At 34.2% G+C, this 274,410-nt stretch overlaps 46 protein-coding genes, 4 long non-coding RNA genes and 2 pseudogenes across 72 annotated transcripts; 24 read left to right on the top strand and 28 right to left on the bottom strand.

The window, feature by feature from the left end:
* The first annotated feature begins 4,282 nt into the window (after positions 1-4,282).
* On the top strand, positions 4,283-6,262 carry LOC108841637 (pseudo histidine-containing phosphotransfer protein 2). Its single transcript, XM_057002623.1, has 6 exons — positions 4,283-4,391; positions 4,634-4,764; positions 5,235-5,303; positions 5,424-5,495; positions 5,657-5,729; positions 6,060-6,262. The coding sequence occupies exons 1-6, from the start codon at positions 4,332-4,334 to the stop codon at positions 6,117-6,119; spliced, it is 465 nt and encodes a 154-aa protein (XP_056858603.1). The 5' UTR covers positions 4,283-4,331; the 3' UTR covers positions 6,120-6,262.
* A 530-nt stretch (positions 6,263-6,792) lies between these two features.
* Positions 6,793-8,319, bottom strand: LOC108841520 (protein DETOXIFICATION 52). The gene has a single exon (XM_018614280.1). The coding sequence runs from the start codon at positions 8,317-8,319 to the stop codon at positions 6,793-6,795; it is 1,527 nt and encodes a 508-aa protein (XP_018469782.1).
* A 19,097-nt stretch (positions 8,320-27,416) lies between these two features.
* LOC108836742 (uncharacterized) lies at positions 27,417-28,253 on the bottom strand. The gene has a single exon (XM_018609856.2). The coding sequence runs from the start codon at positions 28,251-28,253 to the stop codon at positions 27,417-27,419; it is 837 nt and encodes a 278-aa protein (XP_018465358.2).
* Positions 28,254-32,723: 4,470 nt separating this feature from the next.
* On the bottom strand, positions 32,724-34,548 carry LOC108836733 (dolichyl-diphosphooligosaccharide--protein glycosyltransferase subunit STT3A). The gene is made up of 9 exons (XM_018609849.2): positions 34,545-34,548; positions 34,367-34,431; positions 34,260-34,316; positions 33,862-34,005; positions 33,548-33,773; positions 33,400-33,464; positions 33,239-33,297; positions 33,056-33,143; positions 32,724-32,795 (listed from the first exon to the last, which is right to left on the bottom strand). Exons 1-9 carry the CDS (start codon positions 34,546-34,548, stop codon positions 32,724-32,726), a joined length of 780 nt encoding a protein of 259 aa, XP_018465351.2.
* Positions 34,549-35,262: 714 nt separating this feature from the next.
* Positions 35,263-37,360, bottom strand: LOC108843435 (protein phosphatase 1 regulatory inhibitor subunit PPP1R7 homolog). The gene is made up of 6 exons (XM_018616625.2): positions 37,028-37,360; positions 36,694-36,924; positions 36,468-36,614; positions 36,239-36,381; positions 36,029-36,143; positions 35,263-35,716 (listed from the first exon to the last, which is right to left on the bottom strand). Exons 1-6 carry the CDS (start codon positions 37,283-37,285, stop codon positions 35,636-35,638), a joined length of 975 nt encoding a protein of 324 aa, XP_018472127.1. The 5' UTR covers positions 37,286-37,360; the 3' UTR covers positions 35,263-35,635.
* Positions 37,361-38,843: 1,483 nt separating this feature from the next.
* On the top strand, positions 38,844-40,584 carry LOC130498625 (uncharacterized). Of its 5 annotated transcripts, none has more exons than XM_056992129.1 (5): positions 38,844-39,318; positions 39,654-39,689; positions 39,780-39,861; positions 39,935-40,187; positions 40,317-40,584. In XM_056992129.1, exons 1-5 carry the CDS (start codon positions 39,139-39,141, stop codon positions 40,501-40,503), a joined length of 738 nt encoding a protein of 245 aa, XP_056848109.1. In that variant the 5' UTR covers positions 38,844-39,138; the 3' UTR covers positions 40,504-40,584. The 5 variants fall into 5 exon arrangements, with proteins under 5 accessions (XP_056848109.1, XP_056848111.1, XP_056848112.1 ...); XM_056992131.1 differs by having other exon boundaries at positions 39,764-39,861; positions 40,005-40,187; XM_056992132.1 differs by having other exon boundaries at positions 38,848-39,318; positions 39,654-39,676; positions 39,764-39,861; positions 40,010-40,187; positions 40,317-40,579.
* Positions 40,585-40,658: 74 nt separating this feature from the next.
* LOC108840509 (transcription repressor OFP8) lies at positions 40,659-43,543 on the top strand. The gene is made up of 3 exons (XM_018613335.2): positions 40,659-40,699; positions 41,302-41,313; positions 42,857-43,543. The coding sequence occupies exons 1-3, from the start codon at positions 40,659-40,661 to the stop codon at positions 43,422-43,424; spliced, it is 621 nt and encodes a 206-aa protein (XP_018468837.1). The 3' UTR covers positions 43,425-43,543.
* A 3,995-nt stretch (positions 43,544-47,538) lies between these two features.
* Positions 47,539-48,997, top strand: LOC108825595 (uncharacterized). Its single transcript, XM_018598923.2, has 2 exons — positions 47,539-48,016; positions 48,575-48,997. Exons 1-2 carry the CDS (start codon positions 47,650-47,652, stop codon positions 48,895-48,897), a joined length of 690 nt encoding a protein of 229 aa, XP_018454425.1. The 5' UTR covers positions 47,539-47,649; the 3' UTR covers positions 48,898-48,997.
* A 2,693-nt stretch (positions 48,998-51,690) lies between these two features.
* Positions 51,691-56,333, top strand: LOC108843384 (probable sulfate transporter 3.5). The gene is made up of 10 exons (XM_018616573.2): positions 51,691-52,097; positions 53,259-53,463; positions 53,642-53,813; positions 53,904-53,969; positions 54,293-54,406; positions 54,549-54,665; positions 54,755-54,881; positions 55,186-55,725; positions 55,834-55,910; positions 55,998-56,333. Exons 1-10 carry the CDS (start codon positions 51,767-51,769, stop codon positions 56,148-56,150), a joined length of 1,902 nt encoding a protein of 633 aa, XP_018472075.1. The 5' UTR covers positions 51,691-51,766; the 3' UTR covers positions 56,151-56,333.
* A 2,915-nt stretch (positions 56,334-59,248) lies between these two features.
* On the top strand, positions 59,249-60,588 carry LOC108822148 (uncharacterized). Of its 2 annotated transcripts, none has more exons than XM_018595180.2 (2): positions 59,249-59,795; positions 60,368-60,588. In XM_018595180.2, exon 1 carries the CDS (start codon positions 59,320-59,322, stop codon positions 59,773-59,775), a length of 456 nt encoding a protein of 151 aa, XP_018450682.1. In that variant the 5' UTR covers positions 59,249-59,319; the 3' UTR covers positions 59,776-59,795; positions 60,368-60,588. The 2 variants fall into 2 exon arrangements, with proteins under 2 accessions (XP_018450682.1, XP_018450675.1); XM_018595173.2 differs by having other exon boundaries at positions 59,252-59,788.
* A 648-nt stretch (positions 60,589-61,236) lies between these two features.
* Positions 61,237-62,519, bottom strand: LOC130507698 (uncharacterized). The gene is made up of 2 exons (XR_008942406.1): positions 61,681-62,519; positions 61,237-61,563 (listed from the first exon to the last, which is right to left on the bottom strand). It is a non-coding gene; the product is annotated as an uncharacterized LOC130507698 (long non-coding RNA).
* Positions 61,464-63,710, top strand: LOC108826720 (aldehyde oxidase GLOX1). The gene is made up of 2 exons (XM_018600097.2): positions 61,464-61,889; positions 62,132-63,710. The coding sequence occupies exons 1-2, from the start codon at positions 61,464-61,466 to the stop codon at positions 63,458-63,460; spliced, it is 1,755 nt and encodes a 584-aa protein (XP_018455599.2). The 3' UTR covers positions 63,461-63,710.
* Positions 63,711-63,749: 39 nt separating this feature from the next.
* On the bottom strand, positions 63,750-64,697 carry LOC108826731 (uncharacterized). The gene has a single exon (XM_018600105.2). It carries the CDS (start codon positions 64,463-64,465, stop codon positions 64,052-64,054), a length of 414 nt encoding a protein of 137 aa, XP_018455607.2. The 5' UTR covers positions 64,466-64,697; the 3' UTR covers positions 63,750-64,051.
* Positions 64,698-67,799: 3,102 nt separating this feature from the next.
* Positions 67,800-70,947, bottom strand: LOC108841022 (rop guanine nucleotide exchange factor 10-like). Its single transcript, XM_018613812.2, has 7 exons — positions 70,547-70,947; positions 70,353-70,469; positions 70,080-70,234; positions 69,913-69,987; positions 69,225-69,497; positions 68,821-69,147; positions 67,800-68,539 (listed from the first exon to the last, which is right to left on the bottom strand). Exons 1-7 carry the CDS (start codon positions 70,740-70,742, stop codon positions 68,138-68,140), a joined length of 1,545 nt encoding a protein of 514 aa, XP_018469314.1. The 5' UTR covers positions 70,743-70,947; the 3' UTR covers positions 67,800-68,137.
* Positions 70,948-74,828: 3,881 nt separating this feature from the next.
* On the bottom strand, positions 74,829-78,478 carry LOC108843465 (aspartate aminotransferase, cytoplasmic isozyme 1). Its single transcript, XM_018616668.2, has 12 exons — positions 78,249-78,478; positions 77,881-77,952; positions 77,735-77,796; positions 77,556-77,639; positions 77,347-77,446; positions 77,129-77,249; positions 76,732-76,895; positions 76,458-76,595; positions 76,019-76,140; positions 75,651-75,745; positions 75,415-75,535; positions 74,829-75,040 (listed from the first exon to the last, which is right to left on the bottom strand). Exons 1-12 carry the CDS (start codon positions 78,300-78,302, stop codon positions 74,956-74,958), a joined length of 1,218 nt encoding a protein of 405 aa, XP_018472170.1. The 5' UTR covers positions 78,303-78,478; the 3' UTR covers positions 74,829-74,955.
* Positions 78,479-79,041: 563 nt separating this feature from the next.
* Positions 79,042-81,255, bottom strand: LOC108842155 (uncharacterized). The gene is given in 6 exon segments (XM_018614984.2): positions 79,042-79,554; positions 79,626-79,770; positions 79,773-79,911; positions 80,037-80,310; positions 80,672-80,709; positions 80,788-81,255. Coding segments are annotated over 6 exon segments (1,413 nt in total). The 5' UTR covers positions 81,160-81,255; the 3' UTR covers positions 79,042-79,109.
* Positions 81,256-88,955: 7,700 nt separating this feature from the next.
* LOC108842156 (thermospermine synthase ACAULIS5) lies at positions 88,956-90,999 on the top strand. The gene is made up of 8 exons (XM_018614986.2): positions 88,956-89,289; positions 89,412-89,506; positions 89,645-89,747; positions 89,835-89,923; positions 90,043-90,199; positions 90,301-90,376; positions 90,460-90,655; positions 90,738-90,999. The coding sequence occupies exons 1-8, from the start codon at positions 89,068-89,070 to the stop codon at positions 90,817-90,819; spliced, it is 1,020 nt and encodes a 339-aa protein (XP_018470488.2). The 5' UTR covers positions 88,956-89,067; the 3' UTR covers positions 90,820-90,999.
* Positions 91,000-91,089: 90 nt separating this feature from the next.
* On the bottom strand, positions 91,090-94,941 carry LOC108842153 (mechanosensitive ion channel protein 9). 2 transcript variants are annotated; one of them, XM_018614979.2, is made up of 6 exons: positions 94,694-94,941; positions 92,997-94,383; positions 92,234-92,354; positions 91,827-92,120; positions 91,505-91,707; positions 91,090-91,424 (listed from the first exon to the last, which is right to left on the bottom strand). In XM_018614979.2, the coding sequence occupies exons 2-6, from the start codon at positions 94,370-94,372 to the stop codon at positions 91,184-91,186; spliced, it is 2,235 nt and encodes a 744-aa protein (XP_018470481.2). In that variant the 5' UTR covers positions 94,373-94,383; positions 94,694-94,941; the 3' UTR covers positions 91,090-91,183. The 2 variants fall into 2 exon arrangements, with proteins under 2 accessions (XP_018470481.2, XP_018470482.2); XM_018614980.2 differs by having other exon boundaries at positions 92,997-94,374.
* A 2,847-nt stretch (positions 94,942-97,788) lies between these two features.
* On the top strand, positions 97,789-99,277 carry LOC108842157 (elongation factor 1-beta 2). The gene is made up of 6 exons (XM_018614987.2): positions 97,789-97,959; positions 98,044-98,160; positions 98,247-98,313; positions 98,501-98,630; positions 98,750-98,863; positions 98,962-99,277. Exons 1-6 carry the CDS (start codon positions 97,874-97,876, stop codon positions 99,123-99,125), a joined length of 678 nt encoding a protein of 225 aa, XP_018470489.2. The 5' UTR covers positions 97,789-97,873; the 3' UTR covers positions 99,126-99,277.
* LOC108842154 (uncharacterized) lies at positions 99,265-101,884 on the bottom strand. The gene is made up of 14 exons (XM_018614983.2): positions 101,533-101,884; positions 101,403-101,443; positions 101,230-101,322; positions 101,073-101,147; positions 100,953-101,002; positions 100,779-100,868; positions 100,640-100,696; positions 100,471-100,540; positions 100,291-100,392; positions 100,169-100,221; positions 99,940-100,090; positions 99,768-99,852; positions 99,552-99,680; positions 99,265-99,481 (listed from the first exon to the last, which is right to left on the bottom strand). The coding sequence occupies exons 1-14, from the start codon at positions 101,816-101,818 to the stop codon at positions 99,285-99,287; spliced, it is 1,479 nt and encodes a 492-aa protein (XP_018470485.2). The 5' UTR covers positions 101,819-101,884; the 3' UTR covers positions 99,265-99,284.
* Positions 101,885-103,028: 1,144 nt separating this feature from the next.
* Positions 103,029-104,762, top strand: LOC108840930 (uncharacterized). Its single transcript, XM_056991549.1, has 6 exons — positions 103,029-103,187; positions 103,467-103,539; positions 103,642-103,735; positions 103,829-103,939; positions 104,024-104,078; positions 104,182-104,762. The coding sequence occupies exons 1-6, from the start codon at positions 103,155-103,157 to the stop codon at positions 104,584-104,586; spliced, it is 771 nt and encodes a 256-aa protein (XP_056847529.1). The 5' UTR covers positions 103,029-103,154; the 3' UTR covers positions 104,587-104,762.
* A 1,462-nt stretch (positions 104,763-106,224) lies between these two features.
* LOC108839224 (uncharacterized) lies at positions 106,225-109,726 on the top strand. The gene is made up of 13 exons (XM_057002332.1): positions 106,225-106,373; positions 106,462-106,557; positions 106,663-106,740; positions 107,009-107,089; positions 107,198-107,417; positions 107,506-107,564; positions 107,665-107,714; positions 107,789-107,876; positions 107,987-108,226; positions 108,315-108,407; positions 108,479-108,583; positions 109,249-109,365; positions 109,451-109,726. Exons 1-13 carry the CDS (start codon positions 106,308-106,310, stop codon positions 109,514-109,516), a joined length of 1,359 nt encoding a protein of 452 aa, XP_056858312.1. The 5' UTR covers positions 106,225-106,307; the 3' UTR covers positions 109,517-109,726.
* Positions 109,727-111,251: 1,525 nt separating this feature from the next.
* Positions 111,252-114,357, top strand: LOC108843044 (calcium-dependent protein kinase 8). Its single transcript, XM_018616130.2, has 8 exons — positions 111,252-111,497; positions 111,769-112,419; positions 112,506-112,649; positions 112,858-113,010; positions 113,096-113,211; positions 113,290-113,460; positions 113,560-113,790; positions 113,952-114,357. The coding sequence occupies exons 2-8, from the start codon at positions 111,783-111,785 to the stop codon at positions 114,102-114,104; spliced, it is 1,605 nt and encodes a 534-aa protein (XP_018471632.2). The 5' UTR covers positions 111,252-111,497; positions 111,769-111,782; the 3' UTR covers positions 114,105-114,357.
* Positions 114,358-122,154: 7,797 nt separating this feature from the next.
* On the top strand, positions 122,155-125,464 carry LOC108842269 (uncharacterized). The gene is made up of 3 exons (XR_001948240.2): positions 122,155-122,215; positions 122,380-122,717; positions 123,011-125,464. It is a non-coding gene; the product is annotated as an uncharacterized LOC108842269 (long non-coding RNA).
* Positions 125,465-126,427: 963 nt separating this feature from the next.
* On the bottom strand, positions 126,428-131,236 carry LOC108842268 (nonsense-mediated mRNA decay factor SMG7). 2 transcript variants are annotated; one of them, XM_057002316.1, is made up of 9 exons: positions 131,103-131,236; positions 130,675-130,744; positions 129,902-130,507; positions 129,684-129,806; positions 129,355-129,575; positions 127,935-129,267; positions 127,079-127,904; positions 126,876-126,993; positions 126,428-126,752 (listed from the first exon to the last, which is right to left on the bottom strand). In XM_057002316.1, the coding sequence occupies exons 2-7, from the start codon at positions 130,729-130,731 to the stop codon at positions 127,107-127,109; spliced, it is 3,138 nt and encodes a 1,045-aa protein (XP_056858296.1). In that variant the 5' UTR covers positions 130,732-130,744; positions 131,103-131,236; the 3' UTR covers positions 126,428-126,752; positions 126,876-126,993; positions 127,079-127,106. The 2 variants fall into 2 exon arrangements, with proteins under 2 accessions (XP_056858296.1, XP_018470635.2); XM_018615133.2 differs by having other exon boundaries at positions 127,079-129,267; positions 131,103-131,235.
* Positions 131,237-133,107: 1,871 nt separating this feature from the next.
* On the bottom strand, positions 133,108-139,351 carry LOC108842366 (rho GTPase-activating protein 7). Its single transcript, XM_018615251.2, has 22 exons — positions 138,952-139,351; positions 138,202-138,238; positions 138,000-138,076; positions 137,845-137,915; positions 137,679-137,757; positions 137,425-137,554; positions 137,205-137,324; positions 136,992-137,069; positions 136,797-136,852; positions 136,648-136,717; positions 136,439-136,526; positions 136,048-136,291; positions 135,748-135,972; positions 135,152-135,496; positions 134,927-134,976; positions 134,740-134,800; positions 134,576-134,659; positions 134,391-134,501; positions 134,118-134,293; positions 133,935-134,004; positions 133,649-133,840; positions 133,108-133,474 (listed from the first exon to the last, which is right to left on the bottom strand). Exons 1-22 carry the CDS (start codon positions 139,009-139,011, stop codon positions 133,277-133,279), a joined length of 2,622 nt encoding a protein of 873 aa, XP_018470753.1. The 5' UTR covers positions 139,012-139,351; the 3' UTR covers positions 133,108-133,276.
* A 4,807-nt stretch (positions 139,352-144,158) lies between these two features.
* Positions 144,159-147,762, top strand: LOC108818075 (protein CLT1, chloroplastic). Its single transcript, XM_018590936.2, is given in 11 exon segments — positions 144,159-144,422; positions 144,425-144,662; positions 145,621-145,766; positions 145,921-145,958; positions 146,160-146,275; positions 146,421-146,520; positions 146,609-146,644; positions 146,722-146,772; positions 146,867-146,990; positions 147,081-147,206; positions 147,417-147,762. Coding segments are annotated over 11 exon segments (1,356 nt in total). The 5' UTR covers positions 144,159-144,217; the 3' UTR covers positions 147,593-147,762.
* Positions 147,763-150,216: 2,454 nt separating this feature from the next.
* On the top strand, positions 150,217-153,110 carry LOC108819291 (disease resistance-like protein DSC2; annotated as a pseudogene).
* Positions 153,111-156,440: 3,330 nt separating this feature from the next.
* On the top strand, positions 156,441-161,078 carry LOC108819301 (calcium-dependent protein kinase 34). The gene is made up of 11 exons (XM_018592312.2): positions 156,441-157,178; positions 157,252-157,358; positions 157,605-157,713; positions 158,028-158,078; positions 158,160-159,494; positions 159,581-159,733; positions 159,809-159,924; positions 159,999-160,166; positions 160,262-160,389; positions 160,467-160,566; positions 160,648-161,078. Exons 5-11 carry the CDS (start codon positions 158,702-158,704, stop codon positions 160,741-160,743), a joined length of 1,554 nt encoding a protein of 517 aa, XP_018447814.1. The 5' UTR covers positions 156,441-157,178; positions 157,252-157,358; positions 157,605-157,713; positions 158,028-158,078; positions 158,160-158,701; the 3' UTR covers positions 160,744-161,078.
* A 4,207-nt stretch (positions 161,079-165,285) lies between these two features.
* On the bottom strand, positions 165,286-166,322 carry LOC108836714 (uncharacterized). The gene has a single exon (XM_018609832.2). It carries the CDS (start codon positions 166,128-166,130, stop codon positions 165,537-165,539), a length of 594 nt encoding a protein of 197 aa, XP_018465334.1. The 5' UTR covers positions 166,131-166,322; the 3' UTR covers positions 165,286-165,536.
* Positions 166,323-168,453: 2,131 nt separating this feature from the next.
* LOC108843623 (RAN GTPase-activating protein 2) lies at positions 168,454-170,577 on the top strand. The gene is made up of 2 exons (XM_018616854.2): positions 168,454-168,560; positions 168,769-170,577. The coding sequence occupies exon 2, from the start codon at positions 168,799-168,801 to the stop codon at positions 170,407-170,409; it is 1,611 nt and encodes a 536-aa protein (XP_018472356.2). The 5' UTR covers positions 168,454-168,560; positions 168,769-168,798; the 3' UTR covers positions 170,410-170,577.
* A 123-nt stretch (positions 170,578-170,700) lies between these two features.
* Positions 170,701-171,435, bottom strand: LOC108843624 (uncharacterized). The gene has a single exon (XM_018616855.2). It carries the CDS (start codon positions 171,358-171,360, stop codon positions 170,953-170,955), a length of 408 nt encoding a protein of 135 aa, XP_018472357.2. The 5' UTR covers positions 171,361-171,435; the 3' UTR covers positions 170,701-170,952.
* Positions 171,436-173,388: 1,953 nt separating this feature from the next.
* LOC108843718 (caffeoylshikimate esterase) lies at positions 173,389-174,651 on the bottom strand. The gene has a single exon (XM_018616978.2). The coding sequence runs from the start codon at positions 174,593-174,595 to the stop codon at positions 173,600-173,602; it is 996 nt and encodes a 331-aa protein (XP_018472480.2). The 5' UTR covers positions 174,596-174,651; the 3' UTR covers positions 173,389-173,599.
* A 1,707-nt stretch (positions 174,652-176,358) lies between these two features.
* Positions 176,359-180,499, bottom strand: LOC108820298 (protein phosphatase 2C 70). The gene is made up of 13 exons (XM_018593261.2): positions 180,262-180,499; positions 179,798-179,978; positions 179,401-179,574; positions 179,114-179,289; positions 178,867-179,025; positions 178,627-178,770; positions 178,469-178,530; positions 177,859-177,997; positions 177,649-177,743; positions 177,069-177,184; positions 176,854-176,986; positions 176,715-176,769; positions 176,359-176,616 (listed from the first exon to the last, which is right to left on the bottom strand). Exons 1-13 carry the CDS (start codon positions 180,412-180,414, stop codon positions 176,485-176,487), a joined length of 1,719 nt encoding a protein of 572 aa, XP_018448763.2. The 5' UTR covers positions 180,415-180,499; the 3' UTR covers positions 176,359-176,484.
* Positions 180,500-186,587: 6,088 nt separating this feature from the next.
* LOC108840212 (protein FANTASTIC FOUR 3) lies at positions 186,588-187,784 on the top strand. Its single transcript, XM_018613046.2, has one exon. The coding sequence runs from the start codon at positions 186,869-186,871 to the stop codon at positions 187,682-187,684; it is 816 nt and encodes a 271-aa protein (XP_018468548.2). The 5' UTR covers positions 186,588-186,868; the 3' UTR covers positions 187,685-187,784.
* An 8,773-nt stretch (positions 187,785-196,557) lies between these two features.
* On the bottom strand, positions 196,558-197,010 carry LOC108836691 (uncharacterized). The gene has a single exon (XM_018609815.1). The coding sequence runs from the start codon at positions 197,008-197,010 to the stop codon at positions 196,558-196,560; it is 453 nt and encodes a 150-aa protein (XP_018465317.1).
* Positions 197,011-197,421: 411 nt separating this feature from the next.
* Positions 197,422-198,270, bottom strand: LOC130507879 (uncharacterized protein At4g04775-like). The gene has a single exon (XM_057002580.1). It carries the CDS (start codon positions 198,268-198,270, stop codon positions 197,710-197,712), a length of 561 nt encoding a protein of 186 aa, XP_056858560.1. The 3' UTR covers positions 197,422-197,709.
* A 277-nt stretch (positions 198,271-198,547) lies between these two features.
* On the bottom strand, positions 198,548-199,438 carry LOC130508600 (glutathione S-transferase T3-like). The gene has a single exon (XM_057004182.1). The coding sequence runs from the start codon at positions 199,436-199,438 to the stop codon at positions 198,548-198,550; it is 891 nt and encodes a 296-aa protein (XP_056860162.1).
* A 15,202-nt stretch (positions 199,439-214,640) lies between these two features.
* Positions 214,641-215,827, bottom strand: LOC108836090 (uncharacterized GPI-anchored protein At5g19250). Its single transcript, XM_018609295.2, has 2 exons — positions 215,617-215,827; positions 214,641-215,365 (listed from the first exon to the last, which is right to left on the bottom strand). The coding sequence occupies exons 1-2, from the start codon at positions 215,696-215,698 to the stop codon at positions 214,848-214,850; spliced, it is 600 nt and encodes a 199-aa protein (XP_018464797.2). The 5' UTR covers positions 215,699-215,827; the 3' UTR covers positions 214,641-214,847.
* Positions 215,828-218,137: 2,310 nt separating this feature from the next.
* LOC108840979 (uncharacterized GPI-anchored protein At5g19250-like) lies at positions 218,138-219,070 on the bottom strand. The gene is made up of 2 exons (XM_018613772.2): positions 218,918-219,070; positions 218,138-218,790 (listed from the first exon to the last, which is right to left on the bottom strand). The coding sequence occupies exons 1-2, from the start codon at positions 218,988-218,990 to the stop codon at positions 218,267-218,269; spliced, it is 597 nt and encodes a 198-aa protein (XP_018469274.1). The 5' UTR covers positions 218,991-219,070; the 3' UTR covers positions 218,138-218,266.
* Positions 219,071-219,965: 895 nt separating this feature from the next.
* Positions 219,966-222,773, top strand: LOC108840046 (glucose-1-phosphate adenylyltransferase large subunit 1, chloroplastic-like). The gene is given in 16 exon segments (XM_057002187.1): positions 219,966-220,008; positions 220,011-220,267; positions 220,355-220,468; positions 220,547-220,714; positions 220,801-220,893; positions 220,967-221,050; positions 221,117-221,172; positions 221,251-221,344; positions 221,414-221,526; positions 221,600-221,672; positions 221,755-221,835; positions 221,897-221,983; positions 222,082-222,186; positions 222,288-222,394; positions 222,488-222,548; positions 222,616-222,773. Coding segments are annotated over 16 exon segments (1,623 nt in total). The 5' UTR covers positions 219,966-219,980; the 3' UTR covers positions 222,718-222,773.
* Positions 222,774-223,460: 687 nt separating this feature from the next.
* LOC108840436 (DEAD-box ATP-dependent RNA helicase 58, chloroplastic) lies at positions 223,461-225,850 on the bottom strand. 2 transcript variants are annotated; one of them, XM_018613264.2, is made up of 10 exons: positions 225,544-225,850; positions 225,364-225,457; positions 225,164-225,277; positions 224,960-225,076; positions 224,766-224,870; positions 224,500-224,658; positions 224,255-224,323; positions 224,090-224,179; positions 223,872-224,012; positions 223,461-223,805 (listed from the first exon to the last, which is right to left on the bottom strand). In XM_018613264.2, exons 1-10 carry the CDS (start codon positions 225,816-225,818, stop codon positions 223,542-223,544), a joined length of 1,428 nt encoding a protein of 475 aa, XP_018468766.1. In that variant the 5' UTR covers positions 225,819-225,850; the 3' UTR covers positions 223,461-223,541. The 2 variants fall into 2 exon arrangements, with proteins under 2 accessions (XP_018468766.1, XP_018468765.1); XM_018613263.2 differs by lacking the exon at positions 225,544-225,850 and having other exon boundaries at positions 225,164-225,273; positions 225,364-225,459.
* Positions 225,851-227,508: 1,658 nt separating this feature from the next.
* LOC108839832 (uncharacterized) lies at positions 227,509-228,369 on the bottom strand. Its single transcript, XM_018612608.2, has 2 exons — positions 228,163-228,369; positions 227,509-228,076 (listed from the first exon to the last, which is right to left on the bottom strand). The coding sequence occupies exons 1-2, from the start codon at positions 228,292-228,294 to the stop codon at positions 227,768-227,770; spliced, it is 441 nt and encodes a 146-aa protein (XP_018468110.2). The 5' UTR covers positions 228,295-228,369; the 3' UTR covers positions 227,509-227,767.
* A 644-nt stretch (positions 228,370-229,013) lies between these two features.
* On the bottom strand, positions 229,014-235,674 carry LOC108836555 (disease resistance-like protein DSC2). Of its 15 annotated transcripts, none has more exons than XM_057002160.1 (9): positions 235,028-235,674; positions 233,823-234,939; positions 233,450-233,734; positions 230,666-233,353; positions 230,407-230,465; positions 230,229-230,301; positions 229,838-229,974; positions 229,479-229,590; positions 229,014-229,384 (listed from the first exon to the last, which is right to left on the bottom strand). In XM_057002160.1, exons 1-4 carry the CDS (start codon positions 235,672-235,674, stop codon positions 231,800-231,802), a joined length of 3,603 nt encoding a protein of 1,200 aa, XP_056858140.1. In that variant the 3' UTR covers positions 229,014-229,384; positions 229,479-229,590; positions 229,838-229,974; positions 230,229-230,301; positions 230,407-230,465; positions 230,666-231,799. The 15 variants fall into 15 exon arrangements, with proteins under 15 accessions (XP_056858140.1, XP_056858135.1, XP_056858150.1 ...); XM_057002155.1 differs by having other exon boundaries at positions 230,229-230,547; positions 230,666-230,743; positions 230,928-233,353; XM_057002170.1 differs by having other exon boundaries at positions 230,229-230,465; positions 230,666-230,743; positions 230,928-233,353.
* Positions 235,654-236,643, bottom strand: LOC108839723 (uncharacterized). Its single transcript, XM_057002235.1, has 2 exons — positions 236,421-236,643; positions 235,654-235,915 (listed from the first exon to the last, which is right to left on the bottom strand). The coding sequence occupies exons 1-2, from the start codon at positions 236,587-236,589 to the stop codon at positions 235,851-235,853; spliced, it is 234 nt and encodes a 77-aa protein (XP_056858215.1). The 5' UTR covers positions 236,590-236,643; the 3' UTR covers positions 235,654-235,850.
* Positions 236,644-236,736: 93 nt separating this feature from the next.
* On the top strand, positions 236,737-238,852 carry LOC130507494 (ATP-dependent (S)-NAD(P)H-hydrate dehydratase). The gene is made up of 11 exons (XM_057002204.1): positions 236,737-236,897; positions 237,028-237,104; positions 237,184-237,293; positions 237,366-237,489; positions 237,576-237,638; positions 237,741-237,904; positions 238,010-238,071; positions 238,156-238,222; positions 238,323-238,373; positions 238,455-238,586; positions 238,678-238,852. The coding sequence occupies exons 1-11, from the start codon at positions 236,810-236,812 to the stop codon at positions 238,703-238,705; spliced, it is 966 nt and encodes a 321-aa protein (XP_056858184.1). The 5' UTR covers positions 236,737-236,809; the 3' UTR covers positions 238,706-238,852.
* Positions 238,853-238,933: 81 nt separating this feature from the next.
* LOC130507501 (stem-specific protein TSJT1-like) lies at positions 238,934-241,695 on the bottom strand. Its single transcript, XM_057002211.1, has 5 exons — positions 241,395-241,695; positions 239,683-239,923; positions 239,484-239,604; positions 239,280-239,389; positions 238,934-239,173 (listed from the first exon to the last, which is right to left on the bottom strand). The coding sequence occupies exons 1-5, from the start codon at positions 241,595-241,597 to the stop codon at positions 239,144-239,146; spliced, it is 705 nt and encodes a 234-aa protein (XP_056858191.1). The 5' UTR covers positions 241,598-241,695; the 3' UTR covers positions 238,934-239,143.
* Positions 241,696-248,546: 6,851 nt separating this feature from the next.
* On the top strand, positions 248,547-250,177 carry LOC130507539 (uncharacterized). Its single transcript, XR_008942357.1, has 3 exons — positions 248,547-248,940; positions 249,064-249,232; positions 249,342-250,177. It is a non-coding gene; the product is annotated as an uncharacterized LOC130507539 (long non-coding RNA).
* Positions 250,178-257,749: 7,572 nt separating this feature from the next.
* On the bottom strand, positions 257,750-258,626 carry LOC130507541 (uncharacterized). Its single transcript, XR_008942358.1, has 3 exons — positions 258,380-258,626; positions 258,062-258,086; positions 257,750-257,949 (listed from the first exon to the last, which is right to left on the bottom strand). It is a non-coding gene; the product is annotated as an uncharacterized LOC130507541 (long non-coding RNA).
* An 8,159-nt stretch (positions 258,627-266,785) lies between these two features.
* Positions 266,786-269,664, top strand: LOC130507390 (uncharacterized; annotated as a pseudogene).
* Positions 269,665-271,071: 1,407 nt separating this feature from the next.
* LOC130500317 (zinc finger BED domain-containing protein DAYSLEEPER-like) lies at positions 271,072-272,354 on the top strand. Its single transcript, XM_056995239.1, has 4 exons — positions 271,072-271,361; positions 271,443-271,767; positions 271,834-271,906; positions 272,152-272,354. The coding sequence occupies exons 1-3, from the start codon at positions 271,089-271,091 to the stop codon at positions 271,899-271,901; spliced, it is 666 nt and encodes a 221-aa protein (XP_056851219.1). The 5' UTR covers positions 271,072-271,088; the 3' UTR covers positions 271,902-271,906; positions 272,152-272,354.
* Positions 272,355-272,593: 239 nt separating this feature from the next.
* LOC130500828 (probable aspartic proteinase GIP2) lies at positions 272,594-273,546 on the top strand. The gene is made up of 2 exons (XM_056995777.1): positions 272,594-272,788; positions 273,105-273,546. Exons 1-2 carry the CDS (start codon positions 272,615-272,617, stop codon positions 273,456-273,458), a joined length of 528 nt encoding a protein of 175 aa, XP_056851757.1. The 5' UTR covers positions 272,594-272,614; the 3' UTR covers positions 273,459-273,546.
* Positions 273,547-274,410: the final 864 nt, after the last annotated feature.

The raw sequence follows: 274,410 nt of genomic DNA, 5'->3' as shown, positions 1-274,410 counted from the left end.
AGTCTGAGACCAAAAGACACTTCAATTTTTTTTAAATTAGAGTGCGTAATGGAGACTCAACTTTCTTTTAGTGGGACCTGTGGACTCCATTTGGTCCTTTAGCTGAGTTTCTTGACTCAGACGTTTACTTGGGAATACCATATCTCCTCTACCAGTGGCAGATTTGAGAAAAGATGAGGGTTGGCTTTTGCTTAATTTACAAGATCGGAGAGGCAGGTTCAGCTTCTCGCCTTTCTGTCAACAATAGTCTTTCTCCTTCTCTTCTAAAGCAATATCTAGTGCAATCAGGAGACATAGACCACTGTAATCTTGGGCTCCATTAGTTTGGCATAAAGCTTATGTGCATAAGCATGCCGCCACCACTTGGCTCTTCACTTTAAACAGAAACCCTACACTGGATGGTATCTCATCCCGAGATCCAGACTCACTGGTCAGCTACTTGCTCTGTGGGCCCCAAAATGAATGCCGAGACCACTTGTTCTTTCAATGTAATTTCTCCTCTACCGTTTGAGATCTATAATGATGAGACTCGATATCCAAATCTATCCTACAGCTTGGGTGGATATTCTTCTATGGCTGCCTAATGCTCATCATGATAAATGGTTACGTTTAGGTTTGCTGCAGGCTAGGAAAGCGGCGATTACGAAATTTGGGGGAACCTAATAGGTGACTACATGATGGTCTCACCATCCCTTCATCTAAGGTCTTCAAAACTATACTTTTTGGGCTTCGAGATAGGTGTTCTCCAATGACTGTTCAAGGCAATCCTCATGGGCCTCTCCTTACTCAGTTTTGGTATGATCCTCCGTGAGCTTCTCCTTTGCTGCTCTTCTTTCTGGTTCTGGTACTATCAGCTAGTATGTTCTTCCTTTCCTCTGTTTTAATTTCTTGTAATGGTGCTTGTTTGCTCCTTGTAAAAGAATAGTTATATTTATATTAATGAAAACCCTTTAACAAAAAAAAATATTTTGTCAAGAAATCCAGTAAAAGTTTTAAAATTAATTAATTCATTTTATGTGTATGTTATCTCTAAAGGATTTGATCAGATTATATTTTTTAATCCACTGATTATTCTTTCTAAGAGTCAATAATTTTACATATTTATTTTCGAAAAATAGTTACAAAATGTATAATTCTATATTATTGGCTTTGATGTTTTATAATTTAAAAGTGAATTTATAATTTAAAAGTGAACCTTCTAAGAATTGCTCTTACATTTTTTAAATTCGAACATGCTCTCAAACAAAAATGAATCAACATGGGTATAGAAGTTGACAAAAGTATGGACTTGCCTGGGTCTAGAAGTCTAAAAGCACGTTCAAATTCCATTTCAATATCATCATTTTCAGAAACTATTGTATAAAAATAATCGTTTGTAAGCCAATTTTAACGACATTGAGACATTTTTTTAACTACCAATTGATTAAAGTTTTTCAAAGGCAAAGATATGTTTAACTTACGAAGAGCAGATTTGGCAATCGCATCCACTTTAAAATTCAAGCTCCTAAGAATAAAAAAAAAGAAGGAAACATAAGAGAAAGAAAATGCTAGTGTCTCGATATCTAAATTGATTTCGCAGAGCTCTATTGGACCTTGTTTTGAGAGAAGTGCATTGATGAGCATTTGTATTTCTAATTTGAGACATATTTTGGAGAAATGGGGGAGATTTTGCATAAAAGAGAGCCTCACGGATAGACACAGCCTCCGCCAATAGAGGTGAAGCGACGAAAACTTCCACCGTAGAGCCTTAACCTAGAGCCTGCTGTGATGAGTCGATGAAGTGCCAGCCACAACCTGCAACTTTGTTCTGAGATCGCCAAGAAGCATGTTGCCATTCTTTAGCCAGTCGGATGGTTTTGCTGATGATGTTCGTGTAAAGTCTATAATAAAACGAAACCAGCAAAAACATATGGGATTTGATACCACATATCTCTTTATTAAGAATCCTTTAAACAAACTTTACACATATCTGTTTCATCTGAATTACTCAACATCATACACGCTTGAGACGGATCATTCTTGAGCTACTCTCTGCATGAACTAACCTTTGTTTATCACGATTACCAGGGCCGGCCCTGGACTAAAGCCCATAAAGCAAGGATTTTAGGTGCCAGTGTTCATAGTGTATTTAGGGGCGCCAAAAACAATTAAGTTCCTTTGGTGTAGTGGTTGTAGGTGCTAGTTAATTTGGCTTACTGGTGGAAGGTTCGAACATACTTTCTTTTGTAAATTTGATTTTCCCTTTTTGAGGATTACAAATGAGACGTGGTCTCAATCTTAGGTAAGATACGATCCTATGACTAAATGGAATACTATATCTTTTAAAAATCCCTTAGTTATTTTATTTTTAACAATTTAGTTTCTTTTTTTAAAACCATTTATTTCTTTTATATATAAAGATACATTTGTTTTTGTCAGCATTTTTGTAAAAATTGTATCTTTTTATTCACTTATTTGATTGTTATGCCCGCTGGAAGTATTGCTTCTTCCAATCTTCCATGTAAAATTATTTTTATTTTCTTTATTTTTTGTAAATTTTTGTATTTTAAGATTTCAGAAATCTGAAGAAGCATATATTATTATAAATTAAATTATATTTAATTTGCTTCATTTTTATACGGATATTACATATTAGTATTTGATTTGATTTGTTTCGTAAAGTTATGTATATCCGGATTTTTGGTTCGAGTCGAATCGTTAACGAATCAAAATTTACGGATATTTTGTCTAGTTCTAATAGAATCCGCAAAAATATTTTATTTGAAGTTAAAAAAATATAAAAAATGTAAAAAAATTTTTTTGATAAATACCTTATTTTGTTCTGATTACATACTTAGATATGTAATAAAAAAATTATTTTGGAGGGGCAGCATTTCTTCGATGCGCGCCACTTGAAGCCGGACCGGCACTAACGATTACAAAAACTTATCTCTGAGACCCCAAAACCTTTTTGTCTTTCTACCAGAATACAATGCAAAAGCTTAAATTTCCCCATAAATCTAAGCCACGATATATCTGCCCCAATCTTTCCTATTGTGTAATATATATTTTCTTAAAACATAGCATCACCAAGTCTTCTAATTTATAATCTGAGACTTTTTAATTTGTAAATAACGTCCAAATAAGATTCAGGCAATGAAAACTCTCCATGTCACACACGTCTTAGTTCTTCATTCAGTGTAGATGTGTTACACATTTTTGTCCTTGTATAACACAACAACAGCATGACAGACTCCGCGCCCTTGAACATGCACGAGCCAAGCTCCAAAGAACCATGTCAATCAAGACTCTGTATGTGTACATATCAAATTCCAATTTCTTGAGCTATACAATCCATAGATGAGAGATCATGGTTTTCGAAGGATCAGAGAGTTCCTAGCTAGCCAAATGCACAAACACAGCCTAAGAGAAAACAGAAACGAAGATTCCTATTGGCGGTAACATAGTATGTTGGAGTGAATGGTTAAGGCCTGTCCGAAAGTAGCCATCTCATATGCGTTTTGTGACATCGAGACTTCTACTAAAGGAACTTACACGTTCAAGACAATTTAAATTTTTTTTTTATCAAATTGTCTTTCATCTAAAGAAAGAATTCTAGTCTTTTGAACCAAGAATTCTAGTATTCCCAAAATATTTATTGTTTCCAGATTATGTATTTACTTTTCAAGATTTGGTATCAGGCTTTCTTGAAATTTCAGATTTATAGAACCATATTACACCTAGGCTCAACTATTGTTTCCAGATTATGTATTTTAACTGATTTGAAAATATATAAAAAATTAAAAATCTATAAACATATATCTAATTTTAAAATATAACATGTGATTTTTTTTGTTTTATAAATTATCGTTTTTCAAATTTAAATTTTCTTTACTTGATTATTTGTTAAAAATAAAATCAAATTCACTATGAATTTATATTCAATAGAACATAATTTGAATTAGTATTTAAGCATCATAAAAATATAATATGAATTTACTAAGGAAGTTAAAATCAGTAATTCAATAGTGCACAATTTTATTTAGATTTCCGAATCCGTATAAAATCTATAAATCAATAATCTACTAAAAAATCCAATATGATACTAAGCAATCCTACAAATCACCTGTTTTGCTTCAACTACATACACTTTTTCTTTATTTTCTTGCAAATCTAGATAAAAAGAGGTTGCAAGATTTTTTTCATTAATTTAAAATTTTATGCTTTCATTTTATTGCTGTATAAATATATAGATTTATGAGGTGGAAGAACATACATATTTCACTCTTTTACCCCATATCATTCTTCTGCATTTCAGAAAACTTATTTCCAAACATATAATTTCATATTCAATGGATATAAAAGCTATACATCTAAAACTTCAAGAGATGAGACAATCTTTCTTTGACGAGGTTAGTATATTTCAAACTGATGATCATATAAGCGTCTATTGAAGGCATACCGTTCCGGTTTATTTTCAGTTTTAACAAAAAAAATCCCGTTAATTTTTACATTCTAATATCTACTGAGAGCGTCACCGTTAGATCTTTGTTAAAAATAACAATATTGAAAAGTTGCGGTTGAAAATATCTAAAAGCGTTTCATCATTTATTAGAAATTTTGTCTAAAATTTTCTGAAAAATTATTGACCCAGGGCTACCTCAATTGTCAGTATACTCAGATAGAAGCATTGGAGAAAGACTCAAGCCCTTATTTTATTGTAGAAATAATAACTCTCTATTTCAGAGATTCCCCTAATGTTGTTGCTGCTTTGGAACATGAATTGTGAGTCTCCTATCTCTTTGTATAACAAAATCCGCTTGATATATCCATGGAATGCATCATATTGATTTTATATAGTGTTCGAAGTAAATGGAGAGTTCGATCTGTATATAACTGCGTTGGTGAATTCTGTAAAATTAACCTATATCTAGTTAAGAGCAGATGCACAACTGCAAGATCTAGGACACAATTCTACGTATCTTTTTATATACAAAGTAAAACAAGTTTCTATAACATCTCTTTCTAATGTTTGGGTTTCTATATTTGTATATCAATGAAACATGTTGAAATAGGTGGAACATTTGACAATAACTTGATGAAATGGATGCACTCATGTTTTTGTATTCTAGTGTTGATACATTCACCAAAAAATTTACGTTAAATATATGGTTAAATTGACCTTGGCTATAATTTGGTACTTGTTTGCCATCATTTTTTACTTATGTAAAGCAATGTTGATTATATCTGAAAAGGGCGCGGGAGCCAATAGAGCTACCCAAGATTACCAAATGCATTAATCGGTTAAAAAGCAGCAGCGCCAGGCTAGTGTTTTTTTTTTTTTTTGAAACTCTTTTAGGCTAGTGTTTTTATTTTGCAATGTGGTTCTAAAACTAAATACAAAATAAACATTGAAATATAAATGTTGAGTTTTTTTTTCTCAGCATCGGTGCCATCAAAATTAACAATGAACTTGAGAAGGCAAACATACTTCTCCAAGCTGGCAACATAGAAGGGTAAGTACGTTCTTTTCATTTTTATTATTCAATTATTAAAAGAAAAAAAAAAGAATATTCAGTTATTTTACATACAAGGCTTCATTTAGCCATGGGATATAATGATCGAAACTGTTTGTTTTTATTTACCTAATTTCATAAATAATATTTTCACTTTGAAGAATGAAAGAAGCAGTGCGCCATATTAAGAAGGAGCACAGTGAACTCCGCGCAAAGTTTGAGACATATTTTCAGGTATATAAAATTGTAAATTAAAATGATTCTTTTTTTTTGTAAACAAATTAAAATATTCTTGCAACAGATGGTTTTTATGCTCGAGTTATGCGCTATTCAACTAAAATAAACTTTCATACATATGATCCGGAACTGGATCTATTTTGGGCTTATTTGTGGTATAACCAAAAAAGAAAGTGAAATTAGTTTTGTCAAAAGATGTTAGAGAGAAATATGAAGAGAAAAGAAGAGAGAGGGTGTGATTTGGTTAGATAATGAATTATGTGTTTTTGTTTGGTTATTTCACCTAATTTCCCATATATTTTTTTGGTGTATTTTTTTTTTGCCCAGTTGATGAGACAAGCTGGTCCAACAGAACAAGCTGTGAACTCAAGCAAGATATGCATGTAAGCCATGTAGTTTGGCTTGCACGACAAACATTCCACCTGTTTTTACCAAAAAAAACATACCACCTGTCCAAACCCAGCCATTGATCAGTATCATTCATAACTATTGTGATAATTTTAGAATGTGATATTATGATATTTTTTTGACCAAAAGCCTTATGTTATGATATATTACCAATTGATTATTTATTTCGATTAGATAACAATTTAAGAACTGAATTTACTGATATTTTTCATTGGGCTACACATGATTTGTTGCAAATCCATATGACATGAAAAGAAATTTAAAATTTAATCATAAAAACTTTAACAACTCAAAATTTAAATATGGAAATATAATTTTATACCGTAAATAAATATGTAGTGTGTGATATATAAGAGTTGTACAACGAGTTTTTTTTTCTTATCTGAATTAATTAGATTTTTTTTTGGAGAAAAGGCTTGCGAATTTTAGAACATTAAACGGTTACACATGTTTTTTTTTACAAAACGGCATAGAGTACAAAACTACAAAAATTTAGGACAAAGTTACATCGGGGTGAAAAACAATGAATATAATTTTTTCGTTTTCTATCTCCACAAAAGTTACAAAGTATCAAAATACCCTCCCCAAAAGGAACGACCATTCCAAGTAAAACAAAAAAAAGAAAGAATAAAAAAAACGCAAATGCATTCGATTAGTGGTCAGCAGCAACGGTGACAACGTAAACTAATGGTTCAGTTAAATCACCGTTACTTTGCGCTGTAATCACCACATCAACGCTTTCACTGCACGTAAGCTTTCTAGCTCTCATCGCTTCTCCCTCCCAATCTGTAGTAGCCACGACATAAAGCATCATAGCAGCACAACATATCTGTGCCGCGAAAAGACCTATCCAAAGCCCGCAAAATCCATACCCGGCCCAAAACGTTAGCCCAACAGCTACCGGCGTTCCGACAAGGTAAAACGCGCCTAGGTTAATGTTGGCAGCTTTAGACGGCCTTGCGGTGCCTCTAACAACCCCGCAACCTACTGTTTGCGGACAGTTCCCGAGCTCGCAGAGCCCGAGGATCGGCAGCGCAGCCGCAGTTAGTCGGATGATATCTAAATCGTTGGTGAAAATCCGTCCCCAGACGTCGCTTACACCCCAAGCAAACGCAGAGGCCGTCATACCCATTACTCCAGCGAAGGTAACGGCCACAATGGCTGATAACCTAGCCGTGTTTGGTCGGTTTGATCCGAGTTCGTTACCAACACGAGTGGAAACTGCAAACCCTAGAGACGATGGGAAAATGTAAAGCAACGACGTCGTTTGGATAAGAATGCCCATAGCTGCCACTGGAGTTTGAGGGTTTATGAGTAGGCCACAAAGAACGGTCATGATCTCGTACCACCACCACTCTAAACATACTCCCACGCAGCTCGGTATTGCCAGACTAACCAGTGGACCCCAGTCTTTGAAACATTCTGAGCTAGGGCGGGTCCACGTTGGCTCGTGTAGACCTTTGACCCAAACGTAGGCCACAAGGAAAACGATAACAAAGAGATTTGAAGCGGCCGCAGCCATCGAAACACCAATGAAACCCAATTGAAAGTAAGAAACTAGGAGAAAGTTCATTGGTATGTGGAAGATGGTGCCGGCTAGTGTTGCAATAGTTAGTGGACTTGTGATGCCTTGTGCTCGAAGGTATATACGAAGAGGGTTAAGAATAGAGTTGGTGAGCAAGTCAGGAATAGAGAAGAGGATATATGTTTGAGCCAACGATGCGATACTTGGATCTTGATGGAGAGAGATCATGATGTTCCCTAGGTTGAGCCATAGAGCGACGATTACAAGGGAGCTAGTGAGCAAGAAAAGCACGGTTCGTTGAAGCGTTAGTGAGAGGAGTGTTGGCTTGCCAGCTCCAAAGGCTTGAGAACATAGTGGGTCCATGCCGAGTGCAAGGCCTGCGAGAACCGAGTACCCAGTGATGTTGGCGAAGGCAATGGCCAAGGAGCCACCAGCGAGTTCTAGTTCACCAATATGACCTAGGAAGAGCATTGAGATGGCTGAGCGAACATAGAGGATAAGCGCGGCGAGGATCGTGGGGAAGGCTAAGGAGAAGAGAGACCTTGCTTCTGTTTTAAGCTCAGATATTGTTGGAACAATGTGGGTAGGGTTTTGCTTCTCTAGGTCTATCTTCGATAGAAGATTTGTGTGACTGGTGATGATTGGGGTTTCCATTACTTTTGTGAAATGAAACACAAGACGAGTTTTGTATTAATAGATAAGATTATTTGCCGATGTCTGAAGCATAACTTTTCTGTTTCTATATATAGTACAGAAGTAACCCTAAACGTGTCCACGTCTAAACAAGAACGGTTCAAATCTATATGCAGTGGACTTTGGAAAATAAAAAGTCAAATAGTTATTTTATTGAGGCATAGCCGCTGTTTGAAATGTTATTTTATATTTAAAAATATAAATGATCTGGTTTTAATAATATTTTATTGAATTAATCACTCGTAATATATAACTAGATTTTGATCCGCCCTTAAAAGGGCGGATATATTTTTTGTTTTAAATTTAATTTTTGATTTTTCATTTTTATTTATGATTATATTCTTTTTTTGTAATCATATTTTTTTTATAAATTGTAATCAAAATATATTTTATTAAATAATAGCAATTTAAAAATTGATCTGGTATACGCACAGTTAAGGCGGAGTTACAGGTCGAACTACCGGTTGGCGCATTTTCAATTTTGTTTTGATTAAAAAATATGATCCGCACAACCCGCAGACAAATAATTTTATACCCACACCCGCTCCGCTTAATTTTGTGGTTATCTACGGGTTATATATATTTTAAAAATCATTATTTAATTTAATTATTATAAAAATATAGTTATAATAAAATTTTATGTATTCTTATAGATATTACTACATTCGATTATATTTATGGGTTTTTGTAGTTCAAATTTGACGACCTTAAAATAAGATAGATTGGGCCTCGATTAGTTTTTAATGGATTGTCAACATTGTTAATTTTTAACTGCTATTCTTATGTCTAAACAATCTTCATTTAAAATAGTTATGCATGTTTCCAAACATTTCTAATGGGTACTTCAACTTTAATTAGATAGACGAGGAACACTTTAAACTTAAACTGATATTATTACTGCAGCCGCAAACAACATTCTAGTTGGGCTTATCAATTTTCTATAGCTCTTAGTGTATGACAAAATGCCAAAGCCACATAATACTAAATTTACATATTGACATTATATCTCTATAATATTATTTGAGAAGTTAGTTTTCTATGTCTCGCATTCATGTTAACTTTCACGATGGTTGATTACACGGATACCCTTAATGAATTATAATTATTATATTTAAATATTTTTTGATTTTTTATTTAGTTTCCTTTTTAAAATTTTCCAAATAACATATATAATAAAAAGGAAATATTTATAAAGTTTAAAAACAAATTTAAAAACAAAAATATATGCCTATATAATATGATTTCATTAAAAATGAAAGTTCACAAAATAGTAATATTCCATTTAAAAGATAACATAAAATATACTTTTGAAGTAATAAAATACTTTATTTATATCTATATTTTCTTAGATGAAAAATATATATTTGTATATAATGTGAATTCATAAAATAAAATTTCACCTAGATAATCTTGATATTAGAAAAATAAATATTATTTATTTTATAACATAATTTTAAACAATATAAAAGACAACCAACCAACATAAATACAAATAAAAAAAATTAATCAAAATTTTAATATATTTAAAATAAAAGTATTATAATCGAATTCAAAGAAATAAATACAAACCAATATATCCAAATGATAATTAAATCGACTGTAAAAACAACAAAACTAACAACCTACAACATATCTAAAATTTTATTTCTAATTAAAGTAATAAAATATTAATAATATAAATTATGCATACAATTATAAATTAATATAAAATTAAAAATAAAATGTCAGTTAATTATTGTAGTATATTTACTTTATAAATATCTATATCCGTGCATGAGCACGGGAAAATCACCTAGTTACGTTATTAGTGAAGCTTGATTGGTAGAGCATTAGCATAAACATTATCTTTATTATTAAAATAGAAGTACACTTAGAAAATACCCCTAAGTTTTTTTGTAGTTATTTAAATTCTTATGCCACTGAAAATTAAATTAAGTTTCCTATTTTAATGTTTGTTTTTTTCAGTTGAATTAGTTTGATGTCCTAATATAAATTAAACTAGGGGAATTTTCAAAAATACCACTTTCAAGGTACCATTATTCATCTTTACCACCACTAAAGACACATTTTCAATAATACCTTATTTATTAAAATGGTAAAGACTCTTATATCTTTGTTTTTATATGTTTTTCAAAATTCTAATCCCAAATTCTAATTCCTAAACCTCCAATTCTAAACCCTAAACCCAAAATCTTCAACTCTAAACCCTAAACCCTAAACTATATACCCTAAATTCAATATCCTAAACCCTAAAGTCTAAACTATAAACCCTAAATCCTTAACTCTAAACCCTAAATCTTAAACTCTAAACCCTAAACTATATACCTTAAACCTTAAAACATCAAATCTAAACCCTAAATCCTAAACTTTTAAATCTAGATCCTTCATTAAAAGTAGTGGTAAAAGTGGTTAGTGTAAACATGAAAAGTGGTACTATGAAAATGGTATTTTTGGCAATTTCTCATTAAACTATCTATTTTAATGTTTGTCTTTTTTAGTTGAGTTAATGTGTTGTCCTAGTATAAAATTTAATTTTCCTTCTATGTTATATCAAAATTCAAAATTATTTATAGTTTTATTAATGCTGTCTTTTCAGTTTAATAAATGAATTTCCTAATTCTAAATTTACCACATTTAATAATAATAAAAATCTCATATGGTATAGTAAGAAAATTATTGTGTCATCACTTACGTGTGATCCTGCAACTACATGTTATAAATATTATACATAATTTGCAATCGTATACTAATATAACATTTCATTTTGACCCGTATACTAATATAACAATCGTGTACTAATCCCACACACACACACACACACACATATATATATATATATATATATATATATATAACATTAGTACAAAGGAAAAAAATTAAAATGAAAGAAAATATTTATACGGTCACGGATCAAGCTCTAGAAATAAACAACAACATCGATAAATTATTTTATAAAAAATATTTTAATAGAAATTATAATTCCAAATATGTTTATATATTTTATGTATTTGTAAATTGATTTTATTTGGGATGCTAAGATTTTGAAGTTAGAAAAAAGTTATGACCTACTTCTATATTATTTAATTAAGAAATTGAAATTTTATATCATAATATTTTATTAAGCTTTTAATTTTAATTTTTATTATAACTGAAAAAATTAATTTTGAATATAGATTTATTGGTAAATATTACAAATTCATCATTTAATATAAATAAAAAATATTAAAAACATAAAATAAATACCCGCCCAGTTGGCGGGTCAAGATCTAGTGTTTATTATTATCTAATCAACATTTATCACAATAGCATTTAGAAAAACATTTACAAAATGTTAATGCTTTCCAAATGTCTTTTACTCTTTGATTGGTACAGCTCTGTTTTTTTTTGGTAAGATGTTACTCATATAGAGCTTTTGGTAAAGCATTTACATTTAGAATATATAAAGATTTAAAAATAATTAGAGAAATTGCCAAAAATACCATTTTCATAGTACCACTTTTCATGTTTACACTAACCACTTTTACCACTACTTTTAATGAAGGGTTTAGATTTGAACGTTTAGGATTTAGGGTTTAGATTTTATGTTTTAGGGTTTAGATTTGATGTTTTAGGGTTTAGGGTATAAAGTTTAGGGTTTAGAGTTGAGGATTTAAGGTTTGTAGTTGAGGTTTCAGGGTTTAGGGTTTAGGATATTGAATTTAGGGTATATAGTTTAGGGTTTAGGGTTTAGAGATGAAGATTTAGGGTTTAGGGTTTAGAATTGGGGGTTTAGGATTTAGAATTTTGGATTAAAATTTTGAAAAACATATAAAAACAAAGATATAAGAGTCTTTAACATTTTAATAAATAAGGTATTTTGAAAATGTGTACTTAGTAGTGGTAAAGATGAATAATGGTACCTTCAAAGTGGTATTTTTGAAAATTCCCCAAATAATTATATATAATTAATTAATTTTATTAGTAATATAAATTATGTTTATAATAAAAATTATTTTTTTAAAGAAAAAGTTGCGATTAAATACTTTTAACTTTTTTAAAAGAAAAATATTTACATTTAAGATATAATATAATTTATATAATTACACATATCATTCATTATTTTTAATAAAAACATAACTCAATATATATTTATAAATTATATATTATATAATAAAAATATCTAAATTATTGAAAAATAAATAAATTATATGTCATATATTAATTTTATGATAATATTATATATGAATTTTACTGCTCTACCAATAAACAAATAACAAGAAATTTATATATAACTAATTATTTTATTTAATAATATCAAAAATTATTTTATATCCAAAAATAAATCTTATATTTAAAATAAATTTTACTTTTATTTAAATTTTACTTTTATTTTTTAAATTAATAATATTTCACATTTGAAATTTAATTTACTTTATATAATTAAATAACATTGATTAAATTGAATAACAAATATATTATTACTAAATATTTTAATTTATATGTATTTAATTTTAAAATAAATACATTATATATTAACTTTTATGATACTTTGAAAATTGTATATTTCTACTACTTTACCAATCACTTTACTGAAAAAAAATTAATGATAGAATATATTTTCGGCAGCATATTGTTAATGTTTCTTCATCAGTTGTTCCAATTGAGGTCTGAGACATGCAAAAGACACACATTAAAAGGTTATGTGAATTCACATAAATAGAAAAGATGAGGAAATTTTACATATTGTCTATTTCTTTTGGTTAAAGTATATCAAATCAACTTGTATAATTTTTTTAAAAGATTGATTTTATGATTATTAAAAAAACTAAATAGTATTTCTAAAATTTGTATATGTAAAAAAAACAAAGGTTATAGTTAAGATTAAAAATTATAATTTTTAAAATTGCATAAAATTTTGAAGAACCTTTTAATAATAAACAACTAGGTGGATATCCGTGATTTCGCGGATGTGAATGTTTTGTAATAATATATTTATTGTATTTTTCAAAATATATTTTTATCATTGTGTGTTTTTGTTAAATATTTTTCTTAGAATAATTATTTTTGAAAAGGATAAATATGATTATTTTAAATATTTTTTGATAGTTTGTATTGATAATTGTACTAAAATTAGTTATATATAATATTCATGATTCAGTTTTTTTTTAAATTACTTAAGTTTTGAAGGTATATAATATTAAAATTTTTAATTTTTATATAATTATGAGCTAGAGTTATATGTCTTTAAGTTTTAAAAATTTAAAACAATACAATTGTAACACATTCTCTACATATTTATATCAAACTACATAGGAATATAAAACTACTATATCAATTCTATAAATTATTTTTGAAAATCTTTATAAAGTTTATAAATACTTTATTGCTATATTATAATGTGCAATATATTTAGGTCGTTTGGATACTAATAAAAGTTGGTTCTAAACTGATTTTTTATTCATAAGATAAATAAAAATTAAAAATCTTGTATCTAATCAAATTATAATATTCTTTTCTCAAATTCTCTATATGGTCGACATGTAAACAAAAATTACAAAAGTGACTTCTCAATTAAAAAGAAAATAATATTTAATATGTGAAAAACGTAGATACTCTAACCTTCTAACTCCGACATCAGATTTCTAGATTTTCTTCACTAACGTTTTTGATTTACTTTATTATTTTCAATTTATTTAATTTAAATTTAACAAAAATAAAATTATTTTATGTGTTTTATTTTTCAAAATATTTGTTAAAAAAAAGTTATGGATATGATTAAATATAGTTTAGTATATAATAAGAAGTGTGAAATAATATAACTATTTATTTATACAACAATCAATAGATTTAGAGGAATTTACAAATGATTTTATAACATTTTATGTCTATGTCTTACAAATGAATATATGAAGTCTGATAAAATGATTTTGAAAGATAGAATAGAAATGTTCTTGAATAATTTAAAAATCTTTATAAATGATTTATAATTCATGTGTGGGTTTTGGAAAACATTAAAATTTCTAAGAATGCCTTACGTAGAAGTATAAATGTTTATATATGAATATGTAACCATTATTTTATTTCTATAAAAATATTTAACAAAAACTGAGGAGACATTATATTCTTTCTATAATTCTACAATTAGTTACCATAATCATTATTTGTAATATTATTGTATTATTTAGTAACTTGTATTAATAGGTTGTAGAGTTACCTTTTATCTTTAGATCAGATTAAAATAAATAATTAATAAAATTCATTAACCAATTAAATTATAACAATTTGTGAAATTTCATCTATGAGCGACAATTGAGAAAAAGTCACTTAAGTAATTTCTCAATTAATATATAACTAGCACGGATATTAATTTTCAGTTTTAGTTTTTATTTATTTTTATAAATAGCATATTTGTAATATTCGATCGTTTTATATTGATTAAGCTAGGGATGAGTATTTGGGTATCCACTCGAATTCGCTTAAAATATATTCGGGTTTGATATTTTCGAGTTTTAAGATTCTATCTCTATTCGGGTATTTATAAATTTTGGTTTCGGTTTGATTTGGTTCTTTGCGGGTCTGATAACCTGTTTAAATTATTTTTAAATTTCCAAAATTTATATATTTTTAAATATACTTAAATATAAAAATATATATAACATGTAAATTTGAGTAATGTAAGCTAAAGTACCTAAATTAAAAATAGGTTTAACTTGAATATTTGAATGAAGAATAAATATATATTTTAAGTATTTTTTGTGTTTTGATTATTGTTTATCTACTTTAGATGTTTACTTTTGACTATTTTTTATATTTTAAATATTTTAAACAATTTAAAATAGCTTATATCTTGGATATTAACTCGAAAATAGCTAGCATATTGAAGTATATAAATAAGATTTAAATAAATTTGAATATCCGAAATTCATTCGTTCGGATAAAGTTTGGTTATGGTTCTCTAGATACCAAAATGGTAAATCTGTTTGGATATTATCTAGTTTCGGTTCAAATTTTGGTAATATTTTTTCGTTCAGATTTGTTAAATAAAGATTTGATATTATAATTTCCATGAATTGTTTGTCCAATAAAAATGTATTTTTTTTTTGAATTTGACATTGATTTAATTGAGAAGTTAATTAAGTGTATTTAATTCAAATTTAATTTTAGAAAACACATTAATGTAAGTGTAATAGACAAAGCATTAAAATATGAAATATTATTTAATTGTGTATTTAATTCAAATTTAATTTTGGAATACACATTAATCAAAGTGGAAAAGACAAAGCATTAAAATATGAAATATTATTTAACATCAGTGACATGGAAATGTAAATAACACAGAAAAGTAAGGAGTATTGTATATGAGTACTCTCTTTTAATAATATAGATAGTATTTTAATAATTAGAAAAATAGAATTAAATAATATTTTAAATTTGTAATATATTTTTTGTTACTATATTATTTAATGTTTTATTTGAATATATTTACTTTAATGATGATGTATTAATTATTACCATATTATAAAAAGTTTACCAAAATACAAATCAACAATAAATGTATATTCATATCACAATTAGCCACAAATCATGTCATAATTCTAGTGTATCGTGTCAACTTTTTTGATGTGAAATTGTTTATAGAAAATACAAATATGCAAACTTAAAAAATCACTTCTTAAATAATGTCTAAGGGATTACAAAGTTAAATAATCAAATTTAGATTATAAATGTAAATAATTGATATTAATATATCATTTACTTCTGTAAAGCAAATATCGATGTTAAATTGCATCATTTGTTAAAATTGAGATATGTAATCCAGTTTTTTTGACTAACATGTTAGCTAGTTTTGATGAACCCTTTTGTGCCATATGTAAATTAGGCCGGATTATGTATTAACAATTCTTAGTCTAGTTCTCCACCTTAAAACGGTTCTAGGGATGTTATCTTCTAATAATGTTGACAATTCTTAGGCCGGATTATGTATTAACAATTCTTAGTCTATTTCCCACCTTTTGTGCCAGATGATAAATGTTCGAACAACTCGACTAATAAAACTACTGTCTAATTATCAGTCCCAGGTTATAAATGTTGCGACCACACTACATGGGAAAGGGATCACTTCAGTACTTGCATATGAGTAGTGGCCCCAGACTCAACGTTGTCAAAACTGAAAAAAAAAAATCCTTGATACGGCAACTCATTCTCAACCCTAGGAGCCCACAAATACTCGGGAACACACTCGCGTTTCAGATATGAAAATAGGATAACTAACTTGTCAGCTGTCACCCTCGAAAAAAATAATCATAAGAAAGTAAGAGCAGCTAATTGATGGAGTATCTATAGAGAATTTTAATACTCTCTTCGTTTCATATTATAAGAATATAAGTGTTTTGAGTAAAGAATAGAAAAAAAAAGAGAGAAGAATTGGTGTGTTTTATTCCATAAATAATGAACTCCTTATATAGTGATACAATGAGAAGGTTTAGCTTGGAGACCAAGTACAAGTAAATCTTGGTGAGCAAGACTTCCTATAATCGACATCACAATAAATGTAAATATAACACTTCCCATTGATGTCTATTATGCGCGTAAGATGCTGCCTCATTAAAAACTTCACCAAGAAAACCCAATGGAAAAAACCATGGTTAAAGGAAAAAGAGTGCAGCGCGCAATTACTTCTCCTCATGTGTACAGATCCTTGAGACGACGTAATCCGATAAGATGAACCAACTTCTTGAACGTAGCAGTGGGTAGCGCCTTGGTGAATAAGTCAGCCAAATTGTCGCTTGAACGAACTTGAACAACACGAACATCACCATTCTTCTGCAGATCATGAGTGAAAAAGAATTTTGGTAGAATGTGCTTTGTCATGTCTCCTTTGATGTATCCATCTTTGAGTTGAGCGATACATGCAGCATTGTCCTCATACATGACTGTAGGGTCTTTTTCCCCCGTAGATAGACCACAATCTTCTCGTATATGTTGAATGACTGATCTTAGCCATACACACTCGCGACTAGCTTCATAAATGGCTAAAATCTCTGCGTGGTTGGAAGAAGTAGCTGCAATGGTTTGCTTCATCGAACGCCAAGAGATAGCAGTTCCACCACAAGTAAACACATATCATGTTTGTTATCTAGCATTGTGGGGATCAGACATGTACACAGCATCTGCAAAACCAATCAAATCTTCTATTGATGGATTAGGAAAAAATATACCCATGTCTTTCGTACCTTGAAGGTAACGAAGTATATGTTTTATCTCATTCCAATGCCTACGAGTTGGGCATGAACTAAACCTTGCCAATAGATTCACTGCAAATGATATATCAGGTCTTGTAGGACTGGCAAAGTACATTAATGCCCCTATTGCACTTAAGTATGGTACTTCAGGACCAAGAACTTCTTCATCCTTTTCTCTAGGGCGGAAGGGATCTTTATTCACATCGAGTGATCTTACAACCATTGGACTTAGTCCTGGGATTTTTAACCGAACCGACCGGTCCGAACCGAACCGAACCGAGAATCGTGCGGTTCGGTTCACATTCGGTTATGAAGAAGAAACCGATTGGCAGTTATTTAAATTACATTCGGTTACTGCATCGGTTCGGTTCGGTTCACTTATTCCGATCGGTTATCCGAAATTAACCTAAGTATATATACCTTAAACCTAATTGTCGGCTAATCTAAATCGATTAACCTAATCTCTTTTCTCTTTTCTCTTTCTCTCAAACCCGAGTCGCCATCTTCTTCGAACCCAAGCTGAAACCCTATTAATCCTTTCTTCTTCGTTTGATTCTGACCAGAAGGTAAGATCTTCTTCACTTTGAGAGAGTTTTATGTCGATTTTGAGCTTGGGTTCGGTGTTTAAGATTGTTTTGGGATTTAGGGTTTTTTCTTGAAATCGATTTTGAGCTTGGGTTCGTTATGGGTCACATGAAGAGTCGATTGTCGTTGTAATAGGGGGTTTATTGTTGATTTATGTTTAAGATTCGAGATGGATATTTGATTTAGTGTTTATGTGGAAATCGATATGTTTATATTTTTTGTGTTTGGGTTTTGAGATGAGTTGATTTAATTTTAACAAACATTACTCTCTGTTCTCTAACTGAACGAGGCTTATTCTTGTTTATGCAGATGTCAGGATTTGAAGACAATGATGAGATACTTGGAGATGGAACTGAATCACACGCTACTGGAAGGAAAAGATCGGCTACAGAGAGATCAAGTACTGATCATCCTCCGGTGGCAAAGAAAAGACAAGCTCACAGGGCACCAGTGTGGGAACACTTCATTCAAAATGAAGATAATCTGAGCGTCTGCAAATGTCGCTACTGTGGACAGCAGATCGGATGTGACAGCAAAAAGAATGGGACAAGCGCAATGAACAACCATATTGGCCGCTGTGGGAAGCAGCCGGGTTTAGGAACTGATGGTAGTGGGGTCCTTACTGCTGTTACCTATGATGCAACATTGTTTAGGAGATCAGTGAATGAGATGATTGTGTTGAATGAGCTGCCTTTTTCTTTTGTGGAATCTGAGGGGTTTAGGAGATTCTGTCACAATGTCCTTCCCATGTATACGGTTCACTGCAGGAAAACAGCTACAGAAGATATCTTTGGGATGTTTATGTAGAGAAAGCAAGATTGAAGGAGTTGTTTTTCTCGGAGAAGAAGAGGGTCTCCTTAACCACTGACATTTGGACAGCTCCTACGACATCCTACAGCTACATGGTGGTCACAGCGCACTGGATAGATAGAAACTGGGATATGCAGAAAAGGATCATCAGTTTTAAACCTGTGACAGATCACAAAGGAGAGACCATTGCGGAGCATCTGAGTCAGTGTCTACACGATTGGGGAATCGAAAAGGTGTTCACGGTGACTGTTGACAACGCAAAAGGTAATGATAAGGCACTGCGTCTCTTCACTGAAGCTTGTAGGCAACTAGGACCTAATGCTCTGATCAAAGATGGTGCCTTATTGCATATGCGCTGTTGTGCGCACATACTGAACCTGATAGTCAGGGATGGTCTAGCTGAGGTGAAAGAGAGTGTTTCAGCTATTAGGAACGCAGTCAAATATGTCAGGTCATCTGGTCCAAGGCTTCAGTCTTTTCAGCTGAGGGTTACAACTGGAAACGTTAGTCGAGGAAGCTTATCTCTGGATTGTATCACACGGTGGAACTCCACCTATCTTATGCTATCATCCGCTCTCAAGTTTAGAGTAGCATTTGAGAGGTTATTGGCGGAGGATATACCGTATAATGAATACTTTAAGGAATCAGAAGAGAATGGAAGTAAAAGGATTGGGCCTCCAACCTTTCAAGGATGGAATGAAGTGCATAGGTAAATCAAATTCCTTAAGCTATTATATTTTTTTATTTAATACTCTTTACTAAATTAATTTTATTTACTAATGTGTATAGGTTAGTCAAATTCATGAAGCTGTTTTTTGGAAGTACTTTGGCATTTTCAGCATCGAAGACAGTGACCTCTACAAGCTGTTACAATGAGATTGTGATAATAGAGAGGAATTTGATAGCTCTGAGCAATAGCAGGGATGATCTTCTACGGTCGCAGGCAGGAGAGATGAGGACAAAGTTTGAGAAATACTGGGATGGGCTCATCAACATGAATCCGCTGGTCATTATTGGGAGTATCTTCGATCCTAGAAACAAGATGGTATTTCCATCTATTTGTTTCGACAAGCTATATGGCAAAGGAAGTGTGGAAAGTGAGCATCTGAGAACCTCGATCAAGGCACTGCTCAAGCAGCTTTATGAGGAGTATGTGCAGAAGATAGGTCCACCATCTCAAGGTGATAGTGGTGGAGGAAACATGAGTGATGATGGGGAAACAATTGCACTGTTTGAGATGTCTGATGACGAGGAGGAGTATGAGGGGAGGGATTCTTTATATTCTGAAATGGTTTCTAAGGCCGCAAATGAAGAGTCTTCTAGTGAGCTTGATATATATCTGATGGAAAGGCCTGTGCCAAGAAACTCAAACAAAATGGGGTTTGATTACAATGTTCTAGCATGGTGGAAGCGTAATTCTGTCAAGTTCCCAATATTATCAGAGCTAGCAAAGGATGTTCTTGCGATTCATGTTTCTTCTGTGGCTTCAGAGTCGGCTTTCAGTACCAGTGGGCGGATTCTGGATCCTTTCCGCAGTTGCCTCACGCCATATATGATTGAAGCACTGGTCTGCACACAACAATGGCTTCGGAATAATATCAGTGCAGAGAAAGTTGCTAGTTTGACTCAGATGTTTGAAGAACTTGATTTCCATGATTCTTTAGGTAATTGTTTTTGCATTTTACTCTTCTTTGCATATATCTCATGTATTTTTTGAAGATCATTGACTGTCTTTCACTCTTTCTCATTATGTAGAGACTCTACCACTACCAGACTCAGGAGAAGAAACAAACCCGTAGAGGTACATTCTGCCCTTTGTTACGTTAGTGCCTTTGTGTTTTAGTGTTCTGTTTTTAATTTTCTTAAAACTCTTATAACTTGCAGGTTCAGATTCGAGACTGAGGGGATGATGATGTGTTTTGTTTTTGGTCCCTCATTCTATTTTTTGGATGTTCTCAATCTTTTTTGAACTTTATGTTTGATGTATCTATGAATCTATGCCTCTTTAGATATGTGTTCATCACAAAGAGTTGTAGATTCATTAACAGAATGCTTGATTTTTTGGTTATGATGATTGAGAAAGGATGAATGTTATATGTTTATGTTGTTTCTTTTGTCAATGCACTAACGTTTTTTTGTTTTCTTTCAGGTGAAACCGAAAATAAGGCTAACCCGAAATTAACCGACTAACCGAAAATAACCGAAAATACCCGATTTTTTTCGGTTTTGATGTTTAAAAATTGAAATCGGGTATTTTCGGTTCTTAATTTCAATTCCAGAAAAAACCGAAAACCGAACCGACCCGAACCGATTTACAAATCGGTTATTTTCGACAGATTTTTCCATTACCGAACTAACCGAGAAACCGAAGTAACCGACCCGAACCGAACCGACTAACCAATTAAATTATAACAATTTGTGAAATTTCATTTATGAGCGACAATTGAGAAAAAGTCACTTAAGTAATTTCTCAATTAATATATAACTAGCACGGATATTAATTTTCAGTTTTAGTTTTTATTTATTTTTATAAATAGCATATTTGTAATATTTGATCGTTTTATATTGATTAAGCTAGGGATGAGTATTTGGGTATCCACTCGAATTCGCTTAAAATATATTCGGGTTTGATATTTTCGAGTTTTAAAATTCTATCTCTATTCGGGTATTTATAAATTTTGGTTTCGGTTTGATTTGGTTCTTTGCGGGTCTGATAACCTGTTTAAATTATTTTTAAATTTCCAAAATTTATATATTTTTAAATATACTTAAATATAAAAATATATATAACATGTAAATTTGAGTAATGTAAGCTAAAGTACCTAAATTAAAAATAGGTTTAACTTGAATATTTGAATGAAGAATAAATATATATTTTAAGTATTTTTTGTGTTTTGATTATTGTTTATCTACTTTAGATGTTTACTTTTGACTATTTTTTATATTTTAAATATTTTAAACAATTTAAAATAGCTTATATCTTGGATATTAACTCGAAAATAGCTAGCATATTGAAGTATATAAATAAGATTTAAATAAATTTGAATATCCGAAATTCATTCGTTCGGATAAAGTTTGGTTATGGTTCTCTAGATACCAAAATGGTAAATCTGTTTGGATATTATCTAGTTTCGGTTCAAATTTTGGTAATATTTTTTCGTTCAGATTTGTTAAATAAAGATTTGATATTATAATTTCCATGAATTGTTTGTCCAATAAAAATGTATTTTTTTTTGAATTTGACATTGATTTAATTGAGAAGTTAATTAAGTGTATTTAATTCAAATTTAATTTTAGAAAACACATTAATGTAAGTGGAATAGACAAAGCATTAAAATATGAAATATTATTTAATTGTGTATTTAATTCAAATTTAATTTTGGAATACACATTAATCAAAGTGGAAAAGACAAAGCATTAAAATATGAAATATTATTTAACATCAGTGACATGGAAATGTAAATAACATTGAAAAACAAGGAGTATTGTATATGAGTACTTCTCTTTTAATAATATAGATAGTATTTTAATAATTAGAAAAATAGAATTAAATAATATTTTAAATTTGTAATATATTTTTTGTTACTATATTATTTAATGTTTTATTTGAATATATTTACTTTAATGATGATGTATTAATTATTACCATATTATAAAAAGTTTACCAAAATACAAATCAACAATAAATGTATATTCATATCACAATTAGCCACAAATCATGTCATAATTCTAGTGTATCGTGTCAACTTTTTTAATGTGAAATTGTTTATAGAAAATACAAATATGCAAACTTAAAAAATCACTTCTTAAATAATGTCTAAGGGATTACAAAGTTAAATAATCAAATTTAGATTATAAATGTAAATAATTGATATTAATATATCATTTACTTCTGTAAAGCAAATATCGATGTTAAATTGCATCATTTGTTAAAATTGAGATATGTAATCCAGTTTTTTTTACTAACATGTTAGCTAGTTTTGATGAACCCTTTTGTGCCATATGTAAATTAGGCCGGATTATGTATTAACAATTCTTAGTCTAGTTCTCCACCTTAAAACGGTTCTAGGGATGTTATCTTCTAATAATGTTGACAATTCTTAGGCCGGATTATGTATTAACAATTCTTAGTCTATTTCCCACCTTTTGTGCCAGATGATAAATGTTCGAACAACTCGACTAATAAAACTACTGTCTAATTATCAGTCCAAGGTTATAAATGTTGCGACCACACTACATGGGAAAGGGATCACTTCAGTACTTGCATATGAGTAGTGGCCCCAGACTCAACGTTGTCAAAACTGAAAAAAAAAAATCCTTGATACGGCAACTCATTCTCAACCCTAGGAGCCCACAAATACTCGGGAACACACTCGCGTTTCAGATATGAAAATAGGATAACTAACTTGTCAGCTGTCACCCTCGAAAAAAATAATCATAAGAAAGTAAGAGCAGCTAATTGATGGAGTATCTATAGAGAATTTTAATACTCTCTTCGTTTCATATTATAAGAATATAAGTGTTTTGAGTAAAGAATAGAAAGAAAAAAAGAGAAGAATTGGTGTGTTTTATTCCATAAATAATGAACTCCTTATATAGTGATACAATGAGAAGGTTTAGCTTGGAGACCAAGTACAAGTAAATCTTGGTGAGCAAGACTTCCTATAATCGATATCACAATAAATGTAAATATAACACTTCCCATTGATGTCTATTATGCGCGTAAGATGCTGCCTCATTAAAAACCTCACCAAGAAAACCCAATGGAAAAAACCATGGTTAAAGGAAAAAGAGTGCAGCGCGCAATTACTTCTCCTCATGTGTACAGATCCTTGAGACGACGTAATCCGATAAGATGAACCAACTTCTTGAACGTAGCAGTGGGTAGCGCCTTGGTGAATAAGTCAGCCAAATTGTCGCTTGAACGAACTTGAACAACACGAACATCACCATTCTTCTGCAGATCATGAGTGAAAAAGAATTTTGGTAGAATGTGCTTTGTCATGTCTCCTTTGATGTATCCATCTTTGAGTTGAGCGATACATGCAGCATTGTCCTCATACATGACTGTAGGGTCTTTTTCCCCCGTAGATAAACCACAATCTTCTCGTATATGTTGAATGACTGATCTTAGCCATACACACTCGCGACTAGCTTCATGAATGGCTAAAATCTCTGCATGGTTGGAAGAAGTAGCTGCAATGGTTTGCTTCATCGAACGCCAAGAGATAGCAGTTCCACCACAAGTAAACACATATCATGTTTGTTATCTAGCATTGTGGGGATCAGACATGTACACAGCATCTGCAAAACCAATCAAATCTTCTGTTGATGGATTAGGAAAAAATATACCCATGTCTTTCGTACCTTGAAGGTAACGAAGTATATGTTTTATCTCATTCCAATGCCTATGAGTTGGGCATGAACTAAACCTTGTCAATAGATTCACTGCAAATGATATATCAGGTCTTGTAGGACTGGCAAAGTACATTAATGCCCCTATTGCACTTAAGTATGGTACTTCAGGACCAAGAACTTATTCATCCTTTTCTCTAGGGCGGAAGGGATCTTTATTCACATCGAGTGATCTTACAACCATTGGACTACTCAAAGGATGTGCTTGATCCATAGAAAATCGTTTAGCCACCTTTTCTGTGTAAGTTTCTTGATGCACTAAGATTCCATTCTTGAGGTGCTCAATTTGTAGTCCCAAACAAAATCTTGTTTTTCCTAGATCATTCATCTCAAATTCTTTTTTCAAGTATTCCATTGTATGTGAGATCTCTTCAGGAGTTCCAATGATGTTCAAATCATCAATATACACTGCAATGATAACATATCATTTTTCAAATCTCTTTATAAAGATGCATGGACTGATGGGATCGTTTTTATAGCCTTCTTTCAACAAATACTCACTTAGACGATTATACCACATACGTCCTGACTGTTTCAGTCCATAAAGAGATCGATTTAACTTTATGCTATAACTTTCTCGAGAATTAGAATTTTCTGCTTCAGGCAGTTTAAATCCTTCAGGGACTTTCATGTAAATATCAGTATCCAGTGGGCCATATAAGTAAGCTGTGACTACATCCATTAAGCGTAAATCAAGTCATTCCTTTATCGCCAGAATGATAAGGAACTTGAATGTAGTAGCATCCACCACAGGAGAGTATGTTTCCTCATAATCAATTCCGGGTATTTGTGAAAATCCTTGAGCAACTAAACGTGCTTTGTATCTCACAACCTCCCCGTTTTCATTTATCTTTCGTACAAAAACCCATTTATAACCCACTGGTTTCACACCTTTAGGTGTACGGACTACAGGTCCAAAAACTGCTCTCTTTGCAAGAGATTTTAATTCAGCATCTATTGATTCTTTTCATTTTGGCCAATCACTTCTTCGTGTACACTCTTCAATAGATTTTGGTTCATGATCTTCATCCATAAAATCAACTGCTACTTTGTATGTAAAAATATCATCGACGTCGATTTGATTTCGGTTCCATTTTGTTCTAGACATGACAAAGTTGGTTGAGATCTCTTCATTATCAGGTACCTGAATTTCCTTTGGTGTCATGTTCTCTTCTGGAGATTTTTCATTCGTAGTTATTACCTCGATTTCATTATTGCCAATTTCTACTCCTTTTCTTTTTCGAGGATTTTTATCTTTAGAACCGACAGGTCTACCACGCTTCAGGCGTGTCTTAGACTCATTAGCAGGTTGATTTTGTCCTTCTTGGACATTCATTCTAACTGGAGCATTTACAGCTGGGATATGTGACATGGTCACTTTCTTTGGGTCAGTAAATGCATATGGCAACTGGTTTGCTAAGCTTTGTAAATGAATTATCTTTTGGACTTCTAAGTCACATTCTTTAGTTCGAGAATCAAGATAAGATAATGATAATTCATTACAGTTAATATCTTTTCCCAACTGTTTATTCTCTTCCCCTAATGTTGGAAAAACAGACTCATTAAAATTACAATCTGCGAATCGGGCCTTAAATAAATCCCCTGTGGATGGCTCTAAATACTTAGTGATTGATGCAGAATCATATCCAACATATATTCCTAACCTCCTTTGAGGTCCCATTTTAGTTCGCTGTGGTGGAGCAATTGGAACATATACTGCACATCCAAAAATCTTAAGATGGAAAATATTTGGCTCTTGACCCATAATCAATTGTGATGGGGAGAACTGATGATTACTCGTTGGCCTTATGCGAATCAATGCTGCTGCATGTAATATAACATGCCCCTATGCAGAAACTGAGAGTTTTGATTTCATAAGCAATGGTCTAGCAATCAACTGGAGACGTTTAATTAACGATTCAGCTAAACCATTTTGTGTGTGAACATGTACTACAGGATGTTCAACACTTATTCCAATAGACATGCAATAATCATTAAAAGCCTGAGACATGAATTCACCAGCATTGTCTAGGCGCATTGCCTTTAAGGGAAAATCTGGAAAGTATGCTCGTAATTTGATCAACTGAGCAAGCAGTCTCGCAAACGCCTGGTTGCGAGTTGATAGCAAAGAAACATGTGACCATCTTGTTGATGCGTCAATAAGAACCATAAAATATCTGAAGGTTCCACATGGTGGGTGAATCGGTCCACAAATGTCTCCTTGAATACGTTCCAGAAAGTTTATTGATTCATAAATTATCTTGGCTGGTGAAGGCCTTATAATCAATTTTCCTTGAGAACAAGCAGCACATGAAAAATCATTGGGAAGAATCTTCTGGTTATTCAGTGGATGCCCACATGAATTTGTGATTATTTTTCGCATCATTGTTGAACCGGGATGGCCTAACAGGTCATGCCAAACAGTAATGTTTTCAGTAAACTTCTGGTTTACAATGGCATTTGCCTCAATTGTACTAATCTTAGTGTAATACAATCCAGTGGAGAATGCTGGTAGTCTTTCTACTACTTTCTTAGAGCCATGGATAATACTTGTAATATGAAGAAATTCAATATTTTCTTCATTTATTTTCTCAATATGATATCCATTTCTGCGAATATCTTTGAAACTCAATAAGTTTCTTTGAGACTTAGGAGAATATAATGCATCAACTATTTCAAGTTGTGCTTCCATTGGAAGTATTATTTTTGCTTTGCCAAAGCCTTCAATTATTTTTGCACTTCCTGTTATAGTGCTCACACTTGCTTCTCTATTTATCAAATGAGAGAAATATTTCTTATTTTTCAGAATTGTGTGACTAGTTGCACTGTCTGCCAAGCATAAATCTCCACCATCCATTTCTATTCAAGTAAATAAATAAAATAAATTATAATCTCATAAAATAATAAAATATATTAAATTCATTAATGCAAAAGAAACAACACCATAATAAATAAAAATCAAAAGCCAAATAATTAAAAGCTCATAAATAAATAAAAACAAAGCATCTCTTTAATAGTTATTGTCGATCACTTTTTCTCTTCGTCAATGAGAAAATCGGAAATGTCAAGGTGAGTGGCATCAACCATATCAAAGTCTCCCTCTCCACCTTCGTACACCATATTTGTTTCTACATTCTTTCCCTTTTGTTTCACTGATTTTTGATACAGGTCAACAAGATGCTTTGGTGTACGGTACGTACGAGCCCAATGGTCTTTACTTCCACATTGGTAGCATTCAGTTGCTTGTTTGTTACCATCCTTGTTTTCCCACTTCTGGTGAGAGTTAGAGTTCTTAAAAGAAACTCCTCGGACTCGAATTTGACCATATCCACGTCTATGTGTATCTCCACGACCATGTCCACGACCACGACCGCGACCATGAGTGTAGCCATTTCTGCGGCCAGTGTTGTTCTGTTCAGTCACATTCGCTTCAAGGAATGGAACAGAACCAGTTGGACGTAGTCCATGATTTTTCATCAAAAGCTCATTGTTTTGCTCAGCCACAAGGAGACAAGATATAAGTTGAGAATACTTCTGGAATCCCTTTTCACGGTATTGTGTCTGCAGGACAAGATTATTTGCATGAAAAGTAGAGAATGTCTTCTCTAACTTATCAGCTTCCGTGATTTTCTCTCCACATAACTCCAATTTGGAGGTAATTTTGAACAAGGCTGAGTTGTACTCACTTACAGACTTAAAGTCTTGTAACCTCAGATGTGTCCATTCATACCGAGCTTTAGGTAAAATCACAGTTTTCTGGTGATCATACCTTTCCTTTAAGTTTTTCCAAAGGATTTGCGGATCTTTCACTGTCAAGTACTCATTCTTGAGATCTACATGGAGGTGATGACGAAGGAGTATCATAGCTTTTGCTTTATCTTGGCTTTCAGCTTTATTTTCTTCTAGGATTGTAGCTTCAAGTCTCTTTGCACTAAGGGAAAATTCGGCATCTAATGCCAAGCCAAGTAATTGTTTCCAGTGATATCAAGAACTTCAAATTCAAGACTAGTAAACTTTGACATAGTTCACTATTGGCTTGGTAGAGCTTCGTGCTGATAACGTGTTTTGAGTAAAGAATAGAAGAGAAGAGAAGAGAGGAATTGGTGTGTCTTATTCCATGAATAATGAACTCCTTATATAGTGATACAATGAGAGGGTTTAGCTTGAAGACCAAGTACAAGTAAATCTTGGTGAGCAAGACTTCCTATAATCGACATCATAATAAATGTAAATGTAACAATAAGTAGTTTAAGAAAAAATTGTTTGTTCAAAATATAAGTAGTTGGATGGAGTATCTATAGAAAAAAATTATTATTCTATGCAACTTTATTTTTATTGGGTTTAGTAGTTTTTATTATTCTTTACATAAAAATTTACTTCCTGTGTAAACATTTAATCAACCCTCAATCAAACTTTTAGGGGGTGTATTCAACCGAGAGTTTCAGGTGATTTGTATTAAAATGACAAATCTACTGTTATTCAAACATGAATTTTAAAAATTCATTTAAAATCCACTGTTATTGAACTTGACATTTCGTAAAGTACTCTAAAATCTAATGTTCGTGAAAATATTTTAAGTTGTGGAATTTTTAAGTTTTGAGGTGATTTTAGGGTGTTTGGGTAGAGTTTCTTAGTTAAAAATAATAAAACTCAAATCTCATTGTTTTAAGTGATATTCTAAAGTAGTTTAACAAAAATCACATAAATCTCTGCAACTTATTAAAATCATCTAAAACTCCATTAAAAATCAAATCACATCAAATGTTAAATTGAATACATCTTTAGTTTTTTTATGTCAACAATCAAACCTTTAGTTTAAGTAATTTTTGAATGTATACTTTATTTTATAAATTACCTATGTGCTACTTATACTTGGTGAAATGTTATCGATATTCTTAACATATATAACTTTTAACTATATACTTTATTTTCTAAATTACCTATGTGTTTTATACTTGGTGAAATGTAATTAATCGATATCCTTAACATATATCATCATCAGAGCACCTCACCTCTAATGAAAGATTTTAAAATTGAGATCCTTATATTATATATATGTATAAGTATACAAAAATATCATTGATTTTCTCAGTAACAATTATCATTATTTTAAGATATACAACCTCTCTCATTAAATTCTAAATTCAAGATCGTTCACGTAGCTTTTGTTACTCCAAACATATATTTATCTTTCCTAGGACCCCCTCTTCATGATATACTATTCAGAATTTGTTGATCTAAGCTTGCACCAACAATAAGAAGATAAACGAAGAAAACATAGAATTTAGAGTCTAATCCACGTTAGAGGTAGATGAAAAGACAATAGAAGTTTTGTTGTCAGCAATAACTACCTTATATACTTCCTCTGTTTCATATTTTAAGTAGTTTTAAAAAAAAAATTGTTTTAAAATATAAATAATTTTCACATATTTAGGTAACTTTTACATTTATTGAATATGTTTTGGCCAATCAAATAATGTCGGTTTTTTTTAATTGGCTAAACTTATTAATTAAATATTATTTTTAAAAAGTAATAATTTTTAAAATATTTGTACTTTTAGTCTAAACTACTTACATTGTGAAACAGAGAGAATATATATTTGGTTATCAATGAAGAGTCGTTGTATGTTTTATTTTGTTTCTTCGAGAGTTCGAGTCATTGTTATTTGTTACATGGATTTGAATTTGTCTCAATAAATCTGTCATTCTTTTTAGTAACATATAAATCTGTCATTCAATTAGGAGTGGAAAGCTGTCTTTCACTTAATCTTGTCTTGCTCTCAAACACCCGAACATGTCTCTGGATACATATTATGCATCATTGATGATGCTATCCCGAGATCAGTTGCGGTTGACATTTATTTCCATTTACAAAGGTTTGACTTTTAGTGGCTGCATAGGTTTGACTTTTTAGATATATTTGTTAGTCATATACTTCCTCCTATTTACAAAAAAATGGTGTGTTGCTACATTTCATATATATTAAGAAACTTTCAAGTTTATTTAATATGCATTGTTTAATACATCCATAAATTATTTTAAATGAGTATAATACAAAGTTATTAGTTTTAGGTAAAGATGTGATGTGAAAATTAGTTTAAGAAGTAGCATCCAAAGCAATTTCTGTGTATGTGTGTACATATGTTGTCAAATAATACCCAAAGTAACTGATAATAATGTTAAGTTATTTTCTTTTGACGATAAGCATTTACTTGGTGAAAGAAACAAAAGCTAAAATATTTAACAGCATTTTTATGCTATTGGCATTTTCTAGGCTTTTAAGCATTTGACTTATTTCTAAACTACGTAAAAATATTTAAACTTATATTGCAGTATCATGACTTTTATCTTCAAAGAGACGTGCTTTTCGCTTGGAGCCATGTCCTTCTAATAACTCTGAAGCATGCTTGTTTACACAGGTCCACGTACGTATCTACGCTTCAGTTTAGCTTTTGGCATTTGATTTTTGGTTTGGTTTCGGTTTAGTTAATTTTTTGGTTTTTTAGATCTTCGATTCTAGAAATTTAAAATCTTTTAGGATATTTTAAAAAATCGGTTCGGTTATTTCGATTTTTTATTCAGTTGGATAATAAAGTTAGGAATCAGCTTATATATGAAGGTAATATCAATTCTCATTAGTTCTAGTTGGTTTCAGTTAATTTGGATTAACAAAATTAAGTTTTCAGATTAAGTATCATATTTTTGGGGGGTTTTCAGATAACAGTTTAGATAGTTCAGATAATCGAAAATACTTTGGATAAAAATAATTTGTTTTCCAGATATTTCGACATGTAAATAATATTTTAAATTATTTAAATATCATTTGGTTCTGACTTTCAGTTCTAGAAATATAAGATCCAATAGTATATTTGTTCTTTTATTTTTGACAATAAAAGTCTATTATATTATTCAAACTTAAGGTTGTCTGAGTAACCGCACCAGAATAGAACAACTAGCAAAATAGAGTACTCTATGAAAAGACCTTGCCATCTCCACTAGTATAATTGTTCTGCTTTTAGAAAACTTGCTATTTTCTATAACTTATATAATTATGTTCTCCATCTAGTGAAATCCATATCTATGTACTATATTTCAAGATATGTTCTACAGAGTCTAGAGTACTAGTAAATAATCTTTCTTGTGTATATTATTCAATGTTTTACGGATCATAATATAGTACGAACGGGTAATCTGATCATCATTGTATCTTATACATGTATTGTTTTTTTAGAAACTTTTTATACAAAACAGTAAACTATTGAAGTGGTTGCGTACAATGATTTGGTGATAGGCGAAATCACTTTTGTAAGTGAATATTAATATTAGTTGGCAAAATTTTGCAAATCATATAAAATTATGCCTAATTTTGACATTTTGGTGCTAATAAGAAAAGATAATGCATCCCTATCGTGAGTGAGCAAAGCATATATTATATACCTGCGCAATATAATTCCATATATACTAACATAAATTATATAACCGATTCTCTATTTTTTAAAGCTCAACAACCATATTATAAATATAGATATACTACTTCAAGACAGCGTAAACATTGTTTATTTCAAATACCAAAGAGAACATTTTTTAACATCAACTTCAGGCTCAATAGGACAACTCACATAAGTACGTAAAACCAAGTTGTGGTAAGAAAATCTAAGAAATAACATATAGAGTCACAGACTCCATTTATATAACAAATTCCACTAGTAGCATCTTCATATTTTCAAATGATTTAAAATATGAAAATCGTCTCAGATTGGTTAACTGATACACTCTCCCAAGCTAAATGCAGTCATGGCGTCGAAAATGTGAAGTATCGCGACAGATATTAAGAGACCAATTTTTATATATAGGGTGCTCAAGATCAAGACTAACAAGATCAATGCAGTAGAGTGAAGAGCTTCACGTGAAAGAGTTTGAGCGTTGTTTGGATGAAAATAGATGATAATATGATAGCTTAACAAAATGATGCTATTTCGAATTTCCTTAACAAATCCAAATAAGGTTTACAAAACTTTTTACGAACCCCTACAACAAGAAAGTACTTGACTACGTCTGCAACAACTTGAGATCTAAGAGTTAATATAACTCACCATCCAACAACGAAGATTCTAGGATTTCTACATCCACGGATTTTTCTTCGCTGATTTTGAGCTCAATCCAGAGCTTGTTTTCTGGAACACAACAAAAGCTAAAGTTAACATATGTCGTCTCAACTTCAACTTTCATTCACCTCCTTGTAATTCATACACTGTTTTATCAGACCTTACACAAAATGGCACAACAGAATATAATTCCTAGGAACATTATACACAAAAGTGATAGTTTCCTTTGCTATCCTGTCAGCTGCCTTGTCGTCTCAGTGTAGCTACTAAAGTCGAAACGCAACTGATACGGACTTGCTAACTAAAATAGGTCCAACATCAATAAGTAAATAAGGAGGATTCTAAATTATTTTCTAAAATTATTTTCAGGTGCTTACTTACCAGTTTCAGCTTCTTTGCTCTACCAAGAATCCTGTTCTTTTGAGGTTTCAGCTTGTATATCCGAACCATTCAATGGTGACTCGTGGAAACCTGATGAAAAAAGCAGTGGCATTTACCCAAAAATCTACGTGGAATCAATGCATCAATTATCCGTCTGTGGTAAAGAAATTAAAAACTCACCTCTTCGAAATGTGTGAGCTTGAAATTTTTCTTCCCAATCTCTGTCCGCCTGACCCGATCATAACCTTTGCCATCCGTCTCTACAAACCTGGAACGTAAAACATAAAAGATTGACTCTTGTAGTCACCGTTCAAGGCTTACACTTACAAGAATCCTTCGTACCTCTAGTAAGAGAGTTTGTACATAAGGCAGTTCAACATTGTTGGTGTGGCCTCAGAATCAATTCGGTATTGCCCATCTCTCTTTTGAAAAGAAATTAAGAGGTAACCAAGTACATATTCGAAGTCTTTAAAACCATTGAGCCATCACAGCTTGTTGCTAGGCAAAAAAAAAATTAAAAGTACGCCACCTCCAACACGCACCATCCACAGAAACTTGTTAATATCATCACTTGAGTAACCAATAACACCTGATGTAATGATTTTCAAATCAGAGAATATACTTGAGAGATAATACACAAAGATAACAATGTCACGAACCAGAAAAACATACCACCAAAGACGACAAGAACGTATTTCACATCAAAGGAGTTGAATATTTCCCATGCCGCCTTTTCTGGAGATGACAGTGCAGTGCCAACAGTTGCAATGTGAGTATTGTTCCAGGTGTTGTTGTCGACAACAACAGTTCTGTTAGCCATAGCTGTCCTTTGATAACCATAGTCCCACCATGATGCCACACCTATATGATTTTGTTTTCGCAAACCAAACACAGGCAACTTCATATATCAAAGACAGCCTATACATTTAACGAAGCAGTCTTCCTAGGATCTACGAAGGGACTTGTTATTGTTGTCAAAAAGTTACTTTGTCATCCACGTCAGTATTATGGCTTAACCACGCATAAGACTCTCTGAATTCATCAAAGACATGTAGGCCATCGTGCGATTGAGATGTCAATACTATTGATGGAGCTGTGTATGCTTCTGCAGCTGCCCAAACACAATGAATCTACAAAAATAAAAACAAAGGTATGCGTTTGAAAGTGTTAGCATTTGTATTTTTAAAGAAATCGGATGAACAGACTTTGTAGCAAATTCAACTAAACGATGCACCAATGCTAAATAAATGGCATTAGAAAACCAAGCAAGAGCATAATATTAGAAGACATAACCATGATTTTCTATGAACTTAATTTGTTGTTCAGAGCAAATCCGAAACATCACTTGAAGAAAGATTCCACGAATACGAATGGTATAACATACCATGGCCAAAAGAGCAGTAGTTGAAGCTGATAGTCCTGCACCGGAGCCCTTAACTTCCTGTTAAAATGCAAATAAATACTGTTGGACCAACCGGTACTTGAATTCACCAGAGAGATAATGTTAGGCAAAAGAAAAACCTTGGTCAAAAGGTAAGTTGCCCATGATGCAAAAGCTGAAAATACAGGTGCAGTGAAGACACAAATAGTCTCTACTGACAGAGGAATATTTTAGTGAATTCAAGACACTGTGGCAGACAGATGCAAAATGTTAAAACTTTCAAACTACCCATACGTGTATATCAAACTATTGCTGTTTTCAGTGAAACTACACTCACCACCAGATGGTTCCAGCAGTCACTGTTAACCCAGTCCTTCAATCACACGGCCAAGAGGATACCTAAAGTCAAAAGAGACAACAAAATAAGTAAAAAAATACTATTGAATATAACCCGATCCGAAAATTACCAGGTACGATCATCAAACCAATTCCATTCATCTACAAGAACTGAAATAAACAATAAGAAGAGAAAATAAGAGAACTAGCCCACGCAGCAAAAAAACTAACTATATCCTGGATACAAAAAAGAGAGGGAACCTGAGCGACTCTGTAGTTGAAACTAAGGATCAAACTCATGAATCATACTTTCATACCTGAAAATAAATCAACAAACGTTACCGAGAAAACAAAAGTATACTCATTTCTTAAGTAGAAATGAGATGACTAGCAAGTCTCTGATTGAACACCACAAAGCTAAACTGAAAAATATCCATACTGAGAATTGAACACATGTCAAGTGTTAGTTCCCTACACTCTCATCTAATAAAGCTCTCCGTCTTTTATTGTCGCAACCAAACCAACCCAAACCGCAGTTGACTTTGCAGACCGGTATTCTCGGTTTTAATAAGGTCTCCGTCTCGTCAATCAACTATGTTAACTTAGGCATTCTCGGTTCAAATCGGTTTAGCACCATTGAACTGCTATCAAAGCTATACATTTTTAGGAGTTTGTTCTCTTCATCAACTTCACACTAGTAAGTAGGAATGGAAGTACATACAAAGTGCCTTTAAACAATCACACGAAACAACAACAAAAAAAAAAAGAGAGAAGAATGACAAAGACAACCGGGGGTTCCCTTTTACAAACAAGGTCTAGATACTACCGCTTACAGACCAAAACACAAGTATTGATTTTGCTTGCAAGCGAACACTATAACCGTTTTGATAAAATATCGCTCAACTTGAACGGTTTCATTTGTTCGTTTTCACTTCTTTATGATCAACAGGAGAGACATGTATGTTTCAATGCCCATGCTCTGAAGTCTAAACCATGAGGAAGCAGGCTCTCTAAAAACGAGCACAAGACGAATATCCAACTTCTTAAGCAAATAAGTTAGAGTCTATTTGCTCCACGTTTGGGAAGATTTGTCTGAGCACAGCAACGTAAACAGAAGACTTGGCCTGAGAAGAGACGAGATAGACAACACCAAAAATGAATATACTTGAACTAGATATAAGCCAAAATTTATCCAAAGTGAATTGGTACCTTTTCACAACTTCCCAGCAAGAGAAACTACTAATCTAAACAAGATACTGGGTCTCAACCAAATAAACAAAAAGACAGATGCAGAAGACCACTTCAACTTATGTTCCTTAATGCAGTAGAAGATTTATCTAGATAGCTATGGGTATGGGATCATATGCGTATCACCAAAGTTATAAAATCCTATAATAATAATGCATGACACAAGTGACTGAAAGAACTCGACTTACACAAGGGTTATTTTCGAGGTAGATAGTGGTAAGCTTATCTTTAGAGCCTGCAACAGCTTCTGTGATTGCTTCAAGTGATTCTATCTGGTTGTCATTAAGCCATAAATCTTCCAGCCTACAGATTAAGGTAAAAGACAGGATGTAAAGAACAAAGAAAAATCACCAAAAGACAAAAAAAAAAGGGTCTGAAGCAAGGGAAAAGTGAAATACTTTGTGAGGCTCTGAATGTCATCAACTGATGTGAGCTTGTTGTTCGACACGTCCAATACCCGCAGGTTAACCAATGCACTCAACCCTTCCATTTTTGAGATACCATTATGGCTCAAATATAACTCTTCAAGAGCAACACAGTCCTGGGAACATATTTTTTCAATGCATCAGATTTAATAAAAATGATGGTGTAAGAGTATCTGCATAGAGGTAAAAACAACACACACACCTCAAATCCTTTCATAGAGGTCAACCGATTGCTCTGCAAGCTAATCTTTCTAATACAATTGAGCCCACACAAGTTCACAACTTTGATACGGTTTCTTCCAAGCCACAGTTCCTCTAACTTTGTCAAATTCTCCATATTCTCCATTACCTGAATAAACCTCAAAAGAAATTCATATTCAAATTTCTGAAGCATTGTAAAACAACAAAGGAGGGGACAAACTACAAACCCGCAATCTATTAGACCCCAGCTCAAGAATCTGCAAGTCATGCAAATGTTCAATCTCCATAATCTTGTTGACCTCATTCTTAGACACATAGAGTTCCTTCAATGTGCTAGAGGCCTTTGATAATCCTTCCAACGAAGTGATTTCGTTGAACGATACATCAAACACCAAAAGCTTTGAGAATATGCTTATATCTGGTACTTTTGCTAGCTTGTTATCTCTGAGAATCAGCTCCTGCATATTATAATGAAGATCAATCAATCTCAGAACATTTATTCACCATTTACAAAGCAATCATAAGATTCACAGAATCAGAGAGTGAGGAATCAATCATCACCTCGAGATCGGACAAGGCGTCCCAGCGAGAGAGAGGCTCGACGGCGGAATCTTCGATTAGGTTTTGGCGAAGAGAAAGCTTCTTGAGCGCAGAGAGGTGAGCGATCCTCGAGTCCAATTCCGATAGGCGGTTCGCCGTAAGGTCGAGCTCGGTTAGCGTCGGCGGTAATTCGACTCCGTCGAGACTGTGGAGCTGGCAGCTAGTGAGATCGAGAACATCGCCTGAATCATCGATCTCCATCGGTGCTTCACTGTTCATGGCTTATTTTCTGGTTCAAGCTCCTCAGGACGACGACGAGGTGCTTCGTGGGGGAACTTGGTTCTAAGCTAATTTCTCCTAAGCTCGAAACGTCGCCGTTTGGCGTAATAGTAACTTCGTTACCGGTAGGGTTGTCATGCTGGGCCTAAAGCCCATGCACATGTGCTGAATAATGGGCCTACGAGCTGACTCGTTTTTTTTTTCCCTTGCAAATTTGAAATTCTGTTAAGCCGAATTTAAAAGTTAAATTTAAAACGAATCAACATTTAGATGTCAATGTTGAGTTCCAACCAATCAAGAAACCAAAAAAAAAATACATCTTGCAATCATTTTCAGTATAGAAAGATACATCTTGTAACCATTTTGTTAGCATATAAAGGACACATCTTGTAACCAATTTATAGATTCAAGATTTTAAAATTTTGTGACAGAAAAAAGAAAAAGATTTCAAAATTTTATCCAACACAACTAATATTTAGATAGGTAGAGTCAACACTACATTCCTACTCACACAACAGACATCGCAAGCACATTGGAACTAACTCATCACCATAAGTTTATCATCTACGATTTGCTTGGAACACTCTGCTATACCAAATAGAATGCAAAACCATCAAATGTATTATATACATTTTCCCCTTTAAAAAGAATTTATCACACACAGACAAAAATCATAAAATGTATTAACAGTGAACTTTAACAGAACGAGTACTGGAAACAACAGGCTCGGAGCTCTTTTGCAGCTCTGGTTTGCTTCTCAAGCATAATATGTTTTAGGAAAAGTTTATCTATTTCAGTTTAAAACACAAACGTTACACACATGATGTACAAAAGCTTTTTCTTTGAATAAATTTAACATTATATTCAAAAAAAAAAACACTTTAACAGAACAAAAAAAGAACAATAATGTAGTAATAAAAATACAAATAAGAAAATATACAAGAAAAACATGAAAACTAGAGAGATAATCATTCTGCTCTTTACATATTACGAAAACATAGAAAATTCCATGATGGTAGGGAATTCGTAAAGATAAAAGGTGACTTCTGCTAGATGACAAGTATTACAAACACACAGTTTCTGTCAAAATTTTCAAATTAAAATATATTTTATTAGTTTAAAAACAAGAAAAGAATGATAAAACGTACATACACAAAATAAAAACAGAAACAAAAGATCAAGAAGGAAAATACCAAAAGTATATTTTTGGTGTCAGCTATTCCAATAGTTTGAAGTTCAAGACAACAGAGAAAAAAACAACAGACATTGCATAATGAGTAAGTAAAATGTTGTTATCATTAAAGTAATCATCAACAATATTACAAATATGCATACCAAAACAAGAAAGAAAAAAGTGACAGATCATCTATCTCTCCTTACCTCAGAAGTCACAAGTCACAAGTCTCGTATGGCATACACTCCTTTAATACACGAGTCTTCTTTAATATTCATTTTCCTCGTCTCTCTCACTCTCTCCATCGACATACTCTAAGAGCAACATTATCGCTCGTATGTTAGAGCGTCCTTAGGTTTAAAGTCGCAAAAAGAAAATCAAAATGAGTCGATATAGTTTGGGACGTCCTTAGTTAAGGAACAAAATTAGACGTCCTTACGAAACACGTGTTGCCTTTTCATCTCATCTCTTTCTCTTTCTTGAAATCTAGACGACTCCGTCTTCTTCTCTTCTCCTCGACGATGAATGGAATCCGTTTCTCTGGTTTTGTTTCCTCTGTTGTAGTCTCCTATTTATGATCTCAATCATCTGTTGTAACCTTGGTATCATGGGATTGCAGAGGCGAATTTGATCTCTCTCTTTCGCCGTTGATTTGAGGTTTTCCTTTGATCGGAATTTAATGAGTTACCGGGTCTCCTCCATACTCCTCCTCATCCTCCTAGATGGATCATGTTTACCTTCCGGGTTCGCTTCTGTTTGCGATCATCATCATAATAATGAATTGGAGGAGGTGTTCCGATGCGGAATCGAGAGAAAGTGTCATCATCATTCTCTGTTTCCCAGACCTCCTTCTTTAGAGGTACACAATAATAATTAGCTTAGCTTCTCCTCATTTCTGATCAAATAATGTGATTTTCCAATTGAATTTGCTTTGTGGTTGATATTATTTCTGGTGAGTGAGTCTCAGCTTTGTGGCGTTTCTATGTTTATCGATTTCATGTGGTCTGAGTAGAATAAGCTGCTATTTACTTAAGCTGATGATGATGTCTCTTGGTCTTATGTGAATTGCGATTGATCACACAACTTTTTCTTACTTCGGCATATGTGTATATGAGACTTGTGTGTGTATCTGTGGCCTGTGGGCTTCCCCATATCTCGACAATTATCTAAATTTGTGGGTTTTTGCTAACACAGGTGGATGGGGACTTGCTAGACAGGTTCTGTTTCTGGGTACTTTCATTTTTTCTCTAAAGATCACACTCACTTTTTTTCTTCTTTCCAGTTTATGTTAAACCGTTGCAAAGTGTTCTGTCCGAGCAGGAGAAGATGAGAATCTCGCTCCTTTTGTCGTGTCTGTTAGTTTCCACTTGTCTCTTCACTTCTTCATCATCTCAATCCGCAGGTAATTGTCTGTTTTTGACTACTTTTTGATGTTTTCTTAGTAAAGATTCTCGTTTTTGTGGGTTTTGAAAAAGATGGAGTCTTTATGGGAACTGAAGTCAATTCCAACATAAAGATCGAAACTTTCTGTCTGTTGTTGATAAGGGCAGGTTTTGTGAGCTTGGATTGTGGAGGTACAGAGCCATTCACCGACGAACATGGACTTAACTGGACACCTGATGATCACCTCCTCTATGGTTCGATGTATCTCACTGGGGTTGAAGACAAGTTTCATCTCAGTGTTGCTGCTCGGATAAACTTTGGTGCAGAGACTGAAGATCCTGTGAGGTCAGTATACACTCACAAAGATAGTTTCTTATGAAAAAATTGATAATTGCATTTATAATAGTGACTTAATGTGTTTTCTTAATAAATATGACTTAATGTCATTTTCTTAATGAGTTGTGTTGATTGCAGGTATCCGGATGATCCCTATGACAGAATATGGGAATCAGATTTGCTAAAGAAAGCCAACTGTGTTAGCAAAAACCCACAAATTCGTGGGTGTTGGGACTGCACTATATGCTCTGTTTTTGTTAACCATGAACAAATGCCGACGACTTATATCACATGTCCTGTAAGTATTTACAATAAGATGGTTTAAACAAAAGTGCTGTTCTAAACCTAAGGACTCAATAAAAGTCCTACCAATAATCTAAACATTTTGTATTGTCCTTGCACTTGTCTCTTAACACCACAAATACTAATATAATAACCTAAGGACTCAAATTTGAGTCCTACCAATAATGTTGCTCTAACATGGACAAAAGAATGAGACTCAGGGTTCCAAGCATAGTCCGGTCTACTCTGAAGATGCAAATTCCTGAGATGTTCTGTATTAGTTCGTGAAGTATTACAGGAGGTACTACAGGCGTGTGGCATGAAGATGGAGCTGAATGAGAGTTCGGGTTTATGGATGATCGTGGGCTTCCTGAGTTAGAAAAGGAAAGATGATATGTGCTTGAAGACATATGGACGTTTTCCATAAAGCAAAAAGGAGTTTACTTGAAGATGAAGTTTTCCATTAAGGTAAATGGAAAGTTACCTTATGTGTATTGGAAAGACTTGGAGAGCAAGTAGAAGACTTGGAGATTAAGTTAAAGACGTGGATAGCAAGTTCTGGTCTGCTATATAAGGAGAGACGTGCCTTATGAGAAATAAAGACCTCATTGAAGAGAGAGAGGATCTCATTGTATATTGGTGTATCTGCTTGGTGTCGAAGCAGTGTCTGTAGTAGTTGTCGATGGAGTCTGATGTTGACTTAGTTCGGTGGCGTTGGTGTTAGCGCTTTGTGTGGTGGAGTTAGCCATCGTGTGTGGAGCTTGTGGGTAGCTTCGTGTGTGCTTGGGTGATCAAGCTTGGTGTCATTGGTGTGCGTTAGGTGCTGACGTACTTGGTGAAGTACTTCCGTGAAGTGGAAGATTGAAGCCTAGACTCAGGGGGAGTTTAACAAAGGAGGTTTCATTGAAGAGGTCTCTGAAGATTGCAGCTGTAGAAGACAGTGTGCTCCGGTGAGCCGGATGGGATTCATGCATGCGTGCTTTATTCCTAATCTTTGTAGATTGCTCTTTAGAAAAGAGTGGTAGACACTCGTGTGTGTTGTACCATATAGCAATTGTAGGTTGCTCCTTGTTCTAAGTCAATGAAATCTGGACGAGGTCCCGGGGATGTAGGAAACGAACCCCGTTAACAAACTTTGTGTCTATTTTACTTTCTGCACTAGTTTCTCTGCCCTCACTACATTAACAATTGGTATCAGAGCGGGGCTCGATAGAGTTAACGACTTAGTTTCGAGTAGATCAGAGTGAGGACAGAAACTTGTTCAGGAAGTAGAACAAAGTTTGATTGAAGATTGATGAAGATGGCGTAATGGGATTTCTTCATAGATTTGGAAGGTGCTGATCTTCGAATTGGTTTTTGACCATGATGTGACTCATAGGGGAGATTGAAGACGTGGTTTTCAAACCAGTTATGATGAGTGCACATGCATAGTCAAAAAGGGGGAGATTGAAGATGCAAATTCCTGAGATGTTCTGTATTAGTTCGTGAAGTATTACAGGAGGTACTACAGGCGTGTGGCATGAAGATGGAGCTGAATGAGAGTTCGGGTTTATGGATGATCGTGGGCTTCCTGAGTTAGAAAAGGAAAGATGATATGTGCTTGAAGACATATGGACGTTTTCCATAAAGCAAAAAGGAGTTTACTTGAAGATGAAGTTTTCCATTAAGGTAAATGGAAAGTTACCTTATGTGTATTGGAAAGACTTGGAGAGCAAGTAGAAGACTTGGAGATTAAGTTAAAGACGTGGATAGCAAGTTCTGGTCTGCTATATAAGGAGAGACGTGCCTTATGAGAAATAAAGACCTCATTGAAGAGAGAGAGGATCTCATTGTATATTGGTGTATCTGCTTGGTGTCGAAGCAGTGTCTGTAGTAGTTGTCGATGGAGTCTGATGTTGACTTAGTTCGGTGGCGTTGGTGTTAGCGCTTTGTGTGGTGGAGTTAGCCATCGTGTGTGGAGCTCGTGGGTAGCTTCGTGTGTGCTTGGGTGATCAAGCTTGGTGTCATTGGTGTGCGTTAGGTGCTGACGTACTTGGTGAAGTACTTCCGTGAAGTGGAAGATTGAAGCCTAGACTCAGGGGGAGTTTAACAAAGGAGGTTTCATTGAAGAGGTCTCTGAAGATTGCAGCTGTAGAAGACAGTGTGCTCCGGTGAGCCGGATGGGATTCATGCATGCGTGCTTTATTCCTAATCTTTGTAGATTGCTCTTTAGAAAAGAGTGGTAGACACTCGTGTGTGTTGTACCATATAGCAATTGTAGGTTGCTCCTTGTTCTAAGTCAATGAAATCTGGACGAGGTCCCGGGAATGTAGGAAACGAACCCCGTTAACAAACTTTGTGTCTATTTTACTTTCTGCACTAGTTTCTCTGCCCTCACTACATTAACATACTCTAAGCTCTTGCCGATCACGAGATTTACACGACGTCGTTGACACTTCTGCTGTTGCAAGTCACACCACCTCTTCCGAGAGGTTCTTCCTTACCAAAGCTCCACACGTGAAGAGTCACAAACCTAAGCCGTATGCGTTCCCTTCAAACCCTTTCTACGAAGGAAGCCGTTCCTTTAGAGATATAAGGAAGAAGATGAAGACAAAGAGGAAGCAGAGATCATCTCAGTTTGGTTCCGATCCTCATTTTGCCACTAGTTTTACGTCAAGTGGGTCTTGGTGCTGGTCTTGTAGCGAGGAAGAAAAAGAAAGTGACGACAGAGATACACACTTTTCTTCGAGAAGCTTCTCCTCGGACTACTCCAAGGGGGAGAGTTTTGCGGTGGTGAAGAAGTCACATGATCCGTATAAGGATTTCAGGACGTCAATGGTGGAAATGATCGTTGAGAGACAGATCTTTGCAGCGGCTGAGCTGCAACAGCTTCTTCAGTGCTTTCTATCGTTGAACTCTCTTCAACACCACAGTGTTATTATCCAAGTGTTCTTAGATATTTATGGCGCCTTGTTCTCTACCTAATCACTATGATCAACCTTAGTCTTGCTTTAGTGTTTTTTTCTTCCCATTAAGCTTTGTACTAGCCATGTATTTGTATTTATATTATCAAACAATAATACTTAGTAAATCATTTCCACCCATTTTTTATATTTTCTTCTCTAATAACATTTAAAGATAAAACTACTTTAGTATATTTATATGTTTCTCTAAATTAGATATTAATCTCATTTTAGAATAAAATAATAAAATACATTGGAAATATTATTGTACTCACGTACACTATTAAACCAGTGGAGGTCAAATCTCGTTTACAAGGTGAAGAGATCCTAGACTTATATTTACATGCGTATACATAAAATATTTAAACCTTTTAATAGAATTTTTTTTTAAAATAATTCAGAATCTATGCGGATCGAGTTCCAACCGACTAATTTTATAAGAATATATCAGTTAGCGCCAGATTTCTCATAAAAGAACTTAGATATCTATATTATATGGACTACACAAACAGACAGTGGCGGTCCCAGCTGAAATTTTCAGTGGGTTCAAATTTTTTAAAAATGACAATATAGGGTCTCGAACTCAGGTTTACTGGGTTCAATACACCCATTTTACCAAATATGCTAAGAGATTTTTTTGTTATTTAGGTGCAATTTAAAATATTTAATGATTTTTGTGGTGTCATAAGACACCATATATAGCTTACTGGGTCCGCCTCTGCAAACAGATGAATATGAATTTGATAAGTTTCACACTCTTGGAGTGTGATGCAGCATAACATCCTATTTCTATTGGGCTTTAATTTTCTAATTTTCTTTTTATTCTTGTTCTAGATAAACATTAGTATTCTTAATATTTAGAAAATAATGATCAAAGACTTTAGAATAAAAGATTAGAGCATAATCCTTAAGGACTCAGGTCTTTTCTTATTAGTATAAATAGTGAGTTCTTGATTCGTAAAAATACACAGATTTTGATTATTGATCTAATTAAGATAACTTTAGAGATTTGGTTTTAAACAAGCTCTTGAATCTTTATTTCTGAGTTTTTTCTAAGAATTCAACAAACTTAAGAATGCTAAGACAACGAGTATTCTTAGAATTTAACGATAAATGGTGCAGTATCGGTTATTACAGATACTTTTGTTTTGTCAGTTGGTATCTGAATCCAAGAGCTTTTAATTTTATACATCATTCTAGCGCATTATATATTAGAAGACTTCTGATAAAAATTCTTAGAAGTCTTCCAAAATCTGACTCAAATCTAAAAATCCTGCAAATCCAAAAAATAAGATCTACCTCTAAAAAAGTAGAAGATGAGAACCATGTGCTAAAAAATCTGCAAAAACAAGATAAATTAGTAAGAAAAACAGGAGGCAAAAAATGAGAAATTTATATAAAGTTTGGTGTTTTCAAATTTAAATAGATTATAGAGAGGTTGGAGAGTTTTAGTTTGAGAAAAATGTAAGAGCTTTATGCAACAAAAAGTTACCAAATGAAGAAAAAATCAGACATAACGACTTACCAAAATGCTCAGATCTGTTATGAAATAGAAGACATAGGAGAAGACTATGCAGAAGACTTCAAGAAAATCTTCTATGAAGTCGGAAGACTATGTCAGAAGAATATCTCAGAAGACTATTTTAGAAGACTTCCCCGAAGTCTACCAAAATCTGTTCCAGATCTGGAAAACATGCATATCAAATCACATATCTGAAAAATCTGCAAATCCAAACATGTTCAAATGGCTTTAAAAAGAGAAAATAAGTGGAAAATGAGATAGATCTACCTTAAAGAACACACAAAAATACATATACAAAATTTATAGATTTACCTTTAAATAAGTGGAAGATGTGATTAAAAACTACAAAAACAAGATACATTAATGAGAAAGACATGAGATAAAAATGAGAAATTAATATAAAGTTTAGTGTTTTCAAAGATATTAAAGAGATGTTAGGGAGTTTTAGAGTGAAAATATTACATTTTTGTTGCAGTTATTTGAGAGGAAGAGAAATATGTGTAAATTTTCTTTGTATAATAAGACAAAAGTTTTCAATTATATTAAATATTTTTGACTTGGAAGACTTCATGAAAGTTTTCTAACACAAAAAACACAAGAAGATTTCTTGAAAGTCGCATAGACCCAAAATATAAATTCTGAGCGCAAATAACTAATTAAATAGAAACAAACATTTCATGAAACTTAAATTCAATTCGAAAGTATTTAATATACAAAACTAAATGCATATAAGTCAAATTTTATTTTTCAAAAAAAAATGTTAAGCTTCCAAAATCTAACCCTAGGAATACATACAATATTATAACATATGTTATCAAACCATAAACCAAATAATACCATGACTCACTACATTCACTCACCTATATTGAAAACATTTCAATTTTATTATATCTTAATTTATATCATTTATAAATATTTATAATTATATGATTTCAATTTTTCCTTCAACAAAATATTTTCTTATAAAATTTATAAATTATTTTTAAAATCTAATATACGAGAAGAATTTCTAGACACATAAGACTAGAAGACTAAACACATAAGACTTTCCAGGGTTATATTCATAAAAATGAATCTTGTTTTTTTTTGTTTGGTCAAAGGTATTGATTGTAATTTCAAAAGGTTTTTGGGTTAGCTTTACATTTGATTGAAGTTTGGTTATATTTTTGCATTTGATTGAAGTTTGGTCATACTTTTTTTCATTTAAAATCAAGTTTTGAATCATACTTGACAAATTCCCCTAGATAATTTCTCATAATATAATAGACTTATAATTTTTCTTAATAACTTAAACCGTTACTTTTTTTTCTTAATATAATATCATGTTTCCAATAAACATTATACTCCTTTTATATTGTTATCCATGTTTCTAAACAAATTTCAAATGTATTTCAATTTTGATAATATAAATCTTTGGTATTTGGTTAATATTAATATTTTATATTTTGACAATTGCATTTGAAATTTAGTTATGAATAAGTTTGGTTCTCAAATTTTTTATATTGTTATCCATGTTTCTAAACAAATTTCAAATGTATTTCAATTTTGATAATATAAATCTTTGGTATTTGGTTAATATTAATATTTTATATTTTGACAATTGCATTTGAAATTTAGTTATGAATAAGTTTGGTTCTCAAATTTAAACAATGTTTTAAAAAAAGTTTAAATATTATTTCTTAGGTTTGGAGGGTTGTTAGCTGTTAATTTTTATTATGTATGATTTTCTTTCAAACAAAACTTTGGTTTGTCATGCTATATCTGATGTTGTTACGTATAGTTCAAAATAGAGTCTTCTATTGTTGATAGATGAGTCTCCCATAATTATTTTAAAGGAAAACAATATAGTTTAAGAAAGTCATGTAAAAAATTTATTGAAATTATTGGATATATATTGAATTTAATCAAGTACAAATCGATATTTTGGAACCGATAACCCGATTAATATCAAAACCGAAACTATTTTGGGTTCAATTGGATCTTGGACATGTAGTTAAACCCCAACGAATCCAACTAAATCCGAACTGAATCCGATCTGATCTTTTATAATATCTGAATAGAGCTGAAATTCATGAATCCAAAAAATTGAAACCCGAATAAACAAAATACAATGGCGAATAAGATTGTATGTGGTGCAAAGGAGTTCTCCTTCAACTATGTTATATATATATTCTGTACTTTCGATTTGGTTTTCTGATCTGGTAAATTCCTACTAGAGTAGATTTTCTTGTAAAAAAAACCGGAATAAACCGAACTGAAATCCGATAGAGATCTCGATTTTCCATCCCAATGATTTGGTTTGCTGAATATTATCGGAGACCCATTTATAGTTAATCAGTTATTTTAAGAAGATAAACTTAAAACAAGGAGAAATTAAGAAATTGAAAACTATAAAAAACAGAATAAAAGCGAATTAGAGTGTTTGTCTCAATAAATTAAACCATGGCAGATAATTAGGCTAATTTAATTAGGAACAGAAAACCACTAGGTTAGACTAGTTTACTTAACAAAAGAAAGGCCCTTAAAATAATCAAAGCATCTCTAAAAATGGGCTTTATTGGGCCATATTAGCCTAAACAAAACCAGTGTATACCAAGATCTCTGTAAATATGGGCAGACGCGTTCTTTGTCTCTCGTCTTGTCGGAAAATGTCGCTTCCAAACTCCTGTCGGAATATAATCCCGATTTAACTCCAAAAAAAAAAGGTTTCTATCTTTTACCGAAAATGTCGTCGTCAAACTTCACGGTGGAGTCGTGTAAAGTTGATTCGGAGGAAGGGGTGAAGCTTCACACGAGAATCTTCAAACCCAGAGACGCCGACGCCGACGACGACGATGACAAAAATCTTGTGATAGTGTTGGTACATCCCTTCTCGCTCATGGGTGGTTGTCAAGCTTTGCTCAAGGGCATCGCTTCCGATTTGGCCTGTAAGGGATTCTGCTCTGTCACTTTCGACACGAGAGGCGCTGGAAAGTCCACGGGAAGGGCTACTCTTACTGGCTTCGCTGAGGTCAAGGACGTGATCGCCGTTTGTCGGTGGCTTTCTCAGGAATTCGAGGTTGATAGGATCTTACTCGTGGGTTCTTCTGCCGGTAAGGTTTCTATGCGTTCAGTTTCGACTTTGATTTGTCTTTATAGTGAGTTGAATCTGCTGTTCTGTTTCGTGTTTATATGATAACTCGATCTGGTTATGGATTAAGTTGATGGGGATGTGTAGGTTAAGCATGTGTAGGATAGATCTCGTCTTGGGTTTGAATTTAGAAGAGAGTATACATGAGAATGTAATAAGAAAGTTCAATCGTCTGCATAAAGTAAGAAGATCAGCATTGTTTCTATTTGCTCCACATTTTGATAGATCTCGTCTTAGGTTTGAGTATAGATGATAAAAATCTATAGGGAGTTACATAAGAATTGAACAATCGTCTGTGCAAAGAAGTTTTTTTCATTGTTTTTTTTTTCTTTTGACTTAGAACATATTGTCTGGATGACTTTGGGGTAGTGTGTGTTTGTACCTTTTATCAGTTGTTATATAGTTTCTCTCCTTTTCGTTACTACTGTATGTTTTAGATTTATTATTGCTTTTCCTTTTTTTTTGTCAGTTTCTTTATATTGTAAAAGGAAAAAAATAAAGAAGTGAGAGACTATGGCAGGTGCACCAATTGCAGGATCAGCAGTGGAGCAAGTAGAGCAAGTGGTGGGATATGTGAGCTTGGGATACCCATTTGGTCTACTAGCCTCGGTTCTATTTGGACGGCACCACAAGTCCGTTCTCTCATCCCCTAAGCCCAAACTCTTCGTTATGGGAACAAAAGACGGCTTCACTAGCGTTAGCCAGCTCAAGAAGAAGCTGAAATCTGCAGCGGGACGCACAGAAACACACCTCATCGAAGGCGTTAGCCATTTCCAGATGGAAGGACCTGAATATGATTCTCAAATGACCGATGTCATTTGCAACTTTATTTCATCCATGTAAAAGAAGTCATTATGCAACCTGATGATGAGTATCCATGTAAGAGTTAAACGTAACTTGTATCACATAATACAGAATGGAGGATAACAACAATCTTGGCAGATATTGTATATTCATATAATTCCTGGTGGCAAACAACAGATGTTACATAAAACGCAAGGACATATATATATAAACTAATCGCTTCCTTTTGTGAATTCACAACGCTGTTAAACCCTTGCACCACACCTGAAGAGACCTTGTTAAGATTCTATTAGAGGTACATTAATTGTGGACTGTCTCTTGAAACTAAAGAAAGCTTCAGCTGTCTCATGAAACTAAGAAAAGCTTTCTTCCTTCCACAGTCTGCTATTAAGTTTGAGTCAACAGATGAAGAATCTGTGGCTCAAGGAATGAGAGAGACGTTTGAACAAAATCTTAAAAAATAAAAACAACTCAGAATAGGTCAAAATATTCAGAAAAATCTCAGTGTTGCCAGATGTTTGCAGTGTTGATTAATCTAGTCCGTTCTCTGACCTACGCGGCTTTATGGAAAGGACAAAAGTTTAGTACAGCGATATAGAGTAGAGCTGGGCGTTCGGGTACCCATTCGGGTTTCAGTTCAGTTCATTCGGGTTTGGATTTTCGGGGTCAAAGATTTCAGTCCCATTCGGATATTTCTAAATTTCGGTTCGGGTTCGGTTCGGATCTTTGTGGGTTCGGTTCGGGTTTGGATAACCCATTTAAAATGTTTTTAAATTTATAAAATTCATTATATACTTTAAATTTTCAAAATCTATAAAAAAGATAATATATTACATATAAATTTTCATAACATATATGTTAAAATACCTTAATTTAACATATAAATTGGTTTTCTTTGAATATTTGGATAAATAATCAATAGATATTTAACTATTTTTGGTATTTTCAGTATACTTTAGCTATTTTAAACATTTAATTTTGACTATTTGCATATATTTTTGAGTACTTTAGAAAACTTAAAGATATCTTATATATTTTTAATATTTTAATATACATTATATATAAAAATAATGTATATGTTTAAGTATATAAATTTATTTCGGATACATTCGGGTACCCAAAATACTTCGGTTCGGATCGGGTTCGGTTTCGGTTCTTTAAATACCAAAATTTTGAACCCGTTCAGATATTTAATCAATTTCGATTCGGGTTCGGTGCTACTTTTTCGGATCGGGTTCGGTTCGATTTTTCGGTTTCGGATTATTTGCCCAGCCTTAATATTATAGAGGGAGAAGAGACAGTCAAGTTCTAAATTTATCATCTCACTCCTCCAAACTGGAGAAGCACCTATACTCACTGGGCCGGATAAACTTTCGACAATGCACTAAGAACAACGATGACTCTACACTTGAGTCACCGTACCAATACAATTGGTTTCTTCTCTCTCTCTCTCTCTCTCTACAACTCTCTCTTAGCTAGCTACACACTCAACCAAGGACTCGCGATCTTAAATCCACCGATCAGATCAACCAATGGAAATAATGCAACACACGCATACTCCACATACCATCCAAGAGCAATCCAATTGAACCGGCAATAACCAGATCTTCAGTGCTGAACCGTCTGATAACCCGAACCAGTTTGAGAGGTGTTAACTTTGTTCATCATCTTTCCCTCAAACTCTCGGAGGCTTTTCGAAAAACAACACTAGCACGACGGGAAGAGATAAGGAACAGAGCAGTGACGTCTCTGGAGAAAAGGCTTCATCATGGGCCACGAGGATATTGCTTCACACCGTATGGATGTATCTACAGACTAGTGCATTAGTTGACCATGTTGTGCTCCCAACAATAGATGACTTGCACGAGAAGCTACTAGACTATTCGAGACGCAAAAAACTTGGAAAGTGAGATGAGAAGCATGGAAGGGACACTCAATATAGCCATGAAAATGCTCAAGAACGTCTTCTTGAATTACCTAGAACATATTGTAGGGAGCACTGAGTTTAGGTACCGGTTTGGAGTGTTGAGGAGAATATGGAGACAACAAACTTCAAGATGTTGTCCTGAACTTTTGACCATAATGATTGGTTCAGTGAAAGATGACGATCTTTGGGGTATAACTTATATTCAGATTCAATGGATTGCCCCTTCGTTAAAGGATGAGTTATTCCCTGAAGAAGAGTTTTTAACTTTTAAATTTTATAATCATAATCCCACTTCTTAAGGTCCTGATTTGATTCTCATAAATAATGATAAACATGTTCGATCTCTATCACTTAATACATAAAGATACAGTGGATACGCCACACATGTTAATTTTTTTTATTTAATGTATTTAGTTTCCTCTTTTATAAATTAAATTTAGAAGAAATAAAAAGACATTCTCAAGCCACTCATGCAATACGTCAGCCTTTTTTCTTTCTAAAATCTTTTAACGAATATTGCTACGTTATATGTTTTTGAGTTATTCTATGTTTTTACAACAATATTTATTAAACATATAATTAAGATGGCCCTACAGCATTTGTAGGCAACAAAAATAGGAAAATAATATTTTCCGTTTTTTAATTATCATGAACTTACACTCACTTTTTTCTCTTTTTTTTTAGAAACAGTGTACACTCAGTTTTGAAAGATGTTTTTGTCAAAATACTTACTGCACTGTATATTATATATAGAGAAACCGAATCAAATGCTGTAGAGATAAGACTAGGAGATTTATTACCAAAAAAAGACAAACACTATTTACTCATCACGTTGAATAAATCCATAACGTCACCTCCCACTATCTTCGGCCATCCATCTATTTATAACACACCCATACTCTCCGATTCTCTACAAAAACTGAAAGATATATAGAAAAGCAAAGACAAAGATTTACCTCTTGCTTGCTTGTTTTTGTAACCATGGAGAGTGAAAAAACAAACTCCTCGACACCAAAGGGCCGAGGAGTAAACTTCTCAGCCCCTAGAAGCTTTTTTCTTAAATTTAGTTCAAAATGTAAGGAAACTTTCTTTCCTGATGATCCATTTAAACCAATATCACAAGAGCCAAACGGTTTGATGAAAACAAAAAAGACATTGGAGTATTTTGTTCCAATCTTTGAGTGGCTACCAAAGTACAATCTGCAAAAACTAAGGTACGATGTTCTTGCGGGAATAACCATCACTAGTCTTGCCGTTCCTCAGGGTATCAGTTATGCTAATCTTGCCGGTATCCCTCCCATCATTGGTCTATGTAAGATCTCTTCCTTTAAATATTTTTATTATGCAAAATCTGTTTTATATGCAGTATTATATGCAGTATTTCAAAAAAAGAAATCTGTTTTATATGCAGTATTCATTGCATCCTTTGAATATCATTTATATATAAAAGCTGATTGGGTGGTATTTAACTTTGGAAACTTTTGTCTCAAAGTGATTTTGCATAAAGGTGTAATTTTGATTTTTGCACAATTATAAAAACAAACTAAGAAAAACGTGTCTTAAATGTGTTATTCATTTATTTTTACAAAAAAAATGTGTTATTCATTTATGTATTCTAGTTGATTTCAAAATCCATAATATTTTTTGTAAATTTATGTAAAAGTAACTTTAAATCTAAAAATTACATTTAATTAGTATTTGTAAAACAGTATATTTTCTTTCGAATTTAAATATTAATATTCTTAATATATATGTTTTAAGAATTCACTAAATTCGGTGAGCCAAGCTGTCAATTCGGACTAGATCACCTCTGGAATTAATCCAGCGGCATAAATTGAATGTGGTTGGTCCAGGTTAAAGTAATGGACTTTCACTTTGATAGTAACCCTGTTGATTTAAGGTTATTTCAGTTTGATTTTATTTCCAACGGTTATTCTACAATACATTGTTAAATTAATATTAACACTGAATCTGATTCTGAACAGTATGAAGCCACTTTTATTAAATTAGTTTCTCAAGAGTGTCGTTTTTTTTGCCAGCCAAATTCAAGAGTGTCTTTTCATTTTCTGAAACGACTGATATAAAAATTACTTAATTATTACAAAAGTAACTTTTTTTAAAAGGTGGTTTTCTTTCATGAATCATTTATGAAAACTTCCATTATATATATAGTCATGTAGCTGAAAATTGAAATTGAAATTATATTACATACGTAGATAAAATTTTATTGATTTTGAGTAATTAAAACTGTGAGAGGAAAATAAAACATAAGTTAAAACAACAATATAATATATTCAACGTAAAATAGAAATGATATTGGCAGTACGTACGTTGTCCATACAAAATGGCATTCAGTGTTGCCTGTCTCAAATAGTTAATTTGCCCTTGTGACACTAGGATTGCTCCAGCTGATTTTTATCGGACATATATCTTACAGTTCCATGTCTTCTTTATAAAAATTATGTGAGTTCAGATTCAAGTTTTGTGCCGCCATTTGTGTACGCCGTGTTGGGAAGTTCGAGCACTCTCGCTGTGGGTACAGTTGCAGCATGCTCTTTGCTGATCGCTGAGACATTCGGTGAGGAACTGTTGAAAACGGATCCCAATCTCTACCTTCATTTGATCTTCACCTCGGCTTTCATCACCGGTGTATTCCAATTTGCTTTGGGATTCTTCAGGTTTTTAATTTTATTTTTACCTTTTATTAATCTAGGTATCAAAAGTCATGATGGAAATTCTAACTATAATTTCTAACCTATATTGGCTTTATGCTAATCTTTGTTAAGTTAAAAAGTTAACTTTTAGCTATCCCTTACTTGTATATTAATTAACGAATGCATGTGTGTGTATATATAGGTTGGGCATGTTGGTGGACTTCTTGTCACACTCGACCATAACAGGCTTCATGGGAGGGACAGCTATAATCATTCTCCTCCAACAACTTAAGGGCGTCTTTGGTATAGTCCACTTTACGCACAAAACCGACGTCGTTTCAGTTCTCCACGCAGTCTTCAGCCACCGTGATGAGGTCTCCCTTTAAATTCTTTTTGTTAAGTAAAATATATCATCCATTATGGTGGGTAATTGTATTAACCTGGGAGGGTGTTACTTGGTGCAGTGGAAATGGCAAAGTGCACTTGCTGGGGTCTGCTTTCTTACTTTTCTTCAATCTACTCGATACATCGTATAATCTCTTCTTCTCTTTATTTTTTTTATTTAAATGCTTTATCCGTTTATTTGAGACAAAATCATTTGCCCCTCACAAATCTCCCCTCCATTCTGATTTCTTTCTCTTTTGTAATCACTCCTCACCTTTTTACATACCCAATTTGACTTGCAATTTTTGGAAAAAATAATAGTTGGAATAATTTATGTTGACCATACAGACCTATATTTTCTTATTTATCCACATGATATATCCTTTTTATTCTGAAATGTATATTTGAATAGTAAAAATCAATTGTTTTCTAAACTGTCTCACAAGAATATAATTTGTAACTATTGCAGAGGAAGATAAAACCAAAGCTATTTTGGGTATCAGCAATGGGTCCAATGGTGGTCGTCCTTGTGGGTTGCCTAGTTGCTTATTTGGTGAAAGGAACAGAACACGGGATCAAAACTGTGAGCACATTTTTTTGCGTTGTTCCACACTAGCAATGCATTATATATATATAGATATCTAACAAACAAAGATAAAGTTCACGGAATGGTTACAAGAATTCAGCAACTAGAGTTTCTATTAATAGTATGTTTCTGCATACAGGTTGGGCCTTTAAAGAAAGGACTAAATCCTCCTTCTATTCAATACTTGACCTTCGATGCCAAGTATCTGCCGTCGGTTTTGAAGGCTGGAATCGTTACTGGGCTCATCGCTTTGGCGGTAAATAATTATTTTTAACTATGCTTTCTTTAAAGCTAATAGTTGTCATATATGTAAAATTTAATAAGAATGCAAATGGTTAATTTCAGGAAGGGATTGCCATTGGAAGAAGCTTTGCTGTCATGAAGAACGAACAAACGGACGGGAACAAAGAGATGATAGCATTTGGTCTTATGAACATAATCGGTTCCTTTACGTCTTGCTATTTGACAACAGGTAACTATAATTAATTTTAATGTTTGCATTAATTTGCTGTTATGCTTAGCAATTTTTTTTCAAATGAGCTTAACACTTAAAACTTTAAGGAAAAGAAAACTGACTAGTCATCCATTCATTTTTATCTGGCGCTTCCAGTTTCATTTTATAAAATTATTAAGAAAGAAAAAACAAAAATAATGTGGATGGAAAAAAATAAAGAAAAAAAACTTTAAAATGTCTTTGTTTCTCAAGATTGTGAGATTCATTTTTATCCTTTTCCCACGTATAATTTGTGATGCTAAATCTTGGCTGAAACTTTCAGGACCGTTTTCAAAGACAGCAGTGAACTACAACGCGGGGACAAAGACACCAATGTCCAACATAGTGATGGGCTTTTGCATGATGCTCGTGCTTCTCTTCCTAGCGCCTCTATTCAGCTACACACCACTAGTTGCTCTCTCGGCTATCATTATGTCAGCCATGTTGGGCCTCATCGACTACGAGGAGATGTACCATCTCTTCAAGGTTGACAAGTTTGATTTCCTCGTATGCATGTCTGCTTTCTTCGGTGTCTCCTTAATAAGCATGGACTACGGTCTGATCATTTCCGTTGGGTTCTCTGTCCTAAGAGCATTGTTGTACGTTGCACGGCCCTCGACTTGTAAATTGGGAAGAATACCAAACTCGGTTATGTTTCGAGACGTAGAACAGTACCCCGGTGCTGAGGAGATGCTTGGTTATGTCATTCTTCAAATGGGTTCTCCTATCTTCTTTGCCAACAGTACTTATGTCCGTGAAAGGATTTTGAGGTGGATTCGTGATGAACCTGAAGGCGTCGAGTTTCTTCTCCTTGATCTCTCTGGTGATTCTTTTCACACTACCAACATATATATATCTTGATAGATTTTGTCACAAAAATATATTATCTTTTTTTCATTTTGGATTGCTGGCTAATAGTGTTGTCTCTTAGGGGTTTCAAGCGTTGACATGACCGGGATGGAAACACTGCTCGAAGTGCGGAGAATACTTGGATCAAAAGGCATCAAGGTTTATTTCCTTCACTTTCTAAAAGCATCCTTAATTATAATAGTAGAGAGGAAAACTCAAAAAAGATTATATACTTTTTGATTGCAGATGGTGATAATAAATCCAAGATTTGAAGTCTTAGAAAAGATGATGTTATCACATTTTGTAGAGAAGATAGGAAAAGAGTATGTGTTCCTATCCATTGACGATGCGGTTCAAGCCTGCCGGTTTAATCTTTCCACCGCCAAACCCGAACCCTGACACTGTTTATCAATGGAGGGTTCTAATAAAAGTCGTATTTTAGGTTCTGTGCTCAAATAAACAATAACTAGCTAGTCTCTTCTAGACTACTATAACTACTACGTGAATGCTTCGTGGGTATGCTTGTAACATAAAGAAACCGAGTGAGATATGGAAGTTAGAGAGATGGAGATTTCAATATCATTTGAATTAAGCAAAAAAGTCAACGTAACAGTGTACAAAATGTTTTATATATACATTAAGCTTAAATCAACCATTAACCAACTTAACCATCTGTAAGGAAAAAAGAACTAACTTAACAATTGTACCCACCGAACAAGCTTTATTATGGTTAGTCGAAAGCTCAATACTAATGAAGGAAGAACACAAACATGAAATAATAATACCTTGATCCTTAATTGTTTACTAGATTTTGACCCGCCCGTAAAAGGGCGGGTATATTTTTTATTTAAATTTAATTTTTGATATATATGTTTTCTTGTGATTATATTTGTACTTTTCTTTGTAATCATATTTGTATATAAATTTTAATCAAAATATATTTTACTAAATAATAGCAGTTTAAAATTGATCCAATATATGCAATATGCATGGTTAATTCTGTGTTGCGGGTCGAACTCATTCCACTGACCCGCTGACCCGTGAATTTTTAATTTTGTTTTGGTCAAAAATCTGACCCGTATAACCTTTAAACAAATAATTTTGTATATCCATCTTTCCTGTTTAATTATGTGATTATCGGTGGGTTTTATATTTCTTTAAAAAATCATTATTTAATTTAATTATTTGGTTGCTATGTACATAACCCTTTATAATAGGAATTTAATCAGTTGTGGAAGTTGTTTATGTGCAGTATTTATTCGAAACTGAAATTAGTAGGATATATTTGGTTTTGTGAAAAATAGGAGTTGTAATAGTCATAGTGTTTTAAAATAGGACATTAGTGGTTATGAAAGTGCTTTACAATTTATATGCAGTGTTATTTAAAAGAGTTGTTATCTTCATACTCCTTAAATATAGGAACGATAGGGTGAGTAGCAGTTATATTTAGCATGCAGTTGCATAACATAATTAGATGACGTTTTATATACACACGCATGAGCATATATTTCTTGTTGTCTTTCAAAAAAAAAATAGATCCAACTAATATCAATGGGGCGTACTTCAACTTTAATAGTATTGACTAGATTTTGATCCGTCCTTAGAAGGGCGGGTATATTTTTTTTTTAACATCTTTTTATAAATTTAATTTTTATATTTATGTTTTTATTTACGTTTTTTCATTATATAATATCAATATACTAAAACAGGAATATGACCTATTGATATATGTGTGGTCAAATTATTTTACGATAATTATTAAAACCTCTTATTAATTATTTAAAAGAAATATTATACAAAGAAAAATATAAATATGATTAAAACATAAATATAAAAATTAAATTTCGAAAATATGTAAAACAAAAAAATATACCAGCTCTTTTAAAGGCGAATCCGAATCTAGTCAATACTATTAAAATAGAAACATAACATATTGATATATGTATGGTAAAACTGTTTTAATACAATGATTAAAACCTCCTATTAATTATTTAAGAAAATGTTATACAATGAAAAACACAAATATGACTAAAACATATAAATATAAAAATTAAATTTCTAAAAGAATATAAAACTAAAAAATATAAAAAGGCGGGTCCAAATGTAGAAATCTATTTAAAACCCGTTAAACTAAAATCTGTAGAATATTGGATCATGATAATAATTTTTAATTTTAATTTTAGTTGTTTAGTTTTAGTTTTAATTTTATTTTTTTAAAAAACATAATTTTTATGTTTGTGTGTTTGTATAATCATATTCTGTATGATATGAATTTAATAGAATAGATAAGTTTTGTAAGTATGTACATGTATCATATGGTAAGGCTTCGTCTTTTTGTCAATATTCAGTCCAAATTATTTGTTTTTTTTATTTGAACATAAAAACGGGAATATAGGGAAGTTACGAACGGTTAACAATATTCGAAGCCCAAATTATCGTTTCATATGCCGAGGGAAGTTACGAACGGTTAACAATGCTCTAAAGGTTCCGGGTAATCAAGATCAATTAAATTCGAAACTATTTAACTATTTATTATATAGGTGTCGTTTAACTATTTAATCAAAACTATTAAAAGAGGAACATGACCTATTGATATATATATATATAGTCTAATTATTTAAATACTATTATTAAAACCTTTTATTAAACATTTAAAGTAAATATCATACAACGAAAATACAAATATAACTAAAGAATACACAAACATAAAAATTATTTCAAAAAAAATATATATATATATATATGTCCTTAAAATACGAATGAAAATCTAATACAATTATTAAAATCTCTTATTACTCATTTAATAAAAATATCATATAAAATGTATTAATATATGAAACATGTACATATATGTTTTGTTTTGTCAACACACGTATGTTAACGTTAATTAAAAGTAGAATTGCTATCTGCATAGTCCTAAAAACAGGAATTTAGTTATTATGGAACTTCCTTCTCGTTGTGTTATTAAAGCAAGATTATAGATAGGCAGTTATATTTATATGCAAGCAGTTAAATATAGCTTCCCTATTATTTTTTAATTGGACTTAACTAATATCAATTGGACATGTTGAAGAATTAATAGAATAGATGCAGTCAGCAATTTAGAAAAAGACTTTTGCATTTGTCACATATTTTGTCTCAACTATGAACTTGAACATTCTCAATTAAAGCAGTATACATTAATTTATGTAAGGTGCAAATATGCTTGGAATGATGGATCAAGTTTAATTTGGAAAATTGAAAAAGAAACTTTTGTGAAAATAGTTACAAATATATATATATATATTTAGTTAGAGGATCATATATCATAATTAGTTTTTTCAATTAAAAGTCTATGTAGGTTATAAAAATTATTTTGAACAAATTAATTGAGTTCCAAAAAAAAAAGAACAAATTAATAATGTTGTATACAAACAAGGTGTAAAGTAAACAATTCGTCAAGAAAAAAGTCAACAAAACGACAAAACCAAGTCTCCGAAACTGAAAAGTCTTCCAAATAAAAAAAGCACAAAGAAATCTGTAACACTTTGGTGGTTTCGAAGCTTTGTTTTCTCCGTCGCGAACGAACATGAAGATAACTCTCTTCCTTATCTCTTTCCTCATCCTCTTACCTCTCTCCCTACAAGATCCGAGTCCAGAAGTCAAACCACCGACTCGTGCTCACGCGGAGCTCACGAGCCATGGTTTCCCGATTGGTCTCCTCCCTCTATCCGTCAAAGACTACTACATCAACAAAACCTCCGGCGACTTCTCCCTCTTCCTCCACGGCACGTGCAAAATCACGCTTCCTCCCGACAACTACCTCGCCACTTACTCGAACAAGGTAACGGGTCGGATCACCAAGGGTCAGATCGCGGAGCTCCATGGCATCCGGGTCAGAGCGTTTTTCCAGTGGTGGTCCATCACCGGGATTCGATCCTCCGGTGATAACCTTGTCTTCGAGGTCGGCGTCGTAACCGCTAAATACCCTTCGAAGAACTTCGACGAGAGTCTTGATTGTGAAGGGAAACGATCTTCTTCTTGATTCAGTTCAAGAGGTAAAAGGTTTATAACTTTCTTTATTTGTTTTTTTTTATGAGTTTAGGACACTCAAAAGTTAGTTAGGTAATGATTAATCTAGTTGCTAGCTTGGTAATGAATTCAAATGTTGGATCCTCTTCTTGATTCAGTTCATGAGGTAAAGGTTATAACTTTCTTTGACTGTTATAAAAAGTTCAGATTATAAAAAAATAATATAATTATGTATTTAATAAGTTTAGCTTATCCAAAGTTAGTTGGATCTAAGTCTGACATGTTAGGTGATAATAATAATGATAATCAAGTTGCAATGTAACTATTCAAGTGTTGGATGTTTGTAACCTATTAAGTTCTCTTTGGCCATAGTATTCTTTTTTTGGTAAAAGGCCATAGTATTCTTTGTTTCCTTTTGTATATATTGTTAACCTTTCATGACCAACTAAACAGTAAAACAAATCTTTAGTTGGTCATAGAAACTTGAACTTCATGGTGTATTGATTCTAGCGATGCTTTGTATTCATTACTTATGTTAGTGACCATGATTGCTTGGATGGTTTGCTTCGTTATTAACGAGTGGTCCTCGTCTACATTGCATGCAGATCTGTGAAGCCAGGACAGGAGCAACAAGTGAAAGCTACTTTGTAATATATTTATCTCCATCCGAAAAATAAAGCTTGTAATGTAAAAACCGAATCTAAACCACTGCTCTATTCTTGTATTCTCTGCAAACTAAGGGCTCAATGGAGTCTTGCAAGTTGTGAACTAAGTATGGGTTAATGTGAGACTTTAAAAACAAGCAAGAACCGTTTTATTTCTTTCCCTCCTGTGTCTCATTTACTTCCAGTTGTGGACCTTGTGGTACAAAGTACAAACTTTCGTTAAATGTATGGTGAATCTTTCATTTCATTATGTTTTTAGTTTCCGAGATTTTCATTAAGAATTGTAGATGCAAGATAGTTGTTTGTAATGTATGTTCACTATATCCTTGATATTCATATAATGTCCTCATATAACTTTCATAAACAAATATTTGGCGCACTGCAGTGTAATATCATTCTTTATCTCACTCACAGAAGAACCCACCTTTGAACACCTGAGTACGATTTGTACATGTATCCATATCATAGTCCATAAATACGGCCATATTCTCCCACTAGGGTGCGTATATGTGATTAATGAATAGGGTGATAATATATTTTCACATTGTGTACACGAGTAGAAGTTACTGAAATGAAATAGGCATGATACATGTTTGAAACTGCTTATTGTCGTCGTAATCTCTACTTAAGCTGTCATAAAGACTTAAATGATGTAGTTAATGACTGATATGTTGTATTATTCCATTGTTTGTCCTTACAAACGACTCCACTTTTTCTTCAACTTTTTATGTATATTATCTTGACTGCATGACCACGTCAAAGACCAACAGAGAAATATGAAACCTAAATCATTCTTTTATCAAAGACTCTCCACAAAACTAGAATTTGATTGATGTAGAGTCTTCTTACCACACACATAAAAATAGCAATCCCTAAAAATAAACTCAAGTAAAACAACCTATAAAACACGCTTAGACCAAAGTTGATTACTCCGGCATTCATAAACCAAATAAGCATCAAATTTCTCATCTCCTCAACCAAAAAAAGAAATTAAAAAAAAAATCTAAAAATCTAAAAACTACAAAAATTACAAAAAATGAGAGCCTCAACAAGATTCATATGGACAGTAACTGTCCTTGTACTTGCAGCTGTGTCGGAAGCCGTGTTTCCTGATCTACCATTTATGCCGTTCCTACCTGGAAATCACAACCGTAAGGTTGGGAGACAAGGGGGAGGTAAAAAAGGCGGAGGAAGAAGACGAGGCGGTGCAGAAGCTCAGACAAACTGGCCTGGTAAATGGGAGTTATTCTTACCAAACTCAGGTGTGTCAGCGATGCATGCGATTCTGATGCCAGTCATCAACCAAGTCCAGTTCTATGACGCAACCATCTGGAGAATCTCACAGATTAAGCTGCCTCCAGGTGTACCATGTCACGTCGTCGACCCCAAGATTAACAGGGTCGATTGTTGGGCTCATTCGGTTCTCGTTGACATCAACACCGGTGCCATTAAGCCTCTAGCCGTACTTATCAATCCCTACTCACATGCATGCATATATTAACAGAGCCGGTCATGCACATAACTAAGTGAAATATTGGTCTTGAACCTCCAAATTTTTTGATTTAATATATATATAAACATAGATCCCCAAATTATTATTTTTAAAGTATTAAATTTACTAAATTGTTTTTACCGGCCATGTATACATGTATAGTATTTTACTTGGACTTGTATTAAATATCTTTATTCACATTTTGATGATAGCTTACTACTGATACGTGGTGCTCATCGGGAGGTCTGACCATCAACGGAACACTGGTGAGCACTGGAGGATACGGAGGAGGAGCCAACACGGCGAGGTACCTAGCTGCTTGTCCAAACTGTGTATGGATTGAATACCCTCAAGCCCTAGCTGCAAAGAGATGGTACTCAACGCAAGCCTCTCTTCCTGACGGAAAGTTCTTTGTGATTGGAGGACGAGACGCCTTGAACTACGAATACATCCCAGAGGAAGGACAGAACAACAAGAAGCTATTTGACTCATTGCTCCTAAAACAAACAGACGACCCTGACGAGAACAACCTCTACCCTTTCGTATGGCTGAACACTGATGGTAACCTCTTCATTTTCGCAAACAACCGTTCCATCCTTCTAAATCCCAAAACAAACCAAGTCATCAAAGAGTTCCCTCAGCTCCCTGGTGGTACCCGTAACTACCCCGGGTCAGGCTCCTCCGCACTCCTCCCCATCCAACTTTACATGAACAATGCCAAAGTCATCCCTGCTGATGTCCTCGTCTGCGGTGGTTCGAAACAAGACGCGTACAACCGTGCGGGTAAAAAAGATTTCGAACCAGCATTGCAGGATTGCGCGAGGTTAAGCATTAACAGCGGTAAGCCACGATGGAAGAAAGAGATGATGCCTACGCCACGAGTCATGAGTGACACTGTCATCCTCCCAAACGGAGACGTAATACTAGTCAACGGAGCTAAACGTGGCTGTTCTGGTTGGGGGTATGGCAAGGACCCTGCCTTTGCTCCTATTTTGTACAAGCCTCGTGCTAAACGCGGCTTGCGTTTCAAGGAGCTCGCAGCCTCAGGCATCCCACGTATGTACCACTCCATCGCCATCGCTCTCCCTGATGGTAAGGTTCTTGTTGGCGGCAGCAACACCAACGATGGTTACAGGTACAACGTTGAGTTCCCAACGGAGCTTCGCGTTGAGAAATTCTCCCCGCCTTACCTCGACCCGGCTCTTGCCAACATGAGGCCGAAGATCGTCAACAACGGAGCACCGAAACAGATCAAATACGGAAAAGTCTTCAATGTAAAGGTCGAGCTTAACCAAAAAGACGTGACTAAGGAGAACCTCAAGGCTCACATGCTAGCACCTTCCTTTACAACACATAGTATCTCGATGAACATGAGGATGCTCCTCTTGGGTGTCGCTAGTGTCAAACCTGCTGGAGGCAACTCCTTTGAAATACAAGCGGCCGCGCCACCCAATGGAAACCTGGCACCACCGGGTTACTATCTCATCTTTGCCGTCTACAAAGGTGTTCCCAGCATTGGTGAATGGATTCAGATCGTCTGACAGATGAACTTTTACCAATTTTTTTCTTATGCCGTAGCATTTATATGTTAAAATAAAATCTAGCAATAATCAGTTTTTTTTTTGTTTTATAAGTTTATACGACATGATTAATGTATCCAAATTAATTAGTGTTTTCGATGATTCTTCCTAATTTTCAGAACAACTTTCGACTCTTTTCCTTCTTCATTAGTTAGGTTTTTCAAGTTTTGGGTAAACAGACCACTGGTTTGTTCGATGATCACTCTCAGTCAACCCCTTTATACCGCTAAATGTTTGACAAAAATGTTCATGGTGAGAACAATTCATCATATAAACAAACCAAAACCATCTCATTCTCTGTTCTACAAGTGATCATCAATCATTTGATGCATAATATTACCATTACAACATACACTATTCATCACTTATCAGTTCCATCAGCTACTCATCACCTAATCACTTATCAGTCTCATCACTTATCAGTTCTAATAAGCACTCTCGCTATCTACTTTGCTAGAACAGGAATGAATCAATTCTATAATCTCAGCAAGAAACAGAGTGATGCTTCTACATTATTCGAATCACATAGAGACGAGATCAGTAGTGATCTGATCAGTGACCAACACAAAGCCAGATTCCAAATACAATGAAGCTCGTACCTAACAAAGCAAGTCCGATCTGAGTTTCTTCCCCCAGAAGAACCCCGAACGCGGCGGTTGCGGCGAAGGTCGTCGCGTTGGTGACGGGGACGGCGATGGAGATCGGGGAGTCACCGAGGAGGGCGAAGAACGTGGCGGAGGCGGAGAGGTTTACGAGGAAAGGGACGGAGTATTGCCAGAAGAGGAGGAGGTTGATCCAGTCGCGGAGAGCGGCGAGGATTCTGCGGCGGAAGTTGGATGGGATCTGAAGAGGAGGAGGAGACGAAGATATTTTATTATCCCAGGCGAGTGCGCCGCGGCGAATGAGGGCGTTGGTGGCTCCCCACACGAGCCCTACGGCAACCATTTTCTGTATGTCTTCTTTCATTCTGATTCCCCAGGCGATCTCCTCTCTGCTCGGTTTGTTCGAAAACGATGCTGAACATCCGCTTTGTTTTTTTTTTCTTTCAAACACAACATCCGCTTTGTTTTTTGATAGAAAATAAAGAAAGAGAAGAAAACACTGCAATATGACTAATGCTTTTTTAATTAAAAAAAAAATCAATTTTGGGAAATCTTAGAAATTCAAGATAAAAGCCTAAACTAGCACCAAACTAAATTTTTATCACAAAATAACATCATAACGAGGAAAATGGAAAAAATAAAATTTATTAAATGGAAAATATACATTTATAATTCTTGAATTAATTAATCTAAGATTTAGGGTTAGAGTTAAGTTATGAAATTTTAGGAATATATTCAAATTTTTAAAATAAAAAAAATATTAAAATTTCAAAATAAAAAGGTGTTACTTTGTTCATTTTATTTTTTGAATGATATTTTTATGACAAAAACTTAAAAAGTGCTATTTGAGATAATTGCTTTTTTTAATTTGATAACAGATATTTTTGATACATATATTTGCATAGTCGTTTATATAGTTCGAAACAATAGTTACTAAAAAAAAATTTGGGACAATCTAGAATCCGTAAACTTAAGAAGTTTGAAGATGCAAATTGTTGCGATTTGTACAATTAGTACAGGAGTTTTCAACTCCAAATATTCTAATGATATTTTATTTTCACTCTATAATAGAGTGAAAATAAATTTATTTTATATATAGAGTAATTTTTTTTTTATTATTCTATTTTCTATTTTAAAATAGAGTATCATTAAAATATATACAATTCTATTATAGAATTAATATAATTTTAGAATAAAAAAATAGAATGAACAACTAGAAATGATCTAAGAACATCAAGATTGAGTTTCTATCTCTTACATTTAAAGTAGAAAAGTTAGAAAAAAAGAAGAAAACAAATAAAATTCTTTAAATGAGATAATACAGAGGGAAACTTGGAGACATAACCATTATTGAAAAAAAAATTAACCCTATAACCATTATAAGGCATATGCTATGATATACCATGTATTTTCTACAATATATACAGAAGTACCCTCATATATCACCAACTTACACACGCGCTTCTTCTTTCTATATTTTTTTTAATCACGTAATCGTTTAGTTTCGCGACGAACTTTGCAAAGGATCTCATCCCAATTTCCTATCAGAATTAAGGAATCAAAGTAAGTCATGTTAGATTGAAGAGCATAGTAGTTTATCTCAGCATTTTCGAAGTCATCCCACCATGTAGATTAAGAAATAGAGAATACGCAGAACCATCGGAGAAGATAAACAGTACACGTTTTGTTGTACTATTCTATTTGATAAACATAGAATAGAAATAGTTTCTTAGAGTTTCCTCCTCCTTCCCCTTCCCCTCCCCTCCTTGGATCTATTTATCTTTAGACTTGCATGTTTGTTATATATTCTGTCAATGCCAATGTATCTGTCTGCGTTTTAGGCGTTTATTTCACTACACAACTTTCTGAGTCCGTGTGGGAAGAAGGAGGATAAATTGATGTATGAAGTAACTGAGGTTTATATACTATATAATAAAATGTATATAGTATAGGAAGGGGATAATATGATAAATGATTTATATGCAGAGTTATCTATCGTAGCAATGCTTGTGCTATATACAGGTGTGCCAATTTGGATCTCCTTATGGTTCGAAGTAGTTTCATGTGGTTCTTCTACCAGCAGATAACACACTCGTCAACCCTATTTCATCAACTTGTGTACTATTTCTAAAGTTATGTATGGTTCAGTACAAAAGGAACGATTTATTTTTGTTTAGTCTAATGTTCCATGTGATTGAGATTGTAAAAGTACAGCTCTCAGATTCTCAACAAGAGATGTTGGCGGAATCTCAGTTTAGATAACTAATTCCTATGTGGTCCCATACATTTTCATTTTCACTAATGTTTGGATTTAGGGTTTATGGTCTAGAATTTGGGTTTAGAGGTTGGGTTTAGGGTATATGGTTTGGGTTTAGGGTTTAGGATTTGAATTTAGGGTTTAGGTTTTGGGTCTAGGGTATATGGATTTGTGTTTGTTTGTTTGTCTTTACCTATACTATATAACATTTGTAAATAGTATAGAACAAACTATAGTATGAGTTTAAGGTTTATGATTTGGGTTTAGAGTTTGGGTTTAGGGTATATGGTTTGGGTTTAGGGTTTAGGATTTGAGTTTAGTATTTAGGATTTGGATTTAGGGTTTAGGGTTTACGGTTTAGGTAACTCCGTTAGGATCTACAGTTTAGATTAAGAATTTGGGTTTAAAGTTTGGGTTTAGGGTATACGGTTTGGGTTTAGAGTTTAGACCTTCAAGTTTAGGGTCTAGATAGCTCCGTTATGGGTGATGGTTTGGTTTTACAATTTAGGTTTAGGGTTTGGGTTAAGGGTTTACGGTTTGGGTTTAGGGTTTAGAGTTTGGGTTTAGGGGTTTTAGGGTTTGGGTTTAGGTTCTATGGTTTGGGTTTAGGATTTAGGGTTTAGGGTATATGGATTTGTGTTTGTTTGTTTGTATTTACCTATACTATATGATATTTGTAAATAGTATAGAAGAAATTATGGTATAGGTTTAGAGTTTAGATTTTGGGTTTAGAGTTTGGGTTTAGGATATATAGTTTGGGTTTTGGGTTTAGGGTTTCGGGTTTGAGTTTAGTATTTGGGTTTATGCTTTAGGATTTGGGTTTAGGGTATATGGATTTGGGTTTAGGGTATATGGTTTGGGTTTACGGTTTAGGGTTTTGGTTTAGCGTTTAGTATTTGAGTTTAGGGTTTAAGATTTGAGTTTAGGGAATATGGATTTGTGTTTGTTTGTCTTTGTCTATACTATATGATATTTGTAATAGTATGGAATAAATTATTGTATAGTGTTGGATATTGTGTAATTTTTTCTTTAGCTTTTGCGGTGTCTATACTATATCATATATATTATAGTATTGATTATCATATAATACACTTTCATACGTGAATCGAACTGTGTCATTCTCTTTATCTCACGCGCACGCGAATGCAAAGTTAAAATGGTCATGATTTGGCTCTAATTATCACATCCCATGACCTCCACTTTACTATAGCTATATTCTTCATTTTGGAGGTTCTTATGATTATTGATCAAATTCACCCTAATACAGAATGATTTCATTTCTTTTTTTTCATTAGTTTAGATTTTTTAATATTAAATTGATTGACCAAAAAACTCTATTCAGTTTCTAGTTAATGCTGACCCAAAGTTGCAAGACTACTGATAATTTGATATAACTGCCAAGTACCAGCAAGTTAAATACACAAATCATCCGGTTGAGCTTCAATATCCAGCATGAATCAATGTTATACACATTACAATGTTAGCTTCAAAATACAATATACAATGTTGTTAGCTTCAAAATGCCAAAATAACCAAAATACGGTACACAACAGGAACCAATAGTCAAACAAGCAAAACCAAACATGATCCACCATTTAGGTGACTGAAACAAGACAAATTCTAACCACAAATGTCATCAAACACCAAGACTCATGTCCAAATCCTAAACCGGTGCCTTCATTATATGTACACACACTTCAACTTCCCCTACTCCCTCTCTTTGTTTTTTTTCTTCTTCTATATACATATGCTCTCGTCTACACTTGCCTGTTTTCATTTTCAGTGTCTCTCACTATGGCTTCTCATGTTCTCTAACTTTGATAGATATGAAAGTTTCTTCGGTAGGGCTCTTGGAGACTTCATCATCGGCTTCTCCTGCTCAGCTTTGTAGAAGAACTCTATATCACTCATCGAACTATGCTTCTTTGTTTCTGATGACAATCTCCACCCTATGAAGTCTGATAATTTCCTCGAGTTTGGCGTTTCTGCTGATACCACCTTTTCGGTTTCTTCGTATTCATATTCCGCCCGACCACTTTGGAACTTTCTCTCTGCCTCTGCCATCACTTGTCTTTGAACTAATAAATCAGCTTCAAGAACATCATCTATTCTTGACAATATCTTCGAAGCCAAATTTTCTAATACTCTTGAATAGCTCTCCAGAATCGCCTGTCCCACGTCCTGTGAAAGCGCCATCAAAACAAATTCTCATTCAGTTTCAGTAAATTTTGCTTGCTTATGTTTGTTTTATCTTTGTTGTTTGTTACTAAGCATACGCATTCGAAGTCCCGTCAAGGTGTTTTGTTTTTTTTTCCAGATTTCTAGGTACGTGTTCATAAATCCTCCCAAGTTATGTTTGGATCAGGATATTAGATATAACCAATGTATGAATTTACCAATAATATATTAAACAAAATATTGAAAAATAACCACAAAATATTCAAAAAACTAATAAAACTAACCTTATTGTTTCTGATCTTGGAGATTTCTAGTGAGGATTGCGGGATCCTAGGGAACTGCTGTTTGAGCATAACCAAGATGGTTCCAGCTCGGACCTCGAAAAGCTCCCTCTTTTCTAAGCTAACAGAGGATCCCCACTGTGATTTTCCGTCTTTCTCTTTATGGTTCATCTTCCTCTTCCATATCACCATGGAAGCCTCAATCCTGTTCTTCAGATCAAGAACTTTGTGTTCCGTTGACAAATCCAAGAAAGAGATGAAGTAGTCAGGATCAAAGTAATCATCCGTTATGTTTTTGTAAAGGGAATCTCCCAGGCTCGTCTTCCCGTTCTAAAAGACACAATAATTATACGTCAGCTAGTAGAAAACAAAAACTAAGAACATTCATGAAAAAGAAGTATAATAACCTTTGGAAGAGAGTCAATATAGTTGTCAGGAATGTGCATTTCAGACAATACTACAGCATTGATGGCTGTGGCGGCTTTAAGGACCTGTGACACGGAATCTTTCTGACTATACAACAGTTTACGTGACTCCTCAGACAAACCATCCGATGGAACCTTAACAACTGGTAACCACCAGTTCTCATCCCTCCTCCAGTCTCCACTGTTCTCTGTATCCTCAACATCTCTTGGGACATACCAAAAGTCTTTCTGATCCTTGAAGGTGTCCAAAGTCTCCTGCCAAATGATATATTTAATTATTTATTTCTAAAAAAATGCATGCCCAAAAATATAATAAATGGTCGCAACTCATCTTAATCTATTTTTGAGTTTGTTATCGTATATAGATCTTAAAGCATAAAGCAGTGTCGGTCTAACACTTTTGAATTTTCATAATGCCAAACGCCCAAATATAAATGTGTACTGTTATTTTTCATGTAAACTTTTCGTAATGCCGTATTTACAACCAAAATTGTCATTTTGCCTATGCTGTGGAATGGGCCTGTCTCAAAAAATTATGTTCATCAGTATTTTTACTAGGTAGTATGAATTTATATATTATCATGATCATATATACATGAAATAATAACTCCTTGACGTTTCCATTTATGTTTATAATTTGCAAACAGTAGTGTTTGACAAAAAAACTCACGAGAAGAACCGAGTCAAGCTTGCGTAAGGCTGGAATGTTCACCAGCAGATCATCTCTTTGTTTTGTCACCATGATCTACAATAGAAAAGAAGGGTTAATAAGATAGATAGTCACTAGGAGTTTTGGTTATGTACGTATATATAATGCTTAATAATGTATGCATTCACCTCAGTGAATGCCCCATTTTTGGCCATTTGTTTTGAAGGAACAAACTGAACAATGTGATCAACCACAGATAATAACCAGTCCAATTCTTTCCTCCAAATCTCTTTTGTCTCCGGATACATAGGCTGCAATTTCATCTGCTCACCAAACATTGAATCTGCCAATACCAAAGCCACATGTAGTTTGTGAATTATTCAACAATTCAAAATACTAAAAAAAATGCAAATACTTAACTAGCCATTATCATTTTAGTTATGTTAATGTCAAATATTTACCAGAGAGATGGGTGATGGCATTTGACAAAGCTAACGCAGAGGACACGCCTTCACGACCGCCTGACATATCCTCTCCAAGCAGCAGTTTTGCGAATCTTTCCTTCATCACTTCCATGTCTGAAATAAATGGATGTAAGAAGCTAATAAAGATGATCACTATTACAAATAAGCCCATATTAATAAGCGGTATATACCTGATGTCCTATTTAGCTTGCCTCTACGAGTCCCCTCGGCGGATGGTGTAGCTTGTATGGCAAGTTCGTGGTCAGGTGTTTGCCTGCCATCCCCACGAGAAGAGAAGGACGAATGTCCAGAGTTCAGACCATCTAACATCTTTCTAAAACTAAAAGATCTTGGCCAACTTAGTTTACGTCCAAATGTCTGCACCATTCCCAAGTACTCCTTATCTCAGTTTATCTCTCTCCCACACACTCCTTTACAACTCTATTTTGTTTTTTTTTCTCAGATCATAAGAAAATGCAAACCACAAAATGGAAGAGAAGAAAGCAAAAGAGGAGTAAAGATCAAGAACTAGTCGTTTCGCTTTCCCTTGTCTCTGTTCTTTAACATAACAAAAGAAGCAAAAAATACTTTGTGTTCTACATGTATTTTTCCAGCTATTTAAACATTTGTTTTTATGTTTTTTGAGTTGGTGCAAATGAATGAAACAAAGAAACGTTGATGCAGTTTTTGTAGGGCTGGAGAGACAACGTGCGGCGCATGTTGTAAAAAAACAAGAAAATAACTATGGAAGGGCGGTTAAGATACTCGGACTTTTTCATTTCTTATTTTATCTTCTAAACTAGCCAGAGAATCTACCTCAAGCTACTCAGGTTAGTGGCTTAATAGGCATAAAGCATGCTGCTTAACATGTCTTAGGTAAAGGGCTAGTGCTCGCTAATCGAGACTAATAAAAAATTAGGCATACATAATAAAGGCTTTTTTTATCAATATAATAAAGACTTGGATACAGAACAAAGAGATATACCTTATACATACATTTTTATTACAAAATAGCACACATAGTAAAAGAATTTGAAGTAGTATTCAATAAAAAACATTGTTTTTCTTTTAGATTTGAGTTTAATTTAGTGTAGTTTAGGATTTAAAATTTTGTAGGGTGGTTAGAGTAAAATTTAAAGGTTTAAATTAACCATTTATCATCTAGTTAATGCTATTTTAAAAAGTTTTTTTAATGTTGGGACTTATATAATTTATTAATTTATAAAGTTTTACATTTTTTAACATTTTTAGTGAAGAAAAATAAAGGAATATTTCCTTCATGGTATTATATATTGGTTAGAGATTATTGATTTAAACTTTAACTAATTTTATTAGAATATTGATATAGTTTATGTATGATGAATGCATATTATATGATACAAATTTTCTTTTATAAGTAATTAAATAAAACTAAAAATAAAATTAGAGATGAAATTCATTTTGAAGAAAGATAGACAATAACAAAATTTATATATATATATATATATATATATATATATATATATATATATATATATATGATAGTTATTAATTTTTGATTTTAATGGACCATAATATCTGCATAAAAAGTTTCCTAAATATTATTATCTTTTTATTTTATTAAATAATGTTCTATATTAATTTATCAATGATTAATTTAAAAAGTTTCTACTGTATTAAAAACAAGCATCCACATTTACCTTGTAAGTGCGAGTAACCAAAAATGTACATGAATACATTTGGAGTGAAAACGTGGGATAAGACATGCATTTTGCGTAGAGTGAGTTTATATAATAAAAAAGTAAAAATATATAGTATTAACAAATTAAATATGTATATGTGTTCGATTTTTTTTAAATATGCATACAATTATGTTTCTTTATATAACTATCTATATATTAAACTGGACATTTGTAATTGTAATTGTGGACCGAAATCTATTTTGAATTTATGATCAGCTTGATCGATTTGAGTTTAAATTTTTATCACCCTGTTTATACCTATAAAATCCATAATGTAGTCATCAAGTGAAATTTTATTACAAAAACAAGTTTTATTATCTTTTTAATATTTTATTTTAACGCCAGTGAAAACTATTTTAATGGTTTTATCACTCTGTTTCCAAAATAGAACTACTTTGATCTTAGTATTCTACATTGTTTTGGAAGGTTTCAACTAGACAACTAAATTGATGCAAAATCGAACTATTTTCATTTTTATAATGACACGTGACTACAAAACAATGTTGTAATATTTCTTAATTAATATATAAGGGATTAATCACCATCTTATCCAAATGAGCAAATCTTCCGTTCTCTAACCAGTGCACTTGGGTATATCATATATGGCATGCAGTTGCGGTATAGATATGTAGGACCGACCATGAGCCAAGTCTAATGAAACATTCTGTCCAAGTTCCCAAAAATTCTGAAATCTTTATATGGTTATAAACCTCCAAATTTGTAAAAATAAAATTTAGGCCCTCAAATTATTCAATTCCTTCTTAGCTTGTCATTAACCCCCAAAATCAGGGCGGTCATGTAGATATGTCGTTCTTCTTTTCTTGCAGTTTTCTATGTTAAATTGGCTAAACGGAACAAAAAAACAGCATAATTGTCTCTTTGGTATAGTATCATCCTTAAGTTGTCCATTTAGTATTTTTCATAATTCCAAAATTAACTTTTGATTAATCAAATTAAACACAATTTAAAAGTTTAGTTGAATTTTAAAAAGTTTGATAATAAGGAAAAAAAGTTTTTTAAAAGTTAAAATTTAATAGTTTTTTTTATCAAAAATTTTAATAAAACTAAAAAGTTTACTAAGATTTTAAACTTCTATAAAATAAACTTGTAAAACTTTTTTATAAAACTTATTTAACGTTTTTATTAAAAACTTTTTATAATGTTTTATTTTTATTTTTATTTTGTAAATTTTTATTAAAAAGGTTTTACAAATTTTTTTTATTAAAAAGGTTTTACAAAGTTTTATTTTTATTAAAAACGTTTTGCAAATTTTTATTTTTATTAAAATGTTTTACAAAGTTTTAATTTTATTTTTTACTATCGTTTTAAAAACTTTAAAATTAAAAGTTTAATTGTTTTTATTAAAAAGTTTACTAAAAGTGTAACTGTAAATATAGCTAATTTTTACCGAATGAAGTTTCTATTTAGTGAGCTATTCTAAAATTCTAAGAATGTGAAATCTAAGCACTACTCAAATGGCTACATGTGGTAGATACTACTTATGAAATTTTCGTCTTTGTTCAACAGATATGGATAATAAAATCTGATTTTACGAAAATTTAAGAAAGTTTCAGTTAAAACGATATTCCAAAAATATTTGTAATATTATAACTTCCCTAAAAAAAATATTCAACATTTCTTGTTCATCAATCCATGTTTTCTCCATAGTTTGGATGGAGAAAGTTTGGTGTTTACCATTGGTGCTAGCTATGTCGGAGAAGACAAAGAGAGAGAATCATTTTCGTGTTCGTCGATAGAACCGCTTGAATCGCATGTTCGTAGACCGCTTGGATCGCATTTCATCGAGACTCGAGATAGAGAGAGTTCTGTTTGTGTTAGTCGAGATAGACGGAGAAAACAAAATTCCCTTTGTGTTAGTCAAGAGAGAGACAGAAAAAAGTCTAAGATTACGGAAATTATTTGTATTTATTGATTTATTTTATTTACCTTCTATTTCTTATCACGTTGGTATAATTTCAATTTTATAAATCTTAAAAGAAGTTTCAAAATTATATTTTTATTTGATTAATTTGATTCAAATGTTTATTTCGGAATTATGGTAAAAATTATACTATAGGGATAATGTCAAGTTGGTATTATACCAAAAAGATAACTATATTGAATTTTTGTTCCATTTTGGAAATTTTCCTTAAATTAATTACTTAAAGATGAACGTAAGAGTATTCAATTGTCAATAAAATGCATTTTGTGGATTTGAATCTGAATATCATGGTCAATCACTTTCAGAATTGACTTGCTAGTATGATATGTAGCTTCGGATTTGAATTTTAAAAGATTAATAGAATCAATCTAGAGTCAACTGATAAGAACAAAATGAAAGTAATTTAGTGGAGGGCATGTAGGACGCCGTCCCATCACCAAGTCTAAACATATCTGTTTATCCTATTAATCGAAAAGGATTTGGTTTATTAACATCCGATATGTGATTTGGCTTATTAACATCCGACATGTGGTTTAATCATTTACCCACGTCGTGTGTAACTTTTCATTATGAAAAGTCGCATTTATGATGATCATCATTTTCTTCAACCCCTAACGGATGGGATGTATAAACACTGCATCGACATGGCTAGGCAAGTGATGTAAGAAAGAAACTTTACTATAAACGAACTACGATATGAAATCGTTATATTGCAAGTAGTAATAACCAATGTTTTCCTTTAACATTGCAGACTTCAATGTCATAAGCCTCGGTTTGTTTCGTTCACGCATCCTTTTAGTTTTAGTCAAAAAGTCATAAGGAAGTATATGATACCAACAGAAAAGAATCCTTAGTGTATAAACCAAGGAACATGTTTTTTTTTTGTTTTTTTTTCCTTTTATTAGACAAAACAAGAAATATATCGTCTGGCTATAGTTTAGGCAACGCGGGTAACTGCAGCATGTATAGCTTCGACCAGGTGAGGCACCGTCTTCGAACTGAGGCCTGCCATGCTTATTCTCCTGCAATACACAAAGATTAACCTTCTCAATTTCATGCTCAGAATCTTTATTATAAACTTAAAATTCATATCATTATACCAAAGTATTTAGTATTTTTCTATTTCCCTTTGTTTCATGCAACTATAAAATTTTCAATAGCAAGAGTGAATATCTCAGAACTTCTAAGCAACTAACCTTGGTTTACGTACCAAAGAAAACATGATTGAAACTAATTAGTTCATATCGGATTTATCACTGCTAAAACCTCTTTGAACTATCTTTGTATAATATATAGCTGCATAACTGAATATATCATCGTTCTAGGCGTTGCAAAAAAAAACTAACAACTTTATGCCTAAAAAATCCAAAAGAAAAGATAGATAAGCTGGCCTCACCCGTCAGACGTCATGTAAATGTGATACTCTTTGGTCATGAAGGCAACTTGCTCCTTGTTCAATCCAGTAAAAGTGAACATCCCAATCTGTTTTATAATGTGACTCCAATCACCAGGTGTGCCTGCAAGGCAAGAAAAAAATGTCAAGAACAAAACGTTGCGGAGTAGGACCTTCTGAAAGAGATAAAAAGTAGTGAAGAAAAAAGAGACAAAAACGAGAATAAAAAAAAAATGAACCTTTAGCTTGTAGAGCTTCAAATAGCTGTTGGCGCATGCTAATAATGCGGTCAGCCATTCCTTTCAGCTCGATGGTCCAGTCGTTATACATATCACTATCAAGATGCATACAAGAAAACTTAGAAACATAAAGCAGCAGAACCTTATTGCATAAACAGATTTATTTAGAATACAAAGGAAAATGTTAGTCACTTAAGCATATGATTCCAGAGTATAAAAAACTTGGCATAACAATCTCAACAAAGCATAAACTCTCATATTACTGCTTAGGGAAGAACTAGCAGAAATCTATGTTTCAGTGGTATGTAATTGCAAACCAAAGCAATGGGTTTCTTAGTTTGCTCTCCGTTTTCAGGATAAACATTTACCTGCTTTTCAGAATGGTGGCAACAATTGATGCTCCATGAATAGGTGGACTCGAATACATGGGTCGCACAACAAGTTTCACCTGGCTCTCAACCTTACTAGCCACATCTGCCGACTTGCAGACCTTCACATCAGATCAGAAATATTAGATGACGTTTTTGAATACCATATTTTTTGTACTATACCATTGCGCTACCATTACTACTGTATTATGTGAAGATAAACGACAAAGCCCAAGAAAGGTGAACATTTATCAGGTAATACATATGAAACCTAAAGTGTGATAGGTACAAATAATTAGTAGGCATGCCATTTTGAAGCGCATCTGATACATGCGTGATTTAAATCTTATGAAGAAAAGATTCAAAAGTATGTGTCTAACAATAATGTCAGATGCATAGATAAGAAGCAAAGATGAAACGGAGAAGTTTGGTTTCTTACAATGCTAAGGGCACCAACACGCTCCCCATAAAGTCCCATATTTTTGGCATAACTTTGAGCTATCAAGCATTCACCGCCATCAGCAACAAAGGTGCGGACTGAATGTGCATCCGTGTCAAGGCTACCACTAGCAAAACCCTGCAAATGTGTTATGAAAAAAGAAGTTACGCTTAAATTTTTCTACATCTGATCAGACTCAAACATATATTGCAATGGGTTTCATGTGCTTGTACAAAACCGTTGCAACAAAGAAAGACTAGTTTGTACAAGTTACCTGATATGCACTGTCAAAAAACGGTAACAAGCTTTTAGATCTCACTAGTTGTCGAATCTGTTCCCACTGTTCAGAGGTAGGGTCAACTCCAGTGGGATTGTGAGCACATGCATGAAGTAAGACAATCGCTCCAGATGGTGCAGCGCCAAGATCCTCAAGCAAGCCTGTTTATTTTATAATTTTTTTTTGGCATCGTATCAAATGCCTTTATATGAAATATGATGAAAAGATGCAGAGATCTAAAGACCTATTTCCTTGAATCTTAAAGGTAATACTGAAAGAGTACGACCAGTACATTCTAGAGATTTTCTTTTGTAGTTATATCAAGCAATAATAATGGGTAAAGCAAACTAAATCAAGGTGAAAGACAAGACTTATGGAATAAATTAAAACGGACCATGGAAGTCAAGTCCACGGGTTGCAGGATCATAGTAACGGTAGTACTCAACAGACAAGCCAGCAAGGTTGAAAACTTTGGGATGGTTCCCCCAAGTTGGTTTCGGAATGAAAATGACACTCTGGAAAAAAAATGAGAACCCACAGTTAGAAACAACAGCTCTTTGATTACCTAATTCAATGATGGTCAAAAACTAAATATCACAAAGAAGTTGGTACCTGGTGGTAGTGTTTTTTGAGGAACTCAGCACCAACTCTCAAAGAACCAGTACCAGACAAGCACTGGATTGTAGCAACTCTACTCTCTTGAATTGCAGGACTGCCCAGGAAATCAAAACAAGAAATTGTTAGTAAATACCATACAAAAAATGAACTAAAGGGAACATTATCTCAAAAACAAAGACAAATATGAAGAATGTATAGATTACCTATCAGCACCTAAGATGAGCTTGGCGCTAAGTTTGTTAAAATCAGCAAGTCCAGCAATAGGAATATATTCCTTGACACGAGACCTTAAGAGGAACATATGTAGTAGGCATTATTAGCAAAAGCAAGCAAGAAAAAGAAGAGAAAACTTAGTAATAAATGTTAAAAAAAAACTACTCACGGATCGTTGACAAGCTGTTGCTCTGCCCTTCGCACCACGTCAAGAACAAGTGGCTTCCCTTCCTTTGAAAAACCAATTTTAAAAAACTAATTAATCAGAAACCTAAGCTTTGCGAGAGACCATAAAAGTGAAAAAAGAAAGACAACCTCAGTACGATAGGCACCGACACCCAAATTGAGCTTAGCTGGGCTTGGATCATTGTTGTAAGCAACAGTCACCTGTTTCTCCAAAGAAAAAAAAAAATCATAAAACGTCAAACCTTCGATAGATCTAATCAGCAACTATCATTAAGATCATTTTCGTATGCTAAGCAGATTTATCGGATTCATAAGCCTAAAACTAAAGTTCCCAGCAACCGATAAGAATCTTGTTATAACGAACTAATAATCTACAAACAAAATATCTAAACAAAAGAAAGAAAGAAAAAAAAAGAAAAAGTTGGCAATCTGATTTATAATCGCCATAAACGAATCAAAGGCAATAAAAAGGTACAAGTAAAGTAAGAGTGACTTACACCGAGAATAGGATCCTCGGGAGCACGAACGACGTTTGAGAAGACGGACTCCATTACAGCAAGGATTGAAACGAGAGATCGATGGGGGAGGTGAATCAGTTGATCAGTTGAAGAGAGTTTATAGCGAAGGAAGCTTTTTGAGATTTAAATACTGTGGGTGGGCTGTATAATGCGTTTTCTCAACTGTCTGTGGGCGCAGCAGCTTTTGATACCAGAGAGAGAGAACTTGTTCACCAAGTCCAGACTTTACTTTTTTTTTTCTTAAATACAAAATTATTAAGTAATTAATTATGTTTTCCACAAGTAATTACTTTCCCCATAAATGCTTTGAAATCTACCCAAATTTAGTTAGTTTTTTGTTTTTTTTTTTCTTTTTTTTTTTATTGAAGGTCTGTTTATGACCTTTTCCATCGTTTATAAATTCGTTTTGTTTGTGGACAATTAATGTTTGATAATCTAAAAATCAAAACTCTCATAACATTTTCTCATTGATATTCAAAGACCAACTACAGTGTACAGGATAATAACCACCAATGAAGTGAATCTTAGATCAAGATTTTATGACCATCTTAACTATTCATTCATATGAGCTTATGTTATCATATAAAGACTCATGGATCTTACTTAAAAAGAAACACTTCAACAACAAAGCCTCAGATGACTCTTTATCATCCTTTTGCCATGCACCTTTAGTCAATGTAAGTGTTGACTCTCTCTCTCTGCATTCGTTCATACTCTGTGCCTCTCCACAGCTTCTTCGAGAAGTCTATACTATATGGAACGTATCAGAGTATCGCTTTTAACAGAAGACTTTGTTATCTTTTGAATACTATTAGACACTGTTTGTACATCGTTGTGTAATTACATAAGTTTTGTATTATCTACAAACTTGTACAGCTCTCCAGCTATCTGTGAACCCCAGTCAATGGTCGAATCCAAGAACAGCTCCCAAAAGCAAAGATCCACCGCAAGAACCGATGAAAATATTAGCAACGCCAGGGTTTGGTACCGGTTCAGCGGCCAACGCAGAGCATCCGCCATTGTCCTCAGAAACGGAAACGAAGCCGTCTCCATGTCCCTTGGGTTACTGATAGACCAAGCTGTTACCCATCTCACCTCAGAAGGAACAAGATCAAACTCTTCTCTAAGCCGTCTTCCCAAGTCAGGCATGTGGCCTCCTCCGTATAGAATCGCAACTCTCTTGTGTCCTTGCTCTATTGCTCTTTTCAAAGCTTCTGTCGCTGCTTTGTTTCTCTCACCAATGATCACAGATTTCTCCTCTATATCTGATGTCCCTTGCGTTAGCCTTCACCACAACAACACAAATAGTAAGTTAACTTCTCACTAGCCAAGGGGTAAAGAGATGTGCTTGCTTACTCGGATGTCAATCTCTTAGCGAGGAAGACCTTCATAGCAGCACCAAAATCAAGCCGTGAGAGTGCTTCCAGTTCTGGATAGTCTTCAGTCTGATTCTCGAAGTCAGCACAGAACGCCCCAATAAGGAAAAGACCCACAAGAGGCATGGGAAGACCCGTGAAACCCACAGAAGCTTTGACCTCCAAGTATCAAGACCTTCGGTTACCAAAGCTGGCTGTATCATTGCTTTCGTTGATCTAATCGTCATGTCCCTTGCAAATGAGTAGAAGCTCTCCCCTTTCTCCTTCTGTTACCCACATATGAAAAACATCACCAATGTCTTTTCATTTAACCAAATGATACTACCAGTCTTACCAGTTCTAATCAAGAAAATAACGGGTGGTTTCTTGAGATAGTTTTTAAGAAACAAACCTGAAGCAAGGTGAATGTCTCGAAGTCGAGATCAGCATGGTACCAATTCTTAGCTTCGTAATCAAGACAGTCAAGCTGAAAATCAAGAGTTAGCACCCTGGCCATCTGCCTCTGGATGAAGCCGAGGATACTGAAGCCTCTAGAACGTCGTGAAGTCTTGAGCCTCTTGGCAGCAATTGTGTTTCTTCTGTTTTCCAAGGACTCTTTACTAGTCACCATCTCATACAAGATTGAATCATAGGGTTCAAGCTCCTTTTGAAGAGCTGTGAAGTACCTATAATACACCCAACCCCCAGAAACCACATATCAAAAAAATGTCATCACAAGAATCCAATGTTCTAAACATCAGTTTAGGCTGCAAATCAGGCCTAAATAAATCAATTTTTCTTGAATATTTTTTTAAATAATTGCGTCTGACTAATCAGTAAAATCCACTATAAAATGCCTAGTTACTGATTTTTTGAACATTGCAAGAAACTAACTAAAACTTCTATCAAACAAAACAAGTCCGGTAAAAAAAAGACATAATCAACACTGTACACTGTGGTAAGGTATGAGTTATAACACAATTCAACTATTTATATATATCAACAAAAAGCTACGTAACGAACAAATAAAAGAGAAGAAAGGCTCACTCTTTATCTGCAATATGAATCGTTGAGACCAAATCTACCTGCAACACATCGAAAAGTAATGTTACTTTACTCCGGTTTTATGTGGAAACCTGCAAGTAAGCCTGGCGTTGCATTACCTGAAGAAAAGGGTTGAGAAGAATCCAAGGGAAACGTTTCTTGTAGCTGACGATCGCAGTCTGCAACTCGCTAGAGCCGTTGTTGTTGTTGTTGCCGTCGTCGTCGGAGCGGCGCTTGAACCGCATGTAATCAGCGATTGAGTTGGATTCTTGAAAGAGCGTGGCGTCGGAGGATTCTTCATCAGCCGGTTGGTTCAGTGAGAAGGAGACAAGAACCTGTGGACAACGTGGATTTGAGTGTTTCGCGGACCTGTGTTTCGATCTGGGGAGGTTCCAGAAGCCAATCGGAGATGAGTAAGAAGAAGAAGAAGATCTATTGGTCGTGGAGTTATAGTTAAGCAAAGGAAGGATGGCGAAGGAGCTGGACGCCATGGTTTCTTCGGGATGCTTGAGAGAAGAAGCTGAGGAAGATATTTTGCTATTTTCTAACCAGAGGTAGTTTACACGTTAAAGTATTCGGACAATGGATAACACATAAAACTGATTTATTTATTATTTTCTAACATTTTTTTTATTTTATAACAAAGAACTATACTAAATAACTAAACCTATTGCATCGGAAAGCCAATCCGAAGGTGTGGAATCAACATTAAGTGTAGCCGATAGAGAATTCTTTGCACCATGTGCAAGCTTATCTTTTTTTTTCCGTCAATAATTATATTAGAAAGAGGGGCGAGCCCAAAATATTACAAAAGGAACAAAGCCCATTGACTAAAGGACAACAAAGTCCAAACACTAACACAGGTCCGCAAGCTCAAACCAGAAACCCTAGGAACAACCAAGGGTGTTACCGCCGCATACACCACTCCGCCGAGTTCCTGACTCACCGGAAGCCCTTACCAGAGTCCGACCGGTCCACACCTTCTTTACCGCAAACGTCTTCTAATCGGAGAGATTTAATCGCAGATGCGAGATCTCATCCACCACGATTCATCGCACACACCGAGAGAAAGACTTCGCGTGAACCAAACTCGTTTACCATCGAAGAGTCTCACTACTCTTTCGACTACAAAGCCATCACCCACACATCAATCTTCTCATATGCTCCTCAAGAAACCGTCGGAGAGCTACAATCGGCCAAAGTCGAAGTCTCATCCAAACCGAACAAATAAGCAACCGCAGATCGAGAAACACAAACGAAACCATAAAAAGAAAAAACAAAATAAAATAACAGAGCCGCCGTCAACCGAAGAGATGGCGACGCGGGAACTTAAGCCGACCGTTCCCCTTTAACGGAACAGGAACCACGACGGAAGCTAAACCGACCGGCCACCGAGAAAGCAGTGCACCGACGGAGACAAAAAGAGAACACATCGGACTTACTATCACCATACCGACAATATATCCCGACCGACGACGTGTCTGAAGGAGACCACCGCCGTCGGCCAGAAAAAACCACTGCTCTCTACTTTTTCTCTCTTTCTCTCGTGAGTGCAAGCTTATCTACCATAGTGTTTTGTACTCTTAAAATATGTCTGATCCGGAAGTTAGGGAAGAAAGTCTTCCTACGTCTGAACTTTTCCATGTATGTAAAAAAAACTGACAATTTTTAAGTGACGACATCATCTTCACCTCTTGAGAATAATCCGTCACGAAAACTATATAAAAAAAGAAGGGTTTTCATGCACTCCATCGTCCATATTAGTGTTTCACACTTACCATGCAAAGATGAAAAGCTTCTTCGAAGATTTTTCGCTCCCATGATAACATCTGTCGAGCCATTTTTCCGGCAGAACCACCACTGCCCTGTGAATGTATCATCTTTTTTCCAGGCTCTATCAACATAATTTTTTTTATTTATTTACGATAGAGAAAATCTCTCAAAAAAACTTTATTTTCTAAAATATATTCACAAAAATAAATCTGAAAAAAATGACCAAAGAGATTTTATTAATGGAAAAATAGTCATTTAAATTATGAATTTTAAAATTTAGTTGGAAAAAAGTATAAATTTTTTCTTGGACCATTTAAAGCACCAACTTAATTTGAATAGTCATTTAAAATCTTAATTTAGTTTAACTAAACTAAATTAAACACGACGTTAACTCGGATAATGGACTGACTAAACAGGGTTAATCACTGTCTTTAATCTTCGTTAAATTCAAACGACGTCTTTTTTTTTTAATTGTATCTGAAAGAAATTGAACTTGTGACCAAAAGCAGACTCATTGCAAACCAAGACCACTAGACCACTTACAATTTTTTTAACTTGAATGAATACTAATAGATAATATTATAAAACCTCCAAATCATCTTCTCACACCCTAAATTCTTAAAAGACTTAACGGAGACTAGAGACGGTAATTAATCCTGTCTAGTCAGTCCATTACCGAATTAACGTCATGTTTAATTTTGTTTAGTCAAATTGAGATAAGGCTTAAAGTAATTATTCAAACAAAGTTGGTGTTTTAAATGGTGTACGATAAAATTCATGTTTTTATCAACCAAATTTGTAAGCTCGTGATTTAAATGACAATTTTCTATTTTATTAAAAGGTAAAATATGTGTTTATACCTTTTGAGTTAACTAATTTAGACTTAGGATTTAGAGTTTAAAGATGGATTTTGGAGATATGATTTCAAATTTCAAAAAATAAATATTAAAAGTTTTAAAATAAAAATGGATTATTTTGATTATTTTATTTTTTTGAAAACCATTTTGTGACAAAACTTAAAAACGGCTATTTGAGAGAATTGTCCATATGTTTATGACCAAAAACACATAAGGAAAAAATTACTAAAATTGTGCCAAAAAGGAAAAAATATACTGAAATAAATTTTATTAAATAGGTAAATGATAGTTATACCCATATTCTATATAGATGTATAGAAATAAATAAATATTAAAATTTTGAAAAACTGATTCTTAATTATATATTAAAAATTGAAAAAAAAAATTCAAAGTTTCAATACTTTTTGGAAATTTTCAAAATTTTACTTTTCATAACAAAATTTCAATTCTTTTTAATTTCATAACAACATTTCAATTTTTTTTGTTTCATAAAATTTCAATTTTGATTTCATAACAAAATTTTAATTTTAATTTTCATAAAAAATTTCAGTTTTTAACAAGGTATTGTTTAAAATTTTATACTCCAAATTTTAAATTATAAACCTTAATCCAAAATCAACTCATCCTCCCTTTTTAAAAATCTGAATCTTAATTGTAGATTAGTTAACCCTAATCCCTAAACTATAAATATTTTTAATTTCTTGAATGATTTCTATTTTGATCATTTTAATTATTGATGACTGTTTTGTGATAAAAACTTTTTAGTACTATTCTAAAGAAAATATATATATTTATTTACAATACTCTTCATTTTGTTTGATGTCGGAGTTCATTGGATCAAAACAAATATGCATATTTGTGTTTCTTGATTTTGTTAGATTTCAAAATTTCTATTAATAACCAGAACCAAATTTCTAAAATTTGATTTTAGACCACAAATTGATCATAACCAAACTATTTTTTAAATCTAATTAAGTAGTTTAATTCGACTTAAATCAGTCTAAATTGGTTTAAACAACACTAAATGAATTATAACTAATTCAATTATATTATTTCCAATTTGTCACAATTGATGGTTTTTTCTCTAATTTTTGTGTGTTAGTATATCCAGTTTTAAATATTTTATCAAAATGTTTTTTTAACTGAACATAATGTCTATAAAATATATAATGTAAATATATATATATATATATATAAATAAAGAAGCAAATGATTCGCTTACTCCGCATAGGCTTTGAATAATTTGTATATATATATATATATATATATATATATATATATAAATAAAGAAGCAAATGATTCGCTTACTCCGCATAGGCTTTGAATAATTTGTATAAACGCTTTTTTTTTATCAACTAATTTGTATAAACGCTAGTTCTTTAGAAAACGTCGTAACCCAGCCTAGCAATTTCTTAACATTTTATATCCAATTTATCATTGCCAATATATATGGCCCATGACATGCATCATTTCATGTGGTGTATATTTGTATTACCTCCCCCGGTTTGGTTTAGGTAAACAAGTGTGGGCAAAAAGTCTGATTCGGCCATGTGCTTTGTACGATTCGCAGCTGACGAAAAAACATTTTAAGTTGTTGATCGCCCTCTAGGCCCAACTTAATACTCGACCACCAAACTTTCTTTCCAATTTCTGATTAGTGCATGTTGTCTAACTTTAAGAACTTGAATGTTTGAATGGTATTGGAGAAAAACCACATTGCATTAAGATATGTTTTAGATAGTTTGTTCATCCTCCGCAGTTTCTTTTGCTGGAAAAATAGTCTATTTCAACATAAATTTTACGCGTCGTGTCCATTCTTTAACGAACTTTGTAATAGTGCGTATTTCACATTGTACTAAACAATTTTTTAAAATACTATATGAACTTTACGCTTCGTGCCTTTTTATTCTCGAACTTTATAGTAGTACATATTTCATATTGAACTAAACAAAAACTCATAAAAACTACATAGACTCTCAAAATTGTATTTATGTATGTGTGTAAATATATATATTAACCGTTAAAAGTGTTAGTCATCCGGTAATTTATCAAAACAACGTCTTTTGAATAAATTTTATAAATAAAAATTTTAAAATACAACATATAATCTCAAAATCATGCTTACATATATTGACTGTTAAATGTGTTAGTCATCCTTTAATTTATCAAAAAGACTTTATTTTGATAAATTTTTTAAAATTATCCGTCATTTGGTAACTTTTTTAATTTTACAAAATCTATCCAAGGTGACGTTATTTTAATAAATTAACAGATGACTAACACGGAAAAATACCTATTTTAACATAAACTTTATGCGTCGTGCATATTTCTTAATGAACTTTGTAGTATTGCGTATTCCATATTAAACTATATAAAATTTTAAAAATACTATATGAATTTTATGCGTCTAGAATGAAAATGCACGACGGGTAAAGTTCATATAGTATTTTCAAATTTTTGTATAGTTCAATATGGAATATACACTACTACGAAATTCGTGATGAAATAGGCACGACAAGTAAAGTTCATGTTGAAATACACCATTTTCTTTTATTTGTTCATCAGTATTCAAACATGCACATATCAAAATGTTTCGAAACAATAGATAAATATCTGATGTTCACAAGGTAATGCAACTTGTTAAAATTATACACTCAGTGAAAACCATCCAGTTTAATTTAGTTAAGATTGAATTTTATGCCTTTCCATCTAGGCTATTCAAATTAGCCTTAAAGACACATGTTCAAACTTTTTTTTTTGTTAAAGGTATAACAACTTTTCTATGCTTACATTTTCATTTTTTTCAAACTTTTAGCTCAATTATTTCAATTCAAACTGTAACTTTCAAAACACAGTTTAACATTTTCCGGTGTAAACCCATTTTTATTTCTGAGGTTATCATAGAAACATTGATAATCGAAAAGTAATTCGTAAAAATTAAATAATACTTTTAGCAAAAAAAAAATTAAATAATATTTTAGTATAGAATATAGAAGCAATCGTCTACTCTTTTTTATCCAACTTCTGAAAAAATTGATATAAGGCCATACAATGAAAGTAGTGAAGACAACTAGAACCGCTAGGCAATCAAATAAAGATCAACTGCGTCTGAAGTTTTTTTTTAACGAGTTATTCAAATATGTTGCAAAATTCAAAGTCCGAAAAAGATCTAATAGGGTGTATCAATATAGAAACATGCAATCGTAGTTGGAGTGTGGTCGGGTAAGTCATAAGTGGAAGCACTTTAACCACGTATATGTTGGAAGAAAGTTAGGCACGCTTTGACATCATTCCAAAGTCAGCTTTCACGCAATCCTTCTTGGTCTTTTAACCTAGATGTATAATCACATCATCGGTAATTATATACTAGTATATGTTAATTTTGTTTAAAGTGAGCTATTAGTAACATAGTATTTATGATATAATATTAAGTGTGGAGGACAACCCGTCGGCAAGCTATTCATTGGGCAGCCCACTGACGAAGACACGAATAAAAGTGGCTGTCCTTTTTAGTGAACATAGTAGGCCTTTTCTACTGTCCCACCTTTTTTTTTTGCTTCTCCACCATGTGATATACAAAGGGTGTGTTGAGGAGAATAGGTTTCGTTTCAAGATCATATGTACACAAATACATAAGGATATCGTGTTAATGTAGTTAACATATCGATGATGATGGTTATGCATCATAACTTATGAAGTGATATTTTGTTTCAACTAAAGGAGTTAAACTCGACAAAGATTAAATGATAATTCTTTAGGGGCAAAAGAGAAGTAAACAAAAAAGGTTATAGTGTAAAGAGTGGAGTCTCCAACAAAGATATCATTCACTTTGAGTGGATTAGCTCCACGCTTAATCAAGAGTGCATATCCATGACCATGCCACATACGTGGGTCCCAATCTAATTCTTATGTTTCTACAAAAAAATTTACGATTCCGTGTAGTATACGTAATTAGGACCATTAGTCTTCTAATTCTTTATGTTTATCTGATAGGGACTATTGTTTTGCTTACGACTAGGATGGTATATATACAAACCCTTTTTTTCCTAAACAAACTTTAAATTTCATTGAAACGTCATCCAACTATACAGTCTACGCCCGCATGGCTATGAGCTTGGATATGTGTTAAACCACTCTCCCTAGGATTCAAATTTCTTTTGAAACAAAGTCACAAAGAGAAGGAGTTTAAGTTTTGGGTTTAGTCCAAAGTTACGTGGCAATCTGGTAATCTGTTAACAGATGATCTTGTTACTTTTAATATAAGTCAGAAGATATTCCAGATTCAAATCAAATAGTGTGACAATCAGTCCGTTCTTTAGAACTAAGTACATTTTTTTCTGAAACTGGCCACATTAGTCGATAGAGCATATAGACATATGAAAAACTATACAACTTGCCTCTAATTTTTCATTATAAAAACAAAGTATCAAATTATATGGGCTTCATGTGTTAGAAAACTTTTATAGTGTGTCGAACCATCGTCCAAAGCGTCCATGGGGGAACACACCAGTGTACATTTGTAGCGCGTGTATCTGGCTGTGGACCCAACGATAATGACAGTGTGGAAATATTGCGATGAAAGAGACTGCGCGTGTTGTTTCATGATGTGTCGCAGTGAGAGACTGATGTGTATTTCATTCATATTTACACAATCCACTTGGTAATGGTGCATCGTATTTTGTTGCACTCCCTCACTATCCTCTCCGTCCTATAATCATATAGTAATATACACCATGGTTTTTTTAAATAGTAGGTACCAAAAGATGAAGAGAGAGCTAGTTATATTGTTTTAATTTCTTCAACTGATTTTATCTTTCTTCTTTTTTTTTTGTTACATATAGATGATTGATTCTTCAATCGCATGTGTTGATAGTAGCGGTCCTAGCTGAGGACAGTAATATTTGGTTTGTAATGTAGCGTGTCCTACCTTTTTTGTTTAGTATGCCCAAACATACATACATCTTTTCTGTTGTAATGAGTTTTTGGACTACCATGCTCAAAATCTTTATAGGTGATAATTAATGCCACTTGTGTTCACTAATCTCCGGATACAATGTATGCCGGCTCAAATAATTTATGGACACTGGACAGTGTGCTGAGACAGTTGTTTTTCACAAATTGTAGTTATTACTATTGTAAATTTGAAAATTAGAACTATAAGCTATATATTTTTTAACAAATCAAAATCTTAATTTCTTTAAAAAAGTTACAAACTTTTTATTTATTGCAAACGCACTGTGAATACATGCTTTAACACGGCACTACCATATTAGTACTAATAAGTAATAATTAAGTAATAACACTAAAAAAACTCGATAACTGTAGAGGATTATATAATTGAAATGAAAAACGGAATATTGATCAGTAATATAAATTATACTTATGATGTCGCCATGAGGAGGTGTTGAAAACGTTAAAATGCAAAATTAAGCATGCCGCCGAATCATGGCAGCGGATATCTGTCGCAATCATTACTCATGCTAACGAGATGGATAATTTGTACAAAGAAATCTCATTATCCCATTCATAAAACGAGATGGTATATAGATATTTTCTTTTTTTTTTCTTTTTTTCTTATCGTAACTTGAACATTAGGAGGGACCTAACGAATCGTATAATTCATATAAAAAAGTACTTCCAGTTGCACCCTCTATAAAAGGGCAAAGTTTGGCTTCTCTATGATCATATCTCAACACGAAGCATTATATCACTCCTCTCTATTATCTATCTCCTCTATATTTCTCTCTCTGTTTTCTTGACTTGTTGGATATGGGAGAAGCCGTAGAGATCATGTTCGGAAATGGCTTCCCGGAGATTCACAAAGATACTTCACCCATTCAAACCCTCCTCTCCAACCAGCAGGACTGCCATTGGTATGAAGAAACCATTGATGATGATCTCAAATGGTCTTTTGCCCTCAACAGTGTGCTCCATACAGGAACTAGTGAGTACCAAGAAATTGCACTTCTGGACACCAAACATTTCGGCAAGGTACATTTTCGTCTATTAGTATTATATATACTGTATAGCTTTGATTAACTACAAATATCTTTGTTATATGTTACTGGAGACTAAATAGGACTATGAACTAATATGGTGCTTAACTAAAATAGGTACTTGTGATTGACGGGAAAATGCAAAGTGCAGAGAGAGATGAGTTTATCTACCATGAATGTTTGATCCACCCTGCCCTCCTTTTCCACCCCAAGTATGTTGAACTTCTATTTTTTTTTTTTAAATACTATCTGAACTTGATTAGTTAATATAGGAATAAATGTTCATTAATGTTGTACATAAGTGGGATTGGATTTGCTATTTACTTAACCATTGTTTGCTCACTTAATAGCCCAAAGACTGTGTTCATAATGGGAGGAGGTGAAGGCTCTGCTGCAAGAGAAATACTAAAACACAAGACAATCGAGAAAGTGGTCATGTGTGATATTGATCAGGTTAACTTCTTATATCTATATGTATATATTTTATAAGTTTTATTAACAGACATAAATTCATTGCTAACACAAATGTTTTTTCTCCAGGAAGTCGTTGATTTTTGCAAGAGATTTCTGACCGTTAACAGCGAGGCTTTTTGTAACAAGAAGCTTGAACTTGTGATCAAAGATGCAAAGTAAGGACACTGAAGCAAATAAAAACAAGATTTACGATGACTTTGTATTATCTTTTTTTTATAAATAAAGACAAGAAATTCTCTTAACTATAATAACTTATTAACTTGAATATGAAAAGGGCTGAACTGGAGAAAAGGGAAGAGAAGTTTGATATCATAGTGGGTGATTTAGCAGACCCAGTAGAAGGTGGACCATGTTATCAGCTCTACACCAAATCCTTCTACCAAAACATCCTCAAACCCAAGCTTACCCCTAATGGCATTTTTGTGACCCAGGTCTTCCATCCTTTTTTTTGTTATTGTTTTACTCAGAAGAAAGATAATCAAAACACTTTATTTCGATATGAATTTTGGTCAAATTCTTTCAAAAATAACAGGCTGGACCAGCAGGAATATTCACTCATAAAGAGGTCTTTACATCAATCTACAACACCATGAAACAAGTCTTCAAGCGTAAGCAAACCTTTTTTGTGTGTTGCTTTGTGTGTAGAAACATGGTAGGTTCATTTTGATGCTCACTTCTGTAATGAAAACAGACGTGAAGGCTTACACAGCACATGTGCCGTCGTTTGCTGACACGTGGGGATGGGTGATGGCATCGGACCAAGAGTTTGAAGTTGAAGTGAATGAAATAGATAAACGAATCGAAGAGAGAGTGAAAGGAGAGTTGATGTATCTGAATGCTCCTTCTTTCCTCTCAGCTGCTACTCTCAACAAGACCATCTCTCTCGCGTAATTTCCATTTTGTCCTTTGTTTATATATGTTTCTTAATCAATCCTTTTGCTTGCAAAACTGAAATATGAATTTGAGCAGGCTGGAGAAGGAGACGGAAGTTTATAGCGAAGAGAACGCGAGATTCATTCATGGACATGGTGTGGCGTACCGGCATACTTGAAGAAGAACCGATGTCAGCTTCAAGATTAATACCATACCCATGTCCACACTCAAGAACCAGTCTCTTTATTTTCTACATTGCTTGGGATTTCGTTTGCTTGTTCCTCAAGTTACTCCGGTTTTAATTTGGTTAAGAAAACTATGTTGTTTACTAAGAAATTAGACCCATCTTCATCATCAATATCTCCACTTTGTTATTAGTAAATTTTCCACACCAAATCTAGAAATCAAATTAGTTCACTTACTAGTGCTTAATGGTTTAAAACGTAAATCGAGTTTCATGAGTTCAGTTAAACCAAAGCAAATCATGCGGTAATAACAAGTACAAGTGGAATTAATACATGCAAAAGGAAACAAGGAAATGATCATTTGTGACCGATGAGATGAACATCTTGAGGAAGTAAGGTGTACTCGATCTCAAGCTCCTCGAGGATTCTCTTAACCGCGATGACCAGCTCCGTTCTCCTGAGCCTCTTCTCTACGAAGAGTTGGAAGTTGATGGTGTGTGTGACGATCAGATTCAAGTTCAGCTTGTTCACGTTCTCAATCGCATCCACCAGGAAAAGGAAATTTGGATACCAATTTTGTGGATTATGCACTAAATATCTGACCAAAACACACACACCAATGTTTTGTCAATACACAGTGAGTGAGTAGTTTAAGATGGATTTTGTTTGTATACTTACTCTGATATAGTTTCCTTGAGAGTGGCAATTTTAGCCGCCGGAGTTGAGAACGCGATGGAGAATAGTATTGAATCTCCCATATCTGGACTTCTGTAGAAATTGCTTATTGGTTTCGATATCAAAGTCGCATTTGGATAGAACACCTTCTCATTGTCAATCTTGAGGAACACGGTAGTTAAAAGATCTATCTCTTCGACCAACAACTTCAAAGTCAAGAGAAGGAAGGGTTAGAGGTTTAAAATGAGAAGTAGCATTGGCAAATATATGTACATGGGTTAGTTTTTAAAATGAGTTAGTAGATAATGTTCAGAGTTTTGCTTACTATAACACCGTCGATAATGCAACGGTCACCGACGTCATAAGGGTGCATCACGAAGACAAACACAAAGGATTCAAAGATGTTTTTGCAAGTGCTTCCAATCATGAAAGCAAGACCCACGAATTGTGAGGAGAAGACCACCAAAAACTTGGTTGTTGCTATATCCATAAGTATCAACCAAATGATGAAGGTGATAACGGACAAGACTCCAGTTAAAATCTTGTCCACCTGATTAACTGCTGTTTTTGTATCGTTCAGTGAGTGCCCTAGCGCTTTCCGACTTGTGTAAACTTTAATCTGTCAGTAAACAGCAACACAGGCTTACACACCAACCTACTAAAATTTTTATACAACATCTCTATATATGCATGGACACTAATAAACCAAGAAAGTGTTTGAAAGAATATTACCACCCATTCTGTAAACGCTTTACGTGTGATTTTTCCAGTCTCAGAACATTCTATTAATGGGAGTACAAGGTCTACCTCTTCCTTAATCATGAACCTCAACAAGTCATCTTCCTCTATGTAACTGAAAAGTTAAGAAACAGTTCAAGTTTGTATGATTAACAATGTATCAAAAGCGCATATGAATCTCTAGCACATAACTTAAATACGCAAACGTCTAAAAAGACTTAAAAAGATATATGTTTTTACATACAATAAAAATATAAAATTAATGTTTATATTATTTTAGAAAAATTAACATAAAATATACTCTACATGAGTACATATAATTTGTATAAAATTATAGTTTAATATATATATATGGTTTCAAATTATAAAAATTAAAATATGTTAAATATAAAGATGATAAATTTATAAACTTAAAATTATTTTACAAAACGTTAATCAAATAGCTAAAATCATATAAATACGTAAACTAAGTAATATCTAATATAAATAACAAAATTAAAACTATAATAATATTATTACTTTAGTTTTCTAAATATTACTGTTTGAAATCCACTTAGACATAGATCACATAATGTCTGTATAAACACTATTAAACGTCCTAACTACATAAATCTGCATTGTGTAACAAAAAGCGGTTGGTTACGGTAGTGTCTCAACTCCGACCACCGTATTTTAGAACACTGATGAATGATGATTAAGATGAAAAGTACTAGCCTAGCCACAAGAAAGCAGAGTTGAGTGTTATGTGTTGACTTACCTCGAGTTTGGCTGAGCAACATTGTTGAAAATATCATAAGCTACAGCCACAGCCTCCATCTCGTTGGTAATCTCTTTATCAGATCTCTTTTTCCTATTGCTAGATTCATCTAAAGTGTGAGATATGGTTGAGAGACGTGGAGCTCCCACAGCTTCAATCAGAACTCTCATCGTCCAAGCAGAGACCTTCTCTTGTTTCATCTTGTGAACCTTACCCATATCTAACACCTTCTTCTCTTCCACCGTTCCATCATTGCTCGTGAAGCTAAGGTGACCCGTGCTTGGCACACGTCCAACTCTCTCTGCCTCCTCTATAAGCGGAGGTCCGGAGAGAGTTTGGAGGACGTATTGGTGGAAGACAGACTCTTGAATTCTCTCAAAAAAGTTTCTGACGTTGAACTTTGAAGCAAGAACTTTCAAGGCATATCTCTTCACCAAGAAAATGGCTGACCCTACGAGAAGGGAGATGAGAGTCCAAGTTATAGAGTCGAGAAACTTCTTGGCCTTGCGAGAGTGTTGATCGTCATCTTCGAACAGAAACACCCAAGCAACAAGAATCAAACCGAACCAGATGAAGACTTGAACGTTCTTCTTCAAACTATGGACAAAGTACAACACCTTTTTACGTAGGAGATAGTTCCTTTCTATGATGAACACCGCGAAATGCATGAACCAGTTTGTCACGAACATGCCACTTATCGTCACCATCACAAGAACACACCATTTCCAAACTTCCAAACCCCAAATGCGATGCTTCTTCACCGAATCATTGGTTAAAAACACAACCAAAGTGCAAAGAATAGCCACAAAAACTAGCAACTCAATAAGAGCTAGAGGTCTTATTCCTTTACGCTTCACTTGGTGTAGTTTAACCTTTTTGTATATTTCTTCATTTTCGTCCGTCTCGTCCTCATCAACCCTACTCGGGGTCGCGGCTGCTGAGCCAGTGCTCTTATTCGATTTGTTACTAGGGGAAGCCTTGTTTAAAGAATGCTTTGAAAACAAAGCAGCATCAAACGGCTCCGTAGGGGTTGTTGCACAATTTTCCTCGACAATAGTCTTGTCGAAATGATAAGACTGACCAAACCTTGAGTTGGACTTGGAGTAAACTGACCTCGAAAGAGATCTCCTCCGAGTTAGACCTTCAGTGATTGGACTTGGAATCTTAGGCGGTTTATGGAGGTTACCAGAGAACGTTAACTTGTTGATTTCCGGAAGGGGAATGGTCAAGGGCTCTAGTTTCTCAGTACCCGTGTCTGAGTTTGGTGAAGCCGCTACATGAGAAGAAGGTGATAGTGCTGGACCTATAGACCCTTCTTTCTCTGGAACATTGATAACAACGTCTCCTCCGTTGCTGGTTCTCCTCTCTGCCATCATCTCTAAGTCACCTCCAGCCAAAAAAATTTGTAGAAACACGTACCAATGATTAGTTCAACCATAAAGTACCCTACAATATGCAAGAAAAGACCGTTTGTTCCAAGTAAATGTAACTAATATCAGCAAAAATAATCAGCATCTGGTACTAAACTCAGCTCTTGAGTCAGAATATCAAAAAATTATATATGCAGATGCTACAAGATATTTTAATTGATGGCTAGCAGAAAACACACAAGAACAGGTTAAAAGAAGATTACAGTGACATACATGCCTTGAAACAAGAAACTACGATGGCAAAACAGAGTAAGCAGAAGATCTTACAAAGGACACTAGCTGCTAGCTAGAGAGCTGAAGCAAGGAGTGATCTTGGAACTTTAGTCCCTGTCTTACAAAGTATGAATTATCCATGTTTACGTGCATTTTATAAACGAAACGAGTTCTAAACGGCTGCTGATCCAGAACAAAACAAATTGGCACTAACAAACGGAAAGAACCTCGTTGGTTTTCACGTTTCAGAGACGAGTCCCATAATTTGCTTCCGACCAGAAGCTAATAATTAGAACGTAACATCATTGAACTATTTTTGTCTTAATCTTAATATACTTACACATTTTTCTTATGTCCAGCGAATGGTCTTTATATATTTTGTCTATATGTAGTATTAAAATCATGATTTTCTAAAAATAGCGGTTGCCATGTCTCTATCGTACCAAATTTGCTTGATGTGATGAAACGAATATTACAGATCATTCTCATTTATTCAAATAATGCTTTCTAGCTACGTTACGTTTTAAAGAAGAAAAACATGGAACGACGAAAGCCAGTGTAACAACCCGTCCCGTGGGTCCCGACTGATCCTGTAGAGCATGATCCTAATCTTTTAGATGTGAGTCCCTTACGGCCATGTATGTAGATTATTGGTACGCTTGGCATCTTTCGAATCCAAGACTTCACATTTTAATAACTTTCCCACATGATAAGTTGTTATCACTTGTAACATCCTGACCGTCTACGGCTAATGGGTCACCTATGTCCGCTTTCTCAGCCCACGTGCTCCATCCCGTTTCCAACGATCGTCTGTTATCACTACCTGACATTTCTCTGTGTTTTGGCATCACTCGCACGGTATCGCAAATCATTTCCGATAGGCTATCCATCATTTTACTACTCCAGACCAAACACATTTAACTCTGGACTTCTAAATAGATGTGTGACGGAAAAGGTAAGTCAATTTTAATGACATAGATAGCCAAATCAATTCTTTTAAGTATTTCCATATATTATAATTCGTGATGTTACAATTCACCATTTCTCAAAGAACGCAATGTTCTCGTTGCGTTCCACGACAAGTCTCAAGACGTCTCTCAGACTAGAATCGAGATGGGTAACCAGTTCTAATACCACTTGTAACGTCCCGACCGCCCACGGCTAATGGGCCGTCCACGTCCGCTCTCTCGGCCCATTGGCCAATCCCGTTCCAATGATCGGTACGTTATTTTTTCTAAGGCTCCAAATCATTGTTTACTGACCTTCCAATCACCATTTGACCTTTCCCTGTGTTTTGGCCTGACTCGCATGGTATCACGAATCACTTTTCGATAGATAACTTATTCTTTCACTCTTCCACCCAAGCACGCTTAACTCTGGGAATCTAAAACGGATGTATGACGAAAAAATTAAGTCAACTTTGATAACATAGATAACCAAATCAATTCTTTTAATCTTTTCTATATATCACGACTCAGAATGTTATAACCACAAAACACCCAAAAAGCACCACTAGGTACTTTCTTTTTAGACTAGGCTACTCCAACATTACATTTAAGTTGGTTACATTTAAGTTGCGCCAGCCTCTTTCTAGGGTTCCATACTTTGAGACTTTATGTTCATAATGACATCATTCTTGCTTTTGCTTTTGATAGTTCCAAATTTTTTTTTTGATCGAACCCATATTTGTCCAATGGAAACAATCCGTTCATGAAAAAATTTCATATAGATTTGATGTATTTTTATCTTCGACAAATGACCTAGTATTTAATGCGGGTCGAATCATATGGTTGTCCGGCTGGTTAAACGCTATTAATGAATTCTTAACAATACGTCCAAGTTTGGTGAAGAATGAAAGAAGAAAAAGGTTGTGAATAGACAGACGCATACAAACATGAAAGCATTCAAACACTTTTAAAAGAGTTATTCTTGGGTTCACCCCCTAGGGTGAACCTTTAGGTTCATCAACCAATAGAAACTTGTTATCTTAGATTGAGTATCTTTTAAAAAAAGGAAACAAAATAATTATCAATTTGCATTATGTTTTTAAAATAAATGTAAAATAAATAAAAATAGTAATTAACAAAAAACGAATTTTTAAAAAATAATTTTAAATCCGCCAGCAAAAAATTATACCCTAAACCCTAATCCTAACCCCTAAACCCTTGGTGAACCCCTAAACCCTTGGATAAATCATAAATTCTAATTCATAAATATCAAACTCTAAATCATAAAAACACTGAATTTTTTAATTCTAAATCTTAAACCTTTAGATAAATTCTAAACCTTAAAATTTATATATAGTTTTTTTTTAAATACATTTATACAATTACTATTACTTTTATTTATTTTTACTTTTTTTATTTTAAAACATAATATAACTTGACAATTATTTTGTTTTCTTTTTCAAAAGATACTCAATTTAAAATAACTAATTCCTATTGGTTGGTGAATCTAAAGGTTCACCTAGGAGGTGAACGCAAGAAAAAGTCCTTTTAAAATAAAGAAGCATCCAATGCAAGACATTCTTTTGATCAGATATAATTTAACATTTATTAAAAAAAGATTGTTCGATCCGTAAATGTTTTAAGTTTCATAAATTCAGGGTAAAACCCTGGTTAACCACTAAGACCATCTCCAACCCACCTCTATTTTTATCTCTATATTTTCCTCCAAAATAGAGAATCTCTATTATAGAGGTGGATTTGCTCCAATGTATGCCTCTATAATAGAGTTCCTCTATTTATAGAGGAAAATATAGAGATTTGCTATTTTCACCTTTAAATATAGAGTCAAAAAGTAACATTTCTCTATATTTTCCTCTAAAATAGAGGAACTCTATTATAGAGGCATACATTGGAGCAAATCAACCTCTATAATAGAGATTCTCTATTTTAGAGGAAAATATAGAGACATACATTGGAGATGCTCTAAAACAACTTCACTATCTCAAACGCTCTATTCTCCAAAGAAATAAAGCAAAAAAAAAAGAAAAGTAAAAAACTAAACAATTCAAATGAGTGGGCTCTTCTTCCCGGAATATATTTCTCTCAGTTCAAACCGGAGAAATATAAAGGCCCACACGAGGCCCATCTTAGCCCGTACCAGTTTTATTTCCTAACCGGGTTTAGGGTTTTCTTCCAGTCTATAGGTTTTAAAGCAGCTCAGCTCCGTCAATCTCCTCCTCCCTCCTCCTAATCTCTTCCACTCCCTCCTCCTAAACCAGAGCATCAAATGGCGCTTACCTTCTCAGATCTACACACAGAGCAGGGTGTCAAATCCGTGGAGGAGCACCTCGCCGGAAAAACCTACATTTCCGGGTAAAGTTTCTCACTTTCCTTCTTTCCGTTTCCTTCGATCGAAGTCTAAAATCTAAAGAGATAGCTTTTTGATTAATCGCGCAGAGATCAGTTGTCTGTGGATGATGTGAAGGTATACGCTGCCGTTTCGGAGAAACCCAGCGATGCTTTCCCCAATGCTAGCAGGTGGTACGATTGCGTCGCTTCCCACCTTGCTAAAAGGTTCGTCCTTTTGGATCAGATTTATTAAGATTTCGATTTAAACATTTTATCTTCCAAAGAGCTTTACGAGTTTCGTATTGTTGCAGCTTCCCTGGAAAAGCCGTTGGAGTGAGTATCGGTGGCTCTGCTGCTGCTCCTCCTGCTCAAGCTGAGGTACCTGTACATGATCTATGTTTTTTTGATTGTTAATAGAAAGCATAGACCTTTAAAAGGGTAATTAATATAGAGTAATGAGGAACGCGTTAGATATGGTAGATGAAACGTATATATGACTACTAGATGTGTTTGGATGTGGAAACATATGTTGTGTGTTTAGCTGTTTTCATTAAATGGTGAACAGGCACCTGCATCAGCTGTAGCTGAGGATGATGATGATGACATGGATCTGTTCGGTGATGAGACCGAGGAGGAAAAGAAAGCTGCAGAGGAGAGGGAGGCTACTAAGAAGGACACCAAGAAGCCTAAAGAGAGTAAGACATTGTATTGAATGAAATCAATTTAGTATGCTAGCTTGTGTGTAGCTCATGTGATGAATAACAGAATGAGTTCTTACTTATTTTCTTTTGAATTTTGAACTTTTTTTTGTTAGGTGGAAAGTCCTCTGTGCTCATGGAAGTGAAGCCATGGGATGACGAGACAGATATGAAGAAACTTGAGGAGTGCGTTCGTGCTGTTGAGATGCCTGGTCTTCTATGGGGAGCTTGTAAGTTCCTAAACATTTTCCTTTTTCTCTTACTTGCAATGATTGTGTTGGTTAGTTTTCTAATCTGAGTGTTTTCTTCTGTGTTTAAATTGTTGCAGCAAAATTGGTTCCAGTTGGTTACGGTATCAAGAAGCTCACGATCATGCTCACAATTGTTGATGACCTCGTCTCCCCTGACAACCTCATTGAAGACTATCTCACCAGTGAACCTAACAACGAGTACATCCAGAGTGTTGACATCGTTGCATTCAACAAGATCTAAGAGACTTTAAAACCTCTCCCTACCCCCACAAACAATACATTTGATTTCTTTCCAAGTTTTTTTTATTTTTCTGCTGTTTGCTTGTTTTCTAGTTGCAAGGGCTCTTTCATGTTACTAGAAACATAAACTATCAATACTATTTTATTTCTTTACATTGTCTTAAGAGACACTCAAGTACCGTGAAAAGTTCTCTACAACTTCAGAAACAATCACGTATCCTGCAGCTCCCATCACAAGAGAAAGGGTGACTTTTCCTCCTGGAACAAGTTGTTGCGAACTTGTTGCTGTTGATGGTGAGACCACGTACCTATCTGACCAAGACATTGCAGCTGGTAGGATCCCGAACAATACCAGAACTACAAAAGGCAAAACAAAGTTGGTTTTGTTGTTGGTTTAAAGATAGTCTCAGGAAGAAACTTGTTGTACCTCCATATGTCCCAGCAAAATCTAAAGCTTTGAAGAAAATCTCTGGGTCCAGCAAGGAGAGGACAACCGGAGGAACCAGTGTAAGAAGGTAAATAAAAGGCTTGTTCTGTCTGGTCTGGAGCTTCAATACTTTAAAATTTCCCAAAAAAGGAAAAGGTTATAAAAGGTCAGGAGATTTATAAGGAAACATAATGTTTGGTTGTTTGTGATACTCACAATCAGAGAAGAAGTCAGTGAGGCCTAAGACAAATCCTATGTAAGATGTTGCGATTGCAATAAGAGAGAATGCTTCTACAAAAGGCTGTGTGTTCAAAAAAAAAGAGACAAGAGTTGAGTTGAGTTGATTGTTGAGAGTTTATTAGATAAGCAAAGAACAACTTTGACTTACACCAACGGTGACACTGGTTGATCTTAACTGTTGCAGAGGATCGATCATCTTCTCAGCTGCCACACCAGTATCTGGAAACGATCCAAGAATGACAGCATTCCAGACAAGAAACAGGCCAAGAGGTATGGCTGTGCCAAGAACAATCGCCGTTCTGAAACATTCAGAAACCGGAGTTAGTCCAGACAGATTCAGTGAGTTTCATTATCACTACTGCAGGGTATGATGTCACCTTACTTTCGGCAAGTCACCTTCAAGATCTGTGCAGAGAACCGGCACCACATTCTACAAGAACCAAACAAACAGTTAAAAAAAAGTTTCTTCATCTTGGAGTCAGGAGATTGAATGATTTACCTGGTAAACAAACGAGAGAGCAATAATGGGTATACTCATGGGAACGGCTTCAAAGTTGGCCTTGAGAAGTGCTTCCCAGTGCAAGTCTCCACTCGCTACTGCCTAACAAAAAGATCATCTATGGTTTGGTTTTCACTTTCATTAAACTTCTAGGAAAGCCGTTTAAGGAAATATTCTCACCACCAGTGCTGCAAACGATGCAACTAGTCCAAACACCAGAACTCCATTGGTTGCACCGATGAATCTCTGGCTACAACCACATGGAGAAAGCTCTGATTATCTACTCGAGTCTACCACTATTCTACTCTAAGTCTATTTGGGTTTAGACTGTTTCTGATGAAAAGCTAACCTTCCAAAGAAGCAAATGCCTCCAAGAACAAGTGAGAACAGAGTTGCGCTCTCCCATCTACAAGAAGACTCTCAGGGATATAAGTACAAAACTCAGAACTGTCAGTGCATATATATAAGGATGAATAGGGGATTAGTACATTGGAATGCCGAGGAAGTTTGTAAGGATGCCTGAAGACCGAGCAATGTAGGCCACGAGGAGAGTATAATGTATGAGAATGTAGGACCAGCTACACAACAGAAAGCCTTGTTTCAAACGTGAGGGTAAAAACTAAGGAAAGCAAGTTCTAAAATGAGAATGAGAGGATGATTACGATGCAACTTGAACTCCAAAAGATCCAAGAGTCCTCTTCGCCATCGAAACCTGCCAAAATATCAAGAAGTCAAAGCAGGACATCACTAAGAAGTGTTGGTTTTGAGAGATGGGGACATACGAGAGATACTCCTCCAGAGCCTAGCTCAGACATGGTGTTGACATTCACTTCAGCAACAAGCAAACCTGTGACAACCTGAAACCAAACATATGTTTCTAATGACCAACTTGCAAAAAAGGCATAAACAGAGAAACCAAGAAGCATGTGTGATCATCACCATGAAAGCCCAACAGAGAATGCAAGCGACTGCAGAGGCTAAAAAACCTGATTCTTGTGTCACTGCTGGAATTGCAAGTATCCCTGCACCTACCTAATCAAGAAAGAGATATAAAATTACAAGTTTGGTTCCTTTCCCAACGTTTCAAGTTATGAGAAAGAAAGAAGACTCACTGTAGTGCCAGCAACCAAGAAGATAGCACTAGACAAGCTTCCTGAAAAGTTCATTTACTCTTATACTTAGACCAAAACCCAATCCAAATTTGCTTCATTAAATGAAAAAGAACAGCATAGAACTTTGTACCGGACTCTCGCTTCAGTGTTGATTGGTTAAGGTTAGAGAACAGCCTCTGAAACTGGACATCCTCTTCTTCAGTAGTTACTTGTGTTTCTCTGCGTTCATCAGACAGTCTCGGAGGTAAATACTTGGAGAATCTTGTGGTCTGAGTTTTACAGAATGGGTTTGAGTTGAAACCAAAACGGTATAAAGAAACATGAGATGATCTTTGTAAATGGAAACGGACAACTCCATTGACAAGTGGAGGTTTTTGTTGAAGTCGAAGACAAGCGTTACTCATAGAGACAGACATATCTCTCTACGATCAGTTCTGGTTTTCTGATCAGTTCAAAAGGTTTTGTGGACTAGACTAGAGAGAGCTTAACTTAGCTTCCCAGATTAACATGTGTGGCTGTCTTATTTTTCGTTTTTATTTACCTATATTAGATTTGTAAACTTCTCTTAAATTTTTTCTTTAGATTTTAAAATTTATGCAAATCTCGTTTTCCTATTAACGATCTATCTTATTAAAACAGAAACATTCTCTTGGATCTAACATTTATTTTGTAAGTTTTTAAATTAAATACACATTTATACTTTATAGTTAAACCTACATTAAATCACTAATGTTCTTTTCTTTATACTACTATCCATGTTTCCAAACAATATACTTATTTCTTTATACTACTATCAATGTTTCCAAACAATATATTTTTATACTACTATCAATGTTTCCAAACAATACAATAATTAATCTTAGTTATGTTATATCTATCATTTTCTTTTTAAAATTTTGTAGAAACGTCATAATTTCATAAATTGTAAAATAATGAACTTTAAATTTTGGATTATAAGATTACAAATTATGAAACTATTACAATTTAAATCAAATTAGATTATATATCGGTCATCCAACAGTTCAATGGATTAGTCTCGGGTTTTAGTGATTTTTTTAATATGAATATTTTAAAAACCTAAATTGAATTGTCAGATCTCCGGATTAACCGGTATAATCAACATCGGGTTGAATTTAAAAACACTGATTTAAATGCAAAAATATTTTAAATACACACTATTAAAAATTACCAAAATATTTATTAAGTTATTAGTGAAATTTTTTTATCGTAAAATATTCCGCGCTTCCAAAGCGCGGATTAAGATCTAGTTTATTATTATACAAGAAAATTAATTATTTAAGTTTTACTTTTATACATATCAACAATATTGTAAACGCTTTTTAAATTTTTGATAATGAGATCATTAACTTTCCCAAATTATTAAAAAAATTAGTGCAATTTTTGGAGGCAGAAAAGAATCCACGTAGATATAGGTAAATGATTTTTTTTTTTGTTGTCAACCCAAAAAGAATTGGAGAAGAAGAAAGTCCATATCGGCTAATTTGGGTCCGACAAAGAACGGGTCAGAAACAGAGACTTTAAAACAGAGAGAAAAAAAGGTCCAAACTTTTTCCTTTTTTCTTGTCGTGTTAGATAGGAATCAACATAGTATATTAGAGTTTATCTTCTTATATAACTCCAGAGAGAACGGAAAGTATAGATTTCTTTTTTAATATATTTTAGGGTTTTATCTTCTTCTTCTCACCCTGACTTCTGGAGTTGGTTCTCTTCCTTTGAAACAAAACAAAAGCCATGAAGAAGAAGCTCCAAACTCGTTTTCCAGCGGTATGACAAAATCACTTTCTCTCTGTTTTTCTTGTTTCTACACTTGTTATGGAGAAAAACTTGAAGAAGAGTGTCTTGTCACTTTATGAATGTAGTTTCGTTGACTTTTTTTTTGCTGTGCTTACAAGTTTTCTTCTTTACGGTTCCTTGTCTTATTTAGGGTTTTGAGTTTTTTTTGTGAATGTTGTCTTGGGATTTGTAGGGCTAGTTTGTTCTTATCTTGAAGACCTTTGGTTTCTTGATGATCTTTCTTAACGTAGTTGAACCTCTGTTTTACAGACAAGGATTAAGAAGATTATGCAAACTGATGAGGATGTCGGGAAGATAGCAATGGCAGTCCCTCTTCTTGTTTGTAAGTTGATGTTTTTGTTTTTGGTTTTCATAGAGGTTGTGTGTTACATGTAGTTTATGGGTGATTGAATTGGTCTCATTGTTTGATTGTTTAAATTTGCAGCTAAAGCTTTGGAACTGTTTTTACAAGACTTGTGTAATCACACATATGATGTAACTCTCAGCAGAGGCGCAAAAACAGTCAACTCTGTTCATTTGTAAGCTTTGTCAATCCCTTCTTTGTTTGGCCTTTGCTTTATAAAACCAGTTGTTTTCTTGATTCTTGATTCTTTTTTTCTTCTCTTTATCAGGAAGCAGTGTGTGAACGCGTTTAATGTCTTTGATTTTCTGAGAGACACTGTCAGTAAAGTTCCTGATTTAGGTGGCTCAGAAGGTGAAGACCGACCAGCTACCAAAAGAAGGTTAGGCCCCAAACATCAATCAATCCCCTTCTCATGTTCTATGATCTAGTTTTCATGTCTTAAAACACGTTTTTTTTTTTTCAGAAAACTTGTGGATGAAAGTATTAACAACGATGAAGATATCAAGACCAGTGACATGGTAAGTTGGTAACTAGCCGTAGACTTTATTTCGCTAATGAATAGTAGTATAATTTATAGCTTAAAGCTTATTGTTATTAAAACCTTTCTTCGTCTTATTACAGCATGAGTCCAAACATACTAGCGGTGGCAGAGGAAGGCGGGGTAGAGGACGTGGAGGGTATGTTGGAAGAACAGGAAACAGCCTGTCTATGAAGTTGGAGGATAACTTAGAAGATGTTTCGCCCGAAGGCAGCATGAGCCCATCTCCTGAAAACTGGAGCCTTTCTCATGAGGCTGCATCTTGGAAGGAAGCTGCCTCACACAAGAACAATCACAGAAGCTCAGAATTAAAAGTAAGGGACTTTGATCTAAATGTGGAGCTAGATGAGAACGGAGAGTTTGCTATATCGCCGGAAAGACAGCTAGAAGAAAGACCAGGCTGGCCGCTGTTTGGGATCAACGAAATGAAAATAGATAGTGATCAACGAGAAGTTAGTTCTAGTGAGGAAGACTATGATGAAGACTGAAGTTTAGGGGTTTGTTTTCAGGTTATGTGACATGACTTCCTCTCAGATTAGAGGAAAACTAGTTAGTTACTAACATCAGGTGTAGTACATTGGAGTTTGGAAGAAATCTTCATTAATATATACAAATTAATTCAGTCATTCGCCATTTAGTTTTAGATTAAAAGTTTCAAATTCAAGTTTCCATTAAAATTTTCCTTTATTCAATTATGTATTTCGTAATTTTGAAAAAAAATATTGTGTTATTAGATTATATATTTGAAATCATTTTCTAAAATATTTATCTTAGTGTTATTCTTTTTTTTTTAAAGATGAGAATATTACAAAGACGATTTTACAGCCAACAATTCTACCACTATGTGAGAATACACGTCTGACTGCACCACTCTGAGCCGTCCTATGAGATCCATGTCCGATGGTACATCCTGCACCAAGCTGAAGATCTCCTGTAACCTGTTTTTCCATAATCGGGTTTGAATCCCAGACCTCCGGGTGTAGAAGCAATTGAACCCTTAGTCAAACCACTGGACCAAGGGGGCTTCCAGATCTTAGTGTTATTCAATTCACTAATTTTCTAATTTTATTAAATATTTGTGTAGTTCAAGTTTTTGTGAACTTCACGGTAAGTGACTAAGTGTATTTGAAAAGAATTTAACTGAAATTTTATTATAAAATGTAAAGAATGAATTCTTAAGATTTAATTTAGAATTTGAAAAGTTTTTTTATAAAATTTATTATTAGATATGTACGTCAGACTATCAATTTATATTATCACTTTGACGAATTGAAAAAAATATCCTATTTGTTGTAATCTAGATATAATCTTGTTATTAGATTATGACTCATCCTTTTAAAAAACATATGTATTTTTTGTTTGATCTTTTTTTTTGAAAATTTAATTTTTATATTTTGATTTTTGAATAATTATATTTTAGCTTAATATTAAACTAATTTGATATAATATTTCCTTAAATAAATGAAATATATTATTGGACCAAACATTTATCAATTGAACATAATCATATTTTAACAGAATAGATATAAATTAATTGACTTCTATTATTTTTTAGTTAGTAAAGTTCTTATTCCTCTTTTAAAATGACTTTATCTGTCTATATGGTATAAAATTATTATGATTTTCTTTTTTTTTAATTTCAAAATTTCCATTGATTTTTTTTAAATGACTATAAATTATTTAAACTATTAAAAATTCCATGGTGAAAATGTTGTTATCAACTGTTTATAACTTTTGTTATAAAAATAAACAAAAGATCATAAAAAAATTTGAGTAGAAAAACTCATTTAATAGATAAAAATATTGAAAATATACTATATGTCTATATTATATCAATCAACTTTAGTTATACATTATATAAAATAAATAACATTAACTGTTTTGATTTATGTATATATATTAATTTAATTATATATGCAATTTTTTTTATTTCTCAATTATTCTATATATTATTATTTTATAATATATAAATTTATAAATACATAAAAATGATATAAATGCTCATTCTACACAAATAGCAGATCTTAACCTAATTAAAACATGATAACCAAAGATTAAAAACACAGACGTGGGATTAACAACGAAGACTCTAAACAAACAAGCGGGTTTGATATGGTCGTCTACTAACTAACTATTCTCAAAAACAACAAAACCTCAGAGAAAATCGAAAACCTCTCTCTCTCTCTCACCGTCAAAATCAGTTGCGAAAATGGATTTCCAGGTTGTAATTCTCGCCGGCGGATTCTCCAGTAATCTCCAGCCCTTAGTCTCCAAGGTCCCTATCTCTCTCTCTCTCTCATTCATCTGCAAAACACAGTCTCTCTCCGTAAGCTTAGGCTAATCTCCTTTTTTCTGCTGTACAGGAAGTCCCTAAGGCGCTGCTCCCCGTGGCGAATCGTCCGGTGTTATCGTATGCTCTGGATCTGCTCGAGAGTAGTAACCTCAAGGATCTGATCGTCGTACGCCTTATTATCCTTTCATACAATTGCCTTTTTATGCTAGATTGAATGATTTTGTTTGAGACTTCATATTTTTTTTTTCGCTTGGGTGGTTGCTGGTAACAGGTTGTAGAAGGAGAAGATGCAGCTCTGAAAGTTGGTGGATGGATATCTTCTGCCTGTGTTGATCGTTTACATGTTGAGGTATTCCTCTTGAGAATAGTGTTGTTTCATTAGAAAATAGAATGGAGGAGGAGCCTATTGCTTCATATAGTAGTACCACTGGTGCTTCACATAGAATAGAGAAGAAGTGATATATACTTTGCCTTTAGAATCTTTAACTGTTAGGCAGATGGAATTACAGTAACACTAGGAACCATTCAGTTTTTTTTTCTTTTTTTTTAATTTGATTGGAGCTATGGTGTCTCCAATGGCTTAATAGGTTTGACAAGCTGAGAATGTCTTACTTTAGGTTGCTGCTGTTGCTGAGAATGTCGGGACGGCTGGAGCCCTCCGGGCAATTGCACACCACTTGAATGCCAAAGATATTCTGGTTAGCTACGACAAAAGCTGTCTCTTAGCTTATCTCTCATCATAGCTTTTTTTTACATTGTCTAACTGTAGAGCGTCTAGCTAACTTTGGTAGGTTTCCTGAACGCAGATTGTAAGTGGAGACATTGTTTCTGATGTTTCTCCTGGTGCTGTCGCTGCAACTCATAGAAGACATGATGCATCAGTAACTGCAATGCTTTGCGCTGAGCCAGTAAGTGGGCCATCGGAATCTGGGGTTGCTGGTGGGAAAGATAAAACCAAAAAACCTGCTTGCTATGATATCATCGGGCTTGATTCCTCGAAACAATTCTTGTTGCACATAGCCACAGGTCCTAATTTGAATTCTGCATCTTTTTGTGTCTCAGAGGCAACAAAATGCTTAAACCTGTTGTTTGTTTCCCTTCTGAATTTTGATAGAGGCTGAGATTAAGAAAGATACCCGAGTTAAAAAGAGCATTCTCTGTGCCGCTGGCAAGGTAATTATCTCTAATTGTAAGCCTCTGATGACTTACAATGCAGTTTATCTTCTAACTGTATGGTTATTTGAAAATTGACAAATTGTTATTTTTGATCTAGATGGAAATTCGATCAGATCTCATGGACTCTCATATATATGCCTTCAAGAGGTTGGTTATATATGCTTACAAATTAGTTCAATCTGTCGACACTCATTATGTTGTTTTTGTCTTGTGTCTTACAGATCAGTCCTGCAGAAAGTTTTGGATCAAAAACCTACTTTTCGGAGCCTAAAACAGGATGTGCTCCCGTATCTTGTTCGTACTCAGCTGGTTAGTTGGATAATATATCCATGCAAATAAAAATAATGGAGATTATATCATTTGTCTTGTTACCATTTTGGTAATTTTATTTGTGTTTTTTTTTTCTTGTTGAGTTTCAGAGATCAGAGGTCTTCCCTGAAGAAAAAACTGTAGAGGACAATGGAAAGAATAATATGCAGAGCAACGAGGTGGTTCTGTCTCAAATTCTCTCCAACGCATCTTTGCCAAGCTTTCATCAAGTTTACGAATCAGGTCTGAATAGCCGAAAAACCCATAAATGCTGTGTTTATATAGCGGATGAGAGTAAGTATTGCGTCCGCTTAAATAGCATTCAAGCCTTCATGGACGTAAACAGAGATGTAAGTTGTTTACATATGGGATTCCTTCTACAGTATCTCTTTTTCTCAGTTGACATCTAAAGCTTTTCAACTATTCAAACATGTGCAGGTTATTGGTGACGCAAACCACCTATCCGGATACTCCTTTTCTTCTCATCACAACATTGTCCACCCATCAGCTGAGCTTGGATCAAAAACCACAGTACGTCCTCTACATGTTTGGGCATTTGCTTTGGAAGTCGTGATGGTCAGTAACATTTTTGTGGGTTGCAGGTTGGACCTCATTGTATGCTTGGAGAAGGTTCTCAAGTCGGTGATAAATGCAGTGTCAAAAGATCTGTAATTGGGAGACATTGCCGGATAGGCTCCAACGTGAAGGTAACAAATAAGAGCTTTTACTCATTTTAGCCAACAAACATTTAGATAATACACTTAATCTGTGTTTAAAAAGGCGATCGCCTTTTGCGCCATGGCGCAAGGCGCACTGTGGCGATGGCTCCACCGCCATGGAACCCTGAGGCGAGCCTAGTGTCCCCAAGGCGCTCGCCTAGGTGCGCTTTGGCCATAAGGCAGCGCCTTCAAAGGCGATGCAAAGGCGCGCCATGGAGACTCTGTATGTTAACCGGCCCTAAACCAAGTAGAAACGAAACCCTACTCTAACTAATTAACCAATCTTAAAACCAAACGTCAAAAACACTCAGCAAAACCCTAGCTTCCTCTTTATAAAATTTAAAACCAAACATTAAAAATACTCACAAAACGTAGATCTAACGATGTTTTGCTTAAAGTTAGAGTACTATGTACTCTTCTATAGTCTCATAGGTTCTTTTTCTTATTATAACTTCTTTACATAACACCAATACTCGTACTTGTTACATAACAAGACAATAAGACATACTTAACGTTAACTTTCAAGTGGTTTCCAAGGCGAGCGCCTTGGTGCGCCATGGCGCAAGGCGCAAGGCACACACCTCATCGCCATGGAGCGCCATGCGCCATTTTAAACACAGCACTTAATTGCTTTGTATGTATGTGGGTGACAGGTGGTTAATTCAGTTGTGATGGACCATGCCACAATAGGAGACGGATGCTCAATACAAGGCTCAGTGATTTGCAGCAATGCACAGCTTCAAGAGCGTGTTGCTCTGAGAGACTGCCAAGTACGTTACTACTCCCTTCAGTTTTTTTTGTAATACACAATGGTTTAATTGATTCCGCAATCAAAACATCAATTTTGGATTATAGGTGGAAGCAGGCTATGTAGTTTATGCCGGGGGTGAGCACAAGGGAGAGACCTTTGCCAGAAAATGATGATAGCATTCATTCGTTTGGTGAGCAGAGCAGTTATGAGAAGAGTGAGAAGTCCCCACCACTAAGGTTTTGTACTGTGAGATTTTTCATTGCCATGTTTTGCTGATAGGATTTTGATATTTTGCTGTTGAAACTCAAAACTTGATGAAGGCTTGAAAACTGTTTTGTACTGAAACAATTTCATGTAAGATATACTATTTGTTTTTGTTAGTTTTCCATAGAGATGATTACATCAAGAAGACATTACATGGTCAGCTTTTTTATCTACTCATATTAGAGATGTCAAATGGGCGGGCTATAAATGGGCGGTCCGTATCCAAATTGATATGGTCTGAAATGGATATGCCCATTTTGACCCAGTAACTAAATTTTGTCCACATGGACGAGCCCAATTATAACATGGACAATATTGGGTTTAACCATTTGGACAATGGACGGCCCAAAAATCTAAAATATTTAGGTTTAGCAAATTGGAAAAAACACAATATTTTTTTTAACATTTTCCTTCCTGAAGCCTGAAAATTTGATTTGTGATTTTTGCGGCCCAAAAACTGTTTATTTGTGATTTTTATTATGGAAAAATATAATTTTCCGCTAAAACCGAAAAACGTAATTTTCCGTTAAAATCGAAAAAACATAATTTTCGTTAAAACCGGAAAAACATAGTTGTCCGCCAAAACTGGAAAAATGTAATTTCCTGCCAAGACCGAAAAATACAGTTTTCCGCCAAAACCTAAAAATGAAATTTCTGCCAAAACTGAAAAACGCAATTTCTCGTCAAAATCAAAAACGCAATTTCCCGTCAATACCGAAAAACGTAATTTCTCGCCAAAACTAAAAACGTAATTTTCCGCAAAAATTGAAAAACGCAATTTTTCGCCAAAACCGAAAAATATAATTTCTCGCAAAAGCCGAAAATGCAATTTTCTGCCAAAACAGAAAAACACAATTTCCCACAAAAATCGAAAAAATGAAAATTATATTGTTTACATTAAATGGATGTATGGGTCTCATGGACAGCCCAACAAATCATGGTCTTATTTGGTTATGGTCTCATTTGGACATGGTTCTATTTGGGCTTCGACCAAAAATGTCCAACAAAAAAATGAAGCCCATTCGGACACGCCCAAACCCGCCCGGCCCGCCCAATTCGGGCACGCCCAAACCCGGCCGGCCCGCCCAATTGACATCTCTAACTCATATAGTCATATCCCTGATCCAAGTCCTCCTATAACGATGGGAGAAATCATTATCATGTACAGCCTGTTTTATTTATTAGTGACTTCATGTGTTTTATTTATTAGTGACTTCATGTGTTGTTTGTCCATGTGAGAGGGCATGAAGAGTCGTAGTAGGCCCTAAAGAGTGAAACTAGAGAGATTGTTTGGTCTGCACCGGTTACACGTCATACCCTCATAAAGTAGATTAATGTATGTTTTACTTTTCAAAATGTGATTATTGCGTAGCAAGTGATTTAATAAAATAAATCTATTTTCATTTAAAATTTGAGAAACGTGGAACAAATTATTGACCGATTCAAATTTATTGTTATCCTTGATACTTGATGATGATTATGTGTAAATTATGAAGTTTGCCTCCAATTAGAATAAAATATATGAAAAGTATATATCACTTAAATTTGTAATCTAGTGGTTTGTAATAACAAACAGAAACCAAACATTAAACTCTTTTTAACACATGTATTGTTTCATTGGAAAACAAAGTGGAAGAGTGTTATATCCGAAACAATAATAATAAGAGAGTGGTGGCGAGTCTTGTGACCGTGCGAGACTCTCTTTAGCAATGGGCTACCCTCTGATTCGACGATAAAGAGAAGAAAAAAGATTAAGAGTCCCTTTGCTCTTCTCTTCTCCCTTCGAGAAAGAGAGGGAGACTTTTGACTCTTCTCCTCTCTCTCTATCTCCCCCCGTTGCTTCCGTCGATTCACCTCTCTTTCTCTCTCACCGTCTAAGCTCCCCAGGTCTGTAAAACATCCTCTTTTTTTTTTTGGTTTTCGCCTGATTTCATTTGCTAGGGTTTACTCATCATCTCTGCTCTTCAGCTTCTATGTTTCTTAGATTCGTTTTTGTCTGTTTCTCCTTCACCAAATCTGATTGTCTTTTGCTTTATGCTTTTTTTTTTTATTTTTGTGATTAGTGAGTCTTTCTTTCCTAAAGTTTATACTTTATTTAGAGATCGTTGATAAAAGTTCAAAGCTTTCCTTATTAGAGCTTGTGTGGGTTCATTTACAGATTTGATCACAAAAATGGGAAACTGTTGTGCAAGCCCTGGCTCAGACACCAAGAGCAAAGACAGTAAACCAAAGACCAAAACCAACCCTTTTTACAGCGAGGCGTACACTACTACAAACATATCCGGAGCTGGCTTCAAGCTCTCTGTTCTGAAAGACCCAACGGGACACGACATATCCCTCGTGTACGATCTAGGCCGCGAGGTTGGTCGCGGGGAGTTCGGTATCACCTACCTCTGCACCGATATCAAGACGGGGGAGAAGTATGCGTGCAAGTCTATATCGAAGAAGAAGCTCAGGACGGCTGTGGATATAGAGGATGTTAGGAGGGAAGTTGAGATCATGAAGCATATGCCTAAGCATCCTAATATAGTGACGCTTAAGGATGCCTTTGAGGATGATGATGCGGTGCATATTGTGATGGAGTTGTGTGAAGGAGGTGAGCTGTTTGATCGGATTGTTGCTAGAGGTCATTATACCGAACGTGCTGCTGCTGCTGTCATGAAGACTATCCTTGAAGTCGTTCAGATATGCCATAAGAATGGGGTGATGCATAGGGATCTAAAGCCTGAGAACTTTCTCTTTGCTAATAAAAAGGAGAATTCACCTCTTAAAGCCATAGATTTTGGATTATCAGTCTTCTTTAAGCCTGGTATATAGATTTATACATAAAAAAAATCCAATTATAATATATCTCAAGACTTTTGTTCTGACTAATTTAATCAAATTTTGTAACAGGTGAGGGATTCAATGAGATAGTTGGAAGTCCTTATTACATGGCCCCAGAGGTACTTAGGAGACATTACGGACCTGAGGTTGATATCTGGAGTGCTGGTGTTATCCTTTATATCTTGCTCTGTGGTGTCCCACCCTTTTGGGCTGGTATATGTTATTATCTATCTTATTGTTTTTTTTTTTTTTGGTAATTCATGTGTTTTAGTTCCCATGGATGCATAGAAAAATTTACTGCAGAATCACTAGTTTCATTAGTAGATGATTTGAGATCCTGACAAATTAACAATGGGTCTTTGGTTCCTCTTTTGAAGTTTTATTTATCTTCTTTATTTATTGTTTATTTATCTTTGTATAGAGACTGAGCAAGGGGTGGCTCAGGCGATCATTAGGTCAGTCATCGACTTCAAGAGGGATCCATGGCCAAGAGTCTCTGACACTGCCAAAGACCTTGTGAGAAAGATGCTCGAACCTGACCCCAAGAAACGGCTCTCTGCTGCTGAAGTACTCGGTATGTGTGTTTTCTATTTAGCTCTGTGCTTCCAAAATCTATTTACTAATGGAACAAACATATACCGTGACTCCTATATTTGCAGAACATCCTTGGATACAAAATGCGAAGAAAGCTCCAAATGTTTCACTCGGCGAGACTGTGAAAGCAAGGCTCAAACAGTTTTCTGTTATGAACAAGCTCAAGAAACGAGCTCTACGGGTAGTGATTTCTGTCCTCTGCTTTGGTAACCTTTTTTTATTTAGAGGAAAAATAATGTGGAAACTGCTTTGCAAGCAGGTGATAGCCGAACACTTGTCAGTGGAGGAAGTAGCTGGCATTAAGGAAGCTTTTGAGACGATGGACAGAAGAAAGACGGGGAAGATAAACCTCGAAGAGCTTAAACATGGACTTCATAAACTCGGACAGCAGCAGATACCTGATACTGATCTACAGATTTTGATGGAAGCTGTAAGACAAAAAAAACTTAGAATTTTCTGTTACTTCTATGTATTAATATATATATATTATAAAGTGCTATATTTTTTTTTTTTTTCTCTTTGTGTGCAGGCTGATGTAGATGGGGACGGGACTTTAAACTATGGCGAGTTTGTGGCAGTCTCTGTGCATCTTAAGAAGATGGCGAACGACGAACACTTGCATAAGGCGTTTAGCTTTTTTGACAAGAACCAGAGCGAATACATAGAGATTGAGGAGCTGCGGGAGGCTTTAAATGATGAGGTGGATACAAGCAGTGAGGAGGTTGTTGCAGCCATCATGCAAGATGTTGACACCGACAAGGTAACACCCTAAAATATAAGACTTTTAAGAAAAATGGAGACTTGTCACAGCAATAAAAGTCTTGAATGATTCTTAAATGCAAAGCTAGTAGTAGTTTGGCTAATAGTAGAAACTGTACAAGTCTTGTATTTGATCGTTTCTGCTTCTTGGTGATTTATTAGGATGGGAGAATAAGCTACGAGGAGTTTGCAGCGATGATGAAAGCTGGGACGGACTGGAGGAAAGCGTCTAGACAGTATTCGAGGGAAAGGTTCAACAGCTTGAGCCTCAAGTTAATGAGAGATGGCTCATTGCAATTAGAAGGCGAGACCTGAGAGAAAGCATGCATGGGGTCTCTCTTTCAAAAGCCATAGTAAAGGTTCTGTTTGTGTTTCTCTTAAAGAAGTAAAAAAGAAAAAGAAAAATACAGTATTCTTTGAAAAATGTAGTGTCTTCTTTTGTTGTTTCGTTAGATCAGGGTTTTCAAATGCGTTAGCGACTTGAATAGCGAGCCACCATGTACGAGATGTGAAGATGTTGTCTTAAATTTTCTGACTTTTGTTTTAGTGTTGTCTGGATACTTAACTATATTACGTGTAAGAACTAAGAAGAGTATATAGTTTTGTTCATTTCTTTCCTTATCTTAATCCGATAAACCTCTTCTTGGGTGACCATCAAAATCAATTCTCGTTTGTAATGGCATGAAAACGTCTTCCACATAGAAAAGCATTATATAAGTCCTCATCATGTTATGCAACTCGATGATTGTTTGTTTCAATGAAACCATACAGTTGAAAGAACCAGCTCGTATCTCGGAGAGTCTCCTTCTCATAATTCGTTTGGTTGCAGTCCTGATTATGTTGCCCTCTTCTTCTAACACATTTAACAGTAGAAGAACCGTAATTGATGGCCCAAACACCATCCCTGCGTTCTCTAACGCGACTAGCACACCTGTTTTTGATGGTGCACGTATCCGACAGCAATCAAATCATGCAGAGAGAGAGAGAGAGAGTTTCTTTCTTCTTTACGACTAGATGATAATCTGCGCTTTACGCGGAGTAATTTTTTTTAACTATGATGTAATAAAATATTATAAACGATATTTATTTTGTTATTGATAATTTTTTTTTACATTTGACTAAATATGGGCATTCAGATATTCTTTTTTTTTTGTTTGTTTCAGTTCAGTTTAGACCTTTACAAATTTGGTTTGGTTCGGTTCGGATATTCGCAGGTTTAGTTTGAGTTTAAAAAAAAATTAAAAGTCCATATAAAATTTTAGTTTCTCAAATTATAAAAATAAAATAATATATAACATATAAATTTAAATAATATATGCCAAAATACTTAAAATTAACATAAAATTGGTTTAGCCTAAATATTTGGATAAAAAATCAATAGATATTTTAAGAATTTATCGTTTATCTATTTTAAACATATACTTTATTTGTATACTAGATTTGATCCGCACTTTAAAAGCGCGGAATTATTTTTTGTTTGAAAACAAATTAATCGATGATAATTTAAATGTTTTACATAATCCACATATTTTTAATTATTAAATTATATATTTAATTTTTCAATAGAAAAAAATTTTGATTTTGATGAGAATTTGAATACATAGTGATTTATATTTTTTTTGGTAACACTTTTGATTTTTACACAATACAATTAAAAATTAAATGAAAATCGTCTATTACAATTACAGTTTTATGACAAAAAAAAACAATTACAGTTTTTTAAAATTTAGCTTTTCAATAATAAGTTTACTAATCAAAGCCAAATTATTATTTTCAAATGTAAAATATATTCATTGTTTGGCATTTGAAGTGTCACTTTCAGTACAAACCGAAAAAATATATATAAACTTAATTTATGTTAATAAATAATCTATGCTACCACAAAAGATAGTTTAAAAAGAAATGTAATATTTTTAAGAAAATATTGTTGCAATTTAATATATATACTGTTGATTTGTAATACTAAAATTACACGGGAAAATATATTCATTTGTAAAATGTATTTATGTTTAATTATTTTGTAATCAAATTAAAAATATAAATTATAATTACATGAAGATCAAAATAGAATAAATATCTTATCTAACTCATTTTACATTTTTAATGATTTAAAATTGAAATGAGAAAATTTCTTGTTATAATAAAATGATTACTATGTTGGTCAACCTATCTTGCATTTAAATAAATATTTTGCTTACTTTTTAAATAACTCGTACAAAATAACAATAGTATATTTCGGATAAAAAGATTTCTAACTTAAGATCAAATCTTAAATTAACTAAGTTATAAATGTTTGATATTTTTATGGAATCTAGTTTTTTTTTTGAACAATGCAAAATTTAGATTTGATTTAGGAGTTTTTTTGTTGTTGATAAAATTAAACTTGGTAAAATGATTAGGATTTATAATAGTAATATAGGGATTTACTTTAGATAACTTGTAAAGGCTGGCCACTCTTCTGGTTCCGAAATCATCTTCACCAACTGAGAACAATCCGTTGCAAACGTAACTGAAAACTGCCTAAAATTCCTCATACATTCCATTACCCAAATAAAGGATTCTATTTCTGAGTATAGGGCCGAACTAGCCGCTCTTGTATTCCTTACTCCCAAAAGTCCATCAAATCCTTCCAGTGTGCTATACCATCCTTGGCCTGAAAATCTGTCATGTTCTTTCCATGAGTCATCTGTAAAGCACCATCGTCCGGGTATATTGGATGTTACCGGGTCTGATAGGCTAGTACGGTCCAACTCCTGAGTCACACTCGCTTGTGCCTCATCCCATAATAATGCCTCCTTCTCTGTCAGTTTAAGGGTCTCTAAAGGATCAATATCCAAATTACTAAACACTTTATTATTTTGTGCTTTCCATATGTACCATAAGATCCACGCAAAATGATGGTCATTCCATCCTGGTGAGATCCTCCAAAATAAATAATCCATATTTGTAAACAGCGACCGTGTCGGGAAAATATTCAGATTTGAAGGGATTTTTGACAAACCCCAAATCTGAACGGCCGGTGGGCACTCAAAAACACATGCATTATTGATTCCTCCGGTTCCCCACATCTGTCACAAACGGTATCCGCTTTCAAACCTCTTTCCACAAGGTTCTTCTTGACCGATATACATCCCGAGACTAATTGCCATAAGAAATGTTTCATCTTTGGTGGACACCTTATCTTCCAGCAGTGAGCCTTCAAAGGATTCACCGAAGGGCCATACTCCTGAATGGTTTGACCTCTGTCCGGATAAACCCGCTCCACTTGATATCCTGATTTAACTGTGTACTTCCCATCCAATGTAAAATGACAACCATCCCGATCATTTTGCCCAGATCGGCTAAGTGGCAAACTCTCGATAAGTTTTGCATCCAGTGGGTCCACCAGTGTCCTTATAACCTGCAGATTCCAGGTTCTAGATGTTGCATCAATAAGAGCATCCACCGTAAGATCTGGATAAAGAGTATGATTGTTTTTATTTGCTGGTCTCGGGCGAGTGGATGGGAGCCAATGATCATTCCATACGAAGATAGATGATCATGTTCCCATCCTTTTGATTAGTCCTTTGCTAACCAGAGATCTATCAGAGATAATACTACGCCATCCATAAGACGCCGAGTATGATCTAATTGGTTCCAAAGGCGAAGCATTCATAAAATACCTCCCCTTGAAAACTCGAGAAAACAAAGAAGTTGGTTTCTCGATTAAACGCCATAGTTGTTTCCCCAACATGGCCGTATTAAAATCCGATAATTCCTTGAAATCCAATCCTCCATCCTCTTTGGGTTTACACACTTTGTCCTATGATTGCCAGTGCATTCCCCTCGTATTGCCCGATGGACTCCACCAAAATTGAGCAACTGCACTTGTTAGCTTCTTGATAATCGTTTTCGGAATACGAAAGCAGGACATTACGTGATTCGGTAAGACCGTTACCACTGATTTTTATGATCACCTCTTTTCCTCCCTTACTAAAGAATTTAAAAGTCCACCCATTTATTCTGCTGTTGATACGCTCTTGGACAAAACCAAAGACCTGTGTTTTGGGACCTCCCAAATTCTCCGGAATTCCCAAATATGATCCCATTCCTCCCAGATTTTGTATTCCCAAAAAATCCCGAAGTTCCTGACGAATAGTCTCCTCAATCTTATGCCCGAACTGAAATGACGATTTTTCAAAATTAATCTGCTGACCTGACACCACTTCATATTCCTTTAGAATTCTTAGAATTGTCTGACATTCCTCCTTTTGTGCTCTGCAAAAAAAAAGACTATCGTCTACAAAGAGCAAATGAGAAATTGGTGGGCATGCCTGTGCAACCTTTATTCCTTTCAATAACTTCTCCCTTTCCGCTTTGATAATATTTGCTACGAGAGCCTCTGTGCACATGATAAACAAATAAGGGGATAAGGGATATTCTTGCCTAAGCCCCCTCTGTGGGAATATATTCCCTTTTGGTTGACCGTTCAAAAGAACTCTATACTGCACAGAAGAAATACAACCCATCATTAGTTGAATCCAATAACTGGCAAAACCCATCTTAGTGAGAAGTGCTTGAATAAAACTCCATTCAACTCTATCATGTGCTTTACTTATATCCGTTTGATAGCCATAAATTTACCCTGACATGATTTATTTGTCCTGAGACCATGGAACATCTCCTGAGCAATTAGAATATTATCCGAAATTAAACATCCAGGTACAAATGCCGATTGTTTTCTGAAATCAATACTGGGAGGCACGCCTTTAATCTTTGGCATAAGACCTTTGAAATAATCTTATATCCAATATTACAAAGACTTATAGGTCTGAGTTCAGTCATCCTACTCGGCCTCTCTTTTTAAGGAATCAAGCATATATTTGTAACATTTAGCCGTGAATCCAGTTCCCCAGTGGTCAAGAAACCATTGACCATATCCAATAAATCCTTTTTTATTATGTGCCAAGAGTGTTGGAAGAACAGAGCTGTGATTCCGTCTGGTCCCGAAGCTTTCTCTGGGTGCATCATAAATAACGCTTGCCTGATTTCCTCTTTAGTAGCCAACCGAATTAAGCGTTCGTTCATCTGTGGCGTGATCTTAGGCGTGATCTCTTCCAAGAAACCATCGAACTCCATAGGGGAACTTGTTTCAAACAATTCCGCAAAATACTCCACAGCTACCTTCTCCACCCTTTGTTCCTCAATTATCCAATTTCCATTATTATCATAGAGTCCCATAATCCGATTACGAGTTCGACGCTGTTTCGTAAGGGCATGGTAGAAAGCTGTACTTCTATCTCCTGCTATATTCCACATATTTCGGTTTTTTTGGTGCTAATATTCCTCTTCATCCTTGTAAGCCTCCTGCAATTTCCTTGACACCTCTATAATATCTTCCTGGGTTCTGATAGCGACTCTCATTAATAAAAACATACTTCAACATTTGAGCAAATAAAAAATTTTAAAAGCAGTTTCAAAAATAATAAGAACTTAACTTACGATTTTTGTATTTCTTTTATAAAATATTTAACAGTGTAACAAATTAATTATTTCCTAACTAATTTTTACTATTTAGTAAATAGAATTTTAAATATAAAAAATCACTAAAATGAGTAAAAAAAAACCTGTTAGACATTTTAAACTAACCTTAATTTTATATATTTGGCCTCACGCCCCCAAATAGCTAGGCACGGCACTGTACATTCTATAAATATTATAAAACATTTTAAATTTTTAGCAAATGATTTATATTAGCGCGCATTCGCGCAAATCTGTTAATTATTTTGTTAGCAAATAATTAACAGACTTTATTTTGACAAAGTAGTAGTAATGGATACTCACACATGCATTATTTAGTCATAAAAATCTTTTTATTATATGGTTCTAGTTTTGTAGACATTCCACTTTTGATTGGATTGATTTATTGTTTGGAGAGGGGTTTGAGGTGTTTTTGTAATCAATATGAATATTTGGATTGATAGGGTGTAAGTGTAACTAATTTCTCATTTTTTAGTAACTAGCATGTATTTTAGTGTTTAATATCAATATTTATAGGCTTCAGTTTAATTGTCGAAGTTGTGACCACATTTGATAATTACTCCAAAGAGTAGTAACAATGATCATCATTCTAGAAAAAAGCACAAATAAATGGTTTTTAATTACTTATACAATTATTTTGAGTAAAATAATATCTTTTTAGACAATTCTCTAAAATAAACTTTTTCAAGTTTTTCTCATAAGAAATCATAGAGAGGAAAATGACTAAAATATGTAATAGGAAAAAAGACTTTTATACCCTAAATATATAAATATAAATAAATAAATAAAAATAGAAAATAAAATTTCAGATTATCTGTTTCAAATTCGATTTTTCTCATTTTTCTCATTTTCTTTTTGAATTTTTTGAATTTTTTTCATTTTTTTGAAACCATTTTAAAAATTTTTCATTTTCAAATTCTTAATATTTATTTTTTATTTTATATATTTTTAAGCCTCAATCATAAATGTTTACCCCTTACCTCTAAGCCATAAGGTCTAAATTTGTTAACCCAATAGGTATAAATATATATTTCCCTCTTTAATAAAATATTTTGGTCATTTTAATCCATAGAGTCTATATTTGTGATAACAAACTTTTTTAGTGTTATCCTATGATATTTCTCTTTTTTCTTTCCAACCACATGTTTTTTTATTTCATTTTGGTTAGATGTAGGTTTTAGAAAAAAAAGATATTTCATTTTTATTATTTTAAAAAATCAGTTGGGCTTATGGAATTACTATTAATTCTAATTTAGATAACAGTTATTATAATAATAATATTTTAATATATGTGATAACATAATAAACTATCTTCACCAAAATATTTGTTTGATATATTAAATTTCTTTCATTTTCATTTTGATATAGTCAACTATGATTTTTTTAGTTTCTAAAATTAGTAAAATAAATATGAAAATAGCTGATCACGTTAATTTCGTTGACTTCGTTCTACTTTTCACAAATTTAAATAATCAAACTATTTTTAGCTTACTATTGTGTGTATATATATTATGAGTGTTAGGAATGTTTTTTAACAAGAAACACAAACATTGTTTATGCTCTCTCTTATCAGATATTGAACCATGAAGTCTCATGCTTTATTTATTGTCTTTTGTGTTGTTTTATTGCTCATTTTGAGTTATCCTAAAGGTATATATTAATATTTTATGACTAATAATTTGTGGAAAATGGATATATCAACCTAATTTTCAATTTGTTACATTATCAACAGAAAAACTAAATTTTGTTATTTATTATATTAATTTTTTCTTTGTTGATATAAAACATTAGAAGCAGAAGCTGCTCCCAACAGGTGCCCGGCTAAAAGCTATTTTCCTGGAAAATGCGGAAATGATGGAATACAAAGTTGTCTAAGGGATTTCAAGAAAAAAACCAAGAAAAGCCACATTATTGATCAGTGTAGTAAATGTCAGGACGCTAAATCCCCAAATGGCGTAGTTAGACGTGATTGTCACTGCAGTTACCCTTCTACTGTACCTTGCTTATAAATTCATTGCTGGAGTCAATTATGATATCTGATATAAAAACATATTTTAATTTTGTTTCATTAATAATTATAGAGAAATAAATTTTATAATTTTTTGGTTAAAATTATTTTTATTGAATTTTTTTTGTTATGGTACTTTGACAAAATTATGTTTGAATCTGATTTTTTTTTAAAATGATATGCATTATATCATATGATTGGTGATAGTTAGTTTATGAACTAAACATCTTACGAAAATCATCAATAAAAGAGGAAGTTAGTAACTATATAGAAAATTTTAATTTATTTGAAAATTGGAGATGTTATCAAAATACATCAATTACTTATCACATATTGTTTACTATTTTGATATCGATCCTTATAACTAAAAGAAATTTTTCAAAACTGAAACTGATAAATAACTCTTTGTAGTCTAACGTGTCACCAAAGATTAAAGGTTAGCAGTTGATACATCTACAATTGAAAGAATTGATTACATGAGTTGATGAATGATTTTGGAGAAGTTTACATTAGAAGTCACATTTTAACTTTTCAATTACATCTAGAGACACATTGTATTGGAGACATACTTTTCAGAGTTGATTTGTCTATTTTTTTCACTGATAACTATGTGACATAATTATTTTTGGTAGGTTCTTCTTCTCTCTCTTTGTATCCATCGTCTTAACGAAAATCCCTAATATTTTTTTTTCCACCGTACCACCATCTACTTCTCCCCAAAGAACCATCTTTGTGAATTACAAGTGGTGCTAATCTAAGAGATTCAAGCATGTAGCAATCTCTGTTCTTTACCACCAACTTTTTTTGGGGTTTTTTTTTTTTTGCTTAAATTTTTTTTTTTTTTGGGTTTTTGCTGCCTATTTATTTAGTCTCTGGCTGATTCGATGAAAATGGAGAGGTAACTATTGTTGATATGGGTTTAGCCTTCATTTTACACTATATAGTTGTTAGATGTGTAGTTAGCTTTGAATATTCTCCTGGTATGATAAAGCTCCTCTCTTGTTGGTTAAAGTTTCTAGCTTTTTAGAGGATTATCTACAAATGATAATGTTTTTTTTTCAGGAGGTTTGTTTGCTCAAAGTAGGCCTGGGCGTTTTGTACTGGACCCGAAGCCCATAGTGGAACCCGAACCGAACTAACAGTTGCGGATCGGTAATGGATCCATGAAAAAACCTATTGATATTGTAACCCAAACATTTTGGCTATGGGCCGGCTGGTTATACACCGAAGTCCGACCAAGTAAACCTAGAATTTATATTCTTGTCTCATGTGCACACATTCATGTACACATATACACAGAAAATCTTCGGTTCCTGAACCCTAGTTCCCAAAAAAGCTCTCTCGAATATAGATCATCATCATTTTTTTCTTCAGCAGAGTATTCGAGAATCCAATAAGAGGTATTGTCTCTCTCTTTCTTTGATTATTGTTCTTCTTCTTCAGTAGTTCCGAGTCGAATAGAGGCAAAAATTGGTTATTAATTTTGTTCTTAATCGTTATGAATCATATGTTTATGTGTTTGTTTGATTCTGTAATCGATTGATTTAATGATCTCTTGTTTATGGTTTTTGTGTACTGGTAATCCTTTAGACAGTAGACATCTTTTGATTCTTTTATACATATTAAAAAAGTATAATCTTTTGATTCTTTTATACATATTAGAAAGCTGATCTGGTTTTTTTTTTTTTAAAAGCTGATCATAGGGTTCTTGTTGTTCAATTTATACAAGTGTGAGTTACATGGTCATCACAGTGCACTATATTAATGATGCTTCTTGGCGGTTGAAGAAGCTGATCATAGGGTTCAAACACATCACAGATCAAATAGGTCAGACTATAGCAAATGGTCTACTAGAGTGTTTGTCTGACTGGGGAATAGTGAATGTTTTTTGCATAACCGTTGATAATGCTACTGCCAATAATACTTCAGCTTTGAGGAAGTTTCAAAATAATTTTATTTTAGGTTCGGATCAGGCTTTTGTGTTAGATGGGGAGTTTTTACACACATGAGATGTAGTGCCCATATCATTAACTTGATAGTTAGGGATGTAATGGTTGAAATAGATCAAAATGTGGTTGCTGTCCGCAATGTTATCTCCTATGTTAGATCACATACTAACATGTTGAGATCTTTTGAGCTAAAAGTTCACTCCGGTAATGTTACAAGGGGAAGTGTGCCGTTAGATGTCAAGACAAGGTGCAATTCAACCTATCTAATGTTGACAACAGCTCAGAAGTTCAAGGTGGCTTTCGATAAGTTGATGGAAGAAGAAGACAATGGAGAAAAAGGGTAGGACTCCTCAGCTAAGGGTCTGGAATGCTATTGAGAAGTTATGCCAATTTCTTATCATATTTTACAACTCGACACTGGTTGTCTCGGCTTCAACTTCACTCAATTCACACAAGTGCTATGGTGAGATAATAACCATTGCAACTAATCTGGTAGAACTCTCCAGCAGCTCTGATTCTGATATGAGGTCTAAGGCGAAAGAAATTCTCAAGAAGATTGAGAAGTATTGGGATGGCGTGAAGAATATTAACATGATGTTAATTGTGGCCACTGTTTTCGAACCCATCAACAAGTTAGAGATTGCAAAGATGTGTTTCGAAGAGTTATATGGGCTAGAGAGTACTGAGTATAAGGAGATGTAAAATTTGGTGTGTGTATTGAGGAGTTTGTTCAGAGAGTACAGTTCAAGACATGGAGACGTGTTTCCTCCAAGTGAACAATTATCTCAGTCTAACAACTCAAGTCAGTTTAGAGACCAATGTATTGAAAGGATGGAGCTTGTGGACGACTGTGTGGTTTACAAAATGATGGATGTTAGGTACAAGCAGAAGCTAAACAAAATAGGGGTTACAGAGAAGAAGGATGAGCTGGAAACATATCTTAAAGAATTTGTGGAACACCCTGACCTAATGGTTGGAACGGAGTATGATGTACTCTCATCGTGGAGAAAGAACTTAGCTAAGTATCCTATCTTGTCTGAGATTGCTCGGGATGTTACAAATCTCGTCAGTTTCTTCAGAGAGTGCCTTTAGTACATCTGGTCGGCTTCTAGAACCACGCAGGAGCTGTCTAATCCATTACATGGTGGAGGTTTTAATGTGCACATAGCAGTGGATGAAGCAAGACCTGAAGATGGAGTCAAGAGTGCTTTCAAATCAGCAAATTCTAACTTATCTTGAAGAAGTGGACATGCTTGAAAGAGATAATATCCTATAATTTCAATCTTCTTTTCTTATAATATGAATGATAAGTTTTTAGTAGTCAGGTTTGAAATTTATTTTTCAGAGTATGGGACACAGTAGTTTCAGAAGAAAACTAAGCAGTTTGTTATTGCTTAAGAAGAAGATCATGGCTTGGAGTCCGTTGCAGTTTATGTTTTTTGTTTCCAATTTGAACACTTTATTTCTTTGTTTCGGCTCCAATGTTGGTTTTAAGTTTAGACACAAGTTATCTTGTTTTTTTGTATCTAAAATTTGTGTTTTCTTTTGGTTTTGTGGTGTTTAAACTCATGTTTGTTTCAATGTTATTTTCGGATTTTTGCTTAATTTCAGTTTAGTTTGGTTGTTTTCGGTTTCTTTGGTTATATATCATTACATTTGGTTGTTAAATTCCAAAACCGGACCGGTCCCAAAGTCTTTTCAGATTTAGCCGGATTTTGTTTGCCTCACCCGAACCGGTCCGAAACCGGTTGATTCCGAACTGATACCATACCGGAATTTTGAAAAAAAAAAATGAATGGTACTTGTACACTGACATCCCGAAAATATGAACACCCGATTCAACCGAACCGAAACCGATCGGTGAACCGAACGCTCAGGCCTAGCTCAAAGGAAGGTTTTCAGTTGAATTACTGAACCTGATGCACTTCTTTCCTTCACGTTTAGAGAACTGATATAGGAAAATGGGTTCTTCAGTCTTCACCATATCCAAAAAGAGCATAACCATGAGCCCATGACCTTGGAGGTGAAGCTCACGTTGAGGAGATAACAACTCCACCCCCGCGAGAACTCTTGTTTATTGATTCAGTTAGACCATCTCCAACCTTATTTTATTTTTCATTTTTTGCTTCATTTTAAAGTAATTTTTACTCTAATCCCACTTTACTTCTTGATTCAAAATGAAGTAGTGAATAGTATTACTTCAAATTTGAAAATCTACAATGCACATTTTTATTTTTTTTAAGATGAATTTTTGAAATTATAAATTGATCCTTAACTCTTACATATTCTTGCCTTTTGCAAAAACATATAATATTCATTTTAAAAAACTTTTAACTTCGGTTAAAAAGAATCAAAGAAAAATATGTTCATTTCTTACTTCTAAGCACTGTTGTTAGTAACTTATAGAAAAATATATATATGGTGCTTTTTGTAAGATGTTTTGTGGTTGTTATAAATTTATTATATGATAATGTTTAATTTATATGAAAATAGTTGCGTTGGATTATTGTTAAAACAAAATATTTAAGTAAAATTAGTAAATATGAAAAATATAAAATTTTACTAGTAATTAATTATAAAGTGGATTTGGATATATTTGGAATGTTCATTTTACAAGAAAGAAATGAAGTGAACCATCAGAGTAAATATTGCTTCATTTTGAAGACAGTAAACTTTTAATGATAAAAATAAAATCAATCATAATGATTTTGAAAAAAAAAATGAAAATGCACATCAAGTGTGGTTGTATAGAAAGTGAAGACTGAGCCCATCAGAGTAAATATTGCTTCATTTTGAAGACAGTAAACTTTTAATGATAAAAATAAAATCAATCATAATGATTTTGAAAAAAAAAATGAAAATGCACATCAAGTGTGGTTGTATAGAAAGTGAAGACTTGGCTCATCAAAATTCTCTTATTTTCTGCTAACACGGGTTTTCATAGGTTTTCTGGGGAACAAAACAAAAATAGAGAGATTAGGAGTGTTTCCATCGCCTTATTTCATTATACTTTGGGCGTTCTTCTCTCGTAAATTCTCTCTCTCTAAATAATATAAAGCACACGCTGCTCTGTTTCTATTCAAAAATGCTATTATTTGATGTTTGAACTGCAAACAGCACTAATGGTTTGAAACAAGTTGTAAATGAAATCATAGATGGGATAAGAGAAATGAGTCTTTTATTCAATCCCACTTGCAGAGTTTTTGACAATTTATGATGCTCAACTCAAGAATTCGAAAAAAAACACAACAAATGAGAGCAAGGCAAAGCAACCCAAGAGAGAAAAACTAAACATTATTCGCAAGAAAATAAATAAAGATGCAAAGAGGACAAAGTGTGCTTCATCCAGAGCGAGCTTATTCATTCATATGGTCTTAACATCTCCACTTCAAGTAGCAAGAGAAATGCACTTTACTCCCTATCAAATCCCCAGAAACCATTCATTCTTGTTTACCATACATCTCTTTCACCAACATGAGCTGTCTCCTGAATCCATCATCAATAATAAGCATTAATAGTTAGCACAAAACAAACCAATGATTGCCTAAACAGGTCTGCACAAAGGAATTGCAAGATTAGCTTTCAAGACAAGGGTGAACAAGGACGAACCTGTCACGTAGGAAGTGACCCACAAGAAGCCAAGGCTACAAATACTCCAACTAGAGGGACTTCAACAGAACGAGGCTTAGATGGAGTTAGGTAGCAGAAAACATTGCGTAACACTCACCTGAATCATTTCCAATTAACACCACACGATTAAGAGCTAACAAAAGCATTTAATAATGCAAATGAGCTTTATTGCCTGCTCTTACCGTGTGTTACTCCTCTTCCATTGTGATTTCACACAAAGCGACGGCTCGGCCAACTGGGCTGTCCTTGACTTTGATCTGGGAGTTGAGCTGATTGATCGTTGTTGTCTCTCTGAGGATGCTGAACATAGGGAAATTCTTCTTGGATCTGTGATGATGGAGCTTGTTTTCCAGGGAACGGAAAGTTGGCAGGCCTGCTTAGTCCATTACCGGTACCCATGTGCTCTGGTTTTTCAGAAGAAGCGTAATTCAAAGAACTGTTGAAACCGGTGCCTCGAGAAGATTGGCCTTGGTATCCATCCAACCAGCTGTAATCATCAACCTGCGGATTGTTACCAGACATATCCGGACCAGGTGCTGGCTCCTTTACCAGCTTAGAGGGGACAGAGTTAAACCCAGGTGGAGGCCCGAGATGCCTGGAGGCTCTACCGATTGGAGTTTTTCTTGCTACTGAAGACTGCACACCCAGGCCATCAGCAATAACTCCAGAAGATGAAACAGTATTACTCATGGATGGCAACCCAGCTTCCGGTGTTCGTGTCTGAGAATATGGCATACCACCCATACCATTGACATTGAAAGACTGGTGGATCGGTAACGAGTGTGCAGGGTAATAGGAAAATCCGGGATTTCCTTGCATCCCGTTCCTCATCACAGGACCATTACCCATCTGAGCAAAACCAGATAGGCTCCTAGCAGCTTCTGTTGGTAACCAGTTGCTACCACTAAGGGAAGTAGAATGTGGCTGTACCCGTGAAACATGTGAAATCTGTCCCTGAGTTTGTTGAAAATGCACAGTTCGTGATTGCAGTGGCTGAAGTTGTGAGACCTGTGATTGATGTGGTTGAAGCTGTGAGACCTGTGATTGATGTGGTTGAAGCTGTGAAACCTGTGATTGCTGTGGTTGTACCCGTGCAGAAGCCAGCGATTGAGCTTGCTGAGGATGCACTGCCTGTGTCTGAGGTTGTTGCAACTGCACACCCTGAGACTGCATTGACGGCAGAAGATGTCCCAGAAGGTTAGAACCAACAGACGCAGGCACTTGAACAGCTGCGTTGCCTCTTGGCTGCAGAAGCATATTTCCATGAAAAGCTTCATCTGAAATAGTCAGAGCTTTTAAGTCCCCCATAGTTGCAACTTGATCAGGGTTCCTGAAGCCTCCGTTAGGAACTTGATCAGGATTCTTTGAGCCTCCATTAGGAACATAGGTTTGGTGACAAGCCCCATTCTTCTTCTCAGTAACTAGAGGTTTGAAAACAATTTCTTCTTCTTCATCATCCTCCTCCTCACCCAAGTAGATCTGCTGATCTCGTTGCAGCACTAGAGTTTTATGATTCATCATTGCTTGGTTATCTTGTAAAGCATTATCAGCTTTAGGTGGGCTTGAATGAGAATCCAGCAAGTCACCCAACGGTTTAACACCAACAAGAAACTTCTTCTTCTTTGAATCAAAATACACACAACTCTGATCAACCTTGATCACACTGGTCAATGCTTTCCCGGCTGCTAGGATCCTCTTAATACGAGCTTTCTTTTCCTTGGGACCTTCAGTTCCAAAGGAATGTTTTCTTGAGAAGTCGAGAATAGTCTGAGCTGGAAGCAATGGCAAGAATCCTCTTAATTCATAGTCTTCCCACAGTGCGAGACGGTTTTCAGTTTCTCGTTCATCATACATGCTCATGTTTGAGAAGCAAGTTTCCTCTTCGACATCATCAATATACCCAAGCGACAAGATTTGATTGAAGAAGGCAACACACCGGTTCCAAAAGCTGTTTCTCACAGCAGTCAGTCTTTCATCCGGATCACTGCTCGATGCAATATCAGGACGACATGCCAACCATTCAATAAAAACTAAGACGCCAGGCAAGAAATAACTTGACGAAGGGTCAAGCAGTTGCGCACACTGCTCTACCACATGCCCAAGTAACTGAAAACTTGCTGTTAAGGAGTTTCTAGCAGGCTCCACACGCTGTACAATCTCGGCATATGACTGACCATCTGTCTCTTTCTTGGAGTCTATCCCTTTCTTAGGGGTATGAGTACTGAATATAAGAATCGTCACCAGTCTAACAATGAAGAGTGCGCTGTCACTGGTGTCTTTGCCAAAAACCAGCTCTTCCATTAAGCTTGAAGTAACCAGCTCTCGTAGACTCATGCTAGTGGAAGCAAGAACATCAAAGAATGTCTCCAGGCTGACAAAACAAGTGAAAAATATTTTATACAAGAGAACCAGTAACAGAATCGAGAACCAACTGATTTCAGAAAGAAAGAAAAATTACCTTGTTCGGGTAAAAAGAATCCCGTTGAGACGAACAAATCTGATGCAGAATGCTTTCAGCATCTCATTTGCACTAGTAACTTTATCCTTCTCAGGAACAGAAGCCACGTTCGCATCTTTCGATGGATTATCTTGGCCTTTGCCTTTGCCTCTTCCTTTACCATTCGGCTTTGTAGATGAGTCTTTGGAAGCCGCAAGCAATTGGGCATAACTCTGACGATTCTGCTTAATCATACGAAGAGGCACATTAGATTGAGTAATAGAGTAGGAGGACAATGGCTATTATCCTAAGCCACAAACATAATTAAAGACAGAGATTTGTCAGTTAACCTTTTCAAAAGCAACAATCAAGTTGTCACGGGCAGTTGGGAAAGGACTCTCCACGGCCAAGCTCCGGAAATAACGATATGTTGCAGCGAACTCATCCCCGGAATAAGAAGCAATTATAGCAAGCTGAGACATTAAGTTAATCTAATCAGAAAAACTGTCGCTAGCTAATTACAAAAATCTCATGAGAAAAAAAAAGAAAAAGAAAAAGAGGGAGTAACCTGATGATGTGGGTTTCCACTGGCTGGCAATAGAGAAGCTGCTTGCAAATAGTAACCAGAAGCAGCGGCATACTCTCGGTTCTTGGAATCTCCCTCCCCATACAATCCTTTGTACCGAGCAAGATCACCAAGGTATATCAAACAACGGTGACAAGATACCAAGCCTTTCTTAACTTGGGCCAACTTCTTCCCATCCTTATCACCCAGATTCTGACTCTCTTGATCCTCGGAAAAGTAACACAAGGGGAGACCATACTTGGCTCTAATTTTCAAGATCATCTCATGGTAAAACCCAGTTGCTTCCGAAAGGAAAGTTCTGAACTTGAGCTTGAGTCTCGCAACTCGGTCGGTCACAGAAGGACCCTTTGCATTCTGAGCCGCACTGGAGCTTCCAGAAGCCAAGACAGCGTTGATGTTCGACCTATACTCCTCGATCCGTTTGTAATGCAACTGCCAAAGCGAAAACTCAATGGTGTGCTGCTCAGAGAAAGCATGGTCTTGGAGAACGATGGATTCGTAATTCTCGCGAATTTGGTGCCACAAATTGGGGTCAGACGGGGTCCTAGACTGTGCAGCCTTGTGACGCTTGGCTTCTAACTCAATAGTCTGCAAAAGAATGCAATTTATTGTCACTGTAACCGTGGTCTACATACAAACCCCATATGCTCAAGTACAGACACAAAACAGCTTTTTTGTAACCCTAAGACGAACTAATTACAACTTCTCTAAGGTAAATTTCAGAGAGTTAGTATTAAAGTAAGAGAGGGAGGAACCTTATCGAATAGGGATTGGGCTCTCTCCCATGGGGAGGAAGCAGTACTTTTATCCATCTGCAAAGTCGACCTGAAATAATTAACAAATAAAAGGCATATAGTTCAAGTCAAAACCTTGAATAGAGAAATCAAAGAGTTTTACAGAGAAACATTCGATTTTACAAGTGATCAACAAGAGATAATTGACAAATAAAACAGAATTTAAATCTACCGAAAAAAAATCAGAAAAAAAAAATCATGAACAACCCTAAAGTCTTCCTTCGTCTGTGAATCTATGTTACCCATAATCATTACCAAAAATTCGGAGAACTAGAAGCGTAATCAATCAGAATCAGCATCAATTTAGGGGAAAAAAAAAAACAATACGACGAAAACAACCTAAAAGTAAGAGAGAAATCGTGAAAAGAGAAGAAGTTAAACTCAATTACCAGATCCGAATGGCTATGCGACCATCGGTGAGAGATTGAGAAACTTAGGGTTTTTTTTTTCCAGGCGAGGAAAAAAAAAATAAGAAGAAGAAGAAGGGAGACGGTGTTGTTGTATATTTGTCAAAGTCGGACTTTTCCTTTAAATATATACGAGAGAGAGAGAGAGAGAGAGAGAGAGAGAGAGAGAGAGAGAAAAATAGTGAAACGAGGGAAAATAAGCTTTGACGACGTCGTTTCTTTGTATTTTCCTTTTCTCTATAGTTTTCACTTTTTCTTTCTTTTATTTTGGAGTTTTCCCTATTTTTTCCTTTCTACAACAACTATTTCTTCCTTCGGTATGAATTTCTTGAACAAGATATATATCTAGGAAATGTTATTCAATGAACTAAAGTTTGGACCCCGTAAGTGCAGATATTTTTTCACTTTATAAATATATAATTTTAATATCATCTTAAACATTAAAATAATATGATTTATATTTAATATTATATATTTTATAATTCTATAATTCTATTGTGTTGGCTTCATATTAGTCATGATTAATATATAGATTATTAAAAAAATTATTAAAATTTCAAATTTTTCTAATAACATATTTTTTAAATAATACACAAGCTAAAGAGTGAATTAGTTGATTATTTTCAAAGAATGATGAAATTAAGAAAATACTTATGATTTGACATGTTTGTGTTTATAGAAGAAAATATTATGGTGTAGAATTTAGGGTATAGATTTAATTAGGATATAAGCTGTGGATAGAGAGCAATTTCTCTAAGCTAAATAATCAGTTATATGCTATTATATTTTGTATATAATCATTTTTAGATTATATATTGATGTGAGTTTCAAAATAAACAAAAAGATAATGTATGGTTGTAAATAAAAGTCTAGCATATTTTTTTTTTGTCACAAAAGTCTAGCATATGTTAATAATTTAATTTTTACATAAAATATTAGATGATTTACATCGTTGTAGCGATGAATAATGAATTTATTTAAATGAAAACATTTTGAAATATAAGTTAATCTACCAATTTAATATTTGATAGATATATATATAGTCCATAGTGCGTTTCTATTATAGTACAACATAGACTATAATGATATATTTATAAAAATAACATAATTTTATTTTTTGTTCATAATAAAATTTTAACTAACACTAATTATAATAATATTATATTATTAAAAATTAATTAATATATTATTTTTTAAAATAATATTTAAAAGATTTGGTAAGATTTTGTTGGATTTTTCTCAATAGATTTTGTTATAACTAAAAATAAAATAAAATTTATTGTTAAACTGATTTATTATTAAAATTTAATTTATTGATTATTAAAATTTAATATTAATAATAAAATATATCACATTATGTAATTAATTAAGTGGTTCCACTATAACTTATTAACAGTAGATAAAAATATGAACATAAATTAATAGAGTGAGTCTAAATACAATTCACTATTTATTCGAATAATAATTTTAAATTTTATTTCTAAATTTATTATTATTCAGTGAATGATTTAAATGGAGCTTTTAATGTCCAATATTTCAACTTTTAAATATCTTAAATGAAGCTTTTAATGTCCAATATTTCAACTTTTAAAGATCTTAAAGTCTTTTTCATTTTAATTTGATTTCATATAATCTGTTATGAAGTCTCATAAATAAATGATTGATACCTAATTTTAAGGCATAATATAAAAAACTAGAATTCTATAAAGTTAAATTATCTTAAATTTTTAAAATTTGATGGTTTGCAAAACATTGATAATTAATTTTAAATCATTGACTGAATAACTCCTCTTAAATAAATTAAAGCCTACATATATTAATATCAATTTGTCTAAGAAAATCGAACCACAATAGTTTAGTTGGAGTCTTAACGGGCAAGACCATGTATATACAATGTTTGAATATTCAGCCACTTTCACTTAATTGCCTGCTCACAACCTAAAGGGACCAACATGTATGTTAAACACTTATGAACAAAACCAATCTCACATCCAATTATGTTGTATTACAAAAAAAAAATGGTCTTTTATATACACACAAGATAGTTGCACAAAAGAATGAGGTCATTCTTGTCTTCTCACTAGAAATTGAACAGAAAAGCATTATTACATCAACATATACAGAGCAAGCTCAGACATTTTTTCTTTCTCATATTGTTAGTTCCATGGTGGAGAAGATGGCCGGTGTATGAAATCTTGAGAAGAAGAAGACGTGCCGTAGTTAAGATCCAGGTTCTGAAGCTGCTCCATTAGCTGCGAACGTCTTTCCTTGAAGAAATCTAGTCGAGTTGTTAGCTCTACCAAAGCTGCTGATGCAGCCGCTGACGGATGGTTAACCCTTGGGTACTCTGTTATCTGACAAAAACAAACGTTCGTTCCGAGCATGTTAGTGTGTGCTTTGTCAGTGACTAAACATGTTTCCTCGCAATTTCTTAAGGCAGAGAATCAATCTTGCATGTCTCTCTAGTTAGCTACCATTCTTTACAACTTCACTTTGAAGTTGATTATAAAAGCAGAAGAACATCTTACATCGAATGCGCTCGAAGTGGATGGAACAGAGGGAGAATCTATCCCTGAGAACTTGTCTAAAGACATCTTTCCAGAGTCTTCACTGCTTTTTGATTCTGGTGTTTGCTTACGAGATGGTTGCCTGCTATTATTGCCAACACCAAAAGATCCTCCTCCTTTACTATTTCTCCACTCCGCTCCCACCAAATTCTCCTGCAGGTCAATCAGTAGATTCTATTGGTTTTCATCCTTAACTATGTAAGTAAGACGATGATTGATGTGACAGAAACATCAGTGCAAAAACTACCTCGTGTCTTTGTTTTCTTTCATGATTTACAAAGGCAAGAGTGGAATCGAAATCTTGCTGAAGAAACCTTCTGCAGATATAACAATAACATGGTGGTGTTTTAGCAGAAATATAGCTGGTGCTGAGTTAAGGATTTATAGTAGAGAATTTAATCTGATTTAGAGGAAAAGTGATACAACTCACTTCTGAAGATTGTGATTCTGGATATACTGATGATTATTATCACGCGCTTCTGAGAAAGAAGCTGCCAAGTTAGTCTGACGTTGCTGGTTAAGCTGTTGGTGAAGTTCTGCGACTTTCTGCTTCAGCCTGGCCACATCAGCCTCAGCAAGGGCAATTTCCTCAAGCTCAGCCCTCGTCTTCAAATATACATGGATCGTAAGATTTTTCACAAGAACTAAATGTTTTTTTTTTTTAAAGAAAGATAACATTTCCCTAAAAAATTGTAATACTTACTTTCGAATCCACACCATGTGAGCTAAAATGTCCAGAAGACATGCTCAAACCAACCTCCAGTGCTGCTCGGAGATCTCTCTCTGCTTGCAACTGCTCTTGTAATCTTGATACCTATAAATATACCTATATATTAGGCTTAATTGTAGAGAAAAATGGATTCATAGTTTGAAATAATTTTTTTATACATCTTGCTCAAGCGAAAAACGGCGTTCATGCAGTGCTTGCTTCCTTCTCTCCAAGCTAGCCTGTAATATTGCATTACCTCTGGCCTATAAACAATAATGGTGACCCATGTTAATGACTTTATGAAGTCAGAAAATAAAAATGTCAGCAGCAGGTGATTGATTACCTCCTTTGCAATTCGTTGTCGCAGTTCATTTTTTGCGGTCTCGAGTCTTTGTATAGCAAGCCTACAAACAATTGATGAACCAATTAGTAGTACAGAAACACCAATCTAGTGTAATCTCATAGATCAACAACACAAAAAGAACATATATGCATCTATTTATGTATAATACAGCAAGTGAAAGTCTTACTCGTCTTCTCCTGAAGAATCAAACGATCCATCTGTGGATAACTTTCTGGCCTGTGACAAACAAAGAGGAAATAGAATGTTATATGATTCTGCAAGCGAGACACTTTGTAACAAACTGAAGGAAAAGAGTTTTGTATCATGCATCCAGTTATACTCAAACTAATGCGTCAAATCTGCCACACGTACAGAACCAGAACTATTTGAACAAGATACGCAAAACACATACACTGCCTCGACCCCAGAATGTTGCGCGCTTTGTATGAACAGACGAGGGAGTGCTCTTATTCACGGATTTCTCACTTGACGATTCAAGACCAGGAGAAGAAGCCAAAGTGTTTCCATGAGTGAGTTCATTTAGGACCTTCCCTGATTGATAAGACTCGCTAACATTTACAAGACGTGAGTTTTCTCCGTAATTCCTTGGATCATCACGTAGCTGCTCTCCAGCTTGTTGATCCGTGGAGTTGACAAAAGGGTTTCTCACAAGATGATTTGTTCGTACGTTCGAATTACGTATTCGACCACTTGTCTCCCTCGGTGATTCAATATCAGAGTCATCAGCAACAAATCCCTACAAAAAAAATGTGTTATCAGCAATCATGAATTAATTAGCTAATCTAGAATTGTTGACTCTACTTCATTAGAAACTAATAGGAATAAATGAAAGCTATAAACATATTATATATTCATGAACCATACTCCCTATGTTTAAAGGCATTTTAATTACCTCAAAACCACTATACTGTTTCGTGTAAACTTAGCATAGATACGTGAGTGTATTGAGGAAGAGAGAGAGCTCAGACTGGCCAAAGGAGAACTAACCTTGTATTCATAGAGATCGCTGCATGTGCCTGCGCTGCTCTCACTCATTTTTCCACTCAATGCACGCTCATTATCATCATCATCATCATCTGTCACTGGTTCTACTTCATGCTCTTCATTACGGTATTCACTTTTCAGGTTGTTGTCATCATCACTAGACTCATCAGGCCCACTATTTCCAATATGTGATTCGGTTGAAATGGAACATCTTTGAATATTTTCTTCCTGAAAAAAAAAATTTGCAGAAAAGCATATAAGGCATACATCAAATTTAAATAAAACTACACGAGTGCGTCTTACATCGAAAATACTTTCGTAATCCTCTAGGAGGGTAGTAATGATGGCTTGAGCATTATTGGCAGCATTAGCAGCAGCAAGAAGCTGAGCAGAGTTGTCTTCGCCACTATCAAATTCGTCCTCTAGATCACATTCACCAGCGAGTAGAGGACGTAAGAGGAGGGGAGCCATGCAAGCAGCTACAGCAGATGGGCTCATTCGGTTTTCGTGGGAATGAGATGAGATCGTATGCATCATTTTCAGAATCCTGAAGGTATAATAACGCAAATACGTAAGGGCCACCTTATAAATGATTCTCAAGCACTCGTACTCATAAAAGCCAAGAGAAGCATTACTCTGGCCCTGTAACATCTAATATATATTTTACAAACTGTTAATGAATATGGTAACATACCGTTGTAATAAACGTCTATTAGGTTCAGGAAACGTTTCCGCCATAGCAGAGCGTAATGAACTAATGCGAGCCTCCTTAGACTCAATTCCTGATCCAGCAAAACCAATTGAAAGAACAATCAAATTCACATAAGTTTCAGTCAGATAACCTCCACTCCACAAGTATGACACTTCATCGAAAGGAAGGAAAAGAAGGTAAGGGAAACTCACTGTAAGCTTCCAGCAGGGCAGTGCAACAAGATGCTGAAACCGGAGAAGAAGGCAACTCTCTCAATACATGCTGCAAGTGAAATGGAAGTACCTTAGTATTGTAACAATGCAAGTAATTAACAGAATAAGAGGTTGAGAAGAAACTACACCTTTATGCAGTCTCCAATAACATGTGGATCTTCATCGAAAGCGAACTCCGTTTTGCCTACGTATTGTTTGGAGATGAACAGGGAAAAATAAGTAAACATTAGTACCAGGGAAGTCTAAGAACATATTATATAAGTATGACAAGGTGTGCTTAAAACTTAATTGGAGAGAAACCAGTTGGCAGAGATTATTGGTACCTTGTTCATATTCTTGAACTCTACGTTCCACCTCCTCCACATCAGCAGACTGTCTTAATATTCCTTCAATTTTGGTTCCTGAGGAGACAAAAGACCGCAAAAAGCAAAATAAAACAGTTTAATAAATAATGCATTTGAAGAACACCATTTTAGGGAAGACCAGAAAATCAATAAATCATTTTGATAGCTATCTATATATCCTCAAGAACATACCATAATTCTCAATAAACTGAAGAGCTTTCTCGAGGAACGATGGGCTTCCATCAATATCTTCAAGAGCAAGTAAGATTGGTCTTCCAACAACCAATGATTTTAATGGACGCTTATCCCGCCCTAGCAATTATGAACAATAAAGGAAAAAAAAATATGTAATGATGTGAGATGCTTAGGCCAAGCTGTAACATGGATTAGAACAAACATTGATGAGAGGAACCTTCGCTAGCCTCGTTAGTTTCAGTGCGGAACATTCCATTATGACCCATGATGGGTGCTGCATTAGGGGCGTGTGCAAGAGCCTGCTCAAGGGAAGTTTTCCACTCGTACAAATCTTGATATGTCTCAGCCTGCGCATCATCCAAGTTGGTCACAAAAAGAGAAGTTAACAACAATAGTACAAAAGATTGGTTCTTAGAGTAGACATTCTAGGTAGTATGTATTTAAAATTTGGTGCTAGTGATGTTGAAGTACCTTAAGAGTGAAAGCTCTTCCATCACGCCCGTCAGGAAATAACACAGTCAATAATTTTTTATCCTCTCGCACCACAACACTGAAAAAACAAAAAAACAAAAAATCACTGTAAGTTGAATTTCCATGTAGTTTTCTAATCAACTAGCGATATTATTATTCAGCATACCTTCCTGAGTTATTCAAATCGATGCCACCAAGTGTTATGTTAACTTCACCACCCTTTTGTGGTAGCGTACCCTGTGAACATTTAGTTACAGAGCTAAATAAATAAGTAAATTAGACGGATCAAAATAGAAAGACAGTATGGGTTGTAATACTAACAGGGTCATTTTTGAAGAAGACCAAAGAAGTACGTGTGAGGATGAACCAGCGTTTCTTCCAAGACGTCCAACCCAATCCTATTGAGCAAAAATACCAAAATAAAACGTTTAAATGCACTATGATATCCCAATAGCACAGGGAATTGAACATAGTGAAATGTGACAACTTTAATACTAGAAAATAGGGACACAAGGATGGATACCTTTCGAAGATATGAAAAGTGGACCACTCTTATAAACCTGTCAAAATAATTGCGAAGTTACATAAAATTAGTAACAGTCAGCAGCTTAGTTATCAAATTTTACATTTTGGAAGCTAGAGAAAAATCGATTATGGTTTTTCAGTTCCATTTCAGGTATCAAACATCCTTACAAGCCAATTCATTTCTACTCAACTGAGAAACCACTTCCCTGGATACTGTTAAGTGTAAATTTTACAACTTCAACCAAGAGTAAACCACCCACCCATCTGCCTAATACCTCTAATGGCTCTATCTATACGGCTCTTCCAGTTCTAACAAATCACTAAGCACCCATACATCGTTCAATCAAGCTTCTCTTATGATGTTTATTGAAATGTACTCAACAAAGTTACTATATACCTCCCACCAGCACTGATATTACAGTGTATGGTTTAAAAAAAACACAGGAGCGATCACGGACTTAAGAACACAAGGAACAGCTAATCATAGCTTGTCACACTAATAATCAAAAACCCTATGTTTCATGAGATTCCAAAAAGAGCCACTGACTGATATTAGTGCGGAGGATACAATCTACCAAACTCCAATCGTATACAATAAAACTTGACTCTTTTAGCAATTCTATAGTCACATGGTAACCGAAATTCAGACAATTAAAACCTTGAAAACATCATTAAACCATTACTATGAAATGAATTGTCACATGAAGATAAAATGTATACCGAGAAAGAGCCAAAGAAACTCCATTACCGTATTAGAAGCAGCAGCAGCGCCTCGAGGCCGCTCCAAAGCAGCTAAAGAAGCCTCCATTGCCTCCACTGCATAATCTCAGATCCAGCCGAGATTGGCTATGGTTTCGATTTCACCTCAACTGAAAGAGACAAAACAGCAACAAACAATCTCCAAAAACCTAATCTCCTCTCCTCCTCCTCCGAGAAATTGAAGGACTATACGCAACAGTGCCGCCACCAATTAACCGTCGCTGAGTTCTTTCCGTGTCTCCGCCGCGAGATGTAGAGCAGAAGATTTTAGGTGGAGATAGAGGAAAGAAGAAGGGACATTGCTTTCCAGCTACTTCTGCTTGTGTAATGAGAGAGAAAGGGGAAAGAGATTGGGGGCCATGAGTGTCGGAGAAGTCACGGGTCGGGTCTTGTATGACTTAAGTCGTATTTAAATCGATCCAACCAATCACCGTGCTCCACCTCGGCAACAGCTGGTATGATCCTCTTTCCGGATTAGGTGATGCGTTTAGTTTAGTCCCACTCGCTACGACTCCCTCGTAAACGCATATTAATCTACTTTCTGGTTTAGTTATTTATCCACTGATAGGTGAAAGGAGATCGACTCTCCAATCTTAGATTGATTTTGAACCATTTCGGATACAAATTTGTGCCAACACATTGCAATTTCTCTCACACGCAACCCCACATTTTGGCAGCTCTTGGGATCATAATCCAGGCTGATTTTAGTTCGATTATAAGTTGAGATTCTACATCGGCACTTCAAGAATATCAACACTAATATATAAGATCTTTTTGAGTAACCAACTTGTAACTAATCAATCTTCTTTATTAAAAGAGAAGTACAATTTTATCTACTGTAAAAAAGTTATAGCTAGACCATCTAATTAGTAGCCTACTAAACTGAATTAATATTAACATATCCTTCCTATTAACAATGAAACCATCTTATGTGGCTAACAAATCTAAACAACTTCTCCTATTGATCATATTTAACGGAAAGTTTATTAATTGTTATTTAATTTGATTCCAAAATATATTTATTAGATTTGATAATTGATTTATTATATATATATATATATATATATGATTCATATAATTAATCATCTACTACATTTTTACCTTTATTTAAACACATGTAAAAGTGAAATAAAACTATTTCTAAAACTTTATTTAGTCTCATTGACTTCATTATAAATATATCTCAATATTAAATATTATAATATTTAATTGATATTAAATCAACTAATAAGTATATATCACCAAACATGAAAATATTTATAAATTTTATGCAAATTTAAATATAAGAAAATAAAAATGCTCTAAAAGTAATTTTTTGGTTCTGTGTTACTCAAATCTAAATATTAATTTTCAGTTTGCATAACACAATTATTTATTTTCATACAAATTTAAATTTACTACTAAATTAATACAACACCCGCACGGATGTGCGGGTTCAAGTCTAGTACTATTTAAAAAGAATAACTTTTTATCTACTTGCCAATAGTTTATGTTGGATCATTAAATTAATTAATTTCCTATTATTTCTCTTACAACGAACTTAGTTATTATTAAATATATATATATATATATATATCATATCTAACTAACTATTTTAATATTTTCAAAAAAATATCTAAATGATATTCTTAAGATATCTTTTTGTAAGATTACATTTTGATAATATCTTTTAATATCTTTTTCTAAAATATAAATATACATTTCTTAAGAATATCAACTATAATTAAAAACAAATTATTGATTCATTTTCATTTATATAATAATAAATAATATTTCTATAATATTTATATATACAAATATATTCATAATTAAATACTACACCAGTTAATAAATATAAAGTAACTTAATTCATTTATTAGCTATTTTGTAAATTATAAAATAACAGAATAAAATATATTCATGAAATTTATAACATACCTCAACTTATTAAAACAAATAATAAAGTAGGATATATAAAATGATAAATAATTTAATATTATAATATATATAATATATATATATATATATTTTTTTTTTTTTTGATTTATCAAGTGTGAGACGAGTTAAATGACAATAGTTAATTTATATAATAATGATGAAAATATAATAATAAAATAATTTTTGACTAATATAAAAATTAAAATAAATTTGACTATAATTAAAAAATTTAAAATATAAGTAAATATGATATCAGGCGAGTTATATGAATTATCTTATTTTCACAAAATTATATTAATAAAAAATTTAATTTAATTAATTTGACTAAAATTTTGTATAGCTAACTTTTGTAAAATTGGAGCATGACATTCACAATTAATTCGAAAATGCTCGTTTTGGAATGTAAGTTAGAAAATTACGTTGGGATCATGGATTTTGAAGAAACTACTAAAGTATTGACATCAGGCTTCATCGGTCTTCAAGGTCGACATCCATAGTGGCTTTAATGTGTCTATAGTTTGATGAGTGGTCTCCTATGAGTCGGCTGCTGTATATAACATGAGAGAGAGGATGTATCGATCTTGGTATTGTGATTACTTTGACTGTGGAGATGGCAATTCAGTCGTATAAAGGTCCAAGGCACATAGTAGATTCTTTAGTTCAAATTGGTAATACAATTCTTGATATGAGAACAAGAGGTCTAACGCAATCAGAGGATAAATGGTTGTGGAAGGTTGAGAACGGTATGTACAAGGCGGGACTCAGCACAACACAAACCTGGAACCTAACCGTGAATGGTATCACCCAAGGTTCCATGGTTGGTAGGTGTATGGTTTCAAGAAGCAACTCCAAAGCATGCGACGCTTGTATGGATAACTGTCCATAACACTTTCAACGGATGATCACATGCTTAAATGGAATCCACAGGCTATAATAAAATGATGGTTCGTTTTCCAAAAAAGCAGTGTGGCACAAAGTTATTCAAAACATCCTTGGGACTGGATACTCTAACGAGTGGAATCAGCTACGACTGGTCTTGGTAGCTGGATTACAAGATAAAACTCTTACTTTTATTTTTCGGTATTGTTTCAAGGAAGAGACAAGTGGGAGAGCCTTCAAAAGCTCCATCAATTCTAGCGGTATTGCTTGATAAATTGGTTCGGAATCGAATCACCTCGATTAAAGGAAGATGGGGCAAGAGACATGAGGCTGCCATGAGCCTGTACATGGTTTGCGAGTAGATAATTTTGTAAAAGTTTCTATAAGTATTGTTTCTTTCCATACAAACGATGCATTGATTGTAACATAGGTTTTTAGGATGAATAAATTTAACATTCATCCCAAAATAATAGCCAATTGATTTTGATTTTGAAATCGAAAGTACATCCGAATTTAACACTTCTTCATGTTTGATGCGAGTTTTGTTTCTCTTTTTGTGTATCACTGTTCATCGTATTCATATTTGCGAACGTGTTATGTTTTGCAGTTATTATTTAACCGACTATACAGTCTACTCAGGTTTTTTCTTTCTCATGGAATCATTGAGGTAGAGAGGAGGAACTTCGTCTAGGAGATGATATAAATGGACAACTATGCCAACACAACATGAGCTTTTGTGTTACGGAAAGCAACCGTATATTACATCCAAGAGAGATCAAAAAGAAGATTATCGACATGTGTCGACGAACATACATCGTACGGATCCACCTGTTTTTCTTTGTCAGGTTATGTGATCTAATCAAACGGAAAATCGTGTATTTTGACAAATATGTGTCAAAAATGGTGGCTATATTTTTTTATTGTTGTTAGTCACTATTGTTTTATAATGGACATATTTTAATAATCAGATTTTATATAAATACAAACATTTACAATATTTTAAAGGCGTTGGTCACCATTGAATCAAGTTTGATGGCTGCATATGGATTCAATGCATGGAAATAGAATAATTGCATGGGAGCAGAATAGAAAGCACACAGTATGAACTTTATTTCAATAAATTAATCGATCAAGCTAGACTTTTAACCTACATCATGCCCACCCGATTAGTTACAAAATCATATACTAATTAATACATAGGGGTTCAAATCAAAATTGACAAACAGAATGATAAAAAACTGAATTTATGAAAAATACATCGTATAACATTTGAGTTGTTTAATGACAACTCATTACATAGTATGATTGTGACTGTGAGATATCCTTTAAAGCATCTAAAACAAGTAGTATATATACTGTATAATAATAAACGCTGCTTCATGTCCCTTCAGTTTAAGTCATTAACACTAGGTGAACCCACAAATTTTAGGTTTTCTTTGTATATGATTAGGACACAGTTAGAGTTAGAGTTTTTTAAATTTTAAGCAAAAAAAAAAGACAGTTGGAGTTTTTTTAACATAAGAAAGGGTGGATGTAGTCCGATTCGCCATATTTTCTAAAAGATTTAAGTGGGACACCGTTTTAACATGCCAGATAAAAAATGTCAATTTTCTTTATCAAAAAAAAAGAAGAAAAATGTCAATTTGTGTGAACTTATAAGACAACTTTCCCTTAAATGAGAACCACCATTAGCCCACTTCCCACCATCATTGATTACGTATTTTAGTTGAATCATCAAACTAATCTGATTTCGATTGGTTCTTAAATGATAAACTTAACTTATGCCACATCACCCCCAACTTTAGTTGAGTACTTCTAATCAAGGATCTACAGGAGATGTTACTTCCAAGTTCCAACCAAATACTAGAATTGTTGTGTCTTTCAATTCCCAAGATATTTTCAGTTACAAAAAAAAAGTTCCAAAAAAATTTTACATCATGCCATTGAATATTCCTAGATGTTGAGAGAAATTATAGCCTGATCAGAACTCCTCTCGATGAAAAAAGGTAAGGCAATAGTACAATACCAAATGTAGAGTCATAGAGACTACGCCGTTACAATATGATCTAGCTGCGCCGCCACAACCCACAATGTGTGATTTGAAAAGGAGAAGCCGATCGATTATTTTAGAGGAGAAGAAAAACACAAAAAACCTAGCACATGTGGCATAGTCATCTACTTAAAAAACTTTTTATTTTAAAATAAATAATTTTTATATCGTTGAGTTTTAGAAAATAAAATGTGATATATAACAAAAAAAATATTTACAAATTAGCCCCAACAGAAATAAAATTTACAGTTTGGCCCCAAGAAGAAAAAACGTAGCACAGGAGGTAGTTTCGTTTCGTGTGATGTCAGTATAAAGTAGTCGACACAATTACACCTCTCCTCTCACCTCTCTCTCTCTCTCTCTCTCTCTCTGCTAATCTCTCTCTCCATCGAACCTGTTAAAACCAACCATGGCGACGAGCTCCGGCCGGTTAATCGCCGGTTCGACGGTGTCGATGAGCTCAATCAAACGGCGCAATGCGAATCCACCACAATCAATCTCCCTAATCTGTCGAAATCAAATACAAGGCGTACCGCCTCTCCTCCTACGGTCATCATCATCTCAAAGGTCCACCAGGCTATGGTCGATCGAAGCGGTTCCTTCGGCGAAGTTCTGGACGGATCTGACGATTTCGAAGTCGCCAAGGAGGAGGAGGAGAAGAAGAAGAAGTCATCAGACGCGGCGCCCGCGGCCGGTGGAAGAACCGATGTTCCCGCGGTCGTCGGAAAACGCGAGATAGTTATAGCGGCGGCGCTGACGGCGGCGCTGGGGGTGGGGAACCGCGTAATGTATAAGCTGGCGCTTATTCCTCTCAAGCATTACCCCTTCTTCCTCGCTCAGCTTTCCACTTTCGGGTAACGATTCGCTCTCTTCGCTGAAATGCCTATGATTAGTATGTGGATTTGATTAAAGTCAAATTCAGATTGCGATTTCGATTCGTAGCAATTGATAAATTTTAACGAATGGGAACATTTGATTTGAGAGACGATTGTTCGATGTGGGAAAGTTGTTAAATGTCGTATGTATGTATGTATGTATGCTTGGAGAGAATGCGAATCCCAAATATTCGTTTGGTATGCAATCTGTAATTTTCACAAGATTCTCTTTATCATAGTTGGCGACCACTTTATTTTTTCGATTATTTTTATGCGTAACTGTATATGACTTTTTTTCTCACGTGCCAGTTTCTCTGTGTCACCTACTTAAGAGTTGTTTCTTTTTTTTTAATTAGCGAGTCAAATATAACCTTTTCGTTGGATTTGCAGTGATCTAATTGACTTATTTTCATAAAACGAAATTTATTTATGGCCTTTATCGTGTAAGATACTTTCACCTATCTGAAATTATTTAACCGCGTGTCAATCACATTGTTTGTTTTCTCGCACGTGTCTCTCATTCTCTTTTGCATATCTGTTATCTGCATATCAATGATAACAGATAATCTTTTGGACACTAGCAGCGTATGAGATATTCACTCTGGATTGCGCTTATCTGCGTAATTTTTTTGCGAGAACATGTATAAGTGATTCATGGTTGTTTTGTGCTCGGTGGATCCAATGTGATTTAGCTCTCTGCACTGTGGTTTTCACGGCTTGTGAGAGCTTATATCTTTGACCCTCTTAGAAATAAGCTATTTTACCACAGGGTTGTAGAAGGAGAGAGTAAGCTTGAAGTTTTCCCTAATTGTTCAATGTGACCTCATAGTTTGTTGTCACAATCACATGCTCTGAATTCTTTGATTGTGTCTTTGTTTCATATTAACAAGTATATTTTACAAAAACAATAATTCTCTTCTCCATTTCCTTCTTGCAGGTATGTAGCTGTGTACTTTTCTATCCTGTATTTCAGATACCGAGCTGGGATTGTTACAAAAGAGATGCTATCAGTTCCAAAGATTCCATTTTTAATTGTTGGTATTTTGGAGTCTCTTGCTTTAACTTCTGGGATGGCTGCTGCAGGTATCTTTACATTGATTCTACCCTTGACACTTCTTTCCCTTTCCCGTTTTCTACTGTATACTTCTATCTGCTTGCAGCTATACATTGTTGATGCATGCAATACATGAAAAACTAACCCTGTTTGTCTTGCCTACTCTCCTTTTTATTGACTCAGCAAATCTCTCTGGACCATCTACCACAGTTTTATCTCAGGTTAGAAGCTTAAAACATTATTATCTCTGTCTTTCATAAGTTCATAGTTCTACATTAGTTATCCTAAATTTAGTTCAGGTGTGTCAAAAGCTACTTCCCTCAAAACTCTGTTTTTCTTGAATTATTGGCTAGCTGATAAAAAACATGTTCTTCTCTAATAAATGTTTGAGAGTTAATTCTAGTCGTTTTATTACTTTGCAGACGTTTCTTATTTGGCAAATTCTATTCTCCATGATTTTTCTCGGGAGGAGATATAGAATAAACCAAATATTCGGATGCATTCTTGTAGCATTTGGTGTAATCGTCAGTGTGGCAAGGTTAGCCCAGCTCCATTAACTTACTTGATATTGAAGCGAGTTGGTTTCTTTTGTTAGACTTGTCAAAAGACACAACGTAGCCAGTTTAACAACATATGTCATCCATGTTGGGTTTAAGGAGTAATATTTTCTCTTGCATGTTCAGTGGATCGGGGGCCGCTAATTCATTTAAAGATGCTGGAATATTTTGGAGTCTTCTTATGGTATTATCTTTTATGCTTCAAGGAGCAGATACAGTAATGAAGGTTTGTCAATCATTAGCTAGTTATATCGCCAACTCTACAACAAGATTTTTGGCTCTTATGTTTAACAGTAAATTCCATATCCTTGTAGGAAATCATCTTTCTAGATAGCAAAAAGCGGTTGAAGGTAAGTAAGCCGTCAAGACACCTCAACAGCATTTGCATTCTTTTTTTGAATTCTGAAAGAAATTCGTATTGTTACAGGGTGCTTCACTTGATCTCTTTGTTGTAAACTCATATGGTTCAATGTTCCAAGTAAGTGCTCTTTGCTTTTGGCACCAGACCGTTTTCTGTTCTTAGCATCTATTTGCTAACTAATGTACTTGTTTCTATGGTCAACTCAACGCAGGTCATATGCATTGCGTTGCTTCTTCCTTTTCTTTCAAAACTTTGGGGCATACCGTTTAACCAACTACCAAGCTATCTCAGAGACGGAGGTGCTTGCTTTCTGAACATTGGTGCTAAAACAACAGGTTAGTTGATGCCTTCTGCCCGAGTACCTCTCTCGTTGTTTTGTCTTCTGTGCATAGTATTCAACACGCTCGGGTTGGTTTTGACAACAGGATGCGAAGGGGCTCCCCTTCTTCCTATAATGTTTGTCATGATGAATATGGCTTACAACATTTCTCTTCTACGCCTCATCAAGATCTCATCTGCTGTTGTGTCGTCTCTGGCATCCACCGTTTCAGGTACAACATTGGTCTCGTTTTAGCCTTGGCATGTTTCTCGGAAACCTACTTCTGTACCAATGAGACGGTCATATATGTTAGTATCTTATGAGAAAAGAATCAGCCAAACTTGTTTTCAAGTAATGGTGTAGAGGAATAAACATCATTTAGAATACATAAGATGAGCACTTTCTAACAATACAGAACCTTGTGTTGGCTTTGGCTGTGCAGTGCCCATAGCGGTTTACTTCTTCACGCTTCCCTTACCGTACCTTGGGGTCGCATCTTCACTTCCAACAGGGTTCGTGGCAGGCACAGTGATCCTTGTACTTGGCATGCTTCTATATGCTTGGACACCATCATCTCAAACTCCTGATTCGGTTATCCCCTCGCCCACATCAACTTAAATGGGCAGAGGAGGTTGATTTTGTAGCTTTGTTTGTTTGTTTGTTATTATTTTCTATTTTATCTCATTGTATGTAGCATGTCTTTTTGTCAATCAAGTAATAAGTTAGCTAATTATTTTGTAACACTTATCTTGACTGTTTTTTAGTTTACATTTGATTCGCATTCTTTTTATCATAGTAACACTATGGTAGGTTGAGTGCCCTTGGATCATGAGCATTTTAAAGATAGAAAATCAGTGTGTAACAAAATTGAAATTTCCTGTTTATTCCACAAAGTGTTGTACATCCATTGGGGTCCTGTTGAAGGAAAGTACATCTCTAGTTAAGGGTGGTTGTTTTAAGGTACTGATCTCCATTGACGTCTCTTTGGGCGGCTGCGCCAAAGTTTTGATCTCCATGGTCGTTGATCTTGGTCGTCAGTGACTATAGAGATCAGTGTTTGGAGCGTTGATCGTTGAGCTGTCTTGGAGTAGAGAGGAATTTCCAGCTTCACAGAGGATGCTAATTGTAGATTGTATATCTGGTCAATTATGAGAGAGAGTAAAGAATGTATAGAAAGTCCAAGTATCAGTATAGGAATAAGCAAGTTCGATAATTACAATATAAATTTCTAAACAATACTCTCTTTATAAGTTTTATGGTCTTCGAAGATGAGTTCATTCGCAGAGGAGATATCGCCTTGGTGGTTGATTTTTCGTTGTCGGAGGCGAGCTCATCAGAAGAAGTGAAGTCATCTTGGGTTTTTGTGGTCTTAGCTTGTTTCTGTCCCTTTTTCAGTGATTGTGACAACTCCTTTTATAGGAGGATGTACGTATTTATCTTCTAATGGAGTCATCAGTTTCTAACTAAGCTGAGTCTGATTTTGGACACATCACTTAATTGGCTAGACCCATCTCAAACATTAGCAAACTTTAGTTTCCAGTAAAAATATGTGAGATGTCAAACAAAATTCCACATTGGATATTAGACAAAGGAATGTCTAATATATAAAGAGAAGTCCAACTCTAATTCGTACGAGGCTTTTTGGGATGGAAACCAAAAGTAAATCCATGCGGGCTTGCCATTAAGACCCAAAGTGGACAATATCGTACTAATCGGATAATATAGAGTTGACACGGGATTTTACAATCCCAACAATTGGTATCAGAGCAGTTTGACGAAGAGATGCAAAAGACCAAAATACCCTTTAAGTAAAGAACGGGTAGAAGAAGAAAAAAGAAGGTCTATTTGTAGAAACGTTAGAAGATCATGAAACCTGTGGTGTTGTGGGACAAAACATATTCTCAAAGAAACGAGATGTTAAGGAAGATACATTCTCAAAGGAAACCCTGCGATCCGCTAAAGGAAACACACAAGAGATGAGTTGTGGTCTTTAGTTTGAGGGGGAGAATGTGAGATGTCAAACAAAGTCCCACATTGGATATTAGACAAAGGAATGTCTAATATATAAAGAGAAGTCCAATTCTAATTAGTACGAGGCTTTTTGGGATGAAAACCAAAAGTAAATCCATGCGGGCTTTGTCTATAGGCCCAAAGTGGACAATTTCGTACTAATCGGATAAATAGAGTTGGACATAGGATTTCGCAATCCCAACAAAATATATAAAAAAAATCAAGACCGAGTCAAGACGAGGTTGAGCCAGTTACATAATGGCCTATGATCTGAGAAGTTACGTGCATCATGTACATCTAGAGTAGTTGAACTCGATTAGAATTATAAAAGGACAAGTTAAGCTCGAGATAAAGCAGAAGTTCCACTTTGCACAATCACATACATGGTATTCAATCGAGAAATGCTTTTGTAATCATTACTAGATCTTGACCCGCGCTTTGGAAGCGCGGAATATTTTACGATGAAAAATTTCACTAATAACTTAACAAATATTTTGGTAATTTTTAAAAGTGTGTATTTAAAATATTTTTTGCATTTAAATCAGCATTTTTAAATTCAACCCGATTGTGATTATACCGGTTAATTCGGAGATCTGATAATTCAATTTAGGTTTTTAAAATATTCATATTAAAAAAATTACTAAAACCCGAGATTAACCGATTGAACTGTTGGATGACCGATATGTAATCTAATTTGATTTAAATTGTAATAATTTCATAATTTGTAATCTTATACTCCAAATTTTAAAGTTCATTATTTTACAATTTATGAAATTATGACGTTTCTACAAAATTTTAAAAAGAAAATGATAGATATAACATAACTAAGATTAATTATTGTATTGTTTGGAAATATTGATAGTAGTATAAAAAATATATTGTTTGGAAACATTGATAGTAGTATAAAGAAATAAATATATTGTTTGGAAACATAGATAGTAGTATAAAGAAAGAAACATTAATGATTTAATGTAAGTTTAACTATAAAGTATAAAGGTATATTTAATTTAAAAATTTACAAAATAAATGTTAGGTCTAATAGAATGTTTCTGTTTTAATAAGATAGATGTTTCTGTATCAATATAAATTTATTAATAGTTCGGTTAAAAGTTTTCTTCACAAAGAATATTTTCCATATTTTTCAAAATCTATACGATCACTTTCGGCTCCCACTATGGAGTGAATACATATATTTTATATCAAAAGTGCGTTACATTTAACTGTATCCTAGGCGGCTTGACTGATGTGTTTATTTTTTCGTCAGATCTGAAAGCTTTGTGATCCTCTTCTTCGTGCTACGTTATTCATCATGGCTTCTTCATCATCTTTGTCTCGCAGTTGGTTGTATCACGTCTTCGTGAGCTTCCATGGCAAAGACGTGCGCAAAAGATTTCTTAGTCACGTCCTGAAAGAGCTCAAAAGAAAGGGAATCATACCTTTCCTTGATAACGAGATGAAGCGAGGCGAATCTCTCGGTCCTGTACTTGTAGGAGCGATCAGACAATCAAGGGTAGCCGTTGTCTTGCTTTCCCCTAACTACGCTTCTTCCACCTGGTTGGTGTCTGGATGAGTTGGTGGAAATCATGAAGTGCAGGGAAGAGGATCAACAAACAGTGATGACCATTTTCTACGAAGTGGATCCATCTCATGTTAGGAAGCAGACCGGAGATTTCGGAAAAGTCTTTGAGGAAACATGTGTGGGAAAAACAGAAGAGGTGAAGCAGGCATGGAGGCAAGCTTTGAATGATGTCGCGGGTATAGCTGGTTATCACTCTAGCAACAGGTTCGTTCACTTTTACTTCCACTTGCATATTATGTGTAGCTATTTTCCATGATGCCTGTTTTAATGAATTGCCTCTGTTTTTGTTAGCGGCAATGAAGCTGATTTGATCAACGAAGTTGCCTCAGCTGTTACGGCTGAGTTGGGTTTTACACCATCAAAAGATTTTGATGACTTTGTTGGCATTGGAGCTCATATAACAGAGATAAAATCGAAGTTGATCTTACAATCAGAAGAAGTTAAGGTGATTGGGATTTTGGGTCCTGCGGGGATTGGTAAGACGACAATTGCCAGAGTTTTATACAACCAACTCTCTCCTGAATTTTCATTCAGCACGTTTGTGGAGAATATAAAAGGAAGTTACGAGAAGCCTTGTGGTAATGACTATCAGTTGAAGTTGCTTTTTCAGAAAAAATCTGTTGTCTGAAGTATTCAACCAAAAGGATATTGTGGTTGGTCACTTAGGAGTGGCTAAAGAAATGCTGAGGGACAAAAAGGTGTTGCTTGTTCTTGATGAAGTGGATAGCTGGTGGCAACTCGAGGAAATGGCAAATCAGCATGGATGGTTTGGTCCCGGAAGTATTCTTATCATTACAACCGAAGATAGAAAGCTTCTCAAGGCACTCAGACAGGGGATCGATCATATTTACAAGATGAAACTTCCAACTACAACTGAGTCTCTTCAGATCTTCTGCCAATATGCTTTCGGTCATAATATTCCAGATCATGGTTTTGAAGAGCTTGCTCGGGACGTTACTTGGCTTGCTGGTGATCTTCCTCTAGCCCTGAGAGTCATGGGATCGTACCTACGAGGAATGTCCATCGAGTACTGGATAGAGGCACTACCAAGGCTCAGGTCTAGCCTTGACAGAGAAATTGAATCAACTCTAAGATTCAGCTACGACGCCTTAACTGAAAATGATAAAGCTATTTTCCCTCCAAATTGCATGTTTCTTTAATTTTTTCTAAGGTTGATCATGTTAAGAGACATCTTGAAAATTGCGGTTTGGAAGTCAATCATGGTCTTCGACTCTTAGTTGATAAATCTCTTATATCTATAGAATATGACGGACGCGTAGAGAAATTGTCAAGAAAGAGTCTTTGGAGGAGCCTGGAAAACGACAATTCTTGATGGATATCACGGATATTTCTCATGTACTTGAGGGAGATACAGTAAGTTTTTCTGTTGTTTTTTTTTTTTTTACATCTTCAGTCTTGTATTTCCTTGGGGTTTGTAAGCTGAGATTTATTAGTTCTGTTTGAATAATCTATTTTTTAGGGTACTGGAACTGTTCTAGGCATAATGTTGGATGCCTCAAAGGGAGAGGAAATCCAAGTAAGTAAAAGTGCTTTCGATGGGATGAATAATCTCCAGTTTCTAGCAATCAAGAACTTGTGCATACCCGAAGGCCTCAACTGTCTTCCTAACAAACTCAGAAGTCTAGATTGGAAAGACTGTCCATTGAGAGTTTGGCCTTCCAAGTTTCTTGTCGAACTAATCATGCAAGATAGCAAACTTGAGAAGCTTTGGGAGGGAATCAAAGTAATGATGTTTAACATTTTTGTTCGTATTGTATAGCATTGCCTGTAAATCACGATCAGTCATTTCTCTAAAACTCATAATTTCTTTGTTCTTTTTTTTTTGTTTTGTTTAGAATAGCCTCTCCAATGCCTCAAGCTGATGGATTTGAGTCGCTCTTGGTATCTAAAAGAGATTCCAGATCTCTCAAAAGCAACAAATCTCGAGAAACTAGATCTCAGACACTGCAAAAGTTTGCTAGAGATCACAAGCTCTATTGGCAATGCCACTAAGCTTAAAATCTGCAACCTTCACGATTGCAGGCTTTTGCTTTTAAAGAAGCTCCCCTCTTCTATCAGTATCAGTAGGTTAACCAATCTCGAGGAATTTGATCTCAGCAACTGCTCGAGTTTGAAAGAATTCAGTGGTTGCTCGAGTTTGAAAAAGCTCGATGATCTTCGCAATACTGCGATAAAGGAGATGCCTGCCATCGTCAATGAGCACTTGGTTTTGTCTTTATAAACTGAATATGAATGGGTGTAAAAACCTCAGGGAGTTCCCAAATGTTCCTGACAGCATTGTAGAGAGCGAGACAAGGATCGAGGAGGTTCCTCCATGGATCGAGAATCTATTTCGTCTGCGTGAACTAATTATGTATGGATGCACGGAGCTGAAAACTAACTATATACATTTCTAAGTTGGAGAATCTCGAGGATCTTTGTCTGTGTATTGAAAATTGTTTACTGCCTTTTCAAAATCATGAAATACATTTCAGCGCAATAATCTACTGGGGGCCAATATGTCTACCCGAGAAGGTTCTTCTTTCATCTCCAAGATCATTACATTTCAACTGTGAAGGTTTCAACACTATTCCAGATTGTATCACAAGTTTCTCTGGACTAAGTGAACTTGACATCTGTTATTCCAAAGACCTCGTAGCACTTCCACCGTTTCCAGATTCTCTCCAATCTATAGATATGCAGAAGGATGTAGCTCCCTGAAGAAAATAATAGACTCTCCTTTTCTTAATCCAAATATTTGCTTAAACTTTGCTAAATCAAAAAGCCCTGAAAGCTCATCGCGACATCAGCCTGCAAATATGCAATCTTACCGGTAAAAGAAACCTCAAAACCACACACAGAAAAGATAAAGTTTTAATCTTTATTTCATTTCAGCATGAAAGCTCGAGAGATACAAAGCAAGCTTATTTATACAAGAAGAGTGAAAGCCCTAAGCTAAGACAGGTGTCTTCATCACGCTTCTTCTATTCCATCAAGGGCTGAGAATGCATTTGACAGCTTCACATTGAAGGCCTGAGTCGTACAAGAGTTTGGTGGCGTTTTGTCGTGAAGCTTGCTTTTGGAAAGCAGATCTTCTTGTGACCGTTGATCTCCAGTCTTTGAGCTGTCACACTTAGAGCCACACGAATTGTCCTCCTCATACATCTTAGCTTTTCCTTTTGCTTCACGAGAAAGTCTTGCTTTGGCGGGAGGCATAAAGGTTTGAACTTGAGCTGCAGAAATGCTCTGTTCTTGGCTCTGTTTGCTCTGTTTATTAATAGCCCCCCTCAAACTTGGTGTAGGTGGTACATCAACACCTAGTTTGTAGCGCAGAGACTCAAAAGCAGCAGTGGGAAGAGACTTGGTGAAGATATCAGCAATCTGTTGGTGGGCAGGGATGTGCTTGACCACTAAAGCTTTAAGCGCCACTCTTTCTCTGACGAAGTGATAGTCAAGTTCGAAGTGTTTGGACCTCTTGTGGTAAGCCGGATTAGCAGTAAGGTGAACAGATGAGAGATTATCTCCATAGAGCTCAGGTGTCTCAGGAAGAGGAACACCGAGTTCACGCAGCAGGATGCAGATCCAGGTTATCTCACACGCAGTTTCAGAGAGGGACCGATACTCTGCCTCAGTTGAACTTCTTGAAACAGTAGGTTGCTTCTGAGAGGACCAGGAGATCAGATTGCTACCAAGGAACGTGCAGTAACCACCAGTTGACCGCTTAGTAGCAGAACATCCACCCCAATCACTGTCGCTATAGGCTCGAAGCTTGAAGTCAGTGTCTTTGGCAATGTTGACACCCATCGAAGTAGTTCCTTTAACATACCGAAGGATCCTCTTGAGTAGGTTGAAGTCAGAGACCATGGGCGAGTGCATCTTTTGACACACATAGTTCACTGCGAACTGAAGATCAGGTCTAGTGAGTGTCAAATACTGCAGCTTGCCTGCAATGGTACGAAAGAACTTCGGATTTGAAAAAGGAACATCGTTCTCAATACGCAAGTTGAGCTGAAGGGGCAAAGGTGTAGCAACAGGCTTGCACTCTGCCATAGAAGCAACCGCTAGGATGTCTTCTGCATAACTTTGTTGGCTCATGAACAAACCATCGTTGTGATAGGTGACTTGGATGCCGAGAAAGTAGTGCATAGGACCAAGATCAGTCATCCGGAACTGAGAGTCAAGATCAGTCAGAAACTTAGCAAGCACCAATGAGCTATTTCCGGTGATTAACATGTCATCTACGTAAAGGAGAAGCATGATCACGTCTCGTCCTTTAGAGTAAATGAAAAGAGAAGGATCTTTGATGCTGCAAATGAAACCGAACTGCAGTAGATAAGAGCTGAACTTATCAAACCAAGCGCGGGGGGATTGCTTGAGACCGTACAGAGATTTGTGGAGGAGACAGACATGATCAGGCTTGCTTTTATCAACGAAGCCTGGAGGCTGACGCATGTAGACCGTCTCAGCTAGATCACCGTGCAAAAACGCGTTTTTAACGTCCATTTGCTTGATATCCCAACGCAAGACTGTTGCTATGTGAAGGACTGTTCGGACAGTTGCAGTACGGACCACTGGACTATAAGTTTCCAGATAATCAACTCCTTCAGATTGCTCATTTCCTCTAACAACTACCCTAGCACGATGTTTCTTGAATGTACCATCGGCGTTAAGCTTGTTTCTGTAGACCCAGAGACAACCAAGAACGTTCATGCTCGGAGTTCGTGGAACGAGAGACCACGTGTTGGTTGCTTTGCAGTTGCCAAATTCCTCAGACATAGCATTGTTCCATCCTGGATGCCTGAGAGCTTCAGAGACAGTCTTGGGAGTTGGAAAAGCTGCTTTCTGAGTCAGAAGAGCGTATCGAGGATTGGGCTTAGTTATGCCCGCTTTGGAGCGAGTGATCATAGGATGAAATGGCTGAGCAGACGAGAGAAGCGAAGTTGGAGAGGCAACTGGCCGTTCTTGTGAAGAAACAACGCTGTTGCCAATAGAAACAGGATCTAAGCCTGACGTACACACAGAACGTTGCTCTCCACAAGCCGTAGTAACCTCAGAACTTTGTAAAGAAACTGAAGATGAAGGAGCATTGACAGAAGCAGACGAGCCAGCTGATGAAACAGAGCGTGGGATGTGAATCACACTGATAGGCTCACGCAGAGGCTGACTACTTTGATGAACGGCAGGTTGGTCAGGAGATCGCACTACAAAGCTATCTTGCCAAGCCTTCAGCAAAACAGACTTAGTTGAGGGATGAAGATGAGAGTAGACGTTAGCAAAAGGGAATGTGTTCTCATCAAATATCACATGGCGAGTGATATACACACGGCCTGTTGTAGGAAGTAGACAACGATAACCCTTAAACTTCTCATTGTAGCCCAAGAATACACACTTTAATGATCTTGGATCCAACTTGTTAGCTGAGTACTCACGAAGCATGGGAAAGCAAGCGCAGAAAAGATAAAGTTTTGATCTTTATTTCATTTCAGCATGAAAGCTCGAGAGATACAAAGCAAGCTTATTTATACAAGAAGAGTGAAAGCCCTAAGCTAAGACAGGTGTCTTCATCACGCTTCTTCTATTCCATCAAGGGCTGAGAATGCATTTGACAGCTTCACATTGAAGGCCTGAGTCGTACAAGAGTTTGGTGGCGTTTTGTCGTGAAGCTTGCTTTTGGAAAGCAGATCTTCTTGTGACCGTTGATCTCCAGTCTTTGAGCTGTCACACTTAGAGCCACACGAATTGTCCTCCTCATACATCTTAGCTTTTCCTTTTGCTTCACGAGAAAGTCTTGCTTTGGCGGGAGGCATAAAGGTTTGAACTTGAGCTGCAGAAATGCTCTGTTCTTGGCTCTGTTTGCTCTGTTTATTAATAACGGGGAGAAGAAGTGCCTGCATACTTCACTCACCGAGCTAGTTCTGGTTCTCTAACCATCAATCTGACTCCAACACCTCTTCCTTCTTCCTTCAGATTCAAAGTTTGCATCTTTGCTGTCATACAAATGTTTTACGCGTGAGATTCAGTGGAATGAGGTGTCTTGTTGTATCAGGGGTAAACAGAGTGATGGACGCCCTTTCGAATATAGATCAAGTCAACACAGTCTTCCATTTACTAAAGATCGATTTTATAGTGGCGCGGTAGGCGACCATCTGTATATGTTTGATGATGATGATGATGATGATGATGATGATGATGATGATGGCAAAGATGAAAATGCTGATGATGGTGCCAAAGATGAAAGTGCTGATGATGGTGAAGGTTCTTTTAAGACGGAGGATGTTTTGTTTCAATTACCGAAAGAAGAAAGGAAAATCAGGTACAAAGAGAGTATTAAAAGGCTCACTTTGGTCTAGAGTCTTTGCAGTCAAGAGAAAGCAGCTCAAGTTTGGGTTACGCCAGTGAGTGATTCTCTCAATATATCTGGATGTGCGTACGTAATATTTAGACTCGACGTTTCCTCGTTCAATTCTCCAGCGGACGGGGATCTCTACGCATTCCTTCCCAGCACCAGATTAGGCTCTCTGCCTTCTCAGCTCTCTCAATGATAAGAGGTTTCTAACTGTTTCTCTCCAGAAGACAATCTTGGATGGTTTGATTCCTTAATTCTCTTTCTAAGAGGTATTTCTCCTGGAAAAACACCATCATCCTCTGTTGTAAATTGTCTTAACAAGGAAAAGTATTATATTGACAGGGAAACCTGTGAAAGATATCCAGGTGGAGGAGCTGCATTTTCAAAATGCAAGATTAGGTTTTCATGGAAGAGGCTCAGTTAGTCGACGTCAGAGAACCTGACGAGATGTAAGTTCCTTTCTATTTCTCATCTTGACATAGTACTTTTCCTTCTTCACTGGAAAGCCAATTGATTAAGCTCCAAACGTATTTTACGAAATTGTTATGATTTATGAGTATTTTGCAGAGTTTGATTTTCTGCCATTTAGATTACATGTATACCTCGCACACTTTGATCTTAGAAGAAGGAGAAAGTATCCATTATAGTTTCACTTTTTTTTTATTTTTGTATTTTCTTTTTACTACATGTACCAGAGCCAAAGCATCCTTGCCTGAATTCCAAGTATTCCCACTCCGCCAATTTGGAACGTGGGCGCCAGAAATCACTTCAAAGCTGAACCTTGAGAAGGATACATTCGTCATGGTATGTTAAGTCTCATCCGCTAGTACATATGCTATAAGCTTGAAAACGTTTACTAGCTCAACTCTTTACTATGGTCTAAAGATTTTAAGATGATATTAACAGAGAAATGTAAAGCAAGTAAACTCAATATTTGTGTGTGTGATTCATCGAGAGCTTCATGCTCAATATATACAATAGGCCTTATCTATATATTAGAGTATATATCTCTAATATTTACATGATTATCTAAATAATATACATCATTATCACAACAAGAAACCTCTGATGTTGTATTGATTTTTTAAGTTACTCGTGGCTTTTTTTTCCCCATACAGTGTAAGGCTGGTGGCAGGTCGTTGCAAGTTGCAAACTGGCTTCAGTCTCAGGTAAAAGGTGGTTTCATCTCCTTATCATATTAGCTTGAAAACACCGACCCTGATATGTTGTCTTGTCTTGTCTTGTTCAAGGGCTTCAAGAGTGTGTATGTGTACACTGTGGCTGGTACAAACCTATTCTCTCAAGGTCGACCCTTCAATTCCTACTTACTGAAACTTCCTATCATTTTCTCTCTTTTTCTTGTATTCTTATAACCAAATAATTGCAAATCGTATATAATAAATTATATAATACAATGTTCAAATTAGACAATAAGCAACTTCCCAAAGTCTCCATGAAATGCTCTCAACCTTTTGTAAAAATTCTTAAAATAAACAAATCTAATATAGCTTTAAATAACAAAGTACAGAGAGGCGTGTGGTTCCTAGACACGGTTTGAAAACTGAAGGCCAGCAAAATAAAAACTACTTGCAAAAACAGAAAAATGCTATTCATAGCCATTCATTGGCAAAAACTCCTAAACATTTTCTTGCTAAAGAAGAAACCAAACCCTAAAAAAACAGACAGAGGAAGTAAGAAGAGAAAAAAAAACATCTTTAAAAAAAAATTCATTTTTCTCTTCTTAGTTGAGAGCTGTCTTCCTCTCCCCCCGCTCCCTCCCTTTTAAGCAACAATGGGAAATTGTTGCGGACGAGACACAGGGAACAACAATGGCGAACCCACTTATGAAAATGGAGTCAGTGCTGAAGCCTCTGTGAAAGCTTCTAGACACCCACCAGCATCTCCTCCTCCTGCAACCAAACAAGGTCCAATAGGTCCCGTCTTAGGCCGACCAATGGAAGATGTAAAAAGCTCATACTCATTAGGGAAAGAGCTTGGTCGTGGACAGTTCGGTGTGACCCATCTCTGCACGCAAAAGGCCACGGGTTTGCAGTTCGCGTGCAAGACCATTGCCAAAAGGAAGCTGGCGAACAAAGAGGACATTGAGGATGTGAGAAGAGAGGTGCAGATAATGCATCACTTGACGGGTCAACCAAACATCGTGGAGCTTAAAGGAGCATATGAGGATAAACATTCGGTGCATTTGGTCATGGAGCTTTGCGCAGGAGGAGAGCTGTTCGATAGGATCATTGCTAAAGGGCATTACTCTGAGAGAGCTGCTGCTTCCTTGCTAAGGACCATTGTTCAGATTATCCATACTTGTCACTCCATGGGGGTTATTCACAGGGATTTGAAGCCTGAGAACTTTTTGTTGCTTAACAAAGATGAGAACTCTCCTCTCAAGGCCACAGACTTTGGTCTGTCTGTTTTCTACAAGCCAGGAGAGGAGTTCAAAGACATTGTGGGAAGTGCTTATTACATTGCACCTGAGGTTTTGAGGAGGAAGTATGGACCTGAGGCTGATATTTGGAGCATTGGTGTCATGTTGTATATCCTCTTGTCTGGTGTTCCACCTTTCTGGGCTGGTAATTAAACCATTCTTGATCCATTCACTCTATCTGTCTCAAACACAAAGACATCAAAGTTTGATTTTATCATTCATGTTTTACAGAGTCAGAGAATGGGATTTTCAACGCCATTCTAAGTGGACAGATTGATTTTTCAACCGATCCATGGCCAGCCATTTCACATCAGGCAAAGGATCTTGTTAGGAAGATGCTCAACTCTGATCCAAAACAAAGATTAACCGCTGCTCAAGTTCTCAGTAAGAACCTGATCCTATTTCAAAAACTTCTCCTATGATTCATCTTATTTAACATATTTTGTTTGCCTTAAAAAGACCATCCATGGATCAAGGAGGATGGAGAAGCACCAGATGTTCCTCTTGACAATGCAGTCATGTCAAGGCTCAAGCAATTCAAAGCAATGAACAATTTCAAGAAAGTTGCTTTAAGGGTAAGTTTAGTCAAAAGCATATATACCTTATATATGATGATGACTCTATTTGGTCTCACTGGTCTCATAAACAGGTGATAGCCGGGTGCTTATCAGAGGAAGAAATCATGGGGTTAAAGGAGATGTTTAAAGGAATGGACACCGATGACAGTGGAACAATAACTCTTGAGGAACTAAGACAGGGACTCGCCAAGCAAGGTACAAGGTTGTCTGAATACGAAGTCCAGCAACTTATGGAAGCTGTAAGTCTTTTTGTTTTGTTTTGTTTTCTTCTGTTGTGTTATCTTTCTATCTACTAAGATTCATAAAGAACTGATTGTTTTTCTGTTTCCTATAGGCTGATGCGGATGGTAATGGAACAATAGACTATGGAGAATTTATAGCAGCAACAATGCACATCAATAGACTTGACAGAGAAGAGCATCTCTACTCAGCTTTCCAACACTTTGACAAAGACAGCAGTGGGTAAGTAACCAGCACATTGTATATAAACAGTTTCTGATATAACTTCAGTTGAAACCAATGATGGTCTTGGTTTCCAGATATATTACAATGGAAGAGCTGGAGCAAGCCCTGAGGGAGTTCGGCATGAACGATGGCAGGGACATTAAGGAAATCATCTCTGAGGTTGATGGAGACAATGTAAGAAGACCCTGTTCACTTAGCTTTGATAGCTTAAACATTCAACAATATTTATATAAAAGAAACATTTGATTTGTGTAGGATGGGAGGATAAACTATGAGGAATTTGTGGCTATGATGAGAAAAGGAAACCCAGATCCCAACCCTAAGAAGAGGCGTGAAATGTCGTTTAAATGATGGAAGAGACAAGTCAGAAGAAGCACATAAGAAAGTGAAAAAGAAGAAAAAAAGTTAATTCTAAAGTAGGCTTGGGTTGCTCATGATAAGACCACCAAGACACAGAGAGAGAGAAGTATGGGATCAGGAAGGTGGTTTCATGTTTGTAAAATTTTAATGCTTGTCTACTACTGTTTTAAGTTTCAGAGGTTTCTCATTGTATCAAAAATCCTTTTTATCAATTCAAATGTGCATTAGTGATGTTTGTTAATCACCCTCCTGAGTCCTGAGCATAACATAGATGTCACTACCACCGTGTCTATATATATATATATCACTATATACAGACTTAAAAAGTGGTGCTCACAACACTGGAGAGAAGCTACAATCTTATCTATTCTTAAGGGGTGCGTAACATAGCGGCCACGTCTTACATTAATTGCTTCTCTCCCTCTCTCTTTTACCAACAAATCAATCAAAAGCCAGGTTGTAGTAGTAGTTGCCTTTGGGCCTTTTGTTTCTTGTCCTCGATGGACTCTGCTTTGTTGACCCTTGATGTGAATCTGAAGCCGTTAACCCGTCTGAATGTGATATTCAGCTTCTGCATGAGCAGACAAAACATATGTTTATTTTCCTCTCTCTCCCTTGAGGTACCTAAAAGTAAAAATAATTAAATAAGTGTATCTTGATAAACCATGTGTTTTTCAATTGTGCTCCAGTTTATCAAGTTTGGACTTTATCAAAGATACCGTCCAACCCATCTTTCTTACTCAATCTTTATTCACAAATATGGACCATCTATTCTAAAGAGTTTGTCCGCAAATGATTGATCATCATTTTGCATAGATTCTATAAGTACATTTGGAAAGCAAGAAATAATAAGGTATTTAGTAATTTGAATATGGAATCTATAAAAACCCTTAAATTTGCGAAAACGTAATCTGCGCTATGGGCAGAAGCTCAAACATTATCTACACCTGAGGAACCAAGACAAGATTCCATGAATCTCCCACTAATTCCAGGGTGGTGGTGCTTCACAGATGGATTTTGGAAAGATAAGGAATTATTTTCGGGACAAAGCTAGTATAGCACTCTAAAAGGATATATGGCTTTAATCGGAGTAAGAAATGTTCGGGCAAGTCTTTCACCTCTACACTCAGAAGTGAAAGCGTTAATATGGGTAATAGAATAATATATGAGGAACTTGTGTCAGTTTCAGGTCACGTTTGTAACAGATTGTTCTCAATTGGTGAAGATGGTTTCGGAACCAAAAGAATGGTATGCTTTTAATAGTTATTTAGAAGATATCAAGACCCTCCGAGAAAGTTTTATCAGCTCAGAGATCATCTATGTACCACGAACGCAAAATTTGAGGAGAATAGTCTAGCAAGAAGTACCAGGAAACAACCGTCTTTTATCGTTCACATGGATGTAGAGGTACCTATTTGGTTTTCAAAGTCAGTATAAGTTTGCTTAAGTGGATGTCAAAAAAAAAATTACAAAATAAACTCTTAAATGGCTAAAATTTATAATAAAATGGAATTCAAGCAAATCAGTATGATTGTCTATCTAAAAGCAAGACTTCACTACGCAAAACCAGAACTATCACATTCTTGAATGGCACGTAATAACTTCTCCTTAAGTTAATCCTTTGAAGATTATGTTGGAAAGTCTAATTGTTTATAACTACGTTAGAAGAGAAACGAATTAGTTGATAGATACGGTGTACAAAAAATAGTTAGATGTATAAGATATTTTTTTTAATCATGCAGGTCTAGCAAGCAGACGATTAATAGGCCCCATTCTCTTGATAGTCAGTTTGACAATACTTGAAAACAAAAACAATTATACACCATAGATTTCCAACAAAGATATTCAATATCTATTCTGAAATTGAATTCACTGTGTCTGTGGTGGTCCAATGTGTTCCAATTTGTTTAATTGTTTAGAACTATGTTAGAAGAGAAACGAATTAGTTGATAGATACGGTGTACAAAAAATAGTTAGATGTATAAGATATTTTTTTTAATCATGCAGGTCTAGCAAGCAGACGATTAATAGGCCCCATTCTCTTGATAGTCAGTTTGACAGTACTTGAAAACAAAAACAATTATACACCATAGATTTCCAACAAAGACATTCAATATCTATTCTGAAATTGAATTCACTGTGCCCGTGGTGGTCCAATGTGTTCCAATTTGTTTAATTGTTTAGAACTACGTTAGAAGAGAAACGAATTAGTTGATAGATACGGTGTACAAAAAATAGTTAGATGTATAATATACTTTTTTTAATCATGCAGGTCTAGCAAGCAGACAATTAATAGGCTCCATTCTCTTGATAGTCAGTTTGACAGTACTTGAAAACAAAAACAATTATACACCATAGATTTCCAACAAAGACATTCAATATATATTCTGAAATTGAATTTACTAGGTCTGTGGTGGTCCAATGTGTTCCAATTTCCAACTGTGTAGATGAGTAAAAAACATAAAATGAATATATGTGTGCATACTTTATAAACTAATCAAAATGAATGTTCATACATATGCTTATGTTCATTCTCTGCACAATTTATGATCCATCATTTTCATGTCATAATAATGATTATAATTAAACATTATTTTGAAATGTTTTAGTATTTTGATGTGTGGGTTTGATTCATTTTGATGATTGTAATGTATTATTAATCTTTTTTTGTGACAATCAATTTTTGAAGAATGACCATTTTGTATCTTAAATTTCATTAGAAGGTTTGATCTACAAGTTCGACAAAGGTGTCAAACAAATAGTTTAATAGGGTGTCTAGTTAAACCAGAAATAATAAATTGAGTACTGATTTGATCTAAATATAACATCAACAAAAATAATGATTTCCTTGATCTCTAATTGACCCAAGTTGTATAAACCAGTTAGCAATGAGAATTTTCCCAAAAAACAACAACAATCCAATTGAGAAAAGACTGTTGTTACATTCACATTTATAAGCTTAGCAATGAGTTTAAGGTTGGAATCATGGCATATCTACATAAAATTAGAAATTATTTCTGAATTTTAGAAAAAAAATTAAGTATCTTTTGAAACTTATTAATATTCTGATTATGATAAACATAATTTGAGTATTAAAATAAACACAAAATTTAAAATTAATATATATATTTTTAAATTAATATATTAAAATGAACAAAATAATTAGTTAACATATTAAACTGGATAGAAAATAATTATTACTTTTTAAATAAAAATTAGTTGAAATAAGTTTATAGAATTTTCTTTATTCATGTTCCACAAATTTTATTCATTTTTAAAGGAAGATGTAGACTTTGATTGGTAACATGATTTAAACTTAATTTAGTTTGATTTATGAATATCAATAAAAATGGTTCATGAATTAGTTTTAACTTCTTCTTTTTTTTTTTTAATTTTTCTTTGAGTTGTTATGTGTTAGATTTGAGTTATACTTTTAAGTTATCTTCTTGGTCATTTTTAAAAAACTAATTTTAAATCAACATCAATGGAAATTGCCTGCATAAGAAATTAAGTTATTATTTTATTGTTTCTATTAGTTGTTTGACGTTGTTTTTTTCTTTTTTGACCTTTTAAACAGTTAACAGCTTTTGAAACATATATTCAAACCATAAATAAATCTAATGGTTAGTTAGTAAAACATTATTAACAATATATACCACTATTTACTTGATCGTAATTTTATATAAACATTCTTTATTTATATTTTTTAAACAAAATTATTTTATAGATTAAATATCTAAGGTAAGTAGAAGAGTATGTTTCAAAATATAATATATTTTGATATTTTTAAAATAATGTTAATTTTATTAAAAATTGGTTGACCGATAATTTTTAATGCATTATTTACTATTATTTAACTCACTTTACGTGATGACAAAAAATAACTCATTTCACGTTTATATTATTGATAATATCCTTTTTAAAAGTAATTTATTAATTTGCTAATGTTTATAAAATTTAAGAAAATGCTTAATGTTTTGGTAGAAAAACATTTTATATTATGGAACAGAGGGTATATTGGTAACTAAATATTTTATGTGTTATATGATATTAATCTCTATAATATTATTTGAAAAATTAGTTTTTTTACTATTACGCTTATGTTAATTTTAATATTGGTTAATTAGAAGAATCTCCTTAACGAATTAAAATACTTTTTTCTAATACAACTATTATAGCTTTTTTTTTTGATGAAATTTCGTATTTATTGATCAAAAGGCATTTACAAAAGAATAGGACTACAAAGAATGATTGTTTTTAAAGCCTATAAACGAAAACAGAAATCAGGAATAGAGAAGATCTTAAGGTGAAACTTCAAACCATCGGGTGAGGAGTCCTCTGAGCTTGTGGTCGTGGTTATATTTGAGAGAATTTATTATAGCTTTTTTATAGCATATCCTGTTCCGCATGGTTTCATATTTATTATAGCTTTTTTATATATTGTCAGTCAGAATTTTAATTTTAACTTTTCTTATTCATATTGGTTTCCTTTTCTTTTTCACTAGTCCAAATAAACCGAAACTTACTAATCAACAAGTTGCGAGTCATAAACATCAGTTTTGCCATAGCCATTTTTATCTCACAGGAATCATCTCTGCTTGATGGAGGACGAGTGACGGTATCCTCCTCATTTAAATATCCAAAAGATACAATAAGCATTAAATATAATAGAACAACCATTACTAGAATCCATAATTATTATGACAAAGTTTTAATAACGCGAAAGACATTCTAGTACATGATGATCTTGATCTTCCTCTAATCCAGCAACGACATATCCAATCTTATGCAAGTCTTTGTATTAGGACATGGTAGGGAGGGGCTGGTCTGCACAGAATAGGAAAGGGAGGTTCTTGGCCTCCTGCAAAATCCATGGCCTTGGCTTGATACTCCTTGAGAGGCCCACTCGGATACTCTCGAGCCATAAAGGTAATGTACAGCTTCCACCCATCTCCTGCTTTTAGATTGCCTCTCACGATACTTGCGAATTCCACAGTTGAACCCTTCACCTCGTTGAGCTTGTTAACACATAAGGACACAATATCCGCCAAATATTCCCTCGTGGTCATGTTTCTAAACGGCTGTTCCAAATCAGGGAGGGGGAAGATGGACCTGAAGGGATCTTCTTCAAAAAAACCCCCATTCTTCCAGGCCTGGATCTTAAAGTCGCGGAACTCTTTGTACTCTTCCTCGTCAGAAAAAGTTTTACGGTCCTCGGGATTGAAGTATTCGTAACCGTCGAAGCTGTCCTTATCCCACTCCGGTTCCGGGTCTCGCATGTTTAGGTAGTTAATCCTAGGAGATCTCACCACTCCGTCTTCGTCTTCGGTGTCGACAGACCATGCGCGTCCGCTGTCGGTATCGCTGTCCTCTTCCATGCTTGTGTCGTCGTCCTCTTCATCTTCGAACTTGGGCTTTTTCGAGACAGCAGAGTCCGATTCCTCCTCAGCCGCAGCTCGTTTCTCCGTGAAATCGTCGCTTAGGATCGTCGCTGGAGAATCGAACAAACCCTAGATATATCTCCTCTCTCGACACACAAATTGGGAACTGGAGCAGATATGACAATTATTCATATTGGTTTCCAAATCACATATATATATATATATATATAATATAAAATTAAAAAACGTGGATATATTTATACAAAATTTTGATTTTAAAAGGAAACTAAAAATAAGCGTTTAAAATAATAAATTTCTTTTAAACATAATATAAACTCCTTTTTGAGTTTTTGTCACTTAGATTTTAATTTTAGCTTCCTTTATTTATTATAATTTTAAAATCAAACATATAGAAAATGAAATACTTAGAATTTTTCTAAAATGATATAGTTTTATATATGAAATGATTTCATAAAAATAAAAATCTACCAAAATAAGCTTGATATTTAATAAATAAATAAATTTTCCGTTATAACATAATTGCACATATCATAATATATATTATTAAAATATTTTTTCAATATATTTGAAAAATAAAATTGATATTTTTATAAAAAAATAATTAAAACAAAAAATATTTTAATAAATAAAAAATACTATAGATAGTTCGACAATTAAGATTTTCTTATTTATTTTGAATAACAAAAAAATGCAATGTAAAAAAAATACCGAAATAAATGCAATGATCAAACTAACTCAATCGAATTCTAAATAGAAGCATAAATAATTGTGATTCAATGTGGATGAATAGATGTAACTCATATTATATCCACAATGTAATTTAGTGAACCAATCTAAAGTTTATATACTCAAAATTAAAGGTCTAACTAATATAGCAACATGTTATTATATATGATATTATTCTAATTATTTTAACATATAAATTGTGGAGTACTGACTCAAAACATCTTAATAAATAAAAATAAAGCATCAACCAATTATTATAATTGAGTTATTAGTATAGTTTATATATGTACATTTGAAAGCTTATTGTTATGCTCATTTTATATAACTTTTAATCGATCACATTTAATTATTATTATTTTCTATTTTTCAAAAAAACATATCTAAATCATATATAATTTATAATAATATATTTCCAAATGTAAGAAAATATGCCAAGATAAATGCAAGTACAAATAAATCAAAACTCTAACCAAATTAGAATTATAAAATATGGTTTAACTCGAAGAAAGATATGCAACTTAATATACTTTTTTTTTGCTAAAAGCAACTTAATATACTTATATGATAATCAAACCAAAAAAAATATTATACACAAAATAACATATATGATTACAATAATAAAATAATATTCCATTTGTTTCAGTTTATAAGTAGTTTTAGATAAAAACACTAATATTAAAAAATCTATTATTCTTAAAAAGTATCATTTAATATATGAATTCAATCAATTATAACAAGACTAATATATTTTTATTGGTTACATAATATACAATGAATGCAAAAGTTACAGTGAATTGTTAAAAACTATTTATATTTTGAAATATTTGTTTTTTGTTAAAACTATGTATAATATAAAACAGAGGAAATATTATTTTAAATAACATAACCACAAAATATTACATTAATTGCTTATTATGTTTTAATTATTTAAAATATTGATATTTATTCAAGATCATGGAATAATTATCCTTTTTAACATCTGAATAATTATGCTATTACAACTATTAAAATATTACATAGACGATTTTACAGTCGATAATTCTAGCAATTTTACGAGAATTCGCGTCTGACTGTACTGCACTGCTCTGAACCGTCCTATAAGATCTATGTTCAATGATACGTCTTACACCAAGCTGAAGATCTTTTTGTAACCAATTTTTCCATAATAATCATAATTTGATATTTTCTTAGGTCTGAACTCTATACATGTATAAATATTAATGAACTCTTATTCAAACCAATAGACCAATAAGGTTTCGTACACACAGAATAATCAGCTAATAATATATTTTTTAAGTAACTTTTAGTAATTTTAACATAATATATGTTACTTTTGACCCAAAAAAAAAGAAAAAAACATAATATATGTTTCTTATTAATTTTTTTAAAACATATTATTGTTGGTACTTATAAACATCTCTTACTACAGTTTATGAATCAAGAAATTATCAACCAGTTATAATAATAATTTATCTTTTTTTAAATCAAATTCACTTTATAAATTTACGGTTTATACCATATAATTTTAGGTAAATTACAATAGTGTTACAAAAAAAAAGGTAAATTACAAAACATGTTAGACGCCTTAATCTAAGTAGCTCCGGTGAAACAGAAACCCTAAGACACTCCACTCCACTCCATTCCACTCCATTCCATTCAGCCATTCCTCATTGGTCTCAGGTACGCCTTTTGCTGCTTTTCTCATCCACTTCCTCGGATCCGATATGACTCTTCTTGTCACTAGTAGTACATGCTTCTTCTCGCTAACTAACTCTCCACTCACACGATCTCCGATCTATTCTAGATTTATGCATGTACGATCTTGTTATTCGCCCATCACTCACAACCATAGCTTGTTTGTGTGTGTGTGTGTGTGTGTGTTTTGCAGTGATATAAATAAAGCAATTGCGATTTGATTATGTCTGATTCACGACCCCACACGTTTTCGATTAAGCTCTGGCCCCCGAGTTTACCTACAAGGCAAGCTCTCATCGAGCGCATCACCAACAACCTCTCTTCCAAGTCCGTTTTCACCGACAAGTACGGTTCTTTAACCGTTGACCACGCCACAGAGAATGCTAAGAGGATCGAGGACGTTGCCTTCTCCACTGCTAACCAGCAGTTCGAGAGAGAGCCTGACGGTGACGGCGCTTCCGCTGTTCAGCTTTACGCTAAGCAATGCAGTAAACTCATCTTGGAGCTTCTCAAGAAAGGCCCTGTTGCTGCTAAAGGAGAGACTCTTTCTCAACAAGAGTCTCCTCGTGAGACTGTTTTCGATATCTCTCAAGGAAAAAGGGCTTTTATTGAGGCTGAGGAAGCTGAGGAGCTTCTTAAACCCTTGAAGGAACTTGGGAATGGTTACACTAAGATATGTTTTAGTAATAGGAGTTTTGGTTTAGGAGCTGCTCGTGTCGCTGAGCCTATCTTGGCCTCTCTGAAAGACCAGCTTAAGGTGGTTGACTTGTCTGATTTTGTAGCTGGGAGACCTGAGGTTGAAGCACTTGATGTTATGAACATATTCTCAAACGCTCTGGAAGGTAGTGTCCTCTCGTCTCTCAACTTATCTGACAACGCTTTGGGTGAGAAAGGTGTTAGAGCGTTTGGTACGCTCTTGAAATCTCTGAGCTCTTTGGAAGAGCTTTATCTGATGAACGATGGTATCTCTAAAGAAGCTGCACAGGCCGTCTCAGAGCTGATTCCTTCGACGGAGAAGCTGAGGGTCCTTCATTTTCATAACAACATGACGGGAGATGAAGGTGCGGTTGCAATCGCAGAGGTTGTCAAGCGCTCGCCGTTATTGGAGAGTTTCAGGTGTTCTTCCACAAGAGTTGACTCTGTTGGAGGGATAGCTTTGTCGGAAGCGCTTGAGTGCTGTGCTCATATGAAGAAGCTTGATCTGAGGGATAACATGTTTGGCACAGAAGCTGGAGTTTCTCTGGGGAAAACTCTTTCGAGCTACAAACATTTGACTGAGCTTTACTTGAGTTATCTAAACCTAGAGGATGAAGGTGCAATAGCCATAGCGGAGGCTCTCAAGGAGTCTGCTTCGCCTATTGAGGTTCTCGAGATGGCGGGGAATGACATAACAGTTGGAGCAGCTTCAGCTATCGCAGCATGTGTAGCAGCGAAACAAGAACTGAACAAGTTGAATTTGTCTGAGAATGAGCTGAAAGATGAGGGATGTGTTGAGATCGCAAAGAGTCTGGAAGAGGATCATCCGAAGTTGCAGTACATTGATATGAGCAATAATTACATAAGAAGGGCAGGAGCGGTGGCCTTGGCTGATGTTGTTATAAAGAAAGAAGGTTTCAAGCTGTTGAACGTCGATGGGAATATCATATCAGAGGAAGGTGTTGAAGAAGTTAAAGAGATGTTCAAGAAAAAGCCAGAGTTACTTGGAGATTTGGATGAGAATGATCCTGATGGAGAAGAAGGAGATGATGATGAGGAAGAGGAAGAAAAAGAAGATGAAGAGGATGGTGAGTTGGAATCAAAGCTGAAGAACCTTGAAGTTAATGAGGATGATTAAGTCAGTCTCTGTGATGTTGGTTCTTTTCAGTGTTTCGTTTGTTTTGTACCAGGGGGATTACTTTGCTGCGGCTCTGTTGCTACAAAGACCAAAAATATTGACACTTATCAAATCTTTTTTTGTGAAAGCAAACGATTATAGAGTCATGCGGCTAATAGTTTTTTGGAATCTTGTCAGTTTATAAAATTGAGAAAGTGAAACAAAACTGATTGTTATTGGATTCACATCACACCTCATCAGAGATTCACTACCCAAAATCAGTTAATGAGGATGAGAATCAAAACATGTCTCTGTCACAAAACGTCATTTTTACGCATTAGTTCACAGATAAAGCATATCTGAATGTATGAGTAATTCAAGAAAAACAAAACAAACAAAGTTTCATGGGTTTATTTATGTCGACATCCCGACAAGCAGAACAATACTGCAAAGAGTAGATAGAAGGAAATCAAAACCCCAAACTTCAATTTCCTGACAGAATCACCAAAAGCAAAGCAAAAAAAAAGCAAAAAAAAAAGAGTAGATAGAAGCAGAGCAGGATCATCAGATACTCATAACCCTCCTGGTGCTCTTGACAGTTTTCATAGTACTTACAGCGACACTCAGAGGCTTCTTGTTATCTTTGTTCACTGTGCTCCTCAGAGAATACCTCGGCGTTGTTGTTGATGTCTCAACCACCGTCTTCTTCTTCTTAAAGGTTCCTCTTCTCTTGGTCGGCATAGGATCCACTCCGAGATTGTACAGAGTTCCTTTGACTTCAGCATCTTCTTCTTCTCCTCCGTTCTTCCTCTTCAACCTCTCGTTCCTCCTGGCTGAATACACGTCGTAGAACCTCCCTCTCTCGAAATCTGGAACCACGGAGGACTCTGCAGCCATCTGTTCAAGATCCGAAGCCGCAGCAGCAGCTCTGATCTTTACATCTGCTTCTTGGGCAAACTCTTTCTCTGCCATCTTTGCTAACGTGAAACCGAGAGAGGGAGAAAGAGAAGTTGATCGGTGGTATTTAGATGAAAACAAGAGTTGACAAAGTATAAAAGTATATTCTTCACATGTATTTTTTTTTTTCATATGTATTTTTGAAAGTTATCACGTCGTGTAATCCATAAAGTCTAATCTCCAAGGCTCATTTCTTCCCACATCATGAACAAGTCCTTGCATAGAGTTAATATCTATATAGAGATTCTTAAAAATTATATATAAATATTTACTGAAGTCTTTTACCAATTAAATTATTTAGGGCCTCTTTAAATTTCATAAACGACCCGAATGAACGTACAAGACTAAATCTCTCGTACCTCACATAGAAACTCACCAGAACTTTCACAGAATTCCCAGTCTTATCAATCCCTCGCTTATGATAAAAGAAACAGTCGTTTTTACCCAAAAAAAAAAAAAAAGAAACAGTCGCTTATAGCATATCCATTTTAAAGATACAAACTAAACAGCTTATGCTTTATCATCATGTTATATCAATTCCAAATATTATGATATATCTATATATACATGCATGGGCTTGCGTTAGAAATATTATAGTAAAACCTAAAACTACAAAAAGACGTAAATAAATGGTACATAGATCATTTCATATTCAATTTAAGATTCAAAACTAATTAAGATGTATCGCAATACGCAAAGCATAATCATATATATGTTTTAGCAGTAACAATGGCATCGTGCTCCACGACCACGAGGAAGTCGTTTGCAAAAACCTCCTTTCTTATTATTACATCCTTTGAGACACCAAGTGTTGCATCTCTTTTTTTCTTGCTGTGTTTTGCACGCTCCAAAATCTGCATGTGTGTTGCAGCACAACGAGTTGTCGGATCCTTCAACATCTATAACACATGCAAAACAAAACATGGATGTTACCACACCTAGAAATCAAACAAAACTATTTTTTTTAGAAAGTTTCATGGCGAGAGAGAGAGACTAACAAATATAAAACATGAAAATAAGTAGCACCGCGAAAGGCATGATTTTCATGGTGTAGCTCATCTGTGATCTTCTTCTCCTCCTCTCTGCAAGCTTATAATAGTTGTGTAGAACTTTTTCATCTATTTATTAACGTATATTAAATTTAGATAAAGAAAATCTAATTTTTTATTTCCTAATTAAATGGATCAAATTTCTCATTTACTACTTATAGATTAGGTCCTCATTGTAGATTCTATTTTTTTTTTTGAAAAATCCATTTTAACTAATTCAAGATTTTTTTGTCAAAAAAAAAAAACTAATTGAAGATTTTATAAGGCCATATTGTTGATATTTTCTTCTTCTAAAGTTAGGAAAACTATTTATTTGGAGTAATATTCACCAATGAAAATCCAGAAGAAAAAAAAGAAGTTCAAGTTGGGATCTTCTTAACATGGTAATGTTACTTGACCGTCACTTTTTTTGTCGGATTTATTATGCTATTAGAGAGAACGAAAAACATTACATAGATGATATTACAGCTGACCATTCTACCTGCCTTATAAGAATTCATGTCTGACTGCATCACCCTGAGCCGCCCTATGAGATCCATTTCTGACTGTATTCTTTGCACCATGCTGAAGATCTCTTGTAAGACTTGTCTCCAATATTCTGCATAATTCGACTTCTCTGAGAATTGAACCCAGACCTCCTGATGTAGAAATTGCGTCGCCTGAAATTCGAACTCCAGATTTGGGTGTAAAAGCTTTTTAAACCTTGACCACTATGCCACAGTGCTTCCACAACTTGACCGTCACTAACCCAGTATTTTAACTGCGATTTTTAGCTTTGGTTAAAAGACGTTTTTTAATTTTATTTAGATTTTAACAAAAAAAAAAACAGTCTTTTATTTATAAGAGCTATCACTTAACCCGTGAACCAGTGCTGACTTGATCCTGGCCAAGTGCGGCAGATACGTAATACTTGTATTAAAAAAGGTGAACCATTACTTCCGAGTTATTCAACTATTTGAAGTCAACGTATATGAGTTAACCATTGCTTGACGGAAACGACAACATTAGTTTTTTACTTTTTTCCAATTTATATTTTCATTTTTGTAAACGGATTTTTATGATTTATTAATGCCCTGTATTGGACCATTGGTTAAACCGTAACCCATCATGTGATACGATCATACGAAACAATGCAATGAACCATACTTGCCAGATGGCACAACTCTATTGGACAACAACATAATCCCCAAAGGAGGCCAATGACACTAAGCTCCGCCGCGTCCCTCCCGTTTCCTCTCCGCAGCGCTTCCCGCTCGACTCTTAAGCCAATCCAAGATATCACCGTAAACCAGATCAACATTCTCCTCCGATTCCCCAACCATCTGATGCCACATCTCCGGATAGATCTTGATCGTCTTATCCTCGCTCCCGGCTCGCCGATGAAGCTCCTCCACGCACGCCGGATCACAAACAACGTCCCCTCCCCCGTGCACGATCAGAAGCGGGACCTCAACTTCCTCGAACCTCTCCTGCAACTCATTGCAGATTCGGATAAGCTCGTAGGCCGTGGCGGCGCGCGGTCTCGCCACCGTCCTCCTGGGGCTAGCCAGCGCGAGCTTCCTCTTCCACGGCTCCTTGAACGAGACGTCGGGGATGGAGCCGCGAGTGGGGATGACGCGCCAGGTGGGGATGAGGTTCGCGACGACGAAGAGCAGGTGCTCCAACGGCCACGGGGGTTTGAACTTGTCGCTGATCCCGCACATGGCGCCGTTGAGGATGAGCCCGTCCCAGACGCCTCCTCTCTGGCGGAGCGAGACGTAGAGAGCGATCGCGCCGCCTAGGGACTCGGAGTAGAGGAAGCAGGGGAGATCCGGAGGAGAACGGCTGCGGAAGTCGTCGAAGAAGGAGATGCAGTCGTCGACGACGGGGTTGATGTCGGGGATGTGAGCGACGAGGCCGTCGGAGAATCCGTGGCCCTGGTGGTCGATGGCGCAGGTGATGAAGCCGGATTTGGCGAAGAGGATGGAGGTGAGCTGGAGGAACCAGCTGGATTCGCCGGTGAAGCCGTGGACGACGGCGACGATGCCGATGGGAGGAGTCGGAGGGAGTGGGGACCACCACTGGGTGAAGAGTTTGAGGCCGCGAGGGTTGGTGATGAAGGCGGAGGAGTGGGAGACGGAGTGTTTTGCGTAGAATTCTTCGGCGGAGAGAGAGCCGAAGGGGTTGCTCTCGTCGGCGTCGGCGATTGGGTGGAGACCCATCTCGTCGTCGTTGTTTTCGAGGGAAGTGTTGTTGTGTTGTGTGGGGTTTGGATTGGTTTATACTTTATACCGTTGAGGATTGAAAGTGTTTTCATTAATGAGGGGCATGATCTTGTGCTGTAGGGACACATGCGTTTATTGTGGATGCCAACAGCCAACTACTTCTGATTTTGGGCCACATTCGTTTTCGATTTCAAATCATTTTGGGTTTACTTTGTGTTAAGATATATACAACCGGTTAAACCAAATGTTATTGGGTCAAATTTTGGAGTTTTAAGATAGTAATTTTGATCCGCACAACCGTGAGGATATTTATTTTCATTTTTAATTAGTATATATTCTAAGATTATTCATATATTTAAATGTTTAAATCACTATTCCAACTACAATAATTTTATAGTTTTCATGTTATTAATTAACTAACTATTTCAAATGATCACATATAAACATATATATATATATATATATATGTTGCTTCTTATTATGTATGTTTTATATTTAATTTATTATGATCCCGATCCGTAATTCAAAGTGCTAGATTTCCTTGAAAAAAATTGTTTTGTTTATTCAGTTTATATAATAAATTATTGTATATATAAAAGTTTAAGAAAAGTTAACTTTTTATACATGTATTATATAGTTTATTAATTTTAAACCATTCTACCAACATATTATATTTTTAGAATAAATGTTTTATATTTATGATAATAAAATATACTAACTTATCAATTTAAAATATTTTTTTGAGCTGAGATTTAAAGTAATTTTATCATATTTAGTTCAATATAGTAGTTTTAATTAAAAGGTTAGATTTTTTTAGAAATGTCATACTTTAGAATTATTTTGTATTTAATTTACTATAATCCCGACCCGCAATTCATAGTGTTAGATTTCTTTTAGTAATTTGTTTTGTTTATTCAGTTTATATAATAGATTATTGTATATATAAAATTTTAAGATAAGTTGATTTTTATATATGTTATATAATTAAACAGAAATGAATATTGCTTTCCAACAAAATCTTTTTAAAATCTTTGTAAAATGATTTTTTGGAAAGTAATCATTTTAAGTGGCTATTATTATCATTACAATATTTTATAAAATTTTATTTTTGTTTATAAATCAAAACTAAATTAAATTTAAATTTCTGATTATATTTTATGACAACTAAAAATGAAATTAATCAATTTTTGAAAATAAATATTGAAAAGATTCTGAAAAGATTCTTCAAAGATTTTGTTAGAATTTTTTATATTAATATTTATTTTTATCTTAAATAAAAATGAAGATATTAAATGATATTATTTAATATGAAAATTAATAATAGATAAAAATGCAGTGTGATCAAGTCTAATAAGTAGTCCATTTTTTAAAAAATCACACATGAATTAGAAGTCATGACTTCTGTTTTAATATAAAGATTAGAAAAAATCTGAATTTGATATATGACTTCTGTTTTAATATAATAGATTAGAAAAAATCTGAATTTGATCAAAAAAAAAAAAAAAAAAAATCTGAATTTGATATATTACCAGTATCTGTTTCATCATCCCCTCTACATCAGTCAAACAATAGGATACGTTATAGTTATAGTCATAATCCTGACCGATGCTAACGGTTATACTCATGATCCTGACCGATGCTAATGTCCTAAATGACAAGAACATATGTTGGTCTCCAAACTAATCTAGACTTCTATCTGAGATCTTCAGTTATAACAAGAAAGTCCCTAAAGATAACATTCTGTTGTTATACGGCCTTGCAAAAAAAAGAGAACATTCGATTTAATAATTATTATTTTATAAGTTCTGCATCTGAGGTTTTTTCTCATATACCCTAAGATACTAACACATGAACAAAAGATTGTACACAGACACTTCCCAAATATATTACAAAGAAAGATCAAAATCTAAGTACATAATGGTGGTGTTGTCCTTTGTACGCATCACATTAGCTTGATCAAGTAAACCCTTTGCTATTTTCTCTGCACCATCTTCTGTCCCGCTCTCTTTCTCTCGCATCTGACACATTCAGTTTCAAACATAAACATGAGTATGATGTTTTCAGACAGATCAATACCATGAAGCTTTATTTCGAAATAGATGAAAAAAATTTTAACCTGAAGCACCAGCTGGACAGCCTTCTTCGGACTCACCACATCCCATAGTCCATCACTGCACAATTGTTTTTCGCTTTTAAGATTTACCAAAAAAATGAGAATATGGAGATGAGCTTATTATGGTGTTAGTGTTTCTTACCTAGCCAATACAGCAAACACGTCTTTATTAGATTGATCGATACGCAAAGGTTCACTTATATAAGGCTCTGCGCTGAAACGTTCGTCTTGCTCCTTTATAAATTTGTCTCCAAGCATCCGCGCAAGGTTTATACCTGAAGAATATTAAATCAGATTTGGTTATTATGTTACAATGGAATTAGAATCAGGAGAGTGTTAAATTCATTGAGCTAATACCATGGATCCTAGTAACTCCTTCTTTCAAAGCTAGTCCTGCTTCTTGAATTCGTTTTCTCTCGGTCAAGCTACTCACTCGATGATCTTCAGTCATTTGTATATATCTCCCATCAAGGCTGCCAAATTGGAAACCAAATCGCAATCAGGTAAAATAACGAGAAGCTACTAACTTATCATGCAGACCATTATTTCCTGGGAGTAAAACAGCAATCTGATAAGGATTTGGTTTTAAATCAAGATCGGTATCAGTGAAAATTTAGGGACAAACTCTCTTTCTGTTTTGGCAAAACAACAATTTTACTACAATGCATAGATGCATAAACATCTCATCTATTGATGTCTACTTGCTCTCCCTTAAACCCTAGAGTAGAAATAATCTACTGTTTCCAAAACAAGAGTCTTTCATTAAGAAGACCTCACTCACGGTTAAGACGCGCAAGATCCTTGTTCCTAATCTGGGTATATCAAACCCTCTACCTCTTTCTACACCAAAAATATGCTTCCACAAGTTTATGCACCGGTTAATGCAAGTTCAGTAACTAAGAATCTTAAGATAGCTATAGTAATATGTTTAACGTACTTGATTACACATGCTGAATCACCAAGATTGGCACATTGTGCGAAGAAATTTTCTTCACTGTCTTTCCAGACTAAGAGAACAGTAGCTGTACAACCCTGCATGGAGCGACTAGTTCATTCAGTACGAAGCAATGAAAAAAATTGCAGCCAAGTCGTGAAGAAGAAAATAGGCAATCAAATGAAAAGGAAAGAAAATGACAAGCTTCAGAACCTCATATAGGTGATCATTCAAGCGTGCTTCTGTTTTCGCAAGCACGACCCTCAGGACATCCGTAGCATCTCGCTGTGATAACACTTTCTCCTTCTCCAGAGAGTCTGATAAAATATTCGCCAGAACCTCCGGAATAATTCTGGAGAATGAGTTTCATTAGGTTTATATATTCAGTATATTATTATCGTTGTTTGAGACGAAACTTGAAACCACAGATGTTAGTCAGTGAAGCCTCCTAACATATCGTGACTATAAAAAAAATGAACAAGACAAGTATCAACAACATTTATTTTTCTAGCTGCAACCACGCCTGCCATAACTTGAACACACTTGCATGGCTAGTCACATGCCGTTCAATCTTTCAAATGCTCCATAATAAATGAAGTAAAACCAGAAGACAACCTCAGAAAGGCAGATGCTGTTGGAAGTTTAACCACAACCAACCGCATAGCCTTTTTCAGGTTAGCAATTGTAACTTGTAAGTAACTGGATATTTTTGGCATATATTGAGCATAAAGAGAAAGTCCATGATACGAAAATCAAGGAGGATTCTATTTTTCTTTAAAAAAATTGTGAATAGAGGTGGTCTAAATAATAAACAATGACTCACTTTACTGCGGATTGAGCAGCCCCAGCTCCCCCATGTCCATCACAAACACAAAACAGCCCAAACTGAAACCGTTTTATGCATTTAGAATTATGTTAGCAGAAGCAATGAAGTTTATAAATTATCAGATAAAGAACTGAAGATTCCAAATCAAAGATAACCTTATTAACCCCAGGAAGCGGCCACTTGTAATAACAAACATCTTCCATTGGAAGTTTCCTGCCTCCTCGACGTAAAGCCATGGGATCTGAGGCCACACCAATTCTGAACGGTGTCTTAAACTCATTCTGAGATGAGATAAGGACCTTCCAAAAATGAAACGAAGTTGCATGAAAAATCAATTAAGAAAAACAAAAAAAAATATTAATCAGTTAAACCTTCAACCACTCAGATCGACTTACATAGACCTTAGTCGTTGTTCCCAAAGTTATTATATCTTCACTTGCAAGCCCGACGGGTTGACCCCACTTTCGGCTGCCTATATCAGGATGACGTACTGACCGAGAGTTCAAGAGAGTTCCATTTAGACTACCCATGTCTACCAGCTCCCATTTAGATATCTGAAATCAAAGCCAGACAGGTATGACACAAAGTGTAATAAGATGAGACATGCAGAAGTTGGATAGATAAAACTAGGTAGCTCCTCACAGTAGAGTTCCATGTAATTTGTGCATGATTCCCTGAAACCTCTGGGTCCTTCAATATCATAGAAGAAGGAGGAACCCTTCCAAGGTTCAATGGCAGCTTGGAAGTACTTAGGGAGTCAACAGCAAGTTGAATCCCAATGGAAGGACCAGAAATGACCTCCAGGCACAGCCAACTTCCTGCACTTATAACAAAAACTATGATACATGTCTTGCACGACTAACTGAAGAAACGGATTGAAGTTATATTAATTTACACAGCCTAGCAAAGCCAAAGAAAAAGGAAATTACTTTGATCATTGACAAGCCCTGGAGAAAGCTCGGAAACAAGCCCTGGAGAAAGGTCGGAAAGTGTATCCTTTTCCAGATCATGTTGTAGGTTCTGACTTGTGTTGTTATCCTGCAAGTCATCCGTTTCCACTTCTTCCACGCTAACTCTGCCAGCTGGATGTTTAAGCGTTTGACCTACCAAAGCATTGTCAAAAAAGGTTCAGAAATTATTTGTAAAACAAAAAAAAAGCTAGTCTTAACCAAAGCTGAATAAGAGGAGGAATGCATAGACACACAACCAACGATTTTCTGATAACAATGGTATCATTTCCATGAACCTAACTAATGATGTAAAGACTCAACTAAACTAAGTCTTAACCAAAGCTGTAATAAGAGAGCGGGAATACAAAGACGGTACCTTGGTTGAGAAGAGGAGAAGAAGAAGGAAGCCTTGGTTTGTAAGCCTGTCCCCCTTGCAAAAGGCCTTCATTCTGGTAACAAGCTCCCTCTAAATCATATTCCCTTGACCCCTCCTCACTGGTTTGTCCTTGGATCAAATGCTCATCATCAGTTACAAGCGGCCTCTGCAAATCCCCCAACTGCCAATACAAAGTATAATCACTCTTAGGGTTACCTTTAAAGCAAAAAATACAGATTCACTTATGACGAAATCTATCATATTAAATCAATAAACATTCTCATGCCCAATCAAATAAATAATCATCAAGACACAATCCCTCCCTCGCGAATCGCGAAATTGAAGAATGAATCAAACACACATAAGGCCGTGCCATTGGTCATTGGTGGTGATCAAAGCGTCTCACGATGATCGATGGATTACGCGGAATCGAATCGGGAAGGTGGAGGAGAGAGCTTCCTTACCTTGAAGGTAGAGAAACGAGAGGATCGGAAAAGGGGAAGGTAGCGCCATGGCTTGCAGGCGAAGAGGATGACGAGGGAGAAGAGAAACAACATAAGCACCATCAAACATAATAATAATATTACAATACTATTGTTCATCTCTAACATCGCCATCTTCTTCGCTTCCCTCTCCCTTCCTGATTAAGTTCCCGAGAACCTCGCTTTCATTTTTCTTTTTTTTTTCTTACCTTCTTTTTTTTTTCTAACACTGGTAGTGTAGAGAGAGTTCATTCTTAATCTTAATCTTAATCTTTTTTTTTTTGCTAAAAAAAGGTTAAACCCGGGTCACTATTGGAACCAGACCTAACCCCCGGGGAAGTCGCAAGCCCGCGGATGGACTCCTTCTCCTGGGCATTCAAATGGGTCCTAAAGCATGGATCCATATCCGCGTTAGGTGAACAGAACAATCTTAATCTTAATCTTATCCCTACGTTTTACAGTTATGGAGAGTAATTATTTTTTAATGACCGTTATTTTGGTTTTATCTTTGTTAAAATGGTTATATTTGATTTGTTTGATACTCCACAAGATATGTATTGACCCACCCCCTTTTTGACCACAATAATCTTCAATTATCAAATTAAAATTTTAATGTCTAAAAATACAAAACAGCATTTAATTCGATAATTTCGATTCATTCTTCCTATTCACTATGAATTATAAAAAAAAATTTCCTTTAAGCAAAAAAAAAAAGAAAAAAATTTCAGTGATTTGTGGTAACAGAAGATTACCACCATGGTTAACATATACTTGGTGTTACCATACTCTTCACCAGTATAGGAACCGATAAAAGTTTGCTGCTCAAAAAAAAAGAAGGAACCGATAAAAGCTTGAGATCAATTTACACATATTATACTCAATAGGATAGATCTATTAAATTATCCTATTAAATATAAATTAGATTATCACAAATATATTTTTAAAAAAATCAATAGTATTATGAAACATGTTCGTTGAATAAACTGTGCTAATTGTTGACAAAAAGAAATTTGTGCTAATTATTCAGATTCACATGATAAAAGTTGTTGGAATAAGATTAAAACAATATAATTCAAACAGTGTATATAGATTGTAATAGATAGTGATCGGAGATCTCAGGCATGTTATTTATCAGTTCTTTTATGCAACAAGAACAAACAGAAAACAAATCATTTTCCTACAATTTTATAAATCATATATATAGAATTGATCATGTTTGCGCATGTAAGTAAAAATTTTATTCAGATTATACCTTTTTTCTTAAATCAGAGAGATCTTCCATAGCTTTTTGTTCTTCTAACAACAAGTTTAATTTACTACCACATGATTAAAGTCCCGTATGAATTTATACTGTACCCACAGTATAAATCATACCATTTTACAGATTTGGCAAATTTTTATGTGGCTTTGACTATGACTGATACCATTTTAATAAATTTTCTTCATTCCCATTTTAACATTATTTCTTACCTAGTTAGAGATTTGCTCTTGTGATATTTTAAAATGAAAGTAGATGTATTTTCAAAGGAGCCAAATGTGACACGTGCAAGTTCGTCAGAAGAAAGCTTTCTTCAGTCCCATTTTAACGTTAATTATTTCTTGACTAGTGTTTCAAAAAATAATAGTAATAATTTCTTGACTAGTTTTATAATTTTCAAAGGTAGATGATTTTTAACGGAGCCGATCGTGACACGTGCAAGTTCGTTACAAGAAAGCTTATCTGGCGTTTTATGCTTGTTTCCATGGCGAGTCCAGGAAGAGAAGAAGGTCATGTCACAAGGGGCGATCCCCAGAAGAGAATACGCATGATGTTGCATCTTTTATACATTGTTTTTATCTTTGATTTCATGATGTGGCTCTTTTTTATTTTTGCGGTTGATTATTTTGTGCCTCTCTAGTATGGAACTTTCATGCTTATGTTCGATGAAACGTGAAGAAGTCATCAAGGATATTGTACTGCTCTCACTAGTAGGCGTGAGCACGGATCGGATATCCGGGTTTTTGAAGGTATTTGTGATTTGCTTTGAATGTTACGGATATCTAATTTTTCGATTTGCTTTGATTCGGAAAAATACGGATATTCGGATAAACGGATATCCAAAAAATAAATAGATATTTGCGGATATTGCGGATACTTACGGATATCTCATTTGTTTTGATTAATACAAATAATCTTAAAAATTTGATACAAATTTTTTTTGCAAAATATTTTTTTGCATGATATAAAAGATAAAAATTAAAAGATATAGTGAATCTACATATTTTGTAAAATTTTAAACTTAATTAACAATTATAATAACACAAAACTTAAGAAAAAAATTATAATTGTCATAAATGTTTTTTTTTCCTTTCATGTAATACTTTTATATAAGTAATAATGTGAATAGAATATGTCAAATCATATGTTAGAATAATAATTTTATACATTTAAAATTTTAAATATAATCAAAATATACATGTATTTATATATTGACGGATCGGATCGGATATTCGCTTCCCAAAATTTTAATATTTTGTGATTTGCTTCGATATTAACGGATATTGAATTTTAGTATTTGCTTTGCTTCGAAAGATTACGGATATTCGGAATTTTCGGATCAAATAGCAACGGATAACGAATCAAATCAAATTTCACGGATAAAATGCCCTCCCCTACTCACTAGTAGTAGCTAGATTGATTTGTCACCAAACCAAATCACATCAAGGTCGTCCCAATAGTTAGAATTATTATTTTCTTCCCTATTCTCGTGTGAGATATATGGATTCATCAACCACATGTATGATTTTTAATGAATAAGACCAAGTGCATCAACTAAATGTAAGTTTACCTGAATGTTATTTTGTTCTTATTAATCTGTACTTAAGTCGCTATAACTATACCGCGCGAAAGCTTTTTTACAAAGTTGACATCTAGGCTGTAAGAATTTCAGCTTGTTTGGATGATCTATGAGTAAGACATGTATTAGTTATATGGATGAGGTTGATATTTTCGTGTGGATCTCATGCTTCCGTAAAAGCAAATGAGAAAGTTCTAATATATATATATATATATATAAGCTTTTATATTTCCCTAGCTAAAGTTGTGAGCTATATAATATGTGTATGCACGACTTAGATATGCTTCCCTTCTCATTCTAATGATAATTCAAAAGTTGGAGAATTGGCACATAAAGGTTCAACTAATATGGTCAAAAAGATATTGGTGGATAGATTGGCTTTTCTATGTTATGCAATTTCTATTGAGCCACGAGATGCAATACTCTTGTTTTACTCGATAATCATATAACGTATATGGAAACGTAAGGCTTAAGTTTATGTCTCCACTTGATCTTAAGTGGTATGACGCGATATTTCTCTATGCTTTTAGATCTTCCAATAGATGAAAACTTGAAACCAATAGCAAACACAGATTTGTTATGATTCGAAGTTTCACTCTGCTGAGTGATGCGAAGTCAAAATATATTCTGATTTAAATTTGATGCTTTTGCTTGTGTCATTAGTCACTTAATTATTGTAATCTTAGTTACATATAGAAAAGCAGCTTTTGTATAAAGACACTCTCTAAAGCATTCCCCCTTCGAGAGGCCAAAGGTTGCTGTATTACTTTCTTCTCTTATATGAGGGTGGTTCGTATTTCAGGACCACCTTATGCTGTTCAAGATTCAATTTGTGGATATTTGTCTGGAGATTACGTCTGCAGGTCAGCTCTTTTTTCCAATTTTATTACTAAACTATGTCATAACTTTCACACCCCTGCTTACGTTAGAGAATCCTAATTATTATTTCATTCCAAGCATGTCAAACTAGTTGCTTAATTATATCATTTTTGATTCCTTTAGTAGAGGGAAATACACTAGAAGAAATGACGTAACTTATGGATAACACTAAATAGTAGCAGAACATTGATTGTGATTACGGATTTCTAGTTATATTGCTAAAACTAAAAGCTTACTTGGAAGTTGGAACACATGTTCTATATCGCTTTTGTGCATTTTATTGGCAATGAAAAGGAAAACATACATATATTCATTTGCATCTTCTAGAGGAATTAGTAGTAATACGTGGTAAACCACTGAGATCAATAGATGTTCCTTGTTATAGAAGCTCATTACAAGAGAAGAGATGTTATTTTCTTTTGTTCGTTCTATAATAATATAATCGAAGGTATCTTCGTACCAAATCTTTTTAGTGATCATAAAATCTCTTTAAACACATAAGCTAAGATCCACTTGCGCTGTTCATGCCTGCAATAGACCTCGAAAAGACTAATGTGTGATTAAAGTTGATCATAGTACTATACAGCACACAAGCTAGCATTATGCTCACAGTTCATCAATGGTAGTAGCTACACATTCTTTATTGCAGCACAAGTACAAAACTGAGATGGCTTTTCCTATTACAGGAAGCCCAGGAAGATCTCACAAAATCTCTCCCACTCCCTCTTTGGAATAGGAACAGCTCACGCATTCTAGCTTTTATTTGCGTAAGCTATATGGTAAAGTTAGAGAGGACTAGGTTACATTTGTTTATATAATTAATAAACCCACACGCCTTAGAGTTACAGAAGAGTCAGTGACCCTAGGGAATTTGTTTACTATGAAAAAGTGTCTTTTGTTGTTTAGAAATGGGGTTAAATACATAAGCATCTGATTTAACAGAGAGACAGAAGAAAGAAAAAGTGTTTAGTGGGGAATCACTTGTTGTTGCTGACGACTTAAAATGAATCTTAAACTGTCTTCATAAGCTGTTCCGTACAAGGTAACATGGCTTAAGAGGGAGAATCTTGAAATTTAATCTCAAATTTATTTTCTTGAGAAAAAAGCAGCTTACTGTTGGCTAGACAAAGATTCAAAGGGCAACGTTTGATGTTAACATGACTCAACATTGACTTAGCTAACTTAAACCTAGGTGCCTTCTTCTTATTTTGTCTTTTAACCTTATTATAATTTGATTAATTAACTAAAACCTTGGTCGCTTTACATTTGATGTGTTCTTTTATTATTTCTGTTAGCATAATAGCAACCATCCATTCAAATATATTGTTTAGGGTTTCATGTTTTGGTCATAATAAGTAGGCGGAAATTTAGTTTTCTTTCTTCCTTATATTCAAATACAGTGTAAGCGATGTGATTGTATTTTGTTGGCACACTTTTGTTTTCTTTTCTGTATTCTGCTTCATGTCGCGGTTTCTTGATCTACATGACCACATTCATAAATATGTGGGATCCCTCCTCCATGTATAGGCCTAGATTAATTTCCAAACATATGTTGTGGTCTACGGAAAGATTCACACTCTGGATTTTTAAACGAAGCATAAAATATGGTCTCATATCCGCATGGTCACACATATTTAGCGTCGTGGGGTTCGACGGGTTCCTTCGAACCCGGATCGCTTAGCTCACCAGATTTGCTCACTACTAGATCACCCATGTGTGGTTCACATTTTCATGTTTATTCCTTGATTAGTGCCAATAATCATTTTTTGGGTAAATGGGATTTAGATTTCAAATTTTGTGGGCTGTAATCATGTTGTTGAAACTGGGTGTAAGAGTTACCCGACATAGGTTTTGACTCTCCCTCTCTATGTGTGCCACACGACACTTTGCTTTAAACATATGGAGACTATTAGGGGAAACCAAATTTAGGAACTTTCATAGCTTTCTGTTGGATTGTTTTATTTTTTTGGAAGGTAAATATATATATAAAGATAGAGCAACCTGTGTCGGTAACTTTTTGACATGTTACTCCCATTATGTGTATCTCTAAATGGCCGACTGGTTTTTCGTATGCGTTTTGTTTGCTTTTCTGTTTTTTTTTTCATTTAGATTCTATGTTATTTTATACTATTTCAAACTCATCAGAAGAAAAGACTCGGTTATAATAAAACGTTTGATAAAAAAACTCTGCTGTTTTTTAAAATGTAAACAATAGGAAATACAAATACTAATGCAAATATTTTATTTTTTCACTGGGAACTTTCCTTATTCTCACTATTTTTGTTTGTTTGTTTTTCATTTTTCTGGTTACTGTCACAGATCACAAGAAGGTCAGAATAATTCGGTTTTCTTTTTGCCTGAGTTAGTCAAAAAACGATGATTAAATAAGTTCCCATTGGACTATGCTTTCCAAATTGCTCCTTTTGCTATCAATTAAAGTCTCCCTTCATAACAGTACAAAAGAAAGGATAACATTCAGAGTTTTTCAAGTTAACCATGTGCACTATAAAATTACTTCTTTTCTCCTTTCACCTTTTAACACACACACACACACACACACACACAATATTCTTATCTGCATGCATTGTGTGGCATAATTATTATTTTAAAAGTTTTGCATTATACAAGTGGTGGTATGGAAAAGCTCTTATAGCCACCTCTCTAGTCTCTGCACATTGCATAGTCACACTTTCTCTTTCTTTTCTTTATTTATTCAATTTTGGGACACTACAAATTGGCATCCTCTCCCTCTCATTATCCTTCATTTTCATTTCCAAAAACCTCTCTACTTCTTTGTTTCACATCTCACAAATAACCTCTCAACCCTTTCCCATCTCTCTCTCAACAGATTTCATCAACTCCTCGTTTAGAAAATGGGAACTGTTGTGTATCAACAAGGGTTTCAGTCATCTCAACTTAATGAACCTTGGGCTTTAAGGCTTAGGCTATCTTCACCAACTCCTCACTTCTCCCAACCGTTTGGTTTAGCTCTCAAGCCTCATTTGCTTGATTCCTCTAATGCACAAGACACACAAAATCGTAACGACGGCAAACCAGCTGCTTCCTCGGGCACTGTTGACTCGAGTAGCTGGAGCTTTCTCCAGTCTCTAGCCTACGACTCCTCCTCTCTCTCAAAGACGACTAGCTCTGAGAAAGAGAAGACTTATGTTCAACGTCCGTCTTCTTCTAGAACTCTAAGCGACGAGAGCTTAGCATTGTGCACTGAAAATCTCGGAAGCGAAACTGGCTCTGATGTTACTGACGTTGAAGATCTGTTCTCGCTTTCTTCATCTGACGTGCAGAGCAAGAAACTCGAGGTAACAACAACGGAGACAAGAACGTTGAAAATTAAGAAAGGGTGCCCTAGTAATCTCCCACCTCCGTTGACCAGTATGAGAGGGTCTCATTGCATTCAAATGCGACCACACCGTGAAGATGGAAGATTGGTCATGACTGCCACAAAGGCACAACCTCTTAACAGGTGCTTCCAAGCTGACCGAAGCAACGGTCGTCTCCGACTCTCTATCTTGAAAGACAAAGAAGAGAAGATTGAGCCCGATGAATACGAGGATGATATTGATGAAGAAGAAGATGATGACCTGATGGACATGGAGAATGTTCAAATAGCAAGAATATGTACTGAAGGCGATCGGGAAAACTTGAGATTACTAAATTGGGCTACTTCCTGAAACAAGAAACTTCTTTAATTTGCTCTGTTTTTACAGTTTCACTTTCATAATTTTTTTATTGTAATCTTTTTAATTATTCAATAGAAATACCGCCGTTTCTTAAAGTAAATTATTAAATTGAATTAAAAAGTATTTATAATATAAATAACGAAGAAATGGGCAGAGGGAATATGCTCGTGGTCTGGTCGGTAGTTAATCTAGTTTGGTAAGAAAGATTCCGCTGAGTGGTCCGAAATTAGTGGCATGCACACCCTCACTTTCGTTGGGACCATTGTACCCGGAAGCTTTCTTAATTTTTTCATGCCAATACATCAAATCAAATTGGTAGGTTGACATATTAATCATTTATTTAAGTTATATATACTGCGATTTGAACGTCGAAATGAAGTTTAATTACAAACTTAATTTTGAATTAAAAATCAAGTTAATACCTTAACAAAATTGTTATATAACCCAACTGTTGTGGATGCAGATGCTTAAAATGAATAAAAAGGGAACTTGCAATTTTACCATTTGAAATAAACATACAATCCACTCTTTCTCAATTTCACATTCATTTTTATCCTTTTTAGTTATTTTTTAGTCTGAGATTTAGTTATATCTCTCGAAACTAAAGAAGAAAAACCAAAAGCATATATGTGCATATGTATGTATTGAAAATGGTATATATATATACCATTTTTTGGAACACATATATATATATGGAAAAATTGCTAAATACGACCTAAAATTTGATTTTAAATGAAAAGTATACTGTTGTCAAAAAAAATGAAAAAGTATACTCCAAATTCAATAAAATGCAAAATAACTCAAAACACCATTAAAAGTACAACAAACCCTTTATGACCAAACAAAAAATATGTACTCACTTTTACGAATATAACCCCGTAAAATTTTTTGTGGTTTGTGAAGTCTTTTCCGAGAAGACTTTCCAATTTTTTTCTCATATAGTGGATCTTAAAACAGTTTAAATTTTTTATAAAATTATTTTTGCGAGAAAAAATTGAAATCTTGTAATTATAAACATTTCTAAATGACGTAATTTAGATTTACTAAAAGTGGATTGAAAACAACATAGATGGGTATATATATGTTGTAAGTCGTGAATGTCTTTGGTTTAGGGTTTGATAACATATATTGTAGTATTGTTTGTATTTTAGGGTTAGATTTTAGAATCTTATTTTTTTTCTAAATGAAATTCAATTAGACATATATGTGTTTAGTTTTGTATATATTAAACACTTTAAAAGTATATTTTTTAATGAAGTGTTTGTTGATATTTACTTAGTTATTTGATTTTAAGGTTTACAAGATTTTTTGCAAAGTTTTCTAACATAAAATGCATTAGAAGATTTTTCCGAAAGTTTCCTCGTACGATTAGTAAATTTAAAGTTAAGAAAACTCTTGAGAAGTCTTCTACTGTATTTTATGCTACAAGACTTTTTGGAAAGTCTTCTAATGCATTTTTATGTTAGAAGAATTCTTTTGAACCAAAAATATTTAAACTAATTTAAAATTTTGTCTCTTTATATTAAGAAAATTTACACATTTTCTCTATTCCTCTCAAATAGTTCCAACCAAAACATAATGTTTCTCACTCTAAAACTCTTCAACCTCTCTCTAACCTCCTTAAACTTGAAAATACCAAATTTTATATCAATTTATCATATTTTGTCTCATGTATTTCTCAATAATTTATCTTATTTTTGTAGAATTTTCATTACATGGTTCTTATCTTCCACTTATTTATAAAATTTAGAAATGTATTTTTGTATATTTTATATGTTAGATTCTAAAAATATATAGATTCAACCTAGTGAGACTGTTTTATCTATTATTTAAGCATAAAAAATATTTTGAAGTTTTTTTCTATTTTGAATTCATTTGAATGTTTTGAATATGCATGTTGTTCGGATCTGAATCAGACTTGGGAAGAGTTCTTGGAAGTATTCTAATGCATTTTATGCTAGATGACTTCCCAAGAAGTCTTATAAACCGAAAAGATTTAGGGGCTGACTGGTTTTTTCGCTACCACCCGCAAATACAGCTTTTGCGGTTCATAACAGTTGTTTGCGTTTCGAAACAATCATTGAAAACGTTACAAATCGCTTCAAACCGCTCTGAACCTTTTAAAATCAAAAGCTGGTTTCAGCTAGCGTTTGCGGTTGTGGGAGGGTATTGCATGTGTTTTCATCTTCCTACAACAATACCAATTTTCTGTCACTAATTTCCAAAAGGCAAACTTAAAGGCAAACTTAACATGCTATTTAAAAATATATTAATAAAATTTAGATCATGTATTCTTTTGCACCATTCCCATTACGAAGATATTTCAACAAAACTTTATGTGGTGATAAGCTTCTAGCATAGCAATTGATTAGTTATTCTAAAGCTGTTGTTTAAACAAACAATTTGCTTATAGTCAACTTGATAAAATTTAATATGATAGTTATTACATATTTTTTTTTTTTGAAAAAGGATAGTTATTACATATTACTTGAATAAGATAGTTTTTCTTACACTTCTTAACAAATACACTGAATTATCTAATTATAGTGGGAGAAGTCGTTTAATTAATGATAGATGTCTTCGAATATTTGTTGTGGTTGACCCACTTTGACTAGAAGGCGTAAAGGTATGAGTGAATCATTCTTTAGCTTTAAAATATTTGTATTTCGAGTTTTATACTCCCTCCGTTTCATATTAAGTGTCGTTGTAGAGATTTTTTTCGTTGCAAAATAAGTGTCGTTTTAGCATTTCAATGCAAAATTTATTAACTTTGTTTTGTATTTTATTTTTCTATTAGTTGAGATGTATGAGTAATGATGTTTTTGTATGGAAAATATGCAAAATTTAATGATTTCTTAATCCGTGTGCACAATTCTAAAATGACACTTATTTAGAAACAGAGGGAGTAAGACCTGACCATTTTTCAAAGCAATTTAGCCCATCTTCGATGGTTCCACGTCCACCCTCGTGCGCCAGTTGGATTATAAATAATCGATAAATAAGTTACCGTGAGCATAAGATGTTTAGTTAAATATGTGAAGAACAATCAGGTCCAGGAAAAACAGAAATACTACTCAGGCATGTTAAAAAGGTTTACGCTATTTCTATTTTTCTATTTACGTTACTTTTAGTGTTTTCATTCCGTTGTATACTCCCTCTATTTTTAAATAATACATGTTTTGAGATTTTCACACTTTTCGATAAAACATATTAAAATTTACTTATTAGTGCATAGTTTTTTGTTATTTTATATTTCCTATATTTCTAAACCAATAAAATTTCAAAAAATGCAATTAATGTTTTTGAGATTCACAATTATTCGTAATTAGTTGACAAAAATTACATTAAAATTATGAAAAATACATCTTTTTGAAACAAAAAAAATTCCTAAAACATACATCTTTAAAAAATAGAGGGAGTACTTGATTAGAAGAACTCGAATAACGATGCGATCTTAGTTCATAGTAAATCTAACTATCTTATTCATATATATTTTTGTTTTAAGAAAAATGTACATATTATACCATTAGTAATTCTATTTACTAGGAATAATGATATGATTCAAAATGTATTTTTCCTCAGGCTGCTCCAGAAACTTTGACAAACAGAATTTTGCAGACTAATCTTTGGAAGCATTGAAGCCTTGAAACTCTGATTTAATCCATATTATTATTTATTTGCATATATGTATATCAGCACGCGTCTCATCTTCCTGATCATATATATGGCTTCAGCATGAGAGGGTTCCAGTGAAATGTCTCATAAGATTCAAGCAAGTATTCAAGCAATGGAGATCCACAATACAATCCAAGAATTTCCAAGAAAGACAGTTGTGCTGTCGTCAGAAATCTGTTAATGAGGATGCTGAAGATTGATCCAGCTAAAAACATACCATCAATCATCAGATACCGGCCCAAGTCAAGTTACTTATTAAGGAGCGTTTTGTTCGTTCCAGTAGTTGTGATGGTCTAGTATGCCTCTTCCGTCACTGGGATGTGCCGATCGTGGCCTCAATGTTTTAAGAGGTAACTTATACAGAGATAGATCTCTAAATTTCTATTAAAAAGTTTATTTCACGTTCTTACTAAATAGTTATGGCCCCAAAATCTCAGAGTATCTCCTTCTCGTGTATTGTGATCAATCCAACTACTAGATGGCATTGAACTCTTCCCCCTATCCAAATTTCAACAAGGTATGTCTCCATCTTCCTACCCTTTCTCTTTGACTAGATGAGAATATACCGATTATATTCGGTAAATATTGTTAAATTATTAATTAACAGATGTTTCGTTTGATAGTTTACCAGTCATAAGAGTCCCGCAAACGCAACAATTTCTAACCGTTGTACCAGTCGTACAAATCTCTAGAAAACGCTTAAAACCGCAACCACCCGCACCCGTAAACTCCCGCAACCGCAACCGCAACTGCTGCGGTTACACCAGTCAGGCCTTTAATGTAATTGGAATTTCTGTCTTCTTATATAAGAAAATTTACATATTCTCTATTTTCCTCTCAAATGTCTGCAACAAAAATGTAATGTTTTTCACTTTAAAACTCTTCAACCTTTCTCTAATCTTATTGAACTTGAAAACACAAAATTTTATATCAAATACTCATTTTAATCTCACTAATTTATCTTATTTTTGCAGATTTTTCATTACATGGTTATCATCTTCCACTCTTTTATAGATATATAATTTTGGATATGCATGTTTGTGTGTTTTATATGTTAGATCTAAAATATTATATATTCAAAATAATGTGACAGTTTTATTTATTATTTAAGCATAAAAAAATACTGTTGAAGTTTTTTTTTGTTTTGAAACTATTTGAACGTTTTTGGGTATGTGGATTTTTTAGATCTGATTCTGACTTCAAAAGACTTCTCGGAAGTCTTCCAAAGTCTTGAAAATATTTCAAAGTCTTCTGAAGTCTACCCAATTCAGGAAGACTTCAGAAGACTTCCTGGAACACTTTGCATGCATGATTGCTTATGTCGTATCTTTCTTATATTTCAAAGTCTTCTGAAGTCTACCCAATTCAGGAAGACTTCAGAAGACTTCCTGGAACACTTTGCATGCATGATTGCTTATGTCGTATCTTTCTTATATGCTTGCTCAGACTTCAATGAATTGTAACATGTTTATTTGATATGACTTTATGATGATTATGTTGTATCTTTCTTATATGTTTGTTGACAAAAAAAGTTTATGATGTTGATGTTATATTGTTTGGGTTGCAGCATTTGGACATAAGCGGCATTCTCACTGCTTAGACAAGCTATGCTCACAGCTTGCCCAAAGTGGTACAAATGGATGATGTCAAGTGTAGTCCAATCTTATCTATGTCGAGGAATGATCTCTAGCTTCATGTGTAATAGTTTTGATTATACTCTGTTTTGCCTATGGTCTGTTTTGTTATTTTTATATAGTCACATTAAACGACATAACTTAATATTCTTTAAGTTAATTAACATTTTTGAAAGTTTAAAAATAGATCTTGAAGTTACTTAAAACTCTTGTAAATACAAGTTTTACAAAAATTAACGTAGATGATTTCTCGAGAACTCTTCTCTCAAAAGAATTTTCTCAAAAAGATTTCTTAAGAAGTCTGTTCTCATTAACTAGAAACATTAATAAACATGAATATTTATATCCTTATAATTATCACCAATTAAGTTATGCATTTCATCCAGGAACCCAGTATTATCTAATACACATGAATTAACCGAAAATCTTAAAAGTCATTTTAAATTTGGAGAATTTTTTTTAATAAATATTGATGTAGAATACTTCTACACAAGTCTTCCATTTAGGTTACTTTTGCAATTGCACATTTACGAAGGAAGACTTTTACATAAGTCTTCCATTTAGGTTACTTTTGCAATTGCACATGTACGAAGGAAGACTTCTATATAAGTCTACTATACAACATACTTCTTAAGAAATATTCTTCTTTTTTTTTAAAATATTGGCTTACTTTTGTATTTGCAAAATTCTTGAAAATGTTGGAGAAGACTTCTCTAGATAAACAAGTTAGTTTTGCAATTGACCGAAGTTCTATAGATATTTGATATTTTTAAAAAGACTTTGATATATGCCTTCTTATTTTCACATGAAGTTTCTCACTATCGTAATAACTATACGTGGGTTAATTTTGCAGCTGACCATATTTGAATTTTGTAGAAAAGACTTAAGTTGCTGACAGAAGATGTCTATAGAAGTCTTCTTTTGTAACCAAATGTTTTGACCAGAAAAATGAAATAAAAATCGAGAAGACTTTCGGAGGAGTCTTCTGACAGAAGTAACCCACACAGACTTCTCTGAAATTTTTCTAATTAATATTAAATGTTTTATTATTCGTTGTTAATTGAAAAACTAACATACACAGACTTCTTGCGACAATAAGAAGATTTCATGTAACAGTAAAGAAGACATCCCGAGAAGTCTTCCAACAGAAACAAAAGACTTCATGTAACAGTAAAGAAGACACCCCGAGAAGTCTTCCAGCAATAATTTCTCGGGTGGTCTTCTATAAAGAGTCAAATTTCTGACAAATTTTGGTCAAATTTCTGACAAATTTTGGTCATTTACAAAATTAACCTGTTTATCTGAGAAGATTTTTCGAGAAGTCTTCTCACTTTTTTGTTAACAAAGAAAATTTAGAAGACATATAGAAAAATCTTCTATAAAGCACACACAAAAGTTAATTGCAAAACTAAACTATGCATTGACCAGAAGACTTCTGTAGAAGTCGAAGTCTTCTCGATGGAGAAAACTTCCAGAGAAGTCTTATTCGCGAAACACATCTGAAAAAATTCAAAGATCATTCTTATATCCGGTGAGATTCATGTTTAACTTCTCTAAGCACAAATAACTTATTAATTAAAGTTACCTATTCGTTCTTGATCAAGAATCATGAATTTTAGTAACTCTAATAAGCTTATAAATTTGAAATAGAAAATTAGGATTTTGGAATGAAATAAGAGAGGAAGTGAATGAGAAATTATTTGTGTGTGTAAGAAATAAGAATACGAAGATGTGTGTGTAATATAAACATTTAAAAAATCATTTTTTAGATAATCCAAATTTTTAAAATTCTACAAAAATCAAAAGTTACTTTTATATTTAACTTTTTTGTTTTGAACCATAATTACAAAAACCACACATATATATATATATAACATAATAGCAATTAGCAAGTATACAATTTTAATAAATATTTTGACGTCAATATATGTATTCTCTCAAAGACAATCAATTCCAATTGTATTAATGTATAAAACTATTAACATTTTTTCAGTTCAGAGAAAACCTATTAACATTTTGTTTAACATGTAGGGGTTAGAGGTCAGGTCGGAGTCCTATACTACTTCACCGATATTGAATAAAACATACGTAAACGTTCAAACCAAGGAAATGTACGTTCAAGGTTGTTTCTGGAACAATTTAGTAATTAGGGTTTGTCTTGGGTTATAATATTTAAATGGGTGCATAAGGTTTAATATTTACGATCCACATTATAGCTAATACATTAAAAAAATATAGTGAAAACATTTATAGATTATATTTGTGTTTATATTTTACTGATTATGGTTTAGCTTTTATAATTAAGGGTTCGGTATACTATTTAGCTGATGTGGAAGGGTCTAATATATAGGAATTAGAGCATCTCCATTAGCAAACTTCTCTCATATCGATTCCCAATGTGATTTTATATTTTTTTAATTTTTTTTTTGTTTGACTTTTTCTAAAAAAAAAAAAAAAATTAGTATCCTAACCTATCGCGGACCGCCACGTGTCGTGGGACCCGTGGAACAATTAAGATACAAGCTCACTCCACTGATCCCCAACGATACAGGTTCACAGACAAAAGAATATTATATTGTTTTTTTTTTTGGTTTGCGTGTGAACCTCCTTTAATATTCTCCAATGAAGATGCTCTTAGAGCATCATTATTGGTTTGTCCTAATGATGAGTCCTTAGCTTATTTAATTGTTTGTTTGTCCTAAGATAATTTGGTAAGGACATTCCTTAAAACACAGATTATTGGTGGGACTTGATGATGAGTCCTTAAGTTAATTAATGATATATTTTAAAAAATAATGATATATTAAATAGAAATTTAAAATAAAAACATTACAAACATATTTTAAAAAACAGTAGAAACATCATAATAAAAAAAAACATTAGTAGCCGAGAAAAAAAAAACATTACAAACATGATAATGAAAAAACATGAGAAACATCATAATAAAAAATAAACATTACAAACTATAAATTATTAGTTATTTGGAAGATATCCAAATTTATCCCAAATATTTTCAACCAAATCTCTTTTTAATCGTTGATGGGCTTGTTTATCTTTTATTTTTTTCCGAGGATCAATTGTATTATCGACAATTGAAACCACATCGACGGAATATGAACGCTCGACACCTTCAAGTTCTCCGTCTTCTTCTCCTTCATTAAATTCTGAAATGTTACGGAGAGTGTATGATCCGCGTTCATCTTCGACAATCATATTATGGAGTATAATACATGCTTCATAATTTTTTTTATCCCATAAATTAGATGGATTTTTAACAACGGCGAATCTAGTTTGCAGAACTCCAAAGGCCCGCTCCACATCTTTTCGCACCGATTCTTGTTTTTTAGCAAATAAAGAGGCTTTCGGACCTTGTGGTAGTCGGATAGATTGAATAAAAGTAGCCCATTTCGGATAAATACCATCTGTGAGATAGTAAGCCAAATGATACTCTGTTCCGTTGACGTAGTAGTTGACTTGCGGAGCTTTTCCGTTAATAATTTCATCAAAAACAGGTGACCGATCAAGAATATTAAGATCGTTCATTGTACCTGGAGTTCAGAAAAACGCATGCCATATCCAGAGATCATGAGAAGCTACGGCCTCCAGGACAAGTGTTGGTTTATCGGTTCCACGTGAATACATTCCTTTCCAAGAGCTGGGACAATTCTTCCACTCCCAATGCATACAGTCGATGCTTCCAACCATGCCTGGAAAGCCACGTTCTTCTCCATAATATAGTAGTCGTTGAAGATCCTCCGGTGTGGGACGTCTTAGATATTGATCGCCATACAAGTTGATTATTGCAGCGGTAAACTGGTGCAAACATTTTCGAGCTGTTGTTTCACCAAGTCGTACATATTCGTCAACTGTATCAGCCTCACCACCGTATGCCAATTGACGAATTGCTGCAGTACATTTTTGTAGTGGAGATACACCAGACCGGCCCGCTGCATCAACTTTTGGTTGAAAATACGGTACTACTGTAGAGAGACGATGCACAATACCCATGTATAATGGTTTGTTCATCCGAAACCGGCACCGGAATAACGAGTCCCCGTATGTTGGAGTTTCACTAAAATAATCATTCTAGAGTTTATTGTGGGCTGCTTCCTGGTTTCTCTCGATAAAAATACGTTGTTTTCGCTCTTTTGGTTGAGGGGGTATAATATCAGGGGTTTCAAAAATTTCATCAAATTCATCAAACATGGAACCAAATGCATCAACCTCATTTCCGTTGTAAAAATGATAATGTGATCCAGCCATTTTGAATGAATATGAGAAGGAAAGATGATTTGTAAGGAAGGAAATGTTTTGAGTAGGAGAAGAAGAAAGATGATTTGTAATTGTTATGAGAATATGTTTCTCAATTTTATAGGCCAATGAACGGAGTCACGAGCACAAGTTGTGACACTTTTTAAAAAATCTTGTGACTCTTTATGACATCTTGTGAGAACTTTTGATTTTGTTAGTACATATTGTGACTCATTTTGACATATTGTGATAGTTTTTGAGTTTGTTAGTACATCTTGTGACTCATTTTGACATCTTGTGACGATCACGACCACTACACATAACCACTTAAAGACATTAAGACATAAACACTTAAAACATAAACACTATCATAAAGGTCATTACAGAAACACAATACAGAGAGTTAGCCATTACACATAATTAAAACAACATCCACATTCAGAACAACATCCCCATTCAGATAAACAACAGCCCGATACCTAGGAAAATAAAGACAATAACCATAACCGCAACAAATGTTTCAAAGCTAATGCCTGAATTTTTCTGCGCCAACTCCTCCACCATTTTCTCTATCCTAAGAAGCTTCTCCTCAGTCTCATGGTCACTCGAGAAGTTAAGAGAATCAACCTTTTGAGTTAACTGAAGTGTTTCTCCAGCTAGTGCTCTCATCTCTTCCATAACAGCGTCATCCCACCACTTCCACACATGGCAGTCGCCATCATCCTTATTACGACATGTGTAGAATCTTCTACCTGGATCGGTTCTCCTGTAACATGTTGCGATCTGCGGTTGACTACCACAATAGCATATTTGAGGAAATCCGAACTCCACCTCCGGTTGCGGCGGGTACACTTGCTCCTCACCCTCCATGTACCTGAAAAGTTCCTCACCATTGACGTTGCTTAACTCAGCCTGGTCCATTTGAATCAGAGCTTCTATTTCGCTGTACCCACTGTCCTCCCCATCCCCTCCAAAGTCCTCAGATTGAGAGGGCTGGCTATAGCTGTAACGTCCCATGTATAATAAAACCTGCAACAAGTTACAATTTGAATTATACTTTGGAGATAATCATACATAGACTGTTGAGTTAAAAAAATCAAACATAAGTGCATTCATATTAAGATTAAAAAGCAACCAGGAAATACAATAATACATATCAGAATCACTTAGAAGATAATCATACATATACGAAAACACTTAAAGAACAGAAAACAGAGCAGATAATACAAACCACTTAACACACAAATTAAAAGACAACTGAGATAAATCTCAGTAACAAGAACGGAGATAAATCTCAAAAATACAGGGCCAGCAGCTTGTTCTTCACGACTTCTTCAGCCTCACTCAGTGTGTCTTTTCTCGCAATGAAACTGTCGAGTATGGCCAGCTTGGATAGTTTCTCCTTCGTTGCCAAATCCTCCTTCTTCATTTCCAAAATGCTTGCGTAGTCTGCTAGAGACTTCCCTTCAATTTTGTTTCTTCTAGCTTTTGCCGCCTTCACACCTTCAGGCCTGACATCAGGATCAGCAACATTGGTGGCTGAAGTTTGGGAATCTGTCTCACCAACTTTTCTCTTTCCACTGGCAGTAGGTTTAGGAGGGTTAAGGCTAAGCCATTTCTGCTCATACCTCAGGACACACCACACATGCTCAAGAGTAAATTTGGAATTCTGATCAGAGAAGTAGATGTCATGAGCCACCTTGAGAACATCATTGTCGTTCTGGCCACTCGTCATTTGTCTCTCTGCAGCCGCATGTGCACCACAGAAATTGTTAGTCAGGTCATTGATCTTGTGCCACCTTTGCTTACAATGGAGGAATGCTCTCTTGTCACGACCAGTCTCTGCAATATAATCTTTTACTCGATCCCAGAAGGTCCCGCTCTTTTGGTCATTACCCACAATAGGATCCTTAGATGTGTTTAGCCATGCACTTATTAGGAGCTCGTCATCAGCTGGTGTCCACTTCCTTCTCTCCCTACGGTCCACAGGTGGAGTTGGAGCGTCGGCTTGTTGTGAACTGAAAGGAGGAATTTCAGAGGCAAAACTCTCATACGAGATATTTTGGCTCTGAAAGAGGCCTACATAACCAGAGGACTGGCTATATGGACCAGCGGCTTGGCTATATGAACCAGAGGCCTGGCTATATGGACCAGAGGCCTGGCTATATGGATGCCTTGAATCCATAGCAATACGAAGAGAGTAGTGAAGATGAGATTTTAGCAAAGAGAGAAAGAAAGGAGATGAGATTATAGGATAGGTTGAAGGATGGTTGGGGTTTAATAGGTGAAACTGTAATAAGTTGCATTCATAATTATCTAACCATAAACAACCAAAGTCTAATCACAACTTATTGCACAAATTCAATCCACAGACTACACTTTACGAAACTTAAATATGACCAAGCTACCTTTACAACTCTATTTAATATAAAGGGGATTTCGTTTTCAATCACAATTCAAGACTACACATTTTCAATCCAAGTTATCAGTTAAATAAGTGGAGCTACTATTAACAACCTGTGGAAACAGAGCAAACCCTTAATCTACACAACTTACAATCGCTTACTATTAGTTTCATCAAACACACCCAGATTCAAACGAATGAACTCCTATCAGTATATACCAGTACCGATATGAACTGGAAGCAGTCGCAGAAACTCAAACACACATGCTAATGCTACACTTTTTTAAACATCTGCATCGACAGTACAATACACCACTTAACCAGAGCAAACAGTTTAACCAGCCTTATCAGTTTAACACGCAAATCAGTTTAACACTTGACAAAATCATTCCTTTTTCATTACCACGAATCCAGATAAATAAAACCCTTAATTTACACAATTTACAATCAATTTTACACGAAACTATATAATCTAAACCGTTAATCTACAAAATCTACACAATTTAACAATCAATTTCACGGATGCAAACCAAACCAATCTACAAAATCTACACAATCTACACCGTTAATCAAGTTAATCTACACCAAAGAAGTTTTCAAAACCCTATATCAGTTCTATAGATTAACTCCCTTATATACACATGCAAACGAAACGACAACGATTACATACCTTCTTCGAATCGGCCGTGGTTCTTTGGAATCGCCGTGGACAGAGAACGCGACGAAGGAGAGACGCCAAACGAATTCACCGTCGACAGGAACGGAGAGAGACGCCGGTGGAAGCGCCGTCGAGAGTAAACACCGGTGGAGAGACACGCCAAAGGAAGCGTCGTCGAGAGAGAACGCGACGGAGAGAGAAGCACAGAAGAATTGCCTCGAGAGAGACAACAGACCGAACACAACGAAGAGAGAGAACAGACCAATCTCGGCCTTTGATCTCTTTTGCCCAAAATGTTTCTCATCAACGCTCCAGAACAAGCCACGTGCCTCCTAAGGACGCCGATCAAAACATCTTAATTAAGGAACGTCCCAACTATATTTCGCATTTTTTCATTTAATTATCGGCCTTTAATGCTAAGAAATGGCTCATTAGAACGCCGATAATCATGCTCTTAGATGTCAGGTTAGTGTCCTATACTACTTTGTCAAAATGGAATAGTACACCCGCAAACTTTCAAATCATGGGAATGCGCATTCCTGGTTGTTTGCAAAACAATCAATCTGACTCCACTTAGTATGAAACTATGCTATTTCTTATATGAGATGGAAGTACCATCCTTTTATTTTTCATTATGCACTAAATTCATTTCATTTTCCACACTATTAATTCATTCATACGTTTATTTAATGGAACCACATCACTTATCCAATTTAAAACCGTATACGGTAAAAACAAAATGACGTGGATATCTTCCATATCTCCCATTTTGAACAAACCTAAAGAGTCAATAATTATCTTTCTCCTAAAAAAAAATAAAAAAAATAATTATCTTTCTTCTTTTTTACCGGTGACTTGTAATTAAAGAAAGCATAATCAGATGAATGAAACATAAATGATCTGTAGTTTGCCAGAAAAAAAGAAACATAAATGATTAATTTTTTCATTATGTCAACATCAGTTTCATCCATTTAATTTTCATTATAAATTTAGTCATTTGGCAAATTAACTCTATTTTCTTTATTTTTATTATTATTAAATTATTATTATTGTGAGTGGTGTGATTGATATAAAAGTTCCTTTTCACGTTCCTTTTCTTGCAAAGCAGTCTGCATGGGATCCGCGTCTATCCATTTCGAGGTTTTTTTTTTTTTTTTGCTAAATCCATTTGAGTTTTTCCAACATTAATTTGGGTATATTACTATTTTATTATTTGAAATTTAATTCGGAGATATTATTGCATGTTGAAATGGAATTTATGCCAAAAATCTTTGCTTGTGCTTACATAACTTGAATTGCAATATTTTGGTATAATAAAGTATTGAAGTGTTTACAAAAAAAAAAGTATTGAAGCATACGTAGAAACTAAACTTAAAATATTAAAAGCACCATCAGCAAGGTTAGGGGTGGGCACTTTACCTGATATCCGAAGTGGCACCCGAACCTGACCCGAAAAATCCGAACCGAAGTAGCAAAATACCCGAACGGGTATTAAGTTAAGAGAGATTGGATATCCGAACCCGAATGGGTAATATCCGAACCCGAATGGATATCCGAAAATAACCGAACATATGTATACTTACCTTTATATTTCTAGTTTACATCTCTCATTTTATTTAAATTATGTATATTGATGTTACACATACTTTAAAATCATATAGTATCTATATAATTATGGAGAAAATAGTTTGATATTCATTTAAAATACATGTCAAACTTTTTGTTTTATGTATTAACAAAACTTACATCCAAAAGTTTAAAAACAATAGCCAAATTAATATTTTTTATTTTTGAAATGTTATCCCCAAATTTATTAATCATTCAATCTATAAAGAGAAAAAGAAATCAGTTAAGTGAAATCTATATTTTTAAATATAAGAAACTTAAAAAATGAAAATTTTATTTTTCTTTCTTTTAAAATCTAAATATCCGAACCCGATCCAAAATAACTGAACCCGAACTAAAAATACCCGAACCCGACCGGAAGTATAGAAATACCCGAACGAATTCTATATCCCTATACCGAAATACCCGAAAATCTGAAATACCCGATCCGAACCCAAACGGGTATCCGAACACCTACCCCTAAGCAAGGTAACTCAGATTGTTACTATTATATTCATCACAATCCCAGTAAATTAGCAGATAGTTTGATCTCAAACGTTAAATATGACAAAAGCAACCACGTGAAATATCAAAACTAATAACCATTTTAGACTTGGATCCATTGATTTTGAATGTTGATGTGTTTATATTCCTGAATGAATGACCTTTTCAACCGTCGTCATTTGTTTTGTTTTCTTAAGAACCACCATCAATTCGTTTGTTTCAATCTAAATAATCCACCATCCCCACCAACTTGATATCATCTATATGATTAGTGACGCAATGTCTTTTTGGTGTGGTGATCAATTAGGCTAAACTTTTATATCCATTCTGAAAATGTGAGCATTTAGGTTCAAAGTGGTAACTGGGGCAGGTATCTTTGTGGCTAAGTTGAACAAAAAGGATTGGTGTGTGATTTTTTTTCAAATATGTGGACTCTAATATGCTATTACGAGTAAGGGCGGGTACAAATCTGCGGCTATCCAAATTTTTGGAGGTATTCGTGAACTAATATATTTTGTATGAATAATCAATTATTCGATCCGATTCGATTTGTAGCCACTTGTATATATGTTGTTCTGAATTCCGAAAAAGTTTAAGACTTTTAACCGTATATGTCGATTCGATTCATAAAATTAAATTAAAATTAAAAATAAATAAAATCTAAAATAATATAAAATAATAATATTTATCACAAAAATAAAAAAGATATTGACTTTTTAAGATTATAATAACTAATATAATAAATTTAGTAAATAGAAATATTTTAAAACCTATTTAAAATATAATATTTATATAAACTATATATATTATTTAAATGTATGCATATATATACATAATAAATCGGACTGAATATTTATTCCTAAAAATATTAATATTTATTATTTGTTTCATTCCTTACGAATATTGTATTTTATTATTTACTTTGATTTGTACAATTATAGATATTCATATTTTTTGGTTTGAATCGGAACAGATAACAAATCAATCAAATCAAAACTTTAACAAATATTTTTTCTGGTCCTAATTACTACCATGACGCAGTTGACGCAGTTCTCTTTCTATTCTATCCTCAGAAGGATCACACCTCATTTGAAGTTACCCTTTCACCCTCCTTTCCTAGACATATTTTGTGTGTTTATTGTTATAAAACCAGAAAAAAAAAGAAAGAAGCATTTTATTTAAATGAAAACTTTTTTTGTTCTTTGAATGTGGGCTACCTTTAGATTCTTTATGTTGTCGCTCTCTTTGACCGAATAATTAACCAGTTTTTTATATATATTTGTTATCAATTAGCCAGTTGAGTTATGAATTTAATCGCAACATCAAAATTATTTTGGTTAAGAGATTATCCGCTCCTATAAGAAACGATGTGATTAACATGTACTTCTTGGTAACTAATACTACAAACTTAGACCCAAAAAAACTTATACTACAAACACTTGTTTGTTAAAACTGCATCCTATGTTAATGTTAAAAAAGAAAGAATTTTTCTAACTAGCTAGAAACATAAAATTTGCAAAATCGATATGTTCATTTGGTGGGTGTACCGGATGGATCCGTGAATCCTGAGTAGTGGCAACATGGCGACAAAACCAAATCCTTGCTGGTACTCTATTGGTGGATTTGTTCCTGCCCTAGAATATTATATATAACGATTTGTAACGTGATTTATAGCTTTTCTGTATCTATTTGCGAAAAGGTTTTGATATTGAAAATATTTTAGGAAAGGAGAAAAATATTGAGGGCATACTCCAAAATTGTCGGCCAGAACAAAAAGAAACAAGACTATAAGAAAGATTCTAAATTTTGAGGAAAACAAACTAAATGTTATGAACCGACTCGTTCAGATGAATGTTTATCCAAAAGATACTTATTAAGCTTTGGCCCATTAGTGGTCCATTTTGTAACCGGCCCATTAGGATTTCAGACATTGTAACTCCCTATATAATGAGCTTATATTCGACATTAATAATACACACATTTACAACACGTTATCATCACGAGTTAAGCTCAAAACCCTAGCAAAATTCGTAGGTCACCAAAAACCTTAAAAACTAGCCGCATCTTAAAACGGTCATATCTCCCTAACCGTAACGACCTAGACGGCGAGCCACCTATCAATCTGAAGATCTCGACGAGACGAAGCCAGAGCCGCTAACCTCGCGAGGATCCGATCTCAGACGCGCCGGCACGCTCTATTTTAGTACGCGCCGTCAATTGCTCAAGAACCCTAATTTTGACGCAACTTCAAATCGATCGTTCTCTCAAACCATAACGATCCAAACGACGTGCGACATACCAAATTGAAGATCTTGAAGAGAAGAATCCATAGCCGAAAACCTCGCGTCTATCAGATCTCAGACGCCCCGCCAAACTCTGTTTTAGTGCGCGCCGTCAATTGCACAAGAACCCTATTTTTGACTCAACTTCAAATCGATCGTTCTCCCAAACCGTAACGATCCAGAAGACGTGCGACATATCAATTTGAAGCTATTGAAGAGGAGAATCCAACGCCGCAGACCTCACCTCAATCCGTGATCAGACGCGTTCTGTACGACAGCTACAAGCCGCGCCGTCAAAATCAGAAATAAACCTAAGGCTGCAAACTTTTCTCTATAGTTTTGTTTACAGCCGATTATTTTTAATCTTACTAACTATTTTTTTGATAAATTTGTTTAAGGAAAACAAAGGATCCCAGTAAGATCAGGTTAATATTTCCAAAGAAACCAAGGAGCAGATCGAGTTAATCCAAAGGTAAGTCATCAAACCCTAATTGTTTGAATTATCCGATTTTTATAAAAATGTTTGAGGTTGAGATTAGAACTTTAGAGAACTCGTATACCCTGGTTGATTGAATCATTAGGTTGCTAGATTTGATATAATAAATTTGTTTAATAAACAAACCCTAAAGTTCATGAAATTTTAAAACTTGTATAAAACCCCAAACCAAATCGGATTATGAAACCCTCTAAACCATATCCGACTATTAAACCCTAATCTAAACTGGTTTATGAAACTTATAAAAAAAAAACAAATCCGAATTGTGAAAACATTAAACCAAATCAGTTTATAAATCCCTAAACCAATCGATATTATAAACCCTAATTTGGTTGATAGACCAAATCAAAAATAGAAAGTTTCCATTTTTTAGAAAGTTTCTATTTTTAGAAAGTTTTCATTTTTATAGAAATTTTCTTTTCTGGAATTTCCATTTTATAGAATTTTATGGAAAACTTCTCTAAAATTAGATTTTAAAATCTGTCTCTCAGAACATATTACTAAGATCTAACTAGAGAAACACTAAATATTTTAGATGTCGAATTCCTCCATCATAATCTCAGGAGAAAACTACTTGCAATATGTGCAATGGGCACAAGGTATTAAAACCACACTTGAGTCTGATTAACTCAGTGAATGCATCACATATGATAGCATTGCAAGAGAACTCCTGAACACTCACCATCATATTTGTGAAAAACTCAAAAGTCTATATCTGACTGATGATCCCTCAAAGCTTTGGACAGATCTAGAAAATAGAAATTGTATCCAAGAGGTTATACATACCAAAGCTTTACGAGAATCGATCAACCTCAGATTCCGAGACTATAAAATTGTGGAAGAATATAACTTTGCCCTACTCAAAATAGTTTTCGAAATGAAACTATGTGGTGAGGTAGTGACTGATGAAGATATGTTGGAAAAGACATTCTCCACCTTTCACCCTACCAACTTATTGTTACTACAACAATATAGAGAAATGGGCTTCACTACCTATACATCTCTAATAGCAAGATTGTTGCAAGCTGAGCAAAATCATGAATGCTAATGAACAGTAGTGAAAGAGAGTTTACGAGGCCAACTCCATTACCACCAGCTAATGCACTACCAGCCGAAAGGGCTGATCTAGAAACCAACCGTGTCAAGAGAGGATATGGACATGGGGGATGGTCTAAGTTGTGCAATAATTGTGAAATGGACAACCATTTGGCTAAGAGATGCAGAACTCCTAAGTATCTAGCTACTCTTTATCAGCAAAGCTTTAAAAGAAAAGCTAAGATGGTTCGGAAAGATGAAGGAAAATTGTCAAAGATGTTCTCATGGATCATGACAAGTTTGATCGTATGGATCACAAGAAAGGATGATCCAACAAAGCATAAGAGAATATATCACCATATGGAGTAAGACATGTTGACTCGACATCTAGCCCTTAGTGTTCTTACTTAGTTATTTCATACCTTATTATTTTCCTTTAAACATTATTCACTTTCTTTGGTTGCTATCTTTGAAAGAGTCAATAAATGAAAGCTTTTATATCATAAACAAAACGTCCATTCATGTGAATACCCTTATGATGTACAGTGGATCAAACCACAGACATCTTAAGACACAAAATCCATGACCAAATATCCTATTGCCTCAAAGGTACACAAAGAGAGGATGTGTACAATATAGAGGTCGTGTGCATTGTATTCACATTTGAGGCTATGTACACAATGAGAGGACGTGTACAATAATCATTCTTATAAGTGAAAGACTTAAGAATTGATGAATGGATAGTTTCATAATGAATCCATGGGCAAAAGAAACAAAGTGTTTCCTTAAATAGAAACCGCTCAAAGAAGATTGTATAATGGTAAAAGCTAAGTGAACTCCCGTCTAAAAGTATTCAAATATGATATGTCCATGGGGATAAGTGTTAATCACTTCATGTAACATGGACATACACAGTATTGAAACATCAAAGAGTTCACGAGAACAAAGATAGACTTATCCCATTCGGATTAAACCAAAGATAAAGGAAAACATGTTACTTCAAAACGTCCAAGTGAATATAGATTAAAGTGCTCACGTCTCAAAAGGGTTTGATAAACATTATATGATCATGGAGAATGTAGAAAACATCTCATGACTCAATGTAGACGTGAAAATTCACAATGAAAGGAAAAGAATAGAAAAGAAGTAAACTAAAGGCAAAGGAAAAGGTCCCTTATAAATCGCCTTAAAGACTACATGTCTTGATATATGCCAATGAACTCACGTCCAAGTGCTTCATAAGCATGAAATGTCCATGAGGGTAAGTGTATAGCACTCCATGATACATGGACATACATAAGAATATACGTGGATGAGAAGTAAAAGAAAGATGTTTCACCATACAGTTGAAACTAAGAGCAAAGAAATGAGTTCCTTTCAAAGAAAAGACTATATGTCTTGATATGTTCACATCCTAAGCACTCAAAGAGTATGATATGTCCATGGGGGAAGAATAAGAATAAAACACACCTTTTATTCTACATGGACATACACACACAGAAGTGAACATTGATACCCATCCCATTAACTGAAACGGGTCAAAGGCCAGACACACCTCATCTTAGCACATAAAGAAGTGCCACTTATAAATTCTATCGCTCCACCACAGAAATATAAGATGAGAGGATGAGAATAGATGTTGGATATTATATAAGTTCCCCAAGTTTCTAAGTACCTTGAGCCATCCACGGACAAGTTGTTTAAAGGCTAGGTACACGGATAGTCACCTCAGTGAATCCGAACATCCAACATTAAAGGGAAGCTGGATAATAGAAAATTATATGGAATCAAAACATCCTTATATTGGCAAGATCCTCAGACTCTAGAATGAGTTCTAGAAGTCCATAAAATTTATACAAAAGCTAGCTTAATATAATTGCCAGATTCCTGACCCGAATAGAATGACTAAGTCATTTCTACCAGCTATGAATGCACAAAATAAGATTTGATGTTCAAGAGAACACAATCAAGTTGCTACTGAATCTAAACAAGTTAGATCAATAAGTTCTAAAGATAAGATCCCTCGGATATTAAAGTAAGGTGCAAATCCGTGGATGAGGGACTCCTAGACATAATCAAAATGTACATGTACAAAACTAAAACAGTGATCACGGATGAGGAAACCATAAGAAATGGTTGTACCTAAGGTACCTAATGATGTTTGGGACGCCAAACTTCAGGGTATTGAAGGACATAATAAAACCTCAATAAAATATGTCATGTCTAGGACACAAAAGGAACAAACGAGTACTCGAAGTTAACAATATACAATGCGCAATGTAGCACTTAAAGATCATGAGATCAATGAGGATCATGAGACCCACGTCCATAGATGAATGCATTCAACATGAGATTAAGATCAAATGGATAAGAAGACGTGGAGTTAAGAAAGAGAGGTTTTGGTCCTATAGTTCGGACACCTCTAGACAGAAAACCAGTTGGACAATGATTCTTTGTGAGTAAAAGAAATCAAACATGATGAGATAGCCAAGTATAAGGCACGACCATATGCACAAGGATCTCACAAAGACAAGGAATCAATTATAAGGAGATAAGTTCCTTATGGTGGATGCAACAAACATTGAGATTCCTAGATAAGTCTGGCACATAAGAAAGAAAAACTTATACTTGCGGTTCAAGGATGTAAACCGCCTAATTATATAAGTCCACTGGATAATATATATAAGTCTCAGAGGATATAGAGTTGTCTAAAGCAACAAAGTTCTCGAGAACTAGAGTATACAAGAATATTTTGATCTAAAGAAAATATCCTACGAACCTCTGGAGACACTTACCAAAAGACTATCTAAAGAAAGCATTGAAATGAATGTTTTGGGAAAGATTAAGTTTTGGGACAAACAAAGATTGTTTGGGACTACAAAGTAAGTATCTTAAATATACTTAAAGATGAAATCCTGTGCATCAAATAAAGCATAGATTAAAGATGTCAAAACGATAGGTATGAACCATTATGTAAAGCTTATAAGGTTCATTGACCCTAAATGCTTACTATAAAGTCTATGGCTCGCCCCACTGTATGGTAACATAGTCCCATAGTCTATATATCTGTACATAGACCCATTTGGTCATAAGGACGACAAGAAAGTTGTGCCTTAGTCCGGATGGTTTTCACTTGGTCCGAGTACTGACCCATTTTATTCTAAGAAGGAACATGGTCATGAGACCATCTGAGATAGGTCACGGATCCTTTGATCCTAGATTGGACAGAGACATATTTCTTTGGTCTAGAAAAGACTTAAGGCACATCCGGATGTAAATATTCACAAGTGAAACTATAGTTAAGTTTAAACTTAATACTATACATCTAAATAATTTCAAAGTGCAGTATGATCATATATGTTGCTAAATGATCAAACCATGAGGCATTGGAAATAAAGCCATACATGTCCTTTACCAAAAGTGCCATTGGCGCCTTGCCTTAATGTGTTTGTTACACACATCCGAACATAAGCATTGAACTAAGCTTATGTTATTTCTAAATATAAAGGCAATGAGACAGGATTGAAATATCCTTTTACTAATGTTTGAGATTATTTTATACTAACCACACCTAAATATGTGTTTGCTTGGTTTTGTTTTTGATTATGATACAGGTTATAAATTGGATCCATACATGGATAGTTCTCAAACAAGCAGTATGCACACGTTGGAAAACAAATATGAAGAAGTACGAGTCCAACCAAAGACATGTCAACCGGCTTCTTCACCATGTCTACATCAGCACCACGTCCATGAGATCTTCCTATCAGTCCAGGACGTGTACATTACGAAGACCAGCTCAGAGACTTGGCGTCCATAAAATTCCCACCAGTCTACTCATGCGCCAACCTCAGGAGCATATACGGAGGTACAAATCAGGGGAAGTGATACATGTTGTACTCTTTTTCCTTCACCATGGTTTTGTCCCACTGGGTTTTCCTGGTAAGGTTTTAATGAGGCAACACCAAGTAATTGGTAAAGTATATCACGAGCCCAAAAAGGATTTGGTATCTGGTGAACTCAAGATGGATTCAACATCCAGGGGAAGTGTTATGAACCGACTAGTTCAGATGAATGTTTATCCAAAATATACTTAATAAGCTTTGGCCCATTAGTGGTCCATCTTGTAACCGGTCCATTAGGATTTCAGACATTGTAACTCCCTATATAAGAAGCTTATATTCGACATTAATAATACACACATTCACAACACTAAACTTTTTTCTTTTTTTTTTGTGTGAACAAACTAAACTTCTGAAATAACTAATAACAGAAAGAAAAAAATGAACAAAACGAAAATAGAATGTGAGGTTTTTAACACGTTTTAATTATCTTATAACCAAACTTTTAGCAACCCTACGTGTAGGTTTATGTTTCGTGGTATAACCTTCTATTTTTCAACAACTCAATAGTATTATTATCTTTTACCAAAAAAAAAAACTCAAGTATTTTTTTTTTCTGTGACACGATCAAACCCTAGTAGAAGATACTATACTTGCCCTAGTTAATGCGTGCATCTGTGACGATCAACTTCGTTTGGATACACACTGACACACATATTATTTCTTGACAGTAATAAGAGAAAGAGGAATATAAAAATAATTGAAGATATCCAAAACGGTCAAAAAATTATAATTCGTGGTATCACATTCACAGTACAGAGCTTTTTCTTCTTACTTATGTATTGGATTATGCACTGTATATCTGTTTATGTAGGAGCCAATTCAGCTAAAAGATTGAGCTCTTTTTCATATAAATTGGATTATATATTGATTTATACGAGTTTTTTGTTTAATATGAACGAACCTTTTTTTGTCCATGATAGACTTCTAAGTTGAACACGAAAATTCAACGTTTTACTAAGAGCCTGATTCATTAATGGCTTCTGAAATCCTAAGAGATGTAAAATGTCACTCTGCTTAATTATAGTTTCTTATGTCAAATGACTAAATGAGAATCATGTATAATTTACTTAAATGAGAATTTTCTTTTTCAAAATATTAACTGGTAAAAGAAAGTAAACTGTTACAAAAAGGAATTGAGAAAGAGAAAGTGAGGGTGACAAAAGTAGATACGATTCGCTCTCAATCTCTTCTTAATAATTTTTTTCAGTCATAAGTCTTTTTTTTTTTTTGTCACGAAATTTCAGTCATAAGTCATAACATGAGAGATAGTGAAAAGAAAGTGACGTTTCAAAGACGTATCCTAAACGCAAAATTTCACTTGTCTTCTTCTTTAAACACTGTGTATCTCTGAAAATAGTCAAGTCCTCAATCAAAGCGCTCCCTCACACTTAGAACATCCAACAAAAAAGGAGGCACAAAATCTAAAGATAGATTATAGAAATCTCGACAAAATCAACATTTCAAAAAGTGAGAAGATATTCTTGTTTCTAGTTTATAGCTCTGTGTTTTCTTTGGCGTCCATCCACCACTACCAACCAACCAAACTGCACAATGATAAGTGTTAAATGTTTTTACTCTTGTGTTATTTTAAAATGTTTATCTTCCTCTCTTTTTTTTATTTGGCATGAATCATAATGTTGACTGAAGACGTTACTGAACGTGGGCTGGTTAATAGTAAAAACAATAATTGACCAAAATACACTAGTATCACACAAATATTGTAGTAGTTTATAAATGGAAAATATAAATATTATTGTATCATAACATATTATTAGTTATATATAAACACTACTATTTTAACTTACTATGTCATTTCTTTTTCAAAAATCCATACAATTTATGGAATGTTAAATATGCATAAAATGGTGCATATCTATTTTAAATATACACAAAGAATGCTTCAGCTTTTCTCTCTTTTTCAGTTTGATATAATAAAACTAAATTAGAAAATTTGTGTTCCACTAAAATCAAACTGAATCTGGAGGTTTGAATCTTTGGTTATGAATTTAATCCCCTATATATTAAAGGAGATACATTGTTATTTAATGCGTTTACATTACGTTTGCCACGTGGCAGCTTCACAACGATTTAAGAACAAATACGCTTACGTGTCACGTGCAGAGGGCTCTCGGCCAAACTCTAAATAAATGCGTTCACACTATATACTATTTTACGTTTGTTTCAATATAAAACTCACATGCACGGTTCTACGGGTATACAAAATTCTATATAGAAAAATAATTTACAGAAAATCATTATTGTCTATGCTTATTTTATTTTTACTTAATTTATTTTAGTAGAATAATATCTTGCATGTGTTATTTTGAAAAAAAAAGTCTTTTAATGTTACGGTATCCCATATATATTATTTGGGAATCATTTAAAAAATATGAACCTTAGTTTTATAAGAATTAAAAAAGGATCCCATCTTATATGGCACTTGTGTATGCCTTCCATATCCTATTTCAAAGAATTCTAAAGCACCTTATATAAACTATAGTCTAAAATTATATTCTCTAACATTACATTGGTCGCATATATCTTTCTTTAAATAAAACTTACGGAATTATCTAATGTGATTAAAATATATATACAGCAATTAATAAACTTAAATAATAAAGATTTGATAAAAATTTGTATACTTTCTATCACTTTTTAAAAATTCTTTATTATTAAAATAAATTACACAATTGCATTAGTGATATAATAAAAAATTAGATTTTTTGTATATGTTGTATTTTCAATTTTTCAAAACGAGTATAAATTACTAAAACTTAAAAATCTTATATAAACTTTTGTGATCAAGGTTTATTTTTTTTATATTAGGATACAATGATTATAAGACCGTATGAATAAATAATTTCATTTTAATAGGTTTATATATATATATTTCATATCGTTTAAACTAAAAATATACATCGTATGAAAATACATACTAATATTTTGATAATTGCATTGAACATATATTGAAAAGTTAATATTTTAATTTTGAAATCTTCATTGTTTTTTTAAATGATTAGAAATCATTGAAACTACTAAACATCCACATTAAAAAAAAATCGTTGGTGTAAAATTTTGTTTCACAAATATGCAAATAATCCTAAAATCATATGAGTAGAAACCTCATTTACTAAAATTAATATTAAAAATAATATATATGCTAATATCATTTAAATTTAATTACATATTATATACAACAAATAAGAGTGATTGTGGAGATTTATTTACCCTAAAATGATTGCAAAAAAAAGAGTGATTGTTTGATTTATATGCGCACACCAATTATTACATATAGTAATTTATTTTTAGTTATTTAATATATATAATTATTATTTTATAATTTCATAATTTTCCGAAAAACAGAAAATAAGTAGTAAATATAAAATATTGCACAATATGATGCGTGCAATTGATATATGCAATATATAATTTTCATAAGTTTCAGTAAAAGAAATGTTTGTATTAATTAGAAAGATTGGTGAATAAGCGAAGAAGGTATAAAATAACTAAAATTTAAAATCATGCAATTAATTTATCAATATCTGAATTATTCGAAGGTTCCACTAAAAATATATACTAATATTAATGAAGAAAATAATGTTTTAGTGTCAAATGATGATTTATTTATGTTCTTATAAATTATATTTTTGTAACTAAAACAATACTAGAAAAATCAATTCGACTGAATTAAATCAACACAAACAAAACCAAAATAAAACGAACCAAACACAAACTACATTAAAACTGAATCGAACACAATCCAAATCGAAATAAAACCGAACACAAATCAAACCAAAATAAATTTGAATTTACTTTGGTTAATAGGATCTCTTAGACTTTAATAAACCAAATCAAACCTAAACCCGTATTTTTTTTAACAAAATCTAAACATGTAGTTAAACCGACATGTTTATCTCTAATAAAACCGAGATATTGTTGATTTGACATAATCTGTCAATATTATATATTTTAATTATTTATTATAAAATTCACCCTACGCAAAGCGTAAGTCTTATCCTAGTGCATAAATAAAACATGTTTAAACGAAATTTTAAAATCAATTTTAGAGGTTCCAAGTGATTTCTATTTTACAAACCAATTATAATATTTAACAATACTACAAATACCTTGGTCCGTTACAATTTTCATTGATGGGCCTAATTAGTATGGGTTCATCTTCTTCATTTTGTATAATATATGGACCTATGTTCACATGCTCTTTTCACGCTTCGGTTCGTTTGGCTGCAGATCGGCGTAGAAAACTAGAAATGAAATCAGTCCTTACATAATTTCTAGTTAATGTTTTTAGATACAGTTGTAGATTTCAATCGGCTAATTCAAGTATATCAAATCTTTGTAGTTTATAACCAAAAAATACTTATGATGTGTCCTAAGCAGTTATATAAACTTTTATACCTGAACATACACTAGTTTCAAATTTCGAGATAAGACTAGCCCTTGTTTGTTTTAGAATCTTGCCATAGACAAAGGTTGCAAGGAGTGACAAACGCAGTGCAAATAAGCTGATCAGTACTACAATATATATCCCATCAAAACAAAACGATAGAGATAACACACAAATGCAATGAGATTTTCACACAAAAAACATTATTTTTTTCAGAACAGAGACAGTGAAAAAGAAACTCGTAATGAGGCTCAAAACATGAAGAAAGAAAATCGAGATCATTATTCAAGAAAAAAAAACTCAAAACATGAAGAAAGAAAAGAGAAGAACCAACAAACACGAAGAAACGACACCGTTAACTCCAAATGAGAGAGCTCCTGAGTTACTGTCCTTAGTAGCCGGAGTATAGCCACCCTCAGTTGTGTTTGTAGTGAGGATGACCACGATCCAGTTATCATCAGAAGCAATGCCAATGCCAATGAACTTAGAATCATTCAGGTTCTTGTTGTACCGTGACTTTGTGAAATTAGACAAGACAAGGGTGGCATCAAGGTTAGGAACACAAGCTTGCATGATCTCACCGTCTCTGGTTGCGGTTATGTCGAGGCGACATTTTGTGAGGAACTTAGGGAAGTCTTGGAAACCAGGTTGGGATCCAGGGACAGAAGCAGGGCCAGTGGTGTTAGTGCATGGTTGGTTCTTGAACTGGTCAGCGAGTTCGTCGGCGAGACATTCTGCGTTGTTGTTATGCGTAAGTGTTGTTAGGTTTAGGGATGTTCTGTATTCGTTGATGCCTTTAAGAAGAATGTCTTCCTCATCTGTTGATCTCAAAGAAAACAACACACACACACAGAATCATTTTCTTGCGGGTGAAACAAGAACCTGAACCGAACTAAACTAAACTAGTAAGATCGAGATCTACCGAGGGTAAGAATGATTTAAACAGGTTTGATGATTTATTCTCAGACAAGATCTAAAGTCAACATTACGATCAACAGTGTTGAGGTAGCGAAAATTCAAGAATTCAAGAAGATTTTTTTTTCTGGGGATGACTAGAGAGTTGCCTTACCGTTGTCGGAAAGAACAGGACGATGAAGGGAGAGGCTGACAAGTGAGAGAAGAAAGAGGAGGTGGAGCTTGGATATCGCCATTGATGCTTGAGGAGGTTCTTTAGCTTTTTGCTTTTTTTTTTTCTTTTGTTTATTGCGATGGCTCTTCTCTCTTGCTCTCTGTATTATTGGCCATTTGGCCTTTCGCTTTGACTCTTCTTCAAAGTAGTTGGTGCAGTTTTTTTTTCTTAGTCTCTTTCTTGTCCAATCGTTTTGATGGCCACGCACTCACGGCAGACATATTAAAAACGATATCTATTCTATTAATTCTGCAGCATGACCAATTGATATAAAGTTATGTTCATCTATCTAATTCACGATGCTTACCTTTAATCATTTCTTTATTTTTACATTTTATATATCAACGTAACCATCTCTTCTTCCCCACATTAATCGGAAACCAATCCTGCCGATAACTGCATACGTCTGTAACTAACTGCATACATATATAGCTTTAACTTTATAAAGTAACTTACGGTTGTTAGGATTATATAGTTAGACGAGTTTAGATTATTTTACTAAAAATATGCTATTACAATTCTTATATAAAATTATGGTTTTATGGTATGTGTTATAATTTAGCATAACTGTATGTATGTATATATATATATATTATTTATAGTTTGTATTGCAATATTTTTAATAAACTAAAAATTAATATATTTAAATTTTAAAATAAATCTTCAATTTGTATTCATAAATTTATGATTAGAAAGTTAATAATAAAATAGTAATAATTAATTTCGGACATATTTACAGAAAAAATACAAAACAACACTATATATGCGCTTCAAGCACATATCAAGATCTAAAATAGGTCTAACATTTTACCGGACCCGAAGAACCAAACTAGAATGGATCCGAAAATACAGGTTCAGATCCAAGTCTATGCTAAAATATTTATTGGATCTTTTTTATGGGGACCCACGAGTCTCGGTTTGGATCTACGTTCTATAAGAGACCCAATCGGGTATTCGAAACACTCCAAAATTATTATATATTAGGTAAATTTGGATGATTGTGTGTATTTTGGATATTTCAGATATTTTTTTAAGTTTCGGGTTCAGGTTTTTAGGTATAATTTCAGGTTTCAGGTAAATTTTAGATTTCCAAAAAATATAATTTGGGTGTTCGGGTAAAATTTGAGATACCTTTCGGATTTTTGAATCTGAATTTGGGTCCTATATACCCAAATCAACCCGAATCCGAAATAAAACTGAAATTACGAGTGTTTTACGGATATTAGAATTATATACCTGAACCGACAAGAGTTCGACAAGATCAGGGCCGAGCAGACCTGAAAAACTATAGATATCTATATGGATCTAAATTTTCAAGAACCGAAGGATGCGGACCCAATAAGACCTGATCCGAGGACCGGATGCCTAGGCCTAATCTGAATAGATAAATATGATTACAAAAAATGGATTTATAGTTATAAAGAAACGAGTGTATGCCGGCAACCTTTAAATTACTATTATTTCTATATTAAATCAAATAGATTTTGATTAAGATTTATACACATATATGACTACAAAAAAATATGATTAAGAAAAAAATACAAGTATTACAATTAAATATCTAGAAAAAGTTAAACAAAAAAATATACATGTCCTTTTGAAAGGGCAGGTCAGAATCTAGATTCTGAAGACCCGAATGTTTTCAAATATTAAAAAAAATAGTTTCATTTAAAATAAAAAATCATATAAACTTTTTAAAATACACAAAAACAGATTTTATCAATACATAACGGGTCTATGACAAAAAACAATAGTTTAAATATATTAAACTTTTTATTTAAATTAAAATACTAAAAATAAAATCACTGTGAAATAATTCACAAGTTTAACAGTAGGTTAATAAACAAAAATCATAATACGGCTCAGAATTATTTGGAGTCTTCAAAATTTTGGTCATATTTAAAATAACAAAAATAATTCATACAATAATTTTAGATAAATTTCATAAATTCTTAACAAAATATAATTTATCAAGGATAAAAATATTCATGACACAAAATTAATTTTTTCAACAAAAAATATACCCGCCCTCTGAAGGACGGATCAGAATCTAGTTATCTCTTAAAAAATGTTTTTATTTTTTGGAACCCCATACGACAATCATCTCCAATGAGAGGTTTTTTTACCTAAGGCCATCTGCAGTGGTAAAATTCTTAATGAGTTTATCATAAATTAAAACAACTAAAATAGAAGGAAAAAAAAAGCAAAATAAGGAGGAAAGAGAAGTGAAATTCTCTCCAAGAAGAGTTTTTTTGTCCAATATTGAAAGAGACTTTTGCCACTTGTGAATTAGTATTGATTAGGACTTAAGAGGAAAGAGAAGTTGTGGTTTTATTTCGTTTTTGATTTTTCAATTTTGGTTTTTGGATGGACCAATCGTTTTTGCTTGCAAAAATCTTATCATGCGTTGATTTGTAGTTCAACACTGAATTGTTCATTCAAATGAGCACACTCTACACTGTAAATAAAAAGAAATTTGGCATTGTAATTAAGCTGATCACAAGTACATAATTTTGGGTAAATGAAACGATAAAGAAACAAAGATGATGATGACCATTATTACAGATGACAAACAAACCAAGTGCCAGACTCAAAACATGAAGAAACAAAAGAGAAGAACCAACAAAAGAAACTGGTTAACAAAACCATTAATGCCGAGTGTGAAACCTCCTGCATGGTGGTAGTAAATAACGGCCGGAGAAAAGCTACCTTCCGGTGTCTTTGTAGTGAGGACAACCACTACCCAATTGTCATCGGAACCAATACCAATTCCAGTGAACTTGGAATCGTTCAGGTTTTTTAAGTATTCCGACTTTGTGAAATTGGTCAACACAAGGCTTTGATCATGGTTAGAAACACAAGCTGGCAGTATTACACTTTCTCTCATTGCGGTTACGTTGAGATGACATTTTTTGAGGAGGTTAGGGTAGTTTGGAAACTGAGGTTCGGATCCAGGCACTGAAGCTGAGATAGTGGTGTTTGTGCATGGTCGTTTCTTGAATTGGTCTGCTATTTGTTCTGCTAGACAGTCAGCGTTGGCGTCTTGTGTTAGTGTTGTTAGGTTTAGTGATGTTCTGTACTTGTTGATGATTGTAAGAAGAAGGTCTTCTTCATCTGTTGATATCAAAGACAGAACACACACAATTAACTTGTAGATGAAGCAATCCATAAATGAATATATCTCTCGATCAAAACTAAATGAGTAATTATAAGAACGTTTAATACTGAGAGAGTTACTCACCGGAAAGAACAGGACGATGGAGGCAGAGAATGACTGAGAGAAAAAAGAGTAGGTGGAGCTTGGAGATCGCCATTGACGCAAAGGTTCTTAGCTTTAGTTTTGCTGAGTTTTTTTGGCGAGAGTCTTCTCTTTTTTTCTACTTCTTTTAGTTTCTTTAGCTTTTATTCTTCAGAGTCGTTGCTTTGGTCTTTCTTTTTATATTTCTCATGTCCATGTTGCGACGTAGACACATTAACTAACTCAGCAAACGTTCTCGTTTAAAATAGTTTTTCTTTTCTTTTCTTTTTATACTAGAGTTATAGATTAAAATTATGAAAATGTATATTGATCATATAGTTGTACTTGATATTAAAAAATGATAATATATATATGCGTTTGCGCTTGATATAGAATGATATCCAATGAACATTTATATTCTACCATTTTAATTTTTAGAAATGCTCTAAAACATCACTCAAATAAAATTTCTGATCTACAATACTACCACATCTTTAACAGGTTTCATAACGACATTAATGTATAACAAAAGAGATGGGAAATCAAAATAATAAACTCAAAATTTGATTAAAAGAATCCTCGGAGATAGGTGATTATATAACTCCTCAAAAAGATATGTTCATAAGTTACAAAAAAAAAAGAGTGTTCATATGTAAACAAAAACAAAACAAAAAAAATTGATCATTGACTTATGTTGAGACTGATGAAGATGGAAAATTCAAACATATTCACTTCATTTGACCCATTAATAAAGTGGTTTTAGTCCATGAAGAAATATTTGTTTAGAAGACCTAAAAAAATATTTATACGTACTGATAATCTATTTATAAAAGTATTAATAAACTCAGCAAAAAAAGAAAAAAAAATAAACTATTCTCAGGCAATTTTTTTTGTTTCCTCGACATAAGTCTATAGAAATATAGAATATGCCATTGTGAAACAGGTGAAGACAAAGATACATGTCTTAAAATCTAAACACAAATCAAATAACTAGTGGTGGATGTAACTTGTTCAAGATAGGGTGGAGGCAAATCCTTCCAAAAAAAATCAAGTAAGATTCAAGTCCATGCAAGTCTCTTTTCTTCTCTGCTATCTCCACTTGTCTTCAAAACTCTCCAAGGGCCAATACTTCCAGCGAAAATGGTTGTCTCGGCTGACTGCAGAATCTCTCTCTCTGCCCCGAGCTGCCTACGCGGCTCCTCTGGCTTCACCAGGCACATTAAGCTAGGGAGCTTCTGCAATGGCGAGCTCATGGGGAAGAAGCTCAACTTGGCCCAGCTTCGATCTTCTTCAACTAACTCCTCTCAGAAGAGAATTCAAATGTCTTTAACCAGTGTAGCTGCAGAGAGTAAGGTAAATTAAGTTTCAAACTTTGTGTTTCTGCTTCTTGGCTCATCAAAAGTGCCCTGAACTGCGTTTGTTTATGTCACAAACCTCCAGGCACAAGAAATTGAGTCTGAGAAAAGGGATCCAAGGACAGTAGCTTCCATTATTCTTGGAGGTGGAGCAGGAACTCGACTCTTTCCTCTCACAAAGCGTCGCGCCAAGCCTGCTGTTAGTTGCTTGCTTCTATGTTGCTGGATTTTCTGCAGAACAAAGTATAACTAATTTGGAATATGGCTTGAACTGCAGGTCCCTATCGGAGGAGCTTATAGGCTGATAGATGTACCGATGAGCAACTGCATCAACAGTGGAATCAACAAAGTCTACATTCTCACACAATACAACTCAGCATCACTGAACAGGCATCTAGCACGTGCTTACAACTCCAATGGAGGTTTTGGAGATGGCTTTGTTGAGGTTTTGAAATGCTTTCTTCATCACACTTTTATGAAACCAAACTTGGTCAACTCATCTGAAGCAATTGTTTGAAAAAATATATTCAGGCTCTTGCAGCCACTCAAACGCCAGGAGAAACAGGTAAAAAGTGGTTCCAAGGTACAGCAGATGCGGTTCGGCAGTTCCATTGGCTTTTCGAGGTACAAACCAGACTTTTAAGTTAGCTTATATCTTCACATGGAAACACAAAGGGTCTAACATTTCTTTTCACAGGATGCAAGAAGCAAGGAGATAGAGGATGTGTTGATCCTCTCTGGTGATCACCTTTACAGGATGGATTATATGGATTTTGTACAGGTGAGACAACATTACTTCATCACATGTCCTTCATCTACTCTAAGAGACTCATACTTCAATCTGCAGGATCATCGACAAAGCGGTGCAGATATAAGCATTTCTTGCATACCAATAGATGACAGGTGAATGCAAAAGAGTCCCAACCAATACATTCAAGGATCATGGTTTCTTAATAAGTCTCTTTCTGTGTTACATGGTAGACGTGCCTCAGATTTTGGTCTAATGAAGATAGATGAGAAAGGAAGAGTTATCTCTTTCAGTGAAAAACCTAAAGGCGATGACCTGAAAGCAATGGTATGTTTGATTTTTTTTTTAATAGGAGCTCCTAACCAAACCTGAAGATTGCTCTAATATTATCCTTAGGCTGTAGACACAACTGTTCTAGGTCTTTCCAAGGAGGAAGCTGAAAAGAAACCATACATTGCGTCAATGGGAGTTTATGTTTTCAAGAAAGAAATACTGTTGAATCTCTTGAGGTAACAACACTTTTAAGTTCTATGTTCTGTTTATGCATTCTAAGAAGTTAAAGAACAAATATCTTGCTACCAGATGGCGTTTCCCAACGGCAAATGACTTTGGCTCAGAGATTATACCCTTCTCAGCTAAAGAGTTCTATGTAAATGTCAGTAACACTCAGCTTATGCACACATTTACGTTCAGTATTGTTATAACATCAGGGGATTAACAAAAGATCTTTTGAGCAGGCTTATCTCTTTAATGACTACTGGGAAGATATAGGAACGATAAGATCATTCTTTGACGCAAATCTCGCCCTCACTGAGCATGTAAGGACAAATATATTAATAATAATCGTTTTATAGCACTTACGTCTGCATATCCTTTTAGCCACCTGCATTCAGTTTCTACGACGCGGCAAAGCCAATATATACATCAAGGAGGAACCTGCCACCATCAAAAATAGACGGCTCTAAGGTTAGTTAAACCAGTCATCATCTCTCGTTCTGGTTCTATGTATTTCTGTGTTAGCCTATTTTCTTCAGGACTAACTCTTAAGTTCATTCCATGTGAAGCTCATTGATTCGATCATTTCTCATGGAAGCTTCTTAACCAACTGCTTAATTGAGCACAGCATTGTGGGAATCAGATCAAGAGTAGGCAGTAATGTTCAGTTGAAGGTAGGAAGAAAAAAATAAATAAATATCTTTCTAAATCGTTATGAAAGGATTAGACTCTTTTTAAGATTATATGATGATCTAAGAGCAAGAAAAAACTATAGGATACTGTGATGCTTGGGGCAGACTTCTACGAAACTGAAGCAGAAGTTGCAGCACTACTTGCTGAAGGAAAAGTTCCCATTGGAATAGGAGAGAACACAAAGATTAAGTAAGACTTTAACTTTCAGTTTCACATGGTTTACCTTAGAAACAGTTCTCCTTTGTGAAGGTTCCTGATTCCTTTCTTCCTTCACCCCTACAGAGAATGCATTATAGACAAGAATGCTAGAGTTGGGAAGAATGTAGTTATCGCAAACTCGGAGGTAAACATTTTCTTTTTATTTAAGAAAAAATGGACCCATCAGACATACTAATGTGATGGTTTTGCAGGGAGTACAAGAAGCAGATAGGTCATCCGATGGGTTTTACATCAGATCAGGCATAACAGTAATCTTGAAGAACTCAGTAGTTGCAGATGGAGTTGTGATCTGAGACTTTTTTCTAAAATTGTGAGAACTAAGAATTCAAAGCAGAAAAAGTCAAAACTATATTTTAATTAGGGGTGGGCATTTCGGTTTAGTTTCGGGTTCGGTTTGGGTTCGGTTTGGTTTGGGTAATTTGGGTTTTATAAAACTCAAACCAATTAAAACCAAAGTAGCTTTGGTTTGGGTTCGGTTTGGGTTTAATTCGGTTTGGTTCAGTTCGGTTTGGTTTAGATTTAGTTCGGTTTACATTATTATGGTCTAGTTTGGTTCGGTGTAGTTCGGGTTGGTTATAAAATATGAAGACATCAGTTTTATACTTTTATTAAAAAATAATCAACTCATAAACGATAGAGTGAGAATATAAAAACTTATGCTACATGATTTTATATAAAATAGTATTATTTGAATCGTATCTATAATTTTTTTTAAAGATATGGAAGTTATGAAAAAATGAAAAACAAAATTTTATCTAAAATTTACAATATGTTAATACATATATATATCATATATATTTTTACTATATATATATTGGATTATCGGTTTGGTTCGGTTTGGTTCGGTTTAAACCCAAACCAAACCAAACCGTTCGGGTTGAGTAAAACATGAACCAATTGGGTTACATAAAGAGCACGGTTTGGTTTGGTTCGATTTAACTTCGGTTTGGTTGGTTCGGTTCGGTTCGGTTTGGGTTTTTTGCCCACCCCTAATTTTAATCAAAGCAATTTATTTGGTAATGATGACACTTCTCAGTTCTCATATAATCATTTCATGTAAATAATCAAGTTTCATTAAATGGAGGAAACATATGTACAGGGACATGCAATAGTGTACCTACAACATCAGTTCCTCGCAGCTGAACATTAGTTCATTTTCGAATCTTTGCAAGACAAATCTTTCCTCCGAGGTGATAAGGTTGGTAACAATGCACTTCCTATCCGAAAAGGGTTTTCGACCAGCTCTTCCAGCTCGGTGAAGATAATCTGTAGCTGTTTGTGGGAGATCAAAGTTGAAGATGTGAGTTGTTTCTGGTAGATCAATCCCTCTTGCTGCAATATCAGTAGAAACAAGAAGAAACCCTCCTCCTTGCCGGATCTCCTGTGGGATGTCAAGAAAGGGTTAGTAACAAAGAGTAAAGCATCAGAGGAAAACAGAACCACTTACTGTTAATGACGCTGCTCGTGAGTTGAAGTTCATGTCTTCCTCTAGTAGGAGGATCTCCAGAGAGCCATCATATGAAGTTTTGAGGAATTCTATAAGTAGAGTTGTGGAAGGATCGTTTCCAGCCTTTTTGGACTTCTCAGACTGAAAACAAGAAACAGGAAAGAGTTTCACATGGTTAGATTAGGTGAACTCAGAAGGGAAATAGGGCTTTTCGAAACCTGCTCTCCGACAAAAATAATAGCTGATTCAGGTGCATCAGACTCTAATAAGGCAAGCAGTATCTGATGCTTGTTTTTCTTCCCACACACCTGTTACAATACAGATCAGATGTAACTAACAGCTGCATAGTTAGACAAAAGAAGTCAGAACAAGTTAGATCTTACTACAAATTTGTGAAGAAGGCACAAAGGCATGGGCTTGATTGCGCTAACATGAATATGAACAACATCCCTCTGCAAGAATATGAAAAAAAGACAAGTGACTTGAAACTCAAGATTAAAATTCTAGTTTGCTAAACTGTTAGGTGTAGACTCAGGCGGGTAGTTGTGTTCATAAACCAAGAGTGGATCGCAGCATTGTGGGAATTAGATCATAAATTCAAAGTAAAGAGAATCATTGATAAGCAAACCTTTGTCCACTTTTGCTGTATACAGTCATGAACAAAATGTTTATGCTGGGGAATGGAAGCACTGGCGAAAACCGTCTGACGTTTATCGCATGAAGAAAAAGACGTCAGAAGCTTCCTCACAGAACCGACTTGTTTAGATGAGTAGAATAAGAAATCAACCTACCAAGTGACAGAAAATATTCTCAGCATGATGTTCAATGTGCAGAACAGCAACTGACTATCATTTGCTACGGAGAATAAGGTGAGAAATATGTGTGTGTTTTTACCTCATCAACAACAAGAACTTTCACCGAGTCAAGTCTAAGTATGTGTTTTTCAAGCATGTGGCATAAACTCGCTACCGTAGCGACCACAATTGCCGGTGGCTCAGCCTGAAAAAAAAAGAGTTAAAACTTGCTGAGCTAACTCACAAGAAAAAAAAGTGGCTGAGATGATTCAAAGAAGGCTTTTGAGTCCAAACCTTTAGCCAGCTTTTGTGCCGTCTTAGCATTCCTCCATCTAAGAGAGCCATAACTGTACACCCTTTCACTTCAACATCCGTTGACTTTGCAGCCAACATTCTAGCAACTTTTGTAACCTAAACCCAAAAGAGGTAACAAGTATGTTATATAAGAATCTTAAAAGTCCATAGGAAGATTCAAAAACTAATGCCTAATAGTCTTACTTGCATACCGAGCTCCCGTGTGGGAACAACAACCACAGCTTGCACAGAAGATCGTTGAGGATTAATAAGAGAGAGTATAAGTAACAGGTACGTCAATGTCTTTCCTGAACCTGTCTACATCACCAAAAAAACATACCAACATAAACTCGTGCCCTGATAATAACAAAACAGAGAGCAATGATGGATAAAAAGGAAGAGACTTGGGCATGGAGGATGCAATCACGTCCAGTGAACAGAGTAGGAAGAGCTTCTCTTTGAATATCCGTTGGAAACACAAACCCAATCTCCTCCATTCTAGCAAAACCCATTTCAAAAAGTTTCCAACTTTATTACTCATTCGAATCCAATTTTCACCGAGAAATTTTGAAAACAGAGCTTGCCTGTGTAAAATGTGTTCCGGGACAAAGCCTTGGCAGATGTTTCGTAGAGTCAAAGCGGTTGTTTCAGTGGGAACGTTGCTTTCGGTTTCGGAGCAAGCGTCGGCGACGGCTTGGAGGTTAGTAATCCGAGAAGTGGAGGAGGATTGGAGAGGAGGACAAGTAGTGGAGTGAAAGAGAGTAAGCTTTTGTGGTGGCGATAAGAGGGAAGGATGAAAGGGTGAGAATTTGGTGATGAGGGAGAAGTGAGGGGCAGAGAGAAGCTGCTGGGACGCCATTGATGAGAGCACCTCCGACGAAAGGAAGTAATCGGAGAAGATTAGGATAACGAAATGGGACCAAGTCTTCCGGCGCCGTTTTTGAATATCGGTGGGCCGCTTAATGGACGTAGAGTGCGAGGAATTACAAATGAGTTTTGGCCCAAAAAACAAATCATTTAAAATGTTGGTCCAGGCCCAAACTAATTTGGTTTCCGTTTACAAGTATATGAATCTTAAAATGTTTGTTTTGTACATAAAAATTGCGTATTAGACATACAAATACGAGTTTTTCTTTGTTGACAAAAAAAAAGAAAAAGACATACAAATACGATAGAATTCTGTATTTTTCTTTTAATATGTTATAGTCAGTGGCGGAGCCACCTTAGAGTCATGGTGGTCATCTGACCCATATCAAATCTACAAAATTTGGTTTTAGGCTTAATAAAGTAATAGTTGTTGTGGTCTATTGGTAAAAATCTTCTTTTATGACCCCCATGTCTTCAGTTCAACTCTCCCACTTATCATTTTAGCTATATATTGACCCACGTAAATTATAAACCTAGCTCCGCCACTGGTTATAGTATCATATTATACATATAAAATACAAAAACTTCTTCCTAAAATACACTTTAAATTTTTTTTCTCGAATTTTTAATAATTTGTTTATCTTAGATGCAGCTCTTAGCGAGTTTTTAAACATAGGATATGTTAGTTTTGTTAATAAATTTTTACTTATTGTGATGTTAAAAAATTAATGTTTAAATTTACTGAAATTTATTTTTGGTCACATTTTGCAATTTATTACACAACTTTGTTATGGACTTGTTTGCCAATTGTCTAATTGTGATTTTGAAATAGTTTACAAAATTTATTTGACATTCAACTGCAACACATGAATCCCAAGTTTTGAGGAAGGAGGAACATGATCAGGTTCAACGTTATAAACTATGTGCTCCACTTTTCTATGGTTTTAGATCAATCCAATTGGAAAAATAAGCCACCAACGAAAAGAATCTTGCAATGATTCCACCTCCACCGCCACCTATAAAATAAATTTAGTTTATATATGAATACAAAGTAACTGTGATGTTTTCAAATCTTGTCTTGAAAGTTGTTGGCTGCTACTGATATTAATGTGTTTTAATTTTTAAATATAGTTTGCCTGTCTGTTCATTACTTCTTTATTTCCATTTTCCTTTTATCTATGTTGAAATAATGTTCATGTTGGGAGTTTGGTTACTGTTTAGATTAATTGATCAGTGTTTTCTGTGTGAGCTTATATTATTTTGGGCCTCACCTATGTATTTGCATATATTTTTTGAATATACATTTGCCAAAGAAGGAAAAGAGTGGATATATGTGAACTGTCCTGAAAACTAATTAGAAGAAATGGGAATTCATGATCATATTATTTGCTCTAAATAGAAATAAAGGAATGAGAATGAATATTGGGAGAGAGAGATGAGCATGTGAGTGTGAGTGGCCGGACAGAAGGTGTGTGAGCTTGTGACAGTCTTTTTGGACTTCTTAGTTAGATCTGACCTTTTTTTTTATATATTCAGACAGTGTGGCAAACTCGTCTGTGATGTCCCAAAGATATTGATTGATTGGACAGAGATAGAGAGAGACACAGAACATTTGCTCATTCCACATGGGGCTTGTCTTTATACATTCCTCCATCAATCTTAGTTATAATCACCCAACAAGATTTCACAAGTTGAATTTTGATTTAATCCTTAAAAATATTTTACAAATGGAGATAAGTCAGTGAATATCTCTAAAATGACATGAAAGAATTACACATTAAAACAAGAACAAACTTGGAACAAATCTCCAAGACCTTCCTTATGGAAGAATCCTTATTATTTGCTGATCTACAAATAAATAAAGCTTATGCATCTATATATAATTATATGAATCAATCACACAAAAACCATGAATAATGCAGAATATTTGTTAAAAATTAATCAAGTGTAGATAGATGTTGCATCTCTGTAGGTTCTTTTTGGGATAGAAGCATGAACATTATTAGTGTTCATGCTGCTCTTGTTGTTGTTGTGAGTTGTGAGAGTACACCTTGAGTTGTCTTGATACTGTTGTCTGTTTTGATGAAGAGGGTTGTGTTGCTTGGTGTTGAAGGAACTAACCCTACCTTGCTTCGGATGATGAGGTCTTCTTCTGGACTGAGAAGATTTAGGGATGAACACACCAGTTCCTTTGCTTGGTTCTTTATGAAACATATATGGATCCGTTTGGTAGCTTCCTCTGAACATACCCTGTTTCCACAAAGATTCAAGAAACAAACAGTTAGATAGAGGTATGTTTTGAGAGAGAGATTATGTGTGTGGACAGAGAAACAAACCTGGAACGCAAGAGAGGAGGTAGAGAGAGAGACATGGTTTAACTGTTCATCTTCATCCATAATGAGAAGAGAGATCTGTTTGCTTATGTCTGCAAAGAAGACATCATCATCAAGCTCTAACTCCATAGCCATATATGTCTTAGTTTTCCTAAGACTGTCAGTCTTGTATTTTTTCTTTGCTTGGAGTGGAGTTTGAGGGAATGTTGAAAGAGTCAAATATATAGGCAAGAAAATATTGGCCCTTTGAGAGAGGAAGAGAGATGGAAGAGCATGTGGGTGGGAGAGTGGGGTCAGAGAAAAAAAGAAAAGAAAAAGATTTGAACAATGTAACTCTAATCTGGCCAAGTCCCACACAAATAGGACACACTCAACATGAAGGACAGAAGGAGGTTGTGCATTGATGTTATCCAGTTGTTAAATGTTGAAAAGACAAACCAAAGTTCACAAACAACCCATATCCACTCTGTTTTTATTACATACATATATATCATATTTGACCAAAAACTTCTATAGCTTTACTAAATTACAATCAAGATAACTGAACTGAACCAACAAGTGTATAGATGCCCTTGGTTTTCAATTTTTCATTATTAATCATGATATTAACAAAAACAAAAAGGAACAAAAGAACTATCTTTGATAGAGTCTAAGGAAATCTTTGTTATGGGTCTTATGGCTATGAGATCCTAAAACAGCCACATCTTAAGACAGCTTGTGGTGGGCAATTGAGGAAATGGACAACACACAATTTGGATTTTGTAGAGATAGAGAATCTCTATATATGATATGGTTTGAGGATAGTGTTTTGAGTGAAGTAGGGTCACACGCCGATCCTACTTAATGAATAATGATAGTTCGTATAAACGATTTCCCAAGGAAAGCTTGATGGTCTATATGGTATACGTACACAATTATCTATTTTTATCACTCACTTTCCAAGTAATCATGGAGTTCATATCATATCAAAAATAATTGTTATCCTACCACAATTGATAATCATTCAGTAAGGCAAATCCAACATGGGCCTGGACATGTGAACATCAATTCAAAAAGAATATAAAACATACGCATCATTTGCTTGGCATCTGAATCAAATCCCTATATGCGTTACCTGCTTCAATGCACCGACATCATTTGTCCCGTATCAGAGTTCCCCTTTTCCTACATCTTTAGAAGTGGTTAAGATTAGCTCCTTCTGCTGTGGAGCAACTCTTGCAAAAGCCTGAAGAGACAAATGGTTTAACGGTAAGACCCTATCTATATATAGCTACTAAGAAATAATAAACCAAGTGATAAAGATTATAAGGTGTGTTTACCTAGACAAACGGAATGACTCGCAAAATAGCAGATGTAGCCTGTAGCATTTCAATGCTGTCACCTCCAATGCATAAATCATGAGTCTCTGCAAGGGTTTCGATCTCTTTTTCACTGAACACAAAAATCAGGTATGATCTCAGTTATGCAAGAGAACGACACTGAAAGAAATCAACCAAGTCTCGGATGTTTCTTTTTACTTGAGCAATCATCGTAGCAGAGCAAAACACACAAAAAAGGGCAGCACTAGACTACTGTTACAACATATACTGCTGGTTTCATGTGACTATGTTAGATTGTACAAGATGAGAATACGAATAGCTTTACTTCTACAGAATCTGTCATTTAAATTTGACTGCACCTGTGGTATAATCTCCTTCTCATCAGGTGACACCCACTTGTATTTTTCACCAGGCCTTGATTGACCGGGAACTAAAACTGGATTTGACACAATATGCACTTGGCTTGAAACATGAGAAGCTGTCAATGCTTGACAACCTGGAAACATGAAAGTAGGATAAGACATCCGCTGTATCTAATTACTAACGAACAAGCACCCTAAAAAAAGAGATGGTGACTGAAAAAAAAAACAATTATATACTCTATACTCGGTTATATTTTCTACATTTAATACTGAGATAGCTGCTTTGCAGACAATCTGTGCAGGGTGGAAAAGGAACTGAATGAACAAATGGGAGTAATCGTCTAAAATATGAGTGTGTGTGCATTACAAGATACACAGTACAGATTACCAAATCATGGGATGAATTCTTCTACTCCAAGAGAACGGTGGCTGAATCTGATTTAATGGGGGCAGTTGAAGACCTGTGATGCATGATTAAGTCATTATGGACCAACGTTGATACCAGACTATCAATTACAATTCAAACATATGAAGAAAGTAAAGCTGCATAAAGCAATGTCGCAAACCCAGCAAAAGTAAGGTCACTCTCGACAGCATCTCTGTCCATCTCTCTAGATTCTCTAGCCTGATTATCATTGTAACACATGTAAGGTAAAACTTGAAAGCATGTGAGCAGAGCTTGCAATTCCAGAACAAAACGATACCGGCTGTTCATAGAACAAATCAATTGGCATGACAAATACATAAGCACAGATAAAAAACCTTTAAACTTAAGGAAGCCAGACTTCTGGCATGAATTAGGTTGTACATTAACGATTAACATACACATCAATAGGTCTGGAAATGTAAACATATGCAATCATTTGCTTGGCATCTGAATCAAATCTCTATATGCGTTACCTGCTTCAGTGCACCGACATCAATTGTTAGTAAGCCACTCAAAAATCTTTGAAGGTAATGAGATGTATTCTTCTAAGTTGTAAATTACAACCAAATATGCTTTATAACCTAATGAGTAGTTACATATCCCCATCCCATTTAACCTATTCACCCTATCAAACTACAAGGGCGAGATCATGTTGTTTACCAAAAAGCTTTTATATCTGAATCGCCACTGTTTGATCTTGAATAACCTTCATGCTTAAGTAACAACGCAAAACGAAGCTCATTCCACAAATCAGGAACTCTGAAAAGAAGCTCATTCCACCAATGGCTGTAGTCTCGCTTGTTGACTGGTGCAGGACCAGCCGAACCCACCCAGGTAGTAAGTGATGGGTGGCCATTGTTTCTTTCAGCACCCCTAGCCGTTATGTTCAACAGTTTTAGTTTAACCATCGTTGAGCTTTTCGAGTAGCAAAGAGACTGACAAGACATCTTGAAGGAGTTTGTATGTTCCCATGTCTCTGATGGAACAAGAGAGGCTCCAAAATCAGGAAGCATCTCCATATGATATGTTCCTCTGCTTCTCCAATCTCATCCCATGAATTGAAAGAATACTGGAGACTTAAGACTGATCGAAGATTCATGTGTCTTAGTTATGTGCAACAAACCTGAAATGCACGGGAGCAAAAGCGCGTAAGAAGACTTGTGTTTTGTTTGAATCAACCTCTTTTTGTATCCAAACTCAACAACATGAACATTTCTATATAAGCGGGAAGGTCCTGAGACTCTGTAACAGCAAACCCTCTATTGTATCCAAGTCTAGCCTTCTCTACATGTGTAGCACGTGACTGCTCTCTTACTCCGTTTCAGTTGTATAATAGATAATATTCGGAAACAAACCGGAGGAGGAAAGAGTATTCAGAAAAACACTCTAAAATGGCCAAACATCTTCCCAATGCATTAGCGTGATGAAAGTGTTCTGATTGGTGATCCGCATAATCATAGACAACTGTGCATTGATTCAACTAATCACCGCGTTTCTGCAGAATCATTATCTATGTTTCCTGGTCCTCGTCTCTACATCGTCATCACATCCGGTATATTCTCTTTCAGTCTCATTATGCCAATAGATTCTTCATCTTCACTTTCTTTTCCTTCAATAGAACAATGAAGGAGCTCCAAAAGTTGTACACCACAGCCTTTCACCTTCCAGGTTGTACCATGGACTATGAACACAAAAGAAAGCTCGCTGGAAGTGGTTTCTTCGGTTTCAGGGCAATCCTGGTTTAGAGAGAAAGAATCTTCAAATATATAAATATGGTTTCCATATCCGGCTAGATCAGCCACATGGAGCTGATCTGATACATATTGCAGAGTGAGACCATTCTGTTGACCCCTGACGCAGCAAGACACACCCTTCATTGAAGTCCTAGCCATTTCAGTACTGTTACCCAAGGAATATATATTGCCTTTTGACAGCAAAACGGAAGCTTTGAATCTGAAGGATGAAGGAAGAGGTGTTGGAGTCAAACTGATAGTTAGGGAACCTGAAGTAGCTCGGTGAGTGAAGTGTGCAGACACTTCTTTACCGGGTAAGAATGCATATTTGCAAGCTGATATCTGGATGAGCTTTCTCGCTTTCTGATTCAGGTTGTAGCAGTAAGCAAAGTCCAGGCAAATATTTGGGTTTTGAAAAGAAGAGTCTATTCTCTGCAAGGATTGACAACCTCGTGCATCTAGAGATAGAAGGGAACCTGGAAGCGGTGGAAGTGCTACGAGCTGGCTGCATCCTTTGACGTCAAGCTTACTTAGTCTGGACAGACATACAATGCAATCTGGAATAGTCTCGAAACATTTACCGGTGATACGTAATGATATTGGAGATGTAAAAGCCTTATCGGGTAGACATATCGGCAAAATGTAGTGAAGATTGAAGTCTGATCGTAATGTCCAACTGCGCTTCAAGTCAGGCCCCCACTCGATTATTGCTTCAAATAATTCACGACGATAGTGATCACCATCATCATGCTCACTAAAACCATATATACGAAGACCAAGAAACTCGAGATTCTGCAACTTAGAAATGTTTGGGGATATACTTTTCAGCTTCTTGCATCCATACATAAATAGTTTACGCAGGCAAAATAGATTCTCAATCCTCGGAGGAATCTCCTCTATCCTTGTACGGTTCAACATCAACTCTACAATGCTGTCTGGAACATTTGGGAACTCCTTGAGGTTTCTACACCCCGACATATCCAATTTATAAAGACAAGACCAATTGCTCACTGAAGATGGCAATTCTTCTATCGCAGTACCGATTAGCTTGAGTTCTTTCAAACTCGAGCAACCATTGAGTTTTTCCAAACTAAAACAACAGCAACAACTGAGGTTTAATTCCTCGAGATTGAACAACCTACCGATAGAAGAGGGGAGCTCCTTCAAAAGCAAGCAACCCTGAAGTATGCAGACTTTAAGCTTAGTGGCATTGCCAATAGAGCTTGTGAGCTCCAACAAACTTTTGCATCCAGTGAGATCTAATTTCTCGAGACTGGTTGCTTTTGAGAGATCTGGAATCCTTTTTAGATATTCAGATCCACTCAGATCCAACAGCTTGAGGCATTGGAGAGGCTATACAACAGAAAAAAGAGAGAGATAAGTTTTAGAGAAATGACTAATCGGGCTTTACACTCAATTCAATACAAAAAAAATGCTGAATACTCTTACTTTGATTCCCTCCCAAAGATTCTCAAAAATGCTATCTTGCATGATTAGTTCGACAAGAAACTTGCCAGAGAACTTGGAAGGCCAAAATCTCAATGGACAGCCGTTCCAATGAATCAATCTGAGTTTGTCAGGAAGACTGTTGAGGCCTTCGGGTATGCATAAGCCATTCCTTGAGATGACTTCTAGAAACTGGAGATTATTCATCCCCTTGAAAGCGCTTTCACTTATATGGATTTCCTCTCCCCATGAAGTATCCAACAGTATGCCTAGAACCTTTTCAGTACCCTAAGAATAGATTATTCAAAAAGAACTTATAAATCTCAACTTAAAACCCCCAAGGAAACAGAAGAGTGCTGATAAATAAGAAACTTACAGTATTTTCATAAAGTACTTCAGAAATTTCCGTGGTATCCCACAAGAACTGTCGCTTTCCAGGCTCCTCCGAAGACGGTTTCTTGACAATGTCTCTACCCATTTGTTTCAGTAAACTATGCATCCTTATGGATCCGCTGTAATCTATAGATATAAGAGATTTATCAGCTAAGACTTGAAGTCCATGGTTGACCTCCAAACCGCTTTTTTCAAGACAACTCTTAACACTATCAACCTTGCAACTGGAAGAAGAAAAGAAACATGCAATGTGCAGGAAGAGAGCTTTATCTTTATCATTTAAGGCGTCGTAGCTAAATCTTAAAGTTGATTCTATTTCTCTGTCAAGGCTAAACGTGAGCCTTGGTAGTGCGTCTATCCACTCCTCCCTGGACATTCCTCGCAGATACGATCCCATGACTCTCAGGGCTAGAGGAAGATCACCAGCAAGTCCAGTAACTACCCAAGCAAGATTTTCAAAACCATTATCTGGAGAATTTTGACCGAAAGCAAATTGGCAGAAGATCTGAAGAGACTCATTTTTAACTGGAAATTTCATCTTGTAGATATGATCGATGCCCAATCTGAGTTTCTTGAGAAGTTTTCTATCTTCGGTTGTGATGATAAGCATACTTCCAGGACCAAACCATTCACGTTTGTTTGCCATTTCCTCTAGTTGCCACCAGCTATCCACTTCATCAAGAACAACCAACACCTTTTTGTCACTCAGCATTTGTTGAGCCACTCCTAAGTGACGAACCTCAATATCCATTTGATTGAATATTTGAGACAACAAGTTTTTCTGCAAGCGCAACTTCAACTGATGGTCGTTACCACAAGGCTTCTCATAATTACCTCTGATGTTCTCCAAAAACGTGCTGAATGGAAAACCAGGAGAGAGTTGGTTGTATAAAACTCTGGCGGTGGTCGTCTTACCAATCCCGGGAGGACCCAAAATCCCAATCACCTTAACTTCTTCTGATTGTAGAATCAACTTCGATTTTATCTCCCTGACACGAGCTCCTATGCCAACAAAGTCATCAAAATCTTTGGATGCTGTGAAACCCAACACAGCCATGACATCTGAGGCTACTTTGTCAATCATTTCAGCTTCATTGCCACTAACAAAAACAGAGGCTATTCATTAAAACAGTCATCATGAAAAGTAGCTACACATAATATGCAAGTGGAAAGTAAAAGTGAACGAACCAGGTGCTAGAGTGATAACCAGCTATACCCGCAACATCCTTCAAAGCTTGCCTCCATGCCTGCTTCACCTCTTCTGTTTTTCCCACACAGTTTTCATCAAAGGCCTTTCCGAAATCTCCGGTCTGCTTCCTAACGTCAGATGGATCCACTTCGTAGAAAATGGTCATCACTGTTTGTTGATCCTCTTCCCTGCACTTCATGATCTCCACCAACTCATCCAGACACCAGCTTGAGGAGGCATAGATAAGGGAGAGCAAGACGATGGCTACCCTTGATTGTCTGATCGCTGCTACAAGCACTGGACTAACAGATTCGCCTCGCTTTATCTCGTTATCAACAAAAGGTATGATTCCCTTGCTTTTGAGCTCTTTCAGAACGTGACTAAGAAAGCCTTTGCGCACGTCTTCTCCACGGAAGCTCAAGAAGACGTGATACATCCAACTACGAGACACAGATGAAGAAGAAGCCATAGATAACAACAAGAAGAAAATTATCACAAAGCTTTCAGATCGGAAGAAGAAATACCATAAGAAAAGAGTAAAGAGGCGTAAATGTATAAGGATACAGCCAAGCCAAGTCAAGAAATGCATTTTTTTATATAAATTATTTGTATTAGGTGCATAGTGGAACTTCAATTTAACTTTCATAAATAAATCAGAGAAACCGTACTACACTTGAGGTAAGACTGAGTGAATAATTAGAAAACGGGTACTGGTGGTGGATGGTTACAGATAGAACAGAGATCATGAAAACAAAAGAAGTAAGTAAGGACAAGGTTTCTTCCTTGCACAATTCATAGGTTCTGTCATCATCATCATATGATCTACTTTTTCTCCTCCCATCCCTCGATATTGTTATTGTCCCATCTCGCTTCTTCTTGACCATCATCTACAAGATCAGAGAAGTAAGAAAGAATCAAAGTTATAAGTTAGAGCTTCTAAACAGACATGATGGGTTACATATAAACGCAGTGACTGATTAAGAACACAACATGGAAACAAACTGAATGGATAAAGTGTATTCAGAAGATAAAAAAAAAAGAAAAACACTAAAATGGATAATCATCTTCTCGTATTCTCTCTCACACTGATCAGCGTGAAAGTGTTGTGATTGGTGATCCGCAGAAAAGATCAATACTTTTCTTTTGCAACAGTGCCACTTCTCAAGAAACTAAGACCTCGACAAGCATCAACTAACTATCTACCCCATTCACTTGAATCATACCAAAGACAGAAGACTTTGAGCATAATGAAATTGGTCTGGGGGCAATGATAACTTCCACAATCAAGAACATCAACTAACAACCATCAGTCCTTCACAGCCTAAATCTATCTCTGATTACACAAACGCAAACGAAAGAATCGAGCTTTGAAAGAGAGAGAGTACAGCAGACCTTGTTGTTGTTGTTGGTGAGAAGCTTGAGATTGAAGAGAACGTTCGTATTGTTCAGCCTTTTCAAGAAAAGGCTTGTATCCAAGCTCAAGTGACATGTACCCAAAGGCTAGTGATCCTAATACAACCACAGATGCTCGAATCGCGTTGTCCATCGCCGTTCTCTTCATCCTCCTTTCCCCTCTCTCTCTAAAATTGTTCTGTTTCCCTAAAATAAAAACAAATAAGTAAGACCCACCAACTCGAACAGAAGGTTTCGCTTCCTGTGTGTTCTCGTCCCTTTTGTAGACTCAACGAGAATTTGATTGAATTATCTCATTCAGACATTCACCTTCTCATTCAGACATTCACCTTCTTTTTCTTCAAAAGTGCTCAGAAGGCAACAGTTCAATGAGTTCCACATTGGAGGCCGACGCTGAGAGTGTTCTGAGACTCGTGACGCCATCCCTCGACCTCAAACGACACAAAGGCCAAGCTGGTTTGAAACTCTCCCCTCCATCTCTTTTATTATTTATGATCGGTTTTGACTCAAAATTTGAATTACAAAGTTTGAGTCTTTTTCTTATGTTAAAAAATCTCCTGTTTTGTAAATTGATCTTTGTGTTTAGGGAAGATAGCTGTGATCGGGGGCTGTCGTGAATACACTGGAGCTCCTTACTTCGCCGCCATTTCTGCTCTCAAAATCGTCTCTATTTTCGTTTCGTTTCGTTTTCTATTTCTATCACAGATTCTTTAGACTCATCTTTGGTCTTGTCCGTTTATAGGGTGCTGATCTATCTCATGTCTTCTGCACGAAAGACGCAGCACCTGTTATAAAGAGTTATAGTCCTGAGCTTATAGTTCACCCTCTTCTTGAGGAATCTTACACCGTCAGGTGAATATTCCAGTCCACACATTTGTTTGCTACTTCTACTATGTGAATTTTCGTAATTTGTTTATGATGTAGTAACTTCAGTGAGGAAGAGAGAAGAAAACTCCAGGAGAAAGTGGTTGGAGAAGTTGATAAATGGATAGAAAGATTTGATTGTCTTGTCATTGGCCCTGGTCTGGGAAGGGATCCGTTTCTCCTGGTACACACATTCCTCTCAATCACATTATGTAATTTGATTTTTTACAATGCTTTACTGGTTGACTTAACGACTCTATTCTTTTGCAGGAATGTGTGAGTAAAATTATGCTTCTTGCCAGAAAGTTCAATCTTCCTTTTGTTGTAGATGGGGTAAGCAGTTACATATACACTGAAGATTGGATCAATCTGCTTTCTTTCTTCCTTTCTCAAATCATTTTATATGTTTGGTCTCTTCCTTGTTCAATATGACAGGACGGGCTGTTTCTTGTAACGAATTCCATTGATCTTGTCAACAGCTATCCGCTTGCTGTCTTGACTCCGAATGTGAACGAGTATAAGCGTCTTGTTCTGAAAGTGCTGAACTGCGAAGTGGATGAAGAGAATCCCGAAGATCAACTGCGTTCTTTGGCCAAAGTGTAAGTACACAACTCTCTTTAAGAGTATCCACACAGACCTAGGCTGACCTGACGACTTTCAGCACTGAATCTCATGTAATGATATTAGACGCGTGTGTCATTCAGGCTTGGTGGCGTGACGATTCTGAAGAAAGGGAGATCTGATCTTATTAGCAATGGGGAGATAGGTGAGTAACTTCTCCTCTTATCTTTTTTTCTTTCGGTTAGAAACTGTTGAGAATGTCAAGTGCGAGTATGTCTATTTCTTGCAGTAAAATCAGTGAGCATATATGGTTCTCCAAGGCGCTGTGGTGGACAAGGTGACATTCTCTCTGGGAGGTGAGTTTCACTATTCTTTGATCTAATATCTTTAGGTTGCCCTGGTTAATATTCTAAACTTGTGTATCCACTGATAGTCATGTATATTGTTTTCATCTAGTGTCGCAGTGTTTCTGTCATGGGCGCAACAGCTTATATCAGGTCATGAAAGGTTGTTACATATCTCCTTTTATCACTTCATCTCAATCATTTTCTAGCTCAATCGTTGATTGAGAAACACTGAAAATTTCAGTCTCTCGGAGAATCCAGCCATCTTGGGATGCATAGCTGCATCTGGACTGCTGAGAAAGGCTGCATCTCTGGCTTTTACAAAACATAAGAGATCAACTCTCACAAGCGACATTATTGCATGTTTAGGGGAGAGGTATGAAATTTGTTTATTACTGAAGCTGCGGCCATCAGAGAATCCACAAAAGTAACTGTTGCGTTATTAATACGCTTGTTTTTTAATACAGTTTGGAGGGTATCTGCCCTGCATCTTAACCTGCAGAACACATGCACTAGAGTTGGTCTTGCCTCTACTACATCTTTTTGTCTGTTCTCTTTTGTATCAGTACTGTTCTTCTCAATGACTGTTGTGATTATCAAATAAAGATTACTGCTCAATAATAATGAACCATTCTATGCCAACCTCAATACTACTTCATTCATATCCATGTTTGAGAGCGTAGACAAACTGAGAATTGCAAGATTTACGGGAGAAACAGGAAATGCAAACATCAAGAGAAGGTAGATTTATTGGGACGAAGACACTAAAAACACCAGAAGAGACAGACAAGGGCTGTACAATGAAACAGAAGACAAAAGAGGGATACAACACTAAACGCTTCATCACCAACCATTGATAGCTTTAAAGAAACTCATGGGACAGCTTGTTTTTTCTACATCATTATTTCTTTTTGCTGTTAAGAGTTTTCATTCTCAATCTGCAAGAACTGTTGCTCCTTCCACCTGTGTTCCACCCACCATTGTTTGTGTTATGAGACTTCTTAAAATGTTGCTGAGAAAAATAAAACTAAAGATATGATTTGTTCTTGAAAAAATCAATCAAAATTACCTTGAAGGTGGCTCCCCAAATTTCTTCCTCTTTAGCAGGAATGGCAGTGATCTTATTCTTAGGGTTCTCAAAGCTCCTAAGCCCACCTAACGCAGTTGAGTAAAAGCATCCTGCAAAGCAAGCACATACAACCATTTTAATCGCTCCCAATATAGCTTTGCAGTGTCCTGAAAGACTTGAACTTAAAGCAAAACCAAAACCAACCTTGAGGGAAAGAAGCAAGAGATTTTCCACAAGCCCCTTTTAGCAACTCAAGATCATCAGCAAATGCCACATATCCATCAGCTGTTATCCCCCAATACAATGGAACCTTTCCAACTTGGTCCTGCAGCAAGTTAAAACCGAGTTTTACCACCAAATTCAGTCTACCTCACAGTGAAAAAAGGGGTTAAAGTGAACTTACAGAGGCTACAAACAGAGTGGAGGTTGATTTATCAAAGACCACAAAGGCGAAATCGCCACTTAGGTGTGACACAACGTGGTTAGCCGGGTAAGGAGCTCTGTCACGGAGAGTCTTGTAAGCCTCGATGACCAAGAGAACCTCGTTTGCATTTTTTGCAAGCCCATATTGCTGCTTCAAGCTTCCTAGGTTGTCAAGGGAGCCTTGGAACAAACAGAATATCTCATCCTTAGCCCCAAATGACCTGTACCATTTCCAAAAACATCTTAAGACAAGCTTAAGCCTATATATATATATATATATATTCAAAAAGTTCAAATTAACTCAAACTTGAGATCTCTAGAGGAGCAAAATTAAGGTTCTAGACTTTAAACCTATATGATGACAGTATTTAATAAAAGTTTTAAATGGAGAATAGTCACAAAGAATTATGGATGTATTGGTATTGAATGATATGGGTAAGTGCTAAAGATAGAAAGTGAGGCATAATAATTCATAAGGCTATATAATGCTTGTGGGGTTTATCGCCTTATAGGGTTTGGTGGACCAATTAAAGTTGCTTTTGTACCATACCATTTCATGACTCATAATTCATATCTAAGTACATACTGTGCTTATAATTTTTAACAATATAGAGATTTGTGTATGAATTTTTGAGATATAACTTTTTAACCACATCGTGTATAATTGGTCATCTCATTTATAAACTTATTTTATGGATAGTAAATAGTGACTGTACCATATCATCCTTATTTTCTAAGAAAAGAAAAACTCATATAATTATTATGACCATATTGATTGTGATCTTATGCGCATGTCTCTGTCTATGAATAAGGACCAAGTTTTGTCTAGTTTCAGTTTTGTGGTCAATGACTTCCAAATAGAAATCCAAGTCCTGATGACATGAACAACTCAGTTATGAGTCATGAGAGGCTTGTGAATCATCTTTGGTGATTAACACAGCTTCTGAGACGTGTTCTTGTGTGCCACCGACAAATTCAAGTACTAATTTTTATTTATTAAGGTATCTAATTTTTTTAGATCTCTCAATCTTATATTTTTAAGTCATGAAAATAACATGTAAATACGTTACTTGATTTAATTCTGTGATGCCTACATAAAGATTGAAAGAACTAACAATTAGAATCTTTACTCTGGATAAATATTCAGATATTTTTAAAGTTTAGTTCTCCTATATCTATATGAATCATATCCATATAACTAGGATCTATAAATTTTAGAAGTTAGCTATGCTGTGTATGCATATGATCAAAATAATATATTAGATGCAATATTTGGACTTTCACTATTGTTTGGGACCACGCACACCACACCACACCACAAACACATCACCCTAAGTTCCGTGGGGGTGAGCAGGAGAATAACCCTATTATGTCGATCAGAATCTAGACTTTTATACAAAACTAAATTATCTACACCATTAAATATAGTCATTGATTTTTACTTATCTTCTCTTCAGTGTGATTTTAGATAAGAAAATATGACGAAATAGGGTTCAATTGGTCGATACATGCAACTTGACCCTACGTTGTTGTCTTTTTATATTATTGTCTTTTTATAGTGATTTAAAAAAAATTAATATAACTAATTTTAAACTCAATGAAATTAAAACGCTCGACGATGATTTCACTGGAATCATCGTGAAACTCAGTCCAACGAAAAAAAATAATATAAGGATATCGCCGGCGACTCACCTTGGCCGGAGAGGACTCTCTTTGTGGTGGGTATACGCAAGCTGCACATAGTCGCCGACTTGTACGGACACAGCGGATGGGTTTTTCTCGACGAACTTGTTAACTAGAGCCGACCCGGTTGTCTTTGGAGAAGGAGTCCGACTGCCGGCCGCAACCAGCTCTTCCGGTAGCGATACTATGGCTCCGCTGAAAATTCCCAACATCTTCTACCTCCACCGATGATAATAACGTAACTACTTGCTGAATCTTTGAGTTCTCTCTCTGTTTGAGATAATATGGGACAATGGACATGGAGGTTGAGACAAAGGTGTTTATTTAATATAGGAGGCTGACGAATGATGTGGTGGGCATTTTCGTCATTTCAATTTTTTCTGAATCTTTTTAATTGATTCTTTGTTTTTAAGTATAACACTGAAATTAACGTATTGACGTGTATACGTATGGAAAATTGGAAATGACGCACAAATACGCTAGTCCAACCGGAAGAGATGGAATCATACTCGAGCGTTAGATTCTAGTTTTTGTCGGGACCTATGTTGCCTTTGTGGTCTCTTGTCTTATCCATCTCCTTTTCATATACGTAGTTATTGAAAATTTACTCCAATTATATAACCCTTTTTATTTAATTATTGTGAATATCACTGTTTAGAATATCATCATGTTACAATTTTTTTTCTTTTCAGTTACTGTAAATCTGTTTGTGTTTATCTGAAATTTATTTATTTGAAACTAACTTTAATAAATTTAACTTTGTTTATTTTTTTGCATAAAATGTTAAGAAAAAATAGCATAGGATACGACCTTGTTTCCATTTTCAAGCTACCATACACTTTTCGTATAAAAGAAGAAGGTTACATAAGTTTGTCCAATAAAAAAAGGGATAACATCCACTTACAAGTTACAACTTTTTCTTCCATTCTCGTCGCCATATTTTCTTATATTTTTCAAACGTAGCGGTTGCGGTTGCGGTTGCGGGTGCTGGAGTTTGCGGTTGCGAATGATTACGGTTTTAAGCGTTGTTTAGCGTTTTGTATGATTGGCATAACGTCTGAAAATTGTTTCGTTTGCGGGATATATGTGACTAGTTGACTATGAGATATTACAGCGGTTTAATAATAAATTATCAATATAAACATATTATAGCATTATAAAAATATAAAAACATACTATTATGATAAAATATATTAATTTTTAATGTAATATGATAAATAATAATATTATGTTTATTTACTTTTTTCTAATTTGAAAATTATAATTTTAATGATTGTTTTGAAGATTTATATTAAAACTTTTAAAAGAATATTTTGTTTTTTTCATTTATATATGTGTATATCTTTATATATGTATATATATTAACTTTTTAAAAATTCTAATGAAAAGCTAGTTTAAAGTTTTTATAAAACAAATTATGATATTGTTAGTGAATTTAAGTAACATATAAAATGTGTATATATTTTTTATAATATTTCTATTTTAATTTTTAATTTAAATTTTTGAAAAAATTCAAAAATTCTAATTTTGTCCAACTGCAACCGCAAACGCTACCTAAAACCAGTTTTTGGTTTTAAGAGGTTATGACCGGTTTGAAACAATTTATAGCGGTTTGCATGATTGTTTTGAAACACTGTCAACCGTTATCAACCGCAAAAGCTGCGTTTGCGGGTGATAGCGATGAAACCAGTCAAACCCTTAATAGGAAAACCAGCAAAAAATCGTAATGAATCTAAATATTATGAATGTAACCGGTAAAATGTAATCTGCATAAACAATATAATTACCCATTTTCCACAAAATATACTGTAATATACTTTTAGGACGAAATCTGACTATCTATATACAATCTTGTCGGGGAAAAGAAATATGCCAATTAATTAAATCAAGTTGTGTACCACCATATTTATCTTCTTTTTTATTCTAGCAATACGATTCCATTTAAACGAAATCACCAACCATCACCAGGAAATTTTAAACTGGTCTTGGTGTGATGCAAAACCTCATTTTGGTTTAAATCAGATCAGATAGTTTTATGAGCCAATAAATTAGGAGCGAGGTAGACTTTGTGATCTGAAAGCAACTTGAACCTAATTTAAATGGACATTTATCATCATCGAATTTTGAAATATCATTGAAACTAGTAAGCTTAAGATATGTCAGATAAAATTTAAACATCTTTAACAATTTAAATAAACACAGCTACGTGATCCATTTTATCTGTGTCTCACTGTATAATTTCGTTTGAAATACGAAATATTCAGTTCTCCTGTTTTAATTAATTAATAAATTTCTAGACATTATTAAATTCATCAAAAAGATTTAAAACTTTGTGCTACATGATTCAATATTTTGGAGATTTGTAATAATAATTAATATTTCTTCCTGTTTTGATCAATAATTAAAACTTTCTTATATTTGTAGTTTTAATTTTTTGTTTTGAAAAAATGTATAAAAACATTATCAGAAAAGATTCTTTGTTGACAAAAGTAATATAAAATATAAAATATTTGGAATGTTAGAACAGTGGACGCCCATTGTTTTGTTTCGGAGACTGGCCCACTGCTTTAGTAATTTTTCCCGGTGGATGGGGAAAATGAAAAAAAAAAGAATAATAATCAATTTGACAATTCATGTGAGTGGTTTTGCGATTTTACTTGGATTTTGAATATGATATATTTGTTGTATCTACTAATTTAATGGTATATCGTTGATATTTGAGATTTGATTGAAGATAATGAATTTTTCTTTTTCAAACTTAAATTTTTTCTTTTTCAAACTTAAATTAAATATATTTTTTATTATCATTTTTTATCTTATAAGCTGTAAACTAATTGATAACATAATAAAATCTAGTTGGTTACTTTTTAATTACCATAATTATCCGTGTAAGGCAATGAAGATTCAATATTGGACACTTTTCAAACATTATATTGATTTCAGCCAACTGAAGAGGGAAAAAGTTCAAGAAAAAAGTATATGAATAATTTAGCAGGATGCTCAGTTTTCGGTGTTTTGAGTTTGGCTATCATGGTTTACCGCATCTATGGAGGTTGTACTAAGAGCACCATTAACGCAGTGGTTAGTGGTGGTGTTTATTATTTTTTAATTAAAAAAGCAGGAAAGAGAAAGAGAGAAAGAAGAAACAAAAAGGAAAAATGCTTGTTTAAGCGGTATGAAAGGTGGGTTGTTTCAACTATTTGCAGACTCCACCGATGTGTGGCGGTTCACGATTGGTTTCCTTTTTAATTTTTTTTTTTTTAATTCAGACAAAACAAAACTAAAAAAATAAAAATAAATAAGCAATTCAAGAGGGTGGCTGGGTTGATGATGCTCTAAGTTTCTTATTTTTTGTTGCTAAAGGGTTATAATAAGTTTCAAATTGATTGTTTTCTATATTCTTAAGAAACAATGAAATATTTTGCCAGTTAAAATTTGATTCCAAAAAAATAATGGTGAGTTGATTGATCCACAAAGTTCGCTGTAAAACAAAGCACAACCTTATGCATTAGATGTTGACTTATTCTTGGGTTCACCCCCTAGGGTGAACCTTTAGATTCACCAACCAATAGTCTTTAAGTATTTGATATTTGATATCTTTTAAAAAAAGAAACATAATTGAATTTTCAAATTAGATTAAAATAAAAAATATTAAATACATAAAAAAAATAGTTACAAAAAATAAATAAATTAATATTATTAAGCCTTCACTAAAATACTAAATTATATACCCTAAATCCTAAAACATATATCCTAAATCCTAAACCCAAAAATTTTATGGTTTACTGTTTTTATGATTTAGGTTTTAATATTTATGATTTAGGGTTTAAGATTTATCAAAATCATGAATTATCCAAGGGTTCGGGGTTTACCCAAGGGTTTAGGGTTTAGTGATTAGGATTTAGGGTTTAGTGTTTTATGATTTAGTTTTTAATATATGTGATTTAGGGTTTAGGATTTATAAAAAAGGTTTAGGATTTACCTAAGATTTTAGGGTTTAGGATTTAGGGTATAGGGTTTAATATTTTACTAAAAGCTTAATAATATTAATTTATTTATTTTTGTAACTATTACTATTTTTTATGTATTTATATTTTTTATTTTTAAAATACAATATAGTTTAGAAATTAAATTTTGTTTCCTTTTTTAAAAGATGTCAAATATCAAATACTCAAATACTATTGGTTGGTGATCCTTGAGATTCACCCTAGGGGGTGAACCTAAGAATAACTCTTAGATGTTTGCGCAAATAACATTGTTAACAGTAATTGTTTCCAAATTACGTAACCTGAACAATAATTAATCTCCAAGAAAGAAGAACTAAGCCTACAGTCGAATACAAATATGGGTGAGTTGCTGAAGATTTTTGACCATTGGTTAAGAAAATGAGACATTCAAAAAAGGAAAACCCATAGAACATAATAAAAGGTTTGGTGACAACAACCAAGAAATGTATAAAATAAATAATAGAAATATTTCTAGCCAAGCTACCAAAGACAACAATGTGGGCTGAAGAAATGTTAGAATAAATCGTTCTTCTTACGGAGAATGTATTCTTGATTCAGGCTTTACGCACACTTTTATGAACGCAAAGAAAATATCGATACTCAACCAAAAATTAGGTTAAGCAAAGCAATATACCCCGTGTAAGTTCAAACCGGAAAATGTGTTTTTCTTACATAGATTTGGTGACTATCACAGATAACTTGCATAACAAGCTGACCACACCATTAACCAGGCCATTTATATCATACGTAATTCCCATGCTTTTTGTAATGAAAACAACTCTACCGAAGACTACTATATCAACTAGAAACGAAGCAGACATCCTCCAATGAACTTTTTTTTTATATAAACTGAAACAGTTCGTTTCCTCTTTTCATTTAATGATTCGGTATACTAAACAAATTTCCTTATAGGTCAATGTTCTTGGGTAGAGCTGCACTATTTGACATTTTGAGTGGACAACTACTGTTTTATCTTGTTCAATGTCCACGAACGTGGATGATTAAATTAGTATCATACTTTATGTAAATAGTTTGTTTTTGACTTTTCTATCAGATTCAAGAAAACTTAAAATCATATTCACTAAATCAAGAAAGAACATTAATAATATAATAATTTAAAGCGAATGAGAAGCAAACGTTATCATCATTTTGTTTTATTGATGTTAACAATATACACAATAATGTTTTTTCTAAAGAAACTAAAAGCCCCACTAGTTGTGTTATTTTTTTTTCCATCTTAAATATTAATAAACAAAAAAGAGTTACAAAAATAGCCTATAAGCGGCCCAATTACAACCACTAAAACCGAAAGCCCACAAAAACAACAAAACTCTAAGCCCACCAAAAAAAAACTCGAGACCCAAGCCAACAACCGAACACTCAAACACGTCATCCCCACGTGTTGACATCCCAACAACGAAGAGACGCGTGGAGGCCGCTGAAGGAGTCACCATCTCGAAAGGGAAAAGCTCGCCGCCGGAGCCATAAACCGTCACTCCACCGGACACTCGAGTCACCAAACTCCGTCCCAAAGAGGTCAACGCTGATACAAACGGAACCACCGACACCGGAATCACCGGGACAATAACCCACGACCGCCGAAACCACCTCTAACAACTGTATTAGATGTATAGGTTTCAGGGTCAAACACCACAGGCCCGAACTTCAACGAGCTTGAATCGGCAACCACCGATATCTCCTCTGAATTCGGCCACCAATCACCATAACAGAACACCTCCCACGCAGCGCGATCACATCTGTGAGATCCAAGAGCCGGCGACCAATACCGACGACGAAACGATATGGCCCTAGAGTCATAAGCCGGCGGTAATCGGTGCATGGTCCACCGTTCCCCGGAAAACTTAAGGCGGCCCACCATCAAAAGAGAAGATGCATGGCCGATAAAGAAAAAAAAACAGAAAAAAAGATTAAATAACAACGATAGCCGGACCGGCGGCAGCTAGCCAAACCGCCGGCCGGAGACTGAAACTCGCCGGCGAAGTCTCTTAGAGAGAAGGCAGAGAAAACGAGCTAGAGAGAGAGTCTTAAACAGCCTTTTCTTTTTTAGTTGTGTTATTTTCTTATCTTCTCGCAAGATAATTATGAAATATAGAAAGAAATACCTGACCAATGGCAATCATGGACCTGGGAGTGGGAACTACAAAGATGAAAACAACTTTGATATCGTTTTCCACTATTTATCTTAATACAAATTTCAAAAATAATTTAAAAACAAGATAATTATCTCATATGAACATGATATATACAAGGTTGTTTCGGGGGCCACATTCGAATATCCAATATGATAGCTGTGTTTCTCTGGTGCTAAAAATCATATTTGCTAGTAACTCAACATGATAAATATTCACTTAAAAGAGAAATACACAATTAAATTAACCTTATAATCATGTGAGATATTACAGAAAATGCTACTTCATTTGAACTAAATTCTAAAATTCTCATTAATGGTATTTTGATCATTTACCAACCCTTTATACATCTTCTCTACTAAAAAAAAAGTACACGTTAAAATTAATCTTATGATTATTTTGTCTATGAAAAAAGTAGAATTAATATCAATCTTGCAATGATGCGGGATATTACAAAAATAACACCATTTAAACTAAATTCTAAAACTCTCATTAGTAGCATTTTGGTCATTTTCCAACCCTCTATGCATATACTGATACTCATATTGTCCACTTACATAGTGTACGTCTATATAATATACTCTAACAAAGAAATTTATATATTGGTACCGGTTTACATAATCTAATAAGAGACTAAATAACCAAACATCAGACGGAACTTTCCGGATTTAACACATTAAAAACCGGTTCCAAACCTGATCATGTACATTTATAACAAAATCATTTTCTATTCCTAAGATTATATACTATTCATCCAAACATCTATTACTATAAAGTATGGTGTATCTCTCCTGTTGTGACAGCTAGGATGCCACGTCAGAAATAGGGCCTTTGCGACGTCGACATGTGTCAGCTTAAATAAAACTCAGTGCTTCATTTATTTTGAGAATCAGATGGACTTGGCGACGGGATGGGCTTTCGTTGTAAAGCGTATATCTTCTTGGTTTTGGGCTAATAAATTTGGATGTTATAGGCAGCCCAATGGCCCGTTAACATGAACTCTAATTCTGGTGACGCGAGGAAATAATGTGCGTCTCTCTTCTTTGTTCAACGGCGACGCAGCGACGCCTGATCTTCTTCCAAATCTCTGAAACGGTTCGAGTTATAACTTTTTCGTGTTTAATCGTCCACGATGAGGACTTCAATGCGTGGAAGAAGATCTGCAATCATCTTCTCTGATATAAATAGGCCAGTATATCTCTTCTTGCAATCATTTTTTCTGATATCTCTTATACTGATTCACGGTTTAATAGCTAATTCGAGGGAGTTCTTCTCCGATTTGAAGTTCGGCAAGTGTTCCTCTGTTGTCGAGGCTGGCTGTTGCGGTTCTGGGAGGCCCGAAACGTCAAACACGGTGGCTATCTCATGGAAGTAGATTTGCTCTTCCTGGATTATAAGGTTCAACTTTGTTATGAACACACCGCGGCGTCTGGATTCATAGTTATCAAAATTACGCATTCAATATTATTTTATTACTTTGGGCTGTTTATTATATTTTTTTTGTTTTTTGATTGTTTTCAGGCAACACTCATGCCAGCCACCGTCAATATTCTATATATGCACTTTTTGGGAGATTTTGATGTCACTGTTTAATCAGAATTGTAGACTGTCAAGTTCTCTTCTATTGATACGGTTCAGTGATTCAACATGTTTGGATGAGTTAAACGAACAGTTTATCCCAATTCCTGATGTGAGTTTCTTTGTTCAAATTCATCAGTTCTTTCCTCCTTTTCTTAATCTTACCAATGAATAATTCTGGAAAAAAAAGAAAATTGATCGACTTTTGGATCCATTCGCAGTTAGATTTACCGAAACACTAATCTTAGGATTGAGGCGACTATAAAGAATCCTAGGAGTCGAATTTCGTCAGATGAAGTGTGCAGGCAGGCACGCAAATCTCTCTCTTTTTCAATCCTTGCTGTTTTTTCTGATCTGAAATCCTTGCTGTTAAATTTTGCTTGATTGTGGAGATTTTTTTTCGTGGATTTGAGTGCATGATCGTTTTGTGTGTGTGTGGATATTTTGGGAACTTCGGTGCTTCTTGGTTTGGTGTTGACGTCACAATATGAAGATGTGTGTATGCGTATGTGATGGAATTTGAGACATGTGGGTTTTCGTTTGAGGTCTCATGGAAGATACACAAGGGAATTCTAATGGAGTGGGAATTTCGTAGAGATGAAGGTCATTGGATCTTAAGACGATGTATAAGTCTCCCATTCCCAAGGATTCTGTTGATAAGAGCTTTAAGAGGAAACATAGGTCTGGGATTGATGATGATCGGTTGAAATATGACAAAGAAACAAGAAAGTTGGTAACTGAAACGGTTCTTGATAAGGTTTGACAGTTTGGAGGAATCGAAGGTGTGTTTGAATGTGAGAATGTGTGACTGGGTAATGGGCTTCGATATTCCAGTTGGATTGACAGGTAGTATGATTTACAGTCCTACACGCAAAAGAGGGATTTTGTTGGCTGGAGTAGATTTGAGAAATAGTGTGAAGTCAGAGAACTTCAAATCTTTTACATATTTGTTTTTTTTTTTTGGCAAATTTTTACATATTTGTTTCTGTTGCTGTAATTTCTTAAAATTTCCACCGTCTCAGACATTTTAAAGTGAATAAATTAGAAATTCCTGCTACTGCATTCTTATCCTTTCCCAACTTAACCAACATAACATATCTTTATATATATGATAAGTAAAATATGGTTTCATGACATCTGCATATGAACAACAATAAATTGATACTTATAAATTAAACTTAACGAGAATTAAATACACATAACATCATGACATCATGCTTGCGCAACTTAATTACTTCATAAATATGAAGAAAAAGTGTTTATGCTCAATTAGTGAACTTTAAATCTCTTTTTCTGTTTCGTTTCTTAAAAATACCACAACTTACTCTTTCTTGCTTTTCGTAATCTTCATCTCCATTTATTTATTTTATTTTTGGTAAAAGTCTCCATTTAAATAAAATAAATAAAATAAAAATAAATCTCCATTTATTTATTTCTTATCATTTATATATCTTTACTTTGTATTTTGTTTATCAATTTTCACTTTGTATATGCTCAGTATCTCTTATATGTTTTTAGTGGTTGCTCCATATTCTTATGTCTATAATAGTAAACAATGAAGTTTCATCATATATAACTTAAATTGTTAGGATTAGCATTTATCACTTACTAGGATTTATTTCTCTGTAATTTTAATACTTTTATTGATCAGCGATTTGGTTTGATTTGAGAAATAGCCACTTTAATCGGTCATCAATTTAAACAAAAACAATGTTCACCAATCTTATTTTTTTTTAATTCTGCAAAGATTTGATCAAAAAATCTTAATTTACTATTTTCTGCGCAAAAATATAGTTTCAAAATTATTATTTTTTGTTCCGACAAAGATTGCAAAACTTCAAATATAGTTAGATCAATAAATCTATTTTATCAACCAAAGAAAATACCTATATGTATTTCTGTTTTTAAAATTGGAGACGATAATTTAATTTAAATTTAAAACTATTTTGATTATATCTAAAGTTTAATTAACTTTTATTCGTGTAGCTTGCTTTCTTGAATATAATTTCCAGTTATGAAAATTCAATAATATGAGTACAAATAATTTTAGTTCGTTCATAATGAATGAAACAAAAAAAAATTTTATTTACCTACCATAATATAATTGTGTAACCGATTAATTGTATATTTAAGGTATATCTAAATGGATATGCAACCACAATTTAATTTAAAACTATAGAAGTCAACATGACCTCCATTAGTTCACTTTAATATATACTCAAATTTTTTAAAAAGGATAACATGAAAACCATCTGAAGCTACCACAAATTTTTAAATTATTTCTTCATTTTGGACAAAAGGAATAACTATTTTAAATAAGGAAAATATGTCTTATTACATATAATTCATCTTCACCTAAAATTTTTTCAAAGACAAAAATTATTATAATACACATCTCTTACAAATATAAATTTAAAACACAAACAACAATATTATACAAAAGAATAATAATAATATATATCAAAAGTAAATATCCCGCCCGTAGGGCGGGCCGACTCTAGTTTATTTATATAAAGTTCAGTTTTCTCCCTCCTGAGCTATGACAACTCAGCATCCACGTCATAAACTCAGTTCACAGGAACGCGACATGTGTCCCGTTAGCCAAAACTCTGTGTTTTATTTATTCCGATTTATATTTCGTTTGGGCTTTAGATTGCACACGGACTTTTAAATGAATCTTTGTAAAGCCCACCTGAAAAATAAGCAATTCTGACTTAAAACGCGTCGTTTTCTATTTTTTCGTAGCCAACCTCGGATTCTCCGTAGCCTCCGTCAATTCTTAATGCCACCAGATTTCTTTACCTATTCACGTCACCGGCATAATTAATATTCAGAGGTTACAAAATCTCGATGAAACCAAACAACGCATTAACCAATCCTCTCCACTCCTACCACAATTTTTCCTTAAATGCATCGCCCATTAATTATTTTTCTGAATCCTCTACTATAAAAAGGTATGTTTTATACCCTCAAATCCATCAATTCAAGCTTCTCAATCTTAAGCTCTCCAAAAAATCCGGTGAGTCTAACGTGATGGTGTCGACTATTTGCTTCGTGTTGTTTCCAGTTTGGGACCTGATAAGCAATCGTAATGATAAGCCATAGCTGCGTCCATGACCTCTCCGCTCATCACAGCGACGTCCGTCAATTCGGTGCGGTGCTGCAATGATTACTCTTTGTGAGCAGTACAAAACAGATTTGGTTTAGAATCAGAGGGACCCGTGTGAAGAGAAGCAGTGGTCTGAGAATCGAGTGGCGTTACATGAGAGGCGGATCTGAGCGACTAGAGGAGGTGAAGGAGTCTTCAGACGGGGTGCGGTGTGTTGTGATGGTTGTGGGAGGATTTGGATGCGGTGGTTATGAGTAGGAGTACAATGAAGGATACATCAATGATGATGAGGATGAACTCACAAGGAGAAATATTTTTCCGTTGAGGTTTCACGAAGGTTTGTAACAACACCATTTCTTATCTGCGTAATTACGGAGTAGAGAAGTGAAGGAAGGACAAGAAAGGAGGAGGAGAGAAAATACAGGAAGGAGAGGAAGATGATGATGACGGTGGTGGGGTTAATTCCGAAGGAAAAGGAAACTATAAACAATTAGGTTTGTAAGCACACATGTAAACATGTCACACGCTTACAAAAACAAAGAAACACTTTGGTTCAAAATTTTACTAATTCATTAACTCAACCAATTGGTTAAGCAAACCAGATCATTTCAGTTTTTTTAGGAAACATAGAATCCTTCGGTTGAAAAGTTACTTGATTCATTGACTAAACTAATTAATTAAGAAAATCGGGTTAAATAAACTTTCGTATTATAATATACCTCAACATTGTAAAAGATGTTTTTTATTATGATACATCACATTAATTTATTATTATTTAATATTTTAACTTTAAAACTGCTTATTAAATAGTTCAAATGATATATTTTAATATTTTCAACTGAAATTTTCTTAGTAAATTTAATAAATTTAAAAATTTTATATTTTTAAACAAGAATTTATTTTATAAGTAGATATAAATTCAGTTACGAATATCTTCATTGTTCACATCTACACGAATGCTGAGTAATTATAATATGAGCTTAAATAATATAATATGTATATATATTTATTTATTTAAAATTTATAAATATATAATAAAATGAAATAATTTATGCCTATAATATAATTATTATAAGGATTATATTTTATTTGTTAGTCAGACATATTTGGTTTCAAAAGTTCTATTCAATTTTTTTTGCCAAAAAATATTTCTAATCAATAATTTTAATAACATAGTTAACTTCGTTTTCATATATAATAATACATATAAAATTCTAACAAACACATATATATATATATATATATATATGTCTGTATAAATAGTAACAATAGTTTCATATAATCTATTTATTTATCTTAAAGTATTTTAAGTTATATTGAATAAGTTATTTCTTTATGTTATGAAAATTCTTAGTTTTAAGAAAAATGTATGAACAAGAAAAAAATTGTTTCTTGAAACAATATATAAATAAGAGAGAAGTAGCTTCACACTCTCCTTATTCCAATCCACCGTTGTTTTTAAAAAATCTATGTAACTTACTGTATATAATTTTATAATAATTAGATAAGTACATAATTTCTTATAAATAGTAAAATTGTTGTAAATTTTAATGAATCTTAATGCTACTTTTAGTTAAAAATAAATAAGAACATTTTATAAAATTATAATATTAATTTTTTACTCGTCTGCCCGCCCGTAGGACGGGTTTACCCTAGTGATATATATTTCTCACTTAGTTCTTCAATACAGAATTTTTCACCGGTACTACTTTGATCTGCCTCACCTACAAATAATAGACACAGATGACAATCTCCAATTTGTAAAACATAACCTGTTGGAATAAACCAAATTTTACACACAATACAATTGTAATTTTCGGTATCTACCAAATTTATTAGATATCAAAACATTAAACAAAATGTGTAAAAAGTTTTAGAACCTGGACAATTGAGAATATACCAAAACATTAAGCAATAAGTAGATTTTCCAGTTAATGATCCCCCTAAATCTTGTAGATGCCCTTAGACATATAATCAAATTTACAGTAATTAAAAATAGCCCAATTTATTTTAAATATGTAGGCCTATTACAACTGTTGGATAATAGTGTTGAAAACCAATTTAAAATATAGCCCATTTTTATTTCATATTTTATAGAATAAATATTAATTATAAGTAATAATTATGATTTTAAATTAGTTTTGACTCTTTGAGCGTATATAATTCAATATTTATATAATAAGAATTGTTAATACTAGATATAAGGGAAATTGTCAAAAATACCACTTTCATGATACCATTTTTCAAGTTTACACTAACCAACTTTACCATTAAAATTTTAATAGAAAAATACTATTATACCCCTAACTAATTAAACCTAAAACTACCATTTCTTCTCCACGATTTCTTAAAAATTGAGATTCATATTAAACGTGGTCAGATCTGGGAAGTCTCCGGTGGTGATGAGTTCTCCGACCAGATTCGACGACTTTGGCCAGATCTGACGACACTGACGAGTTCTCCGGCCAGATCCGACGACGCTGAAGAGTTCCTGGCGAGATTTGACGAACGCTGACAAGTTTCCGGCGAGATCTGACTATGCTGACGAGTTTTTCGGCGATATCTGACGTGGCTAACGAGTTCTCCAGCGAAACTGACAGACTCTACAAGCTCAGACGAACAAGACGATCTCTCTCCCAACGCGTAAGAAACACTAACAAAGGTAAAAGGATAATAGATGGTGATTTTCGTCTTTTTCTGTAATTGTAACTTGATTTATCAAAATCGATATGTTTCTGAGAAAGAAGACAGAAGTTTTTCTCATGAAGTTTTGAAATCTAAAATTATAAGACTTTATAAATTGGGTCATTTCAAGTCTTATTGTTCATCTGTTAGCAATCAAAAGACATAGAGCTTAACATATATTTAATTCATGAGAAATTATTAACCTAAGAGTAAATTTATTCCATGATTACTTCTTCTCTTGATTGATCTCGTAATGTTACAGGGAATTACAAAGGTGTGATGTGAGCTTTTGGATTTAAAGGATACTGTGGAGAATATGTGTGGTGATATGCATATCAAGTACCTCACTTTCTTGAGGTAATACAATGCTACTATTTATTTTTTAGCAATGTTTAGTATATGCAATATATGAGGTGAAATGTTGGTGTTTTGTTATTGTAATGTTCTGTTTGGTACTTATGAGATTCATATTTTATGTCTTGTTTTGTGTATAATATCTATAGAAGCAGTGTAGATTGAGCATGAGTTTGTTGAGTTACAAAAGCATGTTATTTTTGTATCTTGTTTTTGGAAGTGAGTGTTGATGCTTATGAATAATATGTGACTGGCTTGAGTTCAGATTTTGAAGAACGATAAGGTTGGTGAGTTGTTTGAAGAAGCAAGAGAGACTCTCAACAAGAACGTAGTTTATGTGATTAAAGAATGACTATTTATAACGCTTTATAAAAGTTGCAGAATATGTTTCTTAATACATTCTTCTCTCTCATCTTCTTAAGACATCTCTTATACTAAAACAATTGTCTCTCTCTTATAAGTTGCCTAGTTGGAGAGATTGGTTGGACGTGTAAGTGAGTTTGGTTCAGTCGTTTCTTTTATAGAAAAGTGAGATATGGAAAAGTCTTGATGTTGTCATATTATGTTAATAATGACTAACAAGAACTGAGTTTTGCAAGTACAAACTCTGTTGGAACTAGATTCAAATGATTTACAAAGTTTTATAATTTAGTTTATAAATATTTATAATTAACTTATAGAATGCAGTAGATATTTTATAAAGTATTATAAATCAATTTATAAACTTGTATGAATCAATTTATACATTCTTGTAAATCAAAATAAAATATCTTATAGACTAGTTTATAAGATTTCATAACTCAGTTTCTGAATCTTTATAAATATTTATGAATCATATAAGCTTTTATATACAATATATTAACTCTTATATTATTGTTTACATACCCTTATAAACTCTTATTAATTATTATACAAACCATTATATATTGTTTTATACGGCTTTCTAAATGCTTATAGACTCTTTTACTTGATTTATAAACATATACGACTCTTAAATACCCCTTATAAATTGAATATAAGCTTTTATAAAGTTTTTGTAAACTCCTACTAATAGTATATATACCCCTTATAGATTATTTATAAACTTTCATAACTTATAAATTGAATATAAGCTTTCATAAAGTTTTTATAAACTCTATTAATAGTATACATACCCCTTATAAATTATTATAAACTTTCATAATTTTCTTATAAACATTTATAAATGGTTCATAGATTATTTAACTTGTTTTATATGCCTTTATTAATAGTTTATATACTCTTACAAATAATTTTACATACCCTTATAAGACTTTGTAAAGAGATGATGATACGTGGCAGATTCTGAGGCACATGCTAACAGTAAGCAAGGCTCCACGGCTTCAGAAATTCTACATACATTTATAAATTGTTTTATAATCCTTTATAATGGTGTATAAACTTTATAAATTTTTTTTAACCCTTATAAATTATTTATAAATTATTATACAAACCATTATAAATTATTTTATAAGGCTTTCTAAATGGGTATAGACTCTTTTAGTTGATTTATAAATATATACAACTCCAATAATACCCCATATAAATAGAATATAAGCTTTCATAACTTTTTATAAACCCTTATTAATAGTATACATACCCTTTATAAATTATTTATAAACTTTCATAACTTTCTTATAAACATATATAAATGGTTTATAGATTTTATAACTTGTTTTATATGCCTTTATTAATGGTTTATATAATCTTACAAATAATTTCACATACCCTTATAAATTGTTTTATATTGGTGTATAAACTTTATAAATTATTTTTATAAACCCTTATAAATTATTTACATACTCTTATAAACCCTTATAAGTTATTATATAAACCATTATAAATTGTTTTATAAGGCTTTCTAAATGGTTATAGACTCTTTTAGTTGATTTATAAATATATACAACACTAATAATACACCTTATAAATTGAATATAAGCTTTAATAACGTTTTATTAACCCTTATTACTAGTATACACACCCCTTATAAATTATTTATAAACTTTCATAACTTTCTTATAAACATTTATAAATGGTTTATAGATTTTATAATTTGTTTTATATGCCTTTATTAATGGCTTATATACTTTTACAAATAATTTTACATACCCTTATAAGGCTTTGTAAAGAGATGATGATACGTGGCAGATTCTGAAGCACATGTGGACAGCAAGTAAGGCTTCACCGCTTCAAAAATTTTACATACCCATATAAATTGTTTTTATAATCTTTTATAATGGTGTATAAACTTTATAAATTATTTTATAAAGATTTATAAATTAGCTATGAAAGTTATAAAAACTTATAAATTATTAAAACAACTATTATCCAGGTGAAGTTTCAAAGACTCTATTACAACACCACGTGGGGCGTTTGCTTCTTTGCTATCCCCAAGGCAAGTTTAAATAGTTTTATAAACTTTTATAAATAGTTATAAAAATATTTATGTGTGTTTATTAACTTTATAGAAGGTTGATACAAGGTTTTATAAGCTCTTATAAAATTTATAAATGATTCATAAATGATTTTATAAACTCTTAATAGTTTGTGGCTTGTCCTCTTGTCTACAATAAATGTATAAGCAGGCTGCCAAAATGCATCCTGTTTCTTTTCCTGGTTGACTTTTGATCCTCCGGCCTCTTAAATATTTCATTAGCCCAATCCTACATATCATCATTAACAACAACAAAAAAAAATCCATTAGCTTTCTAACAACATATCTCCATGCTATGAATTTACCAAACCAGTTTAACAGAAAGAGACGAAGAACGTTACCTTGATAGTTCCAACAAGCCCTAGCCTGTGAAAACAAAAATCAATCAACGAGTAATTAATCTCACAATGAACACACACTTCAAGACATGAATCTAGCAAACATAAACAAACACTTTCACCTGCACAAACAGAAACTACACGTATTATTCACAAAGAGCAAAACTTTCAATGCACATTAGAAAAAGGAACCTCCTTTAGTTATGATAATTGACCACATGATCTGTCAAACAGAGTAATCTCACAATGAACACATACAACAAGACATGAATGGCAACATAAAAGGACAAAACTTTCAGTGCTTAAAAGGTAACAAGTTACATTAATTTAGCTAAAGCCATCTCTTGCTCCATCATTTCGTCAGTAGCATCACTCGCTTCTTCTGAGAGTAGTCTCGTGAACTACACAACAAATAAAATATGGAAGCTAATGAACCATCACTTAATCAAAATATATCGGATGTATATAGTCAAACCCTATGTGGTATCGTAATAAAATTCTAAAAGTACTTGAAATCCATATTTACAAAGGGGTTATAAAACTCTTTCTATTACAACTTGTGATTTTTGATGAGAATTCGACACTTTGAGATTTCGAGTCTCGATCTCATCTGCTTTGTGAGAGAGAATACACTCGATCTCGCCGCCTTCGCACGATCTCGTCGTCTCCCGTCGTCGTCGCTCGATCGCGTCGTCGTCGCTCGATCTCGTCGCAGTAGATTGATCTCGTCACAATCGCTTGATCTCGTCGCATTCGTCGCCGTCGCTCGATCTCGTCGCCATCGCTTGACCTCGTCGCCGTCGCTCGTTGCCGTGAGAGAGAAGACAATTTGTTCTCGTCGGAGAATTTTTTTACAGAGTAGAGAAGAAGATAATGGTTGAGAAGAATAGACAAGGGTCAGTTTAGTAATTCACCCATTAATGCTTGATGTATTTATGAAAATGTCTTTTTATTGATGGTATTGTTGAATTGTGGTACTACACAAAGTGTAGTTATGAAATTTCCCCACAGATTATATATGGAATTTAGAATAAAATAGGCTAAATAACATTAATATTTTTTTTTTGAACAACACATTAGCATTAATATAATATATTTTTAATTTTTATTGACTTAAGAAATTTTATGTAATTTTAAATTTAGAATATTATCATAAAAATTAAAAAAATATGCAGAAAATAAAATTAGAAATGATTTTTCTTATATATCGAAATGTCTTTTCTATTTGGTTATTTTACAATGAATTTAGCGTAAGAATATTGTAGAAATTTATTTTATATATTAAAAATTGCTAACTAGGTAAATTTTGTATGAAATATGTTGTATTGGAAATATGAACAACATTGCTATAGAACTACACTATATACAAAATTAAAATGTAACAATTTATTTAAAATAGTAACTGTAAAATAAAACCTAAACATATAAAATTAATAATATTTGCTGAGACAACAAAATATATTATCAAATGAGAGATGAGTTATATACGATTTTGCTGTATGAATATCCAACATCAATTATTTGTGATCAATACCATATGAAAACATATTAAATTAACCGATCTTAATTAAATTTGATGCATAAAAAATAAGCCATATGTGATCGATGTTTCATCTATTCATCTATATCAGAAAGAAACCTCAGGATAATGTTTGTTGAAAATGATTGGTCCCAGTCCCATAGGAAAACTCATATGATTTAGGAATTACAATAGTCAGATGCTAATATCCAAAAAAAACTACGTATATATGTTATGACTTTCACGTAAACGGTAAACCTAACACTATAAAACTGGTTAAGATCTGCACCTTAAGTTCAGTTTCCTCCCTCCTAGGCGCGCCACGTAAGATTCCATGTCACAAATTCGGATGTTGTGAGCGTGCCACGTGTCATAGTCGACAAAAACGCAACGTATCATTTAACTCTGAATCACGTGTGTTTGTCTTTGTTCTAGGCCTTAAGTTTGGTCAATTCAATCAGCCCAACAGATAGTTTCTCTAACTTCAAACGCGGCTGAAAGCGTCAATTTGATATTAGGGTAGAACCAATTTCACCTCCACCGTTGTCGATGAAGACACAACCTGAGATCTGGTAGAGTTCTTTCATCTTCCTAAAAATCCTAACAACCCCAAGAGCCACCAGTTATAGATTCATCCTCTTTCTTAAATTCTTTCTTAAATACTTTACCCACGATATACCTTGAATGCGAGCTTCACTCACGCAAAGCGGTGTGACTGCCACTACAAAAAGTGAGCTTTGTTACTATCAGAACCACCTACTCATGAGTCATGATCAGAAGAAGAGGAAGGAGAACATCATCATCTAACCGAAACTTAAATTATTCATCTTCTTTATCGATCTATGAAGTTCTGCAGCAACAATGGAGCTTCGTGATGAAGAGTTAGACGAATCATAAATTAGAAGCTCTGACTGTGGCTTCCATGTCGTCGTTTCATCTACGGCTCTAAAAATCTGAACTGTCAAGGCGACTGACATTGAATGAGAGTTATCCTCTTCAAGGCAGTGTATCATAATCTATAAAAGGTTTGCCGTCTTATCGATTTGATATACAATTAGCATTTGCTTTACTTCAGATCTAAGAAGGGCCTGCGTAGTTATTTTGTAAGCGTTTGATTGGAAGCGTTAGTACCTAAAGTCTTGGTAGTTCGACGATTCGTTTTCAGGTTTCTGATTTCTTCCAATCTGATTATTTTATGAAATTCGATGCAGATTCTTAAAAAGAAACACGAGCGCTCTAGGTCTCCTCATATGCCTTATTATCTATTCTGATTGAGTAGTGTGCTTGGTGCTTCTTAAGAACAAAGTCTGCTTATTTTGTTTCTCATAATATTTATCATAGTGTTGTTAATTGACCTGAAGAGATATTGTCATAATTTCTGTTCTCATCCCATTAGAACTTCTATATCTGTTCTCGCGGGATCCATGTATGCCGTGGTATGGTTTAATGTGGGTCACACTTGAGTCATAAGTTTTGTCTGAAGCTTGCAACCCATGTGGCTGTCAAATCATGTTTCTTTTTCATCTCTTTTGTAGACTACTTTCAGTGGGTTACAAGCAAGGAGGCAGTACATGAAGAAGACGTAGAGTTGTGGCGTTGGGTGAGAAATACATAGGTAACTTATATAATTTTGGAATCTTATGAATTTTTTTCTGCAAAAAAAACACTACTTGTACAAAGGCTTTCTCACATGTAAGTGGAGTGGCATCAATTCTTACTGGTTCTCCTTTCGCCTACAGTCTCCACTACTCACACCGGTGCTGCAAGAACATCATCATCATCATTAGGTATTTACTCATTTGGGTGTTGTTGGAAGAGGAACGAAGCGTGTTTTGATGAATGCAACTTCTGCTCTGCAGAGTCGAATCCATCAAAGAAACTAGTTCCTGAGTCTCCAAACAAAGCAAATGGCAACTCTTCTTGAAGATGAAATACGAATAGAAATGTCTATTACTAAGATTTAGCAGAAGAAGCTGAGTAAAATGTTTGGTATACCCTCATGGATCCTTCAAGACAAGGTTTTCGAATTCTTATATTGTATTTGAGTTCTTATTTAAACGCTTTTAATCGTTGAGACTTGGAAACTTTTTTTGTTGGGGTAAAATGTGAATGAAACTTCTTTTTGTGTACACGATTACAGAGGAACTGATTCTATATACATACCTATTCTTGACCAATCACCACATCGAGATTCTTATTTTATTTACATCAAGAATAGTGTATATGATGGGTCGAAAATAGATATACATAACAATTCTTTTTGTGTGTATGATTTGATATACATCTGAGATGCTTATTTTTTTCTCATAATACTTATCATAGTTTTTTTTTTGAAAAGGTACTTATCATAGTGTTGTTACAAACATCAACGATTATATCTCCAAATCATTTTGTCACTATTATTTGTTGAATCAATTAAATTGGTTATACATTTTACATATTTTACATTAAACTTATATAAGTAAGATAAACAAATATTTAGATAATGAGTCCGATTAGTTGAAGCTTTTAATCTAAAATATGAATTTTTTGGATACGTACATGTCATTCCGCAATTTAAATACTGTTGTTCATATGGATTTTTTCTGAGTATTTTTTCTAACGATTGCTCTTTTCGATGTGTGCAGTGATAACACTGTCACTCTGAGCTTATTTGACTCTCAGGCCTTGGCTTTCCACAGACAACTCGAGTCATGTGTGTTGATCCGAAGGTCATTGTTGCAACGAGCATCAACCCGAAATGGTTGGAGGTAGTGACACTTAACAAAAGAAATCATCTTAAAACTTTTAACCAAAAATCCATATTTTTAAAAATAATAAGTAATATTATTTTAGAAAATCATAACTAAATTTTCCAGATAGCACGTTTTATTTAGTATTCAAATACAATAACATGTACAAATTAACTAATATGTAAATTTTTTAAATAACAAAAATTTATATTAAATATTTGTTCTAACTATTTAAATTATTTTTTTAGTTTTCATCCCGCCCGAAGGGCGGGCTGACCCTAGTATTATATATAATTTACTTTTATGTATTACTTCTTCCGTTTCAATTTAATTGTTGTTGTAGTAAAAAAAAATTGTTTCAAAATAAATGTTGTTTTAAAGTTTCAGTTGAAAAATTTTTAAATGATTTTTCATTTTATTTTTGTATTGGTTGAAATGTGATTAGATGTATAAGTAATTGTGTTTTTATCTTGAAAATATACAAAATCATATGTTTTCTTAATTTGTGTGTATAAACCTAGAACGACAATTAAAATGAAACAAAGGGAGTATATGATTTTATATACTATGTAATAATAAATATATATTGAATAACTAAAATATAGTAATTTCTACGTATATAATTAAACTGGTGCAAACACATAAATAAATTTTATTAATTCAAACAAATATTTTTTCTATTTTTGATCATTTGTATTTTTATAACAAAAAATTAAAACCACTGACAATAAAAAATATGTCTTGGGTGTTTAACAGTCAGTAATTTATATTTTTAAAAACATTCAATGCAAAGTTTAAAATATAGATATTAAGTTGTCAATATTTATTCAAAAATTTTCTCAAAAAGAAACCAAAGCAAATTTCAATTTAAAATATTAATGTATTTTTATATGATATATAATTTATTTTAATAATATTAATATATATATATATACGTATATATATATATTAATATTTATTATATAAATTTTTAATCATTTGTATCTTGTTATAGCATAAATTTTACACAAAGGATCATAAAAATTTCAAAGTGAAATTTATAACAAATTTATTTATTTGTAGTCATTTTTAAAAATTAAAAATATAACATATCCAGAAAAATTTAAATTTTTATTATATAGTTTATGTGGTTGCTTAATTTATTTTAATAAGTTATAATTATATGAAATGTAGAGAAAATATCAATTTTCATCAAATCTTTATTATTCAAAATCATTAGTTGTCATATATACTTAAGTCACATTAGGCAATTCCGTAACTTTTATATAAGGAAACAATGAATAACATTAATAATTAATTTATTGTTAATTTAATAAAAACTTATTATATAATAAAATGTACCAACATATTTTTCTAAGTATTCTAAGAATGATTATGGTGATGACAAGTGGCTACAAAAATATTGTAATGCTTCTCTTTTAATATATAGGGAATAAACATATTTATCAGGATATTATTTCGAGTTTATGTAAAGTTTAAATTTAATAAAAATACTTTTGTTTTTATCTTTTTAATTAGCCACAGCCGCGGCTGAAACCAACCGACTACTTTGTAGACTCCAATAACTAGGTCTGGGCATTTCGGGTATCGATTTGGTTCGGATATTTCGGGTTTCGGATAGTTTGGATAGGGGGTTAAAAGATCCACTGAGTATTTGGTCTATTTTCGGTTCGGTTAGGTTCATATAGTTTTGGGTTTGGTTCGGTTCGGATAGCAAAACTAGGAACCAGAAAATAGCTGAAATAATTTTGGTTCTCATTTGATTCCGGTTCGGGTTCGGATAGTTCAGATAAAATATTGATTATTTAGGATAAAATATAAAATAATTATGATGATTTAGATAAAAAGTTCGAATATTTTGGATTACTTTGAATATTTTAGATAAAATTATCCGGATATTTTTGGATAATTCGGGTAGTTTGGATATTTTATAACAATGTAGTTATCTTCAAATATTTTGAATTCTTTAAAAAAAAATTTAGTTATAAATATATATTAAGTTATGTTATATGCATTTATAATTAATATATTCAGATATTCGTTCGGTTCTGGGTTCGGTTGTGGTTCAGTTTGGTTATTTCGGATATAAAAATATAGGAAACATGCAGATATTTGAGGATCTTTGATTTGGTTTTGGTTCCGGTTCGGTTCTTCGATTATGGTTTTTTTGCCAAAGCTACCAATAACGGGGGTGATTGGTTCGATTGTGGCTGTAAAAATTTAGCAGTAAAAGTTTAGATATAGGTAAGTTGGTTGTAGCTGTAAAGTTGTTACTATAGATTTTTTTCGAGAGACTTTTGCTGTAGTTAAATTTGTTGTAACTATGTTATATGTTGTAGATATTTCAAAATAAAATATGTGATGTATATATAAAATAATTATTTTTAGTCAATTAAAATAATTTATATTAATGATTATTATAAATTATCAAAGTTTACTGTTATTTAAAATGTGATATAAATAATATTTTATGTTATTTAAAATATTTCAGCAGTTTTGAAAACACCCAGAATTAAAGTAAAATATTTATAAATGTTTTTATTATGATTATCTAATTTATTTGATATCATAAATAGTTTTTTTCATTTTAAAGTTTCTACAGCCTATAAAACAAGGATGTAGATTTTTTGCCTAAAATACATAAGAAAAAAATTTGCTTTAGATTTTTTATTGTAGCTTTAAAAATAAATCTAAAGCATGATTGGTAAAAGTTAATAGTAATTTGTTGTAGGCTTTGACTAACAAAAGTAAAGCTACAACATGATTGGTAAAGTTTAATGCTTAAAAATAAACTAGATTTTGACCCGCCCTTGAAAGGGCGGGGTTTTTTTGTTGTTTTTCAGTATAAAGATTAACTATTATTCATTTTAATTATATAAACCGTAACATGATCAAGTTTCAATTATGTGGGGTTATAATGGTGTGTACAGTATGGCGAAATTTAAAATGCATCATTCAACCGTTTTATGTTTGTAATAAGTTAAATAATGTTTTATCCAAAATTCTTACTTGGGCTATTATATAATTTTAAAGATTTATAATTATATAAAATATTGCTAAAAATCGCGGGTTGTTTTCACTTATTAACCGAAAATTAATTTACAAATTACTATTATTTTGTTTCAAATCATAACAATTGAGTTCTTATATTTTTATTATTTGTTTTTTTCTCTTCAAATATAAAAATAAGAAAAACAAATATTTGGTCAAGAGTGATTTGAATGAATTTATATTTTTTTAAAGAACATATAATTTAAAAGTTTTTTGAAAATAATGTTGAGTTTTAAGAAGTGTTTTCATATTCGACCTAGATCTGCTGAACTGGTAGACCCGTACCATGTATATAATCTAGTTCGGATTTAATGGAAAATCGTTAATTAAAAATCCGATAGAACCCGTAAAACCTAAAAATTCATTATTAACATGTGATCTAATAAACATAAAATATCTTATAGTATTTCGATTTTTTATTAAATTAATCATATACTTTTTAATACTACATAAACTTGTGGTCTTTAAACTTTGATGATATTTTTATTATGTCATCCAAAGAAAAAGATAATATAAAAACTTATTAATATGACAATATTAGTTTATTTTTGTTATTAATAACCTATTATAAGTTTGTATTTTTTTATTTTTCTATTTTAGATTTAAAATTAATTTTATGATACATAGATTTAAGAAAATAACATTATAATGTCATTATGTTTTTTTATTAATTTAGTTTCAGAATATATATATATCTAATATCTGAACATAAAATATTTATATTAATAGTAGCATATTTTATAAATATGTGTAAGCTCATTATTTTTTGATCCATTTAAATATATTTCTGCAGGCCCAAAACTAAAAGACTCAAATGTCATTAATGAATTTTATCATCCTTTGTAAAATTAAGGATAATTTTGGAAAACTTTAAAACATTCATTAAGGTATAATTTAGGAATTATTCTGATTTAATGGTATTGATAAAACTAAAGTAAAAAGATAAAGCTAAACCAATCACTCCCAACATCTACATTTTCAATCCCGAAGATGCCGATATTTTTTATTACTTTTTTCCGTCATAGTATTGCTTTAAGACTTTTCACGTTATTTCGTTTTAGAGAACTTTGTAGCAATTTCATTTTTATTAATGAACATTTACACTTTAGTAAAAGTAGCAATACTTTTTATTAGTGTCGAAGTAACAAAATCACTAAGATCGAAACGATCACACACATATAATATATATATGTTTTGATCAAGGTATATATGTGATCAGAATGGTCAGATCAATCTTGACATTATTAAACCTTATTACTAAGAAAGAATTAGGATGATTATCAATCTTGACTTAGTTAAAAAAAAATGATGCTCATAAACAAAACAAATGATTTGGCATTAAATAACCCAAATAGAAATCCGGCCTGTTAATGAAACTAAACCCAAATCAAACAAAATAAAATAGAAAGGCTTCTAAACTTAAGCCCATCAATCATTGACTGGGTCGACCCGATTCTACAACAATCCCCAAGCCAAGCCACGCGATAATCGGCTTTCACCATACCGGAAAGTTATCGGAGATCATAGCCACGGAGACAGAGGATGTGAAGAAGAGTGATGATGGATCGCCTGAAATCAAACCGAAACCGATTGTTCAGCTCAGAAATTTTCTCATCGCTCACAGTCAGTCCCGTGTTCAGGTGAGTCGTCTTTGCCTCATCATTGCTCTTTAGTTTGGTTCATTGATGCTGTTATAGTGTGATCTTCTCCGGCGACTGCTGCTTTTACTTTTTATGAGGTTTTGTGTATCTAAGTGATCTGATTCTTTAGGTTTGTTATGAGTGTTGATGATAGATTGGTGATAAAGTGCATTTGGTAAAAAAAAAAAAACTGAATTTTAAATGAGATTATGGCCGACTCTTTGCACTGTGATCTCCTAATGTAGCCTCCTTGACATTGCTGGTGTTAACCAAATTAGTATTCTATATAACTGCTGCGTTATTTGAGTTTATGATTTACAAACTTCGAATACTTTGTTTTGGACTCTATTATTCAGGCTCTGCACGGTCTATACTCTCTCCAATAAGTAACTTGTTCTGCTCTTTTACGTCTTTCTTCAAGTAATAAAGTCCAGTTGTGCCATAGTCCAAGATTGCATCTTTTGTCCCGTTTCATCCCTTGCCCTTGTAACTAAATGATTTTGCGTTGGTGTGACTTTTTTTTTCTAGTGAAGTCCAGAGGCTCATTGGGAAATACATGTCAGAGATGGGTGCAGAACCAATTTCACTCACTGCACTTTCTTCTCGGGTCCTGCTTTATATAAATTTCTAGGGAATGTCAGTTGGGCTTCTTACGGGTTTAACGTTGCTGGGATTATAAGAGCCCTCGTTGTGACGGGAAAGAGTCTGTTGTGCTGGTTACTCCCTATGATTACATAAACGGTGGATATTATGAGGATTTGTCTTTAGGCATTGCCACTTCTTTATTCTCCTTGCTCGCTAGAGTTACTCTGTCGCTGATTCTCACAATGGAGACTGTAGACCTGTTGCTGCATGGTTAAGTGAATACCACATACCTTTTTGAAGTCTCGGATTTGTCCAACTGTTGCGAGGTTAAAAAATCTGACAGCTTCAGACTGGCTGGAACAGTGGCTGCTGCTTTGGTTGTGAAAGTCGATGGTAGAAGTGAAAGAATCGAGGACACACTAAGTATCTATGCAGAGGCATCCAATGGGCAGATGCCAAATCTCGACCTCATCAATGTTGTCAACTACTTAGCGGTGCATAGGCAAGGGTTTTATGTTGAGGTGGAGAAGGTTGCATCATTGCTCTCCTCTACTTGGCTAAAGATTGTTGGGGAAAAGTGGCTCATACGTTGAATACCGACTAGAGTTTCGGTATCCCAGTCGCAGACTATCTTGAAGACAGTGCTACCCCCAGCAAGTTCACTCTACTCGCAGGTAAAAGTGTATAGTTGTATCTGTCTTTAGTTAGATTCGTTTAGTTGACAGAGAATGTTTGTATTCTTTCTCATCAGGCCCGTGGTATCCCAACTGGCCCTCATTGAGCTTTCCGCGATTATCAAAGTTGATGCAATTACTTTAAAAGTTTTGCCTTGCTTTCCTCTGGACAGTGTCAGTAAGGCAAGGCAACACGAGTTCTTTCTACGAGGCGCCCAGTGAGTTTTTGTCTTTATAGTTTCCTTCTTTTTAATTCCGTACGTGAATCTTGTAATGCGTAAGAACTACAGTGAATCGTTTATGCAGTAGAATTTCTCAGTAACTTTGATTTTTTGAATCCATTCAAATTTTCTGCTCCTGAATTCTGTATGAATGTTCGATTGTAACTCCGTGTTTGCTGTTTAAACGCAGCAGGTTACTTGAAGGAACTATAAGATCAGTGAACAACCTCCTTGAGACGTTCCATCAATCGTTTTTTCCTTTACCTATTAACTTCCCCATGCAAGTTTGTTTCTGTAGGAGTCTACATGATCGCCTTTTCTCTTCTTGTATCCCCTATTCCGATGGTCGCACCGTCTTTGTACATTGATGGCTATAATGCTTTTACCAAAGCACTCCTAACTCAGCTGAAAAACTCAAGTCATGGAAATGGTTAGACGTAGCCAAACAGGTCTTTGGCTTGCACTTGTTGGGTTTCATCGTCACACTGCTTCCTTATTTTGCTTGTCAACAAGTACCGGGTCAACATTCTCCAGCAAACCGGTCCATCATGTGGGCTACAACATTTTCTTCGCTTCTCCTTATAACCTTTGTCACAATCCCCGGTTTATCTCCAATCTCCTCTCGTCATCATGGAACCAACTGGGTTGTCTTGAACTCAGTGAACATTTCAGCTGCCTTCATCGGTCTATGCCTCATGTCCATAATCAATTTCGCCACCGCAGAGATTGGAGCATTGCTATTTTTGCCAATGTGTCTCTAATGGTTCGTCCTGTAAAACCTGATTTGAGATCCAAACGTGTTAAGAGCTTGTTGTGCAGAACGGTATTTGTAACCATTGCATTCCCGGTCATGCTTTTCGTGATCTTGAATGGATTTGATAGGAGAAGGGCTTGTGGGTTTGAGCCTTGGAGGAGAGTTTTCGAGGTGGTTAGAGTTGCTCAGGGCCTGGAAGAGTGCGACATATCTATGCTTTGGGTTCATCTTCTTTGCTGGCTCCTTTGCCTATGCATCTTCATCCTTAACTTTTTTCCTTTACTTGAGGGGAAAGCTACACACACTCTATTTGAATTTGTTTACTTCATCTGACAACCATAATGTTTTGTATTTGTTGATATGTACGAGAGTTAAACTAGAGATTTTACTAAAAAGCTTGTGGTTGCAAAGAATCTTAGTAAAATCATTAAACTAGAGATTTTACTAATATTTCAAATTTAATACGCAAGCTAGGAACAAATATCATTATTTTTGTTAAATTAAAATTTTGCCAAAATATATTTCCGCACTTTAAAAGCGCGGATCAAATAGTTTATTTAGTTTTGTATACTATTACAAAGTATATCTAGTTTAATCAAAATTTTAAAAGTTTTATAAGATTTTATGGATCTTTGCCAGATTAACCGGTATCGATTCAAGAGTTAATGGCGAGTTTTTGAATTTTATCAAACTTTTAATATATAAATAGGTTTTTATTAAATCCAAAATTTGTGAAAACATATCATCTAGTAAAAATTCTAATAGAATTCTACCTGAAGAGTTACATAATTTTTAAAACTAGAATGCTTTATTCGCACAATGTAAATGTATATGCAGTATCAGTCCCCATCATTCGGTTTTGATTAAGGTATTTTTGTTTTGGTGTTTTGATTTTAGAAAATTAGGAACCTTTTAGGTATTTAAAAATATTAGTTTGGTTTCGGTTTGGTTGTTTCAGTTTTTGGTTCAGTTTAGTAGCAAAATTGGTAACCGGCTAATATGCAAAAAAAAATTGGGTCTAATTTAGCCCGAGTTTGATTCTGGTTTATGGGTAATTATGTATTAATTGATAAAAAAAAATATAGGATAATTTAGAGTTTTAATTCAAATATCAGGTAATCCGGGTTGTTCGGATACAAATATCAACTAATTCAGATAAGTTTTTTTGATATTTCGGATAAAAAAATTGGGTAATTCGGTTTATAAAAATAATATTTTTGGTAATTATTTATTTATAAATTAAATATAATCAATATTTGTAAGTATATCATTTGTATTTATAAAATTAGGTACCCGTTTGGTTCTCGGTTTATTTTTTTTTTGTTCCAGAAATAAATGGTTTGCTTGGCTATTTATGAAATTCATTTTAATTTGGTTTTTGTTGTTTTCAGTTTTGTATAATTCGATATGCAGTTCCGGATAAATATGCCCAAGCTATATATTATCTATAAAAAATTGATTTCAAAAGAATTATTTGATATCAAAACAAATCTGCGCTTTTTAAGTGCGAATCAAAATCTAGTTGCTATTTAAATGAATAGCCACGTAGCTAATTGTGTTTTGACGATTCGGATTTCGGACTATTAAACAATATTTCTCCATGTGACAATAGGTTGAAAGGACGGCCTAATACAATATGATGAGCTAGTTCTGATCATGGTCATTCAGTGCCGGTCCAAGATTTTCCTAGCAATATGAAACGAAATGATCACAAGTTTGAAGTACGATGGTTACTCCCTTTGTATGCATCTGTTTATTAAATTTTCTATCCAGCAAGAAGTGATCATAATACAAATATAATATATGTATATACACTAATATCAGGTAACTCACGAAGATGAAGTCATCAGTGAGATGGTTGCTTCAATGAAGCCTAAGTTTAATAAATACTGGGATGAGTATTGTGAGATTCTAGCCATTGCAGCGGTTCTTGATCCGAGGTTGAAGTTTGGATTTCTAGAGTACTGCTTCACAACTCTGGATGCAACAACAAGTAAGATGAAGCTAGATCATATTAGGAAGAAGTTGAAGAAGCTGTTTGATGTTTACAAAAAGAACAAAAAGAAAACTGTGCCTGTTACTTCAGGATCAAAGCCTGCAGCAAAGACCACTTTAGGAGGATATGATGTAAGCTTTTTACTTACTTTGCTTTAGTGTATTTATGCTTTCTTAAGGTTTGATCTTTACTGTTTTTGTTTTGGTTTGCAGGGGTACTATGCTTTCATCTCACAAAATGATGGCGGTAATGGGAAGTCAGCCTTGGATAAGTATCTAGAAGAACCGGTTTTAGACATTATGGCCTTTGAGAGCTTGAATGTTCTCTCCTATTGGAGAGACAATGCTAATCGATTTAAGGAGCTGGCATCAATGGCGTGTGATGTCTTGAGTATACCTATCACCACGGTTGCTTCAGAATCATCTTTCAGCATTGGAAGCCGCGTGTTAAACAAGTACAGAAGCAGCCTTCTCCCTTCGAATGTTCGAGCCTTGATATGCGCAAGGAATTGGCTAAGAGGATTTGAATCTTTAGACAGTAAGTTCCTTGATCATTTGAATTTGGTTGTCTTTGTATTTGAAACTGATAATCAAATTTTCTTAGGTGATGAAGTGGATTCTGAACCCTTGAAGGAAGTTGGAGAAGAAGTTAATGAAGCAGGTCAAATGTGAAGCAGGTTAGACTCTAACCAAGTAGAAAATATGATGTTTTTTTCTTGCTTTTGGTATTGATGGTTAGATGTCTGATGTGTGTGCGTTCTTGGGTTCTATATTTCATCAGTTCTGTAATATGCAATGTTTATAGCTGAATAAAAGTGATTTGGATTAACAGTGTCTATAGCTGAATCAGTGAATGTCTGATGTTAGACATTGTTGTGTTGTGTCATTTCTGCTGGTCTAAGAGTAAAATGTGTTTGTGCAGGAAACAGTTTGCTAGCGTCTTGGAGGAAGATGGAGGAGAAGATACGTTATGAAATTTGAATTTATGTGATCTTTTGAAATTTGAACTTATGTTATGAGTTATGTTTTAAACTTATGAAATTATGGTAAAACTTATGAAACTATTGTAAAACTTATGCTATTTATGTGGTCTTTTGAACTTATATATTATTGTACTTGTGGATTTATGATTGAATTTTAATATTAGCAACTTGTATTTGTATTTATAGGTTTATAGATTGAAACTAAAAAAATTCATAAATGGTCATTAATGGGTTTCATGGTAACCCATATAAATATGGGTTTTGATGGACATGGTCATTAATGGACATGGTCATTAATGGACATGGTCACTCTCTGTCCACAAACTGTAAATGGACAAATGGACATGGACATGGACTTCCCATCTGACGGCTATAAATCCAATTCAGAAGACTTCAACGCCGATGGTAATTGACTCAAGAGGTTACCAAATCAGTATCCAGTCCATGTACGTTGACGGGACTCCTTTGACGATTTTTGGCGAAGTCCCAACCAGACTAAGCACGGTGGTTCCATACACCGTACTCAAGACCGATATCTACAATGCTCTTGCTCAGTCATTTACACTCAAGGCAGAGGTATAACTCCCAATAAAAGAAATCATTTTTAACATTTATATGAAAAAAAAAAAAATCTTGGAATCCTAATTCGGTTTAGAAGATGAGCACCACATAATAATGTCTATACACTATAATGAGGAGATTCTTTTAAATGAAGGCAAGGATATTTTATTTTATTCTTAAAATCTCATATTACATTTCACACACAAAAGTTATGCCTAAACATTGTTAAAAAAAAACGAAGCAGTGCTCTGCAGCCTGTGCTAAAAATGAGATTTTCACTGATTCTGTTTTTTTTTGTCCGGGGGGGGGGGGGGGGGTCGAAATTACACAGGCAATGGGGATATCTAAGGTCACATCTGTTGCGCCGTTTAAAGATTGTTTCGATGCACGAAACATCGCCGTAAAGAATACCGGACCGGACGTGCCGGAGATAGAGTTTGGGCTGCCGTGGAAGACAGGGGAGGTGAAGTGGGGATTTTATGGTGCTAATTCGGTGGTGGAAGTTAGTGAGATGGTGACGTGTTTGGCATTCTACGACGGCGGGCAGTATCCGGAGGATTCGATTGTGATTGGGACACATCAACTTCAAGATTATTTGTTGGAGTTTGACTTTAGCACGTCTACTTTCTCTTTTAGTGACTCACTCTTGCTTCATGATACAAACTGCTCCACTCGGCCTTCCTAAAATAGAATCAATCACATGCATATGCATGACATTATGATATCATCCCGTTGCTCTTAAATAATACCTTCTTTATGTGATCACATCTTTTTATAGCATTCCTCCATTTCGATGTGAATGATAATTTGAAGATTTTCCTCACTAAACAATAAACATATGATAACACCATCCACGTCAATTTGATAGATGTTTGAAAAAGTTGAGGTTTTCAAATTTCAAGACTAGCTAATTATTACTCTTTTCTAAGTTCATCCCCATAATATTTATTATTTAAATATTAAACTTAAGTAGATTTAAGAAAAATAAGGTTAGAAGAGTACTCATCACTAACATTCTCTCTCAAGATATTTTATTTGGAGTATATATAAATCTAAAGTATCATCTATTTCATTAACTAGTTTCGAAACTTGGAGTATTTTGATTTGTAAATTCAAAAATATAAACAAGTCTTCTAACTGAAAAAGAGCGTCTTCTGTCCCCAAATCAAAGTCCAATACAAAGCCTTCTAACTGTTCTGTAATCCACCCATTTTAATTAGGCTCGACCAGTCGTCTACAGTACAAAAGCACCGGACTCCACTTTTAGATTCCTCCGTAACTCCACTGAATCCCCCACCTTACCATCTCGCTCTGTCATCAGATCAACCGCCGGAAAATCTACATCAGCCGAAGACCTAATCGTAAAGCAGAGAGCGAACGGTCCACACGAGACACCCAATCAGCATTAGATTCAGCTCCTGATCCGCCATAAAGTCAGATCAATCTTACATACAAATACAATCTAGCTAATTTTCTTTTTTCAATACATTCTAATTAATTAAGTTACTTTATAGAGTAGGATTGCGATTTAAATGATTAGCCACGTAGCTAAATGTGTTTTGAGGATTCGGATTTCGGACTATAAACAATATTTCTCCATGTGACAATAGGTTGAAAGGACGGAAATACAATATGAT

Source organism: Raphanus sativus, chromosome 2 (genome assembly GCF_000801105.2).
Source record: "Raphanus sativus cultivar WK10039 chromosome 2, ASM80110v3, whole genome shotgun sequence".
Taxonomy (NCBI): domain Eukaryota; kingdom Viridiplantae; phylum Streptophyta; class Magnoliopsida; order Brassicales; family Brassicaceae; genus Raphanus; species Raphanus sativus.
The sequence above is the reverse complement of the archived record's forward strand: the minus strand, read 5'-3'. Positions and strand labels throughout refer to the sequence as shown.

What these genes read in the sequence shown, in the direction of transcription:
- LOC108841637 (XM_057002623.1), top strand. Translation starts at nt 4,332, where the DNA reads ATGGATATAAAAGCTATACATCTAAAACTTCAAGAGATGAGACAATCT. An exon ending in TTAAAAAGCAGCAGCGCCAG is followed by an intron (nt 5,304 to 5,423) that starts GCTAGTGTTTTT and finishes TTTTTTTCTCAG; the next exon opens with CATCGGTGCCATCAAAATTA. An exon ending in CAAGCTGGCAACATAGAAGG is followed by an intron (nt 5,496 to 5,656) that starts GTAAGTACGTTC and finishes TTCACTTTGAAG; the next exon opens with AATGAAAGAAGCAGTGCGCC.
- LOC108841520 (XM_018614280.1), bottom strand. Translation starts at nt 8,319, where the DNA reads ATGGAAACCCCAATCATCACCAGTCACACAAATCTTCTATCGAAGATA.
- LOC108836742 (XM_018609856.2), bottom strand. Translation starts at nt 28,253, where the DNA reads ATGATACTCCTTCGTCATCACCTCCATGTAGATCTCAAGAATGAGTAC.
- LOC108836733 (XM_018609849.2), bottom strand. An exon ending in TGCCTAACATTATCTCTCTG is followed by an intron (nt 34,317 to 34,366) that starts GTGAATTCAAGT and finishes GCATTTTAACAG; the next exon opens with GAAGTTAAGGGCTCCGGTGC. An exon ending in CTACTGCTCTTTTGGCCATG is followed by an intron (nt 34,006 to 34,259) that starts GTATGTTATACC and finishes TTATTTTTGTAG; the next exon opens with ATTCATTGTGTTTGGGCAGC.
- LOC108843435 (XM_018616625.2), bottom strand. Translation starts at nt 37,285, where the DNA reads ATGAACAGTGAAGCACCGATGGAGATCGATGATTCAGGCGATGTTCTC. An exon ending in ACGCCTTGTCCGATCTCGAG is followed by an intron (nt 36,925 to 37,027) that starts GTGATGATTGAT and finishes TATAATATGCAG; the next exon opens with GAGCTGATTCTCAGAGATAA. An exon ending in ACCTCGAAAATAACCCTTGT is followed by an intron (nt 35,717 to 36,028) that starts GTAAGTCGAGTT and finishes GTCTCTTCTCAG; the next exon opens with GCCAAGTCTTCTGTTTACGT.
- LOC130498625 (XM_056992129.1), top strand. Translation starts at nt 39,139, where the DNA reads ATGAGTTACCGGGTCTCCTCCATACTCCTCCTCATCCTCCTAGATGGA. An exon ending in TTCATCATCTCAATCCGCAG is followed by an intron (nt 39,862 to 39,934) that starts GTAATTGTCTGT and finishes GTTTTGAAAAAG; the next exon opens with ATGGAGTCTTTATGGGAACT. An exon ending in GAGACTGAAGATCCTGTGAG is followed by an intron (nt 40,188 to 40,316) that starts GTCAGTATACAC and finishes TGTTGATTGCAG; the next exon opens with GTATCCGGATGATCCCTATG.
- LOC108840509 (XM_018613335.2), top strand. Translation starts at nt 40,659, where the DNA reads ATGGACAAAAGAATGAGACTCAGGGTTCCAAGCATAGTCCG.
- LOC108825595 (XM_018598923.2), top strand. Translation starts at nt 47,650, where the DNA reads ATGTCGTCGTCAAACTTCACGGTGGAGTCGTGTAAAGTTGATTCGGAG. An exon ending in ACTCGTGGGTTCTTCTGCCG is followed by an intron (nt 48,017 to 48,574) that starts GTAAGGTTTCTA and finishes AGACTATGGCAG; the next exon opens with GTGCACCAATTGCAGGATCA.
- LOC108843384 (XM_018616573.2), top strand. Translation starts at nt 51,767, where the DNA reads ATGGAGAGTGAAAAAACAAACTCCTCGACACCAAAGGGCCGAGGAGTA. An exon ending in TTTGCTTTGGGATTCTTCAG is followed by an intron (nt 53,464 to 53,641) that starts GTTTTTAATTTT and finishes GTGTATATATAG; the next exon opens with GTTGGGCATGTTGGTGGACT. An exon ending in TTGGATCAAAAGGCATCAAG is followed by an intron (nt 55,911 to 55,997) that starts GTTTATTTCCTT and finishes TTTTGATTGCAG; the next exon opens with ATGGTGATAATAAATCCAAG.
- LOC108822148 (XM_018595180.2), top strand. Translation starts at nt 59,320, where the DNA reads ATGAAGATAACTCTCTTCCTTATCTCTTTCCTCATCCTCTTACCTCTC.
- LOC108826720 (XM_018600097.2), top strand. Translation starts at nt 61,464, where the DNA reads ATGAGAGCCTCAACAAGATTCATATGGACAGTAACTGTCCTTGTACTT. An exon ending in GTGCCATTAAGCCTCTAGCC is followed by an intron (nt 61,890 to 62,131) that starts GTACTTATCAAT and finishes TTTTGATGATAG; the next exon opens with CTTACTACTGATACGTGGTG.
- LOC108826731 (XM_018600105.2), bottom strand. Translation starts at nt 64,465, where the DNA reads ATGAAAGAAGACATACAGAAAATGGTTGCCGTAGGGCTCGTGTGGGGA.
- LOC108841022 (XM_018613812.2), bottom strand. Translation starts at nt 70,742, where the DNA reads ATGGTGCAGACATTTGGACGTAAACTAAGTTGGCCAAGATCTTTTAGT. An exon ending in AAAATGGGGCATTCACTGAG is followed by an intron (nt 69,988 to 70,079) that starts GTGAATGCATAC and finishes TTTCTATTGTAG; the next exon opens with ATCATGGTGACAAAACAAAG. An exon ending in CCAAGATCAGAAACAATAAG is followed by an intron (nt 68,540 to 68,820) that starts GTTAGTTTTATT and finishes GCGCTTTCACAG; the next exon opens with GACGTGGGACAGGCGATTCT.
- LOC108843465 (XM_018616668.2), bottom strand. Translation starts at nt 78,302, where the DNA reads ATGGAGTCCGTCTTCTCAAACGTCGTTCGTGCTCCCGAGGATCCTATT. An exon ending in CCGAGGATCCTATTCTCGGT is followed by an intron (nt 77,953 to 78,248) that starts GTAAGTCACTCT and finishes TTGGAGAAACAG; the next exon opens with GTGACTGTTGCTTACAACAA. An exon ending in CTCATCTTAGGTGCTGATAG is followed by an intron (nt 77,447 to 77,555) that starts GTAATCTATACA and finishes TTTCCTGGGCAG; the next exon opens with TCCTGCAATTCAAGAGAGTA.
- LOC108842156 (XM_018614986.2), top strand. Translation starts at nt 89,068, where the DNA reads ATGGGAGAAGCCGTAGAGATCATGTTCGGAAATGGCTTCCCGGAGATT. An exon ending in ACACCAAACATTTCGGCAAG is followed by an intron (nt 89,290 to 89,411) that starts GTACATTTTCGT and finishes TAACTAAAATAG; the next exon opens with GTACTTGTGATTGACGGGAA. An exon ending in AACAAGACCATCTCTCTCGC is followed by an intron (nt 90,656 to 90,737) that starts GTAATTTCCATT and finishes GAATTTGAGCAG; the next exon opens with GCTGGAGAAGGAGACGGAAG.
- LOC108842153 (XM_018614979.2), bottom strand. Translation starts at nt 94,372, where the DNA reads ATGATGGCAGAGAGGAGAACCAGCAACGGAGGAGACGTTGTTATCAAT. An exon ending in GTTGCTCAGCCAAACTCGAG is followed by an intron (nt 92,355 to 92,996) that starts GTAAGTCAACAC and finishes TTAACTTTTCAG; the next exon opens with TTACATAGAGGAAGATGACT. An exon ending in AAGCGTTTACAGAATGGGTG is followed by an intron (nt 92,121 to 92,233) that starts GTAATATTCTTT and finishes GTTTACTGACAG; the next exon opens with ATTAAAGTTTACACAAGTCG.
- LOC108842157 (XM_018614987.2), top strand. Translation starts at nt 97,874, where the DNA reads ATGGCGCTTACCTTCTCAGATCTACACACAGAGCAGGGTGTCAAATCC. An exon ending in CTCCTCCTGCTCAAGCTGAG is followed by an intron (nt 98,314 to 98,500) that starts GTACCTGTACAT and finishes AATGGTGAACAG; the next exon opens with GCACCTGCATCAGCTGTAGC. An exon ending in TGGTCTTCTATGGGGAGCTT is followed by an intron (nt 98,864 to 98,961) that starts GTAAGTTCCTAA and finishes AAATTGTTGCAG; the next exon opens with CAAAATTGGTTCCAGTTGGT.
- LOC108842154 (XM_018614983.2), bottom strand. Translation starts at nt 101,818, where the DNA reads ATGTCTGTCTCTATGAGTAACGCTTGTCTTCGACTTCAACAAAAACCT. An exon ending in GCTCTGGAGGAGTATCTCTC is followed by an intron (nt 101,003 to 101,072) that starts GTATGTCCCCAT and finishes ATATTTTGGCAG; the next exon opens with GTTTCGATGGCGAAGAGGAC. An exon ending in CATCGTTTGCAGCACTGGTG is followed by an intron (nt 100,393 to 100,470) that starts GTGAGAATATTT and finishes TCTTTTTGTTAG; the next exon opens with GCAGTAGCGAGTGGAGACTT.
- LOC108840930 (XM_056991549.1), top strand. Translation starts at nt 103,155, where the DNA reads ATGAAGAAGAAGCTCCAAACTCGTTTTCCAGCG. An exon ending in ACAGTCAACTCTGTTCATTT is followed by an intron (nt 103,736 to 103,828) that starts GTAAGCTTTGTC and finishes TCTCTTTATCAG; the next exon opens with GAAGCAGTGTGTGAACGCGT. An exon ending in ATATCAAGACCAGTGACATG is followed by an intron (nt 104,079 to 104,181) that starts GTAAGTTGGTAA and finishes GTCTTATTACAG; the next exon opens with CATGAGTCCAAACATACTAG.
- LOC108839224 (XM_057002332.1), top strand. Translation starts at nt 106,308, where the DNA reads ATGGATTTCCAGGTTGTAATTCTCGCCGGCGGATTCTCCAGTAATCTC. An exon ending in CATATATATGCCTTCAAGAG is followed by an intron (nt 107,715 to 107,788) that starts GTTGGTTATATA and finishes TGTGTCTTACAG; the next exon opens with ATCAGTCCTGCAGAAAGTTT. An exon ending in TTGCTCTGAGAGACTGCCAA is followed by an intron (nt 109,366 to 109,450) that starts GTACGTTACTAC and finishes TTTGGATTATAG; the next exon opens with GTGGAAGCAGGCTATGTAGT.
- LOC108843044 (XM_018616130.2), top strand. Translation starts at nt 111,783, where the DNA reads ATGGGAAACTGTTGTGCAAGCCCTGGCTCAGACACCAAGAGCAAAGAC. An exon ending in TGTCCCACCCTTTTGGGCTG is followed by an intron (nt 112,650 to 112,857) that starts GTATATGTTATT and finishes ATCTTTGTATAG; the next exon opens with AGACTGAGCAAGGGGTGGCT. An exon ending in TCAAGAAACGAGCTCTACGG is followed by an intron (nt 113,212 to 113,289) that starts GTAGTGATTTCT and finishes CTTTGCAAGCAG; the next exon opens with GTGATAGCCGAACACTTGTC.
- LOC108842268 (XM_018615133.2), bottom strand. Translation starts at nt 130,731, where the DNA reads ATGGATAAAAGTACTGCTTCCTCCCCATGGGAGAGAGCCCAATCCCTA. An exon ending in GTGGAAACCCACATCATCAG is followed by an intron (nt 129,807 to 129,901) that starts GTTACTCCCTCT and finishes TTAATGTCTCAG; the next exon opens with CTTGCTATAATTGCTTCTTA. An exon ending in TGATTGTTGCTTTTGAAAAG is followed by an intron (nt 129,576 to 129,683) that starts GTTAACTGACAA and finishes ATGATTAAGCAG; the next exon opens with AATCGTCAGAGTTATGCCCA.
- LOC108842366 (XM_018615251.2), bottom strand. Translation starts at nt 139,011, where the DNA reads ATGGAGGCTTCTTTAGCTGCTTTGGAGCGGCCTCGAGGCGCTGCTGCT. An exon ending in CTGCTGCTGCTTCTAATACG is followed by an intron (nt 138,239 to 138,951) that starts GTAATGGAGTTT and finishes TTATTTTGACAG; the next exon opens with GTTTATAAGAGTGGTCCACT. An exon ending in ATTACGAAAGTATTTTCGAT is followed by an intron (nt 135,973 to 136,047) that starts GTAAGACGCACT and finishes TTTTTTTTTCAG; the next exon opens with GAAGAAAATATTCAAAGATG.
- LOC108819301 (XM_018592312.2), top strand. Translation starts at nt 158,702, where the DNA reads ATGGGAAATTGTTGCGGACGAGACACAGGGAACAACAATGGCGAACCC. An exon ending in TGTTCCACCTTTCTGGGCTG is followed by an intron (nt 159,495 to 159,580) that starts GTAATTAAACCA and finishes CATGTTTTACAG; the next exon opens with AGTCAGAGAATGGGATTTTC. An exon ending in AACCGCTGCTCAAGTTCTCA is followed by an intron (nt 159,734 to 159,808) that starts GTAAGAACCTGA and finishes TGCCTTAAAAAG; the next exon opens with ACCATCCATGGATCAAGGAG.
- LOC108836714 (XM_018609832.2), bottom strand. Translation starts at nt 166,130, where the DNA reads ATGGAAGAGGACAGCGATACCGACAGCGGACGCGCATGGTCTGTCGAC.
- LOC108843623 (XM_018616854.2), top strand. Translation starts at nt 168,799, where the DNA reads ATGTCTGATTCACGACCCCACACGTTTTCGATTAAGCTCTGGCCCCCG.
- LOC108843624 (XM_018616855.2), bottom strand. Translation starts at nt 171,360, where the DNA reads ATGGCAGAGAAAGAGTTTGCCCAAGAAGCAGATGTAAAGATCAGAGCT.
- LOC108843718 (XM_018616978.2), bottom strand. Translation starts at nt 174,595, where the DNA reads ATGGGTCTCCACCCAATCGCCGACGCCGACGAGAGCAACCCCTTCGGC.
- LOC108820298 (XM_018593261.2), bottom strand. Translation starts at nt 180,414, where the DNA reads ATGGCGATGTTAGAGATGAACAATAGTATTGTAATATTATTATTATGT. An exon ending in AGGGCTTGTCAATGATCAAA is followed by an intron (nt 179,290 to 179,400) that starts GTAATTTCCTTT and finishes TTATAAGTGCAG; the next exon opens with GAAGTTGGCTGTGCCTGGAG. An exon ending in GAACAACGACTAAGGTCTAT is followed by an intron (nt 178,771 to 178,866) that starts GTAAGTCGATCT and finishes CATTTTTGGAAG; the next exon opens with GTCCTTATCTCATCTCAGAA.
- LOC108840212 (XM_018613046.2), top strand. Translation starts at nt 186,869, where the DNA reads ATGGGAACTGTTGTGTATCAACAAGGGTTTCAGTCATCTCAACTTAAT.
- LOC108836691 (XM_018609815.1), bottom strand. Translation starts at nt 197,010, where the DNA reads ATGGGTATTGTGCATCGTCTCTCTACAGTAGTACCGTATTTTCAACCA.
- LOC130507879 (XM_057002580.1), bottom strand. Translation starts at nt 198,270, where the DNA reads ATGGGACGTTACAGCTATAGCCAGCCCTCTCAATCTGAGGACTTTGGA.
- LOC130508600 (XM_057004182.1), bottom strand. Translation starts at nt 199,438, where the DNA reads ATGGATTCAAGGCATCCATATAGCCAGGCCTCTGGTCCATATAGCCAG.
- LOC108836090 (XM_018609295.2), bottom strand. Translation starts at nt 215,698, where the DNA reads ATGGCGATATCCAAGCTCCACCTCCTCTTTCTTCTCTCACTTGTCAGC. An exon ending in TCCTGTTCTTTCCGACAACG is followed by an intron (nt 215,366 to 215,616) that starts GTAAGGCAACTC and finishes TGAGATCAACAG; the next exon opens with ATGAGGAAGACATTCTTCTT.
- LOC108840979 (XM_018613772.2), bottom strand. Translation starts at nt 218,990, where the DNA reads ATGGCGATCTCCAAGCTCCACCTACTCTTTTTTCTCTCAGTCATTCTC. An exon ending in CCATCGTCCTGTTCTTTCCG is followed by an intron (nt 218,791 to 218,917) that starts GTGAGTAACTCT and finishes TGATATCAACAG; the next exon opens with ATGAAGAAGACCTTCTTCTT.
- LOC108840436 (XM_018613264.2), bottom strand. Translation starts at nt 225,818, where the DNA reads ATGGCGTCCCAGCAGCTTCTCTCTGCCCCTCACTTCTCCCTCATCACC. An exon ending in CCGGAACACATTTTACACAG is followed by an intron (nt 225,458 to 225,543) that starts GCAAGCTCTGTT and finishes GGGTTTTGCTAG; the next exon opens with AATGGAGGAGATTGGGTTTG. An exon ending in CACGGGAGCTCGGTATGCAA is followed by an intron (nt 225,077 to 225,163) that starts GTAAGACTATTA and finishes TTTTGGGTTTAG; the next exon opens with GTTACAAAAGTTGCTAGAAT.
- LOC108839832 (XM_018612608.2), bottom strand. Translation starts at nt 228,294, where the DNA reads ATGGCTATGGAGTTAGAGCTTGATGATGATGTCTTCTTTGCAGACATA. An exon ending in CCTCCTCTCTTGCGTTCCAG is followed by an intron (nt 228,077 to 228,162) that starts GTTTGTTTCTCT and finishes TTGTGGAAACAG; the next exon opens with GGTATGTTCAGAGGAAGCTA.
- LOC108836555 (XM_057002122.1), bottom strand. Translation starts at nt 235,674, where the DNA reads ATGAAAGTTAAATTGAAGTTCCACTATGCACCTAATACAAATAATTTA. An exon ending in GGTTATCACTCTAGCACCTG is followed by an intron (nt 234,940 to 235,027) that starts GTTCGTTCACTT and finishes TGTTTTTGTTAG; the next exon opens with TGGCAATGAAGCTGAAATGA. An exon ending in AAGTACTTTATGAAAATACT is followed by an intron (nt 233,735 to 233,822) that starts GTAAGTTTCTTA and finishes ATCTATTCTTAG; the next exon opens with GGTACTGAAAAGGTTCTAGG.
- LOC108839723 (XM_057002235.1), bottom strand. Translation starts at nt 236,589, where the DNA reads ATGAAGAGAACGGCGATGGACAACGCGATTCGAGCATCTGTGGTTGTA. An exon ending in TCACCAACAACAACAACAAG is followed by an intron (nt 235,916 to 236,420) that starts GTCTGCTGTACT and finishes CTGATCTTGTAG; the next exon opens with ATGATGGTCAAGAAGAAGCG.
- LOC130507494 (XM_057002204.1), top strand. Translation starts at nt 236,810, where the DNA reads ATGAGTTCCACATTGGAGGCCGACGCTGAGAGTGTTCTGAGACTCGTG. An exon ending in TATTAGCAATGGGGAGATAG is followed by an intron (nt 238,072 to 238,155) that starts GTGAGTAACTTC and finishes TATTTCTTGCAG; the next exon opens with TAAAATCAGTGAGCATATAT. An exon ending in CTTATATCAGGTCATGAAAG is followed by an intron (nt 238,374 to 238,454) that starts GTTGTTACATAT and finishes TGAAAATTTCAG; the next exon opens with TCTCTCGGAGAATCCAGCCA.
- LOC130507501 (XM_057002211.1), bottom strand. Translation starts at nt 241,597, where the DNA reads ATGTTGGGAATTTTCAGCGGAGCCATAGTATCGCTACCGGAAGAGCTG. An exon ending in GAGAGTCCTCTCCGGCCAAG is followed by an intron (nt 239,924 to 241,394) that starts GTGAGTCGCCGG and finishes GAAATGGTACAG; the next exon opens with GTCATTTGGGGCTAAGGATG. An exon ending in TTTGGGGAGCCACCTTCAAG is followed by an intron (nt 239,174 to 239,279) that starts GTAATTTTGATT and finishes GGTGGAACACAG; the next exon opens with GTGGAAGGAGCAACAGTTCT.
- LOC130500317 (XM_056995239.1), top strand. Translation starts at nt 271,089, where the DNA reads ATGGTTGCTTCAATGAAGCCTAAGTTTAATAAATACTGGGATGAGTAT. An exon ending in CCACTTTAGGAGGATATGAT is followed by an intron (nt 271,362 to 271,442) that starts GTAAGCTTTTTA and finishes TTTGGTTTGCAG; the next exon opens with GGGTACTATGCTTTCATCTC. An exon ending in AGGATTTGAATCTTTAGACA is followed by an intron (nt 271,768 to 271,833) that starts GTAAGTTCCTTG and finishes AAATTTTCTTAG; the next exon opens with GTGATGAAGTGGATTCTGAA.
- LOC130500828 (XM_056995777.1), top strand. Translation starts at nt 272,615, where the DNA reads ATGGTAATTGACTCAAGAGGTTACCAAATCAGTATCCAGTCCATGTAC. An exon ending in CATTTACACTCAAGGCAGAG is followed by an intron (nt 272,789 to 273,104) that starts GTATAACTCCCA and finishes GAAATTACACAG; the next exon opens with GCAATGGGGATATCTAAGGT.